General features: G+C 36.7%; 2 long non-coding RNA genes across 2 annotated transcripts in view; one reads left to right on the forward strand and one right to left on the reverse strand.

Annotated features, from left to right (window-relative positions):
- Nucleotides 1–47,788: 47,788 nt before the first annotated feature.
- LOC134731357 (uncharacterized) lies at nucleotides 47,789–225,127 on the forward strand. Its single transcript, XR_010113574.1, has 3 exons — nucleotides 47,789–48,022; nucleotides 50,259–50,380; nucleotides 225,030–225,127. It is a non-coding gene; the product is annotated as an uncharacterized lncRNA (long non-coding RNA).
- Nucleotides 225,128–280,875: 55,748 nt separating this feature from the next.
- Nucleotides 280,876–288,358, reverse strand: part of LOC129490476 (uncharacterized) — a 10,651-nt gene continuing 3,168 nt past the window's right edge. The window contains exons 2-3 of the long non-coding RNA XR_008660265.2: nucleotides 281,312–281,480; nucleotides 280,876–281,056 (exon numbers count right to left, since the gene is read on the reverse strand). This is a non-coding gene — a long non-coding RNA (uncharacterized lncRNA). The remainder of the gene's footprint in view (nucleotides 281,057–281,311; nucleotides 281,481–288,358) is intronic.

A 288,358-nucleotide genomic window follows, 5' to 3' on the forward strand; every position in this document is an offset into this window, starting at 1 on the left:
AAACTGAGAGAGGTCTGATATTTTGAGGGCACATGAGAACTTCTTTTTCAATTTCTCAAATTGGCTTCCATGCTCTTTTACTCTCCTTGTCAGTACTTTTCCCCTCTTCTGGCTTTTCAAGTGAAAAAAGGCCTGATCGCTTCTCCAGTGTTAACTGAAAACTTTGCATGCATTCATTTTCATGTTTTCAGGGGAAGGGTGTCAATTTTTCATTGATTTGGCAAACTTTTATTGAGGATCTATGATCTCTAAGTATTATCTGGGTTCTAAGGCTAGAGCAATGAGTAAGACGTCAGTTCTGACCTGATAGGTTTGTATTCCAATGATAGATACCATCTTTCTCTCTTGGGCTAGCAGAAGAATCAGCTATGAGGCACATGTTCAGAAGTTCCTGGGTGGGCCTTTGTGATCTTGTTTTACCCACACACTCTTTTCAAAGATAGAAATTGCTTTATATGGAGTAAAATATTGCCTGTAAAATGCAAATAGTTATAAATCTCTTTCTTGTTGTCTTTTTTCTCGATGCACATTCTAGGTCTCAGAAGATTTTCCTGAAAGAAAATACTTAATGTCAATTCATTCTTCCTAAATTCTTGGCCATTTATGTTGGACCCAAACAGGAACACAAAAGTGGGCCTCTTAGGAAACTCAAGATTCAAAGGGATATATAAATATTCTCTATGCAAAGGAAGTCATAAAACAGACTATATCTAGAATATTTTCAAAACCTGCAGCCCACAATCTTTGTTACTGCAATATTTTGGTTCTGCTTCAAACAATTTCTTCCACCTTGTATAATTATGGCACTGGATAAATGTTCAACACTAAAACAGTTACTGCTTTTCAGCTCCAGAATGGCTGTGTTTCAAAACTGAGGGAAGTATGTGCCTCCTAGATGAAAGGTGTAGTATAAATGCAACTTATTACCATTTTAGGCAGAATTCCCAGGCTGGCATTTAGCAATTAAAAAAGCAAAGCTAAACAAGCCCAGGAGATCAAGAATCCATTATTTCAACCCAAGATGCTCCGTTATTATGGACAAATCACTAGAAGACTCTATTGTCCTTTGCTGACTCTCTTTGGATCCTCTAAGGCAGCACAGGTAGGAAGTGAGAGAATTATTTTTTCATTTCCATTACTCAATGGAGAGTCTAAATGAAGAGGTAAAACTGGCTCTTTCAAGAATTTATCGAAGCAGAATTCACATTAGAAAATGTTTACAGATTTCCCCCTCTCAATAGAATAATCTGTCTTGATATTTTCAGGCCTTTATCTTTTCTTCAAAGAACACTCTCTCCTGAGCTTAGGTTTGTGAGGTACATGGTTGGGGGGAAGATTATCTTTATAGGAAAAGGTAGATTTAGAAAGATATACTTCTGGGAGGGCTTGGTTTAGCAAAACAGATATTTCCCTAACTCAAAGAAAATAAACTCATCATTTTTGAATCCTTATATACTGGTGATTCCTGAGTGAGTAATGGATGAAAAGTACTTTTCTCATATATTCTGTTCTGTTTGGATTCAGGAGTTTACTAAGAGAGTAAGTTTTTCTTCTAAATGTTGTTACTTTTAAATATTCAATATTGGTTTCTGTCTATTCTCTTCCATGTTCAGAGTTATGTACTCTTTCGACTAGTTTGTAAGGTGTCTACTTACAAGTAAATGTGAGATCTCTTTTCTGGAGAGTGCTATAATTGTCTTTCTAATATTGTCACAAATCTGTAAACTCTCAACTTAAGGCCAAGTTATTTACCATTAGTGGTTTGTGTTGGGATAAATCACACCAATGGAGAGATGACAATAATGTTTATCATCAAAACAAGTATATTAGTTTCAAGTATATGAACCTAAATTCAGCTTGAACATATTTTTAAATGTTTTCTCTATAATTTTTTTTTGCCGAATAAGCAATAATAGAATGGAAATATGCATTAATCTAAAGGTAAAATATCTTTCAGATGAAGATCTTGTCTTTTTAACATCTTTGGTTTTTCTTTGCTATAAATGTAAACGTGGTTTTGATTTTTACTCAAGTGTCTACCTCTGGTGCTTCATTTGATATTTTTCCTAGAGGGTAGCAACCTATTACTCTACAAGTTAAGAAATATGTTAGAGTGTTGCATACCAGAGAAAGGTATGCACAAATATTTGATTATAGCTATTATTTCAAAATTAATACTTGTTATTTGTTTATCTAAGGCTTAATGACAACAAGATTGAGCAAAGAAGGCATCCTACACCCTGAATGTGGGCTGCACATTGAACTCACTAAAGAAATTGCATGATGCAAGTGCACAAAATCATCAGTCTAGCTAGAATCATTCTGTATGACACTGTAGTGATTCTATGTATCACTATTCATTTGTCAAAGACCCATCGAACTTTACAGCACAAAGACTGAGCCTTAATATAGACAAAGTTAAGAAAATTATTTAGGATGTCAGAGAATCCCAGGGTTAAATGCAGAATATGACAAAAGAGTCTAACTGCATTACAATGTATGAAACAACATCTCCCAAGGTGGGGGCAGAAGGTACTGACCTAAGTAACTCTGGAAATGAGTGGAATCTATAAGAACAAAAACAAACATAAATCTGGACATAAGCACTGGACTCTAATTGATAAAGCTATTTCCCACAGAGGTACAATTATAAATTCTGAAATCATACATACATATTGGAATTGAACAATTAAGTAAAAGATTAACAAATAGGAAGAACCAGGTTTCTCATTTTTGAAGTGGGATGTTACAATTAAACAAGGTAGAAGGCTAGAATGATCTGTGTGCTAATGGATTAGAGTTGTAGACATCAATATAGGTGCAGATGGTTACACATAGAAATATTTATAGTTATGCATATATACATATATGAGTTAGTATACACACATATATTTCACTGCTGTGCACTATGGGATGAATGTTTTTGTCCTCCCCTCCCACCCAGTTCATAAGTTGGAACCCTAATCCCCAGTATGATGTTATTCAGAAAGTAACTAGGTTATGAGGTGGAGCCCCCATGATGGGATTAGTGTCTTCTAAGAGGAGACACAAGAGAGCTTGTTTCCTCTCCCTCTCCCTGCCATGTGAGGATGAGAAGGCAGCTGTCTGCAAACCAGGAAATAGGCGCTCACCAGAATCCACCCATGCTGGCACCCTAATCTCAGACTTCTAGTATCTAGAACTATGAGAAATATTTGTTGTTTAAGCTGTATAGTATTTTGTTATAACAGTTTGAGCACACTAAGTCATTCTGTCAGCTGAGAGGACCTATCAGCAAGATACCTACAGTAGCCATGAGTATACATAGAGCCCAGATCTTGGTTTCTAATACCATTCTTCAATTGAAAAAACACACATACACAAAACACCAGGTATCCTTGGAGAAATGGCTGATTCCAGGACTGGGCAGAAAATACACAAGATGAGCCCAGAGCAATTTATTGTGCCAGAAAACAAGAAAGTGCTGAAAAATCCCCACTAGGATGGAGGTATGTCAAAAAGGATACAAGAGCCAAGTGAAAAAGTCCCCAATGGTGAAAACTGGAACAATTTGAGCAATAAAACAAAAGTGGTACTAGATTATAAACCAAAGTATTAAATAGATATTTATGAGCTAGTACATACATAAAACAGTGATTGAATAAATAAACACAGGGGTAAGAATAGAAAACTCTGCTATGCAGAATAACTCCAAATAATATATGCAGCATAGATGCTCTGCTTTGAAGAAGGTGGAGCATAACTCCTACTCCCTGAATGTGAGCTGCACATAGTGACTTCCTTCCAAAGGAAAGGGTTAGAGGGGAAGTAATTTAACAGTGGAAGAAACTGCAAGATACTATCTAAGCCAGGTAATCAGAGTTAACATCACAGTGAAATGTCCATGTTGATGGTGTGTATCCTTTATATGGTGTGATGAGAATGGCATTTTACCTCTGTCATCTCCCTCCCCAAAACCTGTAAGTCTAGTTTAATCATAAGAAATATGTTAGACAAGTCCCAGTAATGGGACATTCTACAAAATCCCTTTTCAAACTGTCAAGGTCGTAAAGAAACAAAGAAAGCTTCAGAAACTACCACAGCAAAAACGAGCCTAAGGAGACATAACCAACCAATATAATGTGGTATCCTGAAGGATATCTACAAGAAGAAGAGGGAATTAGGTAAAAACTAAGGAAATCTGAACACAGCATGGACTTCAGTTAGTAATGTATCAATATTGGTTCATTAATCATACCATGATAATGTAAGATGTTAGTCATAGGAGAACCTGGGTGTGGTGCACACAGAAACTCTGTGCTATCTTTGCAGCTTTTCTATAAATCTAATTTAAAAGATTATTTTAAAAAATCTGGCTAGAGCATGATTTAATCTGGAGGCACACAGTTACTGTAGTATCACAGTTTTTTTGTATGGTACTTACTTCAGAAGTTTCTTGTTTCTTCCACCATTGAGTAGAAACTCCCAAACAGCTTTAGAAACCCTCCATAATTTTACCACACATTTTTGCATCCTTTTCCTTGCATTATTTCTTACTTACTGAACTATAATTTATTACTAATATTCTAGTCAGACTGATGTCTGACTAGATTCAAAATCCGTCGTTACAGATTTTGGCTTTCTCTTTGCTTGGAACACCTTTACCCTTCTCCACCTATAACCAGCTTTTATGAAAAAAATCCCTTATTTATAGTGTTTGTCCATTTCTGTGACGTAAATGCACAGGTCATGGCTGATTTCAAGTTACCAATGGTTTAACAGCTAGCTAGAAAAATTCCTGAATGTTTAGGAAACTGTTCTCACAGATAAAAATATGTACCACCTTTTCTCAGACAGCCTTAGCTCCCTTTAAATTCATTCTCTGCTAAACTCTTATTTCCCAAGCACCTTTGAAGAAAGTTCATTGAACAGTATTCTCTGGAGGTTATCAAGTAGTTCCAGGAATCTAGGAAAACTAGGTTTGAACACTGGCTCTGCTACTTAGAAGCCATGTAAATTTGAGAAATTACTTCAATTTTTGGGGACTCAGTTTTTTCATCTGGAAAATGGGAATGATAATACCTACTGTATTTTCCTTTCAGAGCTGATTGTAAGAATGGAATGACATAATAGGACAATATGTTGAGGAAAGTGCTCATAAATACAGGGTATTAGCAGTATTATCTGCTGTAAAACAAATGTATGTGTTCCAAGTTCAGTATGAGATCTTTCACTTGTTCAGCAAATGTGTACTACATGAGAGACTGTTCTAGGCAGTGATCTTCTCTGAGATAAACTGACTTCATAGAGCCATATTAGCTTAAGAATAGGGTAAAGGTGAATTAATGAGGTTCTTGGGGCTGTTGTTCAAGGATTCTGAAGTTAAAATTTCAGGAAAAACTAGGAGACAATGGGGTGGACTTAAAGAGGAAATAAAGGCAGAAAGTCCATCATTTGGAGCATTAGAAATGTAGCCTAAAAGAGCCGCTCCTGCACCAAGTAGGATCTTTACAAGATGGAACTGAAGGGCTTGATTCACTCATCTAAAGTTTTACACTGTGGTTACGCATGTGGACACAGAAATTGGTTCAATGGATTTTGCATCCTACCTATGCCTTGGTCTAGCTACTTCACATTTTGAACCTCTATTTCACCATCTCCTTGACATAATAATTGTCTCTAACTGAGAAGATTTTTTTATAAGGATAAAATGTGATAATGCATGTAAAAATATTTGGAGAATTGTCTGGCATAAAGTAAGTGCTCGATATAATTCCTGAAAGTTCTGCATGAATTGTATATTCTTAGAGTTCCAAGTGCAATCTTTTGATGCTCCCAGGTTAGTTACTTCTTTCAATATGTATTTGTTTAAGGCAAAGTTATCCTTCTCTGGACACTGGTGCTTTACATATACTGCCAGTTTCCTAACTGATTCCCTGTGACTTCGGGAAAACCACTCTAGCTCTCAATTTAACAGCTTCTATTCACTTAAAGGTGGCACACAGCTAATTAGCCAGCAGAATTGCAAAGTCATGGTTCACTTTTTTTTTTTTGACGGAGGCTTGCTCTGTTGCCAGGCTGGAGTGCAGTGGCGCAATCTTGGCTCACTGCAACCTCTGCCTCCCAGGTTCAAGTGATTCTCCTGCCTCAGCCTCCCAAGTAGCTGGGACTACAGGCACGCGCCACCTCGCCCAGCTAATTTTTGTATTTTTAGTAGAGATGGAGTATCACCATGCTGGCCAGGACGGTGACCTTGTGATCTGCCTGCCTCGGCCTCCCAAAGTGCTGGGATTACAGGCGTGAGCCACTGCTCCCGACACATGGTTCACTTTAACATAAAAATGGCAACATCTGGCTAGGCGCGGTGGCTCACACTTGTAATCCCAGCACTTTGGAAGCCTGCGGTGGGTGGATCACCTGAGGTCAGGAGTTCGAGGCCAGCCTAGGCAACATGGTTAAACCCTGTCTCTACTAAAAATACAAAAATTAGCCCGGTGTGGTAGTGTGCCCTTGTAATCCCAGCTACTGGGGAGGCTGAGGCAGGATAATTGCTTGAACCTGGGAGGCGGAGGTTGCAGTGGGCCGAGATTGCGCCACTGCACTCCAGCCTGGGCAACAGAGTGAGACTCATCTCAAAAAAAAAAAAAAAAAATGAAAGGCAATATCCAAGTAAAGTGCTTTACCCAAGAAAGGACTACATACACCGCTGATGTTGATATGGTTTGGCTGTGTCCCCACCCAAAATCTCATCTTGAATTGTAATTCTCATAATCCCCACTAGTTGTGGGAGGGACCCAGTAGGAAGTAATTGAATTGTGGGGGTGGTTTCCTCCATTCTGTTCTGGTGATAGTGAGTTCTCAGGAGATCTGATGGCTTGATAAGGGGCCTCCCCCTTCACTCAGCACTCATTCTCTCTCCTGCTGCCCTGTGAAGAGGTGCCTTCTGCCGTGATTGTAAGTTTCCTGAGGCCTCCCCAGCTATGCAGAACTGTGAATCAATTAAACCTCTTTCCCTTATAAATTACCCAGTTTTGGGCATTTCTTCATAGCAGTGCGAGAATGGGTTAATAAGATGTACACAGTGTTTTTGAACAAGGCCCTGCATCAAAATCACCTGTGGAATTTTATTTATTTATTTTTATAAGCATGAAGCTATACTCATTTTCAGAGATTCACAACCAGTAGCTGTTGAGTGGTTCACTTATTAAAGAGGTCAATGAATGTTAATATAGCATGAACCTAATATTAATCATATGGAGATTTAACATTTGTATAGAGTTGGGATGAATTGTACAGAAAGATTTTATATCTCTTCCTTTACCCTTTCATCTGTGTTTTAACCAGAAATCTTTGTGCATTACATATTCCCAAAGGATGAATTGACTTGTAATTGCCCTTTTTCTTCTCTGGGTTAAAATTTTTATGGTGAAAAATACCTTTCTCTTTATTCTGTATTTTTCCTTATGTCAAGGCTAATTTCTGCCTTGAATTTCAATGGTTATAAAACAGGAAAAATGTATGTCTTTCATTTATGTTGTGAAAAGTATGTAAAAGAAGATTTTTGATGCATACATACTGGTCCTTATAAATAATATATAAGAAATTAAAATATTCTGACACATCAGAAATTTGGAATGGTTAGAAATATATTGCGCTCTATTTAAAAATTTTGCAGTGGTAGAAAGTCAAAAAGAAAATCAGACCATTGACAATGTAACCTTCATTGTTAATAATTTTTAGGCTATTTTAGTGATGGAGTGGGGGAAGACATCAGGAGGTGACAAACATATTGTAATATTGGCAGGGCCTCTTGATAAAATATTATCTTTTTCGTTTCTATTATTTTTGAGATGCGGTTGAGTGGTTTTAATTAGGGTCATAGGTAAGACATTATGAGGTCAATTAAACCTCTAACACCATGCATCCAACTGACCTATGATCATCCCTGTGTTATGTGGAATTTGTGCGGGGGATAGCTAAAGGAGAAAACCACTGGTATTATCCTGGAATCTATCTCTGCACTGTTTTAGGAGACACTAGATTAGACATTAGTTTGAAAGTTCTTTGGGAATCTTTTACTCATGACACTTTAGTATAGTAATGTGAAACTGCATTCGTATGTTATCTATCTCCATGAAATTGCTGTAGAGTTGTGTTCTGGGAACTGAACATATTCTTTACATTCTTTTACATAAACCTGTATGTAAATAAACATATAAATGCACACATTAGTGAAGAGTTACAAGTGTTTTAACAAGTGTTTTAACTTACCCATACAGTAGTGACTTTAGAAATCTAGAGATCCTCTGTGCAGAAAATCCCATTTAAGAGTGAGGACTTTGAGATTCCAGGAAGGAACACAATGGCAATTCTAATTTGCATTATAATATGAGAAGGCAAGTCTTGAACCCCAAACACAGTTCTCTTTTTGCCATACAACACTGTGTGTGCAAGTACACATAGAGGCAAGGGTAAAGACAGATATAGGTATACAGCTGTAACACAAAACTGGTTGGAAGCAAGTAACTGGCAATCAATCTACTATGAAATAAGAACCACTACTTTCAGTTTGAGCTTGAGTTTAAGTGGTTTATTTGTTTTTATTATTTTTCCATACTGAACACATTCATCCTGTAAAGAAAAATAAAGACTTAAAGGGCTAAGTAATCTTGATTATTTGCTATGATAACCAATGAAAAGGCATTCAATAAATGCCCTAATTTCATACACTTTGTGTAATAACACTTTCTAACCTTTAAGCACTTACCACAAAGTTTTTCCTGTAAATAGTGCTCAGTAAACTGATGTCAATTTATTGAAGAGATGAAATGGAGGCCTTTATTGACAATGAACAAAAAATCTTCTCTCATTTGTCACAGAATTATGTGGAGCTGCTATGTAGATGATTGTATTTCTATGTATTTAGAGGAAAAAAGAAAGAAGATATATTGTAACGTCATTATCTCATTTAATCCTCATCACACCTTATTGTCAGAAGAATATCATCTGTATTTACAAGTGGTAAAACTAAGGCTTAGATCAAACAACAAGAAGAGGTATGGTTAGGGTTGGAACAAATTCTGTCTTATCACAAAGCCCATGCTTTTTCTATAATAGAGTCAAATCCATAATATAGTAAAGAAGCTTTTATGTGCTTTTCCTATGGCTAATTTCAAATGTCTGAGTGCCTTTGTGAGGCAGGAGAGAAAGGAAAAGAAAGCAGAGTCAGATTTTATGTAGAAAATATTTTAATCCAAATGGTATATGCTGTTCTTTGGTCACGTGATTTCAGAATACATCCCAATACTGTGCAACTGTATTCATCTCAAGACATATGGAAAGAGTTTTATGTTTTAAACAATTTGACTTGACAGTGCTATTGTTTCTTTCTTATTTAATAACCCTCAAACCTGGAGTCCAGCCAGAATCTGCATTCTGTCATCAAATTTAATTCTTATTCCTTTTACATATCACTGAGTTGTCGGAAAACAGCAACTTAATGACATTTTCCCTTGTGTCTTAGCATCATCTGGGTTATGTCACTTTTCAGCTGACCTGCTTAGCTCAGAGGGAATAAAGTTCTCTGTCTAATGATCTTTTGGGGGCTTGTATCATTTGTGATTTTGCTTTCCAAACCCTATGTTGTTCTGTAAATGTCATGAGATGACAAGATTTCTACGTATTAATTTGTCTTTGTTCAAAGGAGGAAGGCAATTATAAATATGGAAGAAGCAGAAAATAAGGATATTACAGAAAAGAAACTAGCTAAGTCCTATTTGTTGGTGTGTAACATGCTGGTATGGCAAGTCCAAAAACCCAGGGGAAATAGATACAAGGGATATAGAGTGAGGGAAAATATATCTCTACCTTGTGTATCATTTGAATTCAGTTAGATTCGATTCAATTCAATCCAGTTCAGTTCAGTTCAACTCAACAGATAGTTCTTTGAGCCCTTTGTAAAGGGTAAGTACTGTCCTAGGTGCTGAAACGGCATAGCTTTCCTTAGGGATTCGTGTGGTTAAGAAAAACAAGACTATTAATGTGAATAGCTTTGAGACAGTCGTTTCACCTCCCTGGGCCTTGGTTTCCTTGTGTGTTAAATGGTGATCTCTTTCTCTACTCACATTTGGTGGCTATCTTTATGGGAAGGCAATATGCTGTAATAGAAGGAGAACTTGCTTTAAAATTGGTGATGCATATTTCCGGTCTGGTTCTGCTACTATTTAACTGTTTGAACTTGGTAAGTCACTCAACTTTTTGAGTTTCATCTGAGGTCAGGTGAACTGATGTTGAAGGTTGCCTTATTGGCATATATTTCTATGAGACTGGATATAATCCCACTTGTCCATATTAATGCCTTGCCTCAACTAGCAGTGAAATAATATTTTGTTGTTGTTGTTGAACCTAATTTTTGTTCATTACTCAGAAGTGATGTACTGGTATGATTTGTAAACTGTTACCACATAGATATGCAACTGGTGTCTGGCCGAAAACACGGTTCTGTGACCAGAGGGAGAGTGACTACAAAGTCAAAATTTTCCAGAAGTAAAAATGTTTTTGAGTAACAGTGAAGTCTATGGGAAGATTTCAGTTGGTATGGGGTTTATATCTGTCAACCAAGTAAGATTTTCTTAAACTAACATTTATTGAGATCTGTTTTAATGGATACTACTGTTCACTAAGTATTTTAGTTTCCATCTCTGTGGTACCCTTTTTACATACGAATTTTCCACCGGATTGACATAAACCTTTGCCGCATGACTTGCTTTAGCCAATAAAGTATAAGGAGTAATTAGGTGTGCCACTTCTGAATGGAAAACTTAAGAGAGGCAGTGAACCATTACTGTGTTCCTTTTCCCTCTACCATGAGATCAGCAATGTTCCAGAATGTAGGAAGGGAGGCATCAGACTGGGATTCAGCATGAAAACACTGTAATGAACATGTATGTAGTATGAGCAAGGACCAATCCTATGTCATTGTAATCTGCTAAGATTTTTAAAATTGCATTATAACCCAGTTCACTTCGATTATATTGTGCTTGCTCCTGAGAAAATACAGTGGTAAGCAAGGAAAATCTAATCTTAGCTCCTTCAGTGGATATCTCAATCGTGTAAGATATTATAATAATGGATGATGCATCTGTAGTAGAGGATGTATGCAATGAGGAATGTATTGGAGGAAGCAAACCCAGACTTGGAGTCAGAGAAAGCTTTCTCCACATTATGCATTTAAGCTGAAAGTTCATCAATTAATAGGAGTGAGGCTGGCCAAGGGCCAGGAGGAGGAAGAGAGTATTGCAAACTGAAAGAAAATCATATATAAAGTTATAGCAGCAAGGAAGATCATGGGGCGGTTGAGGAACTCATTATTGAGTATGGCTGCATGATAGAACAAAGGGGGAACTGAAAAGGAATTTAGCTGGTAAGATAACATCAACAATAATAGTATTGAGCATTTATTGGCTTTGTGCTAAGTGCTTTACATTCATTTTCCTCATGATTATTATCACCATTTTATAGATGAGGAAATTGAGCCATGGAGAGGTTTAATAACTGCCTGTAGCTGCACAGCAGGAATGTGATCTTATCTGATGGGCAATAGGAAGCTACTGAATGGTGTTACACAGAGGAGCCTCATGATCAGATTTACATCATAAAAATTTAACTCTGGCTCTGGTCCCCAACTCAAAATCTTACCCTGGTTTGAATGGGTGTGGACCTCAATTTCTGCTGTTCTTGTCCACCTGACTCCATTGGCCAAGGCAGATGACAGAAAGGAAGATGAAAGTTGTGGCATTGCAGGAAAGGTGATGTTTTGAAGGGCATCGGGATGGTATGTGTAAGGAAAAATATTTGTGGGTCCTAAGATCATTAAGATTTGGGTAATAGTTTTAATAACAATGTAAATATAATCAAACGATCCCCAAATGAGCTCTTATACCTAATTTAAATAGTGAATATAGTATTACATCAATAATTTGAGCATTTCAGTTTTCTTTTGACTATAATGCAGATAATATAGTGGGTAAATTAAAGGCTATGCTAAAAATCTTTAAAGCAGGCTTTGTTAGTGGTTTGTGTATTCTTTCTTCCTTGTTTACTGAGTTTGAATCAGAGGATAATAATTTGTGTTTCTCTTTGTCATAAATAGAGACATATATAGACTGTGGGGGAAAGAGTTCTCCATAGATGGCCATGACATCTCTGACAGTTGTTTTCTGCGAGCTGTTTGTCTGGTATCCATCAGAGGCCTCTGGAGACCTGGGCCTGACTGGAGAGGCCCCCATCAAGATGCTAGGGGCTGTGATTAACATGAATGCCATTCAGGTCTTTGTTGGACCCCCTTCTGTTTCAGTAGAATTCAAAGAGCAGTTGTAGGTAATTTTGACATTTACAGTTTGTTTCCTCATAACCTCTTCTATACATTATCTCCAGAATCAAACTATTTTCCACTTTCCCTTTTCTATTTCTCCTTTCCTTTATTTTATTTCTTCTTCTCCATCCTTGCTTATTTCCTTTCTGCTCTTTTTTTCTCTTTTTAAAAAGCTAGTGCCTGCAGAACATAATATGCTAGAAATAAGGTAACTGCCAATATGCATAAGAAGATTTAATGCAACAGAGAAAGGATATTACAAGACATTGTATACATTAATCTTTCCCTTTTTGTCTATAAAGACCTGGGCTTGGCTACTTTTCACTTATATACCTGTAAGGAAAGCTGTTGGGTCAGAACAGAAGATTTGGGGGATGACAGACAGAGATTTACAGCTCAAATGTCCAGGAATGCAAGTTGATTCTACAATTGTGGTTTCTCCCTGACAGCCACAGGAAGACTGCATCCTTTGAAATATTCCAAGAGGATGACTTGGTGGAGGTTTTCGATGCCCCTGTTCCCAAACAAACAGCTTGGACAGGGAATTTGTCAGAAAAGATCAGTGCAGGTTTAGGGATAGTTTTCTGAAGTGTTCCTGAAATAACCAATAATGAGTTGCCGGCTTTGATAGCTCTTTTTATAGATCTTGCAGCAGCTGGATCAAAATCTAATGAAGATGTTTGCATCTGACAATGGCAGGCCTGCACATTTCTATCCTATTTCTTGAGTGCACAAATGCATTTCATTTGGGAACATCAAAGCATATTTAGTGACAACTGATGGTTCTTTGTTTTTTAATTCCCAATAATGTCTTCAGTAAGTGCTTTTGTTAACATTTTTGCATTATACAATAGGTGACACAGGAAGATAATCGGTGTGCTGAAAGCAATTAAAGAGTTTATATCCAACTTGTTCTGCCTATTAAATGGATCCATTCGGCAAAGAAGCACATTAGCATCTTTACAGTGGAATGATTGTGGAAATAGGTTATTCACGGGGACTGTGCATCTTCCTCCCTTTGCAATAAGACATATCTTCAAGATTGGAGAAAAGGAATGAGCTATTTCTCTCCCCTTGGAACTGTAAACAGAAGTAAAACTATTAATAGATGCTGTAGCTAATCCCAAGAAGCTGCAACTGAGAGATTAAATAATGTCACGAAGAGAGAAAGCTGGAATGTAGGGAGGGGAGAAACAGAGGGGTGGGTGAGAGGCGAGTTGCCTGATCACTGAGTTGCATTAGACAAGGACAAACTGAAGGACTCCCGCTTATCTTAGGATTGACAATTGGTATAACATGAGATTCCTGTTTTCAGCAAAGTCAATATCATTCCATCTATTTCCTGAGTACTGTTTTAACAGGAAAACTTATATTTTAGTTTTAAAGAAGTAATCAAAATGATTTTAAATGGGGTTTGGATGCCATGGAGATGCAACTGAGCCTAAAGGGGACGAATGGGCTTTGTGAGCCAAAAACTGTGTTTTGTGCTAAAAGAAAGGGGAAACTAAGAGGCCTTTGGGTAAGTTCACAGCTTGAGACTGGGACACTAACAAAGAATATATTATAATAAGAGGGATTGGAATATAATGAAATCTTGTACCTGGCCTATAAGAAATGATTAAATGTCCCCAAATTTTATTCCTACTAATACTCCTGGACTTTGTTGATCCTTTATTCAGTGTTGACTGAGAGGCATTATGAATCAGCAGCTTTTCTAAGGATCATCTTCTCTCTTCATAGCTTTTCAGAAATTGTGAGATCAGCACTATTGATACAATTTAGTATTACTCGAAGTGTAGCCCACAGTCATGATCGTGATCATCATCATCATTACCATCACTTGGAAACTTATTAGCAATGCAATTCTCTGGCTTTACACCAAATGTAATAAATCAGAATCTCCAAAGATGGGACCCAGGAATGTGTTTTAAAGACATTTATGGGCAATTTTTGTGCCTACTAAAGTTGGAGAAGCAATGTCTTTACAGCTGAGAAATCTGAAGCTCAGAGGGTTTGGGTGAAATGTTAAGATCACACAACTTCAGAGAAGCATAATTGAATTTTGACTCAGGATTTCTTATTATGTCCCAAGGTGGTCTGTTTTATAGCATCATTGGAATACCTGGTCACTCACTCTTGGGGTTAGGGGCTTACTTGCTTTCTGAGAATGGTCTTTCCTTAAAGGATTGTGACTGAGGATGCTTGAAATTCATGACTGATTTGAACTGTTGTTCCCTTGCCAGGATACAAGTTCTATTGTGTCTGTCAATGTGACTAGCTTCTGAGAGAGTCTAGACTGGGCCACTTTCTGGTTTGCAAAGAGACAAGGAAAATATAAAAAATTATAGTTAGGCCAAAGGGTGACAGTGTGGAAAACCCATCTATTTTATGTACTAAAACACAATGGAGAGGAGTGAATGTTGATCATTTTCAACATTTTTCTCCTTATTATGTTCTGGGGGAAAGAAAAGATCCAGAAAATGTTATAGAAGTAAATCAAATTCGTTTGTGATTTCAGGTCCCTAATATCAGCAGTGAGTTGACTTAGATCAAGGAATTCATGGGTGCGTGAGAATATAGACCAGTACCTGGGAAACAGGCTTATTGATGTCTGGCCCTATTGACTGTCGTTCTCCATGCTTGAGTAAGCATTAGCTCATGCCTTTGATATTCAGGCTGCATCGAGCACTCAAAGAGAGCCGGATACACATTAGGATATAACTGCTTTCACTGGCATCATTTTGCTTTCACTTCACAATTTTTTTTGCCCTCTTTCTTGATAGCATTTGGAAGTCATGACCCAGAGCTTGAAATTTGCTATTCACTCAATAAAAGCAAGCTTTCAAAATGAAATTAATGCTGTCATTTGATAGCTGATATCTTGAATAAAGGGTTTCAAGGAGGAAGCATGTTAGAGGAAAAAACCTTTGGCATCTTATAGACAGAGGTTCCAACCCTGGGTCTGCCTTTTGCTAGTTTGTACATCCTTGGACTCATTACTTTTAACCTCTCTGAATCATAGTTTCCCTCAGTAAATTATAGCTCATACAGTGATTGTGTGGATTAAACATGGGTGTTCATATGTTCAATTTGTCCAGGGCCATCTGGGTTTATACCTATTGTCTTGATGTAATTATTTATAGCATTCTCTTTTACTCTGAATGTGTCTTGATTTACATGATGAATTATATAGTCACACTAATTAAGATAACATGTAATATGCTGATATATGTAATGTACCATATCTCATTGGTATTCAGTAAATGAGAACTATTATTTGACATATTATATCTTGGATCCAGTTGTATATCCCCACTAAACCAGACTTGGTTTTCTTCCCTGGAAATTAAATGTCCAAACACTCAGGACTGTGTGTATCTGTGCTAATGGGTTTGACAAACCTGTGCTTCCCTGTGCCACCCCTTTAGCCTCAGCCATCTCTTAGGTCAGTAACAGCAAGAACCTAGAGCAAAACTGACTGGTTACTTCTGCAGAATTGAGTGTTGCTGTCACCTAGGGAGAATTGTCCCATTGGTATAGTATTTGAAGCTTTTAGAGGAAAATTTATGTTACAGTAAAAAAGTATATTACATTTGTTGAGTACCTATTTAATGCCAGGTACTCTACATCTCTGAACTCAGGGTGGGCATTCTTATCTCCATCTCACAAATGAGGACCCTGAGATTCAGCAAAGAAACAATTTTTAACATCATACATCTGAAAAGAGGAAAAACCAGGGGTAAACTTTGCATTTTTCTGTTTCCCAGGTACATGCCCTTTCCACAACAATATACAAATGCCATTAATGATGACCAGTTCTAACACCACATAAAATATGAGTAATACTGATGAGTTTAATATGATTCTTGGCTTCCTATCTTTGACAAGTGGAGTAAAGCACTTTGTGTTAAGGAAGGTGGATATTTCTAAAACTAACCTGCCACTTCTTTGATCTCAGTGTTTCTCTTCTATATGCCCATCATGAATATAGCTTTTCACAGATCATTGAGCATCCTGGCTATTAATTGCTGCTATCCTGAAGCCTCTGTGAAACATCCCCAAATTAGTATTATTATAAAGCAGAAGGTCTGATTTGGGCCTGATGTGGGAGACATTAATGGATAGAATGGGAGGAAGAGGAGAAAGAGGAAAAAAAGGCAGGAACGACAGTCAGATTAGGACACTTTCCTCTTAAACAGATGGGGAATTTTTCGAAGAAACCCATTTCTTCCCCATTTCCCAGCCATTTTAGGCTAATTCTGACCTGCATTAGGTAGATAAAGATAAATGTGAATTTTAAATTATATTTAATCTTCATTAAAGTAATTATCTCTCTTAATGAAAAATTTGCTGGGTTGTGGTTGTGCAATGGAGTATAAAATCCTAAGTGAATAAAATCAATTTCATTTTCAGGCTAGCTTTTCTGTCCATTAATAAACAAGACACAGAAAATATATTTGCTCAGAGTCATGCAGCCTGCTCGTAGCTCACAAAAAGCCAATACCACTTACAAAAGCGGGACAGTTGGCTCTCCATTTCTCACTCTTCATTTTTCAATCTAAAGGAGAGCTTTCATCCTGAGGAAGTGCCATGAGTTTCCACCCTGGGTTTGTTTTACTGAGCCCAGCGGTGAGACAACTCTGGGTGATATCTCACACCCAAGTGGCTGCTCTAATGGAATGGTGTTTGTGTGGTGCAGTGTATTTCATCTAAGTGCTCTGGTTTATTAATCACATACGTATGTATTAGACTCTGGCATGCTTATGTTTCCTAATGTATGAAAATTGCTTATTTATTTCCATGCTGTTACAATGGAAAGAAACAGACTGGTTCTAAATAGCAGTGTACTGTAGTGTGAAGCAATTAAGTGAGTTATGCATGCCCTTCAGAAGGAGGATAATGGGAAATTGGTGCCAGCTAGTTCTCACTGCTGCTGGTGAAAAAGAAAAGGACATGTCACAGAGGAACAGAGACTTGTCCATATTTCAGTGCAAACATGGGGGTCTATTATTGTAGCTAAACCCTAAGATATATTTATTTATTTATTCTGTTTTACTTTATTTTTGGGGGGACAGGGTCTTACCCAGGTTGGAGTGCAGTGGTGCGATCATGGCTCCCTGTAGCCTCAGCTTTCTAGTCTCAAGTGATCTTCCCACCTCAGCCTCCAGAGTAGCTGGTACTACAGGTGCATGCCACCATGCCCAGCTAATTTTTGTATTTTTCATAGAAACACTGTCTTGCCATGTTGCTCAGGCTGGTCTCGAACTCCTGAGCTCCAGCCATTGGCATACCTTGGGCCCACAAAGTGCTGAGATGATAGGTCTGAGTGACTGCGCCTGGCCTAAACCCTAAGATTGAGCTTCCATGACTTGCTTAGTTAAAACTTTTGAAAAAAATACAAAAGAACTGAAAAGAGTACCATCCGCAGAAGGTAAGAGTTAAAGATGTCAATGACAAACTTTCCCTTTATGTCTCTTTCTTTTACACCCTCCAAACTTAAGAATAATAGACACAAACCACACCCCCAAACCAGAATGTGCATATGACACCAGCCCTGCTAGTTGCTGGTGGTGCTATAGTGCAGTGTAACGGGGAGCTCTACATTTCCTTCCATGGAGTATGAATTTCTATGTATTGAATTCATGACATATATGTTACTTATTATTCATTAAATTACATAGTGCTTTTATGTGCTACATTTTGTTCCAAGTGCTCAGTTATTTAATAACAACCCTATGAGGTAGTTTCCCTACTATTCTTATTTTACTTATGAGAAAACTAAGCAACAGAGAGATTAAATAACTTGTCCAAAGTTACACAGCTGGTAAGTGGCAGGGCTGGGAGTTGAACCTGGGCAGCCTGGCTCTAGAGTCAATGCACTTAACAGTCATGCCTCCTTGATTCTCTCATTTTGGTGTGACCAGGCACACATTACTGAATCCCCCAGAACTTTATAAAAGAGAAAGGTAACATTTACCGAGGTCCTGCTTAGGTACTGTGTTAGGCTCTATGCGGATATCATCTCATTCACCTTTTACCATTACCTATAGGTAGGCAAATTTTCTCCAGTTTATGTACGAAGAGACTGGCTCAGAGAAATTTTGTAGGTCACAAGGCATGTAAGATATGAAGCAGTTCGAGGCTTAGGTTTGCCTATGCTAAAGTTCACATTTCTTCTGCTATGTGATGCCCTCGGGCTCTTAGGGGGACACTTAATAAATATGAAAGTAAACTTCCTGGTACATTATGCACTCAATAAAAGTAAACTCTGTAAGTGCTTGGCAAATTGCATGGAAATGTTTATCATTATTTTCAGTGCCTTGGTCTGATGGTAGCAGAGGAAAGTGTTCTTAATGGAAGGGTGTGCCCTCCAGGATACTGATCTATCAATAGTCAATAGTGATGTTTACTGCACTTACCGCTAGGAGACTTTAGTTTAGAGAGTTCTGAAATAGAAAAGACTGATATAAATTGCTTAACTACAAAATGATAGGCCACATTCCTCCTAAATTCTCTGCTAAAACTTTGTTTCTGCGTCTATCAAGGGGCTGAAATTTTGTAGGCAAATTGCTTCTTGAAATCTTTGTTTTAGAGTGATAAAATAAAATACTCTACAGAGGATACTACTGTAACAAACACTATGTCCTCAACCTCAGGATGAGTACTTTATAGGTAATAATGGCTTCAGATTATTTTTTAAATAAATAAATCACTACAGTTAGATCAGAGTCTCCTATATTCCTCTTAGCAATCATGATCCTTCTTTTTCCTTTTTCCCCTCCATCCAATCATCATCATGAATTTTGTGACTATCTAATTTATGTATTTTACTTTTAAACTAATATATATGTAATCACAATAATGACATTGTTTTAAATTTAAATATTTACATAAATATTTACTTCAACTGCTCTTTTCATAATGAATCTCATGTTACTGATATTTAACCATGTCAGTACAAATATACCTAGTTCATTCATTAATTTTTATATGGTATTTCATTTTCTAAATACAAACAAATTTAATAATACCCCTACTTTTTGGACATTTAAATTATTTACAATTTTTGTCATGCAAAATTAAACACTGAATTTTTAGTTTACATTTTTGGGATTATGTAAGTATTGCTCACAGCTGACACCATAGGTTTCTATTTCTTTTTTTCTTGGTAATATCATTCCTCAATTCCTTAACCCTCTTGCTTTGATCTGTACTGGGTCTGCTTCTTTGCTGTCCTCCCAGATTTCTTTTCATTATCATCCTATCATTTCCTTCTTTTTGGTTGGTCTGTTTCTGGGCCCTGTTAAGGAAAATGTTATTCCTGACACTTGGTAAAGATGATAAAAAAACACTTTGTGCAATAAGGACTACTACAATGGGGTTTTGTAGTAGGAAGGAGAAACAAGGCTCAACAGGGAAAAGTGGGAATTTATAGCCAAGGAGCAGGGGTGGGGCTCGGTGGATAGAAAATTGCTAGAGGAAATTACATCAGGAGCAAAGGGGGATTCTGGATAAATTGACCTAACAGGATTCTTGCTGAATGCAGGCCAGGGTGATAGAACACAACCTGGAAAAGGGTGGACAATTAGGAAACAGAAGACCCCAAATAGCCAAAATAATTTAGAGCAAAAAGAAAAAAGCTGGAGGCATCATACTACCTGATTTTAAGATATACTATGAAGCTATTCTAACCAAAACAGCATAGTTTTGGCATAAAAATAGATACATAGACCAATAGAACTGAATAGAGAACCCAGAAATAAATCCATATATTTAGAGCCAACTAATTTTTGACAAGTGTGTCAAGAATTTTCAGTGGAGAGAGGACAGTTTCTTCAATGAATGTTGTTGGAATATGAATATTTATAAGCAGAAAAATGAAAGTAGACCTCGATCTCTTGCCATATACAAAAATCAAATAAAATAAAGAACTTAAATATTCAACTTGAAGAAACTAGAAGAAAACATTGGGGAAATGCTTTCGGACATTGGTCTGGGCTGAGATTTTCGGTTAAGTCCTCAAGCACACAGGCAATGAAAGAAAAAATAGACATTGGATTACATCAAGAAGAAAGCTTCTTCATAGAAAAAGGAAACAACAGAGTGAAGAGAAAACCTATGAAATGGTAGAAAATGTTTGCAAATCTCCAGAAGGGATTAATACTCAGAATATGACTTAATAGTAAAAAAAAATCCCCAAATAATGTGATTTTAAAATGGGCAAATAATCCGAATAGGCATTTCTCAAAAGAAGACATACAGATGACAACAGGCATATGAAAAAATGTTCCACATTACTAACCATCAGGGTAATGCAAGTCAAAATCACAATAAGCAATAATCTCATCATAGTTAAGATGGCTATTATCAAAAGGATGGAAAATAGCAGATGCTGGCAAGGATTTGGAGAAAAGGGAATGCTAGTATATTGCTGACAGAAATATAAATTAGTATAACCACTACGGGAAATAGTATGACGGTTACTCAAAAAACTACAAACAGAAATACCATGTGATCCAGCAGTCCCACTGCTGGGTATATACCCAAAATAAAGAAAATCAGTAGATCAAAGAGATATCTGTATACTCATATTTATTGCAGCGTTATTCATGATAGCCAAGATATGAAATCAACCAAGTGCCCATCAATTGATGAATGGATAAAGAAAATGTGGTATATATACACAGTGGAATACTATTCAGCCATAATAAATAATAAAATCCTGCCATTTTTTAGCAACAGATGGAACTGGAGGTTCTTATTTTAAGTGAAATAAGCCAGACACAGAAACACAAATATCCCATGTTCTCACTCACATGTGGGAAGTAAAAACATTGGTCATGGAGGTAAGCATAGTATCATGGTTACCAGAGGCTGGGAAGGGTGAGGGAGAATGAAGAGAGGTTGCTGAATAAATACAAAAATACAGTTAGATAGAAGGAATAAGTTCCAGTGTTTAATATCACAGTAGGGTGACTATAGTTAACCTAAGTTATTATATATTTTAAAATAGGTCAAAGACAGGATCCAAAATGTTCTTAATATGGAAAAATGATAAATGTCTGAGGTGATGGATGTACTAATGACCTTCATTTGTTCATTACACATTTACAAATTTATCAAAATATCACATGGACCCAATAAATATGTACAATTATTATGTATCAATAAAAATTTAAATTTATGGTGCATAACATGATGTTTTGTAATATGTATACATTGGCTAAATCAAGCTAATTAACATATATAGTACCTCAAACGCATCATTCATTTGTGGTGAGAACACTTCAAATCTACTCTCTTAGCAATTTTCAAGTATGCGATACATCATTGTTACCTATAGCGTCCATGATGCATAATAGATCTCTTAGCCAACATCTCCCCAATCTCCTTCCACCTCATCCCTGGTAACCATCATTCTACTCTCTGTTGCTGTGAGTTATACTTTTTTAGATTCCTTGTATGGGATCATGCGGCATTTGTCTTTCTGTACCTGGCTAATTTTACTTAACATGACGTCCTCCAGTTTTATCCATGTTGTGGCAAATAATAGGATTTCCTTCTTTTTAAAAGCTGAATAGTATTCCATTGTGTATATTTACTACATTTACTTTTTCCATTCATCCACTGAAGGACACAGGTTGATTCTATTTCTTGGTTATTGTGAATAATGCTGCAATAAACATGGGAATGCAGATTATCTTTTTGACATACTGATTTCATTTCCTTTGGACACATACTCAGTAGTGGGACTACTGGATCATACAGTAGGCCTATTTTTAACATTTGGAGGAAGCTCCATACTATTGTCCATGATGTCTGTACCAATTTACATTTCCATCAACAGTGTACAAGAGTTTCCTTTTCTCCACATTCTCACCAACACTTGTTATCTTTTGTCTTTTTGACAATAGCTATTCAAACAGGTATGAGATGATATCTTATTTTGGTTTTAATTTGCACTTTCCTGATGATTAGTGATGTTGAAAATTTTTTCATATATCTGTTGGCCATTGTATGTCTTCTCTTGAGAAATGTCTATTGAGGTCCTTTGCCCATTTTTAAATTGAGTTATTTGTTTCCTTACTAATGAGTTGTTTGAATTCCTTATGCATTTTTGATATTAACCGCTTATTGCAAGTATGATTTACAAATATTTTCTTCCATTCTATAGGTTGTCTTTTCATTTTGTTGATAGTGTCCTTTGCTGTGCAGATTACCTTTTAAGCTTTTATTTTCTTGCTAAATTAATTTATTGTCAATAAATTTCTTGCTAAATTGATTTCAATGCTAAATTGATTTATTGTCAATATACATATTTTAAATAAACACATTTAGAATTACACATTTTCTCCAAGAATTGCTCGGGTTGCATTTTGGTATATTGATATCTGGGACTTTCCTTTTTAAACTAATTTCAAAATATTTAAAAAGTTTTCTTATACTAATCATCTTTAACTCCTAATTTATTCAGAATATATTTTTAAATATCTAAAACATTATTTTGACTTTTCTAAAAGTACGTTTTTATTATTGTTTTTATTAAGTAGCATTTAGAGTTAAAATATCATTATTTTAGTTGAAATTATATGATCTATTTCTAGAAGTGGTCTATAAATACATGTGTTAGATTAACTTACTAATTGAACTATTAGGTCTAGTAGATGTATTTAAAAATATTCCATTGCATTTGTGGATTTAATGATTTCTTCTAGTAATTCTTTCAGTTTATGCTTTACATATTTTAAAAATATATTAATATTCTTGATTAGACGCATCTCAGTTTATAGTTATATTTATTTTGTGGCTTTCTATCTTTTATCTTTATGTCATATTACTCTTAATCTCTGATAATGCATTTTGCCTTTAATTTTGTTTTACCTAACAATAATATTGCTTTGCCAGCATATATTTATATTTATTTATTTGCCTATTTATTTATTCATTTAATCATTCATTAGCAGTTTTAGTGAGGTAAAATACACATAAAATAAACTGTTTATCTTTAAATTGTACAACTTGACATATAGATAGATCTCTGAGGAGTTTACCTCAATCAAAAAAAATAAACGTATTCATTATCCCCACAGACTTCCTTATGCCTCTCCTTTCTGGACCTTTCTGACCTTCCCCAGGCAACTACTGCTCTGCTATTACCAAAGATTAACTTTTTCAGAATTTGTAGAAGTTTAAAATGTTATATAAAATAATTTTTAAAACAATTTTATATAAATATCATAAATAAGTACTCCATTTTCAGTGGCTTTATTCACATAATATAATTATTTTGAGATTCTTATTGGTAGCATGTAGATTGGTCTTGCTTTTTCTATGTAATCTGATAATCTTTGTCTGAAATGGGGGTATTTAGACTATTTACGTTTAATGTAAATATTGAAAATGGTCGCGTTTAAACTTACTGTGTGGATATTTGTTTTCTCTTTGCCTCACCTAGTCTCTTTTCTTTTTCTCTTTTATTGCCTTCTTTGCATTAGTTGGGTGTCATTTATTATTTTATTTGATCTCTTTTTGGCTTATTAGTTATCAATTATTTATTATTATAGTTATTGCTTTAGGGTTTATAGTATACATCTTAAATGTTTCACAGTCTATTTTGAAGTGAAATTATACCATTTCATGTGTAGAATAATTATTTAGATGTATTTCCTATAAAGTTATTAAAATATCCATGTTAATAGTAGAATTTCTAATGGTCTAATTTTTATTCTTTCTGTTCTTGATTAATGTCTGGGATTTTTCAGTTTATAATTGGTATGTTGTATGTTTTCTTTTTTATTTGAAAACCTAAACATAATTTATGTTAAAGTTATTTTGAAGTTTCTCCGTTACTTCCATTATATTGTGGCTGAATTTATCTCCCTTACTGTTAAGTTTGTGGCTGTCTTTCTACATGCTCTGAGTTGGTTTTCCTACCCTTTCTCCTCTAACTCTATACCCTTCATTTATTTAGCAGGTGGGTATTTGCATCCACCTGGTTTGCCAGGTGTCATTTTGATAGCTTGTACCTTCCTTTGATTTTGGCGTAAAGGAAGATATAGCCTTGGACCAGAAAGCAGCTTGGCTCACTTACTCTTTGCATCTGCTTCTTTTCTCTCTCTCTCTCTTTCTGTGTGTGTGTGTGTGTGTTATTTTTAGTACAGTGGTTTTCAACTACCTTTAGACCTGGAAGCACTTGCAACTTTTCTCAGCCTGTTCTCCAGCAGGTAAGCCTGCTTTAGTGATGAATTCAGTCAGTGATTTTCTCTCTCTTCCTTGTAATGAAAAATGTTCTGTTGTTCCCTGTTTACTCTGCAGGAATTGAGTGTATGGTTACTTTTGTCTGCTTACAGACCTGGAGTCCAGCAGGCCCCTGGCTTCAACCCTGATCATCATTGTGAGTTTCTATCCCATTTCGGGGGCAATGGACTATACATCTTATTTTGGGGCCTAGGTATGTCTTTAATTTTAAATATTTTATTTTTCATTTTTATTTTGGTGTAGTACAATAAGCTCAAGATACAAACTCACAGAGCCATATTTATTTGGAATCTGCTCTTTTTCCCCAAGACATTGATGAAAAATTTTCATTCTCATTACACAGCGGAAAAAGTACTGAAAGAAAAATCCGCCAAAAAGTGGCTGAAACTCTCTCTACTTTGTTCCTAAACTCTCTTGTTTGTGATACAGATATGCTAAGTCCTGTCCTTAACTCCATTTAAATTTACCTTTTGGTGTAAGAATTAGAGAAGCAGAAAAATCATTTATTGGTCTGGAATGACCAACACTGTAGGATCATTGGTAGGATTTTTTTAACAGTTACATTTTACATTAAAAAAATTGAACAGGAAAAAATAATTAAATTACAGAGAACCTGCCATTCTCTGTGTAAGATAAAGTTGTTCAGTGAAGTTAGAAACAAATCCAATCCTTCCTGGGTGTTCTGGTCCTCTCTCTGGAATGAGCACTTTACATCTTATGATTCCTGTTGTCAGTGTCTGCTTTCGTCTACCAATAGGGACTCTCACAATTATGTAACATTTTCTTTTTAACCTAAAGGAAACAGTTTATTGTCTACTTTCATCATGTGTAGTATTGTAATGTGGTTCTCTTTTTCTCAGATAATCTGGAGATGAAGGGAAAGAAACACCTCATTTTTATTATTCTCTTTCTTAGTAAACTCTTACCTTCTCATTAAAGCTCCACAAACATGACAACACCTGCATTGGGCCACCTGCTTCTGATTGTATGACACAAGTCAGTTCCTCTCAGTAGTGACACAGCTATTACTACAAAGCATCTGAAATTATGAGGGATTCTTCATCTGGTTTCTTTTGGAAATGGATTTGCTTGCATTGGTAGAATTTAGGCCTTGATATTTGAATTTCTAATAATTTAAGAAAAAAGCTTAGATGAAAGGGAACAAAAAAATCTTCATTGAAACAGAACTGTTTAGCAATGATTAATTAGTGATTTTCTATGATGATCTAGCTATTTAGCTGTTCTCTTTTTTGATAATTTCTAAGAACCTGGATTCTGGAGCTCGACTTTCTAAGTTCAAATGGTTCTTCAATTTATTAGCTGTGAGGCCTCAAACAATGTACTAAACCCCTCTGTACCTTGCTTTTCTCATCCATAAAATGGGACGTGAGATTGTAACTACTTCACATGGATATTGTATGTATTCAATAAATTCATACATGCAAAACACTTTTAACTGTGCCTAGAGCATAGTTAATGCTTAGTAAATGATGCTAAATTTTTTTTTTTATCATCTATGTGTGAGGCTTTATTCTAGGCACTAGGATACATTGGTGATCGTGACAGAGAAGCTCTCTGCTATCAAAGAGCTTTAGTGAGGAAAAACATAGTAAATAAGTAAAACAAATAATTAAGGTAATTTTAAGTAGTAATAAGTGCCATGAAGAAAATAAAAAAGTTCATAATTCCTAACACTGGAATTGAAATTGTTAACCAAACAGTTATTTTGTGGTTGAGAAAAATATGTAAGCCCAGTGATAGATAGTATCACAAATTCTCAGAATTGTACACAGTTTGACCTAGGACTATATAAAAGATATGAATAATGGGTCTAGAACATGATTCTAATTGTGTGTGTGCCAGACACTTGTATTGGAGGATTATGTCTTCATCTTTAGTCAATCCTCTTGCCATTGGCCACTCTCCCTGCAAGGATTTTTCCTTAGGCTGCTTAAAGGGATGACTTGCTTCCAAATTCATCATTGCAATGGGTTGCAGTCTAGATGAGGGCTGAATCAATATCATTTTGTTTATCTTGTGCTTTATCTTCTATTATACTTGATTCCAATGGCTGTATATCATAACTGATTAGTCCACATATAGGAGTAACAGAAATTGAATTACTGCAGAAATCCATTAAGCATATAAAAAAATCTGTATCAAATAAATGATGGGACAATTTATTTTGCCTATTGTTTATTAGGTTGGACTCATTAGGTTTAATTAAGTAGAATCATAAGGCCGAAAATGATAATACTTCTGAATCTACAGTTTATTGTCAGAAAAGGACAAACAATGGCAACATCATAATATATTAGAACGTTGGTAAGCAGTAAGGATATTCATTGCAGCCAGAGGCTGCGTCACAGCAGAGTCTGAAGAAGTCAGTAGTAGGTTTCTGTCATCCTCTCACTGCAGGGCCGTATTGGACGCTGTTTCCCTTTCAGATTAGAAACAATTAATGTGTGCATGGAACACCAAGGACCAGAAACCCCAAGCTTGAGTTTCAGATAGGGCTCTTGTACGCCATAGGGCACGTAGGCACTTTATTGCTATGTGACCAGAGTCGATGTAGGAGTCCTCTGCGGGTCTCATTGAAACTGGGTGCACACCATCAATCTTGCTAATAGGCTAGCACAAATTACCCCCAAATAACACTATTAAAAACTACATCTCATGCCTTGACCAGATGTCAGTATCCTGCAGGTAAATCTCTGATTTCAGAAAAACAGCTCAAGCCAATTCCAGACCTCCTGGAATTAACCATCTTAGCACACCTATTTTAATGATGAATTAAATCTAATCCCTTTAAGATTTCCATAGTTTCCTCTATATTTGGTATAGAAAAAATTACTACGGATTTCTGAGTAAGGGCATTGTATAGAATATTAATGCAGCATTGCTCTGATGAATGTGGATAGTAGAAACGCAGAGTGGTAGGTTTCAACTGATCTCTAATAAGCTTTTCAGAGTATTAAGAGATCTGGGAAGACTTAAAACGTAACACACTGATCTCTAGGTATCATTAAGCATTCATTAGAATAAGTCACACCACAGAAGTTAATTTTATTTTCTGATATCTACATGACACAAAAACTTTCTGTATTTTTAATTACAAAGCATTTGACAAATACTTTTGTGGTATTTTTGTGGAATAGAGGAAGGAATATGGTCTAGACAAAAGGGACTTATATGGTAATAAAATCTGAACCCACATTGTTCTTGCTAATAAATTGGTGCTAACTTGTGGGGAGATCTCTAAGAAGGGTCCCACTTAATAATTATATCCAACAAGACACAAATCTGGAAGACACAGCTAACATGTTCCAAAAATGCGAAGAGATGGTGATGAGCTATATAGCTGGGCCAAAATGATTAAAATTGAATTTAACTGATGTCTACCTCCCATTTAGCAATAGCTAATATTCATCAAATACTTATGAGGTACTAGATACTGTCAGGCTTTTCACGTGTTAGCTCACCATGTCCTCACCACCTGATGAAGTCAGTATTTTTACTGCCTCCAGCACTTAGATGTGCTCACAAAGTTCAGGGAGTTTCAATAACTTGCTCAAAGTTTCAAAGTTTTTAGTGGTGAAAGCAGGTTTCATGTTCAGGCAATTTGACTCTAAATCTCATGTCTCAGATTCAGGGGAAGAATTGGGGAAACTTAACTAATAATCTTAGTAAAATATTTTAAATATCCAACATGCTCACTGTAAGCCCTATGAAATAGCTTCTACAGCTACAGGAAAACAGATTGCATTAGTTTCCATCTCTTTTTTTTTTCTCCATTACATCAACATTTTTTAAAGAGTAGGTAATAAAATCTGGTTCTAATAATGTTATTCCTTCGCTGAAAATCTTTCTATAGTTCTCTATTATTTACCTACATTCTTTTGCTTAACTTGCATTCCCAGCTTCACCTCCCACTACCCTCCCCACACTACCCACTAGTCACTTGAGGCCATTTCTGTTTGCACAAATTCATTCTGAATGTCCTAATTCCTCTGCAGATTAAATTATTGAAACATTGTTCTTCTAAGGCCCAGGTGAAATGCTGCTTTTTCCAGGGGGAGTTAAAAGGCTGAAAGAACTACCTAACGAGAAGAAAAATTATTATCATGATTATTTTGTACTAATTATTCACGTGCCAAAGGATACCACACACTGGTTTTTTAGTTCAATCACCCAGTGAGTCTCATTCCTGCTTTCTCTTGAGAGAAATTGGACTCTCATATGCTGGCCTTTTGTACAAAACTAGATAAAGCATGAGCACAGTCTGTCTGAAGCTGTTGGAAGAAAGCCACCCATGAACAGCTATTTGTGCTGTGATAAAGCTTCCCTGGAGTACTGTAGCCATGGGATGGGGCTACATAGTCCTGTGTGATTTTGTCAGAGATTCAGAAGTGGGATAGATTGAACTTAGAGTCCAGTCAAAGTTGTCAATAACCTGTGATATGGTTTGGCTGTGTGTCCCCACCCAAATCTCATCTTGAACTGGAATAGCCCCACATGTCATGGGTGGGGGGGAACCCAGTGGAAGGTAATTGAATCATGGGGGCGGGTTTTTTCTTGCTGTTCTCATGATAGTGAATAAGTCTCATGATAATCTGATGGTTTTATAAAGGGGAGTTCCACTGCACAAGCTCTCTTGCTTGCTGCCATGTAAAATGTCCTTTTGCTTACCCTTCGTCTTCTGCCATGATTGTGAGGCCTCCCCAGCCACGTGGAACTGTGAGTTCATTAAACTTCTTCCCTTTATAAATTACCCAGTCTTGGGTATATCTTTATTAGCAGCATGAGAACAGACTAATACAACCTATTCCTGAACACTGTCTACAGCATTTCTCCCAAGAAATTTTTTAATCTTTCCCTGATGCCCCTGTTCATATATGTACTTTTTCCCTCTCATTCTCATTTGTTTTAAAACATGGTGCTAGTCAATGAAGTAATACTTGACACTTTAAAAAAATTATAGAAAACATTTTCCCTGTCTCAATTCCAAGGGTAGAAGTATTCTTTATTTTTAATTTTTTTACTGCAGCATTCATCAGGGATCTTCTTAGATTTGACTAAATATTCACACACACTACACTCCCGTATGCTACACTTGACATCAGACCACTCAGAAGACATAGGACAAGAACCAGAGCTGGTCCCCAGGGCAGCTTCAGACATTCCTCTCCACTGGAGTCCTTGCAGCAGTCTACAGAGCAGAAGGCACAAACTGCCCATGGTCAACTCACTTATGAAGAAGTGAAATCCACATTGGACAGGTGCGGGGGCTGCCCTGGCTTGAAAGCCTCATGCCTGACAGGAGTCAGTATCTGTTGTGACAATTCCACAGATAGAGCTTTCAGAGTCTTTATGGAGGGGCAGGCCAATTACGAGTCATCACATTTAGGGAAACCCAAAGTTTGGCCTCACATCAAGGATTTATAGCTCTCCCAGGATAGATACAATCTGTCTATCAAGGGTCACTTCTTTTCATCATAATCAATGTTGCTTAATAACGTAGTTGACATCTACTATCTTTATTTCTTTCCAAGTTAACAGCTAGGAAGTGAACCAAAGATCAGACCCACACAGAAACAAAAAACATTTTGTTAACCCTTTGCCCAATCATAAAAATATTGTGAATGTTATAACTACTTTTATTTCTTTGGATTGGTTCAGGAAGTTTGAAACCTTGTGAGTAGAAAGCAAGGGGTGAGGGAGTTCTAATCATGAAGCATTGATTTGCTCAGATGGTATTTGGATTATCTTGGTTATCACTTAACAGCTTTTTGGGGTGGTGTAAAAGCAGTAGCATCACGGTTTTAAGAAACTTTAAGAAAGATGAATACTATATTTCCCCTAATTATAATAGATTTGTTGAGCAATGACTATCAGCCAAAGACTTTAATTATGCTAGCGCAAGGAATCTTTAAAATGATATGAAGTGCCTCTATTTTGTTAATGAGAAATTAGGACTTGGAAGATTAAACCACTTGCCTGATTCCACGAAGACAAATCTATACATGCTATCAATCAACCGATTTAAGATATTGCCTCTAGAACTTACTAATGAGTATACACGGTTTTCAAAAGCTGTAAATATATTTTGTCATATTCTCACTTAAGATTATGTCATAAACATTTCCAATAATTTTACCTAGTCTTAATGATCATCATGTATAAATACCAGCATACTGTTCTAATATACTGAAATATAATAATTTACTTAACAATACCCTCTTCTCATAGATATATTTTAGTTTCAATATTTCACTTCTGTCCTTAATGTTGCCAGGGCATCTTCTTGCATGTAATTTTTTTGGAGGGGTTCTCGAGTTATTTTTCTTGTGACTTCTGCTGTGAGGAGGAGAGAGTGATTGATCATTTCTTCCCCAGATCTGATACATACAAATTATATTCTGCTAATTTTACTATGATTTGACTTTTTTACATTTTTATTCCATATGGAGATATTTTGCCTTTTAGAGGATTATGTGGATTCAATTTGTTCTTTTTTCAAGTTGTTAACCAATATTCTCACTCCATATTTGAAATGATATTTTTATATTGTTTATGAGTGTAATTGTAATACAGGAAGTTCTTAAATATTTTGAGTCAGTTTCTGGTCTTTCTCTTCCAATTCACTGAATGATATATTCATATGGGAAGTAGCGTCATGGAGTTTTAATTATTGTTTCTGTGTAATAGTTCTGTTAAAGTTACTCTTCGCTTTCTCCTTACATACTGTTGATGTTATTTTATGCTTGATATTTTCATTTGTTTATTTTTCAAAATAAATTTCAGAATCATTTTGTTAAGTTCCACAACACAAAAAAGGATGAAATTTTAATTGAATTCTAACTCTATAAATTAACTAGACTAGACACCTTTGCAACATTTTGTCACCACTTTCTGAAATACAGTACACTTATCTACATGTTTCTCTTTCTGTCTCTCTGTGTATATATAAACATATATATGTCTTTATTTTATTTTATTTTGTCTTTTTTTAAAGCTAGGTTACATATATACACATATATACATATATACACATAGATACATATATACATATATATACATATATACACACATATATATGTAATGTTCTTTAACTATTTCATTTTTCATGATTCCAAATAAAACATTTCCTTTTTCCATTGTGTTTTACTTCTGGCTGTTATCAATGTGCAAAATATAATTTTTGGCATAATTATATTATATTCCTACATTTAAATGTCTTGTGTTTCAAAAATTTTAGCAGTTTTAAAATAATTTTTAGGTATACCATATTGATTTCAAAAATGATTACTATGTAACTTTCCAATACTTAAACAATTACCGAATTCCCCAGAACTTTCCAAATAGCACTATATAATAATAAGATCCTTATTTTGTTCTTGATTTAAACGGATTCACTTTAAAAGTGAATGGTGAGATATGTATGTTTTGTTCAATAAAAAAGTAATTTGTAAAATTGAAGTAAATGATATTTTATCATTAAATTGATTTTTTGGGGCAAGATACTCCGCAACAAATACAAATGAATTATTTTATTCTATTTTCTATTAATTAAAATAATAAATAATTACCAAAGATATTTTGCATCTACTGAAATGATGATGTGATTCCTATTACTTAGTCTATTTATATTATATATTACAGTTATGGATTTCCTAATGTTGAGCTGTGCTCTTTTATACTCTGAATTAACGTATCTGATACACTACTTGGTCAATGTATAAAAACAATGTTTTAAGGGGATTTTTAACAAGTGAGAATAAACTCACAAGTTGGCCATTAATGTGGTGAAAGATGTGGAGAATGGCATAATATGAGAACTAGAATATTTAGCTTGAATTCTAAGAAGAGAAAACTTAGATTATCTGCTTTAGAAAGAAAATCATAGTAATTTTTAAGTTTAAAGGCCTTTTATTGGAGAAGATTATTTTGATTTGAAAATTTTCCAGAGGGAAGAACTAGTTAAAATGGGGTTAGAGAAATACGGATTGAAAACATTTTCTATTAATTACAGAGTTTTAAAGTTTAAATGTCCCAGTTCAAATGACTGAGCCTCATCATCAATATAAATGTTGAAGCAGAGGCTGGATGACCTTCGGTCTGTAGAAAATCTTCTGCATAGGTTGAATGGTTGGTCTAGATGACCTTTTAGGTACTTTCCAATTGCAGAACTATGAATCTGACTTTTTGCCTAAAGAACACATTATGCGTTATTATTTCTATTTTATAAATATTTTTTGAAACCAATATGGTAGGCAGAATTCTAATATGATCCCTCACATTCCTGGCCCCTAATATATGTTTTTAGATAAAAGGGTAGAAAAACCACTCTATCATAAGCCTCTTATAAGTTAGGTGGTGTGAAGTCCCTCAAAAGATCAGAGAGAATAAAAAAATCTCAGAAACTTAGATACCTGGACACTGTAAATAATTTAGACTGAGAAAAAGTGAGGATTAAATGTCTTAGAGTATTAGAGTTGGTAGAAAGTTACATTCTAGAAGGGAATTAAAACTAATGATAACCATATTTTAAGTAGAAATAAAAGCTGAATAGAATAAGAGGTAAATGTAAGTTCAATTTAGAACATAGGGCGAGAAACTATAAGACAGTTTGCAGTAGTCTCTAATTTGAGAGTAGGGGGTGGGGATGGCAGATGGTAAATAAACAAGGAATTCTGACTCCCAAATTCATGAGAAAGCTCTTAATTGTATTTTAGGAAATATTATTTTGCCAGGTTTAACAGGGTTGTTGCAGCTTATAAACAGCAAATGAAGCCAAGAAATATATATATATATATAAAATTTAAAAAATATTATATAAATATATATTTTATTGTATGTATAATGCAAAAATAAAATATATACTTTTAATTTTTAAGAGAGTACTTTAAAAATATTGAGTGATAACTGTTTTATTTTGGTTATTCATACCTATTGAATGAATAACCACAGTAACTTAAAATGAGGCATTCAAATAATCTAATAAAAGCTTCATTAGAAGTCTTGGTTTCTTGGAGATAATTGGGAAAATATTTCTATGACTTGCTATGAGATCTCAGGATAGAGGCAGAAACATCACAGTGTCACACAATGGCTAATTATAATGACTACCATTAATTGAATAGTGTATTAGAGAGTATTCATTCATAGCTGTTGTTTTCCTCCTTTCCTGGGCATAGATTCCCTGTGGGTGGAATATACTTCCCTGTCACAATGACTTTGGGGTTATCCATGTGGCTTGCTATAGCAGTGAGCGGAAGTGATAGTGTGTGAGGTCCAAGTAAAGTTTTCCTAGCCTTTTTGCACTTCTGCTATCCATAGTGAAAACAGCGTGCCCAATGTAAGCACTGTCCTTTCATCCTGAATCCTGGGCAAAGAGACTTACGGAGCAGGTGTGAACCCAGTCTGCATACTGGAGCCACATGCAGCTTAACTGGCCAGGTAAGCTCAACTGCTTCCAGGAGAGCCACAGACAAACTGAAGATTCCTGAGTGAGAAACAAATGTTTGCTGTTGTAAACCATCAAGATTTTGAGGTAGCTGCAGCTTCTTTACTTAAGCAAAGGCTGACTGGTACAAATGCCCAATATTTTCTAGGAAATGTGCTAGGTGCTTAATTTTTGTTATTTCAAACTTACAAAAAGCATTATAAAATTATCATCTCATAACAATATTATAATTATTAAAAAATAAAGTGGTATCAACAGCTCAGTGTTATAAATGAAGAGACCCACCTGGAGATTTTAAAAATTAACTTACACAATGCAGGTAATAAGTGGTTTAACTAACACTGGAATCTGAATGTGGGTCTAAATCCAATAGCAGTGTTCTTTCTAGTACTTTGCATAAATTGAGGAAGGGGCTCTTAATTTCTTTTCCTTGTGCACATAGAAAAGTCATGGTCAAATATGCTTCATGTTGTAAGGACCAGAATATATTTGGAAAAAGAGATTTTAGCTTTTGAATCATGCGGTACTTCTTGAGTATGTCTGTGGATATGAGGTATGTGCAAATGCATAAATTTTGGCTGTTGATGAATTATAAAATAAAAATGCACATTGAAGTTACTCTAGAAATGCAATCCATGTTAGAGAATAATATGTGGCAACCATATGCAATAAGTAGAGATGAGATGAGAACATCATTCTGTTACACTTACATTAACTCTAATCCCATTTTGTAGCTGATGCTCTTATGAGGGCTGCCAACTAACATTTTAGGTAAATGAAGAGCTAGGATGTATAGCCTTCAGAAAGCAGGCACCTCTCCTGTCAAATAGGTAATTACAGAGGCTATGACTCCATTAGGAAAATGGCGGCCAATCGATATAAGCCCTAAGAGCTCAGATCCTTTGTAATTGATTGAGAGATTCAATGACTTCGATGCAATTGAGTTTCAAATGTAAGAAGCCAATATTTGGCCAGATGGCTGCCGTGAATTCCAGAGGGAGTTTATGAATTTTAATAAGAGCAATAGCTGCACAATTTAAGTCACATGTACTGATGCTAAATGAAATATGCAGATCAATATTGAAACTGCAACCTGGGGTATCCAAGCTTCCATTTGTTGTATTTTAATATTGCTATTTATTTCTGCAGGTATGCAATTGCTTATTATATGAGGTCTGGAGGAACTTGTTAATGCAACTCACAATTGATGTTTGGGACTACAGCCTACTTCTTATTTCTGCTGAGATGACCCATTAGGTAATTTAGGATAATTTAGAGGTTCTATTTCAGATGCACCCAGTTGTGCAAACAAGAGACATTTAGGCTTATTCAGTCACTTAGTTCCTGCAAGGCTAATGTGAATAACATTCAAGAATTGGGGATAATTCATAAATGAATCAAGCATATTTATTAATTTTGTCATAGAAAAACTTAAAAATTGAATGAAGGAGGAGAGAGATATTTTAAAATGATTATCATACAAGGTTGGAAGGGATAAATATCATAAGGGAGGTATAGATAAAGCAGTAGTTCTGTTCAGTAGTTAATTTATTGTGGGTGATTAAATAAATACAAATAAGAGGAGAGACTTTCACTTTGGATAACTGATAATTCCAACCAACATTCTGAATAAAAATAACAAGAACAGGGGAATAACAATAGGAAAGCATATACTTGAAGGTATAAAATAGTAAAAAATATACTGAAGGATTATGGAGCCAAGGATTGAACAAGAATAGATGCATAGAGAGGTGAGCCCAGCATTAAGGTTGCTTATGTTTGCTGATTGTTGAAAAGAAAATAAAAATACTGAGAATTATTTTTGATAGCCTTGTGAGACTAAGGGGAAAAAAGTTGGAGTTGAAAGCCTGTCCAAAGTAAGGACCCTGGTAAAACTCCCTGTCTGTGATTGAGGTTTGGACTTTGAAGGGCCACATCCCAAGATTAGGGATGATGGGAAGTCACCCAGCCCAGGCTCAATCCCAATAAAAAGCTGAGAGTGATTTCTGATGCTTCACTGGCTCAAACAACAACCAATCTTTTCATGGTTTGTTGGAAGTTTAAAATTATTTGTAACAATGCAAAGTCCATTGCATGTTAAAAATTGACCTGGCACACTGAGAGAGAAGCTGATCAAATACTTTAAAATAACTGTTTATATAGTCAAAAAAATAAAAGGAAGGGTGGAAAACGTTACCGGAAATGATTTTTAAAAAAGACAGAAATTCTAAAAAGAAGCAAAGAAAAATAATAAAATTAAAAGATTTAAAAAATGAGTGGTAGTATTTGCTTTAAAATTATTTATTTAGCTGTGCATTTATATTTCATGAACTTTTCTGTAAATGTGTCATATTTCACAATAAAAAGTATAAAAGATGTATAAAAGCTAACATGTTTTTTATCAGATTCCAAAGAGTATGTTAAATCTTTGAATCTATAAATTTATTCAAACTTTCATAGCAATTTTTTGAGATAGACATTATCATTTCACCAAACAAGTGGGAAAACAAGACAGCTAAAAGGGGCTGCAGGTCACACAGTCAGGGAATAGTTGGGCCAGTTTACAAACCTGGATCTACCTGACTTCACCCTGTGCTCTTAACTCTATGCTGGGAAAGGCTTGAGAAGTCCCTGCAAGAAGAAATTGTTTCTGAAGGTTACACACAAAGTGATGTCGCTATGGCTAAACCTTCTGCTTCAGCTACTGACGTTTCTAGTCCTCGAAGAGATGATGATCCTACTTTGTTATTGTTATGTTCAGTCAAGCGGCTTCCATGACAAATTGATTGCGGCTTCTAAAATGACAATTTCTTAGATTTACCCACAGAGCTCCCTCTTTAAAGCCTAGTTGTGTTCCTGGGGTGGAGGAGTGGGTACTGGGTCCTAACAAATGAAAACTTTTCATTTCTCTTTTCCTCCTTTGACTGCAAGGAGGAACCAGCCCTCTTGTCCTATTGCTTTATACCACCAAGATTGCTTTACTGCGGGTGCTTGGTTGCTTTGCTCTGCCATGAGGCCCTTTGTAGTCTAGCTCCTTTGTGTGCTAGTTCTTTCCCTCCCAGAGAGCCCTTCTCCTCCAGTTCTTTATGCAAATTGGTTCCTTCTCATTCCCCATCAGAGCTTGGAACTCAAAGAGAAGTTGGGAGAACAGATTTGGCCAAGCTACAGAAAAACAAATTCTTTTATATTTTTCTCCAGGGTGATGGGCATCTATTTGCCTTACAATTTTGCAACTAATGCCATCCAAATGATTCTTCCAGAAAAGAAAGATTTATTCAGAGGTCGTTTGTTCGTTCCATTTCTAGATATAGAAGTGGCTGGTATTTTTAGTTCTTGCCTCTTCTGGTTGGTTTCCCTCATTAGGCACACCGCCACATATCACAAACAATGAGACTCTTTTCTAACCCAAATAAGTTCCATCCACAGCTGCTTGTGTCTTCTACTGACTTAGTATTCAGCAAAACAAAGTAAAACCACACTGTCCAGGCCACAGGTAATCAGTGACCTACTGTGCTAGCCACACACGTCTGATTCTCTCCAGCTGTGACTGTCACATTACACAAATGACATTAAAAAGGAAATGGTGCATATTCAGGCATGAGGGCTGAAATCCACATTAGGAGAAATGATACAAGGAATTGGGCACATTTACAGTGAAGTAAGGGCAAAAGAAGCAGGATAGATCCTGGCTACGATAGGAGGAATTGCCAGGTGGTAGGTGGATACAGATTGTAGCTCAGTGTAAGTACATTTTGGCTAGGGGATGTACAAAAGGACTTATCCAAAAAAAGAGATGAATTACCTTAAAGTCGTGAGTTTTATCAGTAAAAATGTTTAAATACTGGGTGAGCAGGCAGTAGCCACTGTTAGGGAGGTTTGATATAGGGTTTTTCCAATATGCATGTGGACTTGTCTTAGAAGTCAACAGTTACTGTTTCCAAGAAAAAAGTGTTCTAAGCTTTAAGAAATTAATGTACAATTTTTAGACCATGGTTTACTTGTATGTTGAGCTACTTATATAAGCTTTTGTGTTTTGTATTATTAAGACAAAATAGGAAGAATAATACAAATTTTGGACTAATCATATATAATGCTACATCACTGACCTAGGAATGAAATAGAAGGCTGAACTGGTATTTTTCTTAGTTTATAGTCATCCTAAAACCTGAGGTTCAGGAAAGAGCATTAAATGTTTATTTGTTTCTTTATTTCCTTCTCCTTGTTAGACAAGCATCTTCATTTTTTGTTAGTTCTCTTGTTAAGCTATGTAGCCGCCATGACATGCCATCTGGGGTCTGTAAGAAGTCACTTCACAGTTGGGTTAATAGGTGACTTAGCACAGGTAGTATAGACTAGTTTAATCCAGAATTTGTTCAAAAATTTGTGCTTTGAGTGTTGTGTGGGGAAGGAAAGAAAAGATGCTTTGAGGCATTGTTTTCTGAAAACTGGTATTGAGTAAACAAGGCTTTCACTTACCAGCGTAAGTCTTTTAATAATATAAAAGCAGAAAGAGCTCCAAGCTCTCTGATTTAGGCTTTTCTGACCTATTTGGTGTTGAAAGTCAGAGAGCCTTGGCTTTTCTAATCAGTTTTATCTCAATAATGTCTGACTTCAGAGACAGCAGTAACAGAACTAACTGGGCAGAAAAAAATTCCCCTGAGAGCCATTTCAATTTGTAAACCTTTGGTAAGCAGTTTAGCATGAGGATCTTCAACCCTGGAGGAATCATATCAAGGTTTAATAATCCTAAGCCAAAAACAGACTCTTAGATGTATAAGATTTTATTTGAAGGCAAAAGTAAAGACAGTGGGGAAAAGTAGACCTCTGGTTTCAATTGTAGAATAAAAACCATTAATGGTTTTATTTTTAAACTTAATCACAGCTTAAAAGAGTGGTAATTCACCTTGGGTTTTAGGATTTTTTTTCTTTTTTTACATTTTTTTCTGTGCCTGAAGACCTGAGCTCCTTATGATCTTAATCATATGCCTCTGAGTAGGTGGACTTGCACAATGGAAGAGTAATTCCATTTTCCCAGAACAGAAAAAAAGGAAAGTCAGATATGAAAATGTGAGCTCCTTTATGTTATCCAAAACCTGTGCTTCTCTTGATTGAAAGATCTATTTTCACATGTGCAAAACATAAAGTTTTCAGATCAAAGTTTCTCTTAAAAATATTTCTTGAATCTGATTGCTAGGTTTTTTTCTCCCTCTCTGAAATTTCTACCATCTATAATCTGGCTTCAAATATTACAAGCTCTGGAATGGCTGCTTTTGCACTTGGATTTTGGATATGTATTTTTTTTTTACTTGTGTATGCATTAAGTAATACAAGCAATTCAAAATCTTGGCAAAGGTTTCCTCTTAAAATTATTCCCCAGAAGTAAGGTATAAATAAGAGGGGAGGATGGGAGAGAGAATAGGATGATGGATAATTCCAAGGGAAAAGATAGAGGTTTTTAAAAATAAATTGCTACTTTGTTACATTTTAGGGATTAATCAGTGTTGTTGAACTCCTTGTTGACCACAGCTATTTTACTGAAGCCTATGGCTGTATCACTGTCTTAATTTTCAGCATGCTTGTCAGCTGTGATGCTACATTTTATAAACAATCTATTGTTTTGCAGGCTCCAGGAGTGATTAGATTCAGGGGTATTTTTTTAAAACTCATTTATATAGATGAGGCAAGCCAAAGTGACGGGAATTTATGAGAGCAATATGACAAATGATCCTCTGTTTTAAGCACTGGATGGTCCTTTACAAAAGTAGTTTATGTTAGTGAATTTATAGCTGGCATCAAAAAGGCTAGTCAGCCCTATCTAATCACTTGAATGCTTTTCAAAATGTCTCCTTCCAAAATAGGTCTATTTTGGAATCACATCTGGTATGGGTGTAGTAGTCCTGCAACTACTATTGAGTTCTTATGACATGCCAGTCAACATGCTAAGCACTTTATATGCGTTATATATTCATTCAGTCCTCAGAATAATCACATGCGGTAGGTTCTATTATTATTATTATTATTTTTATTTTGTAGATGAGGTCATTGAGGCTTGGAGAGGCCAAATTGCTTATGATCATTGAGGAGCCAGGACCTAACGTCAGGCAGTCTAACTTCAGAGCTTGTACTTTCATCACCCTGATCAGTTATTTCATTGACCTATTAATGGATAAAGGGAAGGTTAAGTTACATATTATATGTCTTTACCCACACACACACCCCATACACGGTAGCATGCCATAATGGTATATAGGCATACACATAGAGAATGCAATATTTTTTTTCATGACATTTTCTGTCAAAGCCTGTGACTGCTTTTGAGGCATGCTTTTTTTTTGGTGATAGGCTAGATGCACTTTTAAATGAAACTAGACAAATAAGTGTTGTCTAGATCTCCCTTCTGGCTTGTGTATTTTATAAGCTTAGTTCAGGGCCAAAAAGAAGAGTTGTTTTATCTTCCTCATATACCCTTCATATTTCCCCAAGAGCTATGTCAGCTTGTTCCTATCACTGGCAGAGACCGGAAGGAAGGCTGTATTAAAGACAAAAACAAACAACTTTTAATTTTGAGATTGCTTATGAACTAGGAGTAGTTTGTACTTTGGCAAATGCATTTGTGTTTGTGTGTGCATGCATATGTGCGTGTAGGCTTATATATTTTCACACACTTCTATGGTTTGAGTGTCCCTGCCGAAACTCAGATTGAAATTTAATTGCCCTCATAACAGTGTTAAGAGGTGGGGTCTTTAAGAGGTAATTAGGTTATGAGGGCTCCACCCTCATGAATGAATTAATGTGGGAGGAGGTTAGTTACTGTGGGAGTCCCACCCTCCTTTCTTTTCTGTCTCACAGTCTTGCCTCTGCCTTCTGCCCTGTCATAGGATGACCCTTGTCAGATGCTGGCACCATGCTCTTGGGTTTCCCAGCTCCAGAACTGTGAGAAACAAATTTCTTTTTAGAATAAATTACCCAGAATTAGGTATTCCTTTATAACAGCAGAAAACAGAATAAGACACATAGCAAACATTTTGCATATTTTCTTGGTTCCCGGCACACTCAAATAGTATATAACATGCTTTTTTTTTTTTTTTAGGAAGCTCATTGATGAGTATGAAATCTTTTCATTTTCTGGAATTCTGTTGAACAACACAAACTAAAAAAGCAATCATTTCACCTCCCATGCGTTTATCTAAATACTTAGTTTCTAGAAGATTTTGTCTAATATGACCCCAGTTTTCTTATCTCCTAAAATTTCGATTGTTTTTTGCTTGAAGTTTTCACTCTTTATGTTATTTAACTATTATTTTCCCCTTTACTCATGCTTTTACAATGCTCTTTGAGCTGGTTTTTTTTTTTTTCCTTTTTATCCTAGATAACTCTTATTTAACTCTTAAGACTCAGCTTGGGTAGCCCCTTTCCTAGAGGGCCTCCTACTGTCCTGCTACTATCAGAGTAAGTTGGTAGATGCCCCTGTCTGGATCTTATGGTATTCTGGACAAAGTATCCTACGCACGTCTCTGCTGTAGCTATTCTTATACCATTTGAATTGTCTGTCCACAATCTAGAGATCCCCTTCTAGACTCTGAGCTTCTTGAGTGCACTATGTTGTGTGTTCTAATCTCTGTGATATCTGTGTGCAGCTGAGTGTCTGACACATGATGAGTGTTGGGACATGCTTGTTGAATTAAAAATTTTTAAAAGAAAATTATTATTTTATTTCAATAGGTTTTTGGGAAACAGGTGGTGTTTTGTCATATAAATAAGTTCTTTAGTTATGACTTCTGAGATTTTGGTGCACCCATCACCTGAGCAGTGTACACTGTACCCAATGTGTAGTCTTTTATCCCTTACCATCCCCACCCTTCCCCCTGAATCCCCAAAGTCCAATGTGTCATTCTTATGCCTTTGTGTCCTCATAGCTTAGCTCCCATATATGAGTGAGAATGTAGGCTGTTTGACTTTCCATTCCTGAGTTACTTCACTTGGAATAGTCTCCAGTTCCATCCAGGTGGCTGTGAATGCCATTATTTCATTTCTTTTTATGGATGAGTAGTATACCATGGGGTATCTATATCTTTATGTATATCTATCTATATCACATTTTCTTTATCCACTTGTTGATTAATGGGCATTTGGGCTGGTTCCATATTTTCGCAATTGCAAATAGCGCTGCTATAAACATGCATGTGCAAGTATCTTTTTTGTATAATGACTTCTTTTCCCCTGGGCAGATACCTAGTAGTGGGATTGCTGGATCAAATGGTAGGTCTACTTTTAGTTCTTTAAGGAATCTCCAATCTCCACACTGTCTTCCATAGTGGTCGTACTAGTTTAGATTCTCACCAACAGTGTAAAAGTGTTCCCTTTTCACCACATCCCCACCAACATCTGTTTTTTAAAAAGTCTTTATGGCCATTCTTGCAGGAGTTAGGTGGTGTTGCATTGTGGTTTTGATTTGCATTTTCCCGATTATTAGTGATGTTGAGCATGTTTCCATATGCTTCTTGGCCATTTGTATATTTTCTTTTGAGAATTTTCTATGTCCTTAGCCCATTTTTTGAAAAGATTGTTATTTACTTGCTGATTTGTTTGAGTTCTTTATAGATTCTGGATATTAGTCCTTTGTCAGATGTATAGATTGTAAAGATTTTCTCCCATTCTGTGGGTTGTCTGTTAACTCTGCTGATTATTTCTTTTGCTGTGCAGAAACTTTTTAGTTTAATTAAGTCCCATTTATTTATCTTTGCTTTTGTTGCATTTGCTTTTGGGTTCTTGGTCATGAAGTCTTTGCCTAAGCCAATGTCTAGAAGGGTTTTTCTGATGTTATCATCTAGAATCTTTATGGTTTCAGGTCTTAGGTTTAAGTATTTTATACATCTTGAGTTGATTTTTGTATAAGATGAGATGAGGATCCAGTTTCATTCTCCTACATGTGGCTTGCCAATTATCCCAGCACTATTTGTTGAATAGGGTGTCCTTTGCCCACTTTATGATTTTGTGTGCTTTGTCAAAGATCAGTTGGGTGCAAGTATTTGGCTTTATTTCTGGGTTCTCTATTCTGTTCCATTGGTCTATGTGCCAATTTTTTATACCAGTACCATGGTGGTTTGGTGACTATGGGCTTATAGTATTAGTCTCAAGTCAGGTAATGTGGTGCCTCCAGATTTGTTCTTTTTGCTTAGTCTTCTTTTGGCTATGCAGGCTCTTTTTTTGGTTCCATATGAATTTTAGGATTGTTTTATCAAGTTCTTTGAAGAATGATGGTGGCATTTTTATGGGAATTGCATTGAATTTGTAGATTGCTGTTGGCAGCATGGTCATTTTTACAATATTGATTCTACCCATCTGTGTGCACTGGATATGTTTCCATTTGTTTGTGTCATTTCTGATTTCTTTCAGCAGTGTTTTGGAATTATTCTTGTTGAGGTCTTTCATGTTCTTGGTTAGGTGTATTCCCAAGTATTTAATTTTTTTTTGCAACTATTGTGAAAATGTTTGAATTCTTGATTTGACTCTCAGCTTGGTTGCTGTTGGTGTATAGCAGAGTTACTAATTGGTGTGCATTAATTTTGTATCCTGAAACTTTGCTGAATTCATTTACCAGTTCTAGGAGATTTTGGATGAGTCTTTAGGGTTTTCTAGGTATATGATCATATCATCAGCAAACAGGGACAGTTTGATATCCTGTTACCAACTTGGATGCCCTTTTTTCTTTTTCTGATTGTTCTGGGGAGGACTTCCAGTACTATGTTGAATAGAAGTGGTGAGAATGGGCACCCTTATCTTGTTTCAGTTCTCAGAGTGAATGCTTTCAACTTTTCCCCATTCAGTATAATGTTGACTGTGGGTTTGTCCTAGATGACTTTTATTACCTTAAGGTATGTCTCTTCTGTGCCGATTTTGCTGAGGGTTTTAACCATAAATGGATGTTTGCTTTTGTCAGAGGTTTTTTCTGCATCTATTCAAATGATCATGTGGTTTTTTTCTTTTTAATTTTGTTTATGTGGTGTATCACAATTATTGAGTATGTTAAACCATCCCTGCATCCCTTGTATGAAACTCACTTGATCATGGTGGATTATCTTTTTGATATGTTGTTGGATTTGGTTCGCTAGTATTTTGTTGAGGATTTTTGCATCTATGTTCTTCAGGGATATTTGTCTGTAGTTTTTTTTTTTATATCATCCTATGATTTTGGTATTAGGGTGATACTGGCTTCATAGAACGATTTAGGGAGATTCCTTCTTTCTCTATCTTTTGGAATAGTATCAATAGGATTGGTACCAATTCGTTTTTGAATGTCTGATAGAATTCAGCTGTGAATCCATCTGGTCCTGGACCTTTTTTTTTGTTGGCAATTTTTAAATTACCATTTCAATCTTGGTGCTTGATAATTGGCCTGTTCAGAGATTCTATAACTTCTTGGTTTAATCTATGAGGTTTGTATAGTTCCAGGAATTTATCTATCTCCTCTAGGTTTTCTAGTTTATGCACATAAAGGTGTTTATAATAGCCTTGAATAATCTTTTGTATTTCTGTGGTATTAGTTGTAATATCTCCTGTTTCATTTCTAATTGAGTTTATTTGGATCTTCTCTCTTCTTTTCCTGGTTAATCTTGCTAATGGTGTATCAATTTTACTCATCTTTTCAAAGAACCAGCTTTTTGTTTCATTTATCTTTTGTATCTTTTTTAGTTTCAATTTTACTTAGTTGTGCTCTGATCTTCATTATTTATTTTCTTCTGCTGGATTTGGGTTTGGATTTTTCTCATTTCTTCAGTTCCATGAGGTGTAACCTTAGATTGTCTATGTGCTCTTTCAGACATTTTGATGTAGGCATTTAATGCTATGAACTTTCCTCTGAGCACCACCTTTGCTGTATCGCAGAGGTTTTGATAGGTTGTGTCACTATTATTCAGTTCAAATAATTTTTTAATTTCCATCTTTATTTCATTGTTGACCCAATGATTATTCAGGAACAGGTTATTTAATTTCCATGTATTTTCATGGTTTTGAGGGTTCCTTTTGGAGTTGACTTCCAATTTTGTTCCACTGTGGTCTGAGAGGGTAGTCGATATAATTTTGATTTTCTTAAATTTCTTGAGACTTGTTTTGTGGCCTATCATATGGTCTATCTTGTTGCCTGAATACTTTTTTTTCATTGTGTTATTGTTACGTAGATCCTGTAAGATTCATGCTTTAAGGGGGTTCTATTTTGGTGTATTTTGAGGATTTGTTTCAAGATTTAGAGCTCCTTTTAGTAGCTCTTGTAGTGCTGGCTTGGTAGTGGCAAATTCTCTCAGCATTTGTTTGTCTGGAAAAGACTGTATCATTCCTTCATTTATGAAGCTTAGTTTCACTGTATACAAAATTTTTGGCTGATAATTATTTTGTTTAAGGAGGCTAAAGATAGGACCCCAATCCCTTCTAGCTTGTAGGGTTTCTGCTGAGAAATCTGCTGTTAATCTGATAGGTTTTCCTTTACAGGTTACTTGATGCTTTTGCCTCACAGCTGTTAAGATTCTTTCCTTCATCTTGACTTTAGATAACCTGATGAGTATGTGCCCAGGTGATGATGTTTTTGTGAGAAATTTTCCAGGTATTCTTTGAGCTTCTTGTATTTGAATGTCTAGATCTCTAGCAAAGCCAGGGGAGTTTTCCTCAATTATTCTCTCAAATATGTTTTTCAGACTTTTAGATTTATCTTTTTCCTTGGGAACACCAGTTATTCTTAAGTTTAGTCATTTAACATAGTCCCAAACTTCTTGGAGGCTTTGTTCATTTTTTAAAATCCTTTTTCCTTTGTCTTTGATGGATTGGGTTAATTTGAAAGCCTTGTCTTTGAGCTCTGAAGTTCTTTTTTCTGCTAGTTCAATTCTATTGCTGAGATTTTCCAGTGCATTTTGCATTTCTGTTTCCTTGATTTCCAGAAGTTGTGATTGTTTTTATTTATGCTACCTTTTTCACTGAGGAATTTTCTTTCATATCTTGTATCATGTTTTTAATTTCTTTAAGTTGAATTTCACCTTTCTCTGGTGTCTCCGTGATTAGCTTAATAAGTGACCTGAATTTTTTTTTCTGGCAATTCAGAGATTTCTTCTTGGTTTGCATCCATTGCTGGTGAGCTGCTATGATCTTTTGGGGGTGTTAAATAACCTTGTTTTGTCGTATTCCAGATTTCTTTTTTCTGGTTTCTTCTCATTGGATAGACTATGTAAGTAGGAAAATCTGGGATTCAAGGGCTGCTGTGCAGATTCTTTTGTCCCACGGGGTGCTCTCTTGATGTCGTGTTCTCCCTTTTCCCAGAGGAACGGGGCTTCCTGAGAGCTGAACTGTAGTGACTGTTTTTGCTCTTCTAGGTCTAGCCACGCGGCAGAGCTACCAAGTTCTGGGCTGGTACTGGGAAGTGTCTGCAAAGAGTCCTGTGATGTGATCCATCTTCAGGTCTTGTAGCCATGGATACCAGCACCTGCTCCAGTGGAGGTAGCGGGGAAGTGAAATGGACTCTGTGTGGGTCCTTGGTTGTGTTTTTGCTTATTATGCTGGTTTTGAGTTGCATGGTCTCCCGCCAGGAGGTGGTGCTTTCAAGAGCACATCAGAGCCCAGCGCGGTGGCTCATGCCTATAATCCCAGCGCTTTGGGAGGCCGAGGCAGGTGGGTCACCTGAGGTTAGGAGTTCAAGACCAGCCTGGCTAACATGGTGAAACCCTGTCTCTACTAAAGATACAAAAAAAATCAGCCAGGCGTGGTGGCAGTCCCCTGTAATCCCAGCTACTTGGGAGGCTGAGGTAGGAGAATCGCTTGAATCCAGGAGGTGGAGGTTGTAGTGAGTGGAGATCACGCCATTGCACTCTAGCCTGGGCAACAAAAACGAAAATCTGTATTAAAACAAAACAAAACGGCGGGTGTGGTGGCTCACGTCTGTAATCCCAGCACTTTGGGAGGCCAAGGTGGGTGGATCATGAGGCCAGGAGTTCAAGGCCAGCTTGGCCAAGATGGTGAAACTCATCTCTACTAAAAATACAAAAATTAGCCGGGCATGGTGACAGGTGCCTGTAATCCCAGCTACTAGGGAGGCTGAGGCAGAGAATTGCTTAAACCTGGGAGGCGGAGGTTGCAGTGAGCCCAGATGGCTCCACTGCACTCCAGCCTGGGCGACAGAGACTCCGTATTAAAAAAAAAAAAAAAAAAAAAAGCACAATATAGTACGATAGGGAGGAAACAAATTTGCCCTAGTGTGGCCTGGTTAAGTATCCTGGTTTCTCAGGCGGTAGGCACGGCCATAAAGCTCCCAAGAGATTATGACCTTTGTCTTCTGCTACCAGGGCAGGTAAAGAAAGACCACCAGGTTGGGGCAGGGATACGCATGTCTGAGCTCAGCCTCTCCTTGGATGGGGCTTGCTGCAGCTGCTGTGGGGGATGGGGGTGGGGCTCCTAGTCCATTGGAGTTATATTCCCAGGGAGATTATGGCTCCCTCTGCTGAGTTGCCAGAGAATTGGGGGAAAGCCAGCAGTCACGGGTTTCACCCCGCTCCCACACAGCCTGCAGTCCTAAAGGCCCGTCTCACTCCCACCGTGAGCAGCTTGGAGTCAGTTTCCAGGAAGCCAGTGACCGGGCTGAGAATTTGCCTCAGACCACAAGCCTCCCCATTGAGAAACCAAGCAGACTCAGTTTTTCGGCGTCTCAGGAAGCCCGCAGCAAGTTCCTTCAAAGGGTGTGTGGATTCTCTCGGCTTTCCTGGTACGTTGCTGTGGTAGTCGCTGGAGCAAAAGTTCACGATGTGAATCTTCACTTGCTGCCCTGTCTGTCCAAGTGGGAGCTGCAAGCAAGTCCTGCCTCCTATCCGCCATCTTAATCCGTCAACCAGTAAATGTTTAAAGCCACAAATCTCATGCCCCCTCAGTCGCCGCTCTTCAAAAGTCCGTCCTTTCCTGACTTTACGTGGCAGGTACAAACTTTATCACTTATTTGAGAATTAATCATATGTTGCTCTGGGATTCTCCCTTATATTTCTATTTAAACCTTATAATGGTATTTAATATTTTCTCTCTTTTCTCAGCTAGATTTTGAACTCCTTGGAGGTAAGAGGAAGATTTCATAATTTTGGGTGTTCTCAGTGCCCAAAATACTATTTTCTATATATTACCTCCTTAATATTGGCTCATGAATTGTTAAAACACTTCAAAAAGCAGTAACAAGAGCTCCTTCTAGAGCACAGATTTCACTGCCATCGCTTTTTCACTCTCCATTTCCTCAAACATTAGGTACGTTGTCTAATAACAGAGACTTCAGAGAAGCCGTTTTATTTCTCAAAGAAATCACAAGAAACTCTAAGGAAGAGAGAATGGAAGTTTTTTTTTTTTTTCCTTATGGAAAGAGAAAATAGAGGGATTGTGGAAACCTTCTTTATTTTGAGCCCTCAGTTTCTTTATTTGTAAACTTAAGGTAATATATAGATCTATTTCCCTGATAGACTTGTGATGGTCATTGAGAAAATATATGCAAAGCATGTAACAGTGCCTTGCACACAGTGAGTCATAGTAAAGATTAGCCATTATTATTGTGAGCATTCAGTATGGGCGTGATTGTTTGAAAGAGTTTCATAGAAAAAAAGCCACTTGGAGTATATTCAATTGATTTATTCTTTTTAAAAATAGTAAACACTTACATAGTGTTCTTATTCCTGTGTTTAGGTGCTGTTCTAGGTTCACACTCATTTGAACCTTTAAACACCCCAGTTAAGTACATGCCATTATTATCTTCATTTCAGAAATGAAGCCACTGACACACAACAAATTATGCAGTTGCACAGCTAATAAGTGGTAGAGCTGGAGTTTGAACCCATGCGCTTTGGTTATAGAGTCCATGCACTTAGCCATTATAAAATAGAGGGTGTCTTCTAGAAACATTTATTCAGCGTCTAATTTGTGCTGGACACTGAGGTTAGACGAATATATACAGTTTCTGTTTTAGTGGCTTTCACAGACTAAGGTGGGAGATAAACAATCTAGTACACAATTACTGATTAATAGAATAGGAGCTATAATTAGGGTTATCTTATGTCCCAGTGTGCTTGAGATAGTCCTAGTTGATACCTGTCATTCAGCATAATTATTAATAGTGTTTAACTTGACATTCAACAGTGTGTTGGTTTAGATGATGAATTATATAGTCTCTCTTAGTTGTACTAAGGGGATGCATGAGGTATTCTTGCGGCTCAAAATGGGAAGGACTGACTTCCTCGAGTGGGGCTTCACCTGACTGAGTCTTATAGGATGAGAAGCAGTTTTTGCCAGGTAGGCAAGGGATATTTGAAGCAGAGGGAAAGGGCATAGGAGTGTGAGAGTACCGGGTGTGTTCAGAAACGGTCAAGCAGATTGGGGGTGCTATGATAAGGTGATTCTAAGACCTGGATGCACATTAGAGTCACCTGGGGAGTTGGAAAAAAACTCCATGGCCAGGTTGCACCAATTAAATCAATCTCAAGAGCTGATTTTTAAAGCTCTCCAGGTGATTACAATATGGTTTGAGACCCTCAGAGGTAGAGAGCCCTTGAGAGACAGCAAGGATATAATGGTGGATGGGAGAGGGAAAGTAGGCAAGGATCAGCTCATGGAGGGATATCGTCATAATCAAAGGTACTTCAACTTGTCCATGAATTAAATTTCTGGCTTTTGGCAGAGAGCTTCAGTCTGGTGGGCGTGGGTATCTTGAAGCCCTTTCACTACTGGCTGTTTCCTGTTAGGGCAGCAGCATGAGTCAATGACAAGCTGTGAGTAGTAGCTTATAACTTGTATTCACAACCCTCGAAAAATGAGTGTTATGGCCTAATTCCACTTGTAAAAGGTCTTTCTGTGGCCCAGAAAAATCTTCTAGCAGTGCTAAGACTGCCAAATATTATTAGATATGTGAGGCAGCATATACTTTTATATGATAAGGATGAGCATGAGAATATCTTAGAACAATTATTTCTATGAAAAAGATTCCCTAAAGTACATATATATGACATATATATGTCTCCTAGATTTCTGTGAAGAAAATTGAAGTTATATTTTTCCTATCTCTTGATAGGAAACTAGCCCAGCTAGTTGTTTAAAATGGAACATGTTAATTATCAGGACTGATTTAGTGTATAAAAGTGAAATTAGAAGGGTTAATAATGATGTCCATACTTTGTCTTGCAGAAAGACAATCTGCCTTGCAGCATGTTTATGGATAATATGGAGCTCCCCTGCAATGAATATGTGAACCCTCTGTTCTTCAGGATGGCACTTGGGATGATGTGGAAGTAAACTCGACTGAGCAAGTAGGTTTTACTGAGCCAGGGCAAGAGAGACCCTTGCTTTGGGCTCCATGCAGTACAGGCTCCAATCTGGTTCTCTGGTCCTACCCTTTTACATGGGGCAGTGTGTCTTCAGAGCCACCTGGAGTCCTCATGGCCACCTGGTGCCTTTCTCGCTCATTTCTGGACATGTTTTATATACCTGAGACCCTGGAATTCCTAGGTTCCAGAGCTCACAGAGGCCTCTTCCTTAGGAATTTCCTCTGGGAAAGAACCAACCATGATGTCTGTGGATGCGTCAGTGGGCTTGATGGGTAGTTTTGGGGTGGTCAGTGGGGATGGGGCTTGGATATGAGTGATCCACATGCATAGACGGCTGACTTAATTGGAGCACACGTGTGTGCAAGTCCTCTCATTGTGTAGGATACAGCTGGGGTGGAAAGAGAAGGAAGAGCTGGCTTTTCCCATGATACTATGTCTTGGCACAGAACTCTAAGTCCTCTCACAATTACAAATTTGAATCTAGGCTTCCACGTCATTATGAAGGTACTTCCGTCTAGGTTATAGGAAATGACCTATAATATTCATTTAAATTTTGTCAGGTGTTTTATGCATTTCAAATATTTAAGAATATGGATTTTCATTGGGACTCTTGACCTGGACCTTTCAAAAGTTAGAGACAAGCCTAAAGCCAGGTCACAAAAATGCTACATAGAGAAACTTGAATCACCTGAGAGAAGGGTGAAAAACTATATACCTGCTTCTTTCTAATTAGCTGAACCTTATTCGTCCAATATTTTATGTAAAATCACATTAAATAATTCATCCAACTATTGTTCCAGCACTGAATGTAGGTGAGAAAACTACTATGTCAAAATCTGTGACTAGATAAGAACCTTCTATTGCAGAACCGGGAAGAGTAGACCTTGTTTGTATCTTGGAACTTGCTGGTGAATCCTGTAAGGGGTGAAATCAATAGAAATTCAGTACCTCCCAAGTGTTAGGCACTGTATTAACCACTTTGCTTTTGTTAAATTTTATTCCTTGCAAAGCACGAATTATTATTCAAATGTTAAAAATGTAGAAACCTTTGGGTGATTAAACAACTTGTCCAGGGTCCCGGATTTATTTATTGGTCCCTAACCAACTCAGCTTCTAGAACTCATGCTTTTTCCTAACTCTGATTCCCTTCCATAAGAATGGGAAATGTCCTTGAAGGTAAAATTACAAGCAAAGTCATTTTTACGAAGAAGTTGAGTTTGGCTTTTTGAAAATGGCTGTTATTTTCTTCCTCGCATTTCAACACCCCACTCAGCTGTCTGCCTTCCTCCTTTGCCTTTTGAGTAAATCATTCTAATTATTAACTTTGTAAATGAAGCTCTAAATAAGCTATTTAAGTTTATTCCTATTAGATGGGACAACAGATTAGAAATCCAGTGCCACCTGGGGTGGGAACGTGTTAGATTTCCATGCTAATGCCTCATGCATGTTTTATGCCTTAGATTAGTAGCTAATGTGGTCATTGATCATCTTGTGTCATATGAGCTACAAACCTGCTGCTTTGAGCTAATTCTTTTTAAAAACTTGTTTCCAAATCAGTACTCAAAGTCCAGACCAAGGTTTCTGGTTGGGAAAAGAGGTTATATTTGCTTTTGGCGAGGGGTCAAAAACATTTTTCTACCTATTCATCCTCTTTGTAGATAATAAACAGTGTAATATATCATCGGAATAAGTTAAGTTTGAGAAACTGACAAAGCAAAAATATTTCCTAAAATCTAGACCTGAAAGCACCTTTATATCCTATGTAGTTCCTTTCTGTGCTACTTATAAGTAAAAAAATGGTAAAAGCTATCATTTGAAAGCCTATTCAATTTGTATTTGAATTTCTTAAGCAATTATCCTATTAAGTAGGACCTTGAGAGCATTTTTACTTCAAGTTATATAGCTCTGCCATTAGTGAGGTCAAGTTCAAGTTCTGCTCCATCCACTTAGTAACTGTGTGACCTTAAACAAAAATCTTATCCCTGAGTCTCAATTTCTTTACTGGAAACATGAGGCACATGATAGTGCTTTCCTCAGAAGGTGGTTATCAGGGTCAACTGAGGCAATGAATTTAAAACATTTACTCACATATCTAGCAGTTAGTAAATACTAATGTAAACAGTTGTGATCATTTGAATCTTCTTCCATGTAGAAAGTCATCTTGGCTAAAATATGATGAAAAAAATGTAACTGAAGAAATGGGAGTGGTAGGAGCTCATCTTGCCTCTTTCCTGCTTAGGGGTAGAAACCAGCCACAACTCAGCTGGTGATAGGTTTTATGTTTACTGTTCAATAAGGACCCTTTTAGTCTTTTTAGAATCTGAGTTGACCCTGCAGCTAAGTCAATAATAGAGGAAGAAGTAAAGGACATTGAACAATGCCAACTTCGAGTGGAGCAATCTCAGTACTGGGCAGGGAAACATCCCCTGCAGCCTAGAAAGAGCAAGTTCACGTTCAGATTGACACAGCTGATCACGAAGAGGTATCCTACCACCATTAAGAGAAATGCCAATACTTTTCCTAGTTCTCTTGATGTCCTCCTCTTTCTATGCATACATCTCTGAAAATTTCCACATTAATATATTCCTAAATGGACAGGGGTAGCACTTTTTAAAAAGAATTTATGGGGGAATTTATCCAGGAGCAATCATGAGGGAGCCAGGGCTGCTCTGGTGTCAACATGGTGGTAGATCTGTTAGGCTCTCAGCTTGGCTTGCAGCTCTTTCTTGGTTTGCAGCTACATCACAAGAGCCTGGGGAGTATTAGGCAGCCACATGTGTCTCTGGATGGTTCTTTGTCTGCCAATAACTTCATGAGTTTCAGGCTCAAGAACAGAGGTTTTGGTGATCAGGGAATATTTGATTCAACAAGAAAGTCCCTGAAGTGTAAGTGGAACTAATCATGACCAGTTGAGAGGGTTGGGACAATTATGTCTTTAAGTGTTTGCTGGGAAGTTTCTTATATAATCTTGTGTTTTGTTTATTTAATGGCCAAGGGGATTGGGTTGAAGCTGTCACCAAATCTACTAACCTGTTGCAGAATTCAGTTAGTTTTGCTCTTTTCTTTGTGATCCTTTGCAGTATATTTTAAATTATAACAGACTGTTTCACAGATAATTACAGGATAGTTTCCTGGCAGGATACCTGCAGTTTTCCTGATCCTTTTTATTTCTACATACAGAGTAACTTTAGACATGAAATATGTGTATGTTTGCTAGTTAGGCTCTCCTCTTTTAAGTAGAGATTAGACATATAATTTTATAATTCATTGAGAACAATTTTGTTTAGATATTTTGTCTTCTCTGTTGAATGTATGATTAGGATTTTTTGTTAACAAATCAAAACACCTTTCAGATTTAGCTTAAGCATTACCCAGGCTCTTAGTATAATGGTGAGAACATGATACATGCTTAGCACATTGACAAATGAAAAAGCTTGAACTGCAATAAAGAAAAATACAGATATTAAGCTAAAGAAGGAAGTTTTCAGATACTCAAGATGGTAGTAGTAGGCTTACTTGGTCGTAAAGTAAATGTTCTAGATACATTAGACTGCAAAAATAAATCAGAATAAAACTATGGCTGCAACCATTTTCAGAAGAAAATACCGGAACTGTAAATTGCTTTCTGTATTAAAGGATGGAATAATAGTGTAGAAGAATGTCATAGAGTGCAGGCTCTGGAGACAGACTGCTGGATGCAAATCCTGAGATTGCTCTTTTGATCTACGGGATCCTGGGCAAGTAGCTTAGTTTCCTGTTTTATAAAAGAGGCATAACAATAATATCTGCCTCAGCGGCGTGTTGGTAGGATTTAAAGAAGTGGCTCACATGAAGGGCCTGGCCAAGAGTAAACACTTAATAATGAAGACCATTATTATTACTACCATTCATTATTCAGGAGCATCATAAACCTTTTACTAGAACATCTTGAGAAGATTTGAATGTTCTTCTTGGGTTTCTGATTTTTGAAATATAATTTCTTACAGATGCCAGAGGCAGAGAAGATGTAGTCAAAGGTGACAGCGTCTGTAGTGGCCTGATTATGTGTTAGATTTCCAGTTGGTCTCCAGATCCTGTACTGATGCTCTTTCCCTTTTCCCTTACTGTGCTGTTCTGTGCCCTGGTGACTTTGCTGGGCTCAACAGTTGCTTTAGTGGCATAGCCAGGACTGTGAGATTTGTCCTGCTTTCCCCTTTCTTATCAGTTCCTGAAAATGATAAAGATAGCATGCTATCAGATCTGAGGATACCATTGCTCTGAGAGGGAGAGCTAATGCCTGGATAACCAAGCAAGGATTCAGAGGTCACAACTAAACTAAAAGATAAAATTTACTCAGATAAATACAGAGTTTATTTTTTAAACTTTAATGTAAATGATATTCAAGCACAGGCTTGGACAGAGTTGACTCAATAATCTAGATAATTTTCTTGACTTCAAGGTCAGAATGAGATAGAAATATGAGCTGGTGCCTATTACATTCTGTACCACAGTTGACTATTGCTGTGCATGCAGGATTTGGTCTAAACTTCTGAAGTCCTTAGATCTAAAATGATGTTCACCAACATGGGAAGACTAAGCAGCTATCTAGACTCACTCACTAGGCAAGTGGCTTACTGGTAAATACTAATCTTGAAGTGCATGTGCTATAAATTAAGCCATGATTTTATCTTCATTATTTAATAAGACTATAAAGAACACATTCATATTCTCATTATGCTATGCATTTCATGGATTTGCTCATGGCTTACAAAAAGTCAGAAGTAGCATTTAATCAGAAATGCTAAGATTCTTTGGTCTACCAGAGACAAGGACAAGGGAGGGTAGAATCCCAGTACTATTTCTGATGGTCAGCTCGTATCTGAAATATTGTGTTTTAGTTTTGATGCCACAACTTAAAATTGTTGTTGACAAACAATTGTAGTTAGGGGAGAGCAATCAGAATGTGGTAAGAATGGGAAGTATGTCGTAATAAAAAACGTTGGCAGAACTAGTAAGTGTTTAGTTTGTAAAAAGGAGGTGTGAAGGAAATGTGGTTGCTCTTTTTATATATTTGAAGGTATGTCATGAATAGAGGCATTTGATTTATTCTCAGCTGCTCTAAGGGGTTGATCCAGGACCAAGAGATATAAATATCAGTTATACAGATTCGATAGAGGAAGGACTTGCTGAATAGGAGATGTTAAAAAATACCATAGGTGGCCTGGAGAGAAAATGAGCATCTCTCTTCCTAACTGCTTAAGCAGAGACTGCCTAACCACAGATACTGAAAGACTGTCAAATATAATGGGTAAGCACTGGTGCTGGCATGGATGCTCTTCTGGGCTCTGTCTCTGCCTGTTGCTAGCTAGGAGATCACAGAGAAGTTACCCTAAGACTCTTTGTCTCAGCATCTGTTTTGTAAATCCTCATTGATATTCATGGGTGTAAAGTAACACATAGTGAGAATGCAGCAAGTGTTGGCATTTTGCATGATTGTTATCTAGAAATGGCGTAGAGGGGATTTCTATGAAAAGTAAAAGTTTCTGTTAGAGTTTTTCTATTTTAAGACTATTGCTACAATTACTTGTAATGGTACAATCAAACTGTTAATTTTATGGGTAGACCATGGAGCCTATAAAACACCATATATCTCCAAACAAGGACAATATGATATACTTCACTTACTACCATAAATAAAACCCAAGTACAAATGGAGACATATAGATAAAATGAAAGAGATGGGCATATATTTTGTAAGGCTGTACATTGATAGCTATTCTGAAGAGACCGGCTTAAGCGTTAATTTTGGGAATTTATATTGCCCATTCTATCTGTGAGTTACAGTGTACATAAACAGCATAAGGTATTTTATGTTAATTCTTGAGAGCGCTTCTTTAAATTTCATGTGAGTAAACCAGGCATATTGTTAACGATATAATTTGGGTTAAATTGAGCTCCTAGTAAATTGTGAATGGTTTGTTATTATTCACTAGAATGCATTTACCCTGCTACTGCAGTATTGCAGCTTTTTATTATACGTTAATAGTTTAACAGCCAAAGTTAAATGCTATTAATAAAATGGTGCAACTAATAGATCTCATTTGTAGTATTCTATGGTTTTCTTCAACATTTTATTAGTAAAGTTGAAATACATGATGTGAGAAAAAGAATACAAAACAAAAGCAATTATTAGACTCGATACAGAGGATGGAAAACTTGAATTGCATGGTCTCAGCTAAAGCAAAGCAAGGTGTGGCGCGGTGCCTGGTACATTGCTCTACAACAGCTTAATGCATACTGTTTGGTCAAGAAACAGTTCTATTGATGGCTTTATTCCCTTAAATTAGAATTCTTCTTCTAGCTATGTACATACAGGTAAACTAAGCAGAGAATTGATATTTGTTTGCTAGATTAAGAAAAAAAAGTATATTAATACTGTATTCTATTCTCTCTTCATTCTACTATAGTAGATGATTTCCCTCCTATAGATAATTTCTACTAGCTTTCTACTTTATTTTGTCTATGTGGAAGTGAATGATATGATCATAATATATAATAGAATAGAAATGTGGGAGCTTTTAAATTTTTCCAAACATGAGTTTGGTGTTCTTGAGCAATGAGTACATCCCTATTAAAAACAATTGAGATAAATCTAGAGTCCAGTTTTCAAGTCTAAAAGCATAATGACATAATTACAGAGGAGAAGAAATATAACCTCATGAATATAAGTACAAGGTTTTAGGGGATGTCCTCCACAGTACATTCAATGTCAGTCAATAATGTGATTAAGCCTCTGAGAATATAAACACATTCTCCTACTGCCCTAGTACCTAGAGGGAGGGCCAAGACTTCTGTTCTACCCAGCGCTAGTCAACAACTGAGAGTATTGGGTCATATTAGAGAAAATGTACTTTATGAAAGTACACATAACATTCCAAATCTAAATCCAGGAGTCAAAAATCTATTTTCTGCCAGAGGTCTTCATTGTCTTTACAGATGCACTAGGACTCTTCTGCCTTGCATTTCTTCCCATCAAAACTTGCCTGACCTATTTTTTTTTCTTTCAAGATCCTCCTAGGGAATTGGCTAATTACCTGGATTAATTACAACCAAAGAGTTGGTGGCTTATAACTTGCTATATCAAAATCACATTTCTACTTCAATAGCATTTACTTACCCATAGCTTTTTCCCCCGGTGTATAATGTTGGTGGGGCTTTCTCACATTAAATGAGAAACAATGGGTGAGATATGAGGAAAGCATCTTTCTTCCTGCCTTTCACATAATGCAAACACTAGAAAGTTTACATTCTTTTATTTGTTAATAGCTATTAATCACGAACATCTATTAAGCCCCTACTATTTTCAAGTCATTCTGAAATCCTCTAGATAAAATACAGAGATGAGTAAGACAGATCCCTTAAGGATATTACAGTTTAGTAAGATAGATAATACCAAATACATGACTAATAATAGTACAAGGCTTAATGGGATAAGGACCATAGAAGAAGGAGGTGGGGAACAAAGTAGCATGGACTTAAAGAGAAAGGGATCTCTTGTCAATTAAACCGATTAAAGATTCCTTCATGGACAAAATAGTCTTTCATTTGAGTTTTAAAAGATGGATGGAATTTCTAATAGGGATATATATGAAGGTTTGAAAGAGTTTTCCAGATACAACATCATGAACAAATGTAGGAAATGTGAGAAGTACAGAGAAGTCCTGTCATGGAGTATAGCTTGCAATAAGGAAACGTAGGAAGATCAGTAACTGTTTTTTTTTTTTTTTTTATTGTACTTCAAGTTTTAGGGTGCATGTGCACAATGTGCAGGTTTGTTACATATCTATCCATGTGCCATGTTGGTGTGCTGCACCCATTAACTCGTCATTTAGCATTAGGTGTATCTCCTAATGCTATCCCTCCCCCCTCCCCCCACCCCACAACTGTCCCCAGAGTGTGATGTTCCCCTTCCTGTGTCCATGTGTTCTCATTGTTCAATTCCCACCTATGAGTGAGAACATGCGGTGTTTGGTTTTTTGTCCTTGTGATAGTTTACTGAGAATGATGATTTCCAGTTTCATCCATGTCCCTATAAAGGACATGAACTCATCATTTTTTATGGCTGCATAGTATTCTGTGGTGTATATGTGCCACATTTTCTTAATCCAGTCTATCGTTGTTGGACATTTGGGTTGGTTCCAAGTCTTTGCTGTTGTGAATAGTGCTGCAGTAAACATAAGTGTGCATGTGTCTTTATAGCAGCATGATTTATAGTCCTTTGGGTATATACCCAGTAATGGGATGGCTGGGTCAAATGGTATTTCTAGTTCTAGATCCCTGAGGAATCGCCCCACTGACTTCCACAATGGTTGAACTAGTTTACAGTCCCACCAACAGTGTAAAAGTGTTCCTATTTCTCCACATCCTCTCCAGCACCTGTTGTTTCCTGACTTTTTAATGATGGCCATTCTGACTGGTGTGAGATGGTATCTCATTGTGGTTTTGATTTGCATTTCTCTGATGACCAGTGATGATGAGGATTTTTTCATATGTTTTTTGGCTGCATAAATGTCTTCTTTTGAGAAGTGTCTGTTCATGTCCTTTGCCCACTTTTTGATGGGGTTGTTTGTTTTTTTCTTGTAAATTTGTTTGAGTTCATTGTAGATTCTGGATATTAGCCCTTTGTCAGATGAGTAGGTTGTGAAAATTTTCTCCCATTGTGTAGGTTGCCTGTTCACTCTGATGGTAGTTTCTTTGGCTGTGCAGAAGCTCTTTAGTTTAAAAGATCAGTAACTTTTAAGTGACTTCTCCTAAAGTATTGAAGATTAAATCCTTGGTTATTTGCAGTGATTAGCCTAACCTGAACTGTTGTTGAGTATCAACAGGCACTATCCTTTGGGCTGAGGATACATTGATAGTTGATATTTTGGAGCTCACTGTCCAGTAAGAGTTAAAGTATTTTGTTATTTACTATAAAGTGAAGAGAAAAAGGTGCTAATGGAGGTATGAACAAACTGGTATTCCACCAAGAAGGCCCTCTTGCCCATGGGGTTTTCCTCTTATTTCCAGATCATAGAAATTATCATAAAATGTTTTTAGCATTATGCAAGTATTTATAGCCTTTGTCTGATTTTTAACCATGCTCCTAGCCAAAATAAATAACTGTAAGATTTTTATTTAGTATATCTCCATCTTCATTGATTTTACCATTATATAATTTCTCTCTTCCTCACCCTCTTCCCCCTTTCCCTCTTTTTTTCCTTCCGCTAATATTTACTGAGTGGATCCAATGTGCTAGGTACTGCAGTGGAGGCTGATTTAGTGATGTATGAGGCATAGTTCCTGGTTTCTGGTGACATCAGCCTAGATAAAGCTGAAGTGCCTATACTCAAGAGGGCAGCAAATATACATAGATCAAGGCATTCATTCTCTTCAGGTAACAGAAGGTAGATTCCCTTGCATTTACAGTGTGCAGATAGTTTCTGTGAATGTGGACTCTTTGAGAAGGCTTCGTAAAGTACTTATTAACCCCTTTGTGTCTTTAGGTTAGCCTATCCCTGTACCTGCCAAAAACAAGCAAAATCTCCATACCTCTTTTCTGGAGTGTTAGGCTTATTCTAAAGTACAGCCACTTGATTTTCCCTCTAGTCTGAACCTTATTTCTCCTCATGTCCACTTATAACCCATGTATAATTAAAACCCAGGCTTCTTTGTAGAAGCTTTATTTGTAGTAGCTAAAACCTGGAAGCAACTCAGATATCCACTGCAGGTCAACAGAATAACAAATTGTGGTACATTCAAACAATAGAATACTATCCGGCGATACAAAGAACAAACTGTTGACATATACAACAACATGGATGAATTTTAAAATAGTTAAGCTGAGTGAAAGAAGCCATATGAGTAAAAATACATACTATATGATTTCATTTCTATAACTTTAAAAAATGCCAACTAACCTGTAGTGATAGAGAACAATCAGCGATTGCCTGGAGGGAAGGCATATGGGGAGACTCAGGAAGGAAGGATTACAAAAGAACATGAGAAAACTTTGAAGTGATGGATGTGTTCACTATCTTGAGTGTATAGTGATATTCTCATTGGTATATACATGTGTCAAAAGTTTATTGCATGTCAATTATGCTTCAACAAAGCTGCCAAGAACAAAACAAAAACAGGCTCCTACTGTAATTATTTGATCTCTGATTCCCTTAATAGACTCTAAGTAACGTGATGAGAGTGAATAGGACATCCTCATTCAGTGATGTATCCCCAGTAAATGGTCCAAAGTGGATATTCAGTAAATACTTGTCAAATGAATAAAGAAGTGGTTAAAATGACCATTGAGCTATATAATATTTTTATCTTGCTTTGGTTCACATGTTAAAATGCTGATCATGTCAGAATATTATTTATTCATTACCCATATTATTTCCCTTGTTGTAAAGTCAGCTATAGCATAAATGCCCTTGAAGTAGATTTTTTAAAAAAGACAACTTTATTCCAAATCTACAACAAACCCAAAGTGAACTATCAATTTTAATAGGAATTTATATTAGAAATTAAAGCCACAAAATGTTAATAAACATCAATACCCAGCTAAACATGTTGCTTATAATATTTAATATAATTTAACTTCTAAAGGAATACCACAGTATATAATCCCATTTGGATTAGTGAATTAATGTTAAAATAACTACTAACTTCAGCTTTGCCAAATGTTTATGACTACAGATGATGTCCATCACATCAGTGGGGAGACTGAGTTCAGTTTCTTCAGTTTATGAGTATGGTTTCTGAACAGGGATGGGAGGCAGAAGTCTGAGGTCTATGCATCCTTTTTATTACTTTCAGCGTCATCATTTTTAAATTCTGATTTTCTTTTTGGCTTAGAGGTTGTTAGTCATTCAGAAGTTCCTTCTACAAAATTTTCAACTCTGAGGCATTTGAGAAATTATGAGGCAGTTAAACCTGGAGTCTGTCTTGGAAACTGGTCTATCATTTACTTCCTAGTACCCTCAATGGCAACACCATTATGCATTAAAATGGTAAAAGCATACATTGCGACAATCCCATAAACAGCCCTCTATATAAATGTAAACACTGAGGCCGAATTGCCTCAAATGTGGCAGCTCTTACTTTTTAACAGTGTTTTATATTCTCCATACTTATTCATTTCACTGACTCCCTGCTGCAATACTCACTTTGCCTGCCAGCTTCCCTCGCCTTAAAATAGTTGTTTGAGCAGCTGTGAATGCTCTCAATGACAATTGCTTTTGTGATTTACTCAAAATCCTGACAATTTTTAGGTCTGGAAGAATAAAAAGCCTAAGATCTCTGGGGATATCACTGTTCAAGATCATATTTAATCTTCCTGTACTGTCTTCCCTTAGTACTTTTCTGTTTCAGTACACTGCCACAGGAGTTGTGAAAGATACCCTCTCCCATTGCCCCCCCTCTACCAGGTATTATCTTGAAGCTCTGTTCTTTTATTTCATTTGGTGCCAATAACACATTTTCTTTTGGCTGCATTCACCAAGAATAATAGATACTAGCTCAGCTTGCAGGATATAATTTGTCCCCTAGCATTCATGTCCTAAGTTGCCATTAAACTATCTGTTGAATATTTGAGGATTACTTTTTAAAATGTGGTCATTAGTACTGGTTCATCTTTGGCTGACAATAGGAAACTGAGAAAATTAAGAAGAATTAGTTGGTCCTGGATCTTGAAAGTCTAAATTCATTATAAATACAAAGAAACTCCTATTTCATAGAGCTTCTTTGTGTGGTTTTAAAACATTTTGACGAGAAAAACTGCATTGTCTAACTTTAAAAAGTCACCACTTTTCCACAGGCAAATTAATGAAGAAAAAAGTCTGTTGTGACTTGATGAAAAGTCCACAAATATACATAGATATCAGACATTTAACATTAGCATAAAGATAAAAAATGGATCCACACCAGTCAAGTGTATATTTCCCCATTTACATGATAATAAACATTTCTTGTATCTTTCAAACTGTTGACGTGGATTCCTTTTCCTTATGACTTATGAGATTTTCGCAAACCTTTTAGGGTATTTCTCAGTTAACTCCTATAAAAATATAACTGACACTAGGTATAGTTGCTCTAAAAAATTGGAAGAAATAATGTCTACAATTTGTCTAAATGGTTTACATATTTTGTTTTGCTACCAAAAAAAAGAAACCCCAAAACCTATTGAGTTAGTACTATAATGACCCTCATTTTACAGAAGAGAAAGTGAGAAAACTGAAGCTTGGAAAGTTTTAAAAATGTTCCCAAGGACTCATGCCTAATAACTGGAAATCCAGGCTGAACTCACGCCTGTAGGGACCAAGGCCTATATCCAGTCTACCCATAATACTCCTGAGATGTGCTGAACTTCCCTTAGGATGCTGTGGAAGGAGAAAATAGTATGTTTCCTCTCCAGTTTGGGTATCTGCCATAAAGCAAGCCATAAACTATTAGAACCAGTTTTGTAGTGAGTTTAAATACAGAATTGAGGCGGGAGAGGTGTTGTTGAATTATTTTTGTGTTTTCAGGTTTAATTGTGAACAAGAGTAACCTAGGCATTGTCTTGGTTTGTTCTGGCTACTAAAAAATACCATAAACTGGTAGCTTATATACAACAAAATTTATTTCTCACAGTTCTGGAGGTGGGAAGTCCAAGATTAAGGAGCGAGCAGACTCAGTGTCTGGTGAAGGCCTGCTTCCTGTTTCATAGACAGCTGTCTTTTTTTGCCATGACCTCATGAGACAGAAGGGTTAAAGGAGCTTTCTGAAGTCCCTTTTATGAGGGCACTAATTTATTTGTGAGGGCTTTTCCCTCATGACCTAGTTACCTCCTGAAAGCCCCACCTCCTAATACCATCACGTTGGTGGTTAAGATTTCAACATATGAATTTTGGTGGGGGACACTAATAGCCGGTCTGAAGCAGCCATCTTTGGAAGTTTTTACTTAGCCTCATGTTTGAAGATGATGATTCACTAGGCTTTAGGGCCCAGAGAGTAAAGGGTGATTTAACATTTTTCTCAGGTGATTCTCATGGGGGTTATTGGGTTAGATGTCTTCTAAGGGATCATATAACCTTGTGATTTTATTAGTATGACTTGAGGATTCCAGGAGTTGGTCGCATTTCCCCATTCGGCACCCTCTGCACCATTTCCCGAACTCAGAAAAGCATTCCTTTATTGTGCAGTGCTTTCTCTTATTCAGATGAAGAAATTGCTGGGAAGTCACATTTTGTACATGATCGATCACATACAGTTTAGAGAGTAGTGTGGTGTCTGAAAGATAGCACTAAAATTCAGAAGTGCTTCTTTCACCACCCCAAAATGACTTTATTCATTCTTTTATATCCATTACTTTCACAAACCTGAAGAATAAAGGATACTCAACATTATTTTCTATAAAATTGGCATATGACCTGTTACCAACCAACATTGATTCAACAAACTTTTTTTTTGTCAGCTAGTCTGAAAAAGAAAAAAAACAAAACAAAAAAACCAGACACTCTGCTAGATGCCTTGGATACCTAGGTGAGCAAACCAAATTTAACTCTTTTCCGGACAAGATACTATAACTCACTGAAGCAAATGGACCAATGAAAGAATCTGGGAATATAGATTTGCCATCAAGTGAAATCTGCTTGTCAAGTGTTGGCCTTGTGGAAGAAACTACTAATTGTTGCCTAATAATTGTTTTTTCTCATCATCCACATAAGAGAATTTGAAGCTGAATGCAGAAAACATCAGCCAATCTTTTTTTTTTTATTTTTTTGCAGTGAAGTGTAGTCATGTAACTAAGTTCTGATCAATAGGATAAGTATGAAAATACATGTGGCAGTTTCTAGATACCTGATGGATATCCTTTGTCTCTTGTTTTAGTCCCTTTCCTCTGTCCTGCTGATTGGAATGTGGACAATGGCCAGAGCTGCATTTTGGATCAAGAGAATGAGGGAGACTCCTTAAGCCATAGTAGAGCAAAAGACCAGAGAGGGCCTGAGTCCCTGGGAAGTTTGGGAAACAAAGCCACCATCCCATCCCTGGATTGTCTTCCTTGGGAATTTTACATGGTATTCTGAGAATAAATTGTGGGAAGATGGGAGATCTGATCTAGTCTGGGAATCAGGAAACTATTTCCCAGAAGTGGTGACACTTCAGCATGTATTTGAAGGTTAGGTAGATGAAGTACTGAGGATGAAGTGTATGGAGGGGGGGCGGGTGGGAACAGTAAGGGAGGATTTCAATCTATAGGAAGAAGATTACTGTGAGAAAATAATGCATGTGAAAATAATTTGCAAAGTAACATTGCTCTGTTAAGATATTCCTATTATAAAGTCTGTGCTTCTCAGTTCATGATTCAAGGACTGCTCGCAATTAATTAACTGCCCACATCTCACCACTTTCATCTCTCATTACCCCCTGCCATAGATTTCAGACTAGGCTCATCAGTTTGAAGTTTCCTCCTTGCATTCTTCTGTACTAACCTTTGCCATTTTCAAATGACCCTTTAAACTCTGTCTCCTTCATGGAGAATGTTCTAAATAACCCTATCCTCCTCCCCAGAGCTCTGATACCTGCAGTTCCTTCATCTGTTTTCATCTGTACTCATTCTTAGGCTATATGACTTTCCCTATATTTTTCTTCTATATCTGTTTTCTCCATTTCCTTTATGGATTATCCAAGAGCAAGGACTATTACCATACTATGTTTTATATCCTGGAATGCCTAACATAGACTTCTGGCCCAATACATTTTGTTGACTGAATGGCTTGAGCCAGGTTGAAAGTCCTTTCCAGCAGTCCTGCCCATAGATGCTGACTGTTTAGTGGCGAGGCTCTTTGAGGACCAGTCAAATGTAATCATTCCTCATCTTGAAAGCTTCAATATTAAGGTCGGCCCTGAAAAATTCATCAGGGGAATAAAGTTTTGCTTATCACGTCTGCTGCCCTGAAGGCCTTTGGGTAAATGATGGCGGATGGATTGAGGCTGTAATGGCCAAATGCAATATTAAATCTACTTTCTGTCTCTCTCTGGTCTGCCTGGTAGATTTTGATGTATTGAGTTTTACATTTAGGAACCAATTTCCTTTTGATAAATTCATGCTCCAGGCTGTACAGGGCTGGCCATTGCATTAGAGACATTCAGACAAATGATCAGGTATGCAGGCAGAGTATGTCATCCATGAGGTCGGTGGCTTCTCCTGAGGTCTTTGATGGTGGAGAGCTTTTGACTCTTCTTAGTCAATTCTTGCACTACTGGCTATGGAAAATAGGTGCAGAGAGTTTGCCGTCTTTGGAGACTTTTCTACCTCACATTCATTCAACGTTTGCACTTGAGTCCTTCCATAAAAATTCAATGCTAACACTGATAAGCAAAATCTCAGCTGCACAGAGCCAGGGGAAAATTAATTACTGCAGATAGTTGAGGTTCCATATTAATTGAAAGAGCTGACCCAGCTAATGTAAGTATATTTTTTCAATTTAAACATTTTTGAAGAGACTTTCTTTAAAATTTTCCATTTGCCTCTTTGCCTTTTTACCTGTAAAATATGCAAAATATTTCCATTTTAAAAAGATTCATTTATTCAAATAACATTTGTTGAGTATCTATTATATGCTAAACACTAAAGATAGAAGTATAGAAAATAAATTGTCTCTGACCTCAAGGAGCTTACAGTCTAGAAAGCGATTGGCAAACCTTTTCTGTAAAGGGGCAGATAATTTTTGGCTTTGCAGGTCGTGTATTCTATATCACAACTAGTCTGCCATTAGAGTGCAAAAGCAGCTATAAATCCTAAGCCCATTTTATTCATCTGTCTAACACCTAATTATCATTAAGACTTTCAGACTGTTCGGCCGGGCGCGGTGGCTCACGCCTGTAATCCCAGCACTTTGGGAGGCCGAGGCGGGCAGATCATGAGGTCAGGAGATCGAGACCATGTTGGCTAACACGGCAAAACCCCTTCTCTACTAAAAATACACAAAATTAGCCGGGCGTGGTGGCAGGTGCCTGTAGTCCCAGCTACTCGGGAGGCTGAGGCAGGAGAATGGTGTGAACCCCGGCGGCAGAGCTTGCAGTGAGCCGAGATCGCGCCACTGAGCTCCAGGCTGGGTGACAGAGCAAGACTCTGTCTCAAAAAAAAAAAAGGACTCTCAGACTGTTCATAGGAAACATTTCCTAACCATGACAAGTAGGAAAAAAGCTACTCCCTCTTCTGTTCTGCTGTATTCAGTATGGTTCTTTATCAGAGAACCTCTGACTCTCTCCTGTGTCTGTTTTCTATTTGTAAAAGGAGTCCAAGCAGAAAACATAGTCTCAGCAGAGCCATAAAGACATGGACTGTCCTGGGATGTTTACCAAACTGTCTGGCTAAATCAGGTATGAAGATGAGAGGTCTAGTACAGTAAAGTGTGGGGTGGGGGTGTGATCACTAGGGCTGGGCACTGGCCAGCCCATTTGGACTTGATTCAATATAGATTAAAGGTCTACTAAAGGGCTTTCTGAAGGGGAGTGATGTGATCAGATTATTGTTCAGAAAGATCACTTTAGTAGCCTGGTGAAGTGGGTTAAAGCTGGAGACAAGGAGAACAGATGGATGGCATCCAGATTGCTAGGATGATTGTCAAAGAAGCCAGAATACTGCTTTTGGTGCAGAGGTCTTTGTTGCTACCCTTACGTAAAATCAAATTGCACAATAGAACCATGATGAGAATGGGCCCTGAATTGGAATTGGAAATTGTTCTAGGGTCTAGTCTTCACAATTCTCAACTGTACAACTCTGGAAAACCCATTTACCCGCTTTTGAGTTTATATTGTTAGTTGAAACATGAAGAAGTGATGTAATAGATTTCTAAACTGTTTTTAGCTCTACATATCAGTAAGTTAATTGCTTGACTTCCAACTATAATTTTTCATATAAGAATTAGTCTCCATCCTTCTGCCCCTCTTTGGCTTAATTTGGGAAATCTTAAAAGTAACTCCTAATATTTTTGAAGAGTACCATTTAGGGCTTAGTTGTATAAAAGTTATGTTGAAGAAACTTTGAAGACACCTTAGAATTTTTCTCTTGTTCTCCTTTACCCCCACCCCCCACTGAATCTCCCTGTGAAATACTTATTTCATGAATGTACTTTTTTTCTTTCTTTTCTCAATTCCACATCCTGCTGCTGGGTTATTGTTCCTTACCCTGGCTTTTGTGGCCCTTGACTGTGACCCTCCATTATTTTTCCATGCTCATTTTCTCTTCCTTTCCATGCATTAGTCAAAAATTCTCCTCTGCTTTGAGCCTACTTCTTTGGTATGTATCACATGGTACTATAATAATTACCTTACTTGTTTGTTTCTTCAGTAAGGCTGGGACTGTGACTGATTTATCCTTGTATCTCCAGAGACCAGCACATTGCCTAATACACACAAAAAACTCAATTAGTGCTTGAACCCAGGGCAGGTTTCAGTTTATGTCAGTTCTCCTGTCTCCCTAAAGTATCTTTCTCATTTTTCCTGTCCAGTCCATGCTACTTATCTCCTGGCTTCAAACACAACCCTTTGCATGACACTTTTACTGCGTGCCTCAACAGGCTGTGAATTCCCCTTCTCAGAGATCCTTGTAGTACAGTTTTCTTTACTTCTCTTTTGCATTGATCTAATTTTTGCTTATATTTTAGTTATTATGTAGGGATCTCTTCCCGCTGCAAGAGAATAATATCTGCAGCACAAAGGATCGTTATCTTATTTTGTATCTCCTCTAGCATCTATTGCAATTCTTATCATCAATAGCTGCTCAATTAGGGGATTCACAGTGAAATAAGGAATCAACCTTACTGCAACCCAGACACTATAAGAATTGGGCTGCCTCTTTCATGCCAAACAACCATGATTTTTGTAGAAATGGACAGTATCAGCTGTCTTGTTCTACTGTGGTCTGATTCTGATAACCTGGAAACAATTGAAAGCAAACTTCCTAGAGGAAAAAAAAAGAGTTCACAATCTCTGCATTCTAAATACTAGAAGGGATTTACCTGTGGGGTCTACAAGCAACAATTTGCATCCTGGTTTATGTGAAAGATAGAAAGCCCAAGCATCTGAGTGGGGCTGCTGACACAGCAGGGATTCGAGAAGCAGCCGTGGGAGCAGAAGCAGGGGCTCAGGGCCAGAATGAAGAAATTAGTAATACACTTATTATTCAGAACAGTGAATGGCTGCAGGCTATTGGCAAGAGGTTTAGCAATTATCTGATTAACTGCTAATGTTACACCAAGAAACCTCTTCAAGACTGCACTTTTTTTGTTAAAAGACACAGAATGGTAAGAAGCTGCTATTTTTTGCAAAAAGCTGAGAGCTGCAGGTAGGTGGGCCATACTGAGACCCTGGTGGGCTGTCACTCTTTCAAAGTTAGAAGCAAATGGCCGTTTTTGCTGCTATTATAACTCTTCCTGGAAATATCAGCTTCTCTGTAGCACCATAACTCAAATTTAATATGAGAGCTGAAGTTGTTTTCCTTTTCATTTTGAGCTCCTGCTTAGAACAGGAGGGCCAGGTATCTATCTTTTCAGTGGGAGTTTAGAAAACAGCCTTGCATATCTCTCCCTGTGACACCCAAGCCACAGCAGGGCAGGAAGACATCTACCCTTGCTATGTGTTGTCCGTCAGTTCAAAGTTCACCAGTCTCTGCTGTGTGCTCTAGTTAGTTTCAAGATATTGCCCTTATTTAAAAGCGAAATGCCACCACTGTGGCATGAAGGTCTTCTGTTTGCGCCTATTCCTGCTTTTCTTTAGGCCACTCATCTATTTGAGTAGTCAAAAAGAATTGCAAACCCCACGCTGTCTTGAGAGGAAAACTTGATTAAGATTCATCAAGACTAGACTGTGTGGGTTGATGGTAAGCCACCTTCTCCAACATTTAAAAATAAACTCAGTCCTTAATTGTATAAAAATAAATGTGAAAGTACTTCTTTCTAACCAGCAATGATAACTAGAATCATCATCACAATTGACCCCCTTCACTTTGTGTTCATGATGATTCAGGATTCTGTAGGAGGTGTCTGTAATAATGGTGAAAAGCAATTTCCTATTTCTACTGATAATATCCTAGAGTATTCTCAGCAAATCCCACTCTACCTTTCACTTCCCAACTGTAAATTCTTCCTCCTCTCCCCTCCAATCTGTGGGGGAAAATTGACTTCTCAAATGCAAACATTTGATGTAATTTTTCAGAGGGGTAATCATTGATGTCAGTATCAGGGAAAGCTTAAGCAAGAGAATGTTCACATAAAAACTTTTCACTTTGTAGGCCGGGCGCGGTGGCTCACGCTTGTAATCCCAGCACTTTGGGAGGCCGAGGCGGGCGGATCACGAGGTCAGGAGATCGAGACCATGGTGAAACCCCGTCTCTACTAAAAAAAAAAATACAAAAAATTAGCCGGGCGTGGTGGCGGGCACCTATAGTCCCAGCTACTCGGAGAGGCTGAGGCAGGAGAATGGCGTGAACCCGGGAGGCGGAGCTTGCAGTGAGCCGAGATCGCGCCACTGCACTCCAGCCTGGGCGACAGAGCGAGACTCTGTCTCAAAAAAAAAAAAAAAAAAACTTTTCACTTTGTAACAGTTCATGAAACAGAGGTGCTCTGAAAGCAAAGCAGTTGAAAAGGCATTTTGCAGTTGAAAAGGCATTTAAGTGAGAAAATCAAATCCTGTATAGAAGTATTACAGTAGCTTTATTTCTATAATTGGTTAATGGAAAGTCTTTTATGAGGATATCAATTATACCATGGCTAAAAAGTCAATTATCTAGTAATTGGAGGATAAAATAATGGATTTACCTTAGGTAAATTCAAAGTCATGTTTGAAATGTAGCTCTTCATTATTGCATCTTTGACATACAAAATTAATTTTATCTATATAATGGTATTCATTAAATGCAAAGGTTTAGTGATAAATGTCTTATACAAATTTGAAAACTGCCATATGAAAACAGAGGGGGTTGAATTTTTAACGAATTCTATTGGTTTTTTAAAATTACTAATCCCACTTCTCCTTATCACTTGCTTAAAATAAATTTGACTATTAAGTTTCAAATTTATATTTTCTTAACAAAATACATCAAGGATAAAAAAATTGACTTCTACATTGTCATTATTCAAGGCCTGTTTTGGTCTTAGCGAGTCTTCAGTGAGAACAACAAGCAAGCTTAGCTGAGCACTTGGGCTGTTGTGTGGGTATCATTCTTGCATTGCTGCTTCAATGCTCCTTTTCCTTCTCTGTGTAAGAACACTGTCACGCAGAGGCAGCAATGAGTTTTTCAGAAGATCAGCAGGCTCAGTAAGGGCTGTATCCTGCACTGCTTCCAAAAGAAGGGAGCCCCACTAGTTTCTTGACTAATAGATATCTCCAGGTAATCAGAAAGTGGTAGGAAGGACTTTTCAGGGCTTACATAGATTGACCGAGTGACAGCCCAGTGCATCTTCCTCTGAGAAGTAATCAACTTGTGTTCTACCTCAGTACTCTACCTTTCTTTAATCCCTGAAACCTAGAATCTGGAATTTATTAAAGCTATTCAGTCATTGATTATCCTTAAGTCAAAATCAGCTTCTAGGCGTGCAGTTTGACAATCCCAAATTTTGTATCACATGCAATTATTTATTCATTAAATAATTATTGAACACCTGCCTAATGTGTTTCAGGCACTGTTTGTGAAAATCTTGAAATTTACTTTTATGTAGAAGATTAAAATGTAAACATTTGAAAACTTCTCTACTGTTGGTACTTTATATCATTCACTGATCTTAAAAAGAGATAAAAATAGAAAATAAAAGAAACACCAAACAGTTTGAATGTTAACCAATCAATTTCTAACATCTGAGCTGCAGTTGCAATGACAACACATGTTGTAGCTATTGTTATATTAGAACTTTTCTTGTCTGTTTCCCCTTCTAGGTTGTAAGTGCTCTCATGCCAGGGTGTTAATTATTATAATCATGAGTTTTGCAGTCCTAAGAAATTACATTGTATGTGGTAGACAGTGCATAATGCTTACTGAATTGGAAGGGAAAGATTTTAAAAATCTCCTACAGGGTTTTAGTTTCCTTTAAGATACCTTTTTGTGAGCTATGTGCCAAGCCCCTACTCAGTGTAACTGTTGAAGAAAAAGAGGCAGTAGGAAAGCCTCTATGCATGGAGGATGTGAGCTGGGGTCAGTGGGACAGGACTCATGGCATGGAATGATTAAAGACACTTACTAGTCAACTGGTGAGTGAAGGGAGAGAATAGTGTCCCATAGTGTGATCCAACATTAAATTTCTTGAATCTTGAGAAATATTCTTTGATTGCTTTACATCTGACAATTGCTCTCATGTTGAATTATGAAGTTATAAAGTTAAAACTTTTATTCTGTAGTAATATTTTTACAAATTACAGACAAGTTAGTGAAACACAGCTTCAGTTTCTTAAGACAAAATTTCATAACAAAAAACTTGCAGACCTGGAGAATACGATTGAGAAATACTGGAATGTAGAAAGAGTTTACCTGAGCTGTGTTCTTGCCCAATTCTGCTATTGACTGGCTTCAGTATCTATTGGACAGATCTCTAACACCTCTGTAACTTTCCCACTTTTAAAATGAATGTCCCAATTCTGAGGCAAGTCATTCTGTTTTTAAATGGAATGGTTCTTCTTATTTCTGTTTTTAGATTGTTGACTTTATGGAGGCAAAGTGAAGCAATATGGAAAATAATTTATCCACTTTCCAGAACATTCCTCCAAATAATCAATAAAGGCTAATATTTCACACAGATATAGTGGGATGCCTAAACTGAGTATTTGAGGACAGCCAAATGTTAAAAGTGTTTTATGTGCCTGTGGTAATAATTTTAACCTCTCTTTCCCTCTGCTAACCTGCTAGACAGATTTAATACCTGGTTTGGTATGTCTCTGCAAGTCCCTGTGTGTCTGCCTGTATGTTTTAAGTTTACTTGTTTAAAGAAGGGTGAGGAGGCCGGACGCGGTGGCTCACGCTTGTAATCCCAGAACTTTGGGAGGCCGAGGCGGGCGGATCACGAGGTCAGGAGATCGAGACCACGGTGAAACCCCGTCTCTACTAAAAATACAAAAAAATTAGCCGGGCGTGGTGGCCGGCGCCTGTAGTCCCAGCTACTCGGAGAAGGCTGAGGCAGGAGAATGGCGTGAACCCGGGAGGCGGAGCTTGCAGTGAGCCGAGATTGCGCCACTGCACTCCAGCCTGGGCGACAGAGGGAGACTCTGTCTCAAAAAAAAAAAAAAAGGGTGGGGGGGGCGGTAAGGAGCTCTTCAATACGGAATTCTGAAGAGCCAAAATGTAGCAAACTGACCATGAAAAGTGTCTCCAGTTCTGTTACATAGACCTGACAAAATTGTTATTTTTTAGTTATAGAAGGTATATTTGGTACTAAATAGAATATACTTAACTTCCTTGTCAGGACTTCTCGGACTTCTCTCTAGGTTCTCAAAGTGATATGCATTTGGCTAAAATGTTGTTGATGGAAAATACAGAGTTTGCAGTTACTGAATAGAAAAATATTTTTAAAACCCCACACCAAACAATAAAAATAACAATATAACAATAAAAATAATACAAATAAAAATGCAATATAACAGCTGTTATATGATATGTTTATATTGTATTATATATTTTAAGTAACTATAGATTATTTAAATAGGCAAAACTGTACTTGAAATTTAAATGTTCAATGCCACTTATCAAACTGGAATACGTAGCTAAAGATAAAATACTCAAACTGGAAAGTAATTGCAATGATAATCATAATGTAGTTGAATAATAGGAGTGCTCACCTACTATAGAAAATGGAGTTGCACAGTGGACCTGATTCTTTGGTCGGAGAGTTGGATGTCTCAAGGTTTCTTTAACATTCATTCATTCAGCAAATAATGACTGAAAATCCATTTTGTGTCAGATTCTTTTCTAGGTCCTGAAGACAAAGCAGTGGAAAACACACACACACACACACACACACGCACACATGCACACACACACGTACGTGGAGCTCAGAGGAAGGAGAAAGAGAATTAGAACATAGAAAAACAAATATATAATATTCCTAATGATAATAAAAGCTCTGTTTCAAAATAAATCAACAAGAGTGATCAGAGAAGTTCTGTTGAATATGGTGACATTAGAGACATGAAGGAAGTGACTGATGTATGAACATGCCCAGGTAAAGAGTTTCAGGCAGAGGAACAAGTGCAAAGGCCTTCAGAAAGAGCCATGAGAAAGTTCTCTTCTGACTACTTGTGCTTTCTGAGTGAAATAGGAAACGATGCCGTCAGAATGGTGGGGGATGGGAGGAGAAAGTGTTAGAGGTTTGAGAAGGGAAGAAAAGATGTAAAATGTTTTTCTAAAATCTTGGGATAATGGTATATAGAACTATACTATTACTAGCATTTCTTGACCTTGGGAAAGCACTGCTTGAGATAAGTGGCCATAAACCTCGTACGAGACTGATCAGCATGCTCATGTGATTTTCTTCAGTTATGATCACTGTGCAGGTGCAGATGTGGAATAGGCAGGCACTGGGATTTATCTAGGGTTAGAGATTTATCAGGAAAATATAATAGAGGAGAGAGACACAAGGAAGTTTAAGGTATAAGAGGTCAGTGAAAAGTTGGAGCAAGATAATTTACATTAAGGTGATTGATCATTTAAAATACTACTATTGATTACAAACTCTTTCTCCTACCACCCCAGTACTCATCTGTAAAGTTATGAATCTATGAGTAATTGACTTCCTGTCTTGGGTTAGGTTCCCTAGAAGCAGGTCCTATAACAGGATTCCTTGCAAATGATTTATTAAGGAAAGAATCATGGGAGACTGGTAAGGAAGTTATGGAAACAGAACAGGGAGAACAAGATATCCAGCAAGAATGAGATCTCAGGAAGAGTTCCCATAGAATGCAGATTCCACCAGATCTCTCAGGGAAACCCAAGACTCTAGTTTAAATATCCAGGTTGTCTTGACCCTAGTTGGAGCTTTCATACTCCTATACTCACTAATCATTTGTTAAAAACTTTTTCAAGGGAATGTGCATTCCCAGATTCTGAGCTCTCTCTGCTGTGAGCCAAGTGGCTCCAGTAGCTCAAGAGCAGTCCTCCAAAGAAATCATAAGTATTGGCTAATGGAAGCAGAGATTCACCAAAGAGGAGGTGGAAGTGCACACGAAATGGTTAAAAGGAATCCAAGGTGATCTGAGTAGAGCATGCTATGCTATTCTTTCTTCTCCTTTATCCACAGTATCCAATTTATCTGTAAATACTGTGAATTTTAAGTCCAAATATATAGCTGTTTATATTCCCTCTTTCTCTATCTAGTTTAGTTTTTCTTTCTTGATTCCATTTTAGTTAAGTCCACTATAATGTCTTCCTTCCAGTCTACTAACTAGTCTGACTTCTGCCATTCTCGAACTCATCAATTCATTCTCAAGCCAGAAGAAAAATGTTCTCATAATATGAATCATATTATGTGAGTCCTTGACCTACATTACAATTCAGACTTCTTGTAAAGTTCTTCAAGTTCTGCCTCTATCTCTTCAGCTTAAGTTGTCAGACTCATTGCCTCACTATTTTCTCTAGCAAAGTTCTTAGTTTAAGTTCTTTGAAAATGCCAAGCTACTTCCTGCCTCAGGCCTTTTCTGTCTGGAGACAGACATACTCTGTCACTATTCCAATGGTGCCACTATTTACACTATGCAGAATTAGTTCCTACTGTCGTTACTATTACCACTTGCCTTCATTATTCTCAGTTTGTTTGTTTCCATTATAGAATTTTCACAACTTGTCATTATTTTTATTTATAAATCTGTTCTCTCCACTACAGTGTAACCTCATGAGAACAATGACAGCGGTATCACCATGTTTAGTGCAGTGTTCAGCACACAGTAGATGCTCAACAAATAGTTCTTGGATTACTGTGTTAAAGCCTGGGTGGGTTGGCTGCTGGTTGTTGTTGCCTTGAGCTCAGCATAGTTAAATAGGAAGATTAACTTTCTGTTAGAACTTCCTGCTATACATTCCTCCTTTCTGAAATTGCCTGAGCCTGCGGTTTAAATCCTGATACCTTCTGGAGGTGCAAAACACTAAATGTCCCACCTAGTGTGGCTATGAAGTGATGTGGCTGTGGATATTTGAGGATTTTGATACATTTTATTATTGTGTTGAGTATATAATTATTACTCAATGGACAGTGTTTGGGTTGGATACAGTTAAAAATACTGTCTATATTCTTTTGAGTAGTGATAATTTTACAATGTTTAGTTTTTGCTTTACAAATAATTTAAACCATGGGAATTTAGAAGTATAAATTACTACCCTTATAATATGAGGTCATAAATGGATGCTTAGTGAAAATTCTATGGAGACCAAATCATAGTTCACTCAAATGCATTTAGATGCTTTTCTATAGATAGTTACATAACAATGGAAATAGCCAAAGTATTTTAAAATATAACTAGTTAAAATAATTAGAAATGTTACACTTTAAAAAAAAACACACAACATTTCAAGCCTTGCATGGAACTTTCAAATCTCCTCTAGTTATAAATGAATTGTATCTATTTTCTTACATGAAATACATATTTACCAGAGCCAAAGTATATACCATTTTAAAAGTATGATTTTATTTTAAATATCTAGGGGAAACATTGATCCCACAGTTTTCATTTTCTACACATGAAGCTGATTGATTTCTAAATTACTTTGCTACGATGATCCAATTTAGGATTTAAAATCCCACAATGACAAGATTTTCAGGTTATGAGGAAATTTTAATGCTCAGTGCCTAAGTCACTTTTTATTATTAAGCCAGACACTTGGGGAGACCATCAGCTCTTTTCACTGCCGGAAAACCATTGGTGCATTGCAGCTGCACTCAATCTAACTGTGATCTGACCTCATGTGAAATGTTAAGAATTCTGGCTTTTGATATGGAAGCAATATGTTTGTTTATGACTCTGTGAGCAACGCGTAGGCCCAGAGGCCCTGTTCTCTTCTATTTTGAACTGTTCAGGGCTTCAGCAGCATTAACACCTAGGAAAAGCTGACATCAAAAAACCAAAATACTCCAGATTCTATAGGCTTTAAAAAAGAACTTTATTATAATTTACATATCATAAAATTCACTCACTTTAAGTGTACGAGCAATGATTTTTAGTAAGTTTACTGAGTTGTGCATCCATCCCTATAATCCAGTTTTAGAACATTTTCATCACTCCTGCAGTATCCTTCATGCCCATTTGCAGTTAATCCCCATTCCTACCCTGAGCCCAGGTAACCACTAGTTTACTTTCTATCTCTGTAGTTTTGGTTTTTCTGCATATTTAATATAAATGGAATCGTATAATATGTCATTTTTTGTGTCTGGCTTTTTTCACTTTGCTAATGTTTTTGAGGTTCATCTGGATTGTAGCATGTATCAGTACTTTGTTTCTTCATTATTGCTGAATAGTATTCCATTGTATGGATGTCCTACATTTTGTTTATTCACAAGTTGATGTACATTTGTGTTGTTTCCAATTTTGGGCTATTATCAATAATGTTGCTATGAACATTCATATGCAACTCTTTGTGTGAACACATATCTTCATTTCTCTTCGGTAGATACCTAGGAGTGTAATTGCTGAATCTTATAGGAAGTTGAACTTTTTAGAAATAAAAAAAATAGTTTGCAGTGCGTTTAATGAGCTGCAGAGTTCACTGAGATAGACGTGAAGAAACAATCCTTTCTTCAAGAGCTTAGATCCATAAAAAGGTACAACAGGCTGGGCGCGGTGGCTCACGCTTGTAATCCCAGCACTTTGGGAGGCCGAGGCGGGCGGATCACGAGGTCAGGAGATCGAGACCATGGTGAAACCCCGTCTCTACTAAAAATACAAAAAATTAGCCGGGCGTGGTGGCGGGCGCCTGTAGTCCCAAATACTCGGAGAGGCTGAGGCAGGAGAATGGTGTGAACCTGGGAGGCGGAGCTTGCAGTGAGCCGAGATTGCGCCACTGCACTCCAGCCTGGGTGACAGAGCGAGACTCCGTCTCAAAAAAAAAAAAAAAAAAAAAAAAAGGTACAACAACTTTATTTTTTATTATTTTTTTTTTTATTATACTTTAGGGTTTTAGGGTACATGTGCACAATGTGCAGGTTTGTTACATATGTATCCATGTGCCATGTTGATTTCCTGCACCCATTAACTCATCATTTAGCATTAGGTGTATCTCCTAATGCTGTCCCTCCCCCCTCCCCCCACCCCACAACAGTCCCAGGAGCGTGATGTTCCCCTTCCTGTGTCCATGAGTTCTCCTTGTTCAATTCCCACCTATGAGTGAGAACATGCAGTGTTTGGTTTTTTGTCCTTGCGATAGTTTACTGAGAATGATGTTTTCCAGTTTCATCCATGTCCCTACAAAGGACACGAACTCATCATTTTTTATGGCTGCATAGTATTCCATGGTGTATATGTGCCACATTTTCTTAATCCAGTCTATCATTGTTGGACATTTGGGTTGGTTCCAACTCTTTGCTATTGTGAATAGTGCCACAATAAACATACGTGTGCATGTGTCTTTATAGCAGCATGATTTATAGTCCTTTGGGTATATACCCAGTAATGGGATGGCTGGGTCAAATGGTATTTCTAGTTCTAGATCCCTGAGGAATCGCCACACTGACTTCCACAATGGTTGAACTAGTTTACAGTCCCACCAACAGTGTAAAAGTGTTCCTATTTCTCCACATCCTCTCCAGCACCTGTTGTTTCCTGATTTTTGAATGATGGCCATTCTAACTGGTGTGAGATGGTATCTCACTGTGGTTTTGATTTGCATTTCTCTGATGGCCAGTGATGAGGAGCATTTCTTCATGTATTTTTTGGCTGCATAAATGTCTTCTTTTGAGAAGTGTCTGTTCATGTCCTCTGCCCACTTTTTGATGGGGTTGTTTGTTTTTTTCTTGTAAATTTGTTTGAGTTCATTGTAGATTCTGGATATTAGCCCTTTGTCAGATGAGTAGGTTGCAAAAATTTTCTCCCATTGTGTAGGTTGCCTGTTCACTCTGATGATAGTTTCTTTTGCTGTGCAGAAGCTCTTTAGTTTAATGAGATCCCATTTGTCGATTTTGGCTTTTGTTGCCATTGCTTTTGGTGTTTTAGACATGAAGTCCTTGCCCACGCCTATATCCTGAATGGTATTGCCTAGGTTTTCTTGTAGGATTTTAATGGTTTTAGGTCTAACATATAAGTCTTTAATCCATCTTGAATTAATTTTTGTATAAGGTGTAAGGAAGGGATCCAGTTGCAGCTTTCTACATATGGCTAGCCAGTTTTCCCAGCACCATTTATTAAATAGGGAATCCTTTCCCCATTTCTTGTTTTTGTCAGGTTTGTCAAAGATCAGATAGTTGTAGCTATGCGGCATCATTTCTGAGGGCTCTGTTCTGTTCCATTGATCTATGTCTCTGTTGTGGTACCAGAAAAGGTACAACAACTTTAGAAATCACCAGACTCCTAGAAATCATTAGACCATGAGGGAGAGTATGAACACCGTAAGAGTTTCTAAAACAGAGCTCTCCTCAATATGTGGGTGGGGAGAGTGTGTTCTAAGATGTGCCTTTGGGAGTGGTTTAAAGGTTTTAGGCAGATGACAAAATAATCAAAGAAAGGAAAAAAGAAAATGCAGAAAGTGTTGAACACTCAGCCGAATATAGCATATATTCAAATATGACTTCTTGGTCTCTTTTTTGCCCTAGAGCTCTAAAGGGCTAGAATATTACATTAGAGGCCAAGTCACCAACATTCTAAATGGAGTTGCCATGAACCTGTACACAATGTGCTAAAAGTTTAAGAAAGCAATTTTTCCAATGACCATCTATCAGAGAGTAGGATCTGAGGTTTGGAAGAGAAATTAAATAACTGGGTAAGAGAAACATTTCTCCATTGTAATTGTCTTTGAGCTTTCCATTTCCCATTCCTATTCCATCAGCAAGGGAAAGGGGAATGGTCTTTCTCATCTTCAGGTGGGTTAGGAGTGCTTTAAGTGGGACACGTGGTTCCCTTAATGTGTGTTTCCTGAGGTTTCAGCTTAAAATAAACAGCCAGCTGGACTGGTGCTGCTTGGGAGTGAGTAATGTGTGTGAAATTCCCATGGGCTAGGTGGGTGCGTGAGTGAGCCAGGGGTTGTTTTAACGAGTATCTGGTCAAAGAGGACTGCCTGGAACAGCAATAGGCCATGACAGAGAGTCTGGGTGGATAAACTGCCTGAATCCCAGAAGCTGAGGGCGGAACCTTAAGTATTCACATAGAGAAGGGGCCCGGTTCATGCCTGGGATGCTACCATTAGGTACTCTGTGGAAGGTTCTTCCAAAAAGCCAGGAGATCCCATGCAAAGGGAGCTTTCAAAGGGAGCCTGTGTAGCACCAGCTATGTAAGGTTGAATTCTTATCCTTGAACCTCTAACCTACTCAGCTCAACCTCAGGAGAGTCAGAGGCCTTGGCTAGTTTTTGGTTAGAGAAGGTAGGGCTAAAAGAGAGAATTAAATTTTGAAAGACATTATAGGCCTCTGGGAGGGATTTACATATTACTCTGTGAGTGGTAAGCAGATCCATAACAATAGTTATATGTTAAGAAGTTTAATCTGGAACTTGTGTGTAGGCTGCTTTGAGATAGAATTCAAAATCCAAAAAATTCTGAATTGTGTACTAGTTAGAAACACAGGATAGGGTTATGGATTGCAGTGGTATTAAAAAATATAGTTGACTTCTTTTAAAAAGAGGTACATATGAGCAAACTTGGCCTTTCAAAGTAGGCAAAAAGTTGTATAACCGTTTTTTTTTTTTCTCATTATATTTAACCTCTTGAGTCCTCAGAGAAGCCCCTGGTGGCCTGAAAGAGTTAATGTTCCATCCTAAGTACCCCAGTTAGCACCAAGATATTTTTAAGATGGATGGTGAGGAGGAGAGAATTTAGTCCATTTATTCACTGAGCTCCCACAGGGCTGTGTGTAAACCAAGTAGAGAAAAATCCAAGAAGGGGAGAAATATCAGTATGTATCACCTTACTGCTAAAATTTTAAATCAAGCAGCATGTTCCTGCATATTACTCCCCTGAAAACCAAGAGGAAATGAGAAAGTTCAGACTGTAAATGTCAGTGAACTGCTAGATTACAGCGTTAGTAGAAAAAATGCTTGTGACCCTAAATGCAGTTAAGCAGAGCTTCAGGGAGAAGCTGGAATTTTCTAATAGCAGTTTTGCTTTGCAATCAGTTTGCTCAGGCTATTATTAGAAGAATAAAGTTGCTGTGGTGTGTGAGTGGGAGAGGGATTGTCCAGTTTTCCCCTTAAACACGGTTTTCATGTTCACTTTTTAAGGAAGTCAGGCTTACTCAGTACCCATTCTACTTTTTGGGAAAGACACTTGGATTCTCTGAATGATGAGGCTTACATGATTTGTACAGCTGTGTCTCTCAGGGTCCTGTAATTTCACAGGTCACAAGTCTCGAAGACAGCTATCTCTCCTCTCGGTTACAGTCCCTCCATTTAAAATATTAAGTCCTCGTAGTTCGAACATGAGGCCGTTAGTAGCTATAGTGACTGTTTATTGAGCACGTGACAAAATATGACATACATTATGTCATTTAATTTTGCCAGAACCCAGCAAAAAGGCTGTTGTTTTATGGATGAGAAAACAGATTCTGACAAAGATTCTGAGTCTTGCCTGAAGGCACATGAGTAAATGATGGATCAGGATGAAAACTAGGTCTGTCTTACTCCAAAGTTAGCTTTGTCCACACCGAGTCACTGTCAGAAACAAAACCCTGCGGACTTCAGAGATCCAGAATGATATTCATTGCTGATGTTAGTTGTTGCCACACGAACCTAATACCCAAAGGCTTTATGTGGGTGGAGAATAAGCCCTCCTATTTGTTTAAGCACATTTTGTAGGCATTTTCATGTACCAGCCTACCTATCACCTATTTACATCGCATTTGTGTTTCCAAGAACACATAGAACATGTCAGTCTTAGTCCCTTCTCATTTTTGTAAAATGCTTACCTTGAATTCCTAAGGAATTTGTTCTTCTATGTCCTGAAGTTACTGTCTCATGTGTTTTCTCTTCAGGGATGTTTAACTCATGCACATTGAGGTTCAATTTCCCCCTTTTCTTTTTCCCTTATTTACAAACCATTAAAAAATTTTTTTCTTCTATGCCTAGTCTTTTGTTTGTTTCTCATCGTTTTTCTTGATTACCTCTTATTCTGGGTTTGTCAAAATCCTTCCTTTTGCTCTTCATCTACTTCAGTGTCGTAACTTCATTTTTCCCTTCTGGACTTCGGATAATTTCATTTCCTCTGAAAGGAGCTCATCCAATCTCCTTTCTGTCTCTTTTCTGGTTCTTTAGCTTTTAGAAACAATCAGGCCTGGAACTAAATTGTTACCACTAGAATTGAAATTCTACTACCTGTGAGGCATCTACTACCTAACTTCTTTGACCAAAGTTACTGCATGAATAAACTGAGAATATTTACTTCATAGTGTTGTTGAGAATGTGAAACACATAATAGCTATAATGTTTCTGGTTTATGGTAAGATTTCTTTTTTTCTTCTTTCTTGTTTTTACTTTACAGTCTTAACATTTTAGCTTCTTTCTGCAGCTTGTCTTTATTTCTACAGTGATAGCTGACCCTGAAAGTAGTCTAGGAAATGGCTTTGCATTGCTGCTGTAAGTCTGGCCTATTATATTTTATTGCAATTTTTATAGTTTAAAACATTAACTAGTATTTATTCGTTTTTAAATATGTGTCAGGCACTGGGGATATAATGTTGAACAAAACAGGCAAAAATCTCCTACCTTATTAAAGCTTATATCCTATTGGGGTGGGAGGAGGAAAGATGAACAATTCTTAAGTAGTTAAAAAAAATACGGAATGAAATTTCTGAGTTGGTCAACACATCACGGTGCTAGGAAGATGGCATGCCCTGAGAGGGCATGGAAGATCCATATCACCTCAGGCCATATACCTTACCCTATATATCTCTTCCCTTTGGCTATTCCTGAGTTATAGTTAAAAAAATGAATCTAAACACAGACCTTAAACTTTACAAAAAGTAACTTAAAATGGATCAAATACCTATATACAAAACTGTAATTCTGAACACAAAATGATAAACCTCTTAGAAGATAATATAGGGGAAAATACAGACCTTGAGTTTGGTGATGGCTTTTTAGCTATAACGCCAAAGGCATAATCCACAAGAGAAATAATAAGTTGAACTTTATTAAAATTAAAACCTTCTGGTCTACAAAACACATTTTCAAGAGAATATAAAATCTATCTTGTGTCTTTCTATATGCCTTCTCTGAGATATATATATATATATATACGTGTATATACGTATATACACGTATATATATGTGTATGTATATGCATGTATATATGTGCATATACGTATATACACGTATATATGTACATATATGTATATACACGTATACACGTGTATACGTATATACACGTATACACGTGTATACGTATATACACGTATACACGTGTATACGTATATACACGTATGTGTGTACGTATATACACGTATGTATATACACGTATATTTGTATATACACGTATGTATGTATGTATATGTATACACACACACACACCTATACACATACTGCGTACACCACATACTCTTAAAACTCACAGTACACACACATACATACATACCACATACTCTTAAAACTCAACAATAAGAAAACAAACCGAGCCCTGAACAGCTCCTAAGGAAGGGGTGAATGAAGTCACTGCAGGGCAACCCGTTCTTGCCAGGGACCTCTGGAATCCTAGCTACATGACCCTGATAGGCATTTGAATTGACAGGGGGATCTACGTGGAGGGTAGATAGAGACAGAGCTCCTGCTTGTGAGGAACCCAGAAGATTATGTGGTGCATGGGGCAGCTGCAGCAAACGCAGCCATAGGCACCCATTCCCCAAGGCTCTCTATCTTCCTTCAAGTAGCTCTAACCCCAGCTGACTGCTGGGCCAGGAAGGAGCAGGTCCATCTTTACCATGGGACTAGGGTGTGTCCAGTCTGTTCTGCATCTCCCCCATCTGCCAGCCCCTCCCAAGGCCCTTGCCCAGCACTCCCACAAGAGCATGTACACAGCACAGCTTCCACTGCCCCCAGCCTCAGTGCTTTGTTGGCAGCCTGGGAGCACTTCGGTTCCCCCAGCACAGCCAGTGGCTGACCCTGAAGGGCTAGAGGACAAAGCCCCTGGGAGGTCCCAATGCCACAGGGTTGCAGCATACAGCTCAGGAGTGCCAAGCTGAGATCTTTGGCTGGCACTTGAGCAGGGGAGGAGTCCCAAATCTCAGAACACTGAGAAGAGTGAGATGTGGGTTTCTTGTCTGGTGCTGGAGTGGGGCCTGTTTTCTTCTGTAGGGCTGTCCGGGAAGTGTGAAGCCTATCTGCCAGCTACAGCCTCCTCCTCAGGGAGCTCTGCAGTCCGGAACACTGAACAAAGGAAACATGGGCATGGCATCAGTAACCAGCGGGGTGTCCCTTAAGGCCTGGAAACTGACCTGGTGAGGGTGTCATCTCTCTCCCACCCCTACTATAGAGCACTGTTGTGAACACACACACTTAAATACAAAAGAGCCACACAGATAAGAGACCATCTGCCAGTCATTACTCTTAAGCACTATCTACTGGACTGTAGCCCAAATTACAACACCAAAAATATTCTCCCAGTATGCATCCTCCGTGAAATCCAGGACAATGATCTAGCCCAAATAAAGATCTCATACAGAGGCTTGGCCCTCCAGAAATGAAGCCAATCACCTATACTCAACTTACACCAGAGTTAAACCCTCAAAGGAAACAAAGAATATAAAAGCAAAAAACCACATCCAAACAACATCAAATTCAAAGAATTAAAAGAGCACCAGCCCTCTCAGATGAGAAATAATCAGCATAAGAACTCTGGCCATTCAAAAAGTCCATATTCCCTTACCTCCAAATGAGCACACTAGCTCCCCAGCAATGGTTCTAAACCAGACTGAAATGACTGAAATGATTGATAGACATAGAATTTGGAATCTGGATGGCAAAGAAACTTATTGCAATTCCAGAGAAAGTTGACACCCAATCCAAGGAATCCAGTAAAATGATCCAAGAGTTGAAAGACAAAATAACCCTTTTAAGAACCAAATGGAAATTCTAGAATTAAAAAATTCACTATAAGAATTTCATAATAGAGTTGGAAGCAGTAACAACAGAATAGACCAAGCTGAAGAAAGACTCTCAGAGCTTGAAGAACAGTCCTTTGAATCAACTCATTCACACAAAAAAAATAAAGAAAAATATTTTTTGAAATGAAGAAAACCTCAGAACAATATGGGATTATTTAAAGATGCCAATGGTACAACTAATTGTCATTTTTGAGAGAGGAGGGAGAATAAGCAACTTGGAAAACATATTGAGGATACAGCCTGTGAAAAATTCCCCAATCTTTTTAGAGGTTGACATGCAAGTTTAAGAAATAACAGAGTACCCTTTTAGAATATTATATAAGACAACCATCCCAAAGACGCATAGTCATCAGATTTAGCAAGGTAAACATGAAAGAAAAAAATATTAAAGGCAGCTAGAGAGGTGTCAGGTCACTTATAAAGGGAACCCCATCAGGCTAGCAGCAGACTTCACAGCAGAAATCTTACAAGCCAGAAGAGATTGGGGGCCACATAAAGAAAAAAAAAATCCAATCAAGAATTTCATATCCCACCAAACTAAGCTTCATAAGTGAAGGAGAAATAAAATCCTTTTAAGGCAAGCAAATGCTAAGGGAATTTGTTGCCACTAGAACAGCCTTACAAAAGGCTTTTAAGGGAGTGCTAAATATGGAAATGAAATAACAATACCTGCTACCATAAAAAACACACTTAAGCACGTAGCCCACAGACATTATACAGCAACTACACAATCAAGTCTTCAAAACCAGCTAACAACATGATGACAGGATCAAAGTCTCACATACCAATATTAACCTTTAGTGTAAATGGTCTAAACACCCCACTTAAAAAACACATAGTGGCAAGTTGTATAGAAAGACAAGCCAAATGCTGTCTTCAAGAGACCCATCTCACATGTAATGCCACCCACAGGCTTAAAATAAAGGGATGAAGAAAGATATACGTATTATGCAAATGGAAAACAGAAAAGAGCAGGGGCTGCTATTCTTATATCAGGTAAAATAGACTTTAAGCCAACAACAATCAAGGACAAAGAAAGGCATTATATAATGATAAAGGCCTCACTTCAACAAGAAGACTTAACTATCCCAAATATATATGCACCCAACACTAGAGCACCTGGATTCATAAAACAAATTCTTCTTGAACCCAAAAAAGACTTAACCAAACAACAGTAATAGGGGTAGGCTTCAACACCCTACTGGCAGCATTAGACAGATCATCAAGGCTGAAGACTAACAAATTCTGGACTTAAACTCAAAAACTGACCAATTGGAAACACGCAGGCTTTTAGGGAAGAAAGGGAAAACCTGAACAGACTAATAATGAGTTCTTCAATTGAATCATTAATAAAAATCCTAGCAACCAACAAAAACTCTGGACCAGATGTATTTATGACTGAATTCTGCCAGAAGGACAAGAGCTGTTACTAATCCTATGGAAACTGTTCCAAAAAATCAAGGATGTGGGAGTGTTCCCTAACTCATTCTTTGAAACCAGCATTATCTTGATACCAAAATCTGGCAGAGACACAATGAAAAAAGAAACTTCAGGCTAATATCTCTGATGAACATAGATGCAAAAATCCTTAACAAAATAATAGTAAACTGAATCCAGCAGCACACAAAAAGTTAATTCATCATAAACAGTTAGGCTTTATTCTCAGAATGCAAGGTGGTTTTAACATATGTAAATCAATAAGTGTGATTCACCATATAAACATAATTAAAAACAAAAACCATATGATCATCTCAATAGATGCATTAAAAGCTTTCAATAAAACCCAACATTCCTTTATGATAAAAGCCCTCAACAAACTAGGCACTGAAGTAACATACCTCAAAACAGTAAGAGCCATTTATGACAAACCCTTAGCCAACATCATTCTGGATAGACAAAAGCTGTAACCACACTCTGTTAGTCAGTTTTCATGCTGCTAATAAACACATACCTGAGACGGGTAATTCATAAAGGAAAGAGATCTAATTGACTCACAGTTCCACAGGACTGATGTGGCCCAGGAAATTTACAATTATGGCAGAAGGGGAAGAAAACATGTCCTTTTTCACATGATGGCAGGAAGGAGAATGAGAGCTGAAAGAAGGGGGAAGACCTTTATAAAGCCATCAGATCATGTGAGAACTTACTATCATGGGAATAGCATGAGGGAAACCACCCAATGATTCAATTACCTTCCACTTTGTCCCTGCCACCATACATGGGGATTATGGAAACTACAATTCAAGATGAGATTTGGGTGGGGACACAGCCAAACCTTATTATTCCACCCCTGGCCCCTCTCAAATCTCATGTTCTCACATTTCAAAACACAATCATGCCCTTCCAACCATCCCCCAAACTCTTAACTCATTCCAGCATTAACTCAAAAGTCCAAGTCCAAAGTCTCATCTGAGACAAGGCAAGTCCCTTCCACTTATGAGCCTGTAAAATCAAAAGCAAGTTAGTTACTTTCTAAATACAGTGGAGGCACAGGCACTGGGTAAATACACCCATTCCTAATGGGAGAAATTGGCCAAGACAGTGGGGCTACAGGCCACATGCAAGTCCAAAATCCAATGAGGCAGTAGTTAAATCTTAAAGCTCTGAAATATTCTCCTTTGACTCCATGTGTCACATCTAGGTCATGCTGAGGAAAGAGGTGGGCTCCCATGGCCTTGGGCAGCTCCACCCCTGTGACTTTGCAGGGTACAGCCCCCTTCCAGGCTACTTTCATGGTAGCCACCTACTCACAGTTCCACTAGGGAGTGCTCCATTGATGACTCTGTGTGGGGGCTCCAACCCCATATTTCCCTTCCACACTGTGCTAGCAGAGGTTTTTCATGAGGACTCTATCTCTGCAGTAAACTTCTGCCTGGATATCTAGGTGTTTCCAAACATCCTCTGAAATCTAAGTGAAGGTTCCCAAACCTCAATTCTTGACTTCTGTGCAGATCCACAAGCCCAACGCTATATGTAAGCCACCAAGGCTTGGGGATTGCACCCTCTGAAGCAATGACCTGAGCTGTACATTGGCCCCTCTTAGCCACTGCTAGAGCTGAAGCACTGGGAGGAAGGGCACCATGTCCCAAGGCTACATCAAGCAGGGGGCCTCTGAGCCTCGGCTCATGAAACCATTTTGTCCTCCACATCCCAGACCTGCGATAGGAGGGGCTGCTGTGAAGGTCTCTGACATGCCCTGGGGACATTTTCCACATAGTCTTGGTGATTAACATTTGGCTCCTTGTTACTTATGCAAATTTCTGCAGCTGGCTTAAATTTCTCCCTAGAAAATGAGTTTTTATTTTCTATTGCATTGTTAGGCTGCAAATTTTCCAAACCTTTATGCTCTGCTTTCCTTTTAAACTTAAGTTCCAGTTCCAAACCACATCTTTGTGAATGCATAAAACTGAATGCTTTTAACAGCATCCAAATCATGTCTTGAATGCTTTGCTGCTTGGACATTTCTTCCTCCAGATACCCTAAATCATCTCTCTCAAGTTCAAAGTTCCACAGATCTCTAGGGTAAAGATAAAATGCTGCCAGTCTTTTTGGTAAAACATAGCAAGGGTCACCTTTATTCCATTTCCCAAGAAGTTCCTCATCTTCATCTGTGACCACCTCAGCCTAGACATCATTGTCTGTATGACTATCAGCATTTTGATCAAAGCCATTCACCAAGCCTCTAGGAAATTCCAAGCTTTCCCACATCTTACTCTCTTCTTCTGAGCCCTCCAAACTGTTCCAACCTCTGTCTGTTACCCAGTTCCAAAGTTGCTTCCACATTTTGGGGTATCTTTACAGCAACACTGTACTACCTGGTACCAATTTTCTGTATTAGTTCATTCTCCCACTGCTATGAAGAAATACCTGAGGCTGGGTAATTTATAAAGGAAAGAGGTTTTATTGACTCACCATTCTGCAGAGCTGGGGAGGCCTCAGGAAACTTATGATTGCAGATGGAGAAGCAAACACGTCCTTCTTCACATGATGGTAGGAAGGAGAAGAATGAGAACTGAGCAAAGGTGGAAGCCTCTTATAAAACCATCGGATCTTGTGAGAACTTACAAGAATAGCATGGGGGAAACTTCCCCCATGATTGAATTTCCCTCCACTGGGTCCCTCCCACCACACATGGGGATTATGGGAACTACAATTCAGGATGAGATTTGGGTGCAGACACAGCAAACCATATCACACACGTTGAGAAATGGAACAAGACCAGGATGCCCACTTTCACCACTCCTATTTAACATAGTACTGGAAGTGCTAGCCAGAGCAATCAGGCAAGAAAAAGAAATAAAACACACCCAAATAGGAAAATAAGTCAAGCTATCTTTCTTTGCTGATGACATGACTCTATATCCAAAAAACCCTAAAGGCTCTGCCAAAAGGCTGCTAGAACTGATAAACAAAAAGAAATAGGAAAATAAGTCAGACTATCTTTCTTTGCTGATGACATGATTCTATACCCCCAAAACCCTAAAGACTGCCAAAAGGCTCCTATACCTGATAAACAAAGTTCAGTAAAGTTTCAGGATACAAAATCAATATATAAAAGTCTGTATCATTTCTATACACTAATAATGTTCAAGCTGAAAGCCAAATCAATAATAATTCAATCCCAGTTAAAATAGCCACAAAGAGAATAAAATACCTGGGAATACGTCTAATCAAGGAGGTGAAAGATCGGTACAAGGAGAAGTATAAAACACTGCTGAAATAAATCAGAGACAACTCAAATAAATAAAAAATATTACATATTTACAATTTGAAAGAATCAAGAGCATTAAAATGGCCATATTGCTCAAAGTAACTTCTAGATTCTATGCTATTTCTATCAAACCACCAAATTATTTTTCAGCAAATTAGAAAAAATCTATTCTAAAATTCATATGAAATAAAAAAGAACCCTAATAGCCAAAGCAATTCTAAGCAAAAAGTACAAAGCTGGAAGCATCATGTTACCTGACTTCAAACTATACTACAAGGCTACAGTAACCAAAGCAGCATGAACTGGTATGAAAACAGACTCATAGGCCAATGAGACAGAATATAGAAGCCAGATATAAAGCTGCACACCTACAATCATCTGATCTTCTACCAACTTGACAAAAATAAGCAATAGGGCAGTGGCTCCATATTCAATAAATAGTACTGGGACAACTGGCTATCTGTATGCAGAGGAATGAAACTGGACCCCTACCTCACCATATAGAAAAATTAAATAAAAAAGGATTAAAGACTTAAATGTAAGACCTCACACTATAAAATTCTGAGAAGAAAACCTAGGAAATACCATTTTGTACATTGGCCTTGGCAAATAATTTATGACTATGTCCTCAAAAGGAATTATGACAAAAACAAAAATTGATAAATGGAAACTAATTAAGGAGCTTCTGCACAGCAAGAGACTATCAAGGGATTAAACAGGCAACCTAAAGAATAGGGAAAATATTTGCAAACTATGCATTTGACAAAGGTCTAATATCCAGAATATATAAGTAACTTTAATTTATAAGCAGAAAACAAATAACCCCATTTAAAAGTGGGCAAAGGTTATGAACAGACACTTCTCAAAAGAAGGTGTGTAAACAGCCAACAAACATATAAGACTTTTTTATCACCGCTAATCATCAGATAAATGTAAATCAAATCCATAATGAGACACCAGTCAAAATGGCTTTGTTAAAAAGTAAAAAAATAACAGATGTTGATGAGGCTTCTGAGAAAAAGGACATCTATGCACCATTGTGGGAATGTAAATTAGCATTGTGGAGAGCAGTTTGGAGATTTCTCAAAAAACTAAGACTTCAACTACCACTGGACTCAGCAATCCCATGACTGGATATATACTCAAAAGAAAACAAGTCGTTCTACCAAAAGGACCCATGCACTCAAATGTTTGTCACAGCTGGGCATGGTGGTTCACACCTGTAATCCCAGCACTTTGGGAGGCTGAGGTGGGTGGATCATGAGGTCAGGAGATCAAGACCATCCTGGCTAACATGGTGAAACCTCGTCTTTACTAAAAATACAAAAAATCAGCTGAGCGTGGTGGCGGGCACCTGTAGGCAGGAGAATGGCGTGAACTCGGGAGGCGGAGCTTGGAGTGAGCTGAGATTGCGCCACTGTACTCCAGCCTGGCTGGGCAACAGAGCAAGACTCTGTCACAAAAAAAAAAAAAAAAAAGTTTGTCACAGCACCATTCACAATAGCAAAAACATGGAATCAATCCGAGTTCCCATCAACGGTAGATCAAATAAATAAAATGTGGTACATATACACCACCATGGAATACTATACAGCTATAAGAAGAACAAATATCCTTAGCAACAATGTGGATGCAGCTGAAGGTCCTTATCCTAAGTGAACTAATGCAGAAATGGAAGACTGGATATCGCATGTTCACAATTATAAGTGGGAGCTAAACATTGGGTACACGTGGGCATAAAGATTGGAACAACAGGCTGGGCACTGTGGCTCATGCCTGTAATCCTAACAGTTTGGGAGGCTGAGGTGGGCGGATCATGAGATCAGGAGATCTAGACCATCCCGGCTAACACAGTGAAACCCCATCTCTACTAAAAGTACAAAAAATTTGCCAGTTGTGGTGGCGGGCACCTGTAGTACCAGCTACTTGGGAGGCTGAGGCAGGAGAATAGTGTGAACCCGGGAGGCGGAGCTTGCAGTGAGCCAAGTTGCACCACGGCACTCCAGCCTGGGTGACAGAGCGAGACTCCATCTCAAAAAAAAAAAAAAAAAAAATTTCCTACAGTTCTATAGGATGTTGTATAATTTATAAATAGTGCTTCTTTGCAGAACAGAGAGTTAGAATGTTTGATAATGTCATTTAGAGGGAGAAGTTGATAGTAAATACAGCAGGGTATTATAACTCTTATGACTTTTATGCAAGAGGTAAGTCTTCAGATCCAATGTATATATATATTGCTCTTTGAAAAGCTATCAATATTTTCTGTTACTGAAGGGCAACAGAAATTATCAGAGTACTGAAAACAGAGAAAACAGCATAGATATGTAAATAAAGAGAGGACATTCCTATATAATTCTCTGTAATAACATGGATAACCATTTAAAGACAAGATTTTGAGCAATTTCTGACGAAGAGTATTTTATGTAACCAGCAAATTAAGAGATATTAGGGAGTAACTTTTTTTTATTAATTTTTTTTTTTGCACACAAAACAATAAACATTTTCTAAAAATACATACAAACAAAAAGATACGTATCAAACAAATTAGGAAGGTTGCACATGGGAAGTCGGGGAATAGAAATGGGGGGTGGGAACCAAAATAAATGAGAGAGGGACTTTATATGGATCAGTGATAACAGCTCAATCCTCCATTTGACAGAGAAGAAGGAGAAGGAAGAGGAAGAAAAAAGTGGGATAAAGGATCAGAAAGGGAGGAAAATAGAAAAAATTAGAGTATGACTCCAGGGTAGACCTGTTTTGTTGTCACTGGGTTGGTTGGTTGGTTTGTCTGTTGTATTTTTCATATGTTTCGCCATGTTGGCCAGACTGGTCTCGAACTCCCAGCCTGAAGTGATCAACCCGCCTCGGCCCGGCAGAGTGCTGGGACCACAGGCGTGAGCCACCACGTCCAGCCCCCACATTGCTTCTGGCCTCTGTGGTAGACCTCCCAGACAGGGCGGTCGGGCAGAGGCGCTCCCCACATCCCAGACGGGGCGGCCAGGCAGAGATGCTCCCCACTTCTTCCCAGATGGGGCGGCCGGGCAGAGGTGCTCCTCACTTCTTCCCAGACGGGGCGGCTGGGCAGAGGTGCTCCTCATTTCTTCCCAGACGGAGCAGACGGGCAGAGGCGCTCTGCCCGGCCACCCATCGTCTGGGAAGTGAGGAGCGCCTCTGCCCGGCCACCCATCATCTGGAAAGTGAGGAGCGCCTCTGCCCGGCCACCCCGTCTGGGAAGAAGTGAGGAGCGCCTCAACCCGGCCACCCCGTCTGGGAAGAAGTGAGGAGCGCCTCAACCCGGCCACCCCGTCTGGGAAGAAGTGAGGAGCGCCTCAACCCGGCCACCCCGTCTGGGAAGAAGTGAGGAGCGCCTCTGCCCGGCCGCCCCGTCTGGGAAGAAGTGAGGAGCGCCTCTGCCCGGCCGCCCCGTCTGGGAAGCGAGGAGCGTCTCTGCCCGGCCGCCCCGTCCGGGAAGAAGTGAGGAGCGCCTCTGCCCAGCCGCCCCGTCCGGGAAGAAGTGAGGAGCGCCTCTGCCCGGCCGCCCCGTCTGGGAAGAAGTGAGGAGCACCTCTGCCCGGCCACCCATCGTCTGGGAAGTGAGGAGCGCCTCTGCCCGGCCACCCATCGTCTGGGAAGTGAGGAGCGCCTCTGCCCGGCCACCCATCGTCTGGGAAGTGAGGAGCGCCTCTGCCCGGCCGCCCCATCTGGGAAGAAGTTAGGAGCGCCTCTGCCCGGCCGCCCCGTCTGGGAAGAAGTGAGGAGCGTCTCTGCCCGGCTGCCCCGTCTGGGAAGAAATGAGCAACGAGTCTATCCGGTCGCCCCGTCTGGGAAGTGGGGAGTAACTTTTAATTCTCAACTCTTAAAACAATAGTGCAACAGAATATCAACCAGATCAAACCGAAAACAGTTTCCTTAACAACAACTGCTAAGGATTTGTGTGTGTGTGTGTGTGTGTGTGTGTGTGTGTGAATGGACAGTTGTAGCAAAACATCCATTCTTCCATAATGGAATTTTAGCTAGGCACATGGCCTGGACACCTGAGGAAATACTCGATTTCTCATCCTTTTTTGGAGGTATATGGGATTGTGTGACTAAGGTCTGGGTAATGGAATGTTAACAGAAGAAAAATGTGAAAGTTTCCTGTTATGCTTGAAAATAGGGGGATTTACTTCCCCTCTCCAGATTAGAATGAATATGTAATAATGGGTTCTGGAGCAGACATGTTGGACCACCAGGAGGAGCCAAGCATTGAGGATGGTGGAGCAACTAGATAGAAGTCTACTTACCTCCTTTTTGTGTGAGAAAGAAATAAACTCTGTGTTCTATAAGTCATTATTCTTGGTCTTTCTGTTACAGCAGCGGAACTAGTGCCTAATTAATACAGAAGTTAATGACAAAACTATAATATATGCAATTTGTGATTTGGAACATATTATTTAGTTCTAAAACTACTAATCATAGCCATGTTTATTCTCTCTCCAGAGTATAGTTTCACCCATTCTCATTCTTTTTGGCATCTTGATAAATGTTAGAGTCAATAGGACCTTGTATGTGTTATTGTAGATCACTATTTGGATTGATAGTGCTCGAAAGTTGGTGGGGGGAGACCACTTAAATTACAATAGTAGTAAAAATCTGGTTCCTCCAGTGAACATATGAGCTTTCAGTGCTTCATTCAGTATGGGGTAGTACCAAGGCCGACTTTATCTAAGTGATCCAAATGATCATCTAAGTGATCCACTCACTTCCATCTCTCACTTAATTAAGTCCTTGCTCTGTTATATACACAGTTTCCGTTTAAATAACATTTCTAAGGTTTTATTTCCTTATCTTTAAAATGAAGATAATAGCTTTCAAATGCCCTCAAGCACTGCTTGGTCTATATTTGATGCTCCAATAATGTTTTTGTCTTTTCAAGAGCATACAAAAATCTAGCCCCCAATGACAATACAAAAAAATGTGAAAGGGTAGCAGTATTATTTATTTTTCAATTAAAAAATAGAGGCCGGGCGCGGTGGCTCACGCTTGTAATCCCAGCACTTTGGGAGGCCGAGGCGGGCGGATCACGAGGTCAGGAGATCGAGACCACGGTGAAACCCCGTCTCTACTAAAAATACAAAAAAATTAGCCGGGCGTGGTGGCGGGCGCCTGTAGTCCCAGCTACTCGGAGAGGCTGAGGCAGGAGAATGGCGTGAACCCGGGAGGCGGAGCTTGCAGTGAGCCGAGATTGCGCCACTGCACTCCAGGCTGGGTGACAGAGCGAGACTCCGTCTCAAAAAAAAAAAAAAAAAAAAAAAAAAATAGAATCAGTCCGAAAAAGAAATATTAGTAATGTACAGACTTTTACACTTTGGTGCTAGAACTTTGAGCCGAGGTCTCCTTACTACAATAAGCATTAATTTAGGCTGCCAGTTCCATGAAAGGAAATTAGGCATGTTATGGAAAAGCTTTTCCACTTAACCTGCATCTATTTTGGATGTGTGTGTTCAAGCCAAAAGAAGTACTTAAGCTGAGAACCTATTGATTTAAGCAGTACCGTTCTCATATGTTCTTTTTGTTCCTACTGCCTCCTCATTATTCTTGCCTTTTTTATTTGCTCTTCAGACCTTTGTTACTTAATGAAGTCACATCTTCATTGAATTCTCCACCAGGATGCTTATTTCCTGATCCAGCAAATTTGTTAACATGGCTAAATAACAGAGACTTAGAGTAGAAATGGCCAAAACAATGGATTGGCTCCTGGTCACAATTTCACAGTCTTCTCTGTCTCCTGATCTATGTATTTTTTTTTGTTATTAGAGAGAGTTTGAGAAGTACTCTGGAAAAAATAAAGTAGGAAAGAGCTAAAGGGTATTGAATACATGTACAGGGCCAATTTAAACTTAAGAACAGAATTAAAATTGCAGCTTGAAAAATTTCAAATATATAAATTTTTTTAAAAAGTACTCTTTCCATATTTTGAGATTTCGTGCATCAGTAAAATTTAAAAAGAAATTTGGCACATAGTCATCAACCCTTTTATCTTTCTCAGAATGACTACAAGAACTGTGATGAGAATGCAGAATAGGCCTTTCTCAAGGCACAAAAATTCTAGTTTAGTCACGGCAGAGAAGAGGGAATATTAAAGCATTATTTACCCTAACTAATATAACTAAAGATGAGAAAAGGATAAATCATAATAAAGAACATGTTTTTTTGAGTAGAATAAATTCATCTCTATGAAATATTCCATATGTGGGTCTCATTATTATTTTTTAAAAATTTTAGCCAGGGATTGATGAAATAGCTCCATTAACCCATAACCAGATTATCACAAACCATTATGGTTTGTGAGTGTAAACCACTCCGTCAATTGAAGGTTATTTGTGCCTGCTCTTTTATTGGACACTTTTGTCCAGTTACCCACGTTTGCGTTATTTCTGAGGCCACACCCTTCTTTTTGGTCTGGATCTAATCTTCAATTGCTGGGACATTTTGCCTTCTTAATTTCCAGGCTCCTTCCCTGTCTTTGGGATGTTGAACACCATCACACTTTCGTTCAAGTGATCCATCAGTTGAACCTTGCATCTCCCATGGACCTTTCCTTAAACACAGCTACGATTTAAAGACATTTTTTTACAAATCACGGTGATCAGTTATTTGCTAAGGTAGGGGAACCTTGACAGCTGTGACAGGTGTTTCTGTGGATAAAATGCGGTGGGGAAAAAGGTTGAGACTATCCTTTTAAATAGAATCAATGCCTGCCAGCTGCCTCACCATCTTGTATTAGCATTACATTGGTGGCTAGAACTAGGCTAGCTTGTGATAAATACCTCTTCTAGGACCCCTCTTCTCCAACAAATATCTTAAAAGTAACATAAGAACAGTAATCCCAATAAACTACACTAACCAACAACAGAAATAACATTTTGAAACTCTTTTTCTGTTTATCCCTATTTATTAACTGATTTTTTTTTTGTTGGGGAGTTATAAGCAAAAATGTAAGAAAATTTTGTTAGAATTCTATTGCTCAAAAAGTTGATTACAGGCATATTGCTATTATATGATTTTTATATATTTTAAATAATGTATCTCTTTCAAGCCAACAAATGGCATTGCACTATATTCCTTTTCATGCTGTTCCTCTTTTGCTATTAACCATCTGTACTGTGTAACCAGAATATTAGGGGCTGGCTTCCATTATAAGAGTGCCAGTAATTCACATGGAAGAATAGTTGTGACCATGGCGAACAAAGCCAGGCAAATCTCAGGATGAGTTGCAGAAACGCTTGGGGGCAGTTGTATTGTCACATGTGGAAATGTTAGTCAGAGGAAAATTAATGCAGAAATTAATTCTCCTATACTCTTTTTCCCTTTAAAGGAAAAGGTGATGAAAATCTTGGCTTGGAAAATCCCAGACAAAATTTCCTTCATGTGACCAGCTTAGAAATTTCCCATGCTCTGGCTTGCTGTCTCACACCTACTTACAAGGAAGTAATTAACTATTTTGATTTCAAAGAAAGTGTTTCAGACCTTACTCTTTCCTACCTGTTAGCCTGTAATATTGAAGTAGTAATGGTGACAAAGGTATTATTTAAGCAGGAGGAGATAAAAGTTAAAATATTTTATATTAATTTAGTTAATAACTACTTGAGCAACTGATTTGCTAGTTATTTCCATGGTTAGTGGAGAGGCAAACACATCTCAAATACTACCTCTCCTTTCAATGACCCATAGATTCTTTAGAATTAATGGTATTTTGCTTTATCACTGGACACACATTTATTGCATAAAGTACCTATTTTCTTCTAGATTTTATAGGAGTAACTTAGTTTGTGTTTCCTTGAAAGTAGAGCCTGAAACAAAGGCTTTTGTGCTCATATTTTATTTGGGAAGTGATCTGGAATAGGGGAGAGGCCCCTACAAGGATGGCCCTTGCTGCAGTCAACCACCTTGGTATCCAACGCAACAGATTAAGAGGAAGAAGATGTAGCATTTATAATACAGTATTTTATGATCTAATTAGTTGAAGATGTAAAATTAATACTTGAAAACTATATTGAAGAATATTGAGAATATATGCTTGAGGACAAAATAGTTTCACATAGACAAGGATTTCTGAACCAGGCCTGATTTTTGAACCTCTGCAGGTGATACTTAGCAATATTTGGAGACATTTTTTTTTGTTGTCACAGTGCAACATTGGGGTGGAGTGGGAAGGTATGCTACTAGCCTCTAGTGGGTAGAGGCCAAGGATGCTGCTAAACATCTTACAATGCACAGGACAGCTCCCCGTAATACAGTGAAATATCTGGCACAAAATGCCAATTATGCTGCTGCTGAGGAACATTCCTCAAACATTGAAATGGCTATGAATCACCTGAGAGTCTCATTAAAATACAGATTCCAGTCAGTAGGTCTGGGGAGGAGCCTGACAGTCTGCTCTTTCTAACTAGCTCCCAAGTGATGCTGATGCTGCTTGGTCTATAGGCCACAATTTGAGTAGCAGGGCTACAGACAGTGAGCATTGTAAAAGATTAGAAAAGTGAGAGATTAACAACAAGTAGCACAACTTTTCTTAGGGGAAAGCCCTGGGAAAAGGTGAAATTTATAGTGGCTGAGATTTCTTGATAGGTATGGCGGTGAGAAAAAACAGAACAAAATTAGTGAAGAAGTGAGGATGACAGTTGTCAGCACAAAATAAACCTGGCTCGGGAAGAGAGACAGTGTGAAAAGAGTATGTGGTAAGAAAACTTGGGCTGCAAGATTTGCCTCATCCTTGATGTTGCTCAGTGGCTTTAAGCAAGTTACATAATCTTTTGGGTCTCAGTTTCCTCATTGTAAAAAGATACTTCAGAGCTTTCTTTTATGGAGATTAATGTGAAATGAAATCACATGTGTAAATTTAATACTTTTCACACGTAATTCTAGAGCCAGACAGCTTAGATTTGAATCTCTGCTGTGCTTCTTGCTGTGTGACCTAGAGCAGTGCTTTAATGGTTTTTATTATTTTACTAGATAAGAGTTCAGTAAAAGTCAGTTTTCATATGAAATATGGGATGGTGTTTTACAAAACTAATATTCATAGATGTTAGCTTTTATCCCATGTGCTTTACATGTATTCTGTATGACATTTTAAGTTTACCCAAACTACTGGATGGAGATATTTATTGGGATCCACATTTTACATATGAGCAACTAAGGTTAAATAAGTTGCCCAAGATCCTACAGCTAGTAAATGGCACAGCTAAGGTTTAAACACAGGCCACCTGGCTGCAGAATCTGCTCTGTTAGCAACTATATTGTTGGAGTTTTCTTAAACACAGGTATTCTGTCTCCTTATTTCTAGCTTTTGTTTCCTAGAAGACTTTTGCTGTCTCAACTGGCTTGCTCAGGAAACTTCAGTATTTTCGTATTTTCAGGTTACTAGAGAGGATTCAGCAAACAAGCTTTTTAACTGGTTGGACATTTGCCATTTTTCTATTTATGGGGGTGGAGGTAGGGACATCTCTCTGGACTCTTCTAAATTTATTGTTCTTTACCTTGTTTTTCCAGGATTCTAAGATCCCACTGAAACAGTAATAGGTATTTGCAACTGATCCTAAATATTTCAGAATGCCTAATGTACACTATATATTTATCCCATGATAATAGAACACTGTTCTACAAAAATATCAAAGTGGTGTGTTTCTGAGTGGAATTGTACAACTCAATAGATTCACAATATATAGCTCATACTAATCATAAATTATAATAATGTAATGTTAAAAGTTCTTGTAAAAGTTTTTTTTTTTTTTTTGAGACGGAGTCTTGCTCTGTCCCCCAGGCTGCAGTGCAGCTGCGCGATCTCGGCTCACTGAAAGCTCCGCCTCCCGGGTTCACGCCATTCTCCTGCCTCAGCCTCCCGCGTAGCTGGGACTACAGGCGCCCGCCAACACGTCCGGCTAATTTTTTGTATTTTTAGTAGAGACGGGGTTTCACCGTGTTAGCCAGGATGGTCTCTATCTCCTGACCTCGTGATCCGCCCGCCTCGGCCTCCCAAAGTGCTGGGATTACAGGCTTGAGCCACCGCGCCCGGCTGTAAAAGTTTTGATGATCACTGATCAGATAATGCTATCCCTCCCTGTCATGACTAGGTAAAACTAGTTTACGTACCTGAGGTTTTGCTCTATGAAAACCTGTATTCTCATTAAACAGAATATCCAATTATTTTGTCTCTTATAGGGACATTTTTGATTTATCAGAGAAAATCATTTAAGTTGACAACTTTTAAAAACTGAGACCATTTCAAAGTATGTCATACACTGCACGTGCCCCCTACCTCCATTTCCCTTGAAGTGGAGCGTACATGGTTTTCTTGACAGCAGCCAAGCTTGTGCTTGGGCAGAATGTGACATTGCTGATTCCCCATCTTTTATATTTCTGAGGGGGATGTGTTTGGGACAAGAACATACCAGAGATTTTTTTTTAAGTAAATGTGTCATGAAATCTGTTGTGACAGATTTTAAACAAGTCCTTGTAACTGGGCAAAGTGAAATAACAGCACAGGGAGACTGGACAGAAACACATCAACCCAGCAAGTTTCTTGATTTCTGTTGCCTTTGTCTGTCCCACTATGTTGAAATGCTCCTCCCATGGAGCTGGTGATGCCTAGTGGAAGGTCTCTGGCACTCCAAAGCAAATATCCTCCACCAGCCTCTAGCTCCTAAATAAGAGGCAATTACAACCCCTCTTTCCTGAGACGTGTCAGTCATGAAGGCAAAGGAGCCTTTGGAGGTGGGTTGGAGTGTGTCAGTCAGTCAAAGAGTAAACTCAGGCATTGAACAAACGGTGTATTCCTGCATGCAGTGCCAGCAGGCAGCTTCTGGCTACAAACTGTTTTGCAGGGATAAAAGCCTTCCTACTGGAGTTCTAGCGGTTCTAAATATTTCATGCCTGTGCTTGAACAAAAAGTTGCCATGGGAAGGCTGGCTTGAAGATGTATTATCAGCTTGGTATTTTCCAAGTTAAAGTTTCTCATTAACTTGTCCTTCTTTGCCCCATTTCCACCCAAGTCAGAAACTCCAATTGCAAGCATTCTTTACAAATTACGATTTTTATCTTACGTGTCTTCTCTATTGAAATCTATTGGTTCTGCCTATGAGTTCTGCTAAAGACACTGTAATAGGAGAGGAAGCAGAAGCTGCTTTATTCTATGAAGTGGTTAGAAGTATTTGTGGTAATCAAGTTGTATTAGTGATCTGTTGTTGGGAAACTATCCCAAAACTAAGTAGTTTAAAAAATAATGAGTATTCATTATCTCTCACAGTTACTGTGGCTCAGGAAGTCATATAGGGCACAGTGGAGATATCTTTGTTCCATGGTGTCTGGCCTCAGATGAAATGTTTGAAAGCTAAGGGCTGGTGTCATCTGAAGACTTATTTTCTCACATATCTAGCAGTGGATGCTGGCTTTCATCTTGGAGTCTAGCTGGGCTGAACTTGTAGCTGTGGCTTCCTCAAAATAGGTTGGCTAGATTTCAAGGACAAGTGTTCTGAGAGATACTAATTTTTATGACTTGCAGAAGTCACTCGGGGTCACTTGTGCTCATTTTATTGGTTAATGCAGTTATAGAGGTTTGCCCAAGTTTGAGGTGACTGCCCTATCAAGGTATGTCAGCAACACATTGTAAGAAGAGCATGCAAAATGAAACACATATTGGTATGGTCTTCTTTGGAGAATATAATCTATTTCTAGAGTATAGTTGAGAAAAGGTTAGACTAACTAGTACTTTGGGAATAATGTCTATGCTTCATAGTTATTTGGCTATGTAACTTATAAACTAATGGAAACTGTTCAGTTGTCACATTCTGGCACATCCAGGTAGTGATTTGTAATATTTCGGTTGCTTTTATATTTAATATTTATTTTAAGTATCACGTAGAGTATGGTCAGTCAGGAAATCTCACCCTCACATTATGCATGAAGATGCTGATGCTCAGAGAAGTGTAGATATCTTAAAGTATAGATATCACCCAGTTATTTAATGGCAGCTTTGGGACTAGAACACAGCTTCTCTAATGCCTAGATCTTTTCATCAGAACTTATAACACCTACAATTTGTAGCATCCTCAACAAATGAGGATTTATCGAGTAATTTTCATAGTGGAGGCACAGAGGTGGATAATGAGCTTATAAAGATGAATATGACCATAGTCTCCACCTTTATGGAACGTATGGTCAAATGGAAAAGATAAACACATAAATGCAAATGTTCAAAAGAGTGGGACAGTTGTAGAGATAAAAGTAGGCAAAGGTACTGTTTAAGCACAGAGAGAACTACTTGGTTCATTTTGGGGTTTAGGGATGACTTTTTTGGGGAAAAATATTTATTTTTATTTTTTATTTTTTTATTATTATACTTTAAGTTCTAGGGTACATGTGCACAACGTGCAGGTTTGTTACATATGTATACATGTGCCATGATGGTGTGCTGCACCCATTAACTCGTCATTTACATTAGGTACATCTCCTAATGCTATCCCTCCCCCCTCTCCCCACCCCACGACAGGCCCCAGTGTATGATGTTCCCTTTCCTGTGTACAAGTGTTCTCATTGTTCAATTCCCACCTATGAGTGAGAACGTGCAGTGTTTAGTTTTCTGTCCTTGTGATAGTTTGCTGAGAATGATGGTTTCCAGCTTCATCCATGACTCCACAAAGGACATGAACCCATCCTTTTTTATGGCTGCATAGTATTCCATGGTGTATATGTGCCATATTTTTAAATCCAATCTATCATTGACGGGCATTTGGGTTAGTTCCAAGTCTTTGCTATTGTGAATAGTGCTGCAATAAACATATGTGTATGTGTGCATAATCCTTTGGGTGTATACCTCCTGACTTCAAACTATAATACAGGGCTACAGTAACCAAAACAGCATGGTACTGGTACCAAAACAGAGATCTAGACCAATAGAACAGAACAGAGCCCTCAGGAATAATACCACACATCTACAACCATCTGATCTTTGACAAACCTGACAAAAACAAGAAATGGGGAAAGGATTCCCTATTTAATGGTGCTGGGAAAACTGGCTAGCCATATGTCGAAAGCTGAAACTGGATCACTTCCTTACATCTTATACAAAAGTTAATTCAAGATGGAGTAAAGACTTAAATGTTAGACCTAAAACCATAAAGACCCTAGAAGAAAACCTAGGCAATACCATTCAGGACATAGGCGTGGGCAAGCACTTCATGTCTAAAACACCAAAAACAATGGCAACAAAAGCCAAAATTGACAAATGGGATCTAATTAAACTAAAGAGCTTCTGCACGGCAAAAGAAACTACCATTAGAGTGAACAGGCAACCTACAGAATGGGAGAAAATTTTTCAATCAACCTATCTGACAAAGGGCTAATATCCAGAATCTACAAAGAACTTAAACAAATTTACAAGAAAAAATCAAACTACCCCATCAAAAAGTGGGCAAAGGATATGAACAGACACTTCTCAAAGGAAGACATTTATGCAGACACATGAAAAAATACCCATCATCACTGGCCATTGAGAAATGCATATCAAAATCACAATGAGATACCCTCTCACACCAGTCAGAATGGCGATCATTAACAAGTCAGGAAACAACAGGTGCTGGAGAAGATATGGATAAATTGGAACGCTTTTACACTGTTGGTGGGACTGTAAACTAGTTCAACCATGGTGGAACACAGTGTGGCGATTCCTCAAGGATCTAGAACTAGAAATACCATTTGACCCAGCCATCCCATTACTGGGGAAAAATATTTAAGCCTACATTTTCATTGCTCAGCTCACTAGACAACTGTCTGGAAAACAGCCCACTGGACACTTACATTTTAACAAATATATTTTAAAATAATATTTGTTTTACCTGAAACATGGTATGGCAATTCCTTTTTTCTTTTGTCCTCCAATAAATTTACACACTTCTAAAATCTTAATGATATGTATGTCTTGCTTGTTGTTCTTTTGTATAGTATTATTATTAAATATTGTGGTTTCTGATTGGTTATTGCTGGTGTATAAGACTTCCAGTGTCTTTCTGAAAGAATAGATCTTCTAGACTGTAATCCTGCTGTGCTTTTTCTATCTTCTTGAGTAGGATGCTTAGCTTACTGATTTTCAACTTTCTTTCTTTCCTAATGTATGCATTTAATGCTATGTATTCCCTTTTATTATGACTGTTGCTACGTTCCACAAGGTAGATATTTATGTTTTCATTTTTTCTCAGTTCTTTATGATGTAATTTTTATTATGAATTTTTCCTGAAAACATGTATAAAATGTATATTTTACAAGAGTGTATTTTAATGTCCAGACACATGAAGGTTGTTCTTGGTGATCATTTCTTTTGCATTTTTATTTATAAATTTTTAACATGCAACTTTTTTAATAGTTAATATTTCAAAGTATAAACTTACGAAAAAGTTCATTATCAGTGACTTTTGTTGTAAATCCACATTCAGTTTTCTTAATTATTTCAATTTTTGTCTGATTTCCTTACATAATTTCATTTTTTTGTACATATTTACAGTGTAGAGCATGATGTTTTGGTATATGTATACATTGTAACATGATGAAATCAAGCTGGTTAACATATCCAGCACCTCATATACTTACTTATGGGTGAGAACATTTAAGATCTAATCTCTTAGCAATTTTCAAATACACAATACATTATTGTTAACTACAGTCACTATGTTGTACAGTAGATCTCCACAACTCATTCATTCTGTTTAACTGAAACTTTATATCCTTTGACCACCATCTCATCATTTCCCTGCCCAGCCCTGGGCAGCCACCTATTGGCTCTATTATTATTATTATTATTATTTTATTATTTTGAGACGGAGTTTCACTCTTCGTTGCCCAGTCTGGAGTGCAATGATGCAATCTTGGCTCACTGCAACCTCTACCTCCCAGGTTCAAGTGATTCTCCTGCCTCAGCCTCCCGAGTAGCTTGGATTACAGGCACCCACCACCATAGCCAGCTAAATTTTGTATTTTTAGTAGAGACAGGCTTTTGCCATGTTGACCACGCTGGTCTTGAACTTCTGACCTCAGGTGATCCGCCCGCCTCAGCCTCCCAAAGTGCTGGGGTTACGGGTATGAGCCACCGTGCCTGGCTGGCTCTATTTTTAATATGTTAAGAATTTAACCACGTAACACAACATTCACTGTTATCATTCTCATGTAAGTCATCATCTCCCTCTGAGATTATTTTAGTAGGCTCTAAACTACCTGCTTCCAACTTTGCCCCACTAAAGAATATACATCACATATCAGCCAGATGTTTCAGCTGTGAGTCAGATGATGTTAAGCCTCTACTCAAGCCTCCAGTAGCAGGTACACTGTTTCCTCTGGGTTTATGCCCTGGCTCTTGCTTCTTGCTGGAAGATTTTTTTCACCAGATACCCACATGACTCACTCCCTTTCTTTCTTTGTTCAAATGACATCTTTTCAGTGATGTTTCTTGACCACTATATTTAAAATGGAAACTCCTATTCCTGATTCTTCATGTCCTCTTTCCCTGTTTACCATTCTCCAAAGTATTTGTATCATCTAATACCCTGTATAACATATGATTTTGGCTGTTGTCTTTTTCTCCTCAATGGAATGCAGTCATCATAGAGGCAAGGAGTTTATTTCTGTTTTATTTTTTATTTACTTATTTTTAGAGAAGGGGTCTTGTTCTGCCACTTAGGCTAGAGTGCAGTGGTGCGATAATAGCTCACTTCAGCCTTGAACTCTTGGATTCAAACAATCTTTCTGCCTCATCTTTCCAAGTAGCTGGCATGCTCCACCATACCCAGCTACTGTTTTTTGGTAGAGATGGAGTTTTGCTATGTTGCCTATGCTGGTCTTGAACTCCTGGGCTCAAGTGATCCTCCTGCCTCAACCTCCTGAGTTGCTGGGATTACAAGTGTGAGCCTCCATGCCCGCAGAGTTTATTTCATATAGCACTATGTTATTAGAACAGTACCTGGTAAATATAGGAGCCCCACATATGTATTTTTTGAATGTATGAGTAAATGAAATAACCATTTTTAAATTACCAAAGGGCATTTGCTTTGAAGACTACTTTGCCATATTGTATTTGCCCAGAGTAGTTTTTCCATCTATATACTTACTTTCAATCTTTCAGTGTTGATATGCTTTGAGGATAATCCTTTCAAAACATATTGATGGATTTTTGTTGTTATTTTCCAATCTGAGAGTCTTTGCCTTTAATCAGTGAATTTAATGTATCTACTTTTGCTATAGCTACTGATATACTTGCATTTATTTTTATGTTCTATTGACCTCCCTTTTAGGTTCTTTTATTTCTTAATTCTTGCCTTTCATATAAACTGTTTCAATCACTTTCTCTTTTTTTTTTTTTTTTTTTTTGAGACGGAGTCTTGCTCTGTCCCCCAGGCTGGAGTGCAGTGGCGCGATCTCGGCTCACTGCAAGCTTCGCCTCCCGGGTTCACGCCATTCTCCTGCCTCAGCCTCCCGAGTAGCTGGAACTGCAGGCGCCCGCCAACACGCCCGGCTAATTTTTTTGTATTTTTAGTAGAGACGGGGTTTCACCGTGTTAGCCAGGGTGGTCTCGATCTCTTGACCTCGTGATCCGCCCGCCTTGGCCTCCCAAAGTGCTGGGATTACAGGCTTGAGCCACCGCGCCTGGCCCAATCACTTTCTCTTTATTTTCTTTTTGTTTGGGAAGATATGCGTTGTACTTATTTCTGTAGTTGTATCTTATTTATTTCTGTCTGTTAAATTTTAACAGCCATACTTGAACTACATAGTGTGAATATTGTCTCTCAGTCTTTGGTTTGCTTTCTCATTCCATTAATAGTATTATTTAAAATGCAGCTTATAATTTTTAAATTTTAATAATAGTATTTTTACTATCCATTTTTGTTGTATATTCTTATACACACTGTCTTCTTCTCGTTCCCTCTGGATGGCAAGCTCCTTGTAGTAAGAAAATTTTGTGTATTATTGCTCTTTGTATTCCTACAGATGCCTAGTGCAGGTTTATTTGGTAATGCTTGGTTCATATTCAATAAATACATGTTTGGTGTACTGAATTGAGAGAGGAATATAATTAAAAGACTTGTCAAGAAATTTTCAGATTTTCCATTTTTGTCATTTGATTTCCTCATTTTATTGTTCTGGAAACTGAGGATCAGAGAAATTACATGCTATACTGATGCTTATGTAGCTAATTACATGTTTGAACTGGAATCAGAACCCAGGAATCCTTATGGATAGTTGTTTTTACTAACCAATTTGGCCATGATTATTGTTTTTTAGTTGAGATAAGAAAGTGCAAGTAACATTTAAAAATGATAAAATTTTTATTGGGAACACCTTTTTTAGGAGCTACTTCAGCATTTTCAGGATAACGTTTATTAATACCATTGTGTGTTCCTAAAGTATGATTCTCCATAGCTTTTTGAAAATCATTTCATTTTGGCACACTGGCAAGTAGAAAAGATAAATGCCAAAAAGGGACAGAATGATGTCATCTTGGAAGCAAAGAAGCATAAGTTGTGTGCACCAGACACAAACTGATTCCTCATTTTTATACTTCAGCAAAACATATTACCATGAATTATTAAAATTATTTCCCTATCTGGTTATTGGAGTTAGAACTGAATCTCGTGTTCTTTTCAGGACAATGTATAATGGAGGCAAGTTGCTGAAATAATTTAGCTATTTCATGTTCACTTGGTATGATGGTTAATTTTATGTGTCGACTTCACTGGTGTGCCCAGGTATTTGGTCTAACATTATTCTGGGTGTGACTGGAAGGATGTTTCTGGGTGAAATAAACATCTGGATGGTAGACTGAGTGGAGCAGGTTGCAGTCCTTCAGGTAGATGGGTACCATCCAAGCGGATGCCTGAATTCAGGAAAAAAAAAACCAAAAACCTGACGTTCTCACAAATAAAAAGGAGTTTCTCCTGCCTGACTGCCTTGAACTGGGTAGGACTTTTTTTTTTTTTTTCTGCCTTGAGACTCCAACTGTAATATCAGTTCTTCTGGTTCTCAAGCCTTTGGACTTGGACTAGCTACACCATTGGCTCTCCTGGCTCTCCAGCTTGATGATTGCAGATCTTTTAAGCTTCCACAATCTACTGAACCAATTCCAGTTCCTTATAAGAAATTTCTTCACACACACACACACACACACACACACACACACACACACACACATATAACTCTCTCTCTCTCTCATCTCTCTCTCTCTCTCTCTCCTCTTTCTGTTTTCCTGGAGAATCCTAACTAATGCATTTAATGATTATAATTTTGAATACTGTATTCTAAAACATTTCTATTCATCAAACAGTGCCATAAGAGAAGCAAATCTAGGTGTGCCTAGATAGTTAATTGAACTTCCTTAGATAAATACGTGTGGAGAAATGTGATTGGGGTGCTTCCCAAAATAGAAATGCATCCTTTTAAAATTCTAAATACAAATATAATTACTAAGTAATTCCTCTTGATTAGCACCTCTGTTCTCATGATAAGCTAGGAGTCTGTGATAATGTTAGAAGAATGACACTTAGTCAAAAGTTCAAGTGATATGCCACAAGTATAAGCAGTACAATCCGGATCTCTTTAATTAAGTATGTTTAGCAGCAGGTGGGAGGTTATTTTTCTCCATAGAAATAAAGTGAAAACCTTTCCTAATGATAAACTGATTGTTTTCTTAACAGCCTATCCAAAATAGAAACCTTACCTATAAGGTCCTAATATCTAATGTTTTATTCTTCTATGTATCCTGTTGAATAAGTTATTCATAAATAATTTCCCCTTAATAAGATTAGTGGATTCTTCTTTTGTATTATGCCAAAGAGTTATTCATAGACAACAAATACCCTCACACCACTGAGAGGAAATGGCTATTTAAGCTGAGTTTGTGTGTGTGTGTGTGTGTGTGTGTGTGTGTGTTTTCCAGCTCCAAGTAACTGAGTTGGATTAACATTGACAGATTCTTAGCATAGGTAGATCTGGTCTTAGTGGACAATCTTTTGATGAATATTCTTAGAGTATGGCTGGGATTTTCTTCAAAGTTCTCATCAGCCCCAGGCCTATTGTGTCATGTTATGGGAAGAATGTGTAGGCTTAGGGGACTGTTTTGAAGGTCAAGGTCATCTGATTTTAGTACAGCCCTACCTCTGACAGATAATAGACTCTTAATAGTAGACAACTTTTTTTTTTTCTTGCTTAGAATGACATACTTTACGAAATTTTCTGTAATTCCATATTAAATTTATGGCTCCTAATAGTTTCTAAGCTATATTCTGAGACCCGTATTCTGCCTACTTTCTTGCACTTAGTTCTGAGATTCAGCACAGTGCTGTTTTTGTCAGTTCTTAGAAATTTTATTCATGTCCAGCAATGCACACTTAATTATTTATAAATGGTTTATAAATAACCTTGATGTCAAAATGAAGTATTCAATCCAGCAAGCATCTATTGATCAGCTACTATACGGCAAAAAACCCATATTTTGCCCTGGCAAGACCAAGTTGAGTAAGATTCATATCTTGATTTCAAAAAGTTGATAGTGTATTGGAAATGGTGGAATGGTTTGATTGGAATAATCCTCTGCATATAAGAATTATAAAACTTGGAAAACTGTATCTATATGTATATTCATATCTTCTATATTCACCAAACAACTTGAAGGTGGAAGAGAATGAACAAAAGCAAGCGAGAATTATAGATGATGATACGCTTGAAAGATGAGTATAACAGGTGAAATTTGCTATTTTTAAGCTCTTTGCTGGAGGTCATGCTCAGACCTACCTGAGGCTCTATAGGAAGAAAGCCACTGTCTTACTGGCTTGAGCTGTCAGAGAACAGAGTTTGGGAACATAGCCAGAAAATTAGCATTAAATCCTGAAAGGAAGGGACTCAGAGTGGTTCAGCCCCTAAATCATGTAAAATTCATGCAGATTCTTAGCTCTGTGCTAACCTGGCTAAACTAGCTGGCATATGGGGAATAAATCCTATAGGAGTCAGCCAAAAACAACAAACAAACAACAACAAAAAAGCAGCATCTAGAATCTGAAAGAGCCATGCGGAGGTAACAGGTTATGGTCTTTGCAAAAATACAGAGTTTAGAGTTGGAATCCAGACAAGTTACCTGGTTTTCCATGAAAAGAAATGAGTCATCACAGTAATATAGCAGTATCTATATTTACAACTTGTAGTATATTAAAAAAATGTGAAAAAGCAAAAATGTTACTTGTTTTCAAGAAAAAAGCAGCTAATATAAATTGATCTTGCAAAACCCAGATGTTCCATTTAGCAGAAAAGGACTTTAAAGCAACTATTTATAAATATTTTAAGGACATTAAGGAAGATATATGTATAATGAATAAAATGATGAAAAATCTCAGTAGAGATATAGAAACAAAATAAAATGAATAGTCTAGAGCTTAAATATCCAATAGCTACAATGAAAAATGATTTATCATATTGAAGATGGCAAGAAAAAATATACTTTTAGATATATTAACAGAAAGCATCAATGTGAAGAACAGAGAGAAAACAGAGAAAAAAAAACAGTGTCTTAAAGACATGTGAGCAGTAATAAGTAGTTTAACATACATGAGACTGGAGTCTTGGAAGCAGAGGAGAGAGAGATTGGGCAGAATAAACAGAATTTAAGTTCTATTGCATAGGGCCCGAGTACATCTTATTCATAATTGTATCCCCAGCACTCAGGGCAGCGTATATTATACAAGCATATATTTAACATGATCAACATTTTGATGAATGTATCAGTAAGCCTCAGGACCTGAGAAGATACATTATTTGAGTACTTGCTTTATGAAGTCATGGTGAATAATTGAGTGAATAATATATGTAGGGATGCTGGTAAATTGTAGTAGTGGATGAGGTCCACTAATGTCTCACTCTTTATAATGTAAAAACTGGAATACTGGGTGCTATGGAGAATTATTTTGGTTAATTCATGGTTCCAAGTAGTTGGTTATTGTTTTTATTGGCTTTCCATTGACCAGCTTTATTTTCATCTCATGTTCTATTTCTTAGGTCTAAGCTAGGTGCCAGAATTCAAGTGTACCATTAATTATTGAGTAGCATTAGCTTTCTGGTCAATAGATTGACATTCAGATTGCATTGTCTGGACATGCTTGGGCCAAGGACTTACAAGGCAAAATGAGTTAAATGTGGAGTAGGGGTACTGTATAAGGGAAGAGACTGACAGGACTAAATATGATGTCTTATTGTCCTCACATTGAAGATTTGGGATCCTTACTTGAATTGAATTCAAGAGTTGTTTTGAGCTCTGGACATTTCTAAGTGCATGCATGTGAGGGCTAGAAAGATATGGTGAATCTGCATTTTGGTGCCTCCATCTCTGAGCAAATCCATGCTGGAGTAGTCATAGACCAAAAGAATACACGGCATTTCCAATGGGGATCAGGTGAATATAGGATAACTGAAAATTCTGAGAGGAGCATACGCATTCTTTTTTTTTTTTTTTTTTTGAGACAGAGTCTCACTCTGTCGCCAAGGCTGGAGTGCAGTGGCATGATCTCAGCTCACTGCAACCTCCGCCTCCCGGGTTCAAGTGATTCTCCTGCCTCAGCCTCCCAAGTAGCTGGGACTACAGGCATGCGCCACCACGCCTGGCTAATTTTTGTATTTTTAGTAGAGATGGGGTTTCACCATGTTGGTCAGGCTGGTCTCGAACTCCTGGCCTTGTGATCTGCCCGCCTCAGCCTCCCAAAGTGCTGCGATTACAGGCGTGAGCCACCATGCCTGGCTGCATACACATTCTTAAAAACAAACTAGCAATATAAAATTTGTAAAGGAAAGTGATTTCTTGGGAGTGAGGGGATGAGGTTTTATCTATGGTCTAGTTCTACTCAGGATTTCAAAGATCCACTCTAATGATAGGTTAAAACAAACTGAAATATTTTGTGGTGCATTTGGTATGCAGGAAAGAAAAAAATTCACCCAAATGGTAGAATGAAAGTAACACTTGGCCTGGAGCTAGGTGACTTCAGCCACATACTTGTTTTTCCCCTAACCAATTGTGTGACTTTGTGTAATCGTGTCCTCTCACTGAAATTAAGTTCCTCCTGCATAACATGTGGGTTTCTTAAGTCCTTTTCAGTTTTGTGAGACAACAGAAAAAGATATTGTAAGGCTTTGCAATTATTTTCCATAATGAGAAATTACTCCAAGGACTGTTTCTGCTATCATGTGCCCACCAATACCAACATCATTATGTTTAAGCAAAGCATATGTGACTAAGTTATTGATTTCATTGATTAATCTTGTGACTATCTGGTATACTGAATATTTGAGGGAAGAGGTACAAACACATTTAGAAACAGGAAGCCTAACGAGTTTGAAGATATATTAGGGAATGTCTTTTCTCCTCTGTTCTATTGCTGTGGTATTTCTTTGCAGATATGAGTTGTTATTTACTAATTCAGTAAATACTCATTGAGCACCTACTATGTACCAAGCACTGCTTTAGATGCTGGAAACAGAGTGTAAATGGCTGCCCTGATGGCAATTGTAGTCTGGGACTACTCACTTTTGTGATTCATCTTGTTGAATGTCATTAATTGATCCTCAATCCTTTAAAAAATAAATTTCAATATTAACACAAACTAGGGAAAGTATTTTGCACTGAGTAAAGAAATGTCCTGCTTGGGAAATACAATGGCAGGAGACAAATTTGCCTGCAAGGAATCTGAAAGGATAGAATTCTATAAGCCCTGAATTGTATTTTGTGCCTTTAGGTGGAAAGCGCCAACACATTCAAAGCCAAATCCATCCAAAGTCACCCATTTTTATATAAAGCCATCTAGCACAGACACAACCATCATATGTTACAATTTCCCTGCCAAAAAATTAATTGGCTCAGGCTAACTTTGAATTCATCCAAGATTTGCACAAAACTTGCTGAAAGGTTTGTCTACCTCAAGAAAACTTTTCATGAACCCAGTTCCAAGTTTCAAATTTTCATAAAAACCTGAAACCAAGGAAGATTTTCTTGGTTTTCTGTTTGGTGCAGAGGTACTGCAAGCTCTAATTATGGGGCCTCGAGGGAATATGAAGAAAGAGAGACACAAAAAGAAAAATCTCTGAAACAGGTAATTAAGGAGGAAAAACACTTCAGGGAAACAAATAGGAATCAGAATTGTAATTTGAAATTATAAAATTATTAATAATATATTTACATGGAAAATGTTCATATGGTATAATGCCACTTGATCAGTAGGCATTTCTAGATGCATTTTATTGCTAAAAGTTAGTAATTTTCAGAATGAATGCCAAACCTATACAGAGGGTGATCCATAAATAGAAAATACAGATGACAGCATTCTCTCTACTGCCCTCAACCCTGCAAATTTCGTATTTTTTCCCTCTTGTTTACTGACATTCAAAGATGAGTTAGCATAAAATAAAAAATAATTGAATTGGAAATGGCATTTGAGTCATATAGAGGGCATATCATAAAGTGGAAATTTAAATGATCAAATTAATTTGCATTTGGGAAACTTAATCAACAGAATTGGTCTCAATATTTGATTTTAGTCTTTTTATTCAAAATGATGCCAGGTAATCAAATTGTGTTATTACATTTTTCCCACTTACCCTTAGTTTTAGGTCAAAGTATATCAAGAGAGTTGACTCAGGTTGCTTTTGTTCTTGACTCTGGCTTCATAAGATCTTTTAAATGTAAAAACATTTGAACTGTTTTTATTTTAAAGAAAGGCTTACTTATTTTTAAGAGAAGCTTATTTCCTATAAGTGTTCTTTTGAAACTGAAGCTCCTTTGGGTTTCTCATTGAAATGGAAACATCTGTGAATATGCTGTTGTTTCACTACTGAAGTAGCTTTTGAGCACCTACTATATGCTCACTCCTAGGTGATATATAAACTCAAGAATTTTCTCGCTTAACACAACGTGAGAACAATGATAAAGCATAAATATATGTATTAAATTATGTTGAACATACACATGGTTTAAACAAAAATTAGAGAAAGAATGGGTAGTATAACTGAAGATGGTTGCAGTTTATCTGGATGGCTAAGGATATATATGGCTTGGAAGGGAGTAAGACACTAACCCAAGAAAATGGTATGGTTAAAGGGAAGAATTAAGGAAGAAGAAGTATTAAGGAGGAACCAAAGAGTTAAGAAGGATGATATGGACTGACATGAACATACTTACTAAAGTCATTTTTGTCTGCTTAAGAAGTGTCTGAATTTCAATAGAGTACACTTGGTGCATTTGGTAAGATGGGGGAGCCATTGTGGGTTTGACAGCAAAGCATAAAAAATTAGTCTTTGGTTGGTTTGTCTTTGTTTTTCTAACCTTTTAATATTCATTTATGCTTTTTGATGATATATGCCAATGAGAGACAGATAGAAGCAGTTTAATGTAAAGAACATTTCATGAAGGAGAAATGTAGTAGGCAGTAAAGAACTGTATCTCTGAAGGCACACATCTGCTTCTATGCTGTTTCTAACAGTTAGTGGCTATGTAGCCTTAGCCAATTTTATTGTTCATATAAAAAATGAGCAAAATGGACAAACCTCATAGTTTTTTTAATGAAGAATAAAGTTGTTAATGGATGCAGAGCCTTACATCTTATATATAGAGTATACCCATATTTTAGCTATTATATTGTGATTAATATATCATCTGCTTGAATCAAATAACTTGGTTTAGTTGTTGGAGGTACCTGCCCTTGAGCAAGTCACTTAACCTCTCAACTTCACTTATCTCAAAAGTAAAATAGGAAAGGTTGTAAAAGTACCTACCTCAAGGTAGAATTAAAGAATTAATGTATATGATAGCACATTGTACGTTATAAAGCACTATGCCAATATATATTTTTGACTGTAATCGATTTATGACCTTGGCATCCATAGCCTTCTCAAATGGATGAAATTATTGAGGATAAATACAACAAGAATGAATCTCAGAATATCCCAAAGTTTAATCGAATTGTAATAAAATTACAATGTTAGTGATCCAAAAGGGATGAGCCAGTGCTGATATTACCTGTTTACAAATGTTTGTCTCCCATTTGACCATAAAACTCTTCAGGGCAGAAACCATTTTTCAATTTTGTTCTCTAAATGCCTGTCCAAGGCCTGGCTTGTGAACTGGCATGTATTAATTAACTTAAAGGTACAAAAAGGAAGCATAGTTGCAATCAAGACTGTGACCCAAGTTAGGAATATAGGGTCACTGTTACCCGGAAGTATCTTCCTCTGTCAAAGCAGAGTCTTAATTCTAAGGGTGACCATGCCATAAATTTTCTATAATAACTCAGAAGACAGAAATTATAAATGATAGAAGAAGAGAATCACTTCTTAGGTTTAGTCCAAATTACTTCAACCTTCTTATTATATTACCATATGAATGATTTTTTTTTAAAAAAAGCATGTTTATTTCAAATAAAAGAGATTGTCATGAGATTTCAAAAAGACAGCCAAGAGCACAGACACTATGGCTGTATGAGAATGATGCATTTTAGATCTGCAAATTTACTAAGGAGATATAAGCAACACTTTCATATGCATATGATTTTGGAAGGTTAAAATTTCAATTAGAATTAAGGTTCTAAATTTGGCTCATTCAAGATGGCACCCTGAAGTAAAACTTTTACTATTATTAAAATGCCCACGAGAAAGCCTCAGGGGCTTGAAAAGAATGTCTAATATTTATATTTTCTGGTATTCAGTATGGCATTTTTTTCTTTTTTTTAACCTGAATATACCTTTCTGTCCTAAATGTCATTAATGAAAAAAATTGGATATTAACATAGTCTTTAGTAATCTGTTGATTGAGGGCATGAGCATTTCAGGGAGTAAATAGAGAAACAGTGCAGTCTCAATTTAAGTTTAATATAAATTAAAGAATAAGCCCATTGGAAGTAGAATTTCTTCTCTAAACTAAATTGGCCTTCTAAGGGTGGTGGTGGTTCTCTCTCTTCATGCATATACGACCTTAGTGTTATGAGATGAAGGGTGTAGAAGTTTCTGGGGTTGTGCCTCTTTTCACAATGCTGTGTGTTCCCTTCTTTGCCGGCTCATCTCTACTTGTCCTTTAAATGGTTGCTTCAGGCATCATCTCCCACAAGACTTTCTTGATTTTACTTGCTTGTTTATGATTTCTCTGTAAGCTCCTGAAGAACTCTGTCTTAGTTAATTCAGTCTCCTGCAACAAAAGTACCATACGACGGATGGTTTGAACAACAGAATTTTATTTCTTACCCTTCTGGAGTTTGGAAAGTCAGAGATCAGAGTCCATGGTTAGGTTCTGATGGGAGTCTTCCTCCTGGTTTGCAGTCAGCCATCTTCTCCTTATGTCCTCATGTAGTGGATAGAGAGTGAGAGCAGAAGCAAGATATTAGTGTTCTTAAAAGGCCACAAGTCCCATCATCAACCTCAATTCACTCCATCATGCCCTAATTAACTCCTAAAGGCTCACCTCCATCCTCATGCCCTAAGATTGCCTCACCTCCATCCTCATGCCCTAACTACCTCCTAAAGGCTGCATTTCCACATACTATCACACTGGGGATTAGGCTTTCAATATATGAATTTTTGGGGGAGACACATACAGTCCATAGCATATCTTGTCATCTGTATTGTTGTACTGACCTTATTGACTTGAATTTGTCCATTTTTGAATATCTCATATACTAGATCCTTAGGTCTTCAAGTACAAAGGTTATGTCTTATTCATCTTTGTAGCACAATGTTTAGTATGAAATAGACATTCCTTAAATGTTGAAATTGGTAGAAAGGTTACATTGGTACTAATTGTGATGTAGCAATGGTCAAAATCAAGTTGTACTTCTTTTTAGACTTCTTTTACTTTAACAAATTATTTATTACTTAGTAGACTTCTCAGAACATAATAGAATTTGTTTATCCTCATTCCCTAGTGTGAAATTCAGAGCTTGTAAAATTTAAGCATGTCTTTGCAATTCAAACTTATTTGCATAACTTTATGTAATGAATGACAAATGGCCTCAGATGATAAAAGTGAAAAAAATTTATTCATTTGCTTTTTACCCAATCTAGGCATTAAATAGAACCCTTTAAAAGCAAAGACATATATAAATCATGCCTACACTACTTGAATTATGTGAGTATATGTGTATAATGTATGTAAATAAGTATTTGCAAATGCATATATATGCAATTTTAATATAGTGGGTTAAGAAAGTCATTAATTTAGCAAAGAGTAGTATAGTACAGCCAATTTTTTTCTTTTTAATGCACAGGGCTTACAACCAAACAGATATGGGCTTAAATTTTGAGTCTATAACTTATCATCTGTGTGGTTTTGGACAAGTTATTTAACTTGTCTCATCCTCAATATCCCTCACATGTAGTGTGAAGACGATAATATGTAGCTTGCAAAATTTTGTTATGATTGATGAGGTATTATATTTAAAGTGCTTAGGATAATTCCTGCCATCTATTAATACCAAATGGCCAATAACTGGTGGCCTTGTTTTTATGGTTATTGTTGTTAAATCAAGTTTAACCTAAAGCTGCCTCCTTACATATTTTAAGTTCAGCCTAAATGATTCTCTGTACATAATGAATTGTAACGTAACTGGATGGCTCAATAGACTAACCTACTCTTGTGCCAATCACTGAGTTTTGGCCAATCGAAAGCTGCCAATTATTCAAACCATGTTCAAATAAGGCAAATGCCCAGCTGTGACCAATCTGGCTATTTCTGTACCTCACTTCCCTTTTCGGTACATCACATTCCTTTTTCTGTCCATAAATCTTCCACTCTGTGGCTATGCTTGAATCTCTCTAGCTCTCTTTCAGGAGGCTGTCTGATTCAGGAATTGTTCTTTGCTTAATTAAACTTTTTAAATGTAATGTGTCTAAGGGTTTTTTTTTTAAACATTGTCATAAGCAGAAGAGCAAGCAATTTCATAATTTTATTTTTCTTCACTGGCTTTAGTTTCTTCATCTGTCAGATAGTAATCATAACTCTACCTCATTGGTGGTTAGGAAGGTCAAGTAGGATAATGTCTCTGAAAACACTTTGTAAAATGTAAAGTGTTATTACACAAAATAAACTAACATTTTAATTTTGCTTTTAAAGAGGTGGAATGCTGGCTAGGGACAAAGTAATGTTTAAAAATGCTACTGAATTGTAGTTCTATAAGTTACAAAACAACCACTCTAAATTTCCTGCCTCACTTCATGTTTAATTTCTAGTATTTGGTAACCGGGACTCCTTTGGTTTCCTTCATTGCTCAGTGTGTGGAAGACCTAATCAGTATTGAAGCAGGCTCCACCAATTAATTGGAAGAAGCACTTGTCTCTCTTTCTGATTGTGTAGAAGACATTAGGCTTTGTTTTATCAGTTGAAACAGGTTTGCTACGTGACTGCATCTTCAAAAGTGCCAATAAGTGCATTTTGACTTAAAAAAATTATGCCCAAGTGAAGGTTTATTTCTTTCTGTTAAACATTCTTTCCAAATATGCATGTGTCATTTTCTGTCTTATCTCTAATCTTTCAGTCAAACTTGGTTTGGTCCTTTGAACTCTTCGTGAATTCATTTTTCTTGCTGGTATTGATATTTATATAATTATACCAAGCCTGAGAATTTCAACTTGAATTTCTTCCTTGAAAAACGACAGCCCTAGTTATTTTCAAGAGCTGTTTTTTCCTCCCAGAGTTTAATAGCACAATTTAGCGTCCTTTACAGGTTTGTTGAAAATATCATGTAGCAAAAAGCCAACAGATGTTATATGTATACTTGTTTCTGAACAAGAAAATTCTCAGAAACTGGCAAGTAGCGTTGGAATTATTACTGCCTATTTCTTAGTAATTCCCTTCCAGACATCTCAGGATATTGTAATGTAGTTTTTATTATCCAGTTTTCAATAGCATCTACTTCCCATATGTTTGTACATGAGACATAAAATCAACAAAATCTTGACTTTACCTCCTTAACCATTATTAAATACTTCTCTTTGAATTGCCAGGCTGGGTTCTTATGGCCTCACTCTTCAATGGAGCAGGTCCTCCATTGGTCAAATTTTCATGCCTTTCCAAAGTACCAAGTCCAAAGATGTAGTCTGTGGAGACCCCTGAATGTGAATTCCCAGTTGTCTAGAAAAAATTTCAAGAAAGATGTCTTACTGATATTACGGGACAGCTGAGTCCCCAAACTGGGGCTTCATCCGGGAAAGAACTCAACGATAATCTAGTGTTGTTAGCAATCTTTTACTGAACTGTACTGCTTTTTCCAAAGCAGGGCTAACTCATAGGCAGTGTGCCTAGAGTCAATAAGGTATGAGCTTTTGGCAACTCTGTTTGTACTCAGGCAAACTCACTTTCAATTTTATGCAAATTAAGGGATAAGTCAATGCAAATTGACAGGGGCAGGGTATTTAGAAATTTCTACAAAAGAGGCAGTAATTTTTAGATCATTGCCATGGAAAGAGGTGGTAACTTCTGGATCATTGCCAAGGCTTTTGTAATTGTCATGGCATTGGTGGGAGTATCTTATGCTAATGAGCAATGAGGGCAGCTAGGGATAGCTTTCTTTGCCATCTACTGGTTCCTTCTCATTTCTTCACTTCATCCCTTCTGGACCAGATCTTGTTTTGGTCAGCAGTATTGTGACCAGAAAACAAGTCCTGCTGGTCTCCTACCACATTATTGCCTTACTGGGGAGGCCATAGTGAAAAGCATGAACTTCCTAGTTGGATAAAATAGGTTTAGAAAGTGGCGGACCTTGTGCCAAACTGAGTTTCTGTTTCACTATCTGTAAAATAAGCACGGTAGTGCCTATTTTGTAAAGTCAGTTCATTATGAAATTAAATACAACAATTAATGTAGACTCTTATTATTACTGTGATTATTGTTTGTCCTTAAAAAAAAAACACCACAGTAAAGTGGGACTTCTGTGTATTCTTGCATAGTTCTAAAATCCAGCATTCCCCAAGTGGCATTTGCATCAGTTAGAGTTGCTTTTGGCTTCAAGTAATGGGAATCTCAACTGTTCTGGCCTATATAAACCAGGGTTTATTTTCTACCCTACAAAATAGTCTGGAGGTAGACAGTTGTTGGTATTGGTTTAGAAGCTTAATGAGTCAGAGTTCATATCTCTCAAAAATCTCTCGTACATTTCCTCATGTTGCAAGAAGGTTGTTGTAGTCCCAGATATCACAAAGAAGCAAAATCCTTAACACTGTATCACCAAGGTAAATTCAGTAATCTATAAAGACAATGAAACATCATGACTAAGTAATATTTTTCAGCAATATTTTTATATGTTGTAATGTACAATGATAAATTTAAGTGACTAGGTTATAAACATTAAAAATAGAATCTTAATACGTGTAGAAAAGCATTTGACAAAATTAAACACTTAGCAAACCAGGATATAAAAGAATACCTCCTCAGTCAATCAAATAAAATCTCCACGCAAAATCTCCAGATACATCATACCTAATGATGAAACGTTAAATACTAATCCTCTAACATTGAGAATAAGTCAAGGATGTTTATTCTTACGATTTTATTAAAATTGCAATGGAAGTCTTAGGCAGTAAACTAATGGAATAAAAAAGAAATAAAAGGCATATAGATAGGAAAGGAAGAAATAAACAGTTCCTATTCACAGATGATATAATTCTTTATGTAGAAAGTCTTAAGAAATCAACCATAAAGCTGCTAGAACTAATATGTAAATTTACCAAGATCCCAAGATACAAAGACACATAAAAATCAATTGCATTTCCGTATACTAGCAATGAACAATTGGAAAAACAACATCATTTATGATAGCATCAAGACATGCAAGACTCAGAGAAAAATTTAACAAAATATGTATTTATCCAAGAGAAGTGAAAATGTATATTCACAGAAACATTAGCACATGAACGTTCATCACTGCTTTATTCACAATACTCACAAACTAGAAACAATCCAAATGTTTGTCAGCTGGTGAATAGGTAAACAAACTGTGATATATTCAGACAATGTACTGATATCTGGTAATGAACAGGGATGAACTTCTAGGATACTCAACAACATGGATAAGCTTCACAGACATTATTTATTTATTTATTTTTGAGACAGTTTCTTTCTTGTTGCCTAGGCTGGAGTGCAATTGTGTGGTCTCAGCTCACTGCAACCTCTGCCTCCTGGGTTCAAGCAATTCTGCCTCAGCCTCCCAAGTAGCCAGGATTACAGGCACCTACCACCATGCCTGGCTAATTTTTTTTTGTATTTTTAGTAGACACAGAGCTTCACCATATTGGCCAGGCTGGTCTCGAACTCCTGACCTCAGGTGATCCACCCACCTTGGCCTTCCAAAGTGCTGGGATTACAAAAGTGAGCCATCACGCCAGGTCCACAGACATTATACTAAGTAACAGAAATCATACACAACAGAGTACATACTATGTGGATATAGATTTACACAAAGCAGATCAGTCATTGTTTGGGATGAGAAATATTGGGTGTTTTGACTATGAGTGGTGCAATAGAACTTTTTGGGATGATGGAAATATTCTATATTTTGATTATATAGTTATAAAAATTCATTGAAGGGTTGACTTTTTCTGTATGTAAATTTTACCTCAATAAGATTGGCGTATAAAAAAGAAAGGTTAACCTTTCTAGTCACAGTTATTCGTAGAAAATGTTCTAGATAGAAAGTGAGGGGGCAATGGTCCATCACTGACTGGAAATGATACAACTGTCCTCAGAAGTTAGGGGGTTCATACTGGTGCCTACATGTGAATCAGAACCTGTTGAGTCTCTTAAGAGAACAAACCACTGAAAGGCAAAATTCTGAAGTGAATGAAAATATGTCCAATTTACAATCAAATAAAAATGCTATCGGCATAAAGCCAAAGAATATTCATAGATTGGACTTTGTTTAGCTTTCTAAATTTAACCAGCTGGAATTCTTTAAGTACATCCTTATTCAACATTTTGAAGTGAAGTATGTGCTTTTTAAATTAAACATTGTACTTTCTCTGAAATATATAGGAAAGTACATTTTTCTTTGTAATAAAGAATATGATGGCTTATTATAGGTTTGATATATAGTGAGCACAGATTGCAAACTCCACCCACCCCCCAACATTGGTACAAATTTGTGGCAAGGCTGGTAAAAAGACAGAAAATATAAATTAAGCTGTACTCACAGAGGTGACATTGCTAAACTCTGCCTTGTGGATAGAGATATATGTAGTTCAAGTTCACAGAGCAACAACAAAAAAGTGTTTTATAATATATGATATAATATTTTAATTGTTGATAGTCAAGAAATATGGAAAGTTTTCCAACAGGACAACACTGTACATTATGTCTTCTATTCTAATAAGAGTATAAGGCTCTCATATTTTTTCTGTCTTTCAAAAATCTTTTTTCCCAAATAAATACAATTATATTTAAAACACAAACTTATTTACTGACTCAACAGTCATTCTGTTGTCTTCCTTTGTTCATAGATTATCCATGCCAATGAAAATTCTTTCCATACTAGCACTTGACAAAACAATTAAAGCAGAATATTGAACTAGTTTTAACAAATTTGAGGAAGCAATTTATTTTCTTTATCAAGAGATGTTGTTCCCCCTTAGGGAATAGAAAACCAAGTTCAAGATACTAATTTCCTCCTAAAGAGATTTGGAGGGATTCTTTTTCCCATAGAGCCAATAATCCAATTAATTCATCCAAAGAAGGAGATTTCTCATGTTGAGCCAAACTTGAAGCACCGAGAATGATGTCATGAATTTTAAAAAGGAAACCACTCTGCCAGATACTTGAGGCTCCAGTACACAAACTCAGTGCTTCACAATTAGGTTGATTGACTACATGATTTGTCAAATAGCCTTTCTGCTAAATAAACATCTTTCAGTGCTAAAACCTCATTGTTTTTCTTTTCTTAAAAATTTCTGAGACAGCCTGAGATAAAATTCTTATTCGTTAAAGCATCTGATCTTTTTGAAAAGGTTCCTAAATATTCTGTGCTTCAAGGGAGAGCTAAGAAATATAAGACAAGATGAAAGCTAGATAATACAGAAGATCTACCTGATTCATATGCTTATGAATGCTTTCACTAACATGGATCTGATATTTGGTTGTGTAGTTCCTATCAATTCAGCTAAACTAGGTTTTGGTCTGGATAAGGCTCTGTAATGTAGGAGCCTCTGCATGAACTATAAAGCACTAGAGCAACACATCTCACTGCCTGGAATGAGAACACAGGCATCTAAATCAGAGGGATAGCAATTATTAAAAAATGAGGACAATGGTATTTCCACTTGACATATTGAATATGTCTCCCTCCTTGTTTCCTTACTCAAAATTTGGCACTTGGGAACATTAAGTGACATAGTGACTAGGGAAAAATGTTACATACATGTCAAGAACTATTAAGGAAGAAGTAGAATACATTATTTCTAAGAGTAAACAATATTAACAAGGAGTTTGTTAGGCATGCTTTCAAGAGTCATGTTATAAGACAAAGGCATAATCTATGCTTGTTCACTAGTCCTCTGGAAAGTCAATTTTTCTGTACTGGTATGTACTGAAGTAAGGAATACATATTGTACCTGATTTTAAAAAAATATTTCATGGAAAAATTGTAAAGCAACCAACTAACAAAGTTTCTAGCCTAAAAGGAAGTTTGTTTTGCTGTTTTGTAGCTTGCCTAAATATTACCATGTTTATGGGTGGTGTGTATTAACTTGTTCTGAAGTTGCTGATTAATATACACTAGGGATGACAAAAGGAATCTTTTCAGTGATATATTTGAACCGTAAGGTCACATGCTGAGTTTTTAAGAAATTGTATAGGAGAAAGGAACTGTCATTAGGCTTTGAGTATGTGTAGTTATTGTTCTGGGTTTGCTACAAATTGGTATCATTTAACAGAATAAAAGGACAATGTACATATATTAATGAGAATGTTGCATTTCGGATATATAAAGTGATGTATACTCTTTCAATAAGACAGATGGTAACTGTAAGAAGTCATTTTGAGCCAACTGCATTTTTTAAAGCATTTCATTTGTGTCTGGTGATAATTAAATGTGGGGCCATTTGATTTGGAAAGCAAGTATAAGGCTATAATAGCAATAACAACCGTTTTACAGGTGTTGAAATTATTCAAACCTTTGGACATTCAATATCATGGGCAAATGGTTGCCAAAAATGCCAAGAACGTTGATAGAATTCTAAGAACTCATCAACCAGAACTGTATACATAGACTACAAAATCAAATGAGTGAAATAATTGAGCAGTATGTTCCTGATTTTCACAGTCTCTGCATGTGGGGATGGCGGACATTATTTAATAGTGTTAGAGAGAACATCTTTGGCTCAGATGACTTCCACAGAGATTGGGAGAAAGACATTTTTAATATAGGCTTAATTAATAAAGTCTCTCTCAACAAGAATCAGAGTGGTACTTCAAAGGACACTCAACAGAAAAAAAATGAAAAGTTAGAGGAAAACAGAAATGGTGAGATACTTTGAGTAATAGAATCTGAAATTTTACAAATTTTATTAGAAGCATCAGTAACTTTCCTAAATTATTTAAAATGAAGAATAAGTGTTACGTTACAAAAAGTATTGAAGACTTGCTACCTGATATCTAAATGTGAATTAACTTCATGTGGAGAAAATCAGAATATTCTGCAGTTCATATTAATGGAGTTTACATAAGAAATTATGTTCTCTCTCTCTCTCTTTCGGTTTTGTTATGGTAACATATAACATATAACTCTTAAATTTCAGTGGCTTTAAATGGAAAATTTTTTTTGTTCACTGGTCTACAGATTGGACACATCTCTATGTGACCCCGCTTGTCATTATTTTTTGTGTCTTTTCAATCTTGAACCCAGGATGACAGAGTAATCTCTATCTGAACTATACAGACTATGCTGTTCTCATGGCCTAGCGAAAAAGGAAGGCAAGAGACTAAAAAATGATACAATTCCATTTAAAGCTTCTGTTTCAATGTGGCATACATCATGCCTGCCCACTTTCCACCCCAAAGAAATTGCATAGCTTAGCCTGAAAATTAGGTAAGGATGTATATTCTTTGCTTTCAAGCACAGCCACTAACATGGCAAACATGTCAAACCGCTTCATAGGGGATTAACTGGAGAGTTGGACAATTATAATTTATGTCAGGAACACATACTATGTTAACTTTCATAAAAGGGGACATGGGATTTTATTCAAAATAATTATTTTTATTTAAATGTGTATTTGTTTATCCAGCTTTATTGAGGTATAATTGACAAATAAAAATTTTATACATTTAAGGAGTACACCATGATTTGGTATAACTATACATTGTGAAATAATTAGCAAAATGAAGCTAATTAATTTATCCATCAATTAACATGGTTACCTTTTTTAATTGATGTGGATACTGAACATATAATTTCTTAGCAAATTTCAAGTAAGCAATACTTTATTCTTAGCTATATTTATCATGCTGTATATTAGATTTCCAGAATTAATTCATCTTATAACTGAAATTTTTTACCCTGTACCAACATCTTTCCATTTCTCCCACCCTCCAGTTCCTGATAACCAGCATTGTACTCTCTATTTCTGTGAGTTTGACTTTTTAATATTTCACATATAAGTGATGTCATACAATATTTGTTTTCAATTCTGGCTTATTTTGCTTAGTATAATGTCTTCCAGTATCCATATTGTTGCAAATCTAGGATTTTCTTCTTTTCAAGGCTGAAAAGTAGAATATTATTATATCATTACATGTACATCACATATCATACATACACATATCACATTTTCTTTATTATTCATTCCGTGATGAACACACACAGATTGTATCCATATTTTCGCTTTACAAATAATGCTGCAATAAACATGAGAGAGCAGATATCTCTTTGAGATACTGATTTCATTTCCTTTGGATATATACTCAGAAGTGGGGTTGCTGGATCACATTGTAGTTCTAGTTTTAATTTTTTTGGGAAACCATTTTCCATGACTCTACCAATTTGCATTCTCACCAATAATGTATAAGGGCTACCCTTTCTCCACATCCTTGCCAACTGTGTTTGGTATCTTTTGACTTTGATAGTAGCCTTTATAACATGTATGAGGTAATATCTCATGGTTTTCATTTGCATTTCCCTGATGATTTGTGATGTTGAGCAGTTTTCTTATACTCATAGGCCATTTGTATGTATTCTTTGGAAAAATGTCTGTTCAGATCCTTTGCTCGTTTTTTAAAAATTGAGTGTTTTTTTTTGTTTTGTTTTCTGCTGAGTTGTTTGAGTTCCTTATATATTTTGGATTTAACCCCTTATCAGACATATGGTTTGCAAATATTTTTTCTTATTCCATAGTTTACCTTTCTATGTTGATATTTCTCTCCTGTGCTGTGCAAAAACTTTTTAATTTGGTGTAGCTCTACTTATTTTTGCTTGTATTGCCCATGCTTTTGGTGTCATACTCAAAAAATTATTACCAAGAATATTGTCAAGAAACACTCCCCTATGCCTTCTTCTAGGAGTTTTATGGCTTTAGGTTATATGTCTAAGATTTTAATCAATTTTAGTTTATTTTTGTGTATGATGTAAAATAAGGGTCCCATTTCATTCTTTTGCATGTGCATATTCAGTTTTTCCAGTACCATTTTTGAAGAGACTATCCTTTTCCTATTGTGTCCTCTTGGTACTTTCACTGAAGATTAATTGACTGTATATGTATGGATTTATTTCTGGGATCTCTATGTTGTTCCTTTGGTCTATGTGTCTGTTATTAGGCCAGTATCATATATTGTAATCTATGTGTATATATGTAATATTTGTAATATATATTAGCTTTTAATATAATTTGAAATAAGAAAGTGTGATGCTTTCATCTTAATTATTCTTTCTCAAAATCATTTTAGCTTTTCGGGGTGTTTTGGGGTTCAATACAAATTTTAGGATTTTTTTACTATTTCTGTGAAAAATACCTTTGAAATTTTAGTAGTCATTGCATTGAATCCACAGATTGCTTTGGGTTGTATAAACATTTTGACATTAATTTTACCAATCGATGAATATAGGATATCTTTCCATCTATTTGTGTCTTCAGTTTCTTTCACTGATGTTTTATAGTTTTCAGTGTATAGGTCATTCACCTTCTTGGTTACATTTATTTCTAAATTTTTTTCTTTCTGATGCCAATGTAAATGGCATTGTTTTCTTTGTTTTTATGGATAGTTCATAGTTAGTGCATAGAAAACAATGGATTTGCATGTTAATTTTTCATCCTGCAACTTTACTGAATTTGTTTAATAATTCTGACGGTTTTTGGTAGGCCACATAGGGTTTTCAATATATAAGATCGTGTCATCCTTAGAGAAAATTTTACTACTTCCCATCTGATTTTTAAAATTTATTTTTCCATAAGTTATTGGGGTACAGGTGGTATTTGGTTACATGAGTAAGTTCTTTGGTGGTGATTTGTGAGATTTTGGTGCACCCATCACCTGAGCAGTAAACACTGCACCATATTTGTAGTCGTCTCTCTCTTGCTCCGCTCCTACTCTTCCCCCCAAGTCCCAAAAGTCCATTGCATCATTCTTATGCCTTTGCATCCTCATTGCTTAGCTCCCACATATCAGCAAGAACATATGACATTTAGTTTTCCATTCCCAGTAGTGAGATTGCTGGATCAAATGGTAGTTCTAGTATCCACTAGTACTAGTACCAGTAGTTGTAGTACCCAGTAGTAGTTCTAGTACCCAGTAGTTCTAGTACCCAGTAGTTCCCAGTAGTGAGATTGCTGGATCAAATGGTAGTTCTACTTTTAGTTCTTTAAGGAATCTCCATACTGTTTTTCTTAGTGGCTGTACTAGTTTACATTCCCACCAGCAGTGTAGAAGTGTTCCCTCTTCACCACATGGTGAACAAAAAAAAATCTACTGTTTTTTTTTGATTTTTTGATTATGGCCATTCTTGCAGGAATGAGGTGGTATCACATTGTGATTTTGATTTGCATTTCCCTGATCATTAGTGATGTTGAGCCTTTTTTCATATGTTTGTTGGCCATTTGTATATCTTCTTTTGAGAATTGTCTATTCATGTTTTTAGCCCACTTTTTGATGGGATTGTTTGATTTTTTTTTCTTATTGATTTGTTTGAGTTCATTGTAGATTGTGGATATTAGTCCTTTGTCAGGTGTATAGACTGTGACGATTTTGTCTCACTTTGTCTCACTCTGTGGGTTGTCTGTTTACTCTGCTGACTGTTCCTTTTGCCATGCAGAAGCTCTTTAGTTTAATTAGGTCCCAGCTATTTATTTTTGTTTTTATTGCATTTGCTTTTGGGTTCTTGGTCATGAAATCCTTGCCTAAGCCAATATCTAGGATTTTTCCAATGTTATCTTGTATATCTTTTATAGTTTCAGGTCTTAGGTTTAAGTCCTTAATCTATCTTGAGTTTATTTTTGTATAAGGTGATAGTTGAGGATCCAGTTTCATTCTCCTACATGTGGCTAGCCAAATATCCCAGCAGCATTTGTTGGAAAGGGTGTCCTTTCCCCACTTTAAGTATTTGTTTGCTTTGTCAAAGATCAGTTGGCTGTAAGTATTTGGGTTTATTTCTGGGTTCTCTATTCTGTTCCATTTGTCCATGTGCCTATTTTTGTACCAGTACCATGCTGTTTTGATGACTATGACCTTGTAGTACAGTTTAAAATCAGGAAGTGTGATACTTGGAGATTTGTTCTTTTTGCTTAGTTTTGCTTTGGCTCTGTGGGCTCTTTTTTGGTTCCGTATGAATTTTAGGATTTTTTTTTCTAATTCTGTGAAGAATGATGGTAGTATTTTGATGGGGATTGCCTTGAATTTGTAGATTCCTTTTGGCAGTATGGTCATTTTCACAATATTGATTCTACACATCCATGAGCATGAGATGTGTTCCCATTTATTTGTGTCATCTATGATTTCTTTCAGCAGTGTTTTATAGTTTTCCTTATAGAGGTCTTTTGACTCCCTGGTTAGGTAGATTCCTAAGTATTTTTTTTTTTTGCAGCTGTTGTAAAAGGGGTTAGGGTTGAGTTGAGTTTTTTATTTGATTCTCTGTTTGGTTGTTTTTGGTGTATAGAAGAGCTAATAATTTGTGTATATGAATCCTGTATCCGGAAACTTTGTTGAATTATTTTATCAGTTCTAGAAGCTTTCTGGAGGAGTCCTTAGGATTTTCAAGGCAAACGATCATATCTTCAGCAAACAGTGACACTTTGACTTCCTTTTTACTGATTTGGATGCCCTTTATTTCTTTCTCTTGTCCGATTGCTCTGGCTAGGACTTCCAGTACTATGTTGAAGAGGAATGTTGAGAGTGGGCATCCTTGTCTTGTTCCAGTTCTCAGAGGGAATGCTTTCAACTTTTCCCCATTTATGTTGGCTGTGGGTTTGTCATAGATGGCTTTTATTATATTAAAGTATGTCCCTTCTATGCCAATTTTGCTGAGAGTTATACTCCTAAAGTGTTGCTGGATTTTGTCCAATGCTTTTTCTGCATCTATTGAGATGATCAGGTGATTTTTGCTTTAATTCTGTTTATGTGGTGTATCACATTTACTGACTTGTGTATGTTAAACTATCCCTGCATCCCTGGTATGAAATCCATTTGATCAGGGTGAATTGTCTTTTTGATATGTTGTTGGATTTGGTTAACTAGTGTTTTGTTAAGGATTTTAGCATCTGTGTTCATCAAGGTGATTATCAGTCTGTAGTTTTCTTTTTTGGTTATGTCCTTTCCTGGTTTTGGTATTAGGGTGATGCTGGCTTCATATAATGAATTAGGGAGGGTTCCTTCTTTCTCTGTCTTGTGGATAGTGTCAAAAGGATTGGTACCACTTCTTCTTTGAATATCTGATAGAATTCTGCTGTGAATTTGTCTGGTTCTGGACTTTTTTTGTTGGTAATTTTTAAATTACCATTTCAATCTTGCTGCTTGTTACTGGTCTGTTCATGGTATCTAATTCTTCCTGATTTAAGCTAGGAGGGTTGTATTTTTCCAGGAATGTGTCCATCTCTTCTAGGTTTTCTAGTTTATATTCATAAAGCTGTTCATAGTAGGCTTGAATGATCTTTTATATTTCAGTGGTGTCAGTTGTAATATCTCCTGTTTCATTTCTTAGTGAGGTTATTTGGATTTTTTTTCTTCTTTTCTTGGTTAATCTTGCCAGTGGTCTATCAATTTTATTTATCATTTCAAAGACCCAGCTTTTTGTTTCATTTATCTTTTGTATTTTTTTGTTTGAATTTCATATAGTTCTGTTCTGATCTTGGTTATTTCCTTTCTTCTGCTGGGTTTGGGTTTGGATTCTTCCTGTTTCTGTAGTTCCTGGAGGTGTGACTATAGAGTGTCAGTTTGTGCTCTTTGAGTCTTTTTGATGTAGGTGTTTAGGGCTATGAACTTTCCTCTTAGCACTGCCTTTGCTGTATCTCAGGTTTTGATATGTTGTGTCATTGTTGTCATTCATTTGAAAGAATTTTTTGATTTCCGTCTTGATTTCTTTTTTGACCCAATGATCATTCAGGAGCAGGTTAATTTCCCTGTATTTGCATGGTTTTGAAGGTTTCTTTTGCAGTTGATTTACAGTTTTATTCCACTGTGGTCTGAGAGAGTGCCTGATATAATTTCAATTTTCTTTAATTTATTCAGGCTCATTTTATGGCTTATCATCTGATCTCTCTTAGAGAAAGTTCCATGCACTGTTGAATAGAATGTGTATTCTGTGGTTGTGGGATGAAATGTTCCATATGTATCTGTTAAGTCCATTTGTTCCATGGTATAGTTTAAATCCGTTGTGTCTTTGTTGACTGTCTGTCTTGATGACCTGTCTAGTTCTGTCAGTGGAATATTGAAGTCCCCCACTGTTAATGTGTTGCTTTCTATTTCATTTCTTAGGTCTATTAGTAATTGTTTTATAAATTTGGGAGCTCCAGTGTTAGGTGCATATATATTTAGGATTGTGATATTTTCCTGTTTGACAAGGTCTTTTACCATTATATAATGTCCCTCTTTGTCTCTTTAACTGCTGTTGCTTTAAAGTCTGTTTTGTCTGATATAAGAATCGCTACCCCTGCTCACTTTTGGTGTCCATTTGCATTAAATGCCTTTTTCTACTTTACTTTAAGTTTATATGAGTCCTTATGTAACGCCAAAGGTTCTTGCCTTAGCCACGCCAAAGATTTGGTGTGGTGGCAGCCTGCGGTGAGAGAGAGACACGGATCGGACTGAGAGCAAAGAAGCTGTAGGCTTTATTGAGCAGAGTGACAGTACAAAGCTTCCACAGCATGGAAGGGGTCCCGAGTGGGTAGCCAGTGTTAGACTTTTTGATCACCTTTTAAACTCTTTAAGGCAGAAAATACATGGGGTGGGAAGTTGGGAAGATGTTACCAGAGTGAGAAACAAAGACAGTTAACATATCTTAGATCTTGAGGAAAACCGGAATTGTAACTTAAGTTTTATCTACTTTATAACCTTTTGGTGGCATGGCAAAGGAGACAGGATCTCACAGGATTTTACAAATTGTGTTTACAAGGAATTGGAATTGGGAGCATAGATAAGGTCTGCTGGTCACAGAAAAATGGGTTTTTAACATTCCTTTTAGTTTCAGGAGAAAGGGAAGGGAGAGAGGGAGTGAGGACACAGGAAGCTTACAGCTAAAGTTTTGCTGTCTATAGCTTTCTTGGGGAAGAAAACACATGCACAGATTCCGATGTTAGGAATATTTTAAGCGTATGTCTTTAATATTATTCATCCAGGACCAAAGTAAGTCCTCTTGTAGGAAATGAGTGAGTTTCACAGCCTTCTGAACCCCTACTCGACTCAGGAAGCCCAGCTGAAATCTCCTCTCACTTATGTGTTAGGTGAGTCTCCTGAAGGCAGCAGATAGTTGGTTGTTGAGTTCTTATCCATTGTACGGTTCTGTATCTTTTAAGTGGAGCATTTAGGCTATTTACATTCAATCTTAGTATTGAAATGTGAGGTACCCTTGCATTCATCATGGTATTTGTTGCTTGGGTACTTCTGTTTTTTGTTTTTTAACTTCTATTTTTGTTTTACGGGTCCTGCATGATATGTGCTTTAAAGAGGTTCTGTTTTGATGTGTTTCCAGGATTTGTTTCAAGATTTAGAGCTCCTTTCAGCAGTTCTTGTAGGGGTGGCTTGGTAATGGAGAATTCTCTCAGCATTTGTTTGTCTGAAGAAGCCTCTATCTTTCCTTCATATATGATGCTTAGTTTCACTAGATATAAAATTCTTGGCTGATAATTGTTTCATTTGAGGAGGCTGAAGATAAGGCCCAAATCCCTTCTAGCTTGTAGGGTTTCTGCTGAGAAATCTACTGTTAAGCTGATAGGTTTTCCTTTATAGGTTACCTGGTGCTTCTGTCTCATAGCTCTTAGGATTCTTTCTTTTGTCTTAACTTTGGATAACCTGATGACAATGTGCTTAGGTGAAGATCTTTTTGTGATGAATTTCCTGGGTGTTCTTTGAGCTTCTTGTATTTGGATGTCTAGGTCTCTAGCAAGGTCAGGGAAGTTTTCCTCAATTATTCTCCCAAATTTGTTTTTCCAAGCTTTTAGAATTCTTCTTCCTCAGAACATTGGTTATTCTTGGGTTTGGTTGTTTAACATAATCTCAGACTTCTTGGAGGCTTTGTTCGTATTTTCTTATTCTTTTTTCTTTGTCTTTGTTGGATTGGGTTAATTTGAAGACCTTGACTTCGAGCTCTGAATTTCTTTCTTCTACCTGTTCAATTTTATTGCTGAGACTTTCCAGAGCATTTTGCATTTCTAAAAGTGTGTCCAAAGTTTCCTGAAATTTTTATTGTTTTTTCTTTAAGCTATCTATTTCCTTGAATATTTCTCCCTTTACTTCTTATATCATATTTTGGATTTCCTTGAATTGGGCTTCACCTTTCTCTGACCCCTCCCTGATTAGCTTAATAACTACCTTCCTTAATTCTTTTTCAGGTACATCAGGGATTTCTTCTTGGTTTGGATCCATTGCTGGTGAACTAATGTAATTTTTTGGGGTGTTGAAGAGCCTTGTTTGGTCATATTACCAGAGTTGGTTTTCTGGTTGTTTTTCATTTGGGTAGTCTCTGTCAGAGGGAAGGTCTAGGGCTGAATGCTGTTGCCCATATTCTTTTGTCCCATGGGGTGTTCCCTTGATGTAGTACTCTTCCCCTTTTCCTATGGATGTGGCTTCCTGTGAGCTGAACTGCAGTGATTGTTGTCTCTCTGCTGTGTATAGCTACCCAGCGAGTCTACCCAACTTCGGGCTAGTGCTGGGGGTTGTCTGCACAGAGTCCTGTGATGTGAGCCATCCATAAGTCTCTCAGCTATGGATACCAGTACCTGTTCTGGTGGAGGTGGTGGGAGTGGAGGGCAGGGTGCAATGGACCCGTGAGGGTTGTTAGCTTTCGTGGTTTAATGCTCTACTTTTGTGCTGGTTGGCCTCTTGCCAGGAGATGGCACTTTCCAGAGAGCATCAGCTGTGGTAGTGTGGAGGGGGACTGGTGGTAGGTGGGACCCTAGAACACCCAAGATTATATGTCCTTTGTCTTCTACTACCAGGGTGGGTAGGGAAGGGCTAGGTGTGTCTATTATATGACATATATATTATATGTCCTTTGTCTTCCACTACCATCAGGTGAGGGCAGGGCTAGGTGTGTCTGAGCTCAGACTCTCCTTGGGCAGGTCTTGCTGTGGCTGCTGTGGGAGATGGCAGTGAGATTCCCAGGTCTCATAGGGATGGCAGGCAGGACTAGATCACAGCTCCGGACAGAGCAGTGGGCAGGGGCTCACGTTATGAATTTTAGCTCCAGATTAACTGCAAGAACAAACCAGCAATCCCAAGAGGACCCACAGACCCTCTGAAGGCAGCAGACTGCCTCTGCAGGACCTGGGAGACCCCCCAAAACTGTGAGGGCCCTAACTGCAGAAATGGGAAAGGGAGACTCTTCTTCTGAACACATACCCCCACTGGAGAAGCTGAAGGTCTGTTTGGGGGAGAAGTTTCCAACTTTACCTGGAGCTGAGTCAGTTTGGAGAGCCCAGTGAAATACTGGGGTAGAGGAAGCAGTAGAAAGGCCCTGGGAGCTTGCTGGGTCCCCTAGCAGGCCTTTCCTGCCTGGCACCACAAAAATCCAATGGGAGAGGAGCAGGGATAAAACTCCACAGGGAGAAAAAAATCTCTAGGTGAGCTCTGTAACAATTTGAATGGGTTGAGAAGCCTCCTGGCCAGAACTTGGGGGAGGGCACAAATCCAGTGTGCAGACTCCACAGGTGGGGGAAGAACAAAGCCCTTTTTTTTTCCTGCAGCTGGCAGGCAGGTAGCCTGGGGCAGGTTTTCAAGCCCATCTTATGTGAATGCTCTTCATCTCTTTTTCTTGTATAATTGCTCAGGCCAGGACCTCCGGTACCATACTGAATTGAAATGGTAAGTGAACATCCTTGTCTTATTCCTGGTCTTAGAGTGAAAGCTTTAAACTTTTACCATTGAGTATGATATTAGTTGTGGACATTAAGTTGAGGCACATTCCATCTCTACCTAATTTGTTGAGAGTTTTTAATCATAAAAGGATGTTGAATTTTGTCAAATGCCTTTTCTCTATACATTGAAATAATTTAAAAATTTTTATTCTTCATTTTTTTTGGTGTTACCGCATTTATCAGTTTACATATTTTGAACCATCCTTGCATCTCAGGGAGAAATTATACTTGATCATGATGTATACTATAATCCTTTTAATGTACTGTTGAATTTAGTTTGCTAGTGTTTTGTTGTGGTTTTGTGCATCAATAGTCATCAGGAATATTGGTCTGTAATTTTTTTCCTGGAGTGTGCTTGTCTGGAATTGGTATCAGAATAATGCTAACCTTGTAAAATGAGTTTGAAGTGTTTTCTTAATTTTTTGAGGAGGATTTGAGAAGAATTTGTATTCCTTTTTAAATGTTTGGTAAATTCATCAGTGAAGCTATTTGGTCCAGGACTTTTCTGTGTTGCCCAATTTTTTTAAATTATGCTTTAATCTCCTTACTTATAATTGGTCTGCTCATATTTTCTATTTCTTTATGATTCTGTCTGGGTAGGTTGTATATGTCTAAGAATTTGTCCATTTCTTCTAGGTTATGTAATTTGTTGTCATGTTATTCTTCATAGTAGTCTGTTATAATTCTGTCTTGTATATTTCTTCTATTTCTGTCTCTTATGTATTCTGTAACATTCATTATAATGTCTCCTCATTTATCATTACATATATTTGAGTCTACTCTTCTTATTCTAGCTAAAAGTTCATTGATTTTGTTTATCATTTCAAAAGTCAACTATTAGTTTTGTTGATCTTTTCTATTACTCTCTGGTATCTATTTCATTTATTTCTACTGTGATCTTTGATATTTTCATCTTTCTACTAGTTTTGAGTTTATTCTTCTTTTACTAGTTCCATGAGGTATATGGTTCTTAAGATTTTTCTTTCTGTAAATTTCTCTACTGGAACTGTTTTTGATGCATCTCATATGTTTTGACATGTTGTGTTTCTATTTTTGTTTCAAGTTTGTTTTTGGTTTCTCTTTAGGTTTCTTTTTTTGAATCATAGGTTATTTAAGAGTATGCAGTTTAATTTCCTTGTATTTTTGAAATTTCCAGTTTTTCTCTGTTATAACTTTCTAGTTTCTTACCACTATGGTTAGAAAAGGTACTTGATATAACTTTAATTTTCTTAAATTTGCTAAGACTCGTTTTGTGGACTAATATACAATCTATCCTGGAGAATGTTTTATGTATGCTTGAAAAGAATATTTATTCTGCTGCTGTTGAACTGATGTTCTATGTGTGTTATGTCCATTTGCTCTGAGTGAATGTTTCCTTAATGATTTTATGTCTGGATGATGTATCCATTGTTGAAAGTGGCTTACTGAAATCCCATACTACTTTTGAATTGCTATCTACTTTTCCGTTTAGATCTGTTAATATTTGCTTTATGTATTTAGGTGCTCTGATGTTCAGTGCTTATATACTGACAATTGTTATATTGTCTTAATAATTGATCCATTTGTTATTAAATAATGACTTTCTTTGTCTTTTGTTGCAGTTTTGTCTTAAAGTCTATTTTAACTGATACAAATATAGCTATCTCTGCTCTTTTGGTTTTCATTTCCATGGAATATCTTTTCTCATCCGTTCACTTTCAGCCTATTTGTGTCCTTGTAGGCAGCATATAGTTGGGTCTTGAGTTTTTAAAAATTCATTTACCCATCCTGTGTCTTTTGATTAGAAATTTAGTCCATTTATATTTAATTGTTTATAGGTAAAGACTTAGTATTACAATGTATTAATTGCTTTCTCATTATTTTATGGTTCCTTCGTTCCTTTCTTCCTCTTGATTTTCTTCCTTTGGAATCTGATGATTTTTTATACTGATATGCTTTAATTCCTTTCTTTTTATCTTGTTGTATCTACTATGGGATTTTTCTTTGTGGTTATCTTGGGGCTTACATAAAATGTAATAGTTTGTTTTAAGCTGATAACAGCCTAAGTTTGACTAAATACAAAACTGTATACTTATATTCTCCCAGATTTTATGTTTTTGATGTCTCATTTTAATTATTTTGTATTTTCTATTTATTAACAAATTATTATAGCTCTGGTTGTGTTTAAATGCTTTTCTCTTTTAATCTGTATACTAGAGTTAAAAGTGATGTCTATATCACCACTAGAGTATTAGAGTATTCTGCTTTTGACTATATACTTTACTGATGAGTTTCATACTTTCATATGCTTTCATGGTTACTAATTATTATCTTTGGCTTTAGCCTAAAGAAATTTTCTTTTTTAGAATTTCTTCCAAGGAAGGTCTAGTACTAGTGAACTAGTGAATCCCTTCAGATTCTTTTTTTTTTTCTTTTTTTTTTTTGATCTGGGGAAGTCTTTATACTTGATTTCTGAAGGACAGCCTTGACAGGTAAAATGTTCTTCACTGGACAGCTTTTTGCTCTTCAGAATTTTGATTATGTCATCCTACTCTCTCTTGGCCTGGGAAATCTACTAATAGTCTAATTGTGGCTTCCTTGTATGGGACAAATATCTTTTCTTTTGCTGCTTTCAAAATTCTGACTTTGATTCTTGATAGAATTGATTATATTGTATCACTGTGAAGTTCTCTTTAGATTAAAGCTTTTGGGGTGCCCTCGAGTCACATGTTCCTGGCTGTCTATATTTCTCTCACAGTTTGAGACATTTTCAGTCATTATTTATTTAAATTAGCTTTCTGTCCCCTTTCTCTCACTATTCTCCTTCTATGACTTCCGTGATACACCTACAGGTGGAGAATTTCAAATCTGAAAATCTGAAATTTGAAGTGCTCAAAAATCTGAATTTTTTTTTAGTGCTCACATTTGCAAAGGAAATGCTCACTGGGGCATTTCAGATGAATTCTAGAATGGCTAGGCATTAATGACAATTCTAGAATGGCTGGACAATGATGTCAAAGACAATATTAAGTCAACAGATATATCAGTCCTTTTATGGCTTTGTGTCATAAATCTCCTTGTGTTCTGTCTAGTCTTTTCTGACACTTTCAAATGTAATGTGGAAGAGTGTTAGAGCAACATTAAGGAAGCTAATGAGTGGGAGTGGGAAGAAACAGAGGAAGCACATGGAGAATTAATAACCTTGTGGAGGATCAAGGTGATATGAGGAACACACTGACTTCTCTGAGGACCATAAAATATTAAGATTCACAAATTACATATTGACTATAAAGCATGAGGATGAATATAGTCATGCATTACTTAACAACAGTGATACATTCAGAGAAACACATCATTAGGTGATTCTGTCATTGTGCAAACATCATAGAATATTTACACAAACCTAGATGGTATAGTCTATGCTATCCTCCCAGGCTATATGCCATTCCTTCTAGGTTACAAACTGATACAACATGTTACTGTACTGAATACTATAGGCAATTAAAATACAATGGTAAGTATTTGTGTATATAAACATATCTAAATATAGAAAAGTACAGTAGAAGTATGGTATAAAAAATAAAAAATGGTACAATTATATAGGGCACTTATATGAATGAAGCTTGCAGGACTAGAAGTTGTTCAGTGTCTCAGTGAATGAGGAGTGAGTGAATGTGAAGGCCTAGGACATTACTGTACACTACTATAGACTTTATAAACACTGTACACTTAGGCTATACTAAACTTATAAAAAATTCTTTAATAATAAGTTGACCTTAGTCTATCTTAACTTTATAACTTTAAGTTTTAAATTTTTAAAACATTTTGACTCCTAATAACACTTAGCTTAAAACACAAACACATTGTACAGCTGTACAAATTATTTTTTCATTATATCCTTGTTCTATAAACTCTTATCTATTTTAAAAATTATTTATGTTTACTATTACTTTTATTTTTATTTATTTTTTAATTAAAAACTAAGACCCAAACACACACATTAGCCTTGGGCTGCACAGGGTCAGGATCATCAGTATTACTGTCTCCCATCTCCACGTCTTATCCCACTGGAAGGTTTTCAGGGGCAGTAACATGCATGGAGCTATCCTCTCCTACGGTAATAATGATCCCTTCCTCCCGGTTTTCATACCCTTGTGTAATCATCTATTCTTGAGTGTGGGCTGAATTTAATGACTTACTTCTAACAAATAGAATACAGCCAAAATGATGGCATGCCACTTCTCATATTAGATTATAAAAAATATTGTGGTTTTTCTCTTGGGTTCCCTATCTTACTCTCTCTTGTATACCTTACTCTGGGAGAAGCCAGTTGCCATGTAGTGAGGCAGCCCTGGATGGAGGCCCATGTGCATGAAATCAGAAACAAACTGAGGCCTTCGTGTAGCCACATGAGTGAGCTTTGGAATGGATCTTCTATGGCGTGAAAACTCCCACACAAGTGAGCCTAGAAGCAGATTTTTTCTAAGTAGAGCCTTGAGACACTTGTAACCGCAGCCAACATCTTGACTGCAGCCTCTGTGAGAGAACTTGATACAGGGTCATCTAGCAAAGCCACTCCCAGATTCCTGACTTGCAGAAAGTAGGAGATAATAAATATTTGTTGCTTCCAGCTGCTCAATTTTAATACAATTTATTATACATAAATAAATAATACAGATTTTAATAATTATGATTGTTTTGTTTCACAGTTTACATATGTTAGGCATCAAGTGATTTGCACAATGACCTTATATTATTGTCACTCTTTACAGTAAAAGAATTGAGGTTTGAAGTCTCGTTCAAGATATCAAAGCTAGAATAAATTGAATCAAGATGTGAATTTACAGGCCGGGTGCAGTGGCTCATGCCTGTAATCCCAGCACTTTGGAAGGCCGAGGCAGGTGGATCACCTGAGGTCAGGAGTTCGAGACCAGCCTGGCCAACATGGTGAAACCTCATCTCTACTAAAAATACAAAAAATATTCGCCGGTCACGGTGGTGGGCACCTGTAATCCCAGTTACTTGGGAGGCTGAGGCAGGAGAATTGCTTGAACCCAGTAGGAGGAGGTTGCAGTGAGCCGAGATTGTGCCGTTGCACTCCAGCTGGATAACAAGAGCAAAACCGTCTCAAAACAAAGAAACTAACAAAAAAAAGTGAATTTACACCTTCTGACTCTAAATATAATGCTTTTTCAGCCGGGCACAGTGGCTCACACCTGTAATCCCAGCACTTTGGGAGGCTGAGGTGGGTGGATCGCAAGGTCAAGGGATCAAGACCATTCTGGCCAACATGGTGAAACCCTGTCTCTACTAAAAATACAAAAATTAGCTGGGCATGGTGGCACACACCTGTAGTCCCAGCTACTCAGGAGGCTGAGGCAGGAGAACCACTTAAACCTGGGAGGCGGAGGTTGCGGTGAGCCAAGATCGTGCCATTGCATTCCAGTCTGGCAACAGAGCGAGACTCTGTCTAAAAAAAAAACCATATATATATATATATATATATGCATTTATATAAAAATATATCTTATATATTATATATAATATATAAGAAATATATATTATATAAAAATATATATTATATATTATATAAAATATATAATATATAATATACTATATATAAAAATATATATATTTATATATATTTATAATGTATAATATATGTATATATATTTATATATATAAAAATATATATTATATAAATATATATAATATATAAAATATATCTTATTTTTTATATATATAAATTTTAAATATATATATTATATATAAATATATAAGATATATTTTATATATTATGTATTATATTTAAATTATATATAAAATATATAATTTAAATATATATTTTATATATAATTTAAATATATATATAAGGCACTATATATATATATAGTGCTTTTTCAACTAAGACCCTGCTTTCCTTCTTTTTAACTAAATGCTGGAAAAAAGGGAGAATAATATAACTACTTAACTTTCCTGAATATATTAATGAATTGTAATTATTCTGTCTTCAGCATCCAGTGGTTATTATGTTATAAGATCAAATATTGGCTCATATATAAAGTGGTTAGATTCTGTGGTAGGAGGTTATTGTCATATATGATAATGACATCAGGTTGAATTGCTAAATTTTGGGGGAAACATGTATGCCCTTTCATTTTATTAAATTGACTCTTTGTTCTCTATTTCAACAAATTATGTGGTCCCATTTGAAAGGACTTCAGTTTGTCTCATCAGTATTAAAATAACCATCTGCATGAAGGTGACATTTTGCGCTGTCTTGTGGGTTCCCCTGGCCATGGGCTTCTATCGTAATGTCCCCAGTGTTTTTCATCTACTCATTCTAATTGCTATACTTTTGGATGCTGGCCCTGATTGGGACAGGCAGTTGAAATGGCTTGTACTAGGTGATTGACACTGCCTGTATAAATACCTATTCTCTTAAGCCCACACCGTGTCACTTGCTGTCAGAGCTAGTCTACTGCCAGGGCCTTTTCAAAATCATAATTAAAGCATGATGCTCACTAGTCAATTATAAGTTCATAAATTAGACTTTATGAAAAAAAACTACTCTTAGGACTCTACACATAAGACTTGAGCACTCTTTTCCTCTCCTGTTTTTAGACAGAGTTGGTGCTAGAGTCTATGGTTTCTAGATAAAATTGGTATTAATCATATTTGAATAGCTGTAAAACCTACTAAAATGCCAAGTATTCTGCTCTATCCTCAGTAAAGATCGTTGGTGGATGAACAGCTGTTTGATAGTGAGGAGGAGGCTTATGTGCCTTGTTTCACTAGGTAAACGCTCTAGTTTTTACTAGGTATGGGGAATGAGCAGAAATCAGGTGTGACAGATAAATAATTTTTAAATAATTAGAAGGTTATATCATAATTGCTGTATTCCAAGAAGTCAGTAGTGAAAGGGAAGGGCCTATTTCTAAATGTGAAGTGATCATACAGAAGTTACATTGGTTGCAAGATGACTTAATTTTAATGATCTCTAGTTAAAGAGAAATTTCTAGAAACTCCTGTGATTGCATTTTGATTTTCCTCCTCCCGGTTATTTCTTCTGCTCATTCTCCCTTTACTCTGTGGCCTTAATTAGCTTGAGTCTCAGTTCCCTTCTTGGTAACACTGGTACTCTCACTGCTCCAGGATTGTGAGAATTAAGAATTATGTATGTAATATACATGTCACAGAACTACACAGAAAGAGCTTGATAAGTAAAAGTTATCGTTAACTAGTTTTTTAGAATACTATTCTTATTTCAGATCTTTTATTCTTAATATGGATCTTGATGTATACATCTATAAAAAACTATGGGAAAATTCAAAGAGTTCCTTAAAACATTAGAAACAGAACTACCACATGATTCAGCAATCCCACTTCTGTATCTATATCCAAAAGAATTGAAATCAGGATTTTGAAAAAATATTAACACTGTTCATTACAGCATTTTTCGCAATTGCCAAGATGTGGAAAAATCTAAATGTTCACTGATGAATGAGTGGATAAATAAAATGTGGTATACATATACAATGAAATATTATTCAGCCTTAAAAAAAGGAGACAATCCTGTCATATGCAACAGCATGGAGAAAACATCGGGACATTATGCTAAGTGAAAGTTGTCACAGGACAGCTGCATGATTCCATTCATATGAGTTATTTAAAATAGTTAAATTCATAAAAACAGAGAGTAGAATGGTGGTTATCGGGGGCTGCAGGGAGGAAGAAATGGTAAAAAGTTTCAGTTATGAAAAATGAATAATTTCTAGAAATCTACTGCACAACATTGTACCCATAGTTAACAATACTGTGTCATGCACTTAACAATTTTAGATGGTAGAGCTCATGTTGGATTCTTATCACAACAAAAATAGCTTTTATAATAATTATTATTTTGAGATTTACCCCCAAAATTGGCCTGCTCATTATTTCAGAAATATGTGCTTATTTAAAAAAATTACATAGCTTTAAAATCTAAGAGTTTCCCATTTCTAAAATCAAATTTGAGCGATAAGAGAATCTTGATCAGATCAGAATCTTGATCAAATCTGAATTGTCTTATAGTTTGGTAAGATTTAAAAAATTCACATGTATATATCTGAAATCAGATTTTTAATGGATTTTTAAAAATGTTTTTAGATTATAATGATAAAATGTCTATATGGGGTGAGTAAGTTAATGCAATTAATGTGTACTCGGTACACGACTTAACTGAGCACCCACTTTTAAATAAATACTGAAGTTTTTTACAAAAATTACCATTTACTGAGCACTGACAATATGTCCAAAATGTTGTTTATTTTAAAATAATCGTAAAACCCCATAAAACAGATGTTACTATCACCATTTAGCAGAAGAGGAAATTGAGGAAGAAAGAGTTTTAGCAACTTGTCTGAGATCACATATCTTCCAAGGAAAAAATGTTGCATGTAAACTTAGGTGAGTTTTACCTCAAAACCCATAGTTTCCACCCGATTTTGCTGCCTTCCTGGAGCCCTTGTCTAGTACTGACACGTATTCTGTCTTAGGTAAGATAGGGTTCCTCAGCCTGTGACAAGAGTTTGGGAGCAAGTGATTTGTGGAATGAGTGCTCTAAGGAAAAAGAGAATGAGGAAAGCAGGACAGAGAAGGGGTGGGAGACAAGTAACAATGTCTAGAGTCATCTGAAGGCCACCCCGTGGGGTCTTCTTGTATCAGTCATAAGGGAGGACAGTGGGAACGACCAACCATTGCAGTTACTGGAGACTAAGAGGTTTTCCCTGATGCAGAACTCTCAGTGCTAAAAACTGGGAGAGTCTTGGACAAACCAGCTGATTATTTCTCCACCCAGTGGCTCAGTTGGTGCTAAGGGAAATTCTCTAGAGAAGAGGGAGGCTGTGAGTCATTAGCACAAAACACTCACAACAACTGGGGATAAGCTCGCAGTCTGGTAAAGGGGATCTGCCTTGGGTACCACCAACAACCACTGCACTTCCCTTCCTTAACTCACTGTGATGGAGAAATCAATCAGGCAAAGTGACTGAAAAAAGCCGTATTATGTTAAGTACATGTACTCTTCAGATTCAGCTAGTGAGCTTTGGGGAAACTGACCCTTTAAGGTAAGGAGAGAAGAATTGATTTGGACAGATTTTAGACCTTGAAGCACCCAGCAGCTAACAATTCAGTTATGAAATGGATTCTTTCACAGAAAGAGTCTTCTTCCCTGAGCAAAGCTATGGTGCTGTGGTGTAAAAATGGCATGGTAAGACTGACAGTGTCCATTCTGCCTCTTCCTTCAGCAACATTCCTACTTATTCCTGGAAGTATGTCATGCAACGGTGAGAAAGATGCTGGTTGAGAACTGGATGATGAAGTCAGTAAGAACAACTCCGTGTGGCTAACAATTTTTGATGTAAATATATATGATAGTGGTTGTTTCCTCTGATGTGAATCACCAACACCTCAGTTTATGGTTTTTGTTTGGGATTGTACTTCTAAAATAGCCCTGCTGTGCAGAAACTATTTTAGGGTTGGATAAGTATTAAATAATACTCATTATCATCATAACAAACTTGCACTTATTAAAGGGTTTCAATACAGAATAAGAAGTTCAAAGCATGTTTTTGAACTGTATATTGAAATAGTGCAAGGAGTGATTTCTGATAGTTTTGCACAAGATTGGAAAGATTGTCTCCACGAATCATAGTCCAAAAGGCATAAGCATCAGCCTCAGTAATGAAGTATTTTTTTCTTCAAAATTTCACAGAAAATTATATTTGATTGAAAATTATTCTCTAGGCTCCCATTACTGTAGTTACTGTACTAGATAATAAAAGGCTTAAATTACAGTCTAAAATGTTTGAGTAGGGAAAACAGCAGCACTCATATGAGGGAGGCCCTCAAATTTCCCTCTCATATATATCCTGCCCTGTAGTTAATTAGTTTGTTTCCTTAGAATGACTCTCAGGGCAGAATTTTAGGATAAGTTCTCTCTTGGAGACCTTTTGCAGTTGCTGCTATAGTTTCCTGAGATTACGTGCATAGAGGTGATTTTCTAGCAGATGAGGGACCTATTGCTAAGAGGTCTCTAATTTTCCTCACATGAGCTCTGATTTTGTTTTGAAAGACCTATGTCTTCAAATATATGGAGAAAGACAAAATATGATTTAAGTATCACTTTGCTGACCCACTTAGGAATCTCCTTCTGATCCTACTCACATTTGGAATGTTAGAAACCTGTTAGAAATATGCAAGACTCCGTCTCAAAAAAAAAAAAAAAAAAAGAAATATGCAAGAAAGCAGCATTTCCCAAAGTCTGCTCTGTAGGTGACCCACCTCCAAGGTTCCTTGTCAAAATATTTGAGTATGACTATTTGATCCTTCAAAGACACGACAATACACAGAAGAATATTAAATCCTTTATCTAATTCAGCATCATCCTAATATATTTAACAACAAAGTTCTTTTTACCTTGAAACTCTAATTCACCCTTGAAGGGATGCATGCTTTCCTTAGGAAAATGTTTCCAGGAATGCTGGGTTATAGCAAGGAATTTTTGTAAAAAGGACAAATAGGAGTAACTGTGCTTTTCTCATATCACTTATTGATCCCTTCTGAGCCCTGTTGACCCTTAGCCTTGTAGCATCGGCACCCTTTTGAATAAAGAAAATTGTGTGGGAAAAACAACAGCACTTTTAGAAATACATTGTGGTACTATCGTGAGATATAAATAAGAGGCCATCTAATTTTCTCTATATCTGAAACTGTATCTGCCTATATATCTTCTTTTGCTTTTCACAAGTGAAAAACCTTAGGTGCCAAAAGGAATAGAGGCAGAGAAAGAAAAATCATATTTATCAATTTTCTTTCCTGTAGGTATATAAACATGTAAATAATATTTGCATATATATACATACATACAGCACATATATATGTGTATTATGTATATGTGTATGTGTATATATATGTATATATATGGCCAAATAACACTATCAGAGATGAAGTAGTATATTTAAACATTTGAACATCAAAATCTATTAAATGAAGGCTGCGATGGAGAAATACCCAAAACATTCAATAAAGCTTTTCAACCTTGAATATAGGGTTACCATGACAACACAACCCAAAAATCCCTCTTTTTCATATAAAGTTGCTGAAAATATGCCCATGGTGGAAGCAGCATGGAGTACTCAAATTTATAACTACTGAATAGATGTACAAAGAATCTCCAAAACATTTGATAAGCTTCAGGGTGAACATTTTAATATCCTCCTTTAAAAAATAATAAAAAGGCTTAAGCCATTTTCCACACTACTTCATTTTTTTCTTTCATCTAAACCATTTTGAGAATTTCTTGCTATTTTTACAAGCATTTTCTATGAAAGAAAACAGTGGTGATTACAATGACCTAATGAGAAATATTAGTAACATTGATCTTAAAACAGGTTTGGAGAATACCAAGCATGGAAGGGGTTCCCACACAAATAAAGCAGCAGTTGCCAGATTGATGCTGACTCAGTGCGGTAAGGGTGTGACTTACACTTTCTGCATCTTCCTGGGGAAACCTTGAAATATGCAAAGGCACACTCTGCTAGAGAAACCAGAAACAAGACACCTGATTATCTTATTTTCAGCCCTTAAAGAGTTTCTTAGAAGGACAATATGTGCATGAACATGCGTGTATATATGTGTGTTTTCATTTCATGCACATATCTACATGTGCGTGAGTATAAATATATATATGTGTGTGTGTGCGCACCTGTTTGCAAATATACTCTACATGTCAACACAAAGGAAGGATTTCACACAGAAATGGTGTGAAATTATTGGTACTTAGAATTTCCTCTCCATAATATGTGCTATAAAGGAAATTAAGATAATAGATTTGCCAATATCTAATAATATATATAGTTTCTCCTATGTTTTTCATCTACATAAAAGTAAAATTTAGAACGTAAAAATTTAATCATAATGTTCTTACTAGGAAAGCTTTAGAGTCAAGTAATCTGCATCTAAAGGTCTGAATAATACACATCAAGAAGGACTGTGTCAGATCTTGGATATAATTTCTCATTTTCTGAAGGTAATTTATGACTGTATAGTGTGAGCAGGTGTTTTTTAAGTTAACATATAGTGCTGTTGAATTGATTTTTGTGAGTTACTTTGTTTGTTTATGCTTTCTACAGCTCAAGCCTGCTCTGCAGTGAGTAGTTTATCAAATTGAGGGGAGTGTTGCTTCATCTCAGCCTGTTTTCATTTGGGAGGAGGATAGCAATCCTATAGTTTCTTGCTGGTTTCAAATTGCATGCATTTAGCAATAGGCAAAGAAACTTTCCTCTAATTAGATTGATCTGTGAGGTAGATCAGACAGAGTTTTCTAAAAACACACATGTCATAATTGATATTCCTTCGGCAATGTGCTTTCTGGGCAAATGTCTACTGCTTTTGGAGCTATGTGCCCATTTCTTTCTCCATACCTTGCTAATTACTCCTTACTGAAAAGGATCCTAATTTAGCTTGTATGAATGATCTAAGTAGTGGTTTTCAAAGTGTAGAGTAGACCATCATCATCACCTAGAAACTTTAGAAACGTAAATTCCCAGGCTCCCTACCAGGCCTACGGGACCGGAAACTCTGTGGATGGGTCTTAGAATCTGTGTTTGGTGATCCTCACGGAATGTCTTCATATACACTAAAGTTTCACAAACACTGCTCTACAGGGGAGTATTTGAGATGATGTTGACATTGACAGTGACAATGAGGAGCAGAAAGAATGGACAGAGGAAAAAGTGAGAAACTCAGAGCTTCAGAATCAAAATGGAATGTGGGGATCATTTGATAGTATCCCTTCATTTCATCCATGGGCCTTTGAAAGATTAAGTGGCTGGCTCAAGACCAGAACATTTCAAGAAAAAGACATAATATTTGCTGATTCTAAGATGAACAAAAGCTGAATATCAAATGAAAAGTAGATAGAACTCTTCGCATCTGTGACGTGCTGCATGTCTTCTTTGACAGTGTGGCCCATTCCCTTGCCGTGTTGAGTTTAGCTTCTGGTGAACACAGTGTTGGCTTCCTGAGATTTTTCTCTAAAGAGGTCATTTTAGAGATGGAGCTATGAGTGATGATGTTGCTTTCTTATTTTTGGAAAACTCAAGAGCAATTGTTGAAAAAATATGCACATCTAAAGTAATACAAAGGCAAATGTCCTATCACATAGGACATAAAGCTATACAGGAATCACTTACAATAAAATGGTGTATATATATATATATATATTCATATATAATCAGACCTTTTGGAATGTAAACTTCTGTAGCACATTAGTATCACCTGAGAAGTTTTAAAATTCCTGATACTTAGCCCAAACCAATTAAACCAAAATCTCTGGCAGTGGGACATCTGCATCAGTGCTTGTAAAAACTCTCCAAATGATGTTAAGGTGCAACCACGTTGGACAGCTTGAGTTCTATGGCCTTGACCCTCAATATGTGGTCCTTGGATTGACAACTTTCGCATCACCTGGGAGCTTTTTAGAACTGCAGAATCTCAGGCCTTACTCCAGACTAGTGAATCAGATTTTGCATTTTAACAAGTTTACAAGTTGATTTGTATGTGCATTAAACTTTGAGAAGTACCAGCTTCCCTGTTTAAAACTTAAAAGGAACTCTGCTGATGTGGATCATTCTTTTAAATACTTAAAAAAGTGGAAAACCAAAATTATTCAGAATCTTGCCATTGTTAGTTTTTGCCATTGTTAATTTTTTGCATACCTACATAAATATATATTATATATGTACTTTACATTTTATATATAGTATTCAGATCATACTCTTGATACAGTTTCATGTCATGACTTTTAATCACTGCTGCATCTTTTAATATTAGGAGAATTTTTCCATGACGGATTAGAAAACTATTTGTAGGAAGTCCTACAATGTGTTTGTATTCACATGTAATAAAAATTAATCAGGATTTGACATTTGATTTCTAATGACTTACTTGAAATTTCCAACATTAAATTATATTTTTAAAATCCCACTCGTGTCTGATCCTGGTGGGAGGTCAGTGGGACTTGTCTAAGCCTCTGGCTTAAGTGGACAAAAATACACCGAAGGAAAGTATTTTAGGGTGAATCAAGACAAACTAACCTTAATCTGAAAATAAAAGTCAAGGAGAAATCATTTCCATTTGTTATGCTTTGTTATATCAAGGCATTTTCATGTTTCAAAAAATTATTATATCCATGCATTATGCTTGTTTTAAAACACTCTTACACTTTGGTGGAATGAAGGTGAAGGGGGGTAACATTGAGCAGTTGTGGTAAAGGGAGAGTTTTATAAAATTAAGCTGTCTATTTTTATGGGCTGTTGAATTTTATGGGCTTATAATATGTGTCCACAGAATTATGAAATGAAAGAAAATTGTTTGACTAACACTTTAGACTGGCTCTCACTGCTTCATTGTGCTAAGTAGAATGTGGCCTCTTGGGCAGTATGGTATAGTGACGGTGCTGGCTGACAGAAAGTGGGACAGAGGGTCATAGGACTTGGGGATTTGTAATGACTGTTAAGTCCTGATTTGCTAAGGACAGACCAGGTTGTTGTCTGTTGTCATTAAATAATTTTAAGTGTTTTCTTTCACTCACAAAAATGTCCTGATTTGGAGATTTGTGTTCTACACATAGAACACCAAATCCAACTCTATCATGTTCTAAAGCAGGAAAATCTGAAGTGGTTGACCATATTATTCTTTGCAACCACAGGAACAGCAAATAAAGCTTTTAATGGCTTTCCATTGTCCTCTGAATCAAGTCCAAAGTCTGTAGTATGATCTCCAAAGCCCCAGCATGATCTGGGCTCTGCTTACAGCTTCAATCTCTCTTCCTCTCTTTTTGTCTCTCTCTCTCCTGTATTTTACTTTTGCTTTTGTCCGCTTCTTGTTGTTATGCACCTGTGATTCTTGTGTTGTATTTTCACATACACAAACTTAGATCATTATTAGTGCTGTTTCCCAAATATTAATATTTCTGGCTTTTTTTTAGGTACGTGATAAAATTGTACCTACAAGCTTCCAGTCATGCCTGTTGGTCACACTGGGGTAGCAAGGGTGTAGGTGTCTATGTTTTCTTTTTGAACCAAATGCCAGAAGCTGAAAATAACTTCATTAGGAGGTCATACTTTTATATACCAATAATTTATGTAAGTTGATCTTATTTTCTTATTTTCATTTTCCTTTAAATCCAGTTGTTTTATGGGTTATTTTTCAAACCCTAATATTACCTTAAATCTTTTTAGAGGTGAGGCATAAATAGATATAAAAATGTCAAGCATAGTCCTGGGCACTGAAGATCTAAGAATCTATGAGATAAGGACTCTGCCCTGAGCTACCTCATGGTCAGGAGAGCCGTATCAGTAACCAGCAGTTTTTGCACATTGTATGAAGTGTCACCAGAGTGCTTCTTTCTCCCCATTTCTCTGATTTTCATAAGAATGAATTCTTTTCTACTCAGGTTCTATACTTATTCTTATCCATTACTCACCATGCCTCTGGAAAGACAGAGTAACTTACATGATTGGTACATTTGGGAAGAAAAATTTGATGATGCTTGGGGGCAGGGAAAACCAGGACTGCTGTATCTAGATGGATAAAAGCTCCCTAAGTCCGAGATTCAGTAGTAGGAAAATTATAGACCCTCATGCTAGGCTATATTCTCCAACTTGGTCTTTATCAATAATAAAAGTAATAACGATTTAAGTTTTCTGTTTGTCGGTACTTGGTTTTATTTCTCAATTTGTTGAGAACCTGGGTAAGAAGAGGTGTGCTATTTTTGGGGCATCTCTTGAAGACTCCAGCATTTGGTGCACTGACTGGAACAAAGAACAAAAAATAAGAGACTTGAAATTAGGGGAGCAAATATACTCTAGGAAGGTTTCTGGTGAGGCAGGCCATTGTGACCTTGGCAGTTTGCAGAGGCTTATATGAGGCCAGGGAGAGTTTTATAGTTGTGTTGTTTGCTTTTAACTGCTGTGGCCTGGGCCAGAGGCTTTAAACCAGTCACATGGTGTTCTGACCTTGGCGACTGACTATAAGTAAACGGCTATTATAAAAGTATTTGGCTCTGGCCGAGGTGTGCAGAGGGCCCATTTGAGTGCTATGTGAATGGACTGGGAAAAGGCCAGACAGATCTTTGCTGGAGGCCAAGGGGTTGTAGAGGCCTTAATGAATAGGCACAGTGGAGGTGAGGATTCAGTTAGAGTAAGCAGGTCTGATGTCCCTGTGCAGGCAAAGAAGCAAAAGCATGGGTCACAGGGCCTGAGTAAGGGAAAATTTCAGAGTGGAGCTATAGCTAGGGCTGAAGCAAAAAACATTATTATAGGACAAGAGAGCTTTCAAGTATTTTAGCTATGGGTGAACAGAACCATATTTGCTGTTTTGCAACTGGAAGGCACCCATGTGGCTTCTGTAGGAACCTCTGAGCACTAGGACGTTTCAAGATTTAAATTGTTTGTGGAAGGCCCTGGGAGGCTGGGCGTTGATGGGTGGCCCCAAATTCTATTCTGTATTCAGGGCCAAGGATAAAAACGGAGGGACTATGCTTACATTTAGGTGGCTTTCTCATCTCCCGTATGTGGACTTAAGGTGGTTCTGGATTGGCAGATTACTTAGAACAGAGGAATCTTCCTCAGGAGGCCCATTTCTGAAGTAAGGAAAGGTATAGTGAGAAGAGGCACTGAAAATATCTGCTCATGTGGGTGCTGTATCACTAGAAAGAACCCATATTCAATTTGGAACTATGGAAGGTAGAAATTAAGAGGTTTTAATAAACTCCATGGGGAAGAAAAATAAGATCTGGTGAGTAGGGCTGCCATGATTGTAGATTTCTATATTTTGTAACATAAAGCCTTCCTTTGAGGGGTGATAGGATGCGTAGATAAACTCCTCTCTCTAATACTATAAATGGAATAATGCCAAAATTAATCTCTAAAAGAAATGATTTTTGGATTGAAGTTCACAGGCTAAGGAGTCTGAAAAATTGGCATTGACCGACTGACAACCAGGTGAAGCTGAGCCAAGATTTTCTCCATCTGTCCTTTTTCCTTTTGATCCCATTGAGTTTCTGCTGTGATCTTTGGTAATAGTACTGAATTCTGGAAACATAATTTTGAAGGTGTTTTGGGGAATATGTATTGCTGCGATTTCTAAATATTGTGGGTAGAAGGCCAATACTACAGCATCTTTTGTGTTCTATCAACTCCATGGACTTTTAAAAGAAGAGATTCTGAGAGTTGAATTAATTCAATGTCTCCAGAAACCCACAGACATTACTTTAACAGTCCAAATTAAAGCAGCTCAAAGAATCTGTATCTATCCAGACTTTGAAAAACCTTAGCTCAAGTGAGCAGAATACAAGATTGCAGAGTGTCATTTGAAGATGCTAATTTAGCCTAAGAATTTTTCACTCGTAATAGCAAGATAATTTAATTTGGGATTTTAATTTTCTTGAACTTGAACATCTTTAGAATTGAACTTGCAAAAAGATTTAATTTTTTAACTATGATTTCTCCCTGGAGATTTTGTAATGGAGAGGGGGTGGTTAATTCAAATTTGGGAATCTCTATGTTGTTTGCATTTTGTTATGAATTTTATCTTAATATTGTCATTTGAACTAATTGCAGATTTTCTGATATGCAATGAGGATAATATAGCTGGACAAAATTGGAGATAGGTAAATCAATATGAATTGAATTTTCAACCCTATATATAAAGTGGTCTTGGAGTTGATTTAATTAATGATATGGTCCAGAGTCTACTTTGAAAAAAATCTGAACTGCCCACCAGTGGCTGTAAGATAATACCTTCAAGGGCTGGGGCTGGCATTGAGAGAACAGCTTCATAAAGGTGATAAAACATGATCACCTCCTTTTGGGGGATAAACACACCCCTGGTTTGCTATAGATTCAGTAGTTAAATGAGAATGGTATAAGAGGACAAAACTAGGGAACTTCAGAGTGAAACATTTCCCATTTCTCTGATTTCCATGTGGAGATATTTTTAAACCCATGCTTGGCCTGTCTTTGCACTTTACACCTGTGGACGTAGAGTTACTTATTTGATTACTTAATTCAAGAAGGATAATTCACTGGACATGCCCAGTTGAGCCTTGCTCTTCTTGGGAGTGAACTGCCCACTGGCAGCCATTTACCTCTCTTCCTCCTGGAACAGGCTTTCCAGGGACAGGGTTTGACTTAGTGACTTGTTCAGACTCCTTCCTGGGAACAGGGGAGCTATTTATTAGAGAATACCCTTGGTTATCTATAGAGCAGGTGGAGCTTTTGTGGATCTGTTTATAAGATGAATTATCAGATTACATTTTTAATGTAAATAGTTTCTCAATTCCAGTTGTTAAGATTTTCCAGTGGATTTATTTGTTTAGAATTACAAAAAAGGTACTATAACTCAGTGGCTACAGATGCATCACTGTTGAAGGCTCTTCTCTAATTTGGAAATCCGGTTTGCTCTTCCTGGAGTCAAAGCAATTGAACGAACTGAGGAGACATTCACATTACCATTACATATACAGTATAATAAAAAGCATGCTGTGAGTTTATTTTAAAATTGAGTCTATGACTACAGTCAGATTGCTCACTAAGGATTTTAACATAGCCGAAAATTCATTCTCCAGAGAGATTCTTTTGTGTTTCCCTTGAAGATTCCACATCAGCTTCGAGTATCTGAATAATATCTGTATGCATTCTATTTCATTTTTATCTTATCTTTGTTTACCAAATACTGTCACTTATGAACCTATATGTTAACGTTGTTCCTTTACTATTGGGTTACGTTTTTTTTTTTTTTTCAATTCTTTTTTTGTATTTCCACCGCCTCCTTAGAGTTGGTAAGAGCCTGACATTGGAACTGAGTATCTGGGTGTATTTGGTTTTGCTTAACAGTGCTATTAGGAATTAAGAAGTTACTATGATTTAAAAATTGTTATACTTAAGGAACTAGAGTGGAAACATTAGACAACATTATAGCACATATGAATCTCATTTTCCTCTGCTTTTACACTCCAATCAGAAGCATTTTAGTCCTCAAAGCCAAAGGCTAAGCAGGAGATTTTTAGTTCCTTTGCAAGTAAGAAGTGACAATTTTCAGTCTTATAGGAAGGAAGTCAGTGAAGCTGCGTGGGTTGCTCTTGACAGTCATAGCGAGGGTTAGAACTACAAATGAAGAAGTTTTAAATTAAAACCTTTTGTTTTAATAAAATGTATGTCTTTTGTTTCCTTTAAAAAAAAATCTCTCACACTGATTATATCTGGAATAAGCTTTGTAGCACTAGATTTTATTTAGGTCTCTTGTTATTAATTTCTTTTCTTTTGTGCTGACTAGGATAAAATGGGCCCCTGAAAGTTTAAGACAGAAAATTTACCATTTTCCAGTAATTTTATTTAAGAGCTGCAGCTGATCTTTAGGTGGATCTTTTCTGCGCTTTTAGCAGAGTGGAAATGCATCATTTTACCAACAGAGGGCAGTGTGTATTTGCAGAAAAAACGCTCACCAAGTCCCAGGGTTTGTGAAACTGTCCTTTGCAAACGGTAGAAAGGACACTAGGAAACAATTTCGTTCTTTCAATTCTGATTCAGTACCTTTGACTCCGGATGCCATTTTTTAATGAAAATTATAAAAAATATCTTTTTCTCCCCAAATGTCCCTGTCGTCCAAGGAAAAAATGGAGAACATTAAAGGCAAATGCATAGAGGGAGGGACCTAGGATCCCTGATCACAATATTGCAAATTTGCCCATTGCTGCATCAATCTCACTTTGGTCCTTCTAGGTAGACTTTTGTCGTTGAAATAAGAAAAGGGTTCATGATTAGACAGGCTGTGTCAATGATGGGATTCCTTTTGTATGTTTTCTGTGCATTTTGGGTCCGTCTGTTTCCCTGACAGAAAAGCAGCTTGGTGCGGATTGTAAATTGTGACATAAAATTTGATGTATGTAGCTTTAGGGTTGGTCACTTAAAAGGTGTTCAATTTTTCCACCTAAGTCCTGAGACTACCTTCTCGGCCAGGAATCCTTGTGAAATTATAGTTGGTTGATGTAAGGGAACTAATAGTTATTGAATGCTTATTTTATGCTGGAATTACCACTTTATACAATTCATCCTGTTTAATTTTTATGACACTTTTAAGAGGTGAATATTATAAATATTGTTTTTTAGAGGAAAAAGTAGAGCCAAAGAGGCCAAACAACCTCCTTAAATCACCCAACCAGCAAGTAGCAGAGCTAAGAATTAAACTTAGGGCTCTCTGATTTTAAAGGCTGGGTTCATTCCAAATCTCCCAGCTTCTCAAGTCTTTATTTAACCTCTGCTAAGTGACTGGCTCTGGAAATTCTTTACTATTCAAGCTATTGCAAGTTGGAATCATGGAAAGCCATGACTCAGTATGTTGAAAACCTGAACATATAAATGTAGGGTGGTTGATGATTTTCTTCTCATCTAATTTAAAATTTTTTCTTTGCCCTTAAGAAATGTCCTCCTTTTTTGTAACTTCTTCTCTGCTGTATCTGGATGAAAATGCCAGATAGGCAATAAATTGGGGCTCTGCAAATGGATAGAGGGCCCCTGTTCATATAGTTGGTTGAGCTGTCAGAGTTATAATTTGAATCCGTGTGTGTCTGACTATAATCTTAAAGCTTTTTCTATCATTTAAGATTACTTTATGGAGACAGAAGCAACAAAAGGCTAGAGGAAAGGGAAGAGATTGCCTGAATGACTGTTTCTGAGGAAATAATATCTAGACCAACTGAAAGAAATAATCACCCAAAGAGGGAGCCAGCAGTAGAACCATTCAAAATCTTGAGCTGGAAAGCTAGTGAGTAAGTGAGGCACAGACCAGGGTGTTCAAACTTCCACGTGATCTCACTCAGACATCCTCATCAGACAGCAGACCACCAGACAGGGTGGGCGCAGATTGCATTAGCCTCACCATTATCTTAATTTCTTTTCCCCAAACACTGCAGCCTGCTTGTTGAAGAGTATTCTTATTGTCACAGAGAGCCTCTTGTCTTTTTCTTTCCTTTTTTTTCCATAATGAGTAAACACAGAGGTCCAGGCAGTCAGAGGTGGAAGCCAAACACGAGTGTTTTCAAAAAGATCTCTGAAATAAACACTGAACTGCTGTATTTCATAACCCCACACAAAACTGACAGTAGCCAGCTGTTGTCGGAGCTAAGCACCATCCTAAAGAGCCAAGAGCCACGAGGCGAAAAGGGAAAGAGAGAAAATAACTCCTCTCCTACTGAACCATAGATGACAGATCAGCCAAAAAGGACCCTGGAGAAAGCAAAAGTCAATGAGGCGAAAGGCCTTGCAAATGACCCCTGCCGGCTCCCCTTTACCACTCCAGAAATAATCCACCCAAATGGACTTTTATTGGTGAAGCATCTGAATGCAGTGTCTTCTTTATACAATTCTATGTATTTCCTCTGAATCTTGCAATAATTATAACACCAAGTTTCCCAAAATTTGGGCTACTTCTTAGGGCTTTTCTCCTCCCATATTTTCTATATTTCTCTTTCCCCATCCCTGTAGTTCCCCTGAAATATGGAAAGTAAAAATAAAGTTAAGACCTCATTTTGTCTTCACTTTCCTGTACTCTATGGTCAGAAAAAAATTCTCAAACTCCCAAGGACTGTCTAGACTAACCCTGTAAATTGTTCTTCTTGGAGCTAGAAATATATTATTGTTTAAAATATGAGTCCTGAATGGTGGGAGAAGAAACTCTGGCTAAGAATTTAATTTGGCCCAAGGTAAAGAAAAGCTAATTTTAAGGCTCTGTTTGATCTCAGTTGTAGTGAGAGTGGAGATGTGTTGTAGCAACCATTTTTTTTTAACAAAACACCAGAAGGCTTATTTAGCATGGGGTGTATGAAAAGGCACTTTCTGGGAAGGCTAATGTGGAAAAGGGTTTGAAAGCCGAATTCTCATGTATAATAAAGTAACATCATTTTGATTCATTTCTGTGAAGAGGGACATGGCTTATCAAATGTGAAGAAGGGATATGTCTTCAGAGAATATATCTATTACCTAATGACTGGATGTTCGTGAAAAGTACAACTCTGAAGCCATAATTCTATGGTAGTTCTGGCCAAGGAATGTTTACAGTGTTACCTGATACTGACTTTCATGTTGTTTACTATTCTATGCTCTGGTCTAGTCACCCTATGATGTCTTTAACTTTTCAATATAAGTTCACTACATGTACTGGGCTTGTAAGAAAGAAGTAGTGCTTCGGTGGATGAAGATGAGGAATAATAGCCAAGTTTAAGTAGCCATGGGTCAAAAAGAGGAAAACAGGCACAGGATCAGGAATAATGGGAATGTACTGAAAAATCATTAAGTACGGAAATACATAAAGAAAAATGATGACAACAATGAGCCCCACCCTCGCTTTAAATCCACAGATTCTCCAAGAGTATGGACTACACCACAGTACACAGAATGAGAAATCAATCCATTTTATTTAGTTATCAAGAGTAAAAAGGACCTCTAAGAGCTGTGGATATCTAATTGTATTTATTTGCCCTTTTATGTTGAATTCAATTAGGTTTCGTGTGGTGATTTTTTTTTTTTTTAGGTTGAGTTGTTTATAGGCTGTGTTGTGTATTTGTTCTGCTGAAGGTTGAGCTAAATCACATAAGGTGGTTTTCAATTTGACTATCACTCAATTTTCAGGCAGATACCTTAGCTCTCAATTTGCATTTTTAAGAAGAAATATTGAGTCAGTTTTTTGGTAAGAAATCTACACTTAAATTTACTTTTACATACTTTCTGAATAAAAAAGGTAAATTGTCAATAATCACATAGTGACAATTTATAAAATTCCATTCTCTCTCACCCATCTGTTTTGTAGGATGTACCTGATTCTCATAATACCAAGTATTGTATATGTCCTTTGCTATTATTGTGAAAGACAGTAGAAGTAAAAGCTTGCAATTTCTCAACATCAGTTAGTGTGAAAACATGAATGATACAATATGGAAAAAATAAACTGTTTTGTTGTCCTCTCCAGGTGGCCCTGCTATGGTGTTACAACAATACTTTTTTTTTTTTTTAGAAAATAAACAATTTTTATCTGTTAATTTTTCCTTTTTGTTTGTTGTATGGGTTAAACTATGTCCTCATCTACATACCTCAACACATATTTCTTTTCCTTTTCCAATAGAATCCATCAATGAGATCTTCTGTGATTGCTTCCATCTGAATATAGACGATAAACTGGCAAAAAAGATTGTTTTGATTTCTATTTTATATTTGTTATATTTGTTTATTTTGTATTAGAATTTTTACTTGCTTCAGTTTTATTGGTTTGGTCTTCTTGAGGGATTTTCCTTTCAAGTTTGAATTTACTTGTCTTCTTTCTGCCATTTGCTTAACTTTAGCTTTAAATGTTTTTGTTTTACAGTTCTGCTTTGGCATAGCAATCAGGCAGTGGTGGTTGCTCACACCTACTTGGTATAGCTATCTGGGTATCCTACTCCTGGCATGTCCACTTCAACAGTTTCAATCTTTTCTTTCATGTGCACTTTTTTTGAGTGAACATGCCAGAATGAAGACTCCTCTTTGGTCAACAGAATTCTATCTCTTTGTTTCCTGCCCACTGGCATTTCTCACTGGTGCATTGCTCATCTCGCTGGCTGTGGGCAGTCCTGCCTATCTGGCACTCAACTGTGTTGTTACTGGGCAATTCTGACTCCTGCACCTGCCACTGGTCTCTTGTCCAGAACATCGGGGTTGCCTGTGCAGTCCTGGCGGTGATCTCTCATCTCATTGTGGGCAGAGTTGCCTAGCATAGAAGGGTCAAGTTTGGCTCTCATTTCTCTCTCCACAGTGTATTTTGGTGACTCTTCTTTTGGAGCAAGCGGACAGGCAGAATTCCCTTGAATAAAATTGCATATCTTATCGCCTTGAGTAACTATGTATCTGGTTGGATAGTGTTAGGGTTTTGTATTGGCAGCAGGGATAAATGAAGCAGGTTCAAAGATGAATCATTTTAAGTCTCTACTCTTTGCAGCGCAAGTCTAACTAATAGGTAGAATAACTCATTTGAGAACTATTCTTACCTTTCAAATACTTTTAATTAGGGTAAAAATTGTTAGGCATCACTCTGATAGTCTGGCATTATGAGAATGATTATGATTTGAATTACGGATTCCTACTTATAAAAAACAATTCTGCCCTTTTCTTGAATGCAACCATGAGACTTCTCAAATATAGAAAGTGAGCTTTTCACATTGTCCAAGTTCTCTGGAGGCTGGCAGGGCAGAGCATGGTTCTGCCCCTGTTTTACAAAGACAAATGTGGTTCATTCCAAAATAAAGATTTGATCTCTGGCAGGAAGGACCTGGGTGATGGGATCCTTTGTATTGGCCTGTGAACAGATAAGACTAAAAATGCACTATTTAGATTTGAAGTCCATGGGTCATTTATTGCCCCCCCACCTCCTTGAGTCCCAACAAGATGTCTTTAAAACTGAATTATACCCTTTGGCAAATCTCAGCACAGAGGTGGCATCAAACTCATATTCAGGAATATTCTTCCACTATGATGGTATTGGTGATAAGGGGAATAATTTCATCTTCACAATGAAAATTAGGTCCTTTTCTATAAAATTATTCCTCTAAAAGGGGTAACCCATGTAAGTTACCATCCAAAACAGTACATTTCTTAGAGCAAAAAAGGAAGCCAAAATACTTTGATGATATAATTGTTAAAGTATTCTTATATATATATATACCCCCAAAGGGACTGGGCTTTCTACATTGGTGGACTGATTATAAAATATTTCTATTCGAAATTGCTTTCAAAAACAAAATCCATTTTAAAAACTAGAAATAACATATATCCACATGAAGTGGCTTTTCCAGTCAAGCCTTCGTTCTTCAACAACAACTTTAAAAATGTTATTCCTTCTGACTGGAATTTTATCCCTCACTAACCCCATTACCATGGCCGTCTCTCATCAAGCGATCTTAAATGCAATTTTGATGGTTGAGAAATAAATTTTATTCATTTTAGTACCCCTAGCATAACCTGGTGCCTGGAAAATTACACTAAAAAATACTGAATAAATGAATCTTACAAGCCACATATCAGGTTAAAATCTTCAGTGTGATTTTAAACAATTTATACTATGATTCCTAGAGCCTCAACTGGTAGGAATCTTCCATTTGCTGTGTAGTTAGGCTGATATTCCAGTCTCAGGCTTTCCCTCTTGTCCTGATATTTGGGGCATTTATCTTAGATTTTCACCTTTTAAATAAATTATTGTTAATAGCTGCATTAAAATAAGCCATGATATAATTCAAAATTGCTATATATATGAAGAACCAGGAAAATGTGACCACAACAAAAGGGATATGTTATACATCAGCATCCTTCTCCAAGGGAGATAGGCCTAACTGTGCAGCATATGGAGGTATGAATATGTTTGTGACTAGAATGTGAAACTGAAAATCAGGTATCTGAGAAACGTTTTACAAATTCTTTTTTTAATTGAAATAATACAATTTTATAGTTTAGAAAATCAAACACTTCCCCAAGGCACATTAGGAAAGCTGGTAGATCTCTGGCCAGGTGCAGTGGCTCACGACCATAATCCTGGCACTTAGGGAGGCTGAGGTGGGTGGATTGGTTGAGGTCAGGAGTTTGAGACCAGCCTGTACAACATGGTTAAACCTAATCTCTACTAAAAATACAAAAAAATTAGCTGGGCATGGTGGTGTGCCCCTGTGGTTCCAGCTACTTGGGTGGCTGTGGTGGGAGGATTGCTTGAGCCTAGGGGTTGGAGGTTGCAGTGAGTGGAGACCGTGCCACTGCACTCCAGCGTGAGTGACAGAGCAAGACTGTCCAAAAAAAAAAAAAAAAGGGAAAAACCTGGTGGTCCCTGACATTGCCTCTGTCAACCCCTTTCCCAAGAGATAATCAATTTCTTCTTTATTTAAAAGTTTAATCTATTCCTCTTTCATTTTTCCTATATTGATGTTTCTGGAATTTTTAAGTATAGGCATTATCCTCAGCTAAACCATTTTATAAGGAAATTGTTGTAAAACATAGTATATAATTGTCTTAGCTTTCCAGTTGCTAGTTTTATATATACCTATCATTTTTTTCTTCAAACATTATGTAAGAATGTGTAAAATTCCATTAAATATGGTCAAATACATTAAGTAATGTATCAGTTCCATTTGTTTCCCCCCCCGAACTCTGTCTCTGAATTCCCATGAAGGCTTGTGAGTCCCTATGCCTAGTGAATAAATACTATGCTGAGGCTCCCCTCTTCCACCATGCTAGAGATTTTACTCATCTCTCTTGTGGTTGTTTCTCTGCCTTCTGAAAGTCCATGTATTCTTTCCTGGTATATCCTTTCATTCTCTAGTAATTTTCTGAGAGGTCATTTTAAAAACATGATTATCTGAAAACATCTTTAGTGAACTCTCGTTTTTGATTGATACTTGATTGGAAATCTAATTTAGATACGATTTTCTGAACTTTGAAGGCATTGACTTGTAGCTTCTAGTCTTAGTCTACAAGTCTTATGTCATTATGATTATTTATCTCTTATGTATGACTCACCTTATAATTTTAGAAACTTTTTGGAAAATTAATTTCCAAACGTACTGAAATTCTAGGTGGTGTGTTTGGTGTGGCTGTTATGTTCATTACTTTGGAAAAATCTTCTCGTATTATTCCTTGATAATTTTTTTGCATCTCTCTTTTTGGAAAGTTGGACATTGAACTTGCTCTGTTGATTATTTAATTTCCTTAACAATTTTTTCCGTTTCCTCTCCCATTTGTCTCTTTGCTATGATTTTTAGAGAGATTCCTCAGTTTTATCTTTTAATGTCTTTATTAAATTTCATTTATATTGGCATTTTTTTCTTTCTGAAAGTTTTCTTATGTTTTCTATGTTTTTTTGAAAATATAAAATTCTTTTTTATTGGTTAGATGCAGATAATCTCTTATCTTTCTGAATATATTAATTATCATTTCTTCATCCTGTTGTCTGTATTATAACTGTTTCTTCTGAATTCTTTTTACTGTTTGGCTATTGCAGTCTCTGTCTTCAATATTTGACATTTTCCTCAAATACGTGGAACTCTTTTTCTGTCCATTCATATTTAAGGGTGAACAATTAAATAGTTGATAGAACACTTGTGTGTGGAAGAGGCTTGTTGAGATGTGAGTCTTACTGTAGGCTAACAGGTATGTTATTGTAGGAGCCCTATATGTAAGTACCTATAGGTCTTTTCTCTAAACTCTTTAATTCCTTAAGAGAAGATCCTCCAGTCTCTTTCACTGAGGAATGTGGGTACTGTATAGGCCAGTTTCGCAGAGTGGGAAGAACTGGTCATTTAACTGTTCTTTTACCAGGTTTTTTAACAGCCCTCCCCACCCCATTTCAGCCCTATCATTTGCCTTTCTTTCAGAGATATTGGACCACAAATACACAGGTTTCCTAAGTATTGAATTTGCTTGCCAGTGCTTAGGTTTTAACATTTCTCTGAAATTTTGTGCTTGTTATCATCAGCCCAATTTTGTTGAAATCTGTCATCTGTTAAAATATCTTCCCTTGACTTCACTTGTTCTCTTTGTCCTGCTTTGATTATACTTCCTATATTCCTTTTAGTGAGTGTTTAGATGGAGGAGAGAAGAGCTATGAACACATGTGCTTTGGCTACCTTGTTCAACTGGAAGTCTAGAGAAGCTATCAGTAAGTTACAGATGTGGTTTTGAAAAAGCGTGCTTCCTTTTCAAAAAGGACTCAAAAAGTGAGTCTATTGTGGACTCAAAAAGTGAGTCTATAATCCTGTAGCACAGCTTTTAGTGATTACCTTGCTTGCCTCCAGAATGCAACATAAGTGTGATTTTAAAAACTGGCCTTAGATATAGGAGTTGCAAGTATTTCTCACTTGGCTCACTCCAGGTGGAAGATTTTTACTGCCTTAATAGAAATAAGAACATAACTCCTGTTCCCCTTCTAGGCTAAATATTCAAATGGAATAGAAATGTTAAGGAGCAAGAACAGAAAGCCTCTCCCTCCCACCTCCACCCCTGGATTTCAGGCTTTCCTAATTCAAACCATACTGAGGCTTGGAAAACTGTCAAAATTATCCACGTAGATCTCAGCAGTTAGGGAATGGAGGCTGGAGACTGGGGGCCAAAGAGCAGAATTGCAGAACATAGCTAAGAAACGGACTCAGAAAATGAACTACACTGATGCAGTAAAACTTGGCTGGTTCCAGAACCAACTTAGGAAACACTGCCCTAGATAATCTCCCACTCCTTCTTTATTCTCCCGTAGCACATACTTCATCAACACATTTGATACATTCACAAATGCTTATTGATTCCTACTATAGGTAGCCCTGGCTGGTTGGCAGTTAAGCTGTTTATGGCAGCCTCATTCAATAGACTGTGAGCTCTTTGAGGCCATGGGCTATGTCTAATTCATTTCCGCATCTTTAGGAAGTGATTGAACTATTTAGCACACCAACTAAATATTTGTGGCATGAAGGAAAAAATAAATATATTTTGTTCAATTATATGCCTACTTCTGAATAGTGTAAGTAGGCAAAAGGGGTGAGATATGAAAAAATTAGCAGCCATCATTATGAAATTTGTGAAGTTGATTTTCTTGCTAGAAGGCAATATTTACAGATTCCTATTCCAATGTCAGGTTATCATTCCAATTGCTAGATATGATAATTAACTAAGGCAACCACAATCTGATTGTTACATGTTTTTATCAGCCAGCTTCTTGATAGTATGAATTATCAGTTCATCCTGATTTTAAATTCAAGGGGCTTTGAGAAGTTAATGGCTTATCATCCCCCCCCCTTTTTTTTTTTTTTTTTTTTTTTTACCTGAAATCACTTTAGCTTTTTATTGAGCTATACAGTATGAAATTCTGAGCCCCAGGACCTAGAAGTAAGGTTCAATTCTGTTGCTTACTAACTCAATGATTTTGAGCAAAATAGTTAATTTTGCTCAGGGTGCAAATGGTGGTTACTTCAATGACTGAAAGAACACAGGACGGCTGCAAAGATTATATGAGAAAGCACATCTGAACTAAAATGTGATGAACACATTTTGATTAATATTATAAGACAGTACACACGTATAGATATAATGTACTAGGAATTGTTATCATGACAATAAGATAATCGTGTATTTTTTTAATGCCATAATGTCTACATTTCGAGAAATTTTGCATTTTTGAGATCAATCGTGAGTAAAAATTGGAGGATTTTTCTTTGTGAGAATGCCTGATTTTAGAGGGAACTGTGGTGGGCAGAAAACTATGTTTTTACATAATTCCTAGACATGTCAACATTAATTACAGAAAAGAGTCACCTAATAAGCACCAAACACCTCACATCTGAAAAAAATAGGTTGAGCACAGGGAAGAGGCAGAGTTTAGATGCTTAATATTTGTGAATGAAAATAGTGGATTTCTTCCATCCATAATCCACATTCACTGTTAACACTTTAGGGCAGGATTTAGCTAAGCAGATTAATAATAAAGTTGAATACGAAAATGGAAGACTTATAACCTATTGTTAAGGAAATTTGTTTTAAAATCTGTCAGTCCTTGGCCAGACTGATACAAAGGCGTAAGCAGAAAATTCTGTTTCCTCTTTATTCTTTAAGTTATGAGGATAACATGGTAATACATTATCTTTACCAAATATTATTCAAATAACATAAAAGCTAAATAATAAAATGTGAAAGTTATTCTTCTTAGTTTCTCCTCCCCATTCTTCTTCCCGGAGATAACCACTCTAAAGTATCTTTTTTTAAGTAAAAGGAATTCACGTTGTTCAAGTCAGAGCATCCTAAATTCAAATTGCTCTTGTGCCACTTAGTTTTGTGACCTTTAGCGTATTTCTTAAATTTTCTAATCTCTCAATTTACTCACTTGTGAAATCAAAGTAAAAACACTATGCAGAGTTGTTGCAAAGAGTAAATTACATGGATTCACATGTTGTTGAAATAAATAAAGCATCGTATATCATGTAACTTTCAGAAAAATCACAGAAACAGTATATGTTAGTTCTCATCTCCTCTTCCTTGCTCCTCTGTTCCTCTGCATCCTAATCAGTCTTCTCTTCTTCCTTCATTAATTATATTTTTGTTAAGACTGGATCACTATCTCCTTGAGGAAGATGTTGGGCCTGTAGTATGAAAGATTATCACAGCAGAGTGGAGAGAAGGCTCCAGTCTCTGAAGTCACAGAAAGTTGAAATTGGGCAGATGTAAATAGTAGATTATCTAGCCCAATATTTCTCTCTGCCTTCTTCCCTCCCCTCTTCCTTCCTTCCTTCTTATTGAGAAATGAGTTGCTTAAATGGGATGTAACTGGAGCTGCTGGTAGGGTGTGGGGGTTGTGGACAGAGTAGAGTCTGGTTGTTCAGCTTCCTTTTTATTTTCTGAGGAATCTGAGATGCCTCCCGAAACCCTGATATTAATATGAAGTATGACCCATTCATCCAAATTCTCCCATTTGTAAGATGAGGAATGCATTTTGGAGTGTTCATTTCAGAGTCAGACAGTCATCAAAATGTAGGGCAATTAGCTTGATTGGAAATTATCACCTTTGACTTTCAGCTTGAATATACCACACCTTGAGAACTGTTTTAGTAATTGCCGGATCTGCAGGTGTTCATGGTCTCTGGGGCTGCAGTCCAGATTTTAGGAGAGCAGAGTAGCCGGCGACCTCTCCAGTGGTTTATCAAAGACACCTCAATTTTATTCTGGCATTTAATCTGCCACAGAGGCCGTTTATTGCTTCATCTTCTTGAGTAACGTGGACACTGTCACTTAATTAACTTACCATTTGAGTGCATGTTTAAAACTGTCAGGTGGGAAGTAGATTTAGTGCTGTCTTATGATTAATAAAATACTAAAGTCTCATTTTGTGAGAGCCACGTAGCTGGCACCTGAACAAAAGCTACTAAGTTTGTTAGTTGTTATTTGGCTTTATAATTACATGAACTGTCAGGAAAATAGCTGCATTCGTTTGTTCTTTTTGTATATTTATTTTTAAAGCATGTCAATATGTGGATGTTGGGGGGTTGGTGGTGGTTGGTTAAACTTACAAAAATATTTTAAATTCTAACATATTAAATGAATTATCATGTCTTTAACAGGTATACTTTATTGAAGAATGTTTTAGAATCTTAGAATTAATAATTGCATATTTACTGAGTGATTATTTATGTTAGCCACTGACCTACGGTTATTTAAATATGTTGCTCCAACTAAACTTCACAGTAATTCCAAGAAGTAGGCATTGTTCTTCCCATATCACAGATTAAAAAAACAGAGCTCTGAGATGATTAGTTATTTGCATAAAAACACCTACCTTAGTATTAACAGAGATCAGCCTTAAATACAGGATTTTATGTCTAAATTTTTGAATTCTGTTTATTCCAATGGGAGAATCACTTTGATTAAGCCCACTGAAATTGTTATGCTTTTGTAGCAATTATGCTTGGAGCCCTTGGCCATTGTTTATTTTTTCTCTTGCTTCATGCATCCACAAAGGGATTTGTGTTGAGGATCCCCAAGACCATTTCTATAGTCAGTGATTTGCTAAAAAGACTCATAGGACTCAGCTTATAGTGGTATTCATGGCTAAGATTTATTATAATAAAAGGATACAAAACAAGATAAGTGAAGGATAATGACCCTTGGGCAAAGTCTGAAGGAAACTAGGTGTATGCTTCCAAGGGGCTTCTCCTGGTGGATTTACAATAGATGCACTTAATTCCTCTAGCAGTGTCTTGTGACAATGTGTGAAGTGTTGTCTACCGGGGAAGCTCATTAAAGACTCAGGACCCAATATTTTTAGGGAGCTGTTCACATAGGCACTCTCTGACTAGCATGCACCAAAATTTCAGACTCCCAGAAAGAAGGCAGGTAGTCAGCATAAGCAACAATGCACAATTTAGACACAGTAAGATGTTTTCATAATTTAAAGAAAGTTTTATATCAGTGTAGACAACTGTTTACCAGTCAAGTTCTCAGATGCCAGCTAAGGGCCACGTTTGCAAGCAGGCCTTTCTAAGGATAGCAATCATGGCTACGATGTTAACTCTTTTTTTTTTGCACAAAATTCAAATGACCTCACAGAATGATCCCACACCAAAATGTTTTGTCATTTGCGATTCTTGAAATTAAATCAGAAAAGGAGTAAGGTTCATGCCTTGGAGTGCTAAAAAGGACATGATACATGTTAGAAATAGCCCAAAACATTATTCATTTTGAGATTTTATTTCTTCCTTCATTTATTGACCCTCAAATTATTTATTGAACACCTATCGTGCTAGGAAATGGCAGAGCAGAGTGACTAAGATCATAGCCTCTGAATCAAGATGCCTGGGTTTAACTCCTAATTCTACCACTTACCAGTTACATAATGTTAGACAAGTTTCTAATAACTTCTCTGTGGTCAGGTTTTCACATCTGTAAAACAGAGATTATAATAGTGCCTATTTTATAGGGTTAGGGAAGATAAGACAAGTTAATATGCTGTCTGGCATGTAGTGAGTGGGTAATAAAAGTTGGCTCCTATTATTATGTTCTTCACATTATGCTGGCTCTGGGTATACAGTGATGAATAAGGCAGATATGGCTCCTGCTAGAATAGAAATTCTAGCCTAGTGGATGATACAAGCAAATAGGCATAAAATTATTTTAGAGAGTAATAACTGCTCCAGTAGCTAAAATCTTGGGTATATGAAGGCACATAGGAGAAAGCCTCACCTAGCTTGGAGGAAGATAAGTAGAAGTCAGAGAAAATGGAGAAGGAAGTTAGAAGTGGAGGGAGACTATACCAGGCCAAGGGAACGTCTTGGGCAAAAGGTATTGAAATGAGGATGGGAGGCAGGGAGAGAGAATTGTGTATCGGAATAGGTGAAATAATAAGTGATATGGCCGTAGGAGAGATGAACTTGTAATGATAAGCAGGGACCAGAGGATAAAGAGCTTTTCAAATCCTATTAGGGAGTTGTCACTTGGCCTGAGAATAATGAGTTCCACAGGGGCCAAACCTGGGGACAATTCCCTTTGGAAACACATGCTGGCATGATCCTTATGGAACTCTCTTTTGTGTGTATGGCTTCCTCTCTGAAGATTGCATTATCAGCTTCCCTTATCAACGGACAATGAGGACTCCTTTCCCTTTGTGCTTCCTTTTTGTATATCAGGTATTGATCTGGAACATTCTGGACCAGGGCTGAGGCAATTTTAGGGGCTGTTAACAACAAATCAAACCTTCTTCAGCTTGCTGCACATGAAGATTCTGGATGTGAGAACAATGAAAGAACAGAATGAGGACATTTGGTTGTATTCATGTCTAGTGAAACTGGTAAATAAACCATCTGCAAGTACTCATGTGTCGGTGCTCACCTATCTGCAACACAGTCCAGCCCCTTAGAGTGAACCCAAGTAGTGATCAACACTAGATTTTATGTGATGTTTTAATTCTTTGATTTGACCTCCAACATTTTTTTATTGTTGGTTTATTCCCTTTTTTCCACATGCTTCTCTTTTTATTGGTAATTCTTTACACTTTATTTTATGTGCTTTGCAAATCATGCTCACCTATAGGCACACATGGGAAATGATTTATATCGAGCACACCCGCCATAATGAACCTGTCATTAGTTGTAGGGTGGGAGTGAAAACTAGTATTTACCTGCTGCTTTTTACTTTACTGATATTGCTACTTTTCTTTATGACACATTTTTTATTTTGTTCTAAGTAAAAATGTCTTCTTAGGCTGATAGTATATAACGTCAGGATTACACCAAAATTTCTAATATGTTTTGCCTGGGACCATTCCACTATCACTTAGTCAAAAGTGTTCCTAATCCACCAAGATTCCACATTTTAGAGGAGACTTTTATATTTCTCTCTCTTTCTCTCTCTCTCTCTCTCTCTCTCTCTCACACACACACACACACACACACACACACACACACACACACACACACATTGAGAGCTACAGAGGCACCTCTGCCACTTTGGCCTAGCATTGACCCCAAGTATTCAATTTCATGCTTAGTACCATTCAGGCTCCTGGGTAAAGCTACACCACATATTTTACTCTATGTCCTTGAAATAAAAGATGGCTGATTCTAAATGTAGTAATTGCTGGTGGGTTGGGCTGCTGCTGATGTTACAGACAGACCCTGCTTCAAAGAGTGGGAATTATTTGAGCGATAGAAGTACCTTTATAAAGAAGACAAATCAATTGATGTGTCAAGTCTTCCTCTGTTAGCATGAACATGAAAGATCTTGCATAATGAAGTAACTTTCCCAGCAATGATAAATGTCCATTTTCTTGCTTTTTGTTCCAATGCATACTTTCAGCGTTTCTCATGAATTAGCAAAATATTGACAACGTTGCATATGGCAGCTGAGGAATATTATCATAGATCTAGGTATGATGGCCACTAGTCACAGGTGACTATAAAAATTAATTAAAATTAAATGATATTAAAATTTAGTTCCTCAGTTGCACTAGTCACATTTCAAATGGTCAATAATCACATGTGGCTATTGGTTGTTATACTGGATGACACAAAAATAGAAGATTTCCATCATTGCAGTAAGTTCCGTTGGGTTATACCTGTTTAGATGAAATGTACAGTATTTCAATTCTTTGTCAGTCCTGTACCCTGGCAACTATATGGACATTAGATACAGGAATTATGAATAATTGTGATTAAGTATTTAATTACAACTTAAAAAATATGGTAGTCTCCCTTATCCGCAGTTTCACTTTCTGCAGTTTCAGTTACCTGCAGTCAACTGTACTCTGCAAATATTAAATGGTCTTAGTGAAAGGATAAAGTTTCATTACTTTATAGTATTAAGACTAGTAGGTCTGAAGTCTTTATATAAAGTAATGAAACTTTATCCTTTCACTAAGACCATGAGGGCCTAAGAAATAGAAAAACTTGTCAAAACCCCAAACACCATGTCCATATTTAAGGAAACAGGTAGTATATTATTTGTTTTTTTAAAAATCCTCCCCTGAAAGTCTACTTTTGAACTGGATATTTTAAAGTAAAGTAGAAGAAATAACACTTTCTTGTGTTTTGGTAAAAAGATATCCCGTGAAATCATCACAGCTCTTTCAAGAAAACTGTGAAAGGAACTGGAAGCTGGTAAAGGTGGTCAATATTTTAGGTAAACTGCATTCTATTGTTTACATTTATAACTCAGACTTTCAGTCTTGTTTATGGAACATTTCCACACAAGGCTCATTGATTCTCAGATTGCTGAATCACACAGCAGCTGCTCCTATTAGAAGCACAGTTACTTAACTTAACTACTGATTACCTCATAAGTGCATAATTTCTCAGTCATAGTCTGTGGTATATTGTTCTTGCTCTCAAGATAATCTTTAACAGGGTGGAAAAGCTCTCCCCATGATATGCCCCTCCATGTTGCAATATGTTGATGACATTTTCCCCTGTTTTCCATTTCTCTGTCACTTAGAACAACCACATTTTTAAGAGGGAAGACATATTTTTGTGTCCTATTTCAAATCTGCCCTGACCCATATTATCCTAATATTTAAGCTGGGATAAATAGAAGCAGAACTGTCATAGAATTTGTTTGGGTGGTGAAATTGGGGTGAGAGAGAAAACTAAATAAGTAAACAAGAAAAATGCCTAATGATAAAAATAATAAAAATGATAATATTGCAGACACTCATTAACTGGAGAGGGCAACACTTGTAAAGCTATGATTCATCTGCTCCTTGTTCTGGTGTGATTAGACAATGAGAATGAGTTTGAGTTAATTGTTCATTGCAATACACATTTTGGGTGTATGGTTTCATTATTTATAAGCTTTTATGTCAGATTATCTGGCACTGAAGTTATCTGCATAAATTAAATCACATTCTCAAAAAGTTTGCTTGCATTTTCTCTGATGTGGCATATAGGTAATTCAATATCCTTGTGGAAAGAAGAATCTAGATGCCACTGCACTAGCAACCCTGGGTGGCGGTGGCTGAGGCACTCTTTGGAGGAAGATAGAAGATTCTTATTAGAAGGATAGTCCTTGAATATCAAAGGTGCTTGAGATTTTCAAACTCATCAACTTTTAGAGGAAAATAAGTGTTATGGGAAACATCAGCTTTGAAATCAGAAAAATCTATGTTTCAATTTCAGCTGTGCCGCCCAAGAGCCTATGGATTTGTGGAGTACATTGCATGTTGGACACAAATTGATGGTGGTGATTGTTGTTTGTATTGTTAATTTCTCCTTTTGTGTAACATACTGTGTGACCTTGTTACTTAATATTTTTACCCTTCTGCTTTCTTATTGCAGCATAATGATGCCCACCCAATAGGATCAAATTAAATAAGAATTCAAATTTGGAACCTTGTGGGTGACAAGTGACAGGATGACTTGTATCAGATTTAACTGTGTCGTTCTGCTCACTGTTAATTCTTGTCTCTAGCCTGAACATGGCAGCATTTTATCTCCTAAACTTCTTGATATACATATGTAAATATCTACATGTTGTTCAGCCCTGATCTGTGGAAATGTCATAGAAGAACATTCTTGATGGCATAGCATTCAAAGAACTCTTTGAATAATTCTAGAAAAGTCTTATGGATTTTTAGAATTCCTGTGGGGTTGGTAAATATTAGCTAGAATGAGAAATATAAGAAAAGAAGAGCTAAAAATGTTAACCCTTCAAAATCCATAGATAAAAATGTGACTCAAAGGAAAAGTGTTTCATTGTTATCAATTATTCATTGATTCTTAAAAGTAATAATAATAAACATCCTTGAGGCTGCTGTGCAGTGTCAGCTCAGGGCTAGGGCAATGGCAAAATAAAGATGTAATAAATATAATTGATATTCACTGATTCTATATTATTAACAAAACAACCTCCATAACTGAACAGAAAAATGACTTTTAAGAGGGACTCAAATTATCTTCTTATATTCTAAAAAGTGCATTTTTCCCCATGGAAATTTGCTGTGAACCAAAATAGCACATACTAATAGTTATCATTTACATAGGGCCCACTATGTAATCGTGCTTTTTATTTCTAATCCCTATGGAAACCTTGCAAGACAGATTTCATTATCCCTATGTTCCTGATGAGGAAATTGAGCTTGAGAAGGGTCAAATAATTGTCCAAGGAAAATTCTACGCAGCCACTAGGAATAAGTGTTGTGTTTGAAATGCCTTAAGTGTTACTCTGACTATAATGACACATTAACATTCCTCTTGAAAACAAAGTTATGCAAGTTATACTCAAGTATTGTGTATTTACTATGCTGGAAAAGAATGAGTATGGATTCCTTGTGTGGAGTTACAGATTGTGATGAGTGGTTCTTGATGTTACTGTTTACAATAAACTTTTATATCAGATACTATGCTAGGCATTGAGAATTAAAAAAATTAAGTACATTTATTTACCCTAAAGCACTCATAGTCTAGTGCAAGGATAACAAATAACTGGTTCATTTGTCGACTCCAATAGTAGATACAGCTTGGGTGCAGCTCAGGTTAAGTTTCTCAACAGTTCTTTCTCAACAGTGATTCCAGACAATTTCTAAACATTGATTAAAATGAGTACGCATTAGAAATAAAGATAATTTACCACCCATATTTTAGGAAACACATGTAATCCATCATTTGAAATCCACTGTGACAATTTGGATAGAGTTGTGAGTAGTTTTGTCTATGGTACTGTGGATTTCTATGTATACTTACAGAGAAGGATAATCAATTCTAGTTATGGAGGGTGGGAGAGAGAATACAGAAAGCTTTACACAGATTCTTAATCTTTAGGAATGGGTAGAAGTATGACAAGGGATGAGACTGGTGATTTAGCAGGGATCAAAGACTAGAGGAATTTATATGCTATCCTGTGAACTTTAGAATCTAATCTGTAGATAAAGGATTGGTTTCTGAAGGATTTTACAAAAGGAGTAAAGCATTTTAGTAGAGGGGAAGTTCATGGGGCATGTGGCTGAGAGAAGACATGAGATACTGCATGGGAAGATAAACTGAGGGCCTGTATCATAGTAGCAGTGGCTGTACTCTAGACCAGAGGTCTGATTAGAAAACAGTGTATAAAGTTGATGTAGATTTAGAACTGATGAATATTAGCAATTGGACATAGTGAGGGGATGACGTGAAACAGAAAGTAATTTCTAGGACAATGTCTAGATTTCTGGCTTGGATGACTGGGTTGATGGCAAGAAGAGAGTTGTGAGAATAAGATGTAGTGATTTCACTGAGGATAAACTACAAAGACATTGATTTATATTACTACACAGAAATATTTGGAAAAATCTTTGTTTTTTAAGGCCAAGTGCTTGCTTCTAAATCAGATTTTAAAATATTCTCATGAGACACTAATAAATTGATTTTGATGATAATCATTAGTAAATTTTGTATATCACTCATCTATATTTTTATATGCTTTTTTTTTCAATTGTGAAAAGTTGGAATCAGTAGGGACCTGAAGTTTATTGATTAAATCTTGAGTATGGAGCCCTGTTAGAGGAAATGATTATTACAAAATCAATTGTATTCTTCCACATGGATACCAGTGATGATTTTTTATTTCTATTCTGAGTTAGACCTGTGTTAGCTTTCTAGGGTGGCTATAATTCCAACTGGTCAGCTCCAATAAACTCTCTGGGGCATTCATCTATTTTAAACCCACTGGGCACATAACTCTACATAAATCTTTTATTTTTGGTCTTTAATTGACAAATATTGACCATCCAACTTCAAGCCAACACGCTGTAATCAAAAGTGAAAATATTATAGAATTGATGATTCCTGATTTATCATGTGCTGACCACAAATGGATATTTCAGGTTACTCTCAGAAAGCTCCATTATGTGGAATATTATGTGTGTAGAGGGGACCATGGACTAGAATGTAGTCTTTGAGTCATAACACCAGGAGATTTTCCTTGTAGGCAGTAACTACTTGGTTTCCTCAAACTGTATCTGAATCCTTTTACCTCTTATGATTGTAAAACTTGAGAGTGTATGTGAGTGTGTGTGTGTGTGTGTGTGTGTGTGCGTGCATGTGTGTTGGGGAGTTTTATTTTTATCTGCTATATTTTATGCAGAGAAACTGCCACTAAAAATTGCTAATGTGTAGAAAACATTCCCTCTACTATTTTCCTGAGTTAAGGATGAAAATGACATTTTGGAGTTTCAGTGATTTTTTTCTTCTGTGAAGCTTTGTTAAACTTTAGAATAAATGTTTTTATTCATTTAGAATATGTTGTAGAATACATAGACAAGGTACTATTTTGCAATAGCACAGGAAGGCATCCATTCTTTTATTCAACCTTTAATAGAATTATTGAGTATCTGGTTTTTGAATAACACTCTCCTTCTTGCTTAGGTGGTATGAATAAATATTTTTTTTTACAGCATAAACTCAAATTAACGTTGGATCCAGTTGTTGGGATAAGAAATACAGCATTAAACGATATAAGAAATCTTCTACTGGCTGAGCGCGGTGGCTCACACTTGTAATCCCACACTTTGGGAGGCCTAGGCAAGTGGATCACGAGGTCAGGGGTTCGAGACCAGCCTGACCAACACGGTGAAACCCTGTCTCTACTAAAAATACAAAAATTAGCTGGGCATGGTGGCAGGCACCTGTAACCTCAGCTACTCAGGAGGCTGAGGCAGGAGAATTGCTTGAACCCGGGAGGCGGAGGTTGCAGTGAGCCGATATCGCACCACTGCACTCTAGCCTGGGCAACAGAGCGAGACTCCATCTCAAAAAAAAAAAACAAAAGAAAAGAAATCTTCTATTTGGTCCTCTTTTAACTCTCTGACTCTTTAGATGTGGACAAGTTATTTATCTTCTTAGTTTTATTATCTTCAGAATGGGGGAGGTGGGCTAAGTAATTTTGGACTAAGTAGTTTAAGAGATTTCTCCCAACTATAACCACAATTCTTTGGCCCTATTGATTGTCATATGAGCAAAAGAGACAAGTGCAATTTTAGTAATAGCAGTAATTACTGTGGATAGACCTGCCAAACTATTGATCACACCTAGTTGGTTTTACTAAAAGAGAAAATCATATGAGTTGGTAATGTGACATGTAGGATTCTATACCAGAGGATGTCTTCTGAGTTCAGGGCATTTTTGTGATACCCAACCCTATGAAATAGTCTCACATGGAATTCATGAGCACAACACCTTGTTTGATGTTGTGCTCTTTTAGGCTGAGTATGCTTCAGGGCAAATCTTCAACTCTAATGTGACCCTTAGCCAAATGACTTTGTCATGGGAAGGGGGTATCTGAGCCATATTGCATGAAATTATAAAAGTTCTGGAAGATATAGAAAGATGAAATTTTTTGAGTACAGAACTAAAATTTCATGCAAATTCTGTTGTTTTATTGTCCACTACTGACACATATAGTGAAAAGAAATTAAATTGATGGAGGAAGTGTAAGACTGACTGAATGAATACGCATTTGTAAAGTCACATTTCTTGTTGTTTGTTGCACACTGAAGTTTGTCAGTGGAGTACTTTTTTTCCTTTATTACTATTGTTTTTAAAATTCTTAAATGGTACCATTAGAAGGATTATATGATAAGTGATAGCAAAAAACACATGATCTAGAATTTGGAGCTGTTGTGAAAACATCCCCCAAAGTAGTTATTTCCATATTTATCTATGACCCATTACTCTGCAGGATACTTAAAGCTATTGTTTCTTCTCTGCCTTTCTATGACAGTGGGTGAGAGTGATCCCAGAGTCCAAGGTGTGACTGTTGATGGCAGATTATAAAAACCTATTCTGAATAGAAATGCTTTATCTCCATTAAATGCATATTCTCTTTGCAGAGTTCTATATTTGTGTTTAAACTGCCTTTATAAATTTAGTGTGCATTTTCCATGGGTTAAAAATAAGCTGTTATTTGTAGCAATTCTGGCTAAGGCTTTGGATGAGTTTTCTTCGTCTTCTTTTTTTTTTTTTTTTTGCTACTCTCTATCTCAGAAATAACAAGAATTTATTGTTTTATTCTCTCAAATTCCATCAATTTTTTGTAGTTAGTAGACAAGACAGTATTCTTATGTCTCAAATAGAATTGTAATCTACATTGCTATGCAATTTTACACAGCCAATCCTCTTAATAATGTCAAAACGCTTTTATTTCTGCTTGGGAGGCTTTCTACTTTGCTCTCATTAATGTTGCACCTGTTTTGTTAACTATAGAATCACTGATAGGGTGCCAAATAGAATTCAGAGAGAGCATCTTCATAAGTATAATGAATTTGGGTTGAACTGAGAGATTCTGCATTATTTTAAATATTTGACCTAGACTGATGGTAACTTTTGCTCTGTCCATACTAAAATGCTTTATGAAGTAATTAAAAAGCAATCACAAGATTGTAGACAAGTAAGTATACTTTTGGGGGAATTTCCTTCATTTTATAACTTTAAACTTTTTGCGATTATATAGGTAAGTCATATTTTTAAAGACTTTTTGAAACATAGGGAAAGCAAGAATAAATAATCATATATAATCACACTGAAGAGAAATAGCTACTCTTAAATTTTTATACTCAAACTGTTTTACTTAAAAGTTACTTGGCCTGGCACAGTGGCTTTCGCCTGTAATCCCAGCACTTTGGGAGGCTGAGGCAGTTAGATCAGTTGAGGTCAGGAGTTCAAGACAAGCCTGGCCAACATGGTAAAACCCCATCTCTGCTAAAAATATAAAAATTAGCTGAGTATGGTGGCACACACCTGTGATCCCAGCTACTCAGGAGGCTGAGTCAGGAGGATAGCTTGAACCCGGGAGGCAGAGGTTGCAGTGAGCAGAGATCACGCCATTGTACTCCGGACTGGTGGACAAGAGCAACACTCCGTCTCAAAAAAAAAAAAAAAAAAAGTTTTACTTAAAAATAAGAATAATCATCCACTTCATATTATTTAAAAATGTTCCATTGTTACATTAAAACACTCTAATTATATGTATAACTTTAATCATTTCCTTTATTATAACATAGTTGAACTAATTTTTAAATTATTCATGATTATAAATAATTTTGAAATGAATATTATATATAATAAAAATGACACTTGATGAATACTTATTAAAGTCCATACACTACTCTTTGTTTCAGTAATTTTATTTTACCTCCTGATAGTCCCGTGATATAGATAATTGTTTCTGTCTTAAAAAGGAAATGCCTAAGTACTAAAGATTTTCTGTAACTTAATAGTAAGTGTGGTATTTAACTTCTGTGCTATGTGACCCAAAGCCTATGCCCCAAATTACTAAACGTTATTGACTCTTTACGTATGAAAATAATTTTGTTTGAGGATGAATTTCTATAAATGCAAATGTTCGTTCAAAATATATACACATTTTAAAGATTTTATATGTTTTGACAAATTACCTTTCAGAAGTATAATTTCAATTTATAGTCCCATCCAGCTAAATAAAGCACAGAATAATACTTGGAAGAACTTGGTAACCTGGATAATGTTGTCATAAATAATAATAATAACAACAATAATAGTGGGTGTGGTGATGATGGTGTCATTATAATAATATGCAATAGCTGTAATTTATATAGTGCCTTTTATATGCCAGGTGTTCTATAATGACCTTTACTGATGTTAGCTTTCTTAGACCTTATAACAGTTTTGAAAACCAGGAATAACTATCTCTGTTTCAGAGCTAAGATTTACAGATATATGATTACTGAAGCCACAGAGTTAGAAAGCAATGGAGCAGAAATTGGAACGTCTCTCAACTCCATATCTCCTGTTTATATATGTAACCTATCCAAAAAGATACTTCTTGAACTCATATGCATTTTTATTGGTATATCACTATCAATTATAGCAACTGTCAGAGTACCATTGCAGTAATTACATACCCATCTCTTTCTGTATTCTAAGTTTCTTGAGAAATACAGGTATTTCATCAATTGTTATAGCTCCTCAGAGTTCTTAGGATATCTCTGATGAAGACTCTACTCTTCCCTCCTTTGTAGATACACCATGGTCCACAGTGTGTCTCAAGATGCATTTGACAAAGACTCTATCGGATTAGTATACACTATCATCCAATCGGGTACTTTTGAGAGTAAAAAGAGGCTACTATAAATAGTGATGCTGTGGTAACAGGTAACCTGAAATTGTCATGGGAAAACTAGAAAATATTTTCATCTGTGTCAGCATTCCCCTGTCCAGGTGCCCTTGTGTCCTAGGAAATCTCTGTCTTCAACTCTCATTGTGTGCCGAAGATTCCTCTCTCCAAAGTTCCCACCCTAAATGCAAAATATATCATGTTCCTAAGAAGAGATGACCACAGAAAAATGAAAAGCAGGGTCTTAGAAAATACTATAAACATAATTATTGAATAAAGAGACCCTTAACTCTAAGGAAATAAAGTTCTTTTAAAGATTCCCTTAAATTACTTACCTGAACCACCGAGCTAGTTTTGCAAAGAATGACTAAAGGAATGGTTTTGACCTTTAAGATACTGTTGTAGTGCCTTTCAGAAGCTCGATGTACCTTCCTACCCAATCCAAAATTTGGTTTTGATATCAAGACTGAGGACAGCACACCTGCACCAATAGCATATTAAAAGGTTTATTACCCACATAATGAGGGTTTCTGAGAAGAGTGGGACAAATTTCCCAAGTAGATCCCAAAATAGATTGAATGAATAAGAAACACAGTGCAGTTTGGGGCTTTTATAGTGGTTAGGTAGTGGGGATAGGGTGAGTGCAGTTTGAACTCCCTGCTAGTGCCAAGGAGAAAGGGGAAAAGAGTGGGAATGTTGAAAGCTGTCAATAGCCAAACATCAAAAATGAATCCAGGCTATTTATTACATTTACCAGGACAACTGGGGATGAGTCATTTCTGTGTGCTTGGAGCCCTTAGGAACAGGTTGGCTGGCTGTCAGCTGCACACCTCCATAGAGCACCATTTTCACAGGGCACCATTTTCACAGTTGCAATATGGAGGTCCTGTGTGTGCTTCTCTCACTTTTCCTATGTGCAATTATAATAAATATCAGTCTTATTTTAAAAATCTGAGTCTGTGGACTTCATTTCTAAAACTTTGCCGATGTTTATGAATTTAAACCATTTAGATAGGAAGACTTTATTATTGATCCAAACTAGTGTATTTTATTATGATTGTGGTACATTTTCAGAGATGGTAAAACAGATCACTAATATTTGCCAGACTTTTACTTGCAAAGTAGATTTCAGTTCACAAAATAAAATTAAATGTATGCACACATGTAGGTGTATACATGTATACATAATAGTAATAATAATAATGTTTGACATTTATCAAAAGTGTATGGTATGCAGGCACTGTTTTGAGAACTTGTAACCTTCACAACATCTCTATGAAATTTACACTGTTATCACTCCCATTTTTCAGATGGGGCATATGAGATACTTAGAGATCTCACTCTAGGTTCTTAAGGTTACTAGGTAGTAGTGGGATTTGTACACAGACCATCTGACTTCAGAGCCTGTACTCAACCAGTGAGAGTAATAGGGATAGAGGCTATTTATATTTCAGGGCAACCTACTGTTTGTACCAGCATTATGCAAAGGGAAGAACACTCAGTTTAGAGTTGGAAGTCTGTTTTCTCATTTACTGTGTTATTGTGGACATTTTTAGTCTTTCTGAAGTTCAGAAAAGAATTTTAATCAAATTGTTTAGATGAACTCGTAATGCTTGTTTCTCAATGATTTTGTAAGAATAACTGTCTTGTTCACTACTTTATTCCTCAGAGCCTGGGATCAGGGCAAGTTGCTCATTAATGCAATTGTGAATGAATATGTTCTTGGTATCTGGATCTGCATGTGATAATTATTAGCTTTGTATATGTTCACTTTCAAATTTGTCCTCTAGAATCATAAAATATTTATCATCCCCAATCCAAACTGTTCCAATATAATCTTTTTATTACTTTGGTATTAGAATCTAGCAATCTTTCCTGTAGAAAATGTAGTCTTGATTGCCTGGGGTCTGGTCCCTTATCAACTTTAGTCAATGACTTTTGAATTGTTTTCTGTCTACAGTAGCTCAACCAACTCATTGTACTCAATTTGTTTTCTGCCTTAGAAGATTTGAAAAGGCCTATCATTGAACCAGTGAGATCTTGCTTAATCTTCTCATCTCTAAGATAGGAAGGTTGGATCGAGGCTAATCTTCTTCATAATTCATAATCTTAAAACTAAAAACTTTCAATTCTTTGGGGTGTCTTTTCATGTCCTTCTGCAGCTTTAGCAGTATCCTTCCAATTTGTATGCTCAGATTTAGCATGAAGTGACTTGTCTTAGGAGTCTTAGGCAGGAGGTGTTAGCTATAGGTGTGCTTTTCTCAACATTTATCCTGTGTCTGAAATTTAAAAGAATAGAATTTCAATACTAAAGATTTATAGAACTTTTTAACAAACTCATATCTAGGCTCAATAAGAAAGCATCAAGCAGACTGAAAAAATTGAATTTGCTTTAAAAAAATTGTTTTGTTATTGGACAAGTTGTTGTCAGTTTATTCTATATGATTTTCCATCCTAGGAAACAATTATTACAAGACATATTCTTTCTAACAGTGTTATGAAGTGAACTCTGCTGAATTTTTTGGACTTCAAAAAAAGATGGATCCAGAAGAAAAATAGGATTAATTATAGATTAGGTAATTTTATAGCCATATCCTACTTTACAGTAATAACATTACCCAAAAGTTTTAATCTAGTCGTTTAGATGTTTCAGGCAAATTTTGAGATGTAATCTCTGCTCTTGGTTAACTTACTGTCTCAGTGAGATAGTGCTGATGCAGAAGGAGAAAAAGGTATCCAGGTAAAAATGTAGACAGGTGGTTATTGGGTACATTATCAATCTTGAAGAGGTGAGAAGTTCTGTTGAATTTTGTTTGTGTGTGTATACAATGGAAGTAATAGCTAATACTCTAGGACATCATTTCACTAACCTCAGATATCATTTTATTTATTGCTCATAATAAATCTAGGAACTGAATTCTGTAATTCTCACTTTATGAATGAGGAAATATATAAACATATTTCTGCTTCATGTTTTATATTTCTCTCTATAAAGAGATGTTAAAATACCTTGCCTAAATTTATACAGAACATTTTTGCTAGAGTACAGATTTAAATGCAAGTTTTTCCAACTCCAGGGCCTATGCTCTTAACCACTGAGATTTCTTTTTGGAGGAAGGTGTTTCTGAAAGTAGGGTCCAGGATTCTTTGGTGGGCTACTAGGATTCTCTAATAGCCTAGAACAGAATTTTTAAAGTTGAGTCCTTTCTTTCACTTTTTATAAGCTTCAAAATGTTGACATTTCGTAGGCATGATTTTTATGGACTACTAAGGTTCATAATCTACAAGGTTGTTATAATTTAGTATTTATAAAATAAAACTAAGTATGTTTCTATAGAATGCTAGAAATGTTATTCTATTGAGAAGAGTGGCTGCTCAGATTTACACATTTTATAAATGGTAGAGGTAGAATTTGAACCAAAGTGCTTTGCTTCTTAGTTGCTCCAGGTCTTCCTGCTGCATGGCCTGATTCTTTGTGATAGTCCACTGCATCGTTTTTGAGTCCCCTCACTTGATCTCATTTGGAAAGTGTTTTGTTCCTTAGAATCAAGGGATTCCTGTCCAGAACAGACATATAGCTTTAATTGCTTCAGGCAGAATGGGTTGTGATTAAGACTTTCCTAAACCAGATTCCAGGAGTGGAAGAAGCAATGGAAAGTTTTTGAATAGAGGACCTCACATATTTGGACACTTGTGAAAAGTCTCAAATTTGTAAAACAGATTTAAAAATATTTTTCAATTGCCTTAGATTATTTTGTCAATCAGAAAATGAAGAAAACAATTTGAGGAATGCAGAGTCTGGAATTAATTCTGATCATAGAACTAATTATTAATATGAAAGTGATAAGAGACTTAGGACACAGTGACCAAGTTATCTTAATTAATTTTATGATAGTAAAGGAAAAATAGTTTAGCTGAAGAATTTATTCATATCATTAGCAAATGAAATTGTAAGTTACAGACGAAACAAACCAAAGCAAGAACAATGAAGAAAAAATGTGTGTATCTGTGTGTTTTTGTGTGTGAATATGTGCAGTAATTCCAAAAATTGATTTGATTTAGAAAGATGGGTAGCTATTTAAGAAATAATTTTAATTATACTCACAAATAAGCCCAAAGAAGAAGGAAAGGGTAGATGACCTAAATAAATCAGTACTGTAGATTTTCTTTACCAAAACAAGCTGGGGTCAGAGTTAATAAGAATTTTTTAAGAAACGATTAGGTTGTGGAGTTCAGAAGGTGATAGGCTAAATAGATTATCAGTTAATCTGTGAACAGAACTTCTCCTCTACAAAATTAAAACTCAGAAAACATCTTTTTCTAACCAAATGAATAAAGTGAAAAATGAACTTCAATAATAAAATATATTCATAAATTGGAGTTTGCATTTGGGTACATCTATACATATAACTCCTGAGCACGTATGAGAATAAATGATTATATACATATGGAATTTTATAAATACCGAGCACCAACTATATGCGTGACACATGCTAGAATGAATAAATTCAAAGATGGATAAGCCATGATTTCTGTATGTACTATTTTGGGATTACCCTTAGAATATAAAATAGAGCTATTTTTGAGAATAAAATTGTAAAAGAAAATTAAAAAGTAATTGTTTGAAGTGTGGAGGCAAAAACCAGTTTCATTCATTTATTTATTCAGTAATCATGTATTGAGTGCCTACTATATGCCAGACACTGTTTTACGTACTACGGATATTGTGGGAAATAAAACAGATGGGATTCCTAATCTCATGGATTAACAAAGTGGGGAAGACAGGTAATAAATCCATGCCTTGGAAAATTTCAGAAAATTGTTAGGAGCTGTTAAGAACATAAAATAGGTGATGTGACAGAGAGCATCTTGGGCAGCTACTTTGGACACCATACTCAGAGAAGGCTTCTAGAGGAAGTATCAGTGAGCTAAACTAGCCATGTGAAGATATAGAAGCACAGAGTTTCAGGCTGAGAGGATGGCAAATTCAATGTACTAATTTGGAAATTACCTGGATGTTCCAAGACCATAAAGAAGACCATTGTGGCTGAGATGCAGTGAGCAAGAGGAAGAGAAGTATCAGGGGAGGATGAAGCCATGTACAAGACAAGATCACCAAGGCCAGAAAAGGGAATTTGAATTTAATTTTAAGTGCCTGTGCAAAATCATTGGAGAAATTTAATCAGGGAAAGGAAATGCTCTAATATATGCTCTCATAAGATCAGTCTGGCTTCTATATGGAAATGGACTTGAGGCGTTGGTGCAGGGTGGGAGCAATTACCATAGGCGCATTAAGTCAGAGAGCAATAAAAAGCCCATGTCTAGACCAGGGAGATACATAGTTCACTACCTCCCTCCTAAATAGTCAGAGCTCTGGAGAAGAGATAAAAGCTCAGATGTGTATTTGTTAAGAAAGCTTTATTCAGTACTGTCATGTTAAAAACAATAGGCAATACATTATAGAAATGAAAAAAAAAGTGACCTATATCTGCCCTCAAGGAATTTACAGGACAGCAGAAAATAAATATCATTTGAATAAGTCATTCTATTACAGATGGAGAAATCTAAAGATGAAGAAAATTTTCCCTCACATGGGCAACCAAAGGAATTGTTTTGTGGTTGCTTAAAAGAAGAGGGCTGGGCGATGTGGCTCATGCCTGTAATCCCAGCACTTTGGGAGACCAAGGTGGGTGGGTCGTGAGGTCAGGAGTTCGAGACCAGCCTGACCAACATTGTGAGACCCTGTCTCTACTAAAGGTACAAAAATTAGCTGGGCGTGGTGGCATGTGCCAGTAATCCCAGCTACTCAGGAGGCTGAAGCAGGAGAATTGCTTGAACCTGGGAGGCAAAGGTTGCAGTGAGCTGAGATCTCACCACTGTACTCCAGCCTGGGTGACAGAGTGAGACTGTGTCTCAAAAAACAAAACAAAACACAACACCAAAAAAAAAAAAAAAAAAAAAAAAAAAAAGAGTTCGTAGGAAGGACAGTAACAAAACTCCCTACTCTGGGAGTGGAGCATGGCTCTTTGGAAGGCCTTGAATGACTCAATATGCAGTGGCTGGAGGATTGGGGAAGGCAGGTGAGGAGTCCCAGCCTCCTGATGAAGGACCTTGACTAGAGACTGGATTCTGAATGATAGATTAGTACATGATCAAATCATTAGGAATTGCCAACTGGGAAAACACACTCTGCCCCATGGCTGAATAAAGAAGGGCTTATCTGTAGTGAAGATCTTTTGAGGGGAAGTTTACCATGGTCCACTTAGCTGATGCCTACTCTCTTTTAAATCTGTGGTCATGTGGTGAAGTGTGAGGGTACTAAATTGTGGCAGGCACTGTAATTGGCTAGGTACTCATGTTATATGTTTTCACACTCTTGAAAATTTTAGTAAAATTTATTCATGAGGTATATTCAGCAACTTTATCATCTGTAGCATGTACTTTTTAGAGAAAGAAAAACATTGATGAAATATTGTTAGAAAACAGTCATATTTTCTAGGTATTTGAAGGTGACTGAGTAGTGTGGCATAGAAATGTACAAACCTTTTACACATTTTTAAAGCACTCACAGGTAACTGTAATCCTCAAAATAAAAGAGAAGAAAAGAGAAAATCATCCTTATTCTGGAGCTGACAACAAGTTCCAGAAAGTTTGTTTTCTGGTAAATTAGTGGTTGACAGAAAAAGATTGTGGGCTGCTCTTGTTCTGTTTCCACAATATGTTATAGTTGTCTATAAAAGCTATTAAAAATTGTGGACAATATATCACAGAGTTCCCTGAAATGTGGTAAATTACATTTGTGATTTTCACTATTGTATGCCATTTTGGCAATACAGAAAGCTTTTAAGGGTATTTGATAAATATAATGGTATTTCTCTCTCCGGTATTCTCTACTAAACTTTAATTTATGAGTTTTTGCATGTGTCAGGAATTTTGTTTTATTCTCTATTTAAAATTAGTTATGCTCTTTTTCTTTAATCTCTTTCTAGAAAAGGCAGGATTGCGTTAAAGTCTATGGGGAAAGCACACACAAAACTGTTTCAAGGGTTAAAGCTTCCATGGTAGTGTTCTTTTCAGCACTGTTCTCCGTAAGGAAACAGCATCTAGAATCTAAACGTTTACATACTTTTTAAGGCAGAAACTCTTAATTGCTGATATTCTACACTTCTGAAATGATAAATTTCTTTCAGTTAGGCTTACAGCATAAAGTAGTTTTCTAGCTATTTCTAACCCGCCAGCCCCAAGCACCATCTAATTTCAAAGCATAGTAATCTAAATTTCAGTTAGCCTAACATCTTTGAGGCTTCCTGTGTTTGCATCAGGAATTCAAAGACACATTATTTTAGAGAAGTTGCACTGTCAATATTTTCAGCATGACTTTTCTTTATTGTAACAAGACCGTGGTTCTAGATGGCAGTTGTAAAAAAAAAAAACCTGTGTTTTTTTCTCTGTGTGTATGTTTAAAATGCAGCATATATCATCACCATTCAGTAAATTTTGGAGAATGAGGAAGGTATTTCAAGCTGAGAAAGAAGCTACCAAGGCATTCCAGGAAATAGAAACAGCATGTATAATGGCACAGAGTAATAAAAGGACTGGGCAAGTTGCATGAAGTCTAGTATCACAACCATGATGTTCAACATTGTGGGTTCCTCAGACCAGGGTCCATGCCATATTCATTTTTGTTGCTCTGAAAATCTAAAACAACATTTGTTACATTACAGGTGCTCAAAAAATGAGTCTCATTTATAAAAGAAGGAATCAATGTGTTTTATGAACGTAAACATACATATGTACAAAGTACAAGGGTAACTTGTATCTGATATTGTTTGTTAGAGCGAAGAGTTACTCCCATTAGAAATATGGCCTATCAATAGGAGCTACAAAATATATTTTTCTGGTCTAAATGTATTAATTTACATAAGAAATATTTATGACCTGTTGTCTGTGTGTTTGGGTCTGTGATAAATATGGTTCTTATTTCACTGAAGTTTCATTTAAATAGCAGATAGGCAACTAACAAATGATAGTAGTTATGAAAGAAATAAAGAAATTTTAGAGAGAAAAAACCAAGCCAGATGCTATTGACTGGTGGCCTTACATTTAAATTGAGTCTTAAAGGATGATAAAAAGCTGACTGTTGGAAGAGATAAAGGAAGAGCATTTAAGGGTGGGTGTGTGTTGCTTGGTTTAGTTAGATTTTGTAGTTAATAGAAAATGGAAAGGGGCATATTGATATTTTGTCATTTCCTTTTCTCATTTGATTTGCAACTTCTAGTATTTTAAAATTCAAAATGCAGGACTAAATCCATTAAGTCTTTTTGAAAATTCTTTTCACAAATAATGCACAGATGCTCTCTAGAATTAGAGAGAACAGTGAATGAAAGATTATATAGTACTTCCAAGTACAAGTCAGATACCACCTGGGGAATAGGTAGGGTTCAGACTCAGCTGGATTTGGTCTAACTTGGAGGGTTGCACTTACTTCTGGGTTCTTTATGATGCATGGCAGGAATCTGTTTATCAGATTGTATGATAAGACTGGCAATAGGCACAGTTCTGCCTCCTAAACAGTGTGAGAAGCTTGCCCCAAACTGATTTCCCAAACGATCAGTCAGTTTACATTTCCCCAAATGCTCTTTTATTGAAGTTTTTCTCTTCTCTTTGCAGTGTGGCTCCTCCTGAGACATTTAAATTCTCGCCTCTCTTCCATTCAGGCTCTAATGCTATGTAGTCATCTTTTCCTAACTTCACTCCCTTAGTTTTCACATTCCTTGTATCTCCAGAGAACAGTTCTCCAGTGGGCTTTAACAGCTGACGATGCTATTATAGAAGGAATATGCTTCAACATCCCAGGGAAACCCAAGGGAAAATGTGCTCACCATAGGCATCTATGTGGGAGGATATAACCATACTGCTGCTCTGTTTTACCTTCATAATAAAGTTGCTTAGAACAGTCATGACCGTATAGAACAAAAGTCTCAAGAGGCCCAACTTGACTTCATAGATATGGAAATGCAAAAGAGAAAAAATAAATTGCTAGTAGGGTCTCTTAAAACCAAATTCTCAGTACTCAAAATTATAGCAAGAGTAATGGGAACCTACTAAATTCACTGAGGTTTTGTCCACCTCATTTATTTTTTTTTTCTGTTTTCTCAATAAATTATTTTCTCACTTACTAAATTTTGATATTTTAAAAACATAGCACACAGGGCAGTACTTTTTGTCCATTATCAACTATAGAGGGAAAGGCAACTCAGGCACGAGGACAAGGAGAGGTCTGTGAGACCCACTCAAGTGTGCACTAAGAGGTAACAAGGCATTTCCCTTCCTGTTCAAATGCTCCTCCATGCCTTTCTGCCTAATTGGTTACAGTGTTCAGCATTGGGAAAGGCAAAACTCTAATGCCAGCTCACAACGGCATCCCATCATACCCAATTTTTTTGTCTATCCCCTGTGGAGATGAGCACAGCAGGGGTCGTAAGTGGTGCAGTCAGCTGCAGTGACTGGGTGATTGAAATAATAGCCAGTGGGTTAAATACAGATGAATACGCTTCTCTGGCATTTAAAGTATTACGGACTGGTGCCCAAATGTTAGGATTAGACGACTTCAGGGTATACAGCACCCGAATCAGTCTGTCTTTATTATAAGAACAACTAAAATTATATCACAATGTGTTAAATTCTGGAAAATTCGCACTAATGCTTTACAGGAGTTTCATTCTTTTGCATTGAGAAATATCAGGAATTAGCATCGCTTTGGTTGTATTTTCAAAACTTGATAATATCATCCAAAATGTGGAGACATTGTCCCCACTCAGGAGGCCTAGATAAGATAGTGGGCTTTGGAACAGTGATTGAGGGATGTATTTAATTGCAGTCAAAATGGATTGTTTATCAAGTCTTCATTTTTATTTCTGCAAGGTCTTGATAGCTGGTATAATAATATTTTTATGTAATGTAGTTAAGAGAATTATTTCACAAAAGTTATTAAGTTCCTTGCTCTATGATCTTTAGCTTCCTTTAAAAATAAAAAAGAAATGTAATCTCTAAAACAAATTAACTATGAAATCTTGTATCATAATGTTATTTTCTTTTTTCATAATAGGATAATATATTGTGATGTTTATTATGCTTACAAGATTGCTCGGTGGTAGGTTATGTGAATAGTTGCACCTTTAATTCTCACGATTAAGAAATTTAGATTTTAATATTTATGTATATATAGAAAATATCTTCCAGTGAAAAGATGATGATTGGTGGTGATGACATTTTGCTGGAAGTGAAAAAAATGTGAATATAATTATTAAAATTGCTTTTTCAAGTTGAGATATGTTAGTATTGTTATCTTTTTATTTTTAAATAAAGGAAACAATCACACTTTTCTTTATATGCGTGGTTCCTGGCTGACTCCACATTAGAGAGCTTTAAAAATTCCTATGCTTGGCTAGGCATGGTGGCTCATGCTTGTAATCCCAGCACTTTGGGAGGCCGAGGCTGGTGGATTACTTGAGGTTAGGAGTTTAAGAGCAGCCTGCCCAAAATGGTGAAACCCCATCTCTACTAAAAATACAAAATTAGCCGGGCATGATGGCTGGTGCTTGTAATCCCAGCTACTTGGGAAGCTGAGGCAGGAGAACTGCTTGAACCCGGGAGTTGGAGGTTGGGGTGAGCCGAGAGGTTGGAGGTTGGGGTGTGTCACTGCACTCCAGCCTGGGTTGCAGAGTGGCAGGGGGCAGGGGGGACATAGGCTTTGGGCATATCTGAGAATAATTAATTCAGAATTTTTGGGGGCAAGAGTTTATATAAACTCCACAGACTATATTTTTAATGAGTAGTCATAATTGCAAACCATTTATTCAGATCTGTAGTCCTCAGTTCTGTCTGCACCCCGAAATCACCTAACTTCATACTAGTACCTGGTCTTTATTTTCAGATACTCTGGTTCAACTGGCCCATGGTGGGTCCCATGCAGGGGTAGTTTTATGAAAATTTGGAATGTTTTCAGCCAGTATTATTTCAAACATTTCTGTCACTTTCAGTCTGTCTTCTTCTAGGGTTTTTTTTTTTTGTTTGTTTGTTTGTTTTTTTGACAGAGTTTTGCTCTGTCGCCCAGACTGGAGTGCAGTGGCGCAATCTCGGCTCACTGCAACCTTCACCTCCTAGGTTCAAGTGATTCTCCTGCCTCAGCCTCCTGAGTAGCTGGAATTACAGGCACCCACCATCATGCCCGACTAATTTTTGCATTTTTAGTAGAGATTGGGTTTCATCATGTTGGTCAGGGTGGTCTCGAACTCCTGACCTCAAGCATTCCACCCACCTCAGCCTCCCAGAGGGCTGGGATTACAGGCATGAGCCACTGTGCCCAGCCTCCTACTAAAATTTTAATAACACATGTTGGTATACTTGATGATGTCGCCCATATCTCTAAGACTATGTTCATTTTTCTTCAATGTTTTTGATCTGCTTCCCAGAATGGATAATGTCTGTTGACTTATCTTCAAGTTCTCTGATTTTTTTTTTCTGCCAGCTTAAGTCTGCAGTTAAGCTCTATTAGTTATTTTAAAATTTCAGCTGTTGTACTTTCAACTCCAGAATCTTTATTTGGTTCTTAAAAAAAAATAATCTCTGTTGATATTTGGTGAGACATTGACATCATTCTTTCCTTTGGTTTTTTACGCATGATTTTCTTCAGTTCTTTGAAATTATTTGTAATAGCTGGTTTGAAGTATTTTTTGTTAAGTCCAACATCTCCACCCTCTCAGAGTCAGTTTTTGTTGATTGCTTTTTTTTTTCTATCCATAAATGATATTTCATTCTTTATTTGCTTATGTTGTAATTTTGGTTGAAAACTGGATATTTTAGATTGTATGTTGTGGCAGCTATAAATTCTGATCCCTTTCCAAGGGATGGTAGTAGTGATTGCTTATTGCTGCTCCTGGTGTTTTTTTATTAGTTTAATGACTTGATTGAACAAATTATGTAGAGTAGATCTCCTGTGGAGTGTGCAGTCACTAATATTCCTGCTCATTCTTTGTATTCCTGTTTTTATTTTTAAGGCTGGCTTCTTAGGTGTTGCATCTTTGGCTAGCAAATCCTAAATGTCAGCCAATTATTGGTCAGAGGTTGTGCTCAGACAACTTGAGCCTATAGGGCTCCCAAGTGTTGCTGAAGAAATCTCTGCATAGATTGAGGCATATGTTCAAAATGGCGATAGTTTACACATTTTTACCAGCTTTAACTTTCTGCTTGTGTAGGACCTCCAATTCAGGAAAAGATGCACAGATAACGGGCTGATTCTGGTCTCTCCCTAACATCCACACAGATTCCTTTTTCTCCCCTCTCTTCAATAGGAATATCTGGGAGTTTATCAAAGCCCACTATGTCTATCACATTCCCTAGATCTCCTTGTTAATTTTTTGGGCTGGTTTGCCCCAACCAATATTTCAGCTTCAGGCAGCTCTGATCTTGGCCCTTTTTGCATGCTTGCTGAGCTAGAGATCACTGTTACTTTCAGCAAAGTTCCTAGGCATGGGCCTTTGTTTTTGTTTTTTGTTTTCTTTTGCCAGTGTTCAAATAAGATCAGTCCAATACACAGCTTGGGAAGCACTGCTAGACTAGTACAGTGAGTACCTACGAAAACGTCTTTCAGGAAATCCTAGCCAGAGCAATCAGTCAAGAGAAAGAAATAAAAGGCATTCATATAAGAAAGGAAGAAGTCAAATTCTCTCTTTTCCTGATTATATGATGCTGTACATAGAGAACCCTAAAGACCCCCAAAAAAGGCTCCTGGAACTAATAATCAAATTTTGTTTCAGGATACAAATCAACATACAAAAATCAGTAGCATTTCTGTAAAGAAATAATGTTCAAGCTGAGTGCCAAATAAAAAATGCAGTACCATTTACTATAGACACACACACACAAATAAAATGAAACCAAAAACCTAGGAATACATCTAACCAAGGAAGCGAAAGTTCTCTGTGAGGAGAACTGGAAAACACTGCTGAAAGAAATCATAGATGACACAAACAAATGGAAAAACCACTCTATGCTCATGGATAGGAAGAACCAATATTGTTAAAATTACCATACTGCTAAAAGCATTTTACAGATTCAATGCTATTCCTATCAAACTTCCAACATCATTTTTCATATAAATAGGAAAAAAGTTGTAAATTCATATGGAATCATAAAAGAGCCCAAATAACCAAACAAATCCTAAGTAAAAATAACAAAGCCAGAGGCATCACATTTTCCCAACTTCAAACTATACTAAAAAGCTACAGTAAACAAACAGGATGGTAGTAGTACAAAAACAGATGTATAGACCAATGGTACAGAATAGAGAACCCAAAAATAGAGCTGCATGCCTACAACCATCTGATCTTTGACAAAGTTGACAAAGATGAGCGATGGTGAAAGGACTCTCTATTGCATAAATGGTGCTGGGATAACTCGTTAGCTATATGCAGAAGAATGAAACTGGACCCCTACCTTTTACCATTTATGAGAATTAACTCAAGGTGGATTAAATATTTAAACGTAAAACTTCAAAGTATAAGAATCCTAGAGGAAAATCTCAAAAAGATCATTCTTGACCTAAAACCTTGGCAAAGAATTTATGACTAAGTCCTCTAAAGCAATTGCAGCCATAACAAAAATTGACAAATGGGACCTAATTAAACTAAAGAGCTTCTGCACAGCAAAAGAAGCTATCAACAGAGTAAACAGACAACCCACAAAGTGGGAGAATATATTTTGAAACTGTACAATGACAAAGGTCTGATATCCAGAATCTATAAGGAACTTAATAAGGAAAAGACCGGCCCCATTTAAAAAGTGGGCAAATAACCCCATTAAGAAAGTGGGCAAAGGATATGAACAGAATTTTTTTTCAAAAGAAGACATACAAGTGGCCAACAAACATAAAAAGATTTAAGAAAATCACTAATTATCAGGGAAATGCAAATCAAAACCACAATGTGATGCCATCTCACACCAGTCGGAATGGCTATTATGAAAAAGACAAAACATAACAGTTACTAGTGAGGCTTTGGAGAAGAGGAAACACTTAATACTTTTGATGGGAATGTAAATTAGTTCAGCCACTATGAAGAGCAGTATGGAGATTTCTCAGAGAGCTGGAAACAAAACTACTCTTCAATCCTGTAATTCCATTACTGGGTATATACTAAAAGAAAAATCAGTTATTCTACCAATACACACATATACTTTTTACATTCATTGCACTGGAATTCACAATAGTAAAGACATGAAATCAACCTAGGTGCCCATAGATGGTGGATTGGATAAAGAAAAGGTGGTGTACCTACGCCATGGAAATACTACACAGCCATAAAAAAGAATGAAGTCATGTCCTTTGCAGCAACATAAATGCAGCTAGAGGCCATCATTCTAAGCTGATTAATGCAAGAACAGAAAGCCAGACAATGCATGTTCTCACTTACAAGAGGGAGCTAAACATTGGGTACATATGGACCTAGGGATGGGAACAATAGACACTGGGGACTACTAGAGAGGGGAGGAAGGAAGGGTGGCAAGGATAGAAAAACTACCAATTGGGTATTATGCCCACTATCTGGGTGATGGGATAATTTATATTCCAAACCTCAGTATTACATACTGAGTATTACATACTGCATGTAAAAAACCTGCACACATACCCTCTGAATCTAAAATAAAAGTTGAAATTATTAAAAAATTATTCATAAAATCAATAAGAAAACTGATAAAAGTTATCTAAATCAACTATTTCAGAATACTGAAAATTAAAAGGCTTAAAACAGTCTGAGCAAGAGTTATTCAATAAAAATTTGCTGAATTTCAGCAAGAAGAGTGAGCTTTGTGGTGTTCTAACTTCCCCTATTGCTATTCTCTTTTACTAGCTCCGTTATACCCTTAAAAGCTAACATTCTCACAAATATGGTATCTGTGAAAACCAGGAGCCTAATAGTCATTAACAGCAACAGAATGGTTTGGTAGCTTTCCAAAAAGCCCCATTACCAAATAATTTTTTTTTATTTTAACTTTTATTTTAAGTTCAGGGGTACAAGTACAGGTTTGTTGCACAGGTAAACTTGTATCGTGGAGATTTGTTGTACAGAGTTGTTATTGTATTATTTGTTTGGTAACTTATAGTAAACTTCCACTCATAAGGCTTATCTCCATCTGCCCTAACCCAGAACTCAATCAATGTGAACAGCTTTTTCTCTTGAGCATTTGTTGAAAACAAAAGATGGTGATTATTTAATTGTAGCTGCCTGACAGAGGGCTATCAGCTGGAGTGAATAATCTGCCAAAAAGAAAGAAATTTAAATAGAAAATCTGGGAGTAAAATGTTCACAGGGGACTTTGAAAATCGCTGATATATTCCTGGGGATCTAGAAAACAACATACAGATTTAGAAATGTGTGCCTGTTCAGGGTTGGTTGCATGCTGAGGAAAAACTTGAGACAGCTCTAAACTCTCATGTCTAGCTCACCTTGAGGCTCTGGATAAGTAAGTGAAAGCTAAGGCAGAATTGTCAACTGCTAGATCACTGATGATGCATGTCAACGTATACAGTGTCCTTTGGTGAAGAGGTGAATATTTAGTGAATATTTATTGGTTTAGGCATTTAAAATGCTTTGTTCAAACATTAGCTGACCACTAAACTAACCAGACACTTAAAGTGATCAACAGTGTAAAGAATTCAGACTTTACACAATAAATTTTAGAAGGCATGAAAGGAGAACTATCACCAACTGGCAGCACAACAGCAAACTCGGTTATTATCAGAGTTGCCACATTATATTATTTATAATTTCCAGTTTTTAAAAACAAGATAAAATATTAAGAGATATGCAAAGACACAGGAAACTAAGGCCCATACAGATGGGAAAAAAGCCTGTAACAGAAACTGTCTGGGAGGAGGTCCAGGTGTTAAACTGACTAGATGAAGACTTTGAATTAGCAATTCTAAATATGTTTAAAAAGAACTAAAGGAAACCATGCCTAAAGAAGTAAAACAAAAGAGATACTGATATCTCATCAAATAGAGAATATTAATAAAGAGATACAAATTATTTCAAAAAGAGCCAAATAGAAATTTTGGAGTTGAAAATTATAATAGGTGAAGTGAAAAATTCGCTAGAGGGCATTAACAGCATATTTAAGCTGGTAGAAAAAAAAATCAGGAAACTTAAAGATAGGTCAGTGATATCAACCAGTCTGAGGAATAGGAAAAAAAGTGTATAGGGTAAAATGAACCAAATTCAGAGATATATGGGACACCATCACATATGCCAACCTGCACATGAGAGTCTCAGAAGAAAGGCATGAGAGAGAAATGGACGGAAAGAATATTTAAATAAAAAATGGCCAAATGGTTCTCACATTTGAACCAAACGTGAATCTACATTGAAAAACCTCAACAAAATTGAAATAGGATGAATTCAAAGAGATCCACACCTAGTTACATCCTAATTATACCATTGAAAGACAAAGACAAAAAGAGAATGTGGGAAACATCAAGAAGAAGCATCAAGAGAGAAACATACAAGTGATCCTCAATATGATAGCTGATTCCTGGCCTTCTTATGACAGGAAGCAGTGAACTAATACATTCAATCTGCTGAAAGAAAAAGATTATTAGGAATTCTATATCAATTAAAATTACCATTGAAACCTGAAGAAAAAAATACATTTTCAGATAAACAAAAACTTAGAAAACTCATCACTGGGAGAGACCTGATGTGTGAGAAATAAAGGACACTCGAAAATAACTTGAATGCAAAGAAATAAAGAATATGAATAAAGGTAACTGCACTGGCAAATATAAAAGACTGAATGAATTTTTTTGGTAACTTATCTTAACTCTTATCTAATTTAAAAGACAACCATATAAAACAATAATTATGTCACTGTGTTGATGGACTTAGAAAGTATAAAGATGTAATTTGTATGACAGTAATAGCACATGGGAGGGAGAACAAGTAGAGGCAGATAAGAGCAAAGTTTTTGTATACTACTGAAATTAAGTTGTATGAACTGAAGTAGATTGTTATACATTAATTGCAGTCCTCAGGCCAACCATTAACAATGAATTTAACTTAACAAATTTTAGCAACAAAATAAGAGAATCAAGGTAATACACTAGAAAATATATCTATTTAACACAAAAGAAGGCAGTAATAGAGAAACAGAGGAACAGAAAACATAAGTCATAGAGAAAACAAATAACAGATGGCAGGTATAAATTCTACCTTATCAGTAATCTCATGAAATGTAAATGATTTAGACACTACAATCAAAAGGTAGAGGTTGCTGAATAGATTAACAAGGAAAGATCCAACTATCTACAAGCAACACGTTTTCGATTGAGATATTCAGTATATTTGTTCAAAGACACAAATTTCAAGTAAAAGTATAGAAAAATACATGCCATGCAAACTGTAGCCAAATAGAGCTAGAGGATTTATATAAATGTCAGACAAAATAGACTTTATATATGATACTAATTATAGCAAATTTAACTGGAGACACATAAGGACATTTTATAATTGTAAATGAGTCTGTCAATCAGGAAAACATAATTATAAATGCATATGTACTTTTCAACAAAACCCCCAAAGTACATGAAATAATAACTGAGGGAATTGAAGGCAGAAATAGACAGTTCAACAATAATAACTGGATACTTCAGTAACTCACTTTCCACAAGGCAAATGATCAACAAGAAAACAAAGGACTTGAACCACACTAAAGCTAAAGAGGCTTAACTGATATCTATACTCCTCTCAAGAACAGCAGAATACCCATTCTTCTCAGGTGCCCATGAACAAATTAAGTCAGCCCACTTCTGCTGACAGCCAAGCTGCTGATCCTCACAGCTACTCTACTAGTGGCTGAGTGAGGTGAATGGAAAAAAGAAACCTTTTTAAAAACATGACATACTCCGCTATTCTTACAGAGGTTAAGTAGTATTTTGAATAAACACTTTTCAACTTGTTGAATACCTTTTGTTAACTTCTAGAGTCCTGAAATAACTGTGACAGTTTTGTATAGTTTTATCATAGTTATTGGGGAGTAAGATATGTCAAGCTCCTCATTCCATCATTTTGAAAGTGTTTCAATGATCAGCAGTCAGTTTTAAAAAGCATCCTTGATGAATCAAATGTGAACCAGAGGGGAGAATCGACGTTCTAAAGATCTCCTTTGAATACTCATAGCTCTGTATCTGCATTTCCCTCATGGCATCTATTCCCTCTGCCCTGAAACTTGGTTATATGTATGTAACTCCTGCATATTACAGGTTTACTGAGAGCAGACACTTGTGTCTTCTTCTATGTATTTCTTATATTATCTTATACATTTTAAGTGCTCAATACATCATATGTTGAAGTAATGGATGGAGAAGGAAGTGATTCTAGTAGGGTGGATGTCAATACAGACAAGTGGAGAAGGAAATGAGACTAAGGTGGGGAGCAACCAAAAGAGAGATAGAGAATGGGAAGTGAAAGACAAGTAAAAGTAAAGAGGAAAACATTATATTCCAGAGAGAAGAAGGGAACTATTACAGTTTATAACCACAGACTATGGCTGAGCTTATCTGATGAACTTATATGAACCCGATTGTCTTGTTCTGTTGCCTTTCGGAGACTTTAGTCTAGGTAGACCCTAAAGATTCAAAATTAGATCACAAGTCATTAGTTCACTGATATGGTTCCCAATGGCCCTAGCAATTCATTCACTTACTTACTCATCAATCCATTTATTCAAAATGGCTTAAAATCCTAGACAGTGGGGGTTCATTGGTGAGTAAGAATTAAACAATCCCTCCCCTTTCAAACCTTATTCTTTATTGGCAGAGACAGACCTTAAACAAATAACTACAGATTTAATTACTTACACTTATGAATATTTCTCTCTAAAAATTTAAGGATTTTGAGTATCAAAGAAGCAAGGGTCAGGAAAAAGTAGTTGCATCAGAGTACAATTGTAAATAAAGAGCAGAGGTACTTCCTTATAACTGTGACAAAGTTGGAAATACAAATTATTTTTTTCAGTTTTTTCTTTTTTTATTATACTTTAAGTTCTGGGATTCATGTGCAGAACGTGCAGGTTTGTTACATAGGTATACATGTGTCATGGTGGGTTACTGCACCCATCAACTAGTCATCTACATTAGATATTTCTCCTAATGCTATCCCTCACCTTCCCCCCCTCCCCCCAACAGGCCCTGGTGTGTGATGTTCCCCTCCCTGTGTCCATATGTTCGCATTGTTCAACTCCCACTTATGAGTGAGAACATGCGGTATTTGGTTTTCTGTTCCTGTGTTAGTTTGCCGAGAATGATGGTTTCCAGCAAAGGACATGTACTTATCCTTTTTTATGGCTGCGTAGTATTACATGGTGTAGATGTGCCACATTTTCTTTTTCCAGTCTATCATTGATGGGCATTTGGGTTGGTTCCAAGTCTTTGCTATTGTGAATGGTGCTGCAATAAACATACATGTGCATGTGTCTTTATAGTAGAATGATTTATAGTCCTTTGGGTATATACCCAGTAATGGGATTGATGGGTTAAATGATATTTCTGGTTCTAGATCCTTGAGGAATCACCACAGTCTTCCACAATAGTTGAACTACTTTACACTCCCACCAACCGTGTAAAAGCGTTCCTATTTCTCCACATCCTCTCCAGCATCTGTTGTTTTCTGACTTTTTAATCATCATCGTTCTAACTGGCATGAGATGGTATCTCATTGTGGTCTCGATTTGCATTTCTCTCATGACCAGTGATGATGAGCTTTTTTCATAAGTTTGTTGTCTGCATAAATGTCTTCTTTTGAGAACTGTCTATTCATATCCTTTGCCCACTTTTTGATGGGGTTGTTTTTTCTTGTAAATTGGTTTAAATTTCTTATAGATTCTGGATATTAGCCCTTTGTAGATGGATAGATTGCGAAAATTTCCTCCCATTCTGTAGGGTGCCTGTTCACTCTGATGATAGTTTCTTTTGCCGTGCAGAAGCTCTTTAGTTTAATTAGATCCCATTTGTCAACGTTGGCTTTTGTTGACATTGCTTTTGGTGTTTTAGTCATGAAGTCTTCACCCATGCCTATGTCCTGAATAGTACTGCCTAGGTTTTCTTCTAGGGTTTTTATAGTTTTAGGTCTTATGTTTCAGTCTTTAATCCATCTTGAGTTAATTTATGTATAAGGTGTAAGGAAGTGATCCAGTTTCAGTTTTCTGCATATGGCTAGGCAGTTTTCCCAACACCATTTATTGAATAGGGAAACCTTTCCACATTGCTTATTTTTGTCAGGTTTGTCAAAGATCAGATGGTTGTAGATGTGTGGTGTTATTTCTGAGGCCTCTGTTCTGCTCCATTGGTGTATATGTCTGTTTTGATACCAGTACCATGATGTTTTGGTTATTGTAGCCTCATAGTATAGTTTGAATTCAGGTAGTGTGATGCCTCCTGCTTTGTTCTTTTTCCTTAGGATTGTCTTGGCTATACAGACTCGTTTTTGGTTCCATATGAAATTTAAAGTAGTTTTTTTCTAACTCTGTGAAGAAAGTCAATGATAGCTTAGTGGGAATAGCATTGAATCTATAAATTACTTTGGGCAGTATGGCCATTTTCATGATACCGATTCTTCCTATCCATGAGCATGAAATGTTTTTCCATTTGTTTGTGTCCTCTCTTATTTCCTGGAGCAGTGGTTTGTAGTTCTCCTTGAAGAGCTCCTTCACATCCTGTGTAAGTTATATTCCTAGGTATTTTATTCTCTTTGTAGCAATTGTGAATGAGAGTTCACTCATGATTTGGCTCTCTGTTTGTCTATTATTGGTGTATAGGAATGCTTGTGATTTTTCCACATTGATTTTGTATTCTGAGACTTTGTTGAAGTTGCTTATCAGCTTAAGGAGATTTTGGGCTGAGACAATGGGGTTTTTAAAATATACAACCATGTCATCTGCAAACAGAGACAATTTGACTTCCTCTTTTCCTATGTGAGTACCCTTTATTTCTTTCTCTTTTCTGATTTCCCTGACCAGGAGTTCCAACACTATGTTGAATAGGAGTGGTGAGAGAGGGCATCCTTCTCTTGTGCTGGTTTTCAAAGGGAATACTTCCAGCTTTTGCCCATTCAGTATGATATTGGCTATGCTGTGGGTTTGTCATAAATAGCTCTTATTATTTTGAGATACATTCCATCAATACCTAGTTTATTGAGAGTTTTTAGCATGAAGGGGTGTGGAATTTTGTCAAAGGCCTTTTCTGCATCTATTGAGATAATAATGTGGTTTTTGTCATTGGTTCTGTTTATGTGATAGATTATGTTTATTGATTTGTGTATGTTGAACCAGGCTTGCATCCCAGGGATGAAGATGACTTGATCGTGGTGGATAAGATTTTGATATGCTGCTGGATTTTGTTTGCCAGAATTTTATTGAGGATTTTCTCATTGATGTTCATCAGGGATATTGGCCTGAAATTTTCTTTTTTTGTTGTGTCTCTGCCAGGTTTTGGTATCAGGAAGATGCTGGCTTCATAAAATGAGTTAGGGAGGATTTCCTCTTTTTCTATCCATTGGGATAGTTTTGGAAGGAATGGTACCAGCTCCTCTTTGTAACTCTGGTAGAATTTGGTTGTGAATCTGTCTGGTCCTGGGCTTTTTTTGGTTGGTAGGCTATTAATTACTGCCTCAATTTCAGAACTTGTTATTGGTCTATTCAGAGATTCGACCTCTTCCTGGTTTAGTCTTGGGAGGGTGTATGTGTCCAGGAATTTATCTATTTCTTCTAGATTTTCTAGTTTATTTGCATAGAGTTTATAGTATTCTCTGATGGTAGTTTGTATATCTGTGGGATCAGTGGTGACCTCCCCTTTATCATTTTTTATTGTGTCTATTTGGTTCTTCTCTCTTTTCTTCTTTATTAGTCTGGATAGTGCTCTATTTTGTTAATCTTTTAGAAAAACCGGCTCCTGGATTCATTAATTTTTGAGGGGTTTTTCGTGTCTCTATCTCCTTCCGTTCTTCTCTGATCTTATTTTTTGTCTTCTGCTGGCTTTTGAATTTGTTTGCTTTTGCTTCTCTAGTTCTTTTAATTGTAATGTTAGGTTGTCAATTTTAGATCTTTCCTCCTTTCTCTTGTGGGCATTTAGTGTGATAAATTTCCCTTTAAGCACTGCTTTAGCTGTGTCTCAGAGATTCTGGTATGTTATGTCTTTGTTCTCATTGGTTTTCAAATAACTTATTTATTTCTGCCTTAATTTCATTATTTACCCAGTAGTCATTCAGGAGCAGGTTGTTCAGTTTCCATGTAGTTGTACAGTTTTGAGTGAATTTCTTAATCCTGAGTTCTAATTTGATTGCACTGTGGTCTGAGAGACTGTTTGTTATGATTTCTGTGTTCTTTTGCATTTGCTGAGGAGTGTTTTACTTCTAATTATGTCCTCGATTTTAGAATAAGTGCTATGTGGTGCTAAGAAGAATGCATATTCTTTTGATTTCGGGTGGAGAGTTCTGTAGATGTCTATTAGGTCCGCTTGGTTCAGAGCTGATTTCAAGTCCTGAATGTCATTGTTAATTTTCTGTCTCATCGATCTAATATTGACAGTGGGGTGTTAACATCTCCCACTATTATTGTATGGGAGTCTAAGTCTCTTTGTAGTCTGTAAGAACTTGCTTTATGAATCTGTGTGCTCCTGTATTGGGTGCATATATATTTAGGATAGTTAGCTCTTCTTGCATTAATCCCTTTACCATTATGTAATGCCCTTCTTTGTCTTTTTTCATCAGAGAGTAGGATTGGAACCCTTGCTTGTTTTTGCTTTTCATTTGTTTGGTAAATATTCCTCCATCCCTTTATTTTGAGCCTATATGTGTCTTTGCACGTGAGATGGGTCTCCTGAATACAGCACACCAGTGGGTCATGACTCTATCCAGTTTGCCAGTCTGTGTCTTTTAATTGAGGCATTTCAGCCATTTACATTTAAGGCTAATATTTTTACATGTGAATTTGATCCTGTCATTATAATGCTAGCTTGTTATTTTGCACATTAGTTGATGCAGTTTCTTCATAGTGTTGATGGTCTTTACATTTTGGTGTTTTTGCAGTGGCTGTTACCAGTTTTTCCTTTCCATATTTAGTGCTTCCATCAGGAGCTGTTGTAAGGCAGGCCTGGTCTTGACAAAATCCCTCAGCATTTGCTTATGTGTAAAAGATTTTATTTACCCTTCACTTATGAAGCTTAGTTTGACTGGATATGAAATTCTGGGTTGAAAATTCTTTTCTTTAAGAATGTTGAATATTGGCCCACTTCCCCTTCTGGCTTCTAGGGTTTCTGCAGAGAGATCCGCTGTTAGTTTGATGGGCTTCCCTTTGTGGGTGACCTGACCTTTCTCTCTGGCTGCCCTTAACATTTTTTCCTTTATTTCAACCTTGCTGAATCTGACAATTATGTGTCTTGTGGTTGCCCTCCTTGAGGAGTATCGTTGTGGTGTTCTCTGTATTTCCTGATTTTGAATACTGGGCTGCCTTGCTAGGTTGGGGAAGTTCTCCTGGCTAATATCCTGAAGAGTGTTTTCTAACTTGGTACCATTCTCCCTGTCACTTTCAGGTACACCAATCAAACGTAGGTTTGGTCTTTTCACACAGTCCCATATTTCTTGGAGGCTTTGTTTGTTCCTTTTTAATCTTTTTTCTCTAATCTTCTCTTCATGGTTTAAGTTGATCTTCAATCTCTGATATCCTTTCTTCTGCTTGATCGATTTGGCTATCGATACTTGTGTATGCTTCACAAAGTTCTCATGCTGTGTTTTTTGGCTCCATCAGGTCATTTATGATCTTCTCTAAACTGGTTATTCTAGTTAGCAGTTCCTGTAACCTTTTATCAAGGTTCTTAGCTTCCTTGCATTGGGTTAGAACATGCTCCTTTAGCTGGGAGGACTTTGTTATTACCCACCTTCTGAAGCCTACTTCGGTCAATTTGTCAAACTCATTCTCCATCCAGTTTTATTCCCTTGTTGGAGAGGAATTGTGATTTTTTGGAAGAGAAGAGGCATTCTGGTTTTTGGAATTTTCAGCCTTTTTTTGCTGTTGTTTCCTCGTCTTCGTGGATTTATCTACCCTTGGTCTTTGATGTTGGTGACCTTGGGATGGGGTTTTTGCATGGGCATCCTTTTTGTTGATGTTGATGCTATGGCTTTCTGTTTATTAATTTTCCTTCTAACAGGCCCCTCTTCTGCAGGTCTGCTGGAGTTGGCTGGAGGTCCACTCCAGACCGTGTTTGCCTGGTTATCACCAGCAGAGGCTGCAGAACAGCAAAGATTGCTGCCAGCTCCTTCCTCTGGAAGCTTCATCCCAGAGGTGTGCCTGCCAGGTGCTGGCCAGAGCTCACCTGTGGGTGAGCTCACTTATAAGGTGTCTGTCAACCCCTGCTGGGAGTTGTCTTCCAGTCAGGAGGCACGGGGGTCAGGCTCCCACTTAAGCAGGCAGTCTGTCCTTTAGCAGAGCTTGAGTGCTGTGCTGGGAGATCTCCTGCTCTCTTCAGAGCTGGCAAGCAGGAACATTTAAGTCTTCTGAAGCTGCACCCACAGCCAGCCCTTCCCCTAGGTGCTCTCTACCAGGGAGATGGGAGTTTCATCTACAAGCCCCTGGCTGGGGCTTCTGCCTTTTTTTCAGAGATGCCTTGCCCAGCAAGGAGGAATCTAGAGAGTCAGTCTGGCTACAGTGGCTTTGCCATGCTGTGGTGGGGTCCACACATTTTGAACTTCCTGGTGGCTTTGTTTACACTGTGAGGGGAAAACCACCTACTCAAGCCTCAGTAATGGTGGACATCCCTCCCCCCATCAAGCTCGAGCATCCCAGGTGGACTTCAGACTGCTGTGCTGGCAGTGAGAATTTCAAGCCAGTGGATCTTACCTTGCTGGGTTCCATGGGGGTGGGAGCTGAGCAAGACCACTTGGCTCCCTGGCTTTAGCCCCCTTTTCAGTGGAGTGAATTGTTCTGTCTCACTAGCATTTCAGGCACCACTGGGGTGTGAAAAAAAACCCTGATGCTAGCTCAGTGTCTGCCCAAACGGTGGCCCAGTTTTGTGCTTGAAACCTAGGGCCCTGATGGTGTAGGCACACGAGGGAATCTCCTGGTCTGCGAGTTGGGAAGAACGTGGGAAAAGCGTAGTATCTGGGCCAGATACCACCGACTCTCACGACATGGTCCCTAAGGGCTTCCCTTGGCTAGGGGAGGTAGCTCTCTGGCCCCTCATGCTTCCTGGGTGAGGCGACTCCCCACACTTCTTCTGCTTGCCCTCTGTGGGCTGCACCCACTGTCTAACCTGTCCCAGTGAGAAAAACCGGGTACCTTAGTTGGAAATGCAGAAATCACCCACCTTCTGCATTGGTCTCACTGGGAGCTGCAGACTGGAGCTGTTCCTATTCGGCCATCTTGCCAGCCCCTCTGGAAATACAAATTATTATATATTTAGTTTTTATTTAAAAAAGCATAGAATTTCTTTGATTTGTGTTCTGAAATAGTGAAACTCTTTTTTTTTTCCACATAGTATTTAACATGAGATGAGAGCATGTTCTAGGTAACAGAATTGCTAAAACAAATAGATACATATCTAACATATAACTATTTCTTGTATCAACTTCAAAAAAATTGAAACTATGATAAGCTGTCATTTTGTAAAAAGAAACATATAACCAATAAAACCTATAGACAATGAAATTTGGGATGCCACTTTAAGATTATATGATTTTTCAAATATAAGAAGTCTTTAGAAAGAATATTTGATATTACAATTGGACTGTCCATCTCTATGCCAAAAATTTAACAGACTTATATATGGCAGTCAGTTAACATAAGAGTCATTAGGAGCTCAAGTTTTTAGTATATTTTTTATCTGTTTTTTTTTTTTTTTTTTTTTTTTTGAGACGGAGTCTTGCTGTCGCACAGACTGGAGTGCAGTGGCGCTATCTCAGCTCACTGCTGGCTCTGCCCCCCGGGGTTCACGCCATTCTCCTGCCTCAGCCTCCCGCGTAGCTGGGACTGCAGGCGCCCGCCACCTCACCCGGCTAATTTTTTGTATTTTTAGTAGAAACGGGGTTTCACTGTGTTAGCCAGGATGGTCTCGATCTCCTGACCTCATGATCCACCTGCCTCGGCCTCCCAAAGTGCTAGGATTACAGGCGTGAGCCACTGCGCCCGGCCTATTTTTTATCTTATGTCTATGGTTCTTTAAGTTATTTTGGTCATAGAACACTATAAAAGTTAGTGAGAACTATGGAACCATTTCTCAGAAAAATATGGAATTTATAACACCTTATGTATGCCATTACTTTTAATGGCAAAAATCACAATTACTTTTGTACCAACCTAATAATTTCCTGAACTTGCTGGAGTTCTAAAGTTCATCAGTGGCTCCTTAGGGCTGAAGAAACCATTTTGTTCAATAGTAAAGTTCATAATATGTATTGGTTTCTATCCCTTCAAAGGCCTGGCATTAAACAGAATAGATGCTCAAGAAATATTTAATTTTCTTCAAGATAGGCATCTGAATATTTATATTTAAAAATGATCTTTAAATAAATGTAGTCATAAAATGGTCATTTTCCCACAGAAATATACAGATTCAATGATATTCTTATCAAACTACCATCAGTTTTAACAGAAATTAAACTATTCTAAATTTCATATGAAACTAAAAAAATGTCTGAATAGCCAAAGCAATCCTAAGCAAAAAGAAGAAAGCCAGAAACATCACATTATCTGACTTCAGACTATACTACATGACTATAGCAAATGAAACAGCATGGTACCAGTAGAAAAACAGACACATAGACCAATGGAACAGAATAGAGAACTTAGAAATAAAGCTGCACACCTACAGCCATCTCGTCTTCTATAAAGTCAACGATAATTAAAACAATATAGAAAAGATTCCCTCTTCAGTAAATGGTGCTGGGATAATTGGCTAGTCATATGCAGAAGAATGAAACTGGACTCCTACCTTTCACTATAAACAAAAAATTAACTCAAGTTGGATTAAAGTTTTAAATGGGGCAGGGCATGGTGACTCATGCCTGTAATCCCAGCACTTTGGGAGGCCAAGGCAGGTGGATTATTTGAGGTCAGGATTTCGAGATCAGCCTGGCCAACATGGTGAAACCCTGTCTCTACTAAAAATACAAAAATTAGCTGGGCGTGGTTGTGTGTACCTGTAATCCCAGCTACTTGGGAGACTGAGGCAGGAGAATCACTGGAACCCGAGAGACGGAGGCTGCAGTGAGCCGAGTTTGCACCACTGCACCCCAGCCTGGGCGACAAGAGTGAAACCCCGTCTCAAAAAAAAAAAAAAGTTTTAAATGTAAGATCTCAAACTTTAAGAATCCTACAAGAAAACCTCAGAAAGATTATTCTGAACATGGGGCCTAGGAAATAATTTTAATTCTAGTTAATTTTCTGACCTTCATTTGCTCAGTGATCTTCAGAAAATCTCTTAACTTTATTTCCTCAACTGAACTCTGTATTTCTGCCTACCTCTCATAATCATTGTTATGATCAGATGACATTATTGTCTGAAGAGAGCTTGAAAACTATACAATTATATACACAAGAAACATAACCATCATTTTCTGATTAATTAGATTTCCTGTAAGTTGTGAAAGACATATTGAAGGCTTTCTTTGTTTTAAATCTGAGAAGATTGTATCTGTGCTTGGCTATATAAGCTAAGAAAATTGTTCACTTCTCTAGCATATGTTTGCCTCTGGACTCTTTCAACAAATTTTTCCATTTCAAGTAGCACTAAAAGGAGATAAAGAGTGGATAAAATTTGCATGGTTTGAAAACTTTCTAAAACTAAGTGTCCAACAAACATTTTGGTGCTTGTGATAATATTTCAAAGAGACACTATTGAAGGAGAATGGTGTAATGGGGAGAGATGGACACAAGACAAAGAAGAGAAGGAGAAAAAAAATAGGATGTAGAAGAGGGAAGGGATGAATAAATGTTTCTAGAAAGCTTGAGGAGGATAGTATCTAACCCAGACCAGGGCTAAATCTCTTTTTGAAATCTGTATTATGATCTCTCTTTATGGAAGTGCCAATTAAACTAAGAAGCAGTGCAATAAACCAAGAAGAATACAAGTATTTGAGCCAGAGAGACATCAGTTTGCATACAGGTTCAGGAAGTTTCTAGCTACCTGAACTTGGGGAGGTTATTTGATTTCTGTATAGCAGTCTCCTCCTATCTAAATAACTACCTGGCATAGTCCTGGACCCATGGTTGATGCTCTGTAAATGAAAGCAATTATTTTTGTACCTAAGATTGGATAAGGATGGAATTATAGGACAAAGATGTGTTTAGTTATTGGATAGGAGAAAACAAAGTATTGGGTGGGTATACATTGTACGTATAATTGAGACTATACTCACAAATAATGAATGAGAATCATTTTTGGTAGGAGTAAATATATCAAGTAACCAGAAGTTGAAATAATGAACAATCATCCAATTTGAAAGTGTATGGGGATTATATTATTCTAAGTACTTTGAAGCTTCAGGGAAGCTTGGAGTTCATTCACTTCATGCCACTCAGCCACAGTCACTGACCAAAAATAAATTTGACCATGGTATATTACCATATATTTGCTATCCCAGATCTTTGTGGGGTCTTGAAGCAAGAAATAGAACTGTGCTGAAGCTGTGAATGTCTTAGGATTTGCATATAGTTTGAAAGACCTATGGTGGATGAATAGGATAGCTACGCTTAGGTGATAACACAGCTGCTCTGTAAATACTGCAGAAAAGGGTTTAGTTGGATCACAGAATTTCCAGCATGGGGAAAATGTTCAGGAAACATGGCTATTAGAGAAATTGGGTCATCTATCATAGAGATTATAATCTAATTTTCAAGATCAGAGATAGATACTTTATCTCACCCAGATCTTACTAACCTTCATGTGCTCAGGAAAGAAACCTTCTTGACTCTGCCATGCTGCGTCATCTCTGCAGTGTGCTTTCTTTTTGGATGCAGATTAGCCTGGCTCACTGTCAAGTCACCTTCTCCTCCTGTTGGTTGCCAAGACTGATGCTCTAGACCATGTCTTGCTTTTGTGCTCCCTAAATGAGAACTTAATGCTTGCCTCACTTGTGTCCCTTTTTTGCTATAAAGATACAAAAAAAAAAAAAAAATCCCAGCTATGGTGGACTTTTAATAACTTTGGACCGAAGTCTTTGATTTTCATATTTTTCTTCTCTAGTTTTTAACTGGGGCTTCTGGCAGAAACGTTCACACCAGAGAACACCTGGAGAACAGTAATTATCACCCAAATCTCCCCTCTTGTTTGATATGGACTGTTGCTTTAAGGGGATTCCCCTCTAGAAAAGGTTTCTCTCTCAAGAAACAAAAACAAACAAAACTTTGTTGAAGGCTCTCCTCTAGGAAATCTTCTAGACATAGGTGTTTAAATTCTAAGATGATCAAATATTGGGCCATTTCCATCATGTGGCGTTTAACAGTTTTGAGTTAAAATAGGTCTTTGTGTAATAAAACATTCTCCTGGTAATTTTACATCAAATAAAGTTTTGGTAAAGCTTTTTATAAAAATAGATTATTGTCTGTTTTAACAAACATTTTTTAACATTGACAAAGATATCCCAAGTAATTTCTCATGGAACCTGGGTGACAAAGAGGAGTTTTTTTCTGGAGAAAAGAGTAAATTAAATCTGCAAGTTGCAAACACAATAGAAGAATGGCATGTTTATAAAAGTTCTTACATGTAATAAACCAACTGTTTAGCGCTGAGATTAAGCTTGAGTTTCAAATTGTTTGCCTTTAAACAGCAGTTTCTTCATTGTGCTTTGGAAAGCCCTGATTTGGTTCTGGCTGCTTAATTAATAAATGCAATTCAACTTTCCCCTCAATGAAAAAGTAAGGCATTAGACTAGATGCCTGTGGCATGCAGAGCAATAAACAACATGGCTCCAAATTTTAATAGGAACAATGCCATTTTTTCTAGAATCGTTAATTCCTTATCTTGCGGATGCATGCCTGCTAACTAGCCCTTTGTATTTACTTCAAATTCATCAGTTTGAGATGCTGCTGGACTCTATTCTTACTGATTTAAAAAAGTATTCTGTATTGAGAGCAAAAACACATCATCATAGTTTCAGATCATGCCATGTCATTGTTGAGTAGGTTTCACATTCAGTATTTTAACTTTGTAAGCTGGATGGTCAATGCAAAGTTTACTCAGAAATCATTTAGGTGGTTATGAACCCATAACAAGCAGCAAGCTTGTTTGCTTTGTAACACTGAACTTTCACATTATAGCTGGGCTGTTGTGGGTGGCATATTTCCATAGCATCCTCAATTTGTCTCCCAAATGGATTAGGCCAGAGGGTCCTACTTCACCAGACTGTCTTATTGCTTTACAGATATACCCTAGTTAGTAAAATTAATGAAGTGAGCACCAGGTTTTGTTTGCCTTTCCTTGAGATATTTATCTAGAAGAGTGGGTGGTGGTTTCTTACATTGATTTCATTTATTTTGTAAATTTAGAGTTCAAACGAAGATCTATTCTTTCTCTCTCCTTCCTTCCTCTTTTAGTTGTGGCTTCCTTCTGTCACCTCATTTACAAATGAGGGAAATGAACCTCAAGAAGGTGAAGAGGCTAGCTCATGATCACATGACCAAGTTGCTCCGAATCAGGCTTAGGTTTTTTGATTCCAGTGAAAGGTCAAGTTATGTAAACTCCTAAAATAATTAATTTACTTTATCCCCATGGTAGTGTTAGTAATGTCAGAGAAGGTAGTTAGGCAATATGAGCAGGGCAGGAGAGCCCCCTTCCCCCAACCAGGAATGTCAGGCAATCATCAGGTGATGGTCTGGCAGTTGTTAAACTGTCTCTCTAAAATAATAATTGGTTGCAGCTGGTGCCAGGAAAAGCAGCCCCCTATATATAGAAAACACCTGAAGCTGGTGATTAGCAGCTTCCTGATAACATGTCAGGAGTTGGGTGAGTGAGCTCAAGCATAAGCACTGAGAGGCAAAATGGCAGAGTTTAACTGATGTGTAACCTTCCTCTAGGAAGGCTCACCTGGTAAGAGAAAAACATAAGTGAGCATGTGCACAGCTTTGGTAAACACACGGTACATGCGGCTCCTCCCAAGTGCTGGCAGGCTACTGTGCATGCAGATAGCCTACCTCAAGGAAATACCAGGAGAGAAGGAACACAAACCCTGGAACCATGTCAGTGTCTAAAACCACAAGTCAAGGGTTGGACTGTGCACTTGGATTTCTCAAGTTGCCCACTTGGCCCTTTTTCAAGTGTACTATACTACCTCTCATTCTTGGCCTAAAACTTTTTTAGTAAACTTTCACTCCTGCTCTAAAAATTTGCTTTGGTCTCTCACTCTGCCTTATGACCCTGACAAATTGTTTCCTCTAAGGAGGCAAGAATCAAGCTGCTGCAGACCCATATGGATTCACCATTGCTAACAGTAATAGTTAAGATGCCTTATGTAAAATTACATAAGAATACTTAATAATATGAACTAAATACTGTAATGCTGATGAGGAGCCCAATCATTAGGTGGGCAAAGGCTTGGGAGAGATTAACCAATGTTTCCAATTAGGAATATTTAGACCACCATCACCTATTCACAAAAGCAGCAATTTCTGAAAGTATTTATGTGTTAAAAATGGATACTCATGGAAAATATTGCCTCTGCACAATTACAGGAATTGATTTTTATTACTCTGCGTCTAGATTTATGTATCAAAGTTCTAACATCTAATGGGAACTTGGCACGGCTTTGCCTTAGTGCTGCAAGATGATAGTCAAAGACTTCTTTTTTCTTGAGTTCTGTTGCCAGTGATGCATCATAATCAGTTTTCCCTCTAATCCTAAATCCCACCACTTGACTCAAAGTTTCTTCTTCTGTGGATATTTTGCTCATTTAAAGAAGTAACATATGCTTGTGCCATCTACAACCTGCCAGCTCCACCTGACTTTCAGAAGTCAACACAAAAGAACTTTTTTTAAAAATTATTATTATTTTTTAAAAGCATCCTCTGCAGTTTTTGGTCGATCACATACTTTGCAAATGTAATGTATCATTTGTGCAACATCTTAAGAGGTCCTGCTTTGTTAGTTTTTATTCATGACTTGACATAGCTGAAAGATTTCTCCGTATACTCAGCCATCACAATCTCTTCCCTCAACCCTTGGCAAGAAAAAAGTGAAACAACCTGGATAGCTACAGTTGTGGTTCTCTTTTTGTGTAACTCAGGAAGATTTGTCCACACTGATAGAGCACAATTTGAAAAAGGGTAGGTGGAACAACAGGCTATAATAGTCAAAACCAAACTATTTTTCAAGTGACTTTTTTGTTTATGCAACTTTTCATTTATTATATTTGCTTTCTGTGGATAGATTCTTTTTATATTCAATATTCATGCTTTTTAAACATTTAGGTAGTTTACTGTTTATATTTTAATGGAGATTGAAGGAGTTAAGTTCACCGTACACAGTAGTAGTTATTCTGATATATGCAATTCTTATTCCTCATGAGGCTGAGGCTAAAATTATTAACCTTCTTTTTAGGTTTCAGGCTTGCTAAGTATGCAACTGATATCTGTAAAATAAGCAAATAATATAACCTACTTATATGGATGATGTGAAAATAAAGTGAGATGATGCATATGAAATGCTTAGTATGGTGTCTGGTACATAGTAAACATTCAGTGAATATTAGCTATGGTAATATTAATAGGAACAATAATCTCTTCAGTAAGAAGAGGATTGAGGTAATTAATTAATTGTCAATAAGAAAATCTGTATATGACTAAAAAGTAAAAATCAATTTCTAGAAAATACTTTTGATACTGCTATTTTTCTCTATAATTTTAAATGCTGTTTCAAAATTTATCTGTGAAAAATCCATACTTCTTTTGACACAGGATTTAAGAGGATTGTAATAAAAACAAAGAAACATTTTTATATATAATAGAAATAGAAAAGAAAATAATATACACAGGGTGATTTACATGTTTTTGCTCTGTTGAATTTCAGATTGGCCTCAGAACTTGGCACAACTAGGATAAGAGGACCATTTAGTTCTGACCTCACATCCATGAAAAGGCCTTGAATTTAGACTTTTAGTATTATCTATTAGTAAGTTATGTAAAGAGCCCCAGAAATATCCTAACAGACTCACATCTCCATCTTAGAACTTTAGTCCCGTATCTTTTTTTCTGAACTTGCCTTCAGTGTTCTAATTATTTAATTAATTTTTGTAAATCCTGCAATTATCTTGGAATAAGGTATTTAAATTTATTGTATTTGTGCATGTGTGCCAAAGGCAAATCATTAATTTGCTAAATATAAGCATTTTAGAACGCTGTTTTGTAAGTCATTGTTGTAACTCTGTTTTGACTTTCTTCTTCTTTTTTTTTAATTTGAAAATATACATGGTGTCTCCAAAAGTGGAAGTTTTCCAGGCTTTTATTTTGACCCTCAGGAGTGCCTAGCAAGGAATCCAAGTGGTATTGCACTTAACAGGTAGCTTTAGAAGGCATGAGTGGAGTATAGAAAATGGAGGGGAACAAGACCGGTCACGGTGGCTCATGCCTGTAATCCCAGCACTTTGGGAGGCTGAGACGGGCCGATCACGAGGTCGGGAGATCAAGACCATCCTGGCTAACATGGTGAAATCCCGTCTCTACTAAAAATACAAAAAAATTAGCCTGGCGTGGTGGTAGGTGCCTGTAATCCCAGCTACTCGGGAGGCTGAGGCAGAACAGGAGAAGCGCTTGAACCCGGGAGGCGGAGGGTGCAGTGAGCTGAGATCTCGCCTTTGCACTCCAGCCTGGGTGACAGAGAGAGACTCCGTCTCAAAGAAAGAAAAGAAAAGAAAATAGAGGGTTACAGAGAAACCAGGGATATTTGGGACAGCCCTGAAGGCCCATTGACAATTGCTGCAGAAACAGTGATTGTTTATTGTTGTGTGGATAAAGTTAGAGTCAAAAATTCTCCTATAGAACATAGTGGTAAATATTACATTCCTTACCTAAAATTATTGAAGATCCTTTTTGAAGTTTAAAGTCATTAAACTAAAAAGTTAACATTCTGTTGCAATGTGCCTAGTAGTGATATACTGCTGAAAGACAAATGCAAAAGAGAGTGTAAAAAGAATCAGTGATGGATTTGCAACCGAGATATTTGAATAACTTATTTCCCTTCGCAACATACACAAAAAGCCTATTACCTGCCTTGAGTATAAAGGGATAGCATGCATAAATAGCTGCAAAATTTATGTTAATTTTAGAATATGTAAATTACCTTTATTAATAGGTCACACTGAATGTGAAATGTGTCTTCAACCACTGCAGACCTTTAATAAAGCAAGATCAACAAGAAATCTATCTTCTCTATCATGGATATAAAAATACAAATTAAAAATCAAACAGAGTATGGGGAATAGAAAGTTGTTAGCTGTTGAAAATGAATATATTTATTCAAATATATTTGTCCTTTAGCACTGATAAATTTTGTAAATGCATCAAAGAACAGAAAATATTTTTATTATTTTTGCTTTGGGTTAATGTAGTCATATGCAGGGCTTGACCAAATAAATTTATTCCAAGAAATTACATTCAAATTTGAATCCAGTAGATTGATATGAGGTTATAAAAAAGAGATACTACTTGTAACTTGCATTATCTGTTATTACATTGTTGTCCTAATCTAATGTGTGTTCATTTTGTAATCCAAAAGAAAACTCTGATTTATAAATCTTTAATCTTAAAAGGGACATTGCAAGAACTATTTTAGTTTTAAATTTTTCATATCTATTTTACATATATACACATATATAAATTTCATATGTAAATTACACACATATATGTAATTGTGTTCACCATTAAAATATGGACCAGTTGGCATGTTTCTCTTTAAACCAAGGTGATATGTACCAGTTAAATGTGTCTGGTATTTATAAAATGTGGTGCAGAAACATATCCTAAAATACTGGGTCTTTTATTGGAGAAACCTAAAAGGGGACATATCAGTCAGAATTAAAGTCAACTCTATGGGCCCCTGATTTATGGGGAAGAAAACTGCAGATGGCTAGATCTTTTCTGTGGTTTGCTTTTATTTCCCAGGATTTGCTTATATCATTCTTTATCATTTAGTGTTCCAATATTTAATGATGTAATGATACCTTCTACTGTAGACTTTATGTAGTCTTGGTGTCAGCCTGATGCTGGATAATGTAAATGTGATATCCTTGACACCAAAAAATCGGAAGAATCTCAGTCTGTCTGAGAAGTATTATAGACCTAACGGGCACATGCCCTAGGTCACAAGATGACAAGGCTATCCAAGAAGATATGGTCACTGGAAGAGAGTATCAAGGAAAACATCTCTAGTTAGTCTGACATTTGTATTCATAGGTTCACTGCTTCTAACTATTGTGATGGTGCCCTTACTGCTTATTATATGGTCTGGTAATATTAAGGTGAAGTGAGATGGTTGAGCTGGAAACAGATTATGCAATGAGAATTCTGCTTTTTTGCAAACCATGGAAAAGTTCACCTTCTTTCCATCATCTGTAACTCCAGACAGGTCATAGTTTTCCATGTAAATAATAGTAACAATGAATATTTCTGTTTTAAAAATTAATGTATTATTTAAAAATTATATTAATTTTTTAAAATTGATAAATAAAATTGTATATATTTATCATGTAAAACAAGAAGTTTGGAAATATGTATACATTGTGGAATGGCTAAATAGAACTAATTAATGTATGTACTGCCTCACACACTTACCATTTTTTTGTGGTAGGAACACTTAAAATCTACTTTCTTAGTGACCGTTTTCAAGAATACAATACATTGTTACTAACTATAGTCACTATGTTGTACAATAGATCTCTTAAACTTATTCCTCCTGTCTGTCTGAAATTTTGTACCCTTTTACCAACATTTCCCCAATCCCTGTCTCCTAATCCCTGGTAAGCACAATTCTGCTCTCTGCTTCTGAGTTCAACTTCTTTAGATTTTTAAAAGAGTCAATAAAAATGTGCAAAATTTAGTATAGTTTCATGGCAATTGTCACTAAAACAATTGATTCATTTTTTACCATCATTCCTGTCTTTCATCTTCACAGGTGGACGTGCTTAGTGCACTTGACTTAGCTTAGTGCCAATTTTATCTCTGGGTGCCTGAATCATTGGATTTCTTTGTGTGTCTGAATCATTGGATTTCTTTGCTGCATGGCAATTTTCTGCTTCATTCTTCAAGTGGTTTATACATTGACATTTATGAGTCTTAGTTACTGGGTTTCCATAATCTATTTCAAGGTATTAGGTTACTGAACATCAATCTATTTGGTCTATATCAATTTTCAGATATTTGGATAGTCATATTTGGTTTTTTTCTTTCATTCCTGATCTAGATTTCTGGTACTTGACCAACTGACATGATTTCCAAGTTGCAAATCAGCTTTCTGTGCTCCTGACCTCAGAATAACAGAGCCTTGTACATTCTACCAAATATTCACAGCATGACTTAGGTTTGCCTAGACCTAAAGATTTAGTTGTTGTAATCGGGGCAGTAGCATTGTTGCCTGAATCTGATAGTGACAGAAGGCCGAGACATCCAAGGACTTGTACTTAGAACCAACAGCTTTAGTGGCAGGAAACCATATTTGTAGAGAGAGAAATCCATTTTGACAGTGAATTTTAGATGGTGGACATCTTTATTTTCTTCATCTACTTTTCCTTAGATACAATCTTTTCTCTGATGATTTCCTCGTATTATTATAAAAAATGATATTTCCTTTCTATTTCTTCCCAGCACTTTACTACCAAGAAAGAACTTCCTTTCCACTTTCTTTCTGCTCAGTAGTTTGAATGTAAAGAATATATTTTTTGAGTTAAACTACAATCTTAATATTTAATGGATCAGGGTAAACACAATATGACCTTGTAACATTTAGGACTGTATTTAATGATAAAGATAACTTACGACCCAATTCAAGTAATTAGAACAATATAGAGGAATTATTGGCTCCTTAGGTTAGACATTCTGAGGTAGGATTGTGCCTTAATTATCTAGTGATATGTAAAAAATTATCCCCAAACTTAGCAGCTTAACATAATAAACTTTCATTACTTTGTAGTTTCTGTGAGTCAATAATAAAAAATGGCTTTGCTTGGTGGATCTAGGTCAGGATTTCCCATAGGTTGCAGTCAAGTTGTTGGCCAGCACTGTAGTTATCTGAACACTTGCTTGGGGTTGGTGAGTCTCCTTCCAAGATTACTTACTCACATTGTAGGTGGCAGAGACCTCATTTCCTCTCTGCTCTTAGCAGGAGGCTCAGTTCCATGGCATGTGGACCTCTCAGGGCTGCTTGAGTGTCCTTATAGCAATGCAGCTGATTTCCCCTAGAATATGTGATGAGAGAGAGAAGGAATTTGCAAAGCCTTTTATGGTCTAGTTTTAGAAGTTAGATGCTGTCAATTTTGCCACACTGTACTTGTTAGAAGTGAGTCATTAGGTTCAGTCCAAGAGAGGAAAAGTAAGCTCTATCTATTAAAGAAGTAAAAAAAAAATTGTAGACATACTTTAAATTCTCCAAAGATTGTCTTCAGGAATGGTTTGATTCAGCATATCTACAGTGTCATCTCAGACCAGTTTTGACCTTTGGGGTTTGATTTGCAGGATGAGCATTATCCAAAGGAGTGGTTCTCCATGTGGTATCAAAATTGTTTCCACAATTCTAACCTTCCAAGATAAGAGAATGTGTTGGTAGTTTTCTGAGAAGAGCAAGACATTCTCCTTTGGAAAGATTAGTAGCATACTACCCTTCATTTCTTATTTGGTTTAACTTTTCAGCTTTTATAAATTAACTTTTATAAATGAACTTTGTGGGAACAAGGCATTTTGATCATTGTCTTTGGGCTGGGTCATCTGCATCAATCAGTGTGGCAGAGGAAATGGGATTATCTTGATTAGATTAGAAAATCTGTTCCCCTGAAACTGAAGTTAGGTAATAACTATGTTCCCCTTCTATATCCCTACCCAAATTGTATGGTTGCTCAACTATGGGGAAACAGTTTAATAGATATTGGTGAGGCAGAAAATTAAAGATCTCTATCTCTGCCACAAAGACATCAGATTCTGTGTTGGCAAGAGTAGACTGAATCTTTATAAAATGTATTAATATAAGTAAAAGAAACAGAAAACTAAAAAAGCAAAAAGAAGAAAATTTACTAAGGTAAACTAACAGTTGCATTTATATTTTAATCATACATTAACAATTTGGAATTCTGATTTACATATCAGGTTTATGAACTGAATCAGTTAGCATAAGTCTGCGTGGTTTTATATTCTCTTGGTGTACTGTCAAAATCTGAGCCCCCCAAAAGGCAAAGTCCGGCCTGAGATAAATTTGGCTATAGAATATTATGCTTATTGATACTACTTCTGTACTAATTAGACATTAATTTTTTCTTTAAAATTTTTTTTAACTTTTAGTTTCAGGGGTACTGTGCAGGTTTGTTCTATAGGCAAACTTGTGTCATGGGCATTTAGTGTAGAGAGTATTTCATCAGTCAAGTACTAAGCACAGTACCAATGGGTATTTGTTTTGATCCTCTCCCTTCTGCTACCCTCCACCCTCAAGTCGGTCCCAGCATTTGTTGTTCCCCTCTTTGTGTCTAGGTGTTCTCATTATTTAGCTCTCACTTATAAATGAGAATATGCAGTATTTGGTTTTCCGTTCCTGTGTTCTGTTTCTGTTTGCTTAGGATAATGGCCTCCAGCTGGATCCATGCGTCTATAAAGGACATGATCTCAGTTTTTTTTAAGGCTGCATAGTACTCTATGGTGTATATGTACCACATTTTCTTTATCCAGTCTACCATTGATGAACATTTAGGTTGATTCTATGTTTTTGCTATTGTGAATAGTGCTGCAATAAACATATATGTGCATGTGTCTTTATTATAGAATAGTTTATATTCCTTTGGGTGTATGTCCAATAATGGGATTGCTGGGTTGAATGGTAATTCTGTTTTCAGTTCTTTGAGGAATCACCACACTGCATTCCACAATGGCTGAGCTCATTTACTCTCCCACAAGAAGTGTGTGTTTCCTTTTCTCTGTAACCTCTCCAGCTGCTGTTATGTTTAAATTTTTTAATAATAGCCATTTCTACTGGTGTGAGATGGTATCTCATTGTGGTTTTGATTTGCGTTTCTCTAATGATTAGTGATGTTGTGCATTTTTTCATATGCTTTTGGCTGAATGTATGTCTTTTGAAAAGTGTCTGTTCATGTCTTTTGCCCACATTGTAATGGGCTTTTTTTTTTGCTTTCATTTCATTATTTACCCAAAAGTCATTCTAGGAGCAGGTTGCTTAATTTTTATATATTTGTATGATTTTGAGCTATTTTCTTTGTATGAAATTCTATTTTTATGGTGCTGCCGTCTGAGTGTGTGGTTGGTATAATTTTAGGTTTTTAAAAATTTGCTGGGGATTGTTTCATAGGCATCTACAGAACTCTCCATGCCAAAACAACAGAATATACATTCTCCTCATAATGACATGGCACATACTCTAAAATCAACTAACCTTTTCAAAAAATTTTAATTCTGCATCTATCATAAAACTTTACTAATTAAGATCTAGAACCTCTAGCTAAAGTTAATCCCCCCCAACACATCTAGATGATAGTAAACAAAAATAAATCCAAGCATTGCCTATGGTTTTAATTTTTAACCCTTTAACATTTGTTGAAGAAAACTCTTTGCTGTATGTCAAGAAGTCTTCAACATTTTTTTTTCTCTTTTTCAAAGTAATGATTTATGGGAACTATAGTTTTACTCTTTTCCATTGATTCATTGACATTTCATAATGGGAGTAAGCACTTTGACACTGGAAAAAATGGAAAAGATTCCATCACATTTTATCATGACTGAAATATAAAATGATTTATATATTCTAGTGAAGAATGCATAATCTAGCATGCTTAATAGTGTTAAATATAGAATTCTGTCCTGTTTGGATTAATAATTAAGGATAGAGGATAAATAAGCTTATATTTTGATAAAATAGATGGAATCTGCTTTTGGTTTTTATTCACCAAGTGCCGTATGATTTTGAGAGAAGACTTAGATCATGAATTTTGCTACATGACTGGCTGTTTCCTAATGTGAACTTCCCTCATGTTCAATAGAATACTGTTTGTATTGCTCAGAAAGTAATATATTTTCTACTATTATTACTCAGTTACCCTTATAAAACTATAGTGTCTAATGTTCTGCCTGGATGAAGTTCAAATAGGTTTTAAAAGACTTCCGATAACTGTATGTAGTACCAGGAACAGCAAATACCATAAATGTCTATATTAATGTATGTGTGAATATATGTTTTTGAAACCGTCCTTATAAATTTTATAAAATGAATCAGGGAAGAAGGGGGTAGGAGAAATGAAAATAAACCAAGCTTAATTATGCAGAACATTCAGATTAATGTAGCACATTCTGCATTAATCATCAGGTCGGCTTGCTTTCTGACCTGCTTCCTCATAGTGTTTTGGTGCCTATTGTTCTAGACTCACGTAGATCCTAGATTGTAGTTCCCCTTAACTGCTTTGTAGATAACAACTTAAACATTATGAAATATTAAGTTTTCCCCTTGAGATATTCTTTCAGGTCCTACATGCCAGTTGAAACTACTAATATCCACTTTTCCAAAGGACCCCACAGGAGCTGACTCACCGAAGAATGCAGTTTTCACATCCTGATAACTTTATCACCCTTACCCTGACCACTCAATGTTTCCAGTTTTTTAGCCCCTCACCGTCCGTAATCTCCTTAAAAACCCCAGCCCAGAATCCTTGGGGAGGTGGATGTTAGGGTCTTGACAGAGCAGGGGCACCATCACCTTGGACAAACACCACCACTTTAAGTTCTAGCTCCCTTTCTAACCTCACGCATTTCAAGGAAATCACTTCTCTTCTAAGAACAAGCAGCAAGAAAGAGCAGACAGTAAAACACAGATAAGACACGTCAGGCACAGAGGGAGGGGGAAAGTCTCTTGGGTAACTACCAAACTTCACACTCACACAATGGGCCCCAGTAAAACAGTGGGCCCTAGTAAGCACATTACTTTCCCTTTAGGTGTACTAAGATAGGAAAGCTAAAAGAAGACTCAGGGGATATGCCTGCAGCTGCAGGAAGATGTATACAAAAACTCTCCCTCCCACATAAGCAAGACAAAGAGACACAGAAACATTGGAAGCCTGTGATAAGGTGTGCCACCTGAATCTCTAAAAACTCTTAGTCTGTAAGAGAGAATGCCTCTGACCTAACTCGGCCAGAAGCCCGTCTCAGGTTTATTCTCCAAAATAAACCTGTCTTTGACTGTTGAGCTGCTTTTCATGTTTCTTTCCTCTTTCTTTAACTGTTACAGGTCTCCTCCCATCTCCTCACTTGATGCCCTGCAATTGTGAAGCTCTGTGCTGCAAACCCTCCTGTCTCCGTGTATTGGTCTGTTACTGCACAGCAGACATACAGACCTGTTGGTCTTCTAACATTTTTAGTATACTTAGTTATAGGTGGCTTTCTATGGCTAACTTCCCCTAAACCCTGAGGTGTTCCAACTAATAGACAGATATTTCAAGATTTCTGATTTAATAGAAGTGCATTAGTTCCAGGAATCATTGTACTTGTGTAAAGTCTGTGCCTATGGAGAATGAGAGTGTTGTAGATAGTGTTGAATTAAGTAAAGCAGAAATCATGTTTAATTAAAAAGTATTATTCTTAGCTAATGTTTTTCTGTCTAAATTCACCTATTACCCCCTTCACCGTTTGTCTGTGTAGACAGAGCCTAAAGTAATCTATGTAAAGATCATGCATATAAAAAAAAGAGATTAATCCTGTCTCCTCTATAGAATATTGTTAAGTGCATTAGGTGAAAGGCTAATCTCTGTTATCAACAATAAAGGAGGGAACTAATTGGAAAGATTTTAGAAAAGATCAATAAAAATTAATTAGAACATCTAAAGTATTTTTTTCAAAGCAAGTACAAAGGAGTTGAAAACATAGCCCTTTGATGAATAAGAAATAGTCTACTTGAAGAGGAGAAAAATCAAGATTCAAAAAGTGCTTGCTCTTTCTGAACATAGACTTTGGGAGTAAATCTTTTGTGCTCCTCATGACCATCACACACACAAAATAATATTGGAAAGAAAGACTAAATATAAATTAAATTGGATTTATTTTTTCTATTTATTTATTCTATTTATTTATTATTATTCTATTCTGTTTATTTATTCTATTTATTGGATACCTACTCTGTGCTGGTCACTGGGCTAAGGGTACTACATAACTTACTGCATTACATCTGCATGATGACTCATTGGAATGTATACTATTTTGACAACCTCCTCCCTCTTCCTGCTTTCTAAAATAGCAAAATCAAGTTTAGGGAGGGTAGCCAATTTGCCTAAGGTTAAAAGGCCAGTAAGTATTGTATCTGGGGTTTGGACTTTGGATGATGTGTAGGATGATGTGATTTTAGAGCCAGAACTAAGTCAGATGTCATGTCCATTTGGGCTGAATACTTTTTAAAAAGCATTAGATTTGGCTGTAGAGTTCAAAGGCCACAAAGACCTATTACAGGTGTTTAGCTTTCCCTGGCAGATCCCTTAAGCATGAACTGCAAGCTCCACAGCAGCTGGAAAAAGACAAGACAGGTTTTCTTCTCCTCTTATTTCTAATACATCAGATAATCATTTTTTAAATCTAATGCAATGAAGCCTTGTATTAGAAATGCCTTTGAATCTGTATGTTTGGCCTCAATAAAAAGAATTGTTTAGTTCTTAATATTGTCACTGAATTGGAATTTAAATGTCTTTCTTCTGTGAGCTTTTTGTATTAAATGCAGGACGGCTTAGATTATGCATTATTTCACAAGCTAGTTATATCACCTAAAGATGAATAATGTTCTTTGGAAGGTTTTTCACAAATGAGAACTTTAAAAAAAACATAGGACCATGCATACTGAAGAAAATAATTAAAATAACTTATTAAAAGGTCATTGTCATTGGTTGTTTGTAATTTATTCTGTAGAGCAAGAGCAGAGAACCTAGGAATTAATTAGCATTTCTTACCAAAGCATGTGATTGCTGTTCCCAGTCACTACTGAGGTAAATTTTATTTGTTTCCTCTCTAATATTCAGTAGAAGGTGTTTTTTTTTCCTCCCAAGCATAACTTTCATTGAAAGTTTTTATCAGCTCTGGACTTCATAACAAATATTGAATACATTTAGTTCTCCAATAGATGACATAATTGTTGGCTCAGGGTAGTCCATATTTTTCATTTTACTTCGTCTGAATAAATGCTTTTTGTAATGAGCATCCATGGTCAAGAAGGGATTAAATAAGTTCTAAGAAAATTACCTCTAGGCTTGGCACGGTGGCTCAAGCCTGTAATCCCAGCACCTTGGGAGGCCAAGGCGGGCAGATCACGAGGTCAGGACATCGAGACTATCCTGGCTAACACGGTGAAACCCTGTCTCTACTAAAAATACAAAAAATTAGCCAGGCATGGTGGCAGGTGCCTGTAGTCCCAGCTACTCGGGAGGCTGCGGCAGGAGAATCCCTTGAACCTAGGAGGTGGAGGTTGCAGTGAGCAGACATTGTGTCACTGTTCTGTAGCCTGGGTGACAGAGCGAGACTCCATCTCAAAAAAAAGAAAATCTGTGCTTTTTGCCTCATTTAAATGTCACTGATGAATTTTCTATATTGGAATGAAATGACCAGATTTGGGGATTATCTCTTATGATTTAGGATTTATTGTGTTTGCTTAGTATAATGAATTTATTCTAATAATAATTATGATACTATGATTAGCCAAGAAAAACTTGAAGCCAAAATGATTTTGGACTTCATCATCCAAAATCTGAACAAGAGGGGTACAGAAGTCTAAGGAATTATACTGGATCAGCACAGTTGCTCACACCTGGAATCCTAGCACTTCGGTAGGCTGAGGCAGGAAGATCTCTTGGTTCCAGGAGTTCCAGACTGGCCTGTGAAACAAAGTGAGAACCTGTCTCTATAAAAAATAAAAACATTAGCCAGGTGTGGTGTCTCATGCCTGTAGTCCCAGCTATTCAGGAGGCTGAGGTGGGAGAATCACTTGAGTCCATGAGTTCGAGGCTGCAGTGAGCTATGATGATGGTGCCACTGCACTCCAGCCTGAGTGACAGAGTGAGATCCTGTATCAAAAAAGAAAAAAAAAAGGAATTATGTCTGATAAGAGTACTCCTCTTTGCTCCAGTAGAATAGTGAGGAAGAAGATCTTGTCACTAGATGACACCGAACATTCCAGTACAACAAAATCTCTATAACTTGCATAAAAAGATTATTTGTAGAATCTGGTGCCTTTTTAAAAATAATATAAAACAAAAAGATAGCTTCAAAAGTAATTTAGATATCTTTTACAAGTTTCCTGCATTAAAGTATAATCTATATTTCTTTAACATTTATGTCATAATACTAAGAAAGTATTTTATTTATATATACCACACCTTAAACTAGATTACAAGAATCCAAAAAAACCCCACAAAAAATAGTATACATTAGCAATAGGAAATAAAGATTCCCTTATTAGTTCTGTTAAATTTGGAATGGAAATTGTGAAGCAAGTATACCGTTTGATCTTAGTATAACTCAAACATGAAGAATTTTTATTTAGATTTATAGGCTCTGTGGTCATTTTGACTCTTTTAAACATCTCTGTAATTAGTCTTAGCAAAATTCCAAGAAACCTGAAAGTAATGTGATAGAGTGGAAAGGTCATAGATTTAGATTTAGAAGGTATATTTAATTTTAGCTCTACCACTGAGTAACTGAGGATTCTTTGGCTACTTACTTAACTACTCTAAGCATCAGGTTTCCCGCTGTAAAATGGGGATGATAAATTCCACCTTGTTGAGTTGTTGGGATGACCAAAGGAAATGTTGTATGTAGGTAAAATACCTACCGAACCACTTGGCAATATATAAAGATTTGTTGCCCTCTTCACCTTTTCTTAATAATACAAAGTATTACACACAATGTGGAAATTTCTGGTATTGGCATGTAATGAACGTGTTCATGTACAGCTAAGAAAAAAAGCTACCACAAACTGTATGCATTCTAATATATGTTCTAAATAGACATACTTTTATGCAGATTTTACTCTAACAAATTATTTGAAGAAATCATGATACTAGTAATGGCAAATGCCCTTTTCCCAAAATGGCTTTCCTGGTTCCACAAAATAAGCACCAGATTTTTGCAAATAATCTTCCAAGCCTCTATCAGGTAAGTTTTATTCCTTGTCATTGTGGAAAATGCTGAAGGGCTACAATTTGTTCATAAATATGTTTAAGGAAAGTGTTCTTTGTTGTTTTCAAAACTTCTACTTTTTTTTCTCAGATGTATCTCACAGGTATTTCATTTCTATCTTTTATTTCCTACTCTTCTGATTTAGTTCCTGCCTGGCAAAAGTTTAGTTTCTGTTTTCCTTTCTGTAAGTTTCTATTTAACTAACTGAAACTAGTGTTAGCTCATTTGAGCCATCATCAATATTTGCTGAACCAGAATGATTTTTTTACACTTGTCAATAGTCCCAAGGAATATATTTGAAAGTCTTGCCTTGAAAAGTAAAATGAACAATGCTTCTGCAGATTGTGTCAAAATGAGTTGACACCTGATGAAAAAAATGATTAGGAAAGATAGTATTCTGTCCCTTGATAGCTGGGAATACTTTCAGAGTTCAAACTACTGTTTACCTCAGTAATTAACTAGAATTTAAAAAATGATTTTGAGAACCAATGTCAGCTCAAAGTGTATGTTAGGAATATTTTTTTTCTCACTGGGAGTATTTTCCCTGATGTACGAAGAACTTGAATATTCATCTTTGAGACAGTCTACCTAGTCCCCTGGTTGGTTAGAGTTCTCACATTATCTGCAAGGCATACCAAAATTTGGTAAATGCTTTTTGATGAAAACAGTGTTTTAAATTTTAGGGACAAGATACCTCTAGAACTTTATAATATTTCTCTGCCAGGGTTCTTACAGGGTAAGTTATGAAGAAACTGAAAGTTAGAGGAAGGAATGGAAGGATGAGAACAGCCAAGGCTGGAAAATACCCCAGGGCCCAACAAAGGAAAGGTAGAGTTAGAACCATACCTTTTCAATTGTTAAATAATTTAAAATTTTAAAGGTAGCTTTATAACTTGTAAAAGGATAATATATTTCAACAATGTACTCCTAGGTCAAAGTAGAGCTTACTCTGGGTAAGCAGTCCAAGATATGTGCACTAGTTTGGTTTGAGAGGACTCTAGGAATAGAGAATTTATATCCTTCCCTCGTGGACAGTAACACAGGACTTAACAATATTTAATATAGAAATGGCTTTATCCTAAATCTTTCTGGCTTTAATTTTAATCCATATGTCCTCTCTGGAAATGAGAAAATAATGGCTTAGCTTCTTGAAAACTCTTACATTTTTCAAATATGGACATGCAGGACATAAAATTCCTGCATGTCCATACAGGTTGAAGATCTCAATATCTTTTAATTTTCCTGGACTTCACCATATTAGCAAAAGGAAGGAAGCTTGAGTTATAATCTGCATTCAAAAAGTTCTGATGGAAATTTTACTGTTCCTTATGACAAGTTAGTCCAGGCTAAAGAAAATGTCAGTCACTTTCCTTTTAGCTAGAAGGATATCAAGTCAATGTTGAAATAGTATTTATATTAATCATGATGACTAGAAGGCCCATTTGGCAGAAAGCTCTTAAGAAAGAGGTGAATTATCTTTGATAAGTGGGCAAATAAATTTATCATTTCTTTAATTTGTATAATTATTGAATGTAATGCATGAAGGACAGACTTGTATCTGGGGCCTGACGAGGGTGCATATAAAAGAATTTGGGTGAACATGATGGAGACTGGGTTATTGAGGGACAGAAGATTCTGAAATTATAAAATGGTTTTGATTGACTAAAGTGCTTTTGTGAGTCGAATTAAAGAACACTGAACTTCATGAGACTGAAGCTTCTGGTGACGAATTGTTTTAGAACTCAGATCGAGGGAGAAATTTCAAAAGGAATGAAGTATGGAAGAACTTTGAGAGAACTGAGCAGTTGATAGGGTAGGAGTAGTGGTAGGGTCTGAGGGCTCGCATGATACATATTAGAGGATTAACAGGATGATACACATCTGTGGAAAAATTTGGGAAGTACTCTTACATCATAGCATTGCTTAGCATTCAGTCATATTATATCCTAAAGTAACAAAGCCCTTTGGTGCTTTGGGAGTCTATGGAGAACTGATTCCAGGAAGAGTTGCCATTGATGCAAATTTAGTTCCTGTGATCAAGTCATGAGAACACTTTGGCACTAATGAGTAAGGGCTTACATGGGGTCCAGGAAGATGGGACTAGGGACCCTGGTTACAAGTAAGGGCCTTGAGTTTTATAGAAGCCTTGATGAGGGTGGGACATAGGAGTGTATTCCTTTTTAGAATACCTTATCCTAATGGAATCTCCAAGTTGAATACACATTAAGAACAGATAATGGGTGCTTTATGTATATCTATTAATGGAATGAATATTTGCTTTTAAGAAGAATGATTAAGAAGACAGTCTCACTTCTCACAGTGGCTCACTGTCTTCTCTCAAACCGTATGCTCAGCCTGTATTTAATGACTTATATAATTCCTTCAACTTTCTTTGTTCTCTCACCACACCAGTAATTTGAACTTGCTGTACCTCTTGTTGGAAATTCTTTTCCTCACTTTTTGCTTCTGTCTATTAGACCACCATGAAGACTCCTCAGAGGTGAGATTTTCTTCAATCATCCTGACCAAGACTCTTCGTTCTGCACCCCTGGTTCTCTGTACTTGATCTATCATAGTATCAAACACGTTGTCCTGTTTTAATAAACTGAGTTTTGAAATCAGAGGCTGTGTCTTTTCCTTCCTATTACTTATATCATGGTGCTTGGCACAGAGTATTTGTGTTCATTAAATATTTTTTGGGTAGATGAGTGAATAAATGAATGAAAATAAGCAGAACCAAGCACCTTCTGGCACCATATGTGCTTATACTAGAATTCTACAGCATTTAACCATGAAACCAAAAATATTTTGCGGATAGAATTTCATTGCGAGTCCAGTTTTACAGGGGCTCTTATGCTTGCTGAGCATGAGAAAGGTTCCTCCTGACTCACGTAAATTATACAGATATAGAACTGATTATTTGATAAATGGATCAGTGTATCTACTGTCTCGTGGTTCCATTTCATATGTTGTTCTAAGTTAAACAACTAGAAAGTAAGGATTTGTGGGTCTTAATATCAGGTTTAGCACCAAAGTTGATAATGAATTTGGTCACATTATATTACATTCTAGAGCCATATCCATATTAAGAAAATCATATTTCCTTTTTGTAAGCTGCTGCAAAGCCTGTTTAGAAAGAAGGATATAAATAGATTCAATACAATCATAACATTAAAATTATTCTCTAGAAGTGGTTTGAGGGATTGTGTTGCATGCTAACCATCTGAGTGATAAAATCTTTCCTCAGGAGACTTCTGAAGGAAAAAGAAAAGAACCAAAGAATCATAGATCTGTTAATTATCCAGGTTTTCCTGGAGAGTATTTCCCTCTCAGGGTGGAGCCCAATTGGCTTGTCTCCAGTTCTCAATGATTTTCTCTTCTCTGGTAACTTCATCCTCCCCTCTGCTATTCATATGGTTATAATGATAGCAGCTTGCCTCCCCAATATGATCTTGCGCCATGGCCTCAAATGACCCAACAGGGCTAATAAGTTAAAATTGAGTCTTTAGGAAATTCCAGGCCAGGCACAGTGGCTCACGCCTGTAATCCCAGCACTCTGGGAGGCCGAGGCGGGTGGATCACAAGGTCAGGAGATCGAGACCATCCTGGCTAACACAGTGAAACCCCATCTCTACTAAAAATACAAAAAATTAGCCGGGCATGGTGGTGGGCACCTGTAGTCCCAGCTACTCGGGAGGCTGAGGCAGGAGAATGGCGTGAACCCGGGAGGCAGAGCTTGCAGTGAGCTGAGATTGTGCCACTGCACTCCAGCATGGGCGACAGAGCGAGACTCCGTCTCAAAAAAAAAAAAAAAAAAAATGCCAGAGTTCAAGTCATTCTAAGGTGTGGCTGACTTTAGAACAGAGATGTATGCTAGGTAACTATTGATGGTAATGGGTTTTTCTGTGGAATCCAGAAAATAGAGAAAGCCAGTCTTTACTGGGGAAGAAGAATGAATCAGAGACAGATGAACATAGACAAGAGACAAAGATAGAGGACTTATTGGGTTATCTGTAGTACTATGAGGAGTTGGTTCATGTTTTTTTCTGAAGATGTCTCCAGACACCCTGTATTCCTATAATAATTTAACCCCAGTTGTCTTCCCAGCTCAAGGGCATTTCTGTTACTTATAACCAAAAGAATTTGATTCTCAAAACATCCCTAAGCTACTGGTCACAGAGGCACAAACTGGGCTTTCTGTTACTGCTGTGGGCACAATAAAAAATAGTAATGAGTGTTGCGACCTGGACACTGCAGTCAGGGAACCCTGCATCAGGTTTCCTCCTTTTCATAATCTGCTCTCTGGGCCAGATAGAGTAGTGCATGCCTATAATCTCAAAACTGGCTTGAGCAACATGGCAAGGTCTGTTAAAAAAAAATCTCTCTGTAATCAGAAATTAATTCACAGTAAGTACACATGACTGACAATATTTCAGAATGCAGTTTGTCCCTTACCAAGCATTTTCATTTTTAAGAAATTCAAAATTTGATCTGAAAAAAAAAGGCACTCTGAGAAAATTTCCCTCCGCTCCACTCCCCTCCCCTTCCTTCATAACACTGCTTAGCAACATTTTTTCTTTCTTACTCCTTTGAAAGAGTTGGTGGACTCATAGCACTAAGTAGCCTGCAATTTTGTCTAAGTCTGTCTAGAACAAACTTGCAAATATTGGGTCTCTAACTGACAAAGCTGCATCAACCCCTGTTTCTTCACATCTATGCATTTTGATACTGCAGTGGTATGTAATGGTTAAGACAGAGACTTGGGAGTCAAGCCACTGGTGTGTTCTATGACATTTACAAGTTACAGTCTGATTATTAGTGTCCCCCTTAGGAAAGTAAACATAATTTTATTTACATTTAGGGTTATTGTGAAATTAATTGTGAGAAAATGTATCACAATAAATTACAGCTCTTATTAACAAAACTGCTTCATCCTAGCACTCTCTTTCTTGCCAGCTCCTCTTCTCCCGTTTCAACGTCTAGTTTGAGACCAGATGTCTTTATTTTTTATTTCAAACAATATAAAATTGGTACCTCTTTCCATTCTTCCAGGAGCTCTGCACCCCCTACTTCTGTCTATACAGATTACAGACTAGAATGGAAAGAAACATTAGAAATTTAATCTGATCACCTTTTTTCTCAGTTGAGGGATATAAGAAGAGTAAGTGTGGAAGCTTGACCTAAATTTATAGAATTACTCATACATGATCTCTTTCAGGTAGCAGAAAGTTTCAAAGTAAACATTGCCTATCTTATTGGGTGTCTTAAGGACCCCTCAGACTATGGCTTCTTCAACTTTTGTCCTAGGGCACTTCTGAAGACAAAGGAGAGGAAAGGATAACTTGGTGGCCTGCCCATAAAATATTATCACAATCATGATTTTTTAAGTCATGGTTTATTTTTAAGATTCATACACATTCTGCATTTTTCTCTACAATGTACCATATCTGTTTTAATATGAAAGATGTTTTAAGTTTCATACTATTGAATTAAATTGTTGTTTCATGGAGTAGTGCTAAAATTATCCTGTGATCTCTGTTCTTCCAGGTCACTGCTATGTATTTATATTTTTCCAAATTAATAAGGCATTTGGATGTCACATTTTAATATGCCCTCTGACTGCCCACTGCCCTCCACATATTCAGAGGGAGGCTAGAAAGGCTGACTCTAATAATAGCTTACCTTACAGGAGTAACAGCAGTAAAATGACTGTTAAAAACAGATAGCAAAATATTAAGTACCACATAAACAGCAATGTTAGTGCTATAATCTGCCATTTCTTGACTCCAGTGCTTTGGAAATATCATTGAACTAAACAAGTTATTTCCTGGCTCTAATTCATCTATCTATTTTAATACTTGTAATATTCATCTATATTATAAAAATAATGCAGTAGAAGTTTAAAATTGGAAACTAAATTGACAGTTTTTCAGTCATGGGATGAATATACAGGGTGTTAAAAAGAAACTGGAGAGAGTATTGGTTCTTTAACCAGACCCAGAAAAGAATGACTTTACTTACAAAATCAGTGAATTGCAAAAAGCACTGCCAGTTAGTCATTATAGGCCTCTATGCATGGATTCTTCATTAAGTAGTGAGTTAATGTAGTTAGCAGAACATTTTTTTAAAGTGCACATCAACCCCAAAGATGAAATGCAGTCATGAAATAAGCTTCTAAAGTTCCGGTAACTATAAATTCCCAATGCTATAACTTAATCTTCTGGAAATTCTCCAAATAACAACCCTGAGTTCCCCTGAGTGAAATGCTCTTATTTTCTTCTCATATGCATTTAACTCTATTCTTTATTGAATAAAAAAGGATAAAAAGAGGACTTGGTTTATTGCTTCTAATAAAGGTAATGTAATCTGAATATTCAAGGATGTAATCAGGTCATAGCATTTCAATTGAATTACCAATATAGCCATAAAATAAATAAGTTGTGTGCTGAAAAAGCAAGCACATCTTGTCATTGTGTCCCATCCATCTTTTCTTGCCATTTCTAGTCTGTCAGCAATTTTTTTCTCCACTCTTTGGGTTGTACCTAGTGATTTTTCATATATCTTTCTCTGCTGTCTTGTTACCTTCCAGTTTAATATATAGAGGTAGAAATAATTTGTTGTATGCCATTTATGCATCCTTAGTTTTTGGACTCTCAATTTGTCACCTGACCACTCTGCCTGCTCCTTTCTAGCCTGCTCATTAAATCAGGTACTAACGTATGAAAGTGGATGTTTCTCATATTGATGTTTCTGAACAATTGGCCTTTAAACTCTTTGAACCCTGCAAGGTGAAGCTTGTTCCTGATGATAATCTCTAATAAAAAAATAAAGCAATAGCAATTAAAAAAATCTTAAGTAAATTTGGAAATCACAGGAAGTAAGAATCTCCTTATAAAGATTTTTAAATAATAAGTCAAGAACTAATTTAATTGGTTTAATTTTGGGCAAGGGGTTGAGTAATCTTTTCTCTTAGCTTTGGAAGGTTTGCATTTATCTAAAGCAGTTTATTTCTTAAGAAACAATAAATATGATATTCATGCATATTACATTATCAAAATTTCGGCCAATATTAAGTCTTGATATCCAGATTTACCTCAGCACAATTAACTGGAATCCATAGATTGATCTTTACTCAGTAAATATGTGAGCAATGCTACATTAATTTTATTAAAGGAAAGATCATCACAGCATTCACTGATAAGCATTAGTATTGCTTAAGTGAAAAATCTTATTTGATGATCTAATTTTGTATTATTCAATGAGGAAATCAGTATTTTTAGAAAAATACATATTTATATTTATATTGAATTCTGGAATGATTTTCTCTTCTACTTTGTCATGCCTCATGGGCACTAGAGGGGAATCATTTGACAGCAGAGTTGAGTTATAGCTCTATTTATTGACCCCTAATAGCAAATGAGGTGCACCATGGAATTTACTGAACCATCATGAGTGTTTTCCCAGCCGGAAGGATTTAGGACAAATATTTTCCTTTTCTTTATTTTAGTTTAAATATCACCCAGTTGCAATAATGTCTCTAATATACCAGCTCATTGAGATCTTGTTCTTTGAAGCAGTCTCTTTGTAATGTTCTTTGTTCAATAAGCTTAGTGTTTATTTTGGAATTGAATGTCCTTTAGTAAAAACAACCCATGTCTGCTAAGGGCTATGGATATAACTCTTTTTACTGAAGTATTCAATTCAGTTCAATAAACTATTAAACAGATCTCCCATCCCTACGTTAGGATTGATTTGTAGTTTGCCTGATTTGATAGAATAGTTGTTTTGGCATTATATGGGTAAAGCCGATGCTGACAGTGAGTACACTTAGGAGATAGGGGTGTGTAGTCAAAAGTCCAGTGAGCGTCACATAAGCACAGGCCTTCCTTAAATCTCACAGTGTTAACTATTCACAAACCACATAAATGAGCTACTACTTTATCTCAAAGTGGTAGAAAGTTCAAACAGCTCACCAAAGTTATTTCACTCCTTTTCTAGTGTTCTATATGTTAGGCACATCATAGGTGCTTAGTTGGAGAGAGAAATGCTAACTGTCCCACAGATGTTTACTCTTGTGACTTCCCTAGTCCCTCAGTTGTCCAAATTCCATACTCTTGCCCCAACTCCTCTGCTCGACAGCCATAATCCTCTTTGCTCAGTATTACGTGATCCATTAGTGATTATATTATTGTAGTGATTGTATTATTTAGACCAGATGATTGCTATAAAAGATAGGATCCTTGAATAGATATATGATTCACCTTCAACAAAGCAAAAACAACAACAACAACAAAAAACAACCAAACAAACAATTACAAATGAAAGTAGATTTTTCCAAGTATAGAAAAGAAAGAGATCCTGTGGAGTAGCACTGAAAAATTTAAGTATATAAATAAAGACATTGCAGCATAAGTAAAGAAGGTAGTTACTGAAGAGAGTTCAGTATTCATCTTCTGTCTAGCTGTTCATCTTCTGGCCTCTTTATCTAGCACATCTAGCTTGGGTACAACATTGATTCATATTAGTTGGCAAATTGATGGAAGGGAGAACTATAAAAAGATACACTGAACGCTAATTATCTTGGTGTTGAATTTTAAAATTCCTTTACATGTTACCAAGTGGATAGTTCAGATACCATGCCTGGAAGGATATTTTATTTATTAAAGCTCCAGTGTCATTTTCTAGGCCACTTTCTATACTTGTTACATGTAAAAGCCATAGCGATATAAGTACTCTTGATTTCCGTGCTATTGATATTACTCATTTTTAATTAACTTGAAATATAAATTTTTCTTTTACCTCATTTATGTAGATAAATCCATTACCAAATTGTTTCAGATTTTAGACCTCTGTTGTACATTTTATTAGAAAAATACATATTACTTATTTATAAATTTAAACATAAATTTCAAGGTTCAACTTCTCTGAAAGAGAAAATTTCAAACTTTGAGGAGAACTGGGTTCATCTTCAAGTCATTATCTTTTATTTATAATTACCTCATGCCTAGCTACCTGCCCTGTACAGTAGCTTTAAGGGATTTTCAAAGTATTTTATAAGTTATTTATGGAGGACTTACTATGTGCCAGGCCATGAATTGATTTTTTATATATTTAATGATCAGTATAATCCTATGTGGTAGATAATCTTTTCCCTATTTGACTAGTGATGAAATAAGCTTAAAGAGATTAAATAGCATGCCTAAATTTACACATTAAACAAGTAGCAGAGACAGAAATTGAAGCCAAATCTGTCAAAGTCAAAAAAGCCTGTATTCCTAACCTCTGTGTTTTATTACTCAAATCATCAAGAATGGAACTCCTAATTTCAACGCTGTACATTTTTCCCCATAAAACAACTGCAATAATAGATACTTAGGAGAGACTAGATTAGCATCTATTTGAATATCCTGTAATTTATTATCAGAAACTCTTAAAATGTTTATGCATAAAGGTATCTGTGCATTCATTCATTCTTCAGCAAATTCATTCAGCATTTACTATGTGGCCAGTTTTCACTGTGCTATTGCAACTATTTTTCACTGGGCATTACAACTGTTTTGGAGGTTCTCTCTGGTACAGAGGTAGCAAATAATACATGTATTATATATTTTTTGATAACAACAAGAAATTTACTTAAATGTGTTTTTTTCCTAAACATTGAAGGAAAGCTTCAGAGCTGTTTGCAGTAGTTTTACTATTTGTTCAAAGTGTCTACCACTTTTTGGATGTGTCAGTTTTGATTATTTTGCTAAATTGAAGGGTCAATATAGCATAGGTAAATGGCCAATTTATTCAAGTAACTCATTAGTGAGTTGTTATTGACAGAATAATTTAGAAAAAAATGTAGTATCTGTCTTGAACGTAGATTCAACCCAAATAACACCACTGAACAGGCAATTAATAGTAGCTTGCCTTTAGTTTTTGTATTACTATAGAGTTGGAGGGGTTGGGAAAGACTTCAAATTATTTAAAGAGACAAGAAGTACATTTTCAAATAAAAGTCATTTTAACTCTTAAAACATCCCAAGAGGGTTAATTCAGAAGTATCTGAAATGTCAGGTGAATAATAGAATTCTTTAACAAAAAATATTTAATGCATATCTTTTGTTTTTGTTTTTGAGACTCTGTTGCCCAGGTTGGAGTGTGGTGGCACTATCTCAGCTCATTGCAACCTCTGCCTCCCAGGTTCAATTAATTCTCCTGTTGCCGCCTCCCGAGTACCTGAGACTACAGACGCATGCCACTATGCCCAGCTATTTTTTGTATTTTTAGTAGAAAAAGGGTTTCATCATGTTGGCCAGGCTGGTCTCAAACTCCTGACCTCAAGTGATCCGCCTGCCTCCACCTCCCAGAGTGCTGGGATTACAGGCATGAGTCACTGTGCCCAGCCATTAGTGTATATCTTTTGAGTACCTACTATATGATAATCCTTATATTAATCTACTTATGTGCCCAATGAAGTTGTGAAGACTTTAAGGATTGCATGAAATTCAAGTAAAGCAATAGCATAAAAACTTACTTGAGTTTAAATTCTTCGCCGTATTTATGTTTACTGGTCCATTTGTCTTTCAAAACTGCTGTGATAACTATTTAATCCAGTTAGTTCATTTTTAAATAAGAAGATAGAGTAGATGAGAGGATTTGTTGAATATCAGCTTTCAGGAAGAGATTGAATAAATAAAGGATTTGGAGGTGGGAAACCAAGAAGCACTTATTTTATTGAAATTGCCTTCTCAATGGAAAATTTAATGGAGTAATTATTTTCATCCTTGTCAGCCACTGGATCCATGTCAGATAGGAGTGCTACTGATTCCTCTTAAGAAAGGCAGACATTTGTAGCTTGCACACTGTGGCTGGAGGATTTGATTTGGACAATTCAGACAAAAAGTTCTTGTTAGATTCTCTTGGAATTGACCAGTTGTGAACAGAGTATGTCTGACTTACTTAACATTGAATAGTTTTCATTTTGGAAATCATGACTGAGTGTGACTATGTCTTCTGGCCAAATTGATTTAAACTCTGCATGCCCTAATCCTTGAATATTCCTACTGGGATGCAAGGAGACCAGTCTTGAGGTCAGTGAGATTACACAAAACGTGCATGAACCAGAATACAGCACACCAAGACATGTGTTCAGTGTCTCATCTCTAAGTTTGTGTATGCCAATGCAGAGGTGGAATTAAAAAGAGAGGGGCAGATAGCTACACTTTAAATATCTTGAGACAAAAAATGCTGGCACATTGGCATTCATTTCAGGTAGCAGCTGTTCTCCAAAGCAAGTGTCGTTCCAAATCACAGACTTCAGAGAAGCAGTACACTTATTTCTTTTCCTGAGGTATAACTATATCTTATTTTTTTCTAGAGCACAGTCCACCCAATGTAAAACTAAAACTTTTCATCATAAATACTGTAGATGAGTAATTGAAATGAATTAGTTGTCTATTTCATACTGCTCTTATAAGAAATTTTTTTCTAATATTAATAAAATATTAATGGCCCTAGTACTTCACTTTTTGCTTAAACCTCATTCAGTCGTATTTTAAGCCAATTAAGAGTGATGACTTTTGGGATTCAATTGCCTACAAGCAGTTAGGAGCATCCTGTGGATCAGAGACCACCCGATTTCATCACAGTTCAGTACTGGCTTTATGCTTTTTCATCCAAATGTCAGAATTTTAGGCCTGGCTAGCAGTTGAGGACTTGTCAATTTTCCTGCTCATTTTCAATCCCTATAATAGCTCAGAAATTACACAACAGGTAGGTTGGTATTTTTCTTTCAGATGGTGGTCTCTTCAAAAGGAAATGTATCATTTTCAGAAGAGCTAAACACAGGAGCTATAGGATGTAAGACCTTAAATATACAAATATTTCTTCTTGTGTTTTTTTCTCCCCTGAATGGAGAATAGCCTGAAGAGAAATTTCAAGACAAGTGATTTGGTTGATTTTAAACTGAATTAAGCTATGTAAAAGAGAAATTTTGTGTTTGTAGCTTGACAGGAAATGAAGGCAAAAGAAAGATCTCAGAAGTAAGAGAATGGTAGGAAAAGTTGTCATGAGTAAAGGGGGAAAATGAAAATGTGGACCTCATGCCAATTTTTCTAACATAGTTGCTACCTTGGAACCTCTAAAATATATTCAGAAGTTAATGCAAATCAGAAAAATTAAAGCTAGAAATCATTTTAGATATCATTTGGTCCAACATCTACATTTTATAGACAGTAAGGAGAGAGTAAAGTAGAAAATTGGAAGAAGTGGGAAAAAAAGGAGAGAGAGAAAAAGAGTCTGATAGGCTATTTTCTGGTAAACTTTTCTGGGACTTTTTTTTTTTTGGTTCTAAAACTCAGTATATAAAATTACAAGGAATGGTAGAGAAAAGTTTATATTCATTTTGTATAATTGTTAATCTGTTTTTTTTCGTGCCGGTACATAACATTTTGGTTTCCAGCTGTTTATTATCCAAATCATTTCCTGCACTAGATGAAGTGCTACCAGCAGGACTCTAAGATGTTTTATGCTAATGAGAGGAAAAAATCTTGGACGAGTTGCAAAGCATAGATTTTTGAGTGACATGGCAAAATAATCAGAATCTAAATGAAAAGAAAACTTGGGTAGCAGCCATTATATTTAATATGCCAGAATAACTGATTGACATTTTAATTAGACGAGAAAATATAATTATATTTTTAACTCTGAAAGGACCCCTTGCAAGAAAGATGGACATTAAATTAAAAAACACTTGCAAGAACACAAAGGAGTAACAAAGAATATTAAGTTGCACTCAATTTTCAGTGTTCATGACATGAGTTATTAATTCCATGGATCATGAAGCAAAACTTTTTTGAAAGTTAACTTGCATTTATCCTTTTGACAACAGTTTGCATTATAGTGATTGAATTTTATTAAGAGAATTGTTTGCTATGGCTATTTGTCTTTGTTTTGGCAGCTCTGGCATAAATATTTAATTTATGTTACAAACTTTAAAAAAGTCTCTATAAAACTGAGTGACTGAGATGTACCTACCTCCCCACTATGAAAAAAATGAGGCGTATATATTACTGCACATGATATAAGGTACATCAACTTGAAAGAATACTTTGACTTGAGGAAGTTAACCATTTTCAAAGTCGGTGGAGAACAGATGCTAGTATAAACCAAATATAAGCGAGATAGTAATTTGAGCTGAAAGTCATAACTTCTCCAGACTAATTGTTTTAATTTTTACATTTTTACTCTTGTGAGGTACTTCTGATTAATATTGAATGTTAAAAAACTGGATTATATCCTGAAAAGAGTTAAGTAGAAAAATATCGACATAGGAACAGAATTCATCATGTGGGAGGATCCAGGAAGTGAGTTAAATACATAAGGGATCTTATTATAAGATGGTACCATAGCCTTACCTTCAAGTACTGACATGTGAATACCTCCCTCTCTCTCTCTCTCTCTCTCTCTCTCTCACACACACACAATCCCTTACAAATCGTAGAAGGGTCATGGCAGGCTGTATATTCTAAAGTTGGCCCCAACACCATCTCTCATCTCACGTACTCATGTGCAATGTGATCTTATTCTTCCAGGAAGGTTGGAGACTAATTCTTCCTCCTTAGAATCAGGTTGGCCTTTTTGACTCATTTGTTATGAATAGGATGTAGTGGGAAAAAATACTGTGTGACTTTTGTAGTCAGGTAAGAAGAAACCATGTAGTTTCCGCCTATTTTCTTGAACGCTAACTTTGGCAGTATTTTCTCATGAGACACATTCTCTTAGAATCTAGCTAAGATGCTCAAATCACATGGAAAGGCTATGGATAGATGCTCAAGTCGACAGTCCCAACTGAGCCTGGCCTTTAAGTCATACAGTCTGGATGCCAGACATAAAAGTGAAAAAGCCTCCACTTCAGGAGTTGGCACGTTACAGCCTGTGGACCAGCTCTGGCCTGCTGTCTGTTTTTGGGACACCCATGAGTTAAAATTGATTTTTAAATCTTAAAGCATAATCTTAAAAAGACAAATGTGCAACAGAGACTGCATATGGCCCACAAAGCATAAAATATTTACTTTCTGGCTCTTTGAGGAGTTTGCTGACTCTTATTCCAGATGATTCCACCCCTAAACATCATGGAGCCAAGACAAGTCATCCCTACTTTTTCCTCTCCAAATGCCTGAATCACAGAATCTGAGATATTAATAAAAGAGTGTTGTTTTTGTCTGTTTGTTATCTTAGAGATAGTCTCACATGTTGCTTAGTCTGGACTCATTCTCCGGGACTCAAGTGATCCTCCCCCTTTAGCCTCCCAAGTAGCTGGGACTACAGATGTGCACCACCTTGCCTGACTAAACAGTGCCATCTTACTTCAAGAAGTTTGGAGAGGTTTATTATGCATCGGTTGGTAACCAAAAGTATTTTTACTGAAAAGAGAGCTACAAGCGTGACCTTTGTAATAACAAACTATCCGTGACAGAGAATGCCCAAGTTACTTGGAAGATATGACTTTGCTATCATGGGTCTAGATTATCCTTAAGTAGTTGAACTTGTATTTTTAGAAGATCTTCTCTGCATTAGCTGTTTAGTGAACACTAAATTGTTAATTCTGTGTTGAGAATCTTAAATGGTTAAATGGATAGTAATAAGAAAGCTCTCCTAACAGGTTACTTTATTAAAACAGTTGAGAATTACGTGATGCAGTAAAACTTACGTTGTTGGATAAATAGTTGTGATGCTATATAAACTCAGATATTGTGCATGTGCCATAGAGACATTCTTTGATTTTCTTCATGCACAATTTTGTGTAAGTTTGAGCTTTCCAGGTAGAATTAGAGTAGACCAAAACCTCCTTTTTAATAAGAACACATTGACATTCCCAGATATTCCCTTACCATCTTAATCCTTTGGGAGGTTGACTGAATCTCTTTTGAGGTAATAATCTATTTTAAGCTTTTATATTTTCATAAGAGAATGCCAACTTTGCTACTCCATGTAAATAAAATCTAAACTGTATGGGGATTGTTTAGTCAACAGCACTAACTGGCTGCACTATAAGCACTTGTAAGTAAATCCTTACTTGATAGTTCTCCATTGTTCAAGAGGTAGCATTTTATCCATTTCTTCTTTAATTCTTTCAGAGAATTTTTATGCTTATATAAACAATCTTCACATTATGTATAATCTTCCTTTTATCTTATATAACTAGGGTATACTATACATTCCATTCCTCAATGTATCACCTTTCTAGAATACCTTTCCATACCAACACATGAAGATCTACTTCATTCTTTTTAATGGTTATGTAATTTTCCAATGTATAATTGTGTTGAGTGGTGTCCATGATCATTTTTTAAAGTAACCCAGTCTACACCTTGATGAGGTCTTTAATTATGTGCCAAAGACTTTTGGTCTGAGGTCTAAATATCATATTTAATCATTCATATGAATTAAAGAGATCCAGAAATCTTCACATGGAATGAGTTTAAGGCAATGCCTAGAAAAAGTAAAATACTCAATGGTTTGACTGTTGTAGTCACAGGTCATAGAGAGGACTCCCAGATTGACTGACAATGATTTGGTACTAATAATGGCCTAAATACTACATCCTTTATTTTACCAAAACTTGGTAGCTGTTGGGACAGTACAAGGTCTTATGCAGGTGTGGACAAGAGCAAACAAAGAAAATCAGTTTACTTCCAAACATAATGAAAGACTGTAGACACAGGAGTCAGTGTTTCTCACACATCTATCCACAGACTGTGCCAATCAGTTCTTAAGCTTTCATCAATGTGCAGCACAATGAGAAAATTAAAGACAGGGCAGTGAGTCTTCCATAAAAATAAATTTAGTTACTCAAGTTAATTATTCAACTTGAAGAACTGTTATTTATTCTGAGATTAAGTCCTAAATATATTGGTTAACATGTCTCTTCTATCTTCTGTGTAGTAAATTGTACATTTTTTTAAACAAAAATGTGCTTGTAAAATTTAAATGCTAGGAACTACTGTTCTGATTATCTTCTATTCCCCCTACTGGCAAAAGGGAATTCTTCCACCCTAAATAGGATGAGGTGGCTGACTATGTGATGCCCAAAACTGGGCAGATGAGATGGACAACAGTTTATTAGTCACCCTCATCACCTGGGGGAGGACCCTTCATGCTATTCAGGGCCACACAGGGGACCCAAAGAGGCTGTTGGAGATAGGTTTTGTCATAACAGGAATGGAGGTGCCCCCTAATTCCTGAGGGAGGATGCAATTGGATGTTTGAATCATTCCATGGGCTAGCAGGGAAGTGAAAGCTGTTAGGTTGAAGACTGAGTGGAGTGCAGCTGGTCTGGTGTGGGTGCAGTGCAGCCAGGTGGGAAGCCTTCTCCTTGAGTGAGGAGCATATCTGGGGAGAGTAAGGGAACTTGCATTTAGGGGTCTGGGGCTCTATAAGGCTCGAAAATGTCAAGGCAGCACTTAAGATGTTAGGACTTATAATGAAATCACTGACTGTAATTGTGACACAATTCAATATACAATGTCAAATAGGTGGTTAAAGAATTTGAACTAAGCAATCGTACACATTTTGAGTTGTAGAGTCTACACCATTGCCTCAAGTGTTGCTTCAGAAGGGTCAGAGAAGGGACTTAACAAGGGTCATGTGTGGGCATCAGAGCATCTCTTCAACAAGGACAATCTGAAGTGGCTTGGTGACACTCAGCAGTTGAGGCTTTAGAGCTGTAGGCCGTGTTGGCATTTGTTCCAAGTTAATAATCCAAGCTCTGTGAAGCTGTAGGAGGTGTTTTCTTGCCACACACACACATACTGTCCACTGTCATGCTTAAAGGAGGTGAAAGGGAGGAAAAGAGAAGATACACACACCCCACTGATAGCAGAGTAGAAAGACGGGGCAATTTTGTATTTGCAGCAGAAATGTACCATAACAGATATATAACCTGTGTGCTCCATACTGGCAAGTCTCACTGGGTTAAGAAAGTTCATGGGCTTTAGAAGCAAGAGCAGTAACTCAACCTCTTTAAGTTTTCTCATGGACAACACTGTGATTGATGCTGTCATCTACCTCATAGTGTTGTCATGAGGAGTGAATAAAATAGATCTGTAAAGTGCCGTATGAGGCAGGGTCACAGCAAGTATTCAATAAAAGTGAGATTTAGATAATGTGACCCAGTGGCAAGTGACACTGATAACTTGGATTGCAAAGGTGCAGCTAAATTTTCAGGAATATTTATGTTCTAAATTTAGAGGTTATGACTAAACCTTTTGCAAAAAAAACCCTCTAAAAAGAAGAGTTGACTTAATGATAACAAGCCACCGAGTATCTATGTATATATGAAACTGCTCAGATGCTCATTTCAAAATGTGAAATGTAACCAGGGTAATTCAAAACAAACTTTAGAACTTTTCAGACCATAAATTCCCTCAGCCTAGATTAATGACTCTATCACTGTTTGTCTTCTACTTAAATTGGATTTTGCTAATAAATTTTTTAAATAGATCAAAGCATCCCGACTTATTTTAGAATAAACTTACATATATTTTAAATAAGAATTAAATTGTCAACCATCATTTCCCTATCCCAGTCATTTTCTACAGGCACAGAGTAATGACTACCTAGATGTCACATGTATCCTTTGTTACAGTTATAGAAAATATCTGTGAGTTATATATTCCTTCTAAAGAATTTCCAGTTGGAGTTTACATTTTATGGCATAAATTCAAATGACATTCTGAATTGCATTAGGTCTCCAAACTGTATTTCAAATTGTTTATCTGCATGTGTCAAAAAGTGTGGGATGAAAAGATGAAAAGAAATTATGATTTCAATAATAAAAACATACTATAAGAAACGACTGCACATTATTATTGTAAAGTAAGTTAGTATCCCTAGAAGATATTCCTTCTTTTACACGTGATTGCAAAAGGGTCAAATGTAAAGGTTGAAATGTAAAGCCTAGACATATTTGGATCTTTATGCTGAGCAAAGAGGAAGTGGAACTAAGCTGAGACTAAGTACCTGACTCTGTTAAACTGTACTATGCTTTTTTAATTTTTATTTTTTGAGATGGAGTCTTGCTCTGTCGCCAGGCTGGAGTGCAGTGGTGCGATCTCGGCTCACTGCAGTCTCTGCCTTGCGGGTTCAAGTGATTCTCCTGCCTCTGCCTTCTGAGTAGCTGGGATTACAGGTGTGCACAACCACACCCAGCTAATTTTTATATTTTTAGCAGAGACGGTGTTTCACCATGTTGGCCAGGATGGTCTCGATCTCCTGTCCTCATGATCCACCCACCTCGGCCTCTCAAAGTGCTGGAATTACAGGCGTGAGCCACTGTGCCTGACTTTTATTTATTTATTTTTTTGAGACGGTATCTCTGTTGCCAGACTGGAGTGCAATGGCGCGATCTCAGCTCACAGCAACCTTCACCTCCTGGGTTCAAGTGATCCTCCTGACTCAGCCTCCTGAGTAGCTGGGACTACAGGCGCTCACAACCACACTCAGCTAATTTTGTATTTTTAGTAGAGATGGGGTTTCTCCATGTTGGTCAGGCTGGTCTCGAACTCCTGACCTCAGGTGATCCACCTACCTCGGCTTCCCAAAGTGCTGGGATTACAGGCTGAGCCACTGCATCCAGCCTGTAGTATGCTTTTTATAGTCATAAACTTATCTCATAACTCAGTAACTCTCTAAAGTAGGTACTTGTATTAGTCACTGTAGACTAACTGCCGTAACAAATAACCAAATATATTAGTGGCTCAACACAATAAAAATTTTCACTCATGTCACGGTCCAATATAGGCCAGTGAAGCGTGGGTGGTGGGGTCCAGAACATTGCAAATTTTGTTTATTAGAATTATTCAGAATCCAGATTTCTTCCATTGATGGCTTTACCACCTAAGATCTTGAAGTCCTTCACTGGACAACTGATTAGCAAGTAAAGAAAGTATGAGAAAGAATGAATTACACTTATGAGGTTTTAAGGATCAGGACCCGGCTGATAAACGGATTGCCTACTTTCTACCACCATTTTATTAGCTAATTTAGTCAAATTACTCCAACTAATTGCAAAGGAGGCTAGAAAATGTAGTAAGCCAGTCTTCCCAAGATAAAAATGACTCTGATTTTGGTGAACATATTGCCCTGTCTTTGCTGCAATGTAATTAAGTTAATTTTATGTACTGAGAAAACTGAACCTTGGAGAAGTTAAATAACTTAGTCATATCAATGTAGCTAGCTAGTATGTGAGAGGACCGGTTTGTCTACCTAGAAAGTCAATGTAATTTCACTACTTGAGAAATTCCTTTAGAAAAATATGAGAAAGGTACATTTTCAACCTTAACAACTAATGAAACTGTGTAAGGATGTCTTGACAGCCGCAGAAAACAGATCAGAATATTTTATCTTTTAGTGGACAATTCTAGGCAAGTCTAACACACTGTTTAAAGACTGAAATATGTATGATACATACATAAATTATATATGTCTTTATCTGGCATTCATTATTTCCCCTAAATCATTGTATGGCTTTTTGGAGACATTATGAATTAGGGTATTAAGGTGCTCAGCCAACTTTCTCACAGTGTTTCCGTTTATGTAGCAATTGGATGGATATATTATTACCATACTTTCTTCCTAATGTCTCATGATAACTCAGGCTAGGTTGTGGGTTTTACGCTGGCATGAAATTCAGATACTATAAATCTGAGCTGTTCACTCAGTAACCTTAATGTGGAGGCAAAGATGCTGACTGATCGCTTGTGTAATGATCTACTGCATTTATTCTCCATGATCCATTTGTTTCACTCCTAAAACCAAAATCTTTTTTTTTTTAAAAAGGAATAATTTGACACTAGCCAATGTTGAATTTCAGCTTTGCAGTTTTCTGTGACTTGAGACTGTATAAAATATACAATGAAGAGTTATTAAAAATAAATCAAACATCTTGATCTGGAAAACAGTTTTTCTCTTTACATCCCAAGAATGTGAATAATATATTTAGACATCTACAGTCTGTTTTGATAGTTACTTTGGCAGAATGGAAAGTACTGTGCAGTTGATTTGATAAGTCCGAAGTGTGGGTTCTGGCTCTGTAAGCATTGGCTATAGATTTTGGTGGACGGATTCATTCATTCATTTATGCAAAGCAGTTCATGCATTAATTCATTCAGCACATGTCAACTGAGTTCTGCAATGGATCAAACACTGTGATGTGCTGCCAGTTTACAAAGAACTTAGAAGCAAAGAAAATAAAAAGAAAAACTTTTTTTCTGTTAAAGCAAGCACCTTAAGATCTATAAACATGTAATAGACCAGATTAGAGCTATGTGTAGATATCTGAAGCAAATGTGTTCTCAGGCATATTGATTAGCAGAAAGAATGAAGTGCACACATAAGGAAAAGGTATAATATGAAATTTTATATAACTATTCTTATCTTTAGAATGTTGAATCTGGGCTGAAGGGAAGAGGCCTGTGTCAAAACATCTTAAGCTGTTGAATTAAAGATGAAGGCCATAAAAGCATATCCTTAAGAAAGAGGGAATTAAGAGAGGACAACATGGACAGATTAACTGTGTCCACCTCTGTTATCTTGGAGTCTAGGTGTATAGACAGCCCAAAGTTGTAGTTTGGGAAGTTCTGAAGGGTGGGTAATAGTACACGGGAATGACACCCATCAACTTCTAGAGAGTGTCTCCTGGTAATTTAGGCCAGTATGAAAGGACACTATGTTACAATTTAGCTATGTGTTTAGTTGTTTACTTTAAAACCATACCTAAATCAAATAAAATACATTTTTATTATCTATTTAATGCCAATGGAGAGGACACACATGTGGTTTATGGGTTTTTTGGAACTTCTATGCATATCTGAAGTTTTTCATAAATTGAAAAAGTTTATACAAAAGATTTAACATAAAATGGAATAAAATATTGGCTTTTTAACTATTTTAGCTTACATTATGGCTTAAAGGCATATCTTTGCTTCTAGCCAGCTGAAACTTACTGAAACAACAAAAAATGAAGACAAAACAAGAGGTGTGAGCAATATAAATGAGTGATGTATTTTGGAAAAAAAAAAGCTTGTAAGTATTGACATTTAATGAAGATTCCTGCTATTAGATCATTCCAAGACACCAAGTATGTTTTTCTTAGTATCTAGTTTTTCCTTTGTGCTGCCCTTTCTCTTCCTTCCTTCCTTTAACTTATCTCTCTTTCTAGTCCATATTTGTTTTCTTCTCCTTTTTTTAGGCCTGATCTACCCTTATCTTTCTACTTATTCATAACTGTTCTTGCCCTGTGAGCTTCCTGCTCTTCTATTTACTCTCCAAGGTCCTGAAAATCTGTGCTTCTACTTCTTTTGATACTGAGGCTTATCCTTCACCTAATATTCAATAGTAATGACAAAACACTGCAGAATGTGCCATGAAGGCAGGAGAGGTCAAGATTTCTAGGAAAAGAGATGAAAAGGTGATAATACAGCTTACTCTCTTTAACCCATGAAACATTCACACACTCCTGCTGGCTCATTTTTCTTAAATTCCAAGTTAGAGAGAAACTCTGTTATTTCTCTTCCCAACTTTCAGCCTTCCTAGGAGAATGAAGTGGAGGACGCATAGAAATGTGACGTAAATAACTTCCCATGTTGGATGTATTCAGTAGTACACTCCATTAAAACTCCAGGTAGGAAAATTGTTTCTTAGGACAGCTGTGTCATGAATGCACCATCCACACAGTATGCAGATAGGTTCAGTTTTTTTAATGAGTGTTTTGAAGATTGAAAGATTATGTTCACTGTGACCTTCTAAATAAACACTGTAAATACTTTCTTTAGAATTTTAAATCTCTGATTTTTATCCTACCCTTAAATAAATGGAATATTCACTTATTTAATAGCATGTCTTTTGCAGTTTTGTCCTTCTTTCCTTATCCTGAGAAGAGGTATGATACAGAGGAGAGTTGTGCAGAAAATAGAGAACAAAGTAAATGTAAAATGGCCTTTCCATATAGAAAGCTGTTTGATATAGTGAAGAAAGCATGGTTACTAGGGTCAGAAACTTGGGTTCAAGTGTCTTCTCTAGCTGTGTAAGGCTGTACAGGTTGCTTATTGTTCCTTATCTTACTTTCCTTATATCCTTACATAGAGGTATTTAATAATCCCCATACTTAGTAAGAATTAAATAAGAAAATAGAAAGCATCTTATATAGGTATTGACTCATTTTAGTGGTTGAACTATGTAAGTATTCTCTCCCTTCTTTAACCTTCCTAATTTTACTGCATGGACTGTTGTTGCCAATGGTGGTTTGAAAATTCATTTTTTAGAGACTTATTTTTAGATTGTGTGTTGCACTGACTTTAATGGCATTTTTTTATAGGGCGAATTGTTGTTTTGGTGCTCATACATTCATTTTGGTCACTTATTATAAAGAAGAAATGCTAAGAATTTTCTATGGATATCTGATTTAGAAAGCCTCAAGTAATAAAATACAAATTATGGGGTGTTAAAGTGGTAAGAGATCTTAGACACCATCAGTTTAACCATCTAATCTTGGAAATAATGAGGTAAGGCCTAAAAATAACAAGACATACTCAAGGTAACACAGCTAGTTAGGAGAGAGTTTGGTTATGAACTTGGTTTTTCTGATCTCAGTCATGCTCACTTTCCACCACATCTGTCACCTATTTGAAATAGGAAGTTGAGCACGATATGATTTTGTTGCTTCTCCATGAGGGGATGAATCATTGTATTACTGATTCCTAACATGGGAAATGACACAGTGTAGATATTCAGTAAATTTAGGCTAAATGAATGGTTTCTGAATAATGGTATAAGCTGGTTCCCTTTTACATCTTAACTAGACAGAATATCCCATGTCATGTTCACAATGCTAGTTAAAAATATGGGTAGTGATTCTGATAAATACCATCTCCACTTCCATATCCATGATCAATCTAATTTCTGGCTCTCAGTCCAATAAGTGATCTGTGTTTTTACTTTTTCTCAAGCTCTAGATTAAATTGGGTTAAAGTCCTCCCACCAATTCCATGAGTTCTTTAATATTTCTGAAAATTCAAGAGGACATTTTCATGACTACCTTGGTCTCATGGCTCTTGTTTCTATTCATGCAAACTTTAATCCTACCAATCCTGATGCAAAATTCTGTTTGCTTTGATATGTATTCAAACACGAACACATATATACAACTTTACTCACAAAAAATCATTTTTAAGTGAAGCAGCCTTGTTGAATATTTAGAAAGGAGGAAACATTTCAATAATGCAAATAACCTTTAACAATTTGGCATTATTATCTTGTCCTTGAAAGCCTTTTAGTCATCCTGTACCATGGAATTTTATTGGCCCTTCTACTCAAACTGCTTAGCCACTTTCCATCCTAAAGAGCCTGCCTCTCATCTACAACTTCTCTGTTCTCTTTCTACTTCAATTCTGGAATCAAAATTAGCAATACTCAGATTTGTCTTTTCAACTGACATCTTGAATAATCTATAATCCAAATCCTGAGAGGGTTAGATGAACAGAGGTGTTGCATCTTATCTTCTGTACCAAGTAATGCTTTCTGCTTTCTCATATTTCTATATGAAAGGACGTTTCTGGAGTACCACCCTGTCTCTCTGTCACCCCTATTCATTCCACCCCTTGGAGGAGGAGTGACTTATCCAGTTGATGTCTCAAAAAAAAAAAATGAATGTGATTGGCTATTTTTCCTTCTCTTGCATCTCCTAGGCTTGTCTGTAGAGAAAGGAGCATATTTACACATAATTATGAGCATATCACACACTTCTTAATACCCCACTCTTTCATTTAACATAATTGAGGATATTTTTTTAAAAGGGTCCTTTTTAACTTTGACTTTTTGAAATTAACAAAGGATGAATTGTAAGGAATTGACATTATATCAAACATCATCTTACCTTAAGAAGTGATAAAAATTATTAGCTTCTATAGGACTTAGCATGCTTTCTTTCCTATTATATGTTGATGACAGAGTCACATGTGTAAATTAATGTATATCCATTCCCTTCCTTTGAGAAGGAAATATATTTACTATATACCTTTTTATTTCTAAAAATTACATTCTTTCTCTCTTTTTACTTCTGCCTTCTTCCTCTTATATAATATCCCTATGAAGTCAGTCAGATGTAGAATGCCAAGGATAGACAGCTGTTTACTCTGGGTTAGGAGCAAAGTTTTCAACTTTGAAATGATTGACAGACCAAGGCTCAACCAAGCAAGCAAGGTATAGGGTGTAAAATAGTTTAGCATATTGTAACCTAGATAGGCTGTTCCCAAAGGCACAACAGGGAGCTCAGCAGGAAATAGGCACTAGGAGTGGGGGGCAAGTGCGTGTGCAAAGGCAGTCCTGTGCAAGACAATTGCATTATACAGCTGAGGATTCACTGGATTATAGAGCTTGCCATAGCGGGAATATCCAGCAGCTCCAACTACACTGAGGGAAGAAAGTGGTGAGCTCAGACTTGACCTGGATCTATACCTTATCCAGGAGAGTCCAGCAGGACAAATTGTAGTTAGAATAGGAGTTTTCTGATTGTGATAATTGAAGCCAGAAAGGCATTAACGTTCCTCATGATCTATTTAGTTTGAAACCACTTGCTGGATAGTAATAAGGGATACGGGATCAAGATCTGGTTTCTAGCAATTCTGTGCTGGGAAGGACTAATAAAGTTGTTGGGATTCTTGTTGAGAGGGCTAAGCTCCACTTAGTCAGAGCACAGATAAGGAATTGAGGTTGAAGTCCAGGTATACCTGGTAAGCACCCACTTCACCTTGTTAAGTAGAGGCAAGGGTAAGGGCCTTGAAAATTTTAATAATGTTCAGTAATTTCTGTGGCCTTGGCACATACACCTAGAATTCACCCCAGGCACATAACATCCCATTATTGAAGAAATACTGTTTCTGTACTCTAGAAGTTTAACCTCCAAATATTGAGTTTGCTTATTTCCAAACTCAATATTTCTTTCTGTTCCATTCTTCTTTAATTTCTCTGAACTTTCTGATTGCTTTTCTTCTAGCCTAAATTTTAAAGATGAAGTTGAGTATGGAGGTGTAAACAAGTGCCTTGGATATGTTAAAGGTAAAAATTCAAACAAAAAATAAGCCATCTTCCAATAAAGCACCAAGCCATCTTCAAAGAAAGTGCCCCAAATACAAAGAACTAGGTTGTATGGAAGTAAAATGGAATGTTGTTTTGATCACATTAGTAGAACAGGGCCTATAGAAGCAGTCTTTTGTGTTAATCTTAAGCATAAATTTCAGGCTCAAACTGTAAATAGTCTGCATATTATATGAAAAATACACACATTTGATTTTCTTTTAGTAGTTGGTGTTCACCAGAGCAAATTCCTTATATTTATATTTTGCACCTTTGAGAAGCATGACCATTTCAACCATCTGTAGATCTTCTGGTCATTTCCACTCATTCCTTGAGAATTTTGGCAGCTGGCTCTTTCAGATTTGAATACCAACAGAGAAGATGCTTCTCATAAGCTGGTCTCTGAGGTTTAGGATCACCTCATTTTCGGTAATTTTCTCTAGCGCTTTGCACTAGCTATATTTCTTTCTTTCTCTAGGGTTTATAAATTCCTTATAAGGTCACAAAGAGTAGGGTTTTGGACTGGGAAACAGAAGAATTATCAGTAGCAATGCTGCTAAAAAGTTGTGTGATCCAGATAAATTAATTCTACCACTTTGCCTCAGTTTTCTAAGCCATCAAATGGGGCTTGAAATATATTCATCTTTATCCTTTACTAAATTTGGCTCCTTATAGTAACAAGAAGAAAATATTCTGAGAACTATAAAAAGAAAAATATCAAGGTACAGGATAAAATATTATACATCCACTGGGAGATCTTGAAGAAAAGCAATTCCATTTTTCACATTCTTTACTCTGGCTCTGCTTCCCTGTGATTGCAACAATTTAGCACCACAATCTGACATCCAAGAAGTAAACTTGTACAGTGACTATTTATCCTGCCGCTCTCAAAAGCAAAGTAAAATATAATCCCACCAAGTTAGGGGGCAGGGGGAGACCTGTGTGGGAAAATTGGAGGAAGAGAACTATTTGAAGGATATTCATATCAAAGAATTAATTTTGTCATTTTGCAGAGCTGAGTTAATGGATTAAACTTGTGGCTGTTTTATGTAGTTTTGTCAGAAAGTGATGTGTCAGAATTTTTACATCTGAGATAGTTGCTCTTTTAAGCTGACTGGAAGCATCAATCATAGGTAAAATTTTCCCGCTGATAGTTCTCTTTTCTCTCGTTATCAAAAAAGAGGAATTTATATGTGATTTTTCAATAGAAATAGGAGTAGAAGAAAGCCAGTTCATTTCAAAGACACTTTAAAAAGCCAGAATTTCTGTTTAACTTTGACAGCAAACTTAAACGGATATTCTGAATTCTATTAACAATCATGACTGCACAGGCCCCCATTATCATTCCTTACACCTTGACTTAGGCGATCTAATATAAAACCTTTCAAAGTATGATGCTCTGGTTATTTTAGGGGTCAATTCTGCAGATTCTTGGGGAAGGAATGGAAGTTAACATTCTACAGATTCACTAGATGTCAAGAACTATTCTAATTTGGCTCTTTGCATTCATAGTTTATCTCACATATAATCCTCATGATAACCATTTGAGATAGGTGTTACATTTCCCATTTAACAAATGAGGTTATTGGAGCTCAAAAAAATTAAGTGACTTGCCCAAGGTTATTCAGCTAATAAATAGCAGATTCAGGAATCAAGCTCAACCTTTTTCTTTCAAAACCTGAACGCTTTGGCACAATATATTTGCAGTGAAGATTGACTTTCTGAAAATTATGAAATAACTCTAACCTAGATTTAGATATAAATTTGGGGTAATTAGTTTTAAACTGAAACGCACGAGTAGAAAAATAACAGAAGGAGATAGACAAATACAAGAAAAACCTACCCAAATTATTGTGCTGTAATACAAAATGACTTAAAGTGAGATTCAGAAGACATTCTTTTTGGTCCCAGCTTTCTCACTAACTAGCTATGTGACCTGAGGCATCACCTGGGAACTGAAATTTCTCATCTGTAAAATGAGGATGTTGAACTCAATGATCTTTACATCCTTTCCAGCATAAAAATGTTCTGTGTTTCTGAGTGAGAACTAGTTGAAGTGTATTTTCATCTTTTCAAAGTCATATTAGTAAGGCAATCAAAAGAAAATAAAGGGAAAGGGGAACAAAAGTACATGCTATGCATTTATGCCATGTCATGGTTTTCTTTACATAGTCTCATTAAATTCCCACAACAAAGCTGTGTGTTATTCACCCCATTTTACTGAAGGAAAAAGACTCAAAGAAGTCAAACAGTTCACTGAAGTTTGCTAACAAGATACAATATCTAAAAAGTATTTGAAAAGCTTAGCTGGAGGAAAAACAACCACTTTTATCATTCTTTAAAACAAATACGGTGCTTTGAAAGCTTCTATTTACTTGAACTAGACCATTTGATCACACAAAGTTAGGTAAATATGGACTGTAACATATATCACACCTCATTCTTGTGTAGTTTTCTTTCTTTGCGTTTCTCTCTTTTTTTTTTTTTGGTGGTTGTTGTTGTTGTTGAGACAGAGTCTCACTCTATCACCCAGGCTGGAGTACAGTGGCGCCATCTCGGCTCACTGCAACCTCCGCCTCCCCAGTTCAAGCGATTCTTCTGCCTCAGGCTCCTGAGTAGCTGGGACTACAGGCGCACACCATCACTCCCGACTAATTTTTTTATTTTTTTAGTAGAGATGAGGTTTCACCATATTGGCCAGATTGGTCTCAAACTCCTGACCTCGTGATCTGCCTGCCTCGGCCTCCAAAAGTTCTGGGATTATAGGCATGAGCCACTGCACCCAGCCTAATTGTGTAGTTTTCATATGACTAGAATGAATTTATACTACAATCCTGCAATGAAGAAATGAACTTTTTTTTTTTTTTTTTTTTTTGAGATGGAGTCTCGCTCTGTCACCCAGGCTGGAGTGCAGTGGCGCAATCTCGGCTCACTGCAAGCTCCGCCTCCCAGGTTCATGCCATTCTCCTGCCTCAGCCTCTCTGAGTAGCTGGGACTACAGGCGCCCGCCACCACGCCCGGCTAATTTTTTTTTTTGTATTTTTTAGTAGAGACGGGGTTTCACCGTGGTCTCGATCTCCTGACCTCGTGGTCCACCTGCCTCGGCCTTCCAAAGTGCTGGGATTATAAGCGTGAGCCACCGCGCCCGGCCAGAAATGAACTTTTGATACGACATGTTTTATGTTGTTTGTGAATACCCAAACCTCAGTTCTCCAGCCATAAATCAGATTTATTATTTTGAATATTTATGCAAAGTATGTACCTTAATTGGCCTACTGCAAAGTAATGTGGACAAAAGAAACTTGTTCCTTACATTGTAAACATAGATTATTGTTAAAATCAGTACAGAAGGTTAGGAGGGAAATAAAGCCAGATAGAGGATGGAAAGGTATGCAGATAGAAATAATAAGGCTTTGCAGAGAATTGGCCAAGCTAAGGATTTTTATCTTTTCCTTAAAAAAAAGAGAAGTCTTTAAGAATTGCATGATCCACATTGTAATCCAAAAAGATCATTTGAGCTGCTCAAATGGATAGTTGCAGTGCTGGAGAGGGAAAATAAACTAGTTGTGATGGTATTGTAGTAAACCAGATAGGAGAAAAAGTGACTTGTACTAGGATGGTAGCTGTGGAGATGGAGTGAAATGGATTGGTTTGACAAATATATAGGAGATAAAACTGATAGGACTTGGTTATAGAGAGTGAGCAGAAAAGATATGAGAAATAACTCCTAGGTTTCTCTTGCATACAACTGGATGGTAGTTCTGGAAATGGCCCACGTAGGCGGTTGACAGTAGTGGGAAATGTATATTGCAGTAAATTTATAAGAGCATGATGCTTTGCAGCTGAAATTTCTTCTAAAGAATGTTTTCTGATATATCCTCTTGTTCACGACACTATCCTTTTTAGAACAGAAAATTCCCAGGAAGAGAATAAGTATAACAAACATTATGATGTATATCTGAAGCAAAAGCATTTTGATAACTTATTATTATTCTCTATTTTAGACTAGAATTTGTACTTTCCCTTTAATAGTCTTGTCACAAAATGTGAAATTTTATTTATTGTGGATAACAGCTGACATTTTTGAGAAATGAGAGAAATACAGGTGACTTTGGCTTGATTAGAAACATTATACGATACTATCTACTTGGTTCTTTGATCAAAGTAGTTACTCAAAAAGAGAAAGTTATTTGGGGGGTTATATATATTTTAATTTCAGAGTGATTTGCTTTTTAGCTTCCAAATTGCCAAAAAGATGTGCTCTCTTCAAGTCTATCTTCTTTAACCAATGATGTCTCTTGGATAAAATACTCATGCAACCATTTTTTTTGTAGTGAAACTTAGACAGTATGAGCACCTTAGGGATATCCAACATGAGAAAAAAATATTGTACAGGAATCTTATTTACCCTATTACTGTCTAGAGGACAGTAAGTTATCAATGGTCCTGCATTATCTCTCAGAAATTTCCATTTGAAATTTGGACTTCAATGGGTTGAGCTAAACTTCTTATTGGAAACATACACAAACACATCTCACATTCTGTGAGTGAGTCATTCAGTGACTATTTACTAAAGTCTACTATATGCTAGGTTTTATACTATGTGCCTTTCAAGTATTATCCTATAAGAATGCTCTCCAGCAGGTACTATTGTTCTGGCAATTAGACCCAATTAGCCACAGAGGCAAAACAGATCTAGATAACTCTACATCTTTATTTTTATACCCTTTATAGCCAAAATATCTATTTAAGATAGAAAGAAGGAAAAATATGTAGAAAAGAGAGAAAAAGAGGGAAGGATGTATCCTCAATTATTTCAGAATATGAAAGTGATTTCTCTTATAAATGCCAAGAATAGTAGCTCTAAATATGTCTGGTCATCATTATTCTCTTCATGATAACCTACTCATGATTTTTTTTTTCTGGTATTCTGTAGATCTCAGAAGAGCATTCCCTATAAGTGATCATAGAAAATCAAAGAACAGAGAACCTGAGCATCTCCAGTCAAATGAATCCACAGATGAATCCATTTAACTGGAAACTTACCTCATATAATCACGAAAGTAAAATATTCTTCTGGGGACACAAAAACTATGTTTAAAGTATCCCTAAAATACAATTCGTTTTACTACAGAGTTCTCCCCAAAGCCATGAGAAACTTAGCCATATCTTGGTCTCCTTCCAAAACTCCACTTGTTCTCTCATCTCTTAGCCACTGCCAGATACTTAGTGAACGTTGGTGGGCTGCCTGCTTCATTCTGAATACTGTGCTGCAGACAAGGGATACCAAATGAAGGGCATTTTCAAGCTCAAATAAAATGCAAGCCTTGAATAGTTAAAGAGCAAAAGAAACACTAGGTGGAAAGGGGTAGGAATGGGGTAGTGGGGGTGTGGTGAGGACTTAGTCCACATTCAGATTTGTCTGATTTTTCTGGTATGTAATTTTTTAAATCATCAAACAAAAATATTTTGTATTTCTTGTTTACTCCTTCTTACATTGCAGGGATTAGACCTCATATATTCCCCAATGTATCATGTATTCCCCAATGTATCATGTATTCTAATTTGGTAAATATGGGGCAGGGCCTACAAATCTGCATCTTAGACAAAAATCTCCCAGGTAATCTAGATATACACTGAAGTTTGAGACCCAATTGTCTAAAGAAGTCTCTTTATGTCTGCTATGCATATCCTTGAGAAATAAGTCAGCCACACCTCAAAAATACAAGAGGTTTAATTTATATTTAAAAAAATGCTTGTCTGGATGAGTAGTCCTTGGGGATGTACAGTCCCAGTGATTTGTACTTGAGGGATGACCTCCTTCACAGCTTTTAGTTGGGATGAAACACTTGATAAAAAAAAAAAAAAAGGCGGACCCAGTCTTTTTGCTATTCTAGCTGTTAACAATCTGAAACGTATTCTGCCTTCTGAAAGTTAAAATTTACGAGTAGATCAGAAAATGGGGGTGGAGAATATGGTGGGAAATGAAAGCACTTTCATAAGGCTGTTGAAGATTTTAACTATTGGAAGGTTATTCACTCAGGTACACTGTTTTATTTTTATCTCCTCCCTGGAATATTTAGATCTGACCGGTATGCCTGACGGCTTCTCTCCTGTTGCTGCCGTGGGCTGCCTCAAAAGAAAAATGCTTATGTAAAGAAGACAAGTGTGGGAAGGCAGGCATCAGCTTAACAGACCAAGGAGCTCAGCAATTCCACTGCTTCTTTCCCAGAGCAAACTCCCGAGAGGTGCTCTTCTAGCGAGATGTCTAGTGCTTTACAATGCTTCCCCAGCCCTTTCTGATGCGATGATTTCCTCCTGATAGCTTAATTTTATTAGATCATAGGAGCACAGTCTGTAAATGTGAAAACACTTAAAGGGAAAAAGAAACTTTCAAAGGAGCTGTTTAATGTAGGGATTTTTTTTTTTTTAAGAACCCATAAGGGGGGGGAAGAAAACTAAATCTAAAATCTTACAAAATGAAAGCTATTTAGGCAGGCTAACTTTCCTTTTCCCTCTATAAGTAAAATATTCATGAATTCTACTGCTATGGTACTGTATGCTAGATGCAATCAAAAACTCTTATGCAGAGCAAAAATCATTGAAAAGTGTACTGATACCTTAAAATGCTTCACAGAAAATCCATGAAATCTGCATTGCAAGGCACTGTCTCTTACTGTAGCAACATTGCTTTACAGATTTCCGGGAGAGGTAGCAAATATCTTCACTTGCTGTAATGCTATTCCTAATAAGATGCCTGGAGCAGGTAGCTGGCTGTTGTAAGGGCTAACGATTCTATAAGGCTCTGATAGGAGGATAAAGCATTCAAAGGAGCAGATAATCACATTTAAGGCCTAGTCAGTATCGGTCTCCTCCTGTAATTCAAACTAGGGAAACATTTGGTTAACTGAAGAACTGATGTACCTGTTTATGAAGGAGAAAAACAACTCCAAAGACATGCTCCAAAGGACAGCTCACCCTTCCATGAGTGATGGATCACCAATCTCTTTGAACACCAAGAAGGTGCCCTCTTGGGGCCAGGCGCGGTGGCTCACGCCTGTAATCCCAGCACTTTGGGAGACCGAGGCGGGCGGATCACGAGGTCAGGAGATCAAGACCATCCTGGCTAACACGGTGAAACCCTGTCTCTACTAAAAATACAAAAAATTAGCCGGGCGTGGTGGCGGGCCCCTGTATTCCCAGCTACTCGGGAGGCTGAGGCAGGAGAATGGTGTGAACTCGGGAGGCGGAGGTTGCAGTGAGCCGAGATCGCGCCACTGCACTCCAGCCTGGGCGACAGAGCGAGAGTCCATCTCAAAAAAAAAAAAAAAAAAAGGTGCCCTCTTTCATGTGTCCATCCATCTATCTATGCTTCCATTGATCCATGCATTCATTCAGTATTTTAGAGTGTCCACCATGTTTTGTGTATCGTGAATGAGAAACGCTAGGATTAATGAGACGTAGTCCCTACTCCCTCACCCCACAAAAACCTCTCATGTTTAAATAGATAAAAACAGATTGACATATTTCTGGTTAAAAATGGTGGATTAAACACATATGTACCTCAGGTCATCCTCAAAATAAACAGAATAGGAGAGGATGAGTGGTAACTAATTTAGAAGGCCTCAGAAAGCTGCCTCCTAAGTGGGCAGTAGGGAGTTCTAGAAACCACCCATTTTATATGAAGGGAGCATTGAGGGACTTGGGTGAAACCCAAATCATCAAAAGTAATGATGAAAATCTGTTTAAGAAGCAGTAATAACACCAACATTTCTTTTTTTTCCACATCCAGCAGCCAAGGTAAAGCCTCTTTCCCTCTAGATAGAATAAACAGGAGACTTACTTTATAGTAAGTGAGACCACAGACTCTGCACTTGCAAAACACAAGGAACAGGGAAGAGCAGGGATCCTGTGCTGAAAACATGGGGAGTTACTGCAAAATTCTATATTGAGTGTTGAGGACCTCCCATCCTGCTGTTTTCCTTGGTCAGCATTCTGTACGCCCATTACTAAGTATACAGCTTCCAGCCAGCTCTTGGAAGAATGTTTTCTACTGCATCTAACAACCTGAAGGAACTAACATGGGATTCTCTAATTTAAGAAATAAACAAGCAAAGACTATTTCTGTCACTTCAATGTGCAGCAAAGACCATCACCCACAAGCCCTACCCAGAAGCACACAGTTCCATTCCGTTGTTAATTTCCACACTCTTCTATGTGAAGGAAAAAAAAAAAGCCAAGGACCAGTAGGTACTTAAGGAAAATCTTTAATATGAAAAAGAACAAAACAAAGGAATAGAAAATGCATCTTAGTAAAACAGTCTGTGTGGGAGAAAAAATATTCTAAAATAAAGCCATTTATTGACAAAACTGAGAAAGGAGATATTTCAGCCATGGGGAGGGTGAGGCATAGTGTTTCCCAACCGGTACTAAGAGTAGACAGGAGTGTTATTCTAAATCTACGCTGTGCAGTAGAGTAGCTGCTAGCCACGTGCAGCTATTTAAATTAAAATTTATTGAAATTAGACTAAATTACAAGTTCATTTCCTCATTTGCACTAGCCGTATTTCAAGGGCTCAATAGTCATATGTGTACTATATTGGGCAGTGCGGAGAGAACATTTCATCATTGCAGAATGTTCTACTGGGAAGACTTTGAGGGGGAACTTGGGCTACAAACAACAGTGAAAAATAATATTTCTTCTTAAATGTTTGATTAACATAATAATGACAGCATAAACAAAATGATGAAAGAATATGGAAGACAGTATTAGTAGCATTTACTCAAGGAGTTGAAGAGGTGACATTTCACCTGACTCATGTTGTGACACGTTGGAAATGGGGTAGGAAAAAGTCTTGGGTTTGAGACCAGCCTGTCTTTATGTGCTGTGGCCCTTCCTGTGCCTGCTTCTGCAATTTCAGTCAGAAGAAGCTACAAAAGCAGAAATAAGTGTTCTAAAGACCAAATGCAAACATACAAAATGTAGGAAGACAAGGGGGCATTTAATGTTGAAAAAATCTCTGCGCAGTTGGGTCAGTGGAAGCAGAGTGAAATTTTGTTAAATGGACATTGAGGAAAAGCATAAAGACCATAGTGAATGTGAACAGTATGACCGGTTTTGGAAAGGTGGATCAAAATGTCTTTGATTTAGTTACTTTTCACAGAACCGTGTTGCCCCCCAACTCCCTCTATTATATATTTAGAATTCCATTGAAACATAAATTTTACACCTGCACACTAGAGGTACAGTTTTTAAAGAACAGGAAAAAAAAAAAAGGGAAAATGTGTTTTCCCTCTCACTACATTCAAAACCATCATAAAATATCCTGTTATTTTTTTGTTCAGCCACCATTTTCTGTCCAATGATTTACAAAAAAGAGCATAGGAAGAAGCAGGAGGGAAGTTGTCAGATGGAACTGAAATAATTAACTTGAAGGTAGAAAAGAGGTAAGATGAGGAAGACACGAGTCAGCACAAAGTTTCAAAAATCAAACAGAAGTTGAGGTCTTTCTGAACTCTTGCTTATCCTAACTAGGTGTCATTTCTTATTCATAACCATTGTAAATAAGAACAAGTCAAAGACGTGAAGGTAGAAAGGCATTCACAGTCTTATTTTCAACACAATAGAAATGTTATTGATAATGGCAATGGTTTAAAGACTGGTTATTTATGACATTAATAAATTTACCACATTTGCAATTCATATTAGCACCATTCAGGATTTAGGCATTGTTATTTTATAACTGTAAGATGTGTCGTTGGTCTATTAGAGAATGTTTCTTGCAGGATTCATTATTTAATTTATTAAGCCCACATTTTTTGAGCATTTATCAAGAGTTATGTTTCTAGGTTGTAAAGACACAGATGCCTAAAACGAGGTATTTTTTTTTCTGTCATTGAACACAGTGAGGTATTTTACCATTAAGGAAGTGTATGTGGAGCTGGTAGAGAGGACGAGTTCAGCTGTGCCTTGTAGTAAAGATAAAATTTACCAAATGACTTATCAATTGCAGGCACTATATTGTTATTTAATCATGGTAAATATCTTGAGAAGGAACTGTGATTTCTCCTTTGAGTGTTAGGGAAAGTGAAACTGTATTCAGTGAAGGATATTCTACCCAAGTACAATGTAGATGTACTGAAAATATATTTTGAACTATTATTATTATAATAGTTCAGGCTGGGCATGCCTATAATCCCAGCACTGTGGGTGGCTGAGATGGGAGGATCACTGGAGCCCAGGATTTCAAGGCTATGATTCCACCACTGCACTCCAGCCTGGGTGACAGATTGAGACCTTGTTTCAAAAAAAAATTTTTTTAAATTCAATTTTCTAAAAGCAATACACTTATTCAATAAATATCGATGAGCATTTACCATGTGCCCAGCTCCCTTCTAGAAGCTGCAAAACAAAATAAACTAAATGTAAGCTAAGAATAGCCAAATATGAGCTATTTTCGTATTCTAATGGGAGAATTAATGTAACAAAGAAAGGGATAGTATGTGGCATATTGATGAAAAATAAGGGAGGCCAATGGACTTCCCTAGAGAATCAGAGAAAAAAAAGCAGAGTCAGCCTCCACCCATATTTTTTTGCATTTCCAACCCAATTGGATTATCTAGTCAGAAAGTGTTACTGGTTTTCCTCCAACATTTCTGTGCTACTGGACAACACTCTTTTTTTTTATTATTATACTTTAGGTTTTAGGGTACATGTGCACAATGTGCAGGTTTGTTACATATGTATCCATGTGCCATGTTGTTTTGCTGCACCCATTAACTCGTCATTTAGCATTAGGTGTATCTCCTAATGCTGTCCCTCCCCCCTCCCCCCACCCCACAACAGTCCCCGGAGTGTGATGTTCCCCTTCCTGTGTCCATGAGTTCTCGTTGTTCAATTCCCACCTATGAGTGAGAACATGCAGTGTTTGGTTTTTTTGTCCTTGTGATAGTTTACTGAGAATGATGGTTTCCAGTTTCATCCATGTCCCTACAAAGGACATGAACTCATCATTTTTTATGGCTGCATAGTATTCCATGGTGCATATGTGCCACATTTTCTTAATCCAGTCTATCGTTGTTGGACATTTGGGTTGGTTCCAAGTCTTTGCTATTGTGAATAGTGCCTCAATAAACATAGGTGTGCATGTGTCTTTATAGCAGCATGATTTATAGTCCTTTGGGTATATACCCAGTAATGGGATGGCTGGGTCCAATGGTATTTCTAGTTCTAGATCCCTGAGGAATTGCCCCACTGACTTCCACAATGGTTGAACTAGTTTACAGTCCCACCAACAGTGTAAAAGTGTTCCTGTTTCTCCACATCCTCTCCAGCACCTGTTGTTTCCTGACTTTTTAATGATGGCCATTCTAACTGGTGTGAGATGGTATCTCACTATGGTTTTGATTTGCATTTCTCTGATGGCCAGTGATGATGAGCATTTTTTCATGTGTTTTTTGGCTGCATAAATGTCTTATTTTGAGAAGTGTCTGTTCATGTCCTTTGCCCACTTTTTGATGGGGTTGTTGCAACCTACTCATCTGACAAAGGGCTAATATCCAGAATCTACAATGAACTCAAACAAATTTATATGGACAACACTCTTAGCTCACCTCTGAGTGGCAGTTCACAGCAGTGTGGCAGATTTGTCTCTTGAACTGAGTCCTCTTAGGGTAATAGGTAGTAACAGATGCAAGTATCATACTTTTGGTTGTCTCTTCAGTTTTCCTCTGCCATACCCTGTGTAGGGGCTGCTACTAAAGTTATGTGACCCTGATTCATCACAGCAAAAACTGCTCCAGCTGCCCCAGACCCCACAAATTCCCTGGGTCAGTTAATTCCATCAGTCCCTGGAACTTCACATTTCCCCTGTGGATGCAGAGGCACCTGTGCCCATTGAGTCAAAGAAATACACCTAGGTAGCTTATATTTCTTTTTCTTTTTTTTTTTTTTTCATATGTAGTCTCACTCTCTCACCTAGGTTGGAGTGCAGTGGTGCGATCTATGCTCACTGCAACTTCCACCTCCCGGGTTCAGGCGATCCTCCTGCCTCAGCCTCCTGAGTAGCTGGGACTACAGGCGTTGACCACCACACCCGGCTAATTTTTGTATTTTTAGTAGAGACAGGGTTTCACCATATTGGCCAGGCTGGTCTTGAACTCCTGACCTCATGATCCACCCGCCTCAGCCTCTCAAAGTGCTGGGATTACAGGCGTGAGCCACTGCGCTCAGCCAGGTAGCTTATGTTTCTTCACAGTAAAAATGTATATAGATGTTTTTAATGTATGTGTTGTGTTCACATGGATTTTAATGTCTGCAAAAGTAAGTGGGAGCCCTTTAGGGGCATTGGACAGTGTTTATTGTTTAGTTTTTTATACGATTATTTCCATTCCCTCTTCTACCTAGCTTGTGCTTTGAGTGCAGTAGGTTCTCAAACTACATTGCTAACCTGTTTCCATTCAAAGAGGTCTATTTATCCATTCAACAAAACTTTACTAAGTATGTACTGCAACATTCCCCATAGTTTACTGGCTTTAGAGGCACCAAGAAGTGGACAAATCGGTTGTTGCCCTTGAAATGTTCTTAAACTGTATGTGGAGATGAATGCAATCCATGCATGGATAGCTATAGGACATCTAAAGGCAGCATATGGACAGGATAATAACTGTGGTAAGAGTTTAAAATCAATATACACTCAGGCTCAGGGAAATTAGGGCAGAAATTAATTTGTGAATCTTGAACTAAGACTTAATGAAAACAAAGAATTTGAATTAAGGAGGCTATTCCCAGTGTGGAGAATGTCATAAACAAAGATATAACTTCTGGAAAGAACTAAACATAAGTGGAACACAGAATTTATATTAGCCTTGCTAAGTAAGAGAGTTCTGTGAGTGGGGAGAGACAAGGTCAGATAGGCTAATTGGGACTAATTAATAGCAGACTTGGAACTCAAAAAGAAGGATATAGCTTTATTCTAATAAGTAACAAAAGTTACTATTTATTTTTAAGCTGGAGACTCATTAAAAAAATGAGAACATGAAAACATTAGAAAGTGTTCACAATGGGCTGGGCGTGGTGGCTCATGCCTGTAATCCCAGCACTTTGGAAGGCCAAGGTGGGTGGATCACCTGAAGTCAGGAGTTTGAGACTAGCCTGACCAATATGGTGAAACCCTGTCTCTACTAAAAATACAAAAATGAGCTGAGGGTGGTGGCGTGTGCCTGTAGTCCCCGCTACTCAGGAGCCTGAGACAGGAGAATTGCTTCAACCCGGGTGGCAGAGGTTGCAGTGAGCGGAGGTGGCACCACTGCATTCCAGCCTAGGCGACAAGAGTGAAACTCCATCTCAACAAAAAAAAAAAAAAAAAAAAAGAGGTATTTACAATGACTGGTCATTAATTTGTCATCCTAAAAATCAAAAACAATAGTATGTTTTTTTGCATATGTAACCAAGATGCCACTGTGGCCAACCTATCAACTTAAGCCTGCATAAGGGTGGCTCAGTTGTCTATTCCACACCAAGAACAAGTCAGTCTACCCGCCTTCCTCCATCCAACGCGCATATACACACACACATATTTCTACTCAAACAGGACCTTCTTTGTGTAAAACAGATCGTTTTCAGGTTTGAGGAGATGGAGAGCTTTAGGTAATGGGCATACAAAACACTAAGCGTTGAATGTTAGCTATGCCTGGCAACTTCTTGTTTAGTGATCTTTTATTCTCTCTTCTACTAGAATCTCTGCACTCTCCTGAGAAACAAAAATCAACTAGGAATTAAAAACAGGTACTAGTACAACACTCCCATTTTATTAATAGAGGTATTAACTTTTTCTAGCTTATTTTCTGGCCTCTTTCAGAATTCTGGGTGACCCTGTAATGGGTGGGACCACTTTGCCGGGAGAGAGGGGAAGTGGATTGCTTATATGGGTGCATTATTCTCTTCCTGGCCCTGCATGCTCTTCAGGTCTTCCTACCAACTTTGCAATGTTGGGTAAATACGATGAAGGAAGGGCATGTCCATCCCCCAAATTATTCCCTGGAAAGCTCTTCCTGAAGCCAGATTTATAGTAATTAAATAATGCCATACATTGAGCTCCAGAGGCCACCAGCTAAAAGCAGATTTTATATTTTATTCTTTTTGTCAGCAAAACCATCTCTTTATTTTCCTCTATACAAACTTCCATTAATTTATAAGGACAGCACTTGCCCATGTTTTTATTTTGAATGTCACATTAATAAATTGAAACCCATTTTGGTATCTTAATGAAGTGGGTGACTCAAACAAATTATCTCTATTTCAGAATCACAAATTCTGCCTCATTGCTCAGGAAATTTCTAAACATTATCTCTGGACAGTCTATAGTGCTTAATTTCAATAACAGAGTCTTTTTCTAGAAGGGCTTTTGTGTGCTTCCAGGGCAATTTTTGTTGGCTCTTCGGTTTCAGTTACATAATTTCTGTGCTGATTTTCTCCCTCTCTGATTTGTAGAACTCAGCATTCTAAAAAAGACAGATATTGGCAGAGGGTTTGAGGATAGTCTGTGATATCTGGACTGTGGTTGGGCTGACTCTGTCTGTAAGGAGGGAAGGGGGAGAAGGTAGAATTCTTTTCTCCCTCTGACTGAGGGGTGGGTCCTAGTGTTCATTGCTGCTGATGCAGAACTCAGCTTAAATGATATAGGACGTGAGGGGGTGGTGGCAAGTACAAAACAGTGAAATAAATTACCATATATATCATGTTCTGGTGGGTGAGATAGAAGTGATGTGTGTAATGAATCAAAGCTGGAAGTAGTTCTGGTGCATGGTGATAGCGAGGGAGACAGAGTTCTCCCTGGCTCAGCCTCAGCTTCAGAGGGCTCTGTGTGAGAAATATGTGAGTAAGCAGAAACCAGTCACTGTAATGTGACAAGGGAGAACATTTGTGAGGGCGCAGGAGACCTTTCAGTATTGTAGTAGGGATCTGTTGTTTTGCTAGCCCAGCACTCTGATTTTCCTATGGGGAACTTCTCTTCCCCTGCTGCATGCACTCAATTAGGGAACCTTACCCTCCCCTGCTGTGGTACGCACATGTGACCCAGGCTGGACCACAGTCTTTCTCTCTTTTGGAATCTGAAGCTTGAGTAGAGTGATACAAACGTGGAAATAATCTGCAGCTGATTCATTCTGACAGTGGAGCCCTGAAGAGATGACCCATTTGTTTCTTCTCCCCAGAGTTAACCTGTTTGCCCTCTTTCTTTTAGCCATGGCTGTTCTGGTTCTCTTTGATTATGTAAGCTACTGCATATGCCTAAAAGAATTTTTTTTTCTTTTTCAAGTTAGCCAGAGTCAGTTTTTTTTGCTTGCAATAAAATATTTCAGTTGTTGAAATTTTGAGCGCTAAGTGTCTTGGTTGTGTATTGTGTTAACATGCAGACTGTTTGCTTAAAGATTATTTGCATGAATCTCATGTAGTCAGAGTGGAAAAGAGAGATGGTGAAACTGAAAGAGTAAAACCAAGATTAGAGTTAGAGTTAGGGAATTGTTCTAAGACCCCTGTGGGAAGCATGTAAACTCTGAACCCTACTTCCTCTTCTGTTGCAGAGTGATAATCATTCTTTCCTCCGCTGTAGAAGTGAGAGTTATGTCAGATAACGTTGGCAGGTACCTAGCACAGGGCTTGGTACATTGAATGTGCCTAACTAATCCTTGATGCTGTTCTTCCCTGTATATGAGTTCTTTCTCTGTTTCCCTGTGAAAATTCTCTCGAGGCTGGCAGGTTAAACAGTGCGTTGAAATGATACATATTTTGTTTCAGGCTTCTTTGTTATGATTACTTTCCACAGGGAAAGTAGATACTACACTGCACTGATGTGCAGTATCTAGACACAGGTATGTGTGTCTTCTTTTGGAAACTTTTCATTACTATGAAATATTTTGTTGACAGCAGGCACAAGAAGTTTTAAGAAACTCAATGGTTTAAAGATGATGAAAGCCAACATGTTACATAGATTTCATGGCCTAGGCTTGACTAGGTAGTAGGTGTAAATTGTATTCTAATAACATTTCTTCATTTCAATAATTCTAAAACTCCTTTTGCTAATGATCAATTAATCCCTCACTTGTGTCTTTTCCAGGACTCAGTGAGGGATCTGGCTTGGGCCACCACTCTTGCGTCACGTGGACACTGCTACTGTTGTGCTGATGCTTTGAGGTTGTGATCTGATTCTGCTGCTGCTTGCTCCTGACATGAGGAGAATATCTGCCTGTCCCCTCTTGTTCAACACCCATCTCATGCTGAACTCATATTTCACTTGCTCATTGTGCTCCAAGGCAATCCTGATTGTCATCGTCATTTGCCTCTTCATTTTTGACCTCTCTTCCTTCTTTCTCAGGCTCAAGCCTAGTCTATTAGTACGAACTGAGGGTGAGAGTATGGATAGACAGAGGCCATGCCATTGTTTGCATCATTCTCATATTCATATATCATTGGATCCTTTGCGTAACTCTGTTCTTTTCTAAAAATAAATAAATATGTTTATTGTTTTATATATTTATGTATATATATATTAAAGTTCATATATAAATTTTTTTATTATACATATATATAAATTAAGCAAGCGGATACTTAAAAGAATGATATCACCCAACTCCGCTCTTCATATTTCAGACACATGCAGTCTCAAACCTGGACTAACTAGGACAGCATATTAAAAGAAGCTAAATCAGGGGATATTTTCTCAGTAACTAAACTATTTTGCTCTGACCATGATTTGATTGAAATGTCTATACTATGATTGAAGAGTACTATTTTAACTGTTATCCTTTAAAGAGCAAAATAAGTATTGACAGCACATTTTCCATCTTTTATAGAGAGGTTTTGTTAATATTAACAAACGGTAATCTTGGGATATTGAGAAGACAACTTGAAAGCAAGACTGTCAATTATATTCTCAAAAGAAGTAACATTCTTTAAAATAGAGAAAGGTAAAGAAATTGCAGTTGCTATGACTAACTTCCATCCAACATAATTTATAAAATTTGGTACTTAGATAAAAACTTTTAAAGAAGTAAACACCAATTGTTTCCCACTATATTGAGATAAATTATTGATTATAAATTTTAGTATTTTGCTTTTTTCTTTTTTTTTTTTTTAATTATACTTTAGGGTTTTAGGGTACATGTGCACAATGTGCAGGTTTGTTACATATGTATCCATGTGCCATGTTGATTTCCTGCACCCATTAACTCGTCATTTAGCATTAGGTGTATCTCCTAATGCTGTCCCTCCCCCCTCCCCCCACCCCACAACAGTCCCCGGAGTGTGATGTTCCCCTTCCTGTGTCCATGAGTTCTCATTGTTCAATTCCCACCTATGAGTGAGAACATGCGGTGTTTGGTTTTTTGTCCTTGTGATAGTTTACTGAGAATGATGTTTTCCAGTTTCATCCATGTCCCTACAAAGGACACGAACTCATCATTTTTTATGGCTGCATAGTATTCCATGGTGTATATGTGCCACATTTTCTTAATCCAGTCTATCGTTGTTGGACATTTGGGTTGGTTCCAACTCTTTGCTATTGTGAATAGTGCTGCAATAAACATACGTGTGCATGTGTCTTTATAGCAGCATGATTTATAGTCCTTTGGGTATATACCCAGTAATGGGATGGCTGGGTCAAATGGTATTTTATTTTGCTTTTTTCTTTAAGGCAAACATCTGATCATTGCTCAATCTCAGGAAAACAAACAAATATTCCATGAAAATATTGTGGATTTATTAAGATTTTTTCTCTGAAGCAAATTATCCTGGCTAGGAAGATGTTTATTTATTTATTTTTTTCTGAGATTAGAAAAGGAAGCGTTGGCAAATAAAGCTGGTCATTTTGTACTCCTATATGCCTTCATCTTGCTTCTTTTCTCTATTCATTTAGTTTAAGTTCTGGAAATTCTCTATGAATTCTTTCCCAAATCTGCTGCCATCTTTTCATTCAGTTAGAAGTTCTTGCATTTCCTACCATGTCCTTCTTTTCTTCTAGTAATTATGAAACCACAAGTAATATGACACCAATGCATTTCAAAGCAAGAAGCAGAACTTATAGCCCATAGTTATTGTCTACACAATGCATACTACTGTAATAAAGAGAACAGGCATTTTGAAATCTGAGAGTGATGAGTTCAAATCCTGGATCTGCCATTTGCTTGCTTTATGATCCCCCACTCCCACCCTAGTTCTTCAATTTCTTTAGGTGTAAAAAGGCAATACCTACCTCAAAAAGTTATTATAAAAATTAAAAAGAAGTATATTCTTTCCTCTAATATACGAAAAGAAAATCTTTTCCTTTGTTGTCATCTTGGAGATCCACTTACTTTTCCAAGACACCCAACTGCCATTTGGAAAATGATTTCTTCTTATTAGAGGAGCTATAGGCCATTCCATTCTAGAGCACTTTTGTCCTTTCACAGAAGGAATGGCCCTAATAATCAGAAGATGGGACATAAATGCTTCATATTTCTATAAAATGAACAGTTGGTCCATTTATTAATGCTCCTAAGGAGCTCAGTTCTGAAATCAGGATTTGATGATGGAGATTGGAACATTACTTTTTCTCAGCATTTGATCTGTTGTTGAAGGGATACAGCTGGTTACTGAATACATTTGTTAAATACATTTTAAATTATGAGAGGTGCACTGTGTGTTTGTATTGTTTTCAATGTATGCATATCTACTTATTTGCAGGCAACATTTGGTATTTTTCTCTTTGTTGTAAAGAGAACACTGTCACATTTTATGTGGTAAAAATAAAAGTACTTGGAAGTCTTATTCGTAAGAATGTGTATTATAACATTATTTAGAATTAGATAATTTTTTAAAATGTCCAGTGATGGGAGATAAGGAAATTATTCTACATTTTAATGACAGAATCTTGTAAGATTTTAAAAGTTATGTGTAGTTGTAAGAAGAAATACAAATTAAAAACAAGAGGCTTAATGCTCCTTGTTGAAAATAATTGATTTCCCTCTGCTCCTTTTTTAGAGCATTTATTTTAGAAAACTTATAATTACAAATACTTTCTTCTCTCTTTGAAATATATATAAATCCTTTTGAAAACCAGATAGGACTTTTGTTAGCTTTATGACCCAGAAATGTCTTTCTCAGGGATCTTGAAGCCATGTTTTCAGAATATAAACATTAAGGAAGATAGCACCCTTATCTGCCAGTTTCTGGGCAAGAGTAAAAGTCTAATTTTGGTGGGCACTTTGCTCCAAGTTGCAGGTGAATTTAGGATGAACTCTCTGTGACAAATAGTGATGTCAAGTTCACTTACTTGAAGACTAGTTATTGTTTATCTTGAAAACATGCATGTAATGAATTGTGTCTGCTTGGCTATTTAAAAAGGAGAGGTTTTTTTTTCCCTGTTTTTGCTATCTCTTAGCAGATTGCCTATGATATACATCAGATTTTGGTTTAATGCTTATTCAGAAATAAAATAGCTTTCTTGCTCTTCTACCTTTGTGAAGAGGTTTTCTAGGTTGGAAGATTTTGTTTTTAATTGTGCTTCCCCAAAAATAAAGAGTAGAAAGACATCCATACAAAACAGTTGGTAGTATTATGGGTAATTTTAATTCGTATTCCTTTTAATTGTTTTAACTATTTTTCCATAATTTCACATAATACTTCTAAGGCTAGAAAATAAATTACTTAGAAAGAAAATAATTTGATCTCTTTCAATGATATTCTAGAACTTGACAACAATAATCAAATTAGTGAGAATAAGCTGCAACTGTATTTTTTTCTTCCAAACATCATGTATGTTTCATAAAGTTATTCATGAATGCTGGAGGAAGACTTGTCTTTAGAACTGAGAAAAAGCAGTCATGAGTATGAGGGAAGCATCAGTAAGCCATTGAACTATCTCATCTTGTCGTGGCACATATACACTGTGGAATACTATGCAGCCAAAAAAAGGGTCCCTTTGCAGGGACATGGATGAAGCTGGAAACCATCATTCTCAGCAAACTAACACAAGAACAGAAAACCAAACACTGCATGTTCTCACTCATAAGTGGGAGTTGAACAGTGAGACCATATGGACACAAGGAGGGTAACATCACACATTGGGACCTGTTGGGGGGTGGGGGGCTAGGGGAGAGATAGCATTAGGAGAAATACCTAATGCAAATGATGGGTTGATGGGTGCAGAAAACCACCATGGCATGTGTATACCTATGTAACAAACCTGCACGTTCTGCACATGTATCCCAGAACTTAAAGTATAATTAAAAAAAAAAAAAGAAGAAGAAAGTAGTTGGAAAATGTCTCTTGGCTGTTAGGTGTCATGTTACCTTACTTATTTAACTTCTCTCTAGAAGTGACCACATCTAAATTTAAAATGATGATGATTGAGAATAGGGACTAATATGACTGTGCCAATGACAGCAATGAGTTAAAAGCAGAAAAAAGAACATAGATTCTGGCATAAGAGAAAATCCAGTAGCAATTCTCCACAGGCAGCAAATAATTTGTTTGAGTGCATAATTAATAGATTTGTCAGAAAGTACTTAGATTGTGAAATATTGCACGTAGCCCTCTTTCCAGATGGATTAAGATGAATGGGTCCTCCAGCAGCATATGAAACCTCATTGCTCAGCGGCTGGAGAATTGCTGCATCTAGAGTTGTTTGAGTCTCTGCCTCTTTGTGCTCTCCTTTCTCTTTCCCTGGCTGCAGGGGGAAAAATGAACAGAATGCTTCTAATTCTGATATTGAATGGTGTCCTTTACCTAAAGGGCATCCAAGCAGACAAAATTAAATCAGATGCTCAATGGCGAAACTTTCCGCTAAGCAGGAATTTAAAACATGAAAATGTATTAACATGTTGAAAAATGGTTAAATTAAGCCGATTTGTGGATCAGAGGTGTGACTTTTCAGCAACAAGCCGCAGTTGTATTTCATGTGCAATTGCCCGCACATCGAGAGGTGACACATGCCTTCTTTACCCTTGGAAATATCCACGTAATATATACCTAGAAGACTCTGATATAAATTGGCTGGTTTAAAACAGTATGATGAGAATCCAGTTTCTATTTCTTTCTAGAATACAACTCATGTGAAAAAAACTTTCCTATCAATAATTTTCACTTGAAAATTCTTGCTAAAGATAAGGACTATGGGCCTTCGTTAGTGGGGAAAGAGGACTGTTAGTGCTGGTAGTAGCCTCCAGTATTTAGGTGCTCAGACCAGTTAAAATACTAATGAATAAGATGATTACATTTCCTAAATTTTCACCTATGGTAAACTATCCTGTATTTTGGGGAAAATAAGTGATGTTTTTAATTTTGTTTTGTTTCACGTTTATTTTTTATTATACTAGGAGATGAGGTGGAGACATGGCTCAGGATCTCATTAGGGCCTGTTGTGATGTCCTCACATTACTTTTTAGTTCTTTCTCCTGAGCAGATACTTAGCAGAACCATGGAGGTCAAAGCTATTGTAGTATTGAGGGGAGACGATTATAAAACTGGTGGTCATGGCTGACTTACATAAATTATTTTCCAGAGCAAACAATTGAGGATGATACGAGTAAGCACTTAATAAGTTGCTGTTATTTTATCTTCCAGTTGAAAGCACTGGCCTGCCCAGTAAAGCCAGGAGTGGAGTCTAACCAGGGCTGGCATTCATCAAGTTTCACGCATTGACTCAACAAATGTCGAGTATCCATTTCATTGCTTTACAAAATGTGATTCTGAGACTATCTAAATCCAAATTGCTTGAGGTGTTATTTAAAAATGTAGATTTCTATGTTCTATCCCTAAACACTGAATCAGAATTGCTGCATAGTAGGCCTGGGAATCACAATTTACCAAGTTTGGAAGCACGTTCACATACTAAAAGCTTAGATAGACTCTTTGGCTATAAGCTAGGTGAAATGTTCTCTTGCTTCAGCCCTTACTGTGCCACTGCATTTGACCCTGAATGAGGAAATCAATAATAAAAGGAAAGGATGAATATTGTAAGATGGTTTTAGGATTTAGTGGGATCTTTTAAATTACTTATAGCTTGCTACTTTAGTTTTCATTTGTTCATTTACTGATTCTTTTCTATTTCAACAAATATTTATTGAAAATTTTCCCTGTATCAGGTACACATGAAGTTCTAGGGATATGAAGGAAATATAGCATCCTGTTCCTTGTGCCTTTTGCTGTGAAATCCATTCAGTTATAAGTCCTCAGAAGGCAGACTTGGCTGTCAAATCTGACCAGATTGTATTTCAGAACTCTTGCTTCTTATCTTGTTTTAGAATTTTTTACAGACTCTCCTGGAGTTTTTGAACCTCAGATTTTCTACAGGTTTTTACTTTTATTTTGGTTCCTTCTATTTTTAAAAACAACTTTTTCTAACCCAAAGTCTCAGAGGTTGAGGAGTGCAGACTTGACAGGGAGGCAGAGAGGAAATTATATGTTATCAGAAAATTCAATAAATGAAACTAAAGCTTCATATAAAATATTTGTTTCAGATCAGAAATTATTTTATTTAAATCAGAAATCCAATCTAAAATGAATTTTCATGTAAGAAATTTTCATGTAAGAAAATTCGTTTTAGATCAGAAATTCTCAATAACTTGAATTAAGAGTAGGTTAGAATGGAAGTTAAAAATGAACACCTTTAATCTTCTTGGTCTGTTCAGTGTAAGGAAAAATACAACAATAACTTACTTTATGATGAATTAGAGTTGTTCAAAATTACCATTTCTGTTTCTCTGACTTTGTTGGTTAGAATCAGATGAAACTCTGAATTTATTCAAATAAATATAACTATGATGCTAAAATCATAAGAGTGTAGTCAAATAAATTACCTTGACACAAAGATTTCTGACAGATGAAGTGAAAATATTCTAGAAATAGAAATGTGGGCATTAGATGACCTTTTAAAGTCACATTGGCAGAAAAATTAAATGGCAAATGAATTCTAATTCTTATCTCTCTCAATATATCTCAGCAAACTATATGGAAATATATTCCCATGGTAAGCTAGAAGGAATGGCTTAATGATTTAAAACATCAGGTTTGCAATGATTAGAAACCATGGAACAGTTGGTTTGAATCTCAAACACTTAGCTTAATCTTCTTTCCTTCTAAAACATGTCAATAGAATATCTAATTCAGACTCTCTGTGTGTGTGTGTTTGTGTATGTGCTTTATGAAGGAAGCAACAAAATCCAAAGATTTTCAGCAAAGTAAAAGTTTCATAACAGTATTTTCTTCTAGAAACAATTGGTCTCACAGTCTTCATTCTAAGATTTGTGTAAAGCACTTGATAAAACTGGGGAAATTCATTGTTTATTTCCCCTGCATTCCAGGAAAACAAGCTTCACATTCTCTGCATAATGTTACACTGACCATTTTTAATTAACCCCAAAGAATCTTGAGAATATGCAATCAGTCTAAAGGGCTTGCTTGCTGCCTAAGCCCATTGCACATGATAAAATTGTATTTTCTCAGTCTTGGAGATGAGATCCTGAGGGTGACAGTTTTTAAAAGCATCAAGAAAGACCTTGGAAAAAAATCAGTAACCATCCACTGTTATATTCAATGCCTATGGAGCAAATGTTTTTGATATGACTATTAGAAAAAATTCCTAAAAGTATAAGTAATTTAGTTGTAAATTGTGTCAAATAAGCATGACTGGGTGCTAAAAAGATATGGACGCACCGCTGTGCTTTTTGCTGATCAAAAATCTATTCTTCTTTGACAGGTTGAGTTTGGTATTTTACTCAGTATGAAAGTTTTACCATTAAAAAAATTGGAATCTATCAATCTAAGAGGCTAATATCATGAAGAACACTTATAAAGTTCCTCCCTGTAACTCCGAGCAAACAAGTATCAGTCAAAACCAGGCAGGAGACACTGATCTGATTTTAGCAAGCCAAACTGCCTAAATTATGTATTCCTAGTAATCTTTAGAAATGAAAAGAGAAAAAGGCACACTGAATTTGAACATTTACATTTTTTGGAGAAGTTTTACTCTTCAGGGACTTAAATTTCAGTAGGAAGAATTCATTCTGCCCCAATGATTCTGATGATAATCAGCCTTAGCATCCATGTCAGCATTTAGCACAGTAAAGGCAGCTCTCACAATGGGATTGAAAGGAATCCAAAAAATACTTCAGTTAACTTTTCAAAGAAATGATACCCTCTCAAGCTGTATCACCTTCAGTGTGATGGCAGCTTAGTTTCAGAAAAAATCTTCAGAGAAGAGCCCTAGGGATGTTTTCTTTTTAAATAAAATGAATTTTTTTCTAATAATAAAAGTAAAACTTTCAAGAAAAATTTGAAAAAATTATGAAGAAGTGTAAAACCAATCTACGATTACTTCTCTTATAAGTGACCACTAAAAACATTTTGATGTACTCCCTTTTACCAAATGAAACCCTTGTTTTATTTTTAAAATAGTTTTTTAAAATTGTGGACAATTTCTAATGAACAAAATATATATAATAGCACAAAACAACTCTAGTATTCACAACTCTGATTAACCAAAGGTAAACATTTTACTATATTTGATTCAGATCCTTTTTAAAAATTTTTCAAAATTTTGAATATAATTGAAACCTTCACTGCACACTGCCACATCATTCACTCTGAGATGTAGGCAAACAATGTAGAATTCTTATTTGTGTGTATTTACGCTTTATATAAATGATATGTTGCACCTATATTTCTGCATTTTTCTCACTCAACATTGTTTTCTATATTCATATATTTATTCAGGTTAATACAACTCATTCATTTTAACTGATCTAAAGTATTCTACTGTATAAATATTTCACAGTTATCCATTCTCCTACTGATGAATCCTTCGATTGTTCCTTTTACTTTTGTGATAAAAAATGCTTTAATGGATATCATTGTTCAAACATGCGTAAAGAGAGTATTTTCAACTTGAATATTCCAAATTGTTCTCAATAACAGTTATAAAATATACTTATTCCTGCTGTGTAAGACAATGTGCATTTCTCCATATCCTTGACAGAAAGTGGTATTTTCAGATTTTATTTATTTATTTTTGGCTATGTGCAGTGACATAATAGCTCATTGTTTTAATTTGCATGTCTCAGATTACTAGCAAGGTAAATATCTCTTTGTGAATATAATATAATTTGCTTCTTCTTTTTTGACCTCTTTATCCATACTTTTGCAATTTTCTTCTTCAATATTCCTTGATTTTCACAGTGATTTGAATGTATATACAAATTAATTAATTTTGACAGTTGTATTCATTACAAATATCATCTCCCAGTCTGCTGTTAATGTTTAAAAATTGACATATGGGGTACCTTAATAACAGTATAGCCAAATATATAAACATTTTAATTTATTTTTGTCTTCTTTGATAAATTCATTTCTGTTCCATTACATAAAGATATTCTTCAATATTGTTTTCTGAGAGTTTAAAATTCATGCTTCTTTTTTCACATTAGCTGGTTAGTGTATCTTGAATTTATTGTTTTATTTGTTGTGAGGTAGAGACCTATATTTAAACATATATATTGACTATAGCACATTATCATTTATTGATTAGACAATCATTATATATATGTTTGTCAGGCAATAAATTTCTCTATAAATTCAGACAATTACTGGATGCAAAGCATTTTCATCATTTTAAATACATCATTATTTTAATTGTCAATTCTTCTTTAACACATTAAACATTAAAAATTGTTTTTTAATTTCTAAGGTATTTTTGGTTAAGCTTATTATCCTCCGATTTTTTGTTGTTAATTGCTAATGGAGAACATTAACATCAAATAACCTGTTTTGTGAGATAGTTATTCTTCAGTATTGTTAAGATTCTCTTTGTTGCATAGTTCATGCCCAAATTTTGGAAATGATTCTATATGCTTGAAAAGATTGTAAATGCTTTTTATGTGGTGTAAATTTCAGTATATGTGCATTAGACCAAGTTTCATATTTTATACAATTTGACTTTACCAAATCTCTTATTGAGAACAGCTATTTGTGGTGACTAATAGAAGTAACAGATAAAATTAGTAAAGATACAGAAATTTTGAATTTCAAGGTAATAAGCGTGACTTTATGCATGTATCTAAAACCCTGGAACTGACCTTCAGAACAGATTTGCTCTTGTTAAAACACAAGTGACAGTCACAAAAAGTGTCCATATATAAGGCCAAAAGGAAGATTTCATGTATACCAAAGAACAGACGTCACATAGTTTTAGAAATTAAGCAGAAATTCAATAGTTATAAGATGAAGGAGAATTACATGGAACAAATATTATGCCTTTAATATCTCCTTAAAAGGAAATACTGTTACTTCCTCCCGCAAGGCTTGGTCTAATCAAGTGGGAAATTACAAGACACTCAGGTAATATGAATCTCACCAAATAACTCTTATGACAGAAATAGAGCAGGCTTTTGGAACTAGAGAGCCAAGGCAGAAGATTTCAACAGCCTTGGATCTTCCTGAATATTCTCAAACTAGTTGAGAAGAGAGGTCCACATAGCAGATGCAGGGTAGATCAGCAGAAGGGAAACTGAAGTCTGAAATAGTACTCTGCAGGCTGAACTGACAGGTATTTCATCTTCTGCATCTGATGGGTTGCAATTTAAGACTTAAATCTTGTTCTGATATCTTTTGTTTGCTTCACAGTGAAGAGTTTCCGTTATCACTACTCCCTCCAGGAACCTAATTTCTGAATCATCCATTAATTCCACTCTTTAAGCACTTAATAAAGCATGCCAACGTTGTTATCAATAAGAATGTTCCTTTTGCAAATACATTTTCCTACTGAATACATGACACACTTCTTAATAACCATGGTTTTAAATGTGAAATGAAGAAGTAAATGAGAGAGGCTGAGGCTCCCAGAAGAAATTTTTCTCTCATATCATTTGTCTTACAGTGATATTCTATTCATATTTTCCCTTTTTTTGCCAACATGTCTTGAATTCTGGTGGAAACTGTGAAAGTTTGGACACATTAATTATCATGGTCAATTTTTTCTGTTGTGGTAAAATATGTATTTACTCTCCAACATGTTTTAAGTGTACAGTTTCAGTGGTTATAAGTACACTTGTATTTTTGTGCAATCATCACTACCATCCACCTTCACGACTCTTTTCTTCTTACACAAGTGAAACTCTATATCCTAAATCCCATTCTTCCCTCTCCCCAACCCCTGGCAACTACCATTCTATTTTCTGTCACTATGATTTTGACTATTCTGAGTACTTTGTATAAGTGGAATAATGCAATGTTTGTATTTTTGTGACTGGCTTATTTCACATAGCAAAATAGAAAGTTCATCCACATTGTAGCATATGTCAGAAGTTTCTTCCCTTTTTAGTGCTGAACAGTATTCCATTGTGTGTGTGTGTGTGTGTGTGTGTATATATATATATATATGTCACATTTTGCTTATCTATTCTTCTATTTATGGACACTTTGCTGGCTTCTGTGTTTTAGTTATTGTGAATAATGCTGCTAAGAACATGGGTAAACAAATATCTTTTTGAGACTCTGCTTTTAATTCTTTTGGGTATACACACAAAAGTGGAATTGGCAGATCATATAGTAATTCTATTTTAAACTTTTTAAGAAACAATGACACTGTTACTCATAGTAGCTATATACTATTTCACATTCCCACCAACAGTCCACAGAGTTCCAATGTCTACATATTTTCATCAACAATTGAATATTCTGTTCTTTTTTAGTAGCCTTTCTAATGGGTATTATGTATTATCTCATTTTAACTTTGATTTGCATTTTCATGATTTTGAGTGATGTCATCATTTTCCATGTGCTTATTGGCCATTTTTGTATCTTCTTTGGAGAAATGTCTGTTCAAGTCCTTTGCCCATTTTTGAATTGAGTAGTTTGTTTTCCATTGTTGTTGAGATTTAGGAGCTCTCTATATATTCTGGATATTAATCCCTTATCATATATGATTTGCAAATATTTTCTGTCATTCTGTCGGTTTCCTTTTTACTATATTGATAGTGTAATCTCAGATGCATACAATTTAAAATTTTTCCCGAAGTCCAATTTGTCCATTTTTTTTGTTGCCTATATCGTTGGTGTCATTTCCAAGAAATCATTGTCACGTCGAATGTCATAAAAGTTCTGCTCTATGTTTTCTTCTAAGAATTTTAAAGTTTTGAGGTCTTATTTTTAAGTTGCAAATCCTTTTTAAGTTAGTTTTTGTATGTGGTATTAGTGAGGGTCCAACATCATGGGTTTGTATGTGAACATTCTGTTTTTGCAGCACCATTTGTTGAAAAGATTGCCTTTTTCCCATTGAATGGTCTTGGCACACCTGTCAAAAATCATTTGATCATATATGTAAGGTTTGTTTCAGGATTCTGTTTTCCATTCCATTGGTCTATCTGTTAATGTTTGTGTCAGTACTACATTGTTTTGATTACTTCAACTTTGTAGTAAGCTTTGAAATCAGGAAGTGTGGGTCCTCCTGGTTTTTTTTTTTTTTTCAAGATTGTTTGATACTCCATGCCCATTAACCTTCATTGTATATTTTCCATCTTATCCTCCTGAACTGCATTCTGGATGATATTCTCATATCAGCCCAACAGCCCACAAATTATCTTTAATATTTTATTTAATTCTTTTATTTTATGTATCTTTCTAAAATTTCTAGTTGTACCTTCCAAATCTGCCCATTAGTTTTTATGAGCATTGTTTTATTTTCTTATGGATTTTAGGCCTATTTATTCATTTCAGTAATTTTAAACATACTACTTTTATTGTCTCATATTGTTATTTTTTGTACTTTGACTGCCATTTCCACTTCAGTATTTGTTGAGTCTCCTTTATGGATTTGTTTGTGTGTTTTGTTTTCTTTTTTGTACTTTTCACTGTCGACTCTACTTCAGCTGTGTTTGTTTACTCTAAGTTGTACATTCCATGAGCAAAAAAGAATACCTACCTGGCCTTATGTTATTTCCCTCTGCTGAATCTCCAAGTATATCTTTGACCTTAAATCAGAATTTCCACACTTTCTTGGTAATATACGCTTTGATTCTTCAAAAAAACATGGGAAACATGGAGTGGGGCTCTACCCACCACAAGCCCAGAGCAGTTAGCACATTTTATTTCTGTTTCTTTGAGACTTTTATGATTATTTTTTGTTAAAAAAATCCTCAGTGTGAGATTTCTTTTTTTAAGAGTCCTAGTTTCATGGAGAACCCATAGTTTCATCTCCATGATTTAAATAGACCTGCAGTTAGGTACCTGTGAATCTATCATAGCTTTATAAGCATTGAAGACTTAGCCTGTTATTCCCAGGGCCTACAACCAGAGGCACTGTTCTTCTGGGTCCATCAACATCAGCTAGAATTGATTACTTTGGCTTTGAGTTTACTTTTCATTTTAGCATCTGGAACTTTTGTCTTTTTGTTAAATTTTACTTTTAATTTAAACTATTTATCTTTGTTTTTAATATATTTTTATCCTGCCTTTCTAAGTGTTTGTAGTGAAGGAGATTGTTTGTAGTAAATTATTCCTCCAGTTTACTGGAATTGCTCCACCATTTTTTTCTATGAAGTTTTCTCCATAGTTACAATCGTATTTTGTGTGCAACTCAATGCCTTGGTTTTCAATTTAATATTATAATAGTAAGATATTCCTGTGTTACTACAAACTACTGAAAGTGTTACTCAAATTTCTGCATGGATGTACCATATATTACTTTACCATTTTACTGTATTTTGGCATTTAAGTTGTTTATAAGTTTTGCACTCCTGTAAATAATGCTATAGTAAATATTTTTGTCTCTTTTTTTGGCTTTTTAGATTTCCTGAGGACTGAGTCTAGGAGTGAAAATTCTAAGCATTTTATAACAATTTTATAAGTACTATTGATGGAATACACATGTGTTTATATAAACTAAGATTTCAAATAATGTGAAGAGATTGGCTTAGATACATACCACAGATGATGGCCAGAAGACATAATTAGCTCTAAACCATCATTTCCCAACAGGTGGCCATTTCTGCCTTGAGTACCTCTAGTGACAGTGATTGTACAACCTTTCTTGGTAGCTCATTTCATTACTTAAATTTCCAACATTACTGTTATAAAGATTTTCATAATATTTAATATAAATGACCTCCAAGCTATAAATATGTATCGGTGTCCTCTCACCTGCTTAATAATTAAGAGCTAATTGGTATCTATGTTAAAAAGTGTAGCTCATAGACACAAAAAAAGTGTTCAAATTTCTTCACATATAGAAATGAAAGCTTCAAGAAATGAAACAGAAAATGTAGCCCAGAAATAGTATCAGGGAACCTCGAAGAGAAATAAATTATCTAGCTGCCCAGCTATAGGCCAAAACCGGTGAAAGATCAATAGTAGTTACAAAACATTAAGTCTTCTGCCTTCAGGGAAGCAACTAAAATCTCTACCAGCAATTAAATAGCCCAAAGCAAGAATGTGAACCAATTGATCAAAGTTGTAGGGAGGACAATTTTGGCTTAGCGTAAAACTTTCTAAAAGTTGGAGCTATCCAAGCACGTAATGAGGTGGTGAATTGCTTAGCATTTAAGGTCCTTCTGCAGAAGCTGGGATATTTCTTATCAGTATATTAAAGAGGAGATTCTCACATTCTTGTCCTTCAAACATTTTTTTAGAATCATTTCTTCAGACAAAATCTTATGCTGAAGACTCATTTTATAAAATAGGGCAGCTCTAGTTATAGTGTGAGCTGAGCCTATCCACATGGCTACCTTCTAAAAACTCAAGTAGACCCTAAGGCAACACAGAATGTAGTTTGAAAATCCCTTGATGAAAATAGATGAGCTATGAAGACATGAAAAGACACGAAGGAAATTTAAATGCATTTTACTAAGTGAAAGAAGCCAGTCTGTAAAGGGCAATCTGTAAGAAGTCAATCTGTAAAAAGCCAGTTGCAGACTGTGTAATTCCAACCATGTGACATTATGGAAAAGACAAACTATGGAGATAGTTAAAAAAAAAATAAATGGTTGTAGGGGTTGTGGGAAGGAGGGATGAACAGACAGCACAGGGTTTTGAGTAGTGGAATACCCTGGTTGGTACTATAATGGTAGATACATGTCATTATATTGTTGAAACCCATAGAACGTACAACATCAAGAGTGAACTCTCATGTGAACTACAAGTTTGAATGATAATATGTCAACATAAGTTTATCACTTTCAAAAAATGTACCACTCTGATGAAGGATGTTGATTATGGGGGAGTCTATTCATTTGTGGTGCAGGAAAATACTTTTATCTTCTTCTCAACTTTGCTGTGAGCATGTAACCTTCTTTAAAAAGTCTTTACAATGTCCTTTGATACAGAAAACTAAACCAGATGACTTCCAAAATTTCTCCATAAGCTGAGATTCTGTGAAATTCTCTCATGTGTTTGTGTGTATGTGTTTGTGTGGGTTGGAGAAAAGTGAGGAGCTGTTTTGTGGAAACCCCATAATATTCTGACATCATAATCTATACCATTTTAATCATAATATATGGCAGCTTTCTCTAACTTTTTGGCACCAGGGACCAGTTTCATGAAGACAGTTTTTCCACTGACTGGTGGAAGTGGATGGGGAGAGAGCGGAGATCATTTCAGGATGAAACCGTTCCACCTCACATCATCAGGCATTAGATTGATTCTCATAAGGAGTGCACAACCTAGATCCCTCTCATGCACAGTTCACAATAGATTCATGCTCCTGTGAGAATCTAATGCCGCTGCTGATCTGACAGGAGGTGGAGCTCAGGCAATAATGTTCTCTTGCTTGCTGCTCACTTTCTGCTGGGTGGCCTGCTTCCTAACAGGCTATGGACCAGTGCTGGTCCGTGGCCAATTTGACTCTTTCTGAGAACCCACTTATTGGTTTACAAATAGACACCTTCTTGCTGTGTCCTCATATGGTGGAGAGAGATACTCTGTCACATATATCTGCTTAGAAAGGCACTAATTCCATTCATGAAGGCTCCCCACCCTCATGGACTAATTATCCCCTAAAGGTTCCACCTCCAAATATCATCTCATTGAGGATTAGAGCATTAACACATGAATATTGGGAGACACAAAATTCACTCTACAGCAATTTTAGACATTGTTTTGCACTGGATTTTTTTAACTTGAAAATTTATTTAATAATTTATTTTATACTGACACATACAGCACAACTTTTACATCTAAAACTGTATCTAAAGTTCTCTAGATACACACACATACACCTCTAATCCCATGTCACATTATTTCTTAAGAATATTAGTTCTTGGCTCTCTAATACTACTGTTGTTTCAATTCATTTCAATAAATTTCTCCAACACCCTGGTTTGTTAGTTCATTGATTTCTTCTCCTCAATGATATTTACATTTCTACCTCAGATACACATCTTATGTTTATCCTTTAGATCAGGAGTCCTCAAAGTGTGTGCACCTTTAGCATCATACAAGAAATTATCTTTCGTAGAAATCTAAAATCTTGGACCTCTTGAGTCAGAAGATATTGAATGAGGAACTTTGGGCATGGAGCTCAGCAGTCCATATTTAACAGGTTTTTCAGGTGTTGCTGACACAAAGACATTTGATAACAAATACTCTAGATCTTATCATTATTGGCAACTGCTAGACAATCAGTTTCATGTAAACCACTGTCTAGCCAACTTCCTATCTTTCCAGATTCTTCCCTCCAGAACCCAGTTCCTATTTTCAAAGTCTCTGATCCTTTCTCCATTCCATTACCTGCATAATGCCACTACTTTTACCTTTCCCAATTTAAAGTCTACATTAGATATAATGAATATTCCAATGCATGTATCAACTTCATAGGTCCTCTATTACTTTTTTCCTCGTTGAACTTTCTTGGCAAAGCAAATATCCTTATTTTAAATCGAATTCGGCAGCTATCCTAAATTGGTACCTTGTGAAGTTGAATGGGGCTGCAGAATAATTTACAGTCCCACCAATTGGTCTTTAAATTCAGTGAACCTCTTGAGGGTCCCTATGCTGCCTGGAAATCATACTTCTCATCCTTAGTCCATTTATTTTTCTTTTTTTTTTCTAGGCAAGAAATGTATTCCTTCTCCTTCTCCTTGCTCCTCAAACAACAAACACCTATGTATGCTAGGGCTGCCATAACAAATTAGCATGGACTGGGTGGCTTAAACAACAGAAATTTATTTTCTTACAATTCTGGAGGCTAGAGATCTGAGATCAAGGAGTCAGCAGGAAAAATTTCTTCTGAGGCTTCTCTCCTTGGCTTGTAGATAGCTGTCTTCTCCCCATATGTTCACATTGTCATCTCTTAGTGTATGTCTGTGACTTAATCTCCTCTTCTCAGAAGGGTACCAGTCATATTGGATTTGGGTCCACCCTAATAACCTATTTTAATATAATTACATATTTAAAGACCTTATGTCCAAGTACAGTCCCATTCTGAACTACTAGGGATTAGGACTTAAATGTATAAGTTTAGAGGGGGACATAATTCAGCACACCACACTTTCCTTTTTTCTCATCTGATTATCTTGCTTTTACAGTGAGAAAACTAAAGTGATCAGAGACTTCAGATTAATCACCTTGAAATTTTATTTCTGTAACTTCCAGGACACCACCCTCTCTTGCTTTCCTCTTTACCTTACTGCATGCTTCTTTTTGATCTCTTTTGTTGGTTTCTCCTCTTCTCCCAGTTTTTCAATGATAGAAATACCCAGTGGCTCAGCTATTTGACATGTCCTCTTCTCTCTGTATACTCCCCATCTCTTTGTTTTGGTGATCTCATCCAGTTTCTGGTGTTAAATATCATCTAAAATACAAATTCAAAATTCAAATACTGTCTTAAATTATTTGGGCTGCTATAACAAAATACCATAAACTGGATGGCTTATAAACAACAGAAATTTATTTCTCACAGTCTGGAGGTTGAAAAATCCAAGATCAAGGCTCTGGTAGATTCAGTGCCTGGTGAATGCTGGCTCTCTGGGTCACAGATGACACCCCCCAGCTGTGTCCTCACATAGTGGCAGGGACAAGGCAGCTCTCTGGGGCATCTTTAATAGGATCACTATTCCCATTCATGAGGACTCCACCATGATGACCTAATCACCTCCCAAAGGCCTCACTTCTTATCATCATCACCTTAGTGACTGTGATTTGACATATGAATTTTCTGAGAACACAACTTTCAGGTCATTGCATATACCTACCATCTCCTCTTGCTGTAGTCTAAATATTTGTGATTCTCCAAAATTTCTACATGTTGAAATCATAACTCCTAAAGTGATGGTATTAGGAGGTGGTGCCTTTGAAAGGTGATTAGGTCATGAAGGCAGAGCCCTCTTGAATGGAATTTGTGCCTTATAAAAGAGGCCCTAGAGAGCTCCCTTGCCCTTTTGTCGTATGAGGATAGAGTGAAAAGATAGCTCTCTATGAACCAGGAAGTAAACCTCACCAGACACTGAATTTTTCAGCCTTTCCTCTGATTTTCATTTCATACCATTGTGGTCTGAAAAGATACTTGATATGATTTCAGTCTTCTTAAATTTGTTAAGACTTGTTTTGTGGCCTAACATGTGATCTGTAAGTGGGGTACTAAAGTCTCCTACTATTATTGTATTATAGTCTAACTCTCCCTTCAGCTCTATTATTATTTGCCTTATATATTTAGGTGCTCTGATTTGGGTGCATATATATTTATAATTGTTCTTTTGATGAATTGACCACTTATTATATAATGACCTTCTTTGTCTCATTTTGTAGTTTTAGACTAAAAAGTCTTTTTTGTCTGTTATAAAAATAGCTGCTCCTGCTCCCTTTCAGTTTCTATTTTCATGGAATATTTTCTTTCATTTCTTCACTTTCACTCTATATATATCCTTAAAGGTAAAGTGAGACTCTTGAAGGCAGCATATAGTTGGGTCGTGTTTTTTCTATATCCATTTAGTATTGATTGGACAATTTAATCAATTTACATTCAAGGTATTAGGTTTTTGCTATTACTTTCAATGCCAAAGCCACAGTTACTTTTGCTCCAACCTAGTAGTTATTGATAAGTAAGGAGTTATTACGGCCATTTTGTTGTTTTCTAGTTGTATTGTAGCTCTTCTGTTTCTTTTTTCCTTTTACTGTCTTCCTTTATGATTGGGTTATTTTCTCTAGTGGTATGCTTTGATTTCTTACTTTTTGCCTTTTGTGTATCTACTATAGATTTTTATTCTGTGGTTACCATGGTGATTACTTAAAGCATCTTATAGTTATAGCAGGCTATTTTAAACTAATAATTAATTAACTTTGATGACACAGAAACCCACTACAGTTTTATTCCACCTTCCCCACATTTTATAATTTTGATGTCACAATTTACATTTTATATTATATATCCCTTAACAAATTTTGTAGGTATTATTATTGTAATAGCTTTGTTTCTTAAACTTCATGCTGAAGCTATAAGTGATTAACACACCATGATTACAGTGTTAAAGTATTCTAAATTTGACTGTGTTTATTTTTACTGAGTTTCATACTTTCATAGGTTTTTGTGTTACAAATTTACATCATTGTCTTTTACCTTTAAGGACTCTCTTTAACGTTTTTTTTTTGTAAGACAGGCCTTGTTGTGATGGACTTTCTCAGTGTTTGCCTGGGAAAAGCTTTATATCTCATTTCTTAAAGATGACATTGCTGAGTATAGTGTTTCTAGTTGCCAGTTTTTATTTTTTTTCCCCTCAGCACTTTGAAGATATCAGTCCACTCTTACCCGGCTGTAAAATTTCTGTTGAGAAATCCACTGGCAGCCTTATTAAAACTTTCTTATATGTGATTTTTTTTAAATTTTACTGCTTTCAGAATCCTCTCTTTGTCTGTAAATTTTTGACAGTTTGATTATGTCTTGATGTATTTTTATTCAGATTGAATCTGGTTGGAGAGCTCGGACTTCACCTGTATATTTATATCATTCCCTAGATTTGGAAAGTTTCTGCCATTATTTAAAAACAAACTTTCTGTTCATATGTCTCTCTCTTCTACTTTTTAATTTGCTATAACGTGAAAAAGTTGTTGTTTTGATGCTGTCTTATAAATCCCATACATATTCTCAATTCCTTTTTTTTTTTTTACTCTGATTGCATATTTTCAAGTAACCTGTCTGAATCCACAGATTCTTTTTCTTGATCATTTCTGTTGTCTATGCTCTCTATTGTATTTTTAATTTCATTCATTATATTTTTCTACCCCCTAATTTTTATATAATTTTTTTTAGAATTTCAATTTTTCTGTTAAATTACCCATTTTGGTCAGACATTGTTTTCCTACTTTTGGTGAATTGTTTCTCCACATTTTCTGGAAGTTTGCTGAGCTTCTTTAAAACAATTATTTTGAATTATTTGCCAAATGGCTCATAAATATCTATTTCTTCAGGGCTGCTTACTGGCTCTTCATTTTGTTCCTTTAGTGGTACCATGTTTTCCTGATTGTCCATGATCCTTGTGGCTTTGCGTTGGTGTCTGCATATCTGAAAAACTAGGGACTTATTCCAGTCTTTGCAAACTGGGTTTGTCCAAGAAAGCCCTTCAACATTCAGGTCATCTAGAGATTCTGGGCAGGCCATCTGGTGTGGTCTATGAGTGGCTTTGCTGCTAGAGTTCTCAGGCCGACTGACCTGGTACCTGGGTCAGCAGGTGGGCAGGCCTGGTGCCTGAGTCTGTAGAATTGAGCCTAAATCCTGGATACACTGTAGTGGACTTGTTGATCGGGTCCCCAGTGTTGACCCTGGAGCCTGGGTATGTAAAGGTGGCCTGAACCCTTTATCCATGGGGACTGATCTGGTACTGGAGTGGGCCAATAGCCTTAGTCCATGGGGCAAGCCTGGGTCATGGGTCTTGTGTCCACAGGGGGTGGCCTGGAGCCTGGATTTGCAGGAATGCTGCCAGAGCCTCAGTCCTTCGGGGCCAACCTGGCACCAAGGTCTACTGGCATGGCCTGGACTATGGGTCCACTGGAATCTGGGGCCATAGCGACTATCTTAGAGCCTGGAATTGGCCTGGTTTTGGAGTAAGCATGGGGCCTGGGCCCATGGGGGCTAGTCTGGAGCCTGGTATCATGCATGTTGTAGTAGTGTCTGGAGAAATGGGGGCTGCCCTGGAGCATGGGGCCTTAGGGTCTTGCCTGGAGCCTATGTGTATAGATATTGACCTGAAGGCTAGATCTATGAGATCTGACCTGGGTCCTAGGGTTGCAGGGACAGAGCTGGAATCTGGGTCCACAGGAGTGGTCCTAGAGCTTAGATCCATGGGGCCAGGCCCAGTGCTGGGGTCTGTTGGAAGGGCCTGGACCTTGGGTTTGCCTGACATATGGGCTGCCCTGGAGGGTGGAGTGGCAGAAACCAGCTTGGCACTGGGAAGGTCTGGAGTCTGTGTTCACCATAGGTGCCAGTCTGGTCCCTGTGGCATAGTGCTGACCTAGTACTAGAAGGGGCCTGAAGCCTGAGGCTATGTGGATACCTACCTGGCTCTGGGCAGTTCTGAAACCTGAAGTGAACCTAGAGCCTGTGGTCACATGTGATGTCCTAGTCCTGTGTGGCTCTAGAGTCTGTATCCACATAAAGCTGTGTTCATGAGTGCCACTTGATGACTAGGGAAGTGGAGGTCAGCATGATGCTGGGTTGGGGCTGAGCCTGGGACTGCAGGGCCAGCCAGTTTCTGGGGGCAGACTGGAGCCTGGGGCCACCAGAGCCTGACTGGCCCTAGAGCAGGCCTGGAGTCTGAGTCTGCCGGGGTGGGTCCTGGCACTGGGGTAGCCTGAAGCCCAGAACCATTGTTGTGGTCAGTCTGGCGGTGTGATGAACCCAGAGACTCAATTCACAAGTATTGATCTGGAGTTTGGGGCTATAGGGGCCTGCCTGGTGCTGAGTTTTACTAGAATTGGCCCGTTTTTAGAGTCCAAGGTGATGTCCAGTGCTCACTTCCTTCTTCATCCCCCCATGTGGTTGGGACAGGGGTGATGTGTATAATATAAACTCTCCTTCTTGAACCTGCTTCATCTTTTCTTATTTATGTTCCACACCAGGTGCTGTCATCTGTCACTTGGTTTCCTTAATTCTTGTGAAGGTATTTCCACAAGTGGATAGATATTCACATGGATATTTCTGTGGGGAGGGAGGTGAATGTTGGAAGGTCCTAGTCTGCCATCTTGTTGATATTTATCCTTTGCAAATGAGACCACTTAAGGTTTGTCCTCTTAGCAATTTTCAAGTATAAATTAGATCATTTACTAGAGTCATCATGCTTTTTGTTTTGGCAAAGATTGTCTTAATTTTTCCCTCAGATTGACTCAGTTTTAGACAGATTTCTTCCTGTGTTAAGGATTTTGATCCACCGCTCACCCCAGCCTTTATAGAGTCTAGATGGTCTAAACACAAAGCTCCCTCCCCTAGGTTTTTGGAGCATTTACCCTAGAAAACCTGGAATTATAATCATGCTGTCTTCACTTTTGAGATGTAAATCGTTTAAAAAGCTTTTTATCACTTTTGTAACCCAGGACTGTTTAAGGAACTGAAAGCCATCCCTTTGAAATGTAATCATAGCACAAGATAGAGTCTCTATTTCCCAGTCTCTGTAGGATGGTAGAGACCTAAACTCAGGAGGCAAGCACCTTGCTTTAAGTTATTAAATTAATTTTTCCTTTGGGTAATGTCAAAGGAAACAGAGATAGCCTGTGATCCTTTTAATCCCAGCTCCTAAAAATTCTCCTGCCCTTTGTATCAGCAGAGTTGAGCTCAGACTGAGTTTTGATCTCTCTCTCAGAGATCAGAAGATTGCAGCAGCCTTGAATAAAGTCTTCCTTGCTTGTTTATTTTGGTACAATGCAATTTTTGCTGTGACAGTTTTCATTGTAATTTTTTGTGGTGTTTTCTAAGAACCTAAAATAGTGCTTGCCTACCTGTTAGGTGCTAAAAAATAGTTATTGAATGAGGGAATGAGTAAATGAATTATTTTTCTTTTTTCTAGTGGCCAGATTTCTAAATTGTTGACACAAGACTTTCTAAAGCATTCTTTCCTTCAATCTTGAAATCCTAAAATATTCAAAATGGTAATTGCTTAATCAGTCTCATAGCCAAACCCTTGGCTTATCCAGGGTAAATGGATAGCATGAATAATAAGTTATCGATTTTGGAAGCTACTGAGATTTGGGGGTTGTTATTACAGCATAACTTTGCATATCCTGATTGTATTTGGCCTCTAAAATCACATTGTAGAAGGAAATTATGGAAAATTAAAATAAAAGATTGATGATAACTTTTCTTAACATTCCAGTGAATTTAATTAAATAAAACTTTCCAATGAGTGGAAAGAAAAAAAAAATCTATCTTCTCTTCACCAACTGAAAATACAATATATTTGATTCTGTAATTTATTTTATTTTATTTTTTTTTTGCCATGGAGTCTCTCTCTGCCACCCAGGCTGGAGTGCTGTGGCGATCTCGGCTCATTGCAACCTCTGCCTCCCAGGTTCAAGCAATTCTTCTGCCTCAGCCTGCTGTGTAGCTGGGACTACAGGCACGTGCCACCACACCAGGCTAATTTTTTGTGTTTTTTTGTAGAGACGGGGTTTCACCATGTTATCTAGGATGATCTCGATCTCCTGAGCTCATAATCCGCCCGCCTTGGCCTCCCAAAGGGTTGGGATTATAGGCGTGAGCCACTGTGCCTGCATGATTCTGTAATTTTAATGTGATCTCTAATTAATAATAAATAATGGGCAAAGTGAATATTATTTTCTCTGAATGGATTGTATCAAAAACTCGACTCAAGAATGATAATCTTCTCAGTTTGGTTTTTAGGTTTAACCCTCTCAACTCTCAAATTCTAAATAAATAGACTGTTAACTTTACCTAATAAGAAATAAAAAGTGTTTCTACATTTCTGTTGTAATTTGAAAATATAACACAAACTTTTATAATCTTTGAAGAGTATTTGGAGGAGGGTATTCAAAATAACTCCAATAAAGAAGGTTTTCTCTCTTTTCACTGCTCATTTCAGCTGAGGGTTTCCAATTGTCACCCACAAGCCTGTTGCCAGTTACCCTTGAGGATTTATGGGTTCTTCAGAGAAAATAGATAAAAACTAGAATAAGATAATTATTTCTTTCAGTTTCTAAAGTTATTTCTCTTTACCAATGTCTCTCTTCTGTTCTTCCAAATGTTTCTGTTTATTTCTTCATTATCTAATACCATTATGACAGTTTTTATTTGGTTATACTCTACCCCTATTTTCCTTTGCTGAGTTCTTCCTTGTGAGATAAATTCTGATGCTAAAGTTGAAGTATAGCATGAAGCACTGGGTAATATGCAAACAACACTGGGCTTAAAAAAAGCTGTCAAGAATTAGGGATAGAAAAGGAATTCCATGTAAGCCAGTTTAATAGGAGGATAAAGACCTGGGCTCAGAAAAAGTTACAGAGGTGAAAGAGAGAGGGAGGGAGAGAAGAAAGCATGTGAATAAGGAAATTGAGATAGAGGAAAGAGGTTTCTACTGGATTTAGAAAAAGGAAAACATTTAGGAGAAGACCATGAAAGGCAACTCAATCTAGTCAGGCATTTGAAACTTGGAGTAAGGAATGAAGGGTTCTCTGGGAAGGGCATGAAAGATGCCAAAAATGAATTTGATGTGCAATATAGTTCTCTCTGTA

Source organism: Symphalangus syndactylus, chromosome 9 (assembly GCF_028878055.3).
Source record: "Symphalangus syndactylus isolate Jambi chromosome 9, NHGRI_mSymSyn1-v2.1_pri, whole genome shotgun sequence".
Classification (NCBI taxonomy): Eukaryota; Metazoa; Chordata; class Mammalia; order Primates; family Hylobatidae; genus Symphalangus; species Symphalangus syndactylus.